This window comes from Diabrotica undecimpunctata, chromosome 5 (genome assembly GCF_040954645.1).
Source record: "Diabrotica undecimpunctata isolate CICGRU chromosome 5, icDiaUnde3, whole genome shotgun sequence".
In the NCBI taxonomy this organism is placed as follows: Eukaryota; Metazoa; Arthropoda; class Insecta; order Coleoptera; family Chrysomelidae; genus Diabrotica; species Diabrotica undecimpunctata.
Genome location: NC_092807.1, coordinates 130359081 through 130639300, shown reverse-complemented (window position 1 = coordinate 130639300; position 280220 = coordinate 130359081). Strand labels below are relative to the sequence as shown.

At 32.7% G+C, this 280220-nt stretch overlaps 1 protein-coding gene across 1 annotated transcript; it reads right to left on the bottom strand.

The window, feature by feature from the left end:
- Nucleotides 1–130811: 130811 nt before the first annotated feature.
- On the bottom strand, nucleotides 130812–246849 carry serp (chitin deacetylase-like protein serp). The gene is made up of 5 exons (XM_072532717.1): nucleotides 246692–246849; nucleotides 195402–195553; nucleotides 171098–171347; nucleotides 141726–142047; nucleotides 130812–131926 (listed from the first exon to the last, which is right to left on the bottom strand). The coding sequence occupies exons 1-5, from the start codon at nucleotides 246738–246740 to the stop codon at nucleotides 131098–131100; spliced, it is 1602 nt and encodes a 533-aa protein (XP_072388818.1). The 5' UTR covers nucleotides 246741–246849; the 3' UTR covers nucleotides 130812–131097.
- Between the last annotated feature and the right edge of the window lie 33371 nt (nucleotides 246850–280220).

Here is a 280220-nt window from a genome sequence, read left to right as displayed (position 1 = left end):
TCTTATCTCTCTCATTTAACATAAATCGATGACTTAGATTCATAGAAATGTACTAATATGTGGTTTAATGCTCGAATATTTATAAACTTTACTCAAATATAACGCAGATATAGAGCACAATTTTTTAATAAACCTTGCCCAAGTATTTTGCTCTCGTAGCATCTTCAGGGGCATCTGAGAAGAGAGAAGAGAGTTTTTATTTAGATTCTTTTGATGTTTCCAATTTGTTCACTTCTGTACCAACAGACGAAACTTTACCTTTAGTAAACAACATTTTAAACAATTGCAACATATTAGTAAAAGACAAAGATGCCAGCTTAACTATGCTTACATTTTGCCTTGATTAGGAAATCTTTCAATTTAATTAAAAAGTATATAAACAACCAACAGGTCTAGCGATATTTGCTCCAATATCACCTTTTTTAGATGATATATTCTTAGACAGGTTAGAACAGAAATTTGTTAACAACAATAAAATAGTTTTTTGGTCTAGATATGGTAATGACTGTATAACTTTCCTTCAGGGAACACAAGATGATGCCTTACAAATTCTGGATGATCTTAATAAACTCCATTCTAACACCTCTTTTACACTGACTGAACAGAATCTGACAGTAAGTCTAACTTCTTGGACATGACTATATTTGGCAAAAAAGATTTTCTTGAGTACAATATTTGCAGAAAACCTACTCAAACAGATCATGTTATACATTATATACATTTATAGGCTTTTCAAATTTCCACTTTATAATGAGAAATTTAATTTAGAACTTGGTACTCTTAGCCAATTACTTTTATAAATGGTTATGATCTCAACATCATCCATAAGCGTCTAAATAGAGCAAAACTTAAACTTGAACAAAAGCTTGCTTATTCAGCACAATGCTTGCTTTTACCCAATGCCACAAATAACATAAAAACTTTTTACTTCTATAATTAAGGACATCAAAATATCTTTTAAGTCACACAACACTTTAGGTTTCTTTTTAAGTAACACCAAAGCTAGAATGAACACTCTTGACAAAAGTGGTATTTATAAATTAAACTGTGATGATTGTGATGCCTCTTATGTAGATAGAACCATTCAAAAGTTGTCTACTAGAATCACAGAACATTTGAACAGACCAAACTCTTCAAGTTTTGGTCACTATTTACTGTTTAGTAAACATAATTTCAGTATCAATACTGGTTCATCTATTTCACATAACATTAGTAGAAAGAAAAACTACTTTGAGTTGGACTCAAATATTTGAACCGATTTTTACAAATTTTATTGCAGCTTCACCTCGTAGGTGAAGATTCTAACAGCGCAACCCGTGGGAATGAGAAGACGGGGTAGACCAAAGCTGAGGTGGATAGACGGGGTAACACAAGATGCCGAGAAGATCGGAGTGGGCAACTGGAAAATGCAAGCGAGGGACAGAATAGAATGGCGTAGAAAGCTTGAGAAGGTCGAGGCCCTCTAAGGTCTATAGCACCAAGATGATGATGATGATTCACCTCGTAGGGGACCCAGCTCGACTGTTTAGATTTCTTACACTGGAAATATCCAAAAAGAACTTTATTAATTTCATACCTTAATTAATATTTACATTTCAATCATCAATAACTTGCTAACCAAGCTTGTTCGTAAATAATTGATCTACAGTTTGCGTTAATTTCACTCTCCATATATATTTGTAATTTAGATAATATCCTATGGTATATTGTACCATTTCTACAGTTCTATATTTGAACATCTTTCACTGTTGGTCCGTTGGTCTTGAGTAATGCTTTGACATTTTCAATTTTATGGTCTCCCTTTGACTAAGTTTGACTGAACCAGTAATATTATACTTCAGTTTCCACACTTTGGTTTCAACTTTGATTTTTAATTATAAATATTATATATTATATTATATATATATAATATATAAATATTATATATAATATATAAATATAAGTAAGTCTAAAACGTTATAAAAACATTTTTTATCAACTGTCATTTTCGAGTTTTTTCGAATTGAACTAATTTTCCTTTAGGTACTTGAAAAAACGTTTCTTGGCTTATTTCAGATGCCCCATGAGGATACTCTAAGAGCCAAAGTACTTGGGGATGACATTAATAAAAAACTTTAATAAAAAACTGTGCTCGATATGTACCTTTTATTTGAGTAAAGTTTATATAACTACAATTTTTTTAACTTGGAGTTTTTTGTGTACAGTCATAGAAAATATAGATATTAGAGACGAAAGCTTTAACTTAACCTTGCAGTGCCTTTAAGACCGTGCCTTCAAATAAATTAAATTATTTCTTTAAACAGAATGCGTGAGCTGCCCATCATGGTAGCTTCCTAAGTCTAGTCGACTTTTCAGCCTGTAGTGTATTCAGTTGCTGACAAGTGACAAGTCTTTGCCTGTGCGTATGAGCTATTGTTTTCGAAACCTGTTCTCTCACACTGTCGTCACTCTCCCTGTCTTAATATTTTTAAATCTAATCTGTATATAATATAAAATTTAATAACTACTATATAATAGTCGTACTACCGAAAAACTGACGCAATCGAAAGAGAAGCCTTGCTTGGTATACTTATTCTTGCTGAAGTACAGAAATCAAATAAATTGAACATAAAAGAACTTTTTTTCTACCAATAGAAATTCTCCTGAAAAGTTTAGACTGCTTTTTCTTTAGCGGTTTCAATTTCTTCTTGAAGAAACTTCTTGACAAACTCGCTACTATAAGAGACCTTTTTAAATAAGTTGTGTTAAACTGTGAGTCAAATTTTTTGTTGTCAGAATACGTAACTATAGATGAGATGCTAGAGGGGTTCAAAGGTAAATGTCCGTTCCGCCAATTTATTTCCTCAAAACCATCGAAGTACGGAATTAAAAATTTTAATCTGGCTAATGCAAAAGTTTTTTATGCTGCCAAGTTATAGGTTTATGTAGAAGTACAACCAGAAGGACCTTTTGTCAAGAGTAACTCCTCTGCGGATGTAGTAACTCGGTTGGTTGAACCTATTAGAGGAAGCAAACGCAATGTCTCTATGGATAGATAGTTTACTACTATTCCTATCTGCATGATGTTGTTGAGGGCCGGTGCCCTCAAACATTTTTTATTTGCCTTAGACAAAAATTGCACTTTCACTTCTCATGCCCAAAAAAAGACAAAATGGCCTGCTAATTTCTTCTCTCCATGTCAATAATGACATCGACGAAGAAAGTGAATAACCGATAATCATACACGATTACAACAAAACCAAAATATGGGTCGATATGGTTGATCAGATGGCAGAAGGTCTCGAAAAATTCAAGAAAGTGGTCAATGAGACTATTTTATATTCAAATCAACTTATTAGGAATTAAAAGCTACACTATTTATAATTCTAACACTGAAGAAGACACTCTCATACCTAGGAAAACTTTCCTATATATACACTTGTCAATCAACTGACACACGCACATATGTTCATAAGGTCAGCTAATATTCACTGGCTTAAGATAATAAGGGGGAGACTGAGAGAACTAATTATGTGCTTCAGAGCCCAATTTACAATCCGAACCAGAAAAAACAGGAGTTACAGGCCGTTGTGTAATGTGCAACTGAAAAAAAAAATCGAAAAACAAAATTATCCTGTATCAAGTGTAAAGTATCTCTGTTCCTTGAAAACTTCATCGTTATTGGCGCAAAGATACAAAACACAGATCAAATGGCCTAGTTTTATTTTTTCCAATTACACTGGGGAACACATTTTTTGTTGAGTTAGATCTGACACTTGTTTTTTACTAATTTGTGTCCTCTGAATCTGAGAATAACCTTAGATCTTGTCTATCACGTCAACTTTTTAAACTACAGGGTATCCTCAAAAATCATGCATATAAAAGAACATAAAATAAAACGCACCAAATCTACAGTTTACAAAACATTTAATGCAAGTTCAATCGAGTTCGTATAAATAAAATTGTTTAATTAGTGAAGAGTACTTACAAATTAAGACAAAAATTGGCGTTTATAGCTTTTTCTGGAATGTTCAGTGCCATATAGTCCCAAATCTCGTACCAAACCATTTAGCTCTTGCTGCTCGAATCCCTTACGTACGGAGTCATCTTAAATTTCGAAATCTTCATCGTTGGAGTCGCTTTCATCTACACCATATCCGTATTCCCCTTCTTCCAAAGAGGGAAATTCATTGAAAACTGTCACGGGGATTTCAGCTGAATGCGGCACTGGGCGTATAGCTGACGGTAAACTAGGATACTCTATCTTACATTTGTTTTTGTTGCTATATCCTGGTGTTTATACTATACAAAAGTAACAATCACTTGAATGATCTTTGGGCTAGCGTCAAATCATAGGTATACCAAATGAAAGTTTAGCACGTGTTCCCTTGGTCCATATCCGTAAACCCTCAACACTCTGTTTAAACACTTTATAAGATGCCCATGCTTTATCTTGATCACCAAGTCTCACTCTAAAATAGGCAAAATATGCTTGTCTGACGAATGTACTGATGTTTGCCCTTTGATTGGGAATGGCAAAACTGCCACATATATAAAAAAAACGAATCGGGGCTGTTTTCGCACTTACGACGTGTAGGCGCAGAGGTAGCCATAAGGAAACGTTTCAGTTCAAGCACACTAAGTAGGTTACTTAGTGTGCTTGGTGTTTTACATATCATCATCATCACCATTGGCTTTTACAACTCTTCGTGAGTTTTTGCTGCGTTTACTATTGCCTTCCATTGATTCCAATCCTGTGCTATTATTTTCCATGGCCTTACTTCCATCTTCTCCAGGTCTTCCCTGACTGCGTCATATCACTACGTATAACAAATCTTTTAAAAAAGAAAACGAAAAAGAAAACGAAATGTTTTTTTTTCAAATACAAGTCTAAAACATAAACACGGTTAGAGAGACCGTGATCATGACTGGGGTAACTTTTTTCACGTCATGACTATAGGGTGAAACGGTCCGCTTGTGTTGAGAAAGTTAATAGCACATTATTCCAATATTTGAAGCACTGTCATAATGTAATTAACATTCATTTAGAGAAATGTAACTATAAGTGCAAAAATAGAAAGAAAAATACAAATTCTAGTGTTTGCAAATTGTAGTGAGAGATAAAGAAAGCGAGAGAGAGAGGGAGAGAGAGAGAGAGAGAGAGAGAGAGAGTGAGAGAGAGAGAAATTTATTGCTTCTAAAATAAGTTACATTTATAAAACACAAGACACAGTACAAACAAAGTACAAGATACAGTAAAACATTAATTATAAAATTTCCATAATAACAAAGCAATCAATTAGCGCCGCTGTCCTCAAAAAATTCCTCGATACTATAGTAACACTGATAATACAAACTTCTTGATTGCTCTACGGAATACAAAAATACTGCTTGCGGATCATATATCGAGTGGTAGGTGAATAAACACTTTCTTTTCAGTGTAAATAAATGATTTTTTAATTAATGTTGAAGAGGAAATTGGAAGTAGAATAACATACAATAGACGAGTGTTATAAAAGGAATCTGTCCGAATAATCTCTATATGTTTTTTAAAAATTAAGCACGTTATTTCAAGGACATATATGCAAGGATGTGTCAAGATACTATATTTCTGGTACAAAGGTCTGCATGATGTACCAAACTTGACCTTGCATACATATCTGAATGCTTTCTTTTGTAGCATAAAAAGTCTGCTGAAATGATGAAAACAACAGCTACCCCAAAAAGGCAATACCGCATTTTAAATTAGATTCAACCAAGGCCACATAAACACTTTTTGCAATCTTAAAATCTAAGTGGCCTGCAACTGATTTGACAGCATGCCAACCCTATAATATCTTTTTGTTTAAATATACAGTATGTAGCTCAAATTTAAGTTCATTATCACTATAGAGACCTGAAAATTTGTTTGCTATATCAGAATAAATGGCTCCATTGCCCATTGCTCGTTTTTAAAAGAAATTAATTTTGATTTTAAAAAATTTAATGTTAAATGATTAACTTTGCACCACTCCAAGATTTTTAGCAGATCAATACTAATAATTTTAATCAGTACCTTAGAGTCCTTGTTTTGCCATTAAATTGTGGTGTCATCTGCAAATATAGTAAACTGGCCACTATTGTCGAGGTTAATTATGTCATTAAAATATTTAAAAAAAAGATAGGACTCATAGAACTCAGAGCCTTAAGGTACAACTAGAATAGCGCTCGTTGATTGATACAGACTGGCATCTGTCTTTCAAGTAAGAACTAAACTACTTTGAATCAGTGCCTTTAAAACCATATCTTTCCAGGTTATGAAGAAGTATTTTGTCATTGACACATTCGAAGGCTTTAGATAGATCACAGAAATCCGCAGCAGCAACATAATTTTTATTAAAGTCCAAGTATAGTTTTTCCATGAATTCAAAGAAGGCATCATACATACTTTTTAATGAATAAAAACCTTTACAACCTTTAAAAGCAACTGTAACAAAGAGATAGGACGATAATTAGCAGGTAAATCGTAATCACCACCTTTATACCGAGGAATATTCTTAGCAAATTGTAAACAATCAATAAAGTGACCTGTTGAAACAGACTTGTTAATTACCTCTGCTCTAAGAACATTATCAGGAAGATCGGATAAAACTTTAGATGGGATATCATTCCAGTTTGCAGCCATACCATTTTTAATGCCTTGAATAATATTTTTGACGTGACAACGTCTTAAATTAGGTTGTGGCTCGGAGTCACTCATGAAAAAGTGTAACGCCCGCTCACGTCTGTTACGATGAGTCACCGAACGAGAGAGAGGCCCGCCGGACCGGCGAATGCCTTGCGTCTCTCTCCCACTCAAACATGATCGGTCCGCTGGTGCGATGCTATTTCTCCTATCATCGTCCTATCCTCAACAAAATCACTCAAATAGAAATTAGTTAAGTTTAAGTTTACATGTACAATGTTTTAGTAAACAAAATATATTTCTATAGTTAAAATTTGTGCAATTCTTATTTTCATTCAATTCCTTGTTCTTATTGTGCAATTTAATAATATTCATATCAATAAATATTCTACCGAGAAAAAGACGTTGTCACGTAAAATCTTCGCCCGTAAAACCGACTTTACAGGCAACCGATTTTTTATTTCAGCCGCGTTAGTAGGAAGAAAATAAAAGAAATTTGTTATATATATTTCCTTAAAAAATGCATTAGAACAGAAGAATTAATATTTCCAGCGAATTCTGGACCTACCGAGCAGTAATATCTATTCAGCTTACTATGGTCTAAGAATACTTCAGTAATTTGGAGAACTTTAGCTCCAAGTGCATTAACTATACGTCAAGATTTCTTTCGTTTGCTATTGGTATTTTCAATTCTAAATTTAAAAGATATACATTTAGCTGATTTACTAACCTTTCTAGAGATGTACCTATATTTAGAAAAATACATCAAAAATTCATTATTGCAGATTGTATGTTTTTCTAATTTAGATTAACGATTATATGATTTCCGGAAATTTTAATTCCTTTAGTAACGCAAGTTTTTTTATTTTTCGATTTGATTTTTTTTTTAAATGCCAAATTAAGAATCTTCATGAGAGTGTGATAAAATTGATAAAGCAAATCAGGAGAGCAAAAAATATTATTCCAATCTTCTTGAGTATATAGTTGGATAAACCTCTCAAAATTTGCTAAAAATCCTACCCCATCTGGCTGTATAGGGTGGATTAAAAGGAAATTCATATAGAACGGATTCATGATCCGATGAAGAATAAGGAACTACTCGGCACACCGACAGATCCGGATAAAGATTAATGCAAATATAATCCAATACGCTGTTATATGCTGGTTGGTTCGGTAACTAAAATTCTCATATTAAAACTATTAAGGAAAAAAAGAAATACTGATGAATAGACTTGAGGGGTCTGTACAAAACAATAAGAAATGTATTAAGCTTCTTACTGAAAGTAGTAGAGAATTCAAATTCAAATTCAATGCAGAGGTGGTTAAATTTATTATAGTTAAAAAAATTAAATTTATACTGAAACATCGTATGAATTAGAATCAATCAATCAATCCTCCGTGGATGCGTCACTTTTTCTACAGGGGATTGGTTGACGTACAGTTGACCTTCTGTTATCATTTTCTTGTTAATTATCAAGTGTTAATTATCATAAGCTTTGTCTTCTTAAAGTTTATATTGAGTGTATATTGTTGACTGTAATACGTTATTTTGTTCATAAGAACTTGTAGGTCTTCTAAGTTGTCCGCAAATACTATGGCGTCATCTGCATATCTGATGTTGTTTAGCCGGTAACCATGTAGTAGAATACCTGTTTCAGTTTTGTGCAAAGCTTCGATAAATATTCTTTCAGAGTACAGATTGAAGATTAGAGGACACAAAACACAGCCTTTCCTCACTCCACGCATGATTTTTACATAGTCATTATGTTCACCTTCAACTCTGAGATTTGCTGTCTGATTCCAGTAAAGATTTCTAATTATTTTCAGATCTTGGTTCTTAATTCCTGTTTTTTTTATTATTTGCATCATCTTGGCGTGCTGTACTCGATCAAACGCATTCTCGTAATCAACCAGACATGCGTATACGTCGCAGTTCACGTCTCTGCATCTCTGCATCTGGAATAAGACTTGTACTGTAAACAAAGCATCTCTAGTACCAATAGCATTTGTAAACCCGAACTGGTCGGGGGAAATTTGACTTTGAAATCTTCGCATTTTTTGGCTCCTGGTTTTTTTGGAAGTGCAAGAAACTTTGATTTCAGTCATTCTGTTAGTATTTCTTCAGAGTTATATATATTTTTGAATATCTTTGCGATTATTGCTATTGATTCGTTGTCCATTAGTTTGAGTAGTTCTGCTTGTATATTCTCAGGGCCTATCGCTTTGCTATCCTGTAACTGTGTTATTGCGGAATAAACTTCCTGCTGTAATATTCTTGATCCATCATTTACCTCTTCTTCTAGCTCATTGCTGTTATCTCTTTGGTCTTCAAATAGTTTTTCTAGACATTCTTTCCACGTACTTATTTTAATCTGTTTGTCCAAGATGATGTTTCCGTCAGAATCAGTTATATTTCTTTCTGCCTTCGTCTTAGTCCCCCTGTGAGTTCTTTAACTTTCCTATGTACATTGTAACTATCGTACTTTGATTGCAGAGTCTCAATTTCTTCGCATCTTTCCCCTGCTTCTTTTTCTTTCGCTTCTCTGATTTTCGTTCTTATTAATATATTTATGGTTTTATATTTGTCTGCGTCATTTTTGGCTTTTCTTCTCTCGTACATTAGTTTCAGGCTCTCATCTGTCATCCATAATTTTTTCTTTATTAATCTATCTCTCTTTAAGTGTTTATCCTTTACATTTTGCACTATTTCTGTAATATGTTTGATCGTTTGTTCTTTGTTCGAGTCACGTTTAACGTGGGTTGGACCGTCTCTTCTGAAACATGTTCTTTCTTTTCAGGCGTTTTATACAGGGTTAAAATTTTATTTTTCGCTATAACTTTTACGTTTGTAAATATTTTTGGACACAAATTTATAATTGGATGCTTTTAAGTAGGATAAATTATAATTTTATACATACTTTAATGTAACTGATAGAGGGCGCCACATATGCCACATGTGTGGCATAGATTTTCTCTTAACTTTTTTGTTCTTTAAGTTAGCTCTATTTGTGTTAAAACAAATTAAAGATTCATTATTTTTACAAAGAAAAGGTACACTTGTTAGTAACCTCAAAATTTAACCGCTTTCGAGATAATCGCATTTTATAAGTCAGCTGCATAATAATTATTAGTTATGATATTTGTGCGGTAAAGCACTGAATACCTGTAGATAAGCATAACTCATAGTTTATTCTTATTAAAACAACTCAAAGATGATAATTTTACATTAAAAAAAATTTGTTATGGCTGCTAAATGTCTTATTGGAGAAAATATTCTTCATCTTCTTCTTTAGGTGCCGTATCCATATTCAGATGTTGGTCGTCATCATGTTTACAATTTCCCTTTTCTATCGCTTTTTAAGTTTCTATACCTTCTGGCGTTGTATTACTTTTTCCCTATTGTAAAATGCTGAAAACCCAAAATATGTGGTTTATGTAAGATAGTACACCACCACATTCTAGAGAGAAGGCAGTGAGAACATACTTAAATATAACTTTTCTGAACGTTGGATTGGTCGTGGCAGTCATATTCCTTGGCAATGTGGTATGATATTGATACAATTATTTAATTCACAAAAAATCCCAAAAGAATACTTATTATTTATTACGTAAATTGTTTATCCATTTTTATTAGGACAATAAGAAACTAAAGCACACGAATTGACACATATGTGTATCGTTTCATATTACTTTTGCTACAAATCTAATCTTAAAGACTCAGTATTTTTACAAAAATATCATCGTCGGCCTAATAACCGATATTGTTATAAATATAGTAAAAACACAGGCAATTTAGTTCAGCATAATATTAGTTCGTTAGTTAATCATAATATTCCATTTGTTCGAGATAATGATTTGTTGTAATTATAGTAAATGTAGTAAATAATAGTAAATGTAATTATAGTTACTCGTAAGCTGTAACGTAATCATATAAATAAGTAATGCCATCGATAGGTTATTCCGTGTGTATATAAGTAACCAATGAAGGAGATACATCACAGTTTAATACATTATTTAACCTCTGCCAAATAAGACAAATAAGTGACAAATAAGATGTAGTTCCATAATATACCATAAGATTTGGATTTGTATCCAAAAGAATATATTCATCCATTATACAATATAGCCACCACGTAGCCCAGAATTTAATCCGCTTGATTTTGGTGTATGGGGCGTATTAAAACAACGTGTCTATAAGAATCCCATATACATTTGTAACCAACTATGGGAAGAAATAAATACTGCAGCAGTTTTTTTAGAACCAATGAAGCTATTTAATATGAGACGATCTTTGATGGAATATATTGACAAATGAATTAAATAAAATGGTGGAAATATCGAACACTTACTTTGACAAAAAGTCAAAGTTTTTTGTCAAAAATACAGATAACTCAAAGAGCAAAAAAGTTAAGTGCAAATTTATGCCACATATGTGGCATATGTGGCGCCTTCTATCAGCTACATCAAAGTGTGAATCAAATTATAATTTTTCATATTTAAAAGTACCCAGTTGTAAATTTTTATGCATAAATGTTTACAAACATGAAAGTTATAGCGAAAAATAAAATTTTAAATTTGCACTTTAACACCCTGTATTTTCCTTAATATCAACATTTTATTAAAGCAATTTGGCTTAAATCGTAATATTTTAAAGTGTAGAATCTACTGTTTTTTTTTGTACAATTACTTAAGGACCACTCTGTATATGTCTCGGATTTCGAAATTACACCCCTAGTGAAGATTGGTAGTCTAGGTTTATATTGTGCGACATCTTCTTCACTATTTATATTGATATTATATTTAAAACTGGGTTGAGTTTTATCTCACCAATACACAATGCATCACACACACGTTTATGTATGGATTAAACTGGGCGCAAATGGAATCCATTGGCTTTTTCAACAATAAAATAAGCGTACAAATTAAATATTACTTGAATTATATACGTCTCGCCATGTTCGCTGTCAATACACAAACAAACCCTTTTCAATAACAAGTACTATTACGCCAGTAAATGATCGTGAAATACGGCGATATCCTGTAATTTTCCGTGTCACCACCGAATTGCATAAACATTTGGATTTAGATTCTACTTACTCTCCACTTACTTCTGGACTTGTACTGTTGGTTTTATTTTATTTTTTAAGGGTGAAAACTACTTCTGTTAGAAAAAATATGGTATAATTGTTTATTAAGGCATGTAATTGATTCACATCATTTTTTAATGAAGTAAATAAATGTCAACTAACATTAAACTTTATGACCAGTGACATAACTTTATGACAGTGACAACTGACATAAAATTTTTATGACAGTTTAACCCCTAAATCTCACCTCCTGGATTACTTATAATTCAAACAATGTCATTGAATACTTTGTCTCCACTGATTTGCATGGACATTTGGATTTAGGTTATACTTACCCTCCACTTCAAAATTGGACATGTACCGTTAGTTGTTTTTTTTAGAAGTGAAAACGACCCCTATTAAAATAATATAATTGTAAATTGAAGCCATTTGAAATTATTTAGTTATACAGTAACATTAAGTTTAGATTTCTTTATTGTTTTAAATTTTAACCACATAATTTCTACCCTTATAAAAACCACCTTTTGCGAAAAAGTTCGACGTGTTGTAGTATTTTTTTTAATACAATAATGTTTTTAATCAAAATGTTACTAATTTATTTTGATTCAACAAAAAAAAAACAACTTTTAATAGTTTGTAAGGATGGGCAAAAGTATGGCTGTGCCTTAATAGCATATTATGTGTATCTTGCAATGCTCCAGTATACGCGTTCTAATATCTCCTAAAATATGGGACTGGTTTTTACTCAAAATCGTGAACAATATCAGGTATGTCGATGATACAGTACTGATTGCTGGCAGTGAAGAAGAACTACAAATTCTGTTAACCAAAGTAGTGCGAGAAGGAGAACTATACGACCTTAAGGTGAATGTAAAAAAAAAACAATGGTAATTTCAAAAAAACACACACCAGTTATAAACTTACTAGTCAACAACAATCTAGTTGAACAAGTGAAAAAGTTTAAGTATCTAGGCTGTTGGATACATGAAACCTTAAAACAAGAACGACAGGTTAAATGTAGAATAGAACAGGCAAGAAACACTTTCTTAAAGATGCGACAGTTACTCAGTACCCGTAATCTTGATTTGTCCCTTCGATACTGCATGATAAAGTGTTATGTATATAGTGTACTATTACACGGCGTGGAAGCTTGGACGTTAACAGTCAGCTCGTTATGACGTTTAGAGAGCTTTGAGATGTGGGTATTTTGTCGTATGCTGAAAATTCCATGGACCGACCGCGTTAGAAATGAAGAAGTTTTAAGGCGTATGAATAGAGAACGTGAACTCACAGAAATTGTCAAGAAGCGTAAAACTTGGGCGTCTTATCTTGGACACATATTTAGACACGACAGGTATAACTTCCTTCAGCTTATTATAGAAGGGAAAATAGAAGGCAGACGCGGCCCGTGTATACAACAAATGACCTGGCTGCGCAACATCAAAGATTGGGCAGGATTAGACTTTCAAAGTTTAATAAGGAAAGCCCAAAATAGGGAAGACTTTGCAGAGGTCATCGCCAACCTTCGCTAAGAAGACGGCACCTAAAGAAGAAGAAAGTTTTTACTCAAAACCACGTTTGGTTTAAGCACGAAGTACTCAAAAAAATTCAAATTTCAAATCAATGTTTTTGGCATCAAAAAAGTGGATATTTTCTGTGGAATTTGTCATATACATGATTATTTTTTATCAAAGCCATTAAGAAATGAAACTCATCAATTAATTTTAAAATAAATAGAATAATTTCTGTAGTAAAACCTTTATGCCTATACCCATTTATAACACAAAGAAAATGTATTCGCCCCATTTAATCCTTTCTTCATTCTTGTAAGCGTCGGAAATGAAGTAACAGTTAAACATACTAATGAAGATTTCGATGAAGTCGTTGAACCGGATGTGTGATTTGTTTAACACTTCTTTCGCCTACTTGTTTAGTAAACAAGCAAGCAGGAGTTATTTATCTATTGTCGTTTGTCTTGACTCTTTACACATTCCTAGATTGTGTCGTTTAAAGACATATCTTACAAGAAAATTAATTGAAGGTGTTGTTTGATTCTTATATTTAATTATATGCATATACGTTACATTGTATACACAACGATTAATTAATATTACAAAGTGTTCAGAAAAGAGTTAAGAGACATTGTTTGCAAAATAAGGTAACTAGTAAAAATAGTTTCATAAGAAATATAACAAAAAAATTATAGTAAGTCCAACTTGATCTTCACTGATCTTTTTCTCACACGCTTTCCAGGAAATTGCAACTCAGCAATTCTTCGAATTTGATAACTTACATCTTGATGTTAAATATGCTGTAACCATCTTAATCTACGCCTCTCATTTTCACATCTATTGGTGCCAATTTCTTAATATATCAATTCCATAATATACTAGTTTCTAATTTTATCCTTTTTGTTACTCCACTCATCCATTTCCAACATTCAGTTCCAGTTTCTGTCTTTTTAACTGCATTACTTTTAGTTAACAGCTCAATGTCACAGCTGATCTTATTGCATTGTGTAGAAATTTCCTTTCAGATTTATTAGAATTGGAAAGTACTGTCACTCGCATCTTTTTATTTTATCCTTGGATTAATGAAACGATTCTTTATCTGTTTCATTAATCTAAGATTTTATCTTGCCCTAATTCGCCCTAACTCTACATCATGCAGTAAAATTATGGCGAAATTACTCCGTACGGTTTCTGTAATTACCCTCTGCATTGTCAATCCTAGATACTTAAAACTATTATTTTTTATATTCATTTTACGATCAAAAGTTATCATCTTAATTTAGGTTGTAACTACATTTTTCTCTTTTAGTATTTCCTACTAACACTACATTATTATCACACCGAAGCTCCAGATAATGAGAATAAATAAGGACTAAGCAAGGAGCCCTGATACTTTAGATTTCTTTATATTTTAAATAAAATTCTTCTTCAATTCTTCTTTTAAATAAACAAACTTCTTCGCTTGTTATTTTGGTGACCATTGATCTTACAATATATGTATATACATATATATATACATATATATATATATATATATATATATATATATATATATATATATATATATATATATATATATATTAACCTGAGTTATTAACCTGATTGTTATTAACAATGAACCTGAGAATTAGTAAAAAATTACCTTTAGATAATGTCGTGTAGTCTTTTATAAGGTTCCAATTTGATTCTATAATGTCCGTGACCATATTTAATGGAATGTTTGTAAATAAAGAAACCACATCCAAAGAAATCAAAACATAATCTTTTGGTAACCGCATTCCCCTAACAGCATCGACAAAGGTAAATGTGTCCTTAGAATTATAATTATTGCGATATTCAAACGCATCATTTAATATATCAGCAAGAAATTTAGAAATGTTGTACGTAGTGGACTTTAAAGAACTTACAATAGGCCTGAGAGGAATGTCCAATTTATGGATTTTAGGCAAACAATAAAGTTTAGGAGAACATGAGTCATAGACTGTTAACTTTTTTGCAAATTGTTCAGTAAGTTGATGTTGGTTTTTTAAAGTTTTTATTAAGTCATTCTATTTTTTCTGTATCACTGTAGTAGGGTCTTTGTCCAAACGAATATATGTCGATCTGTCGTTTAACAACGTTAATGTTTTGTCGATATAATCCTGTTTGTTCATAGCTACCGTACATCCACCTTTGTCAGATTGTAAAATATATATGTCTGAATGCAAAGTTAAAATGCAAATTATGCAAATTTAACGTGCTCAAAGATATTTTAAAATTTTAACATGCATTTTATTAAATGTACAGTTTCATCAACAATAATGTTATTTTAATATTCAATTTTATTTATGTGTATAATCTTTTAATTTCTGTAAGTATTGTAAATCTAAGTATACGTCAGTGTTTTTGAAATGTTTGTTTCTTACAGTTACTCCCGATGAAGCTATTAAATAAATGGCGAAATATTGAGCTTTAGAAAAAACAAAGATTTTTATTTAATATAGACCACATACCCGATATTTCCAACATATTTATATATATATATATATATATATATATATTTATATATATATATATATTTATATATATATATATATATATATATATATATATATATATATATATATATATATATATATATATATATATATATATATCTACCACTCGAGGAGTGGTGGGTTTTTCGGTCAAAAGGTGAAGAATAAGACAAAGAATGTGGCTACTTCATCTATTTATTCGAAGACGTTTCGCTCTATAATCAGAGAGCATCATCAGTTCATCTAAAATGAATGATATGAAAAACACCAAATATCCATAGAGAAGTTAATACAAAAGTGTTACTTCAAAAAGGCATGTAGCAGTCAAAGGTATAAAATGTCAAAAAGCTTGAGACATTGAATCATTGAATCATATCAGTGTAGATATCAGTTGTAGAAACAAACGCAATCTCGTGAAAAGACAATTTTTGGAAATGTGTTCATACTGATATGAAGTCGATATGTGTTCGATACTGAAACACCCCAACGCTCTGAATAAGAGAACGGACATTAGTAACCTGAGCCAAATTTATCATGCAATAATATTGCAAAATTAGGCATTATCAGTTTTTTTACTTTAATATTGTCTCCTACGGTGTGTTTTTGTATACATTTTCACTTTTAAATAAATTCAAATAAAATTTTTTTACTTAAACCATTATTACTATGCAACTAATATTTTATTGATTCATTTATCAATGCTGAAAAGTTTTTGATGAAATAGTTTAATAAAATTTTAAATTAATTTGATTCGTGTAATTCTCATTAATATAATGTTTCGTACAAACAAGGATTTCTACTTACTATATCATATCTTTAAATTTGCCGCTCTAATGCATTAGTGGTTGGTAATTCGCCTTGTGTTGTCATTTTTGGACTTCAAGGACCCTGTCTTTCATGGGATGGTTCGTTTGTGCTTTAAAAAGGTCCAATTCGTCTAGTGTTTCTGAAAAGTGTAGAAGCTTTTTGTGGTAAATTTTAATATATTTCTCTTTACAAGATTACTACTGCAAACTGCAAACTTTTGCAATAATTTTAATAATGTTACCTAAAGTCAAATTTAAACTAAATTAATATTCTATTGTTGGAAGGTTAATCTTGTGATCTTGTTAGTTTCTCGGCGAATACTAGTTTTTTACACAAGTTTTTTATACACTTTTTTTTAAATTACATGTATATTAACCACATGTTTCTTTTGCTGTCCTAAGTCTGTGCTAAATTGTAAACTGTACTTAGCTATAATTAATTGTTTCTACAACTTAATGGTTCAATGTCTCAAGCTTTTTTACATTTTATACCTTTGACTGCTACATATCTTTTTGAGGTTTTTTGTATTAACAAAACACTTTTGTATTAACTTTTGTATTAACACCATGACAAACTCATAGAACTATTCCATCTTACAGGACTTGACACTAAGGACATCCAGGTTATAAAAAATCTTTATTGGAATCAAACAGCCTACAGTAAAAATGGACATATGGTGAGTGAAAACGTAACCATTTCGAGAGGTTAGACAGGGCTGTATTCTTTCGCCACTGCTTTTCAACCTGTACACGGAACAAATATTTCTAGAGGAACTGGAAGAGTACAACGAGGGCATCAAGATTATTGGCGTAACAATAAGTAATTTTCGATATGCAGATGATACTGTTACATTAGCGGATAACATCGAAGATTTACAGATGATGCTAAATAGAGTAAATACAACTGGCAATCAATTAGGAGTGAAGATCAATAGAAAGAAAACTAAATTTATGATGATCAGTAAAAAGAACATTCAACATATCGACCTGAATATTGAAGCCTAACGTATTGAAAGAGTACACCAACTTAAATATCTGGGATATACAGTAAATGATAAGTGGGACCCAGATGTAGAGATTAAGATCCGAATTGAAATAGCAAGATCCAAATTCATCACAATGAGAAAGCTCTAAAGCAACCGCCACCTAAGCGTTAACCTCCGATGGCGCGCCACGAAATGCTACGTACTCTCTACGCTACTTTACAGAGTTGAAGGGTGGACATTAACAGCAGCAACTATAAAGAAGTTAGCGGCTCTAGAAATGTGGCTGTATCGACGCATACTGAGAATACCTTGGACAGACAGAATGACCAACACAGAGGTATTAAGACGAATGGGTAAAGAGGTGGAATTGTTAACAACTATTAAAAGGAGAAAAGCATCATACCTGGGCCATGTGTTTCGTAATAATAAGTAAAGTCTGCTACAGCTTATCGCAGAAGGCAAGATTGAAGGTAGAAGAGGTTTGGGCAGAAAGAAGAAATCCTGTCTAAGAAACTTGAGAGAATGGTTTCAAATACCAGAAGCTGCGAACATAATACATGCGGCACAAAACAGAGAAACCTATCGTTTGATGGTCGCCAACCTTCGGTAGAAGGCGCCACATAAAGAAGAAGTTTCGGCAGGAAATCCATCCTTTTTTCAAGAAGTAATATCGACAAGCGTGTAAAAATTCGGTGCTAATAAGTATACATAAACGTCACAATTAAAATAATATTAAAAGCATAGGACACACCCACTAAGTCACAACATGTAAAATGTCTTCAAAACAATTTTTTTATGAACCCAAGCCCAAGAAAATCCACTAATATATATATATATACAAAACCACAAGTTTATTAGCGCTGCAGTCAGAAGGTTAGCCGAGATGTTAGAGAAACACTCTTTTGACTTTTTATCGAGCTTTGGGTCAGGTTTGGGTCAGGGTGAAGTCGAGAATCACTTTTGTGTAGTGTAATACGTGATTTCAATAATTGAGATGTTTGGCCGATGTAGGAATTGCTGCAAGAGAGGCATGTAATGTTGTAGACAATGTTACTAAGCCTATCTATGGGATTCTTATCTTAGAATAAAGATTATTAATTGTTAGGGTCGATCTACAAGCCACATTAAGTTTAATTTTGTTATTATTATTACCAAAGCTATTTTCAACACTTTTCAGAATCCTTGTTAACCCCGGAGTGATATGAAATATGGTATTGAAAAATATTTGTTGATAGGAGTATCCGAGACTGGGTTTCCACTTAAGACATCAGGATCAGCATTGTTATTCGCGAAGGAAGGTGAAGTATCTTCGTTATGGATAGTATTAAACAAAATCTTATTCACTAATGGTGTTGGATAAGCGTTTGAAATAAAAAGTTTGTAGGTTTTTTGTATGAAATGAAGGATCTGATTGATGAGTTTTATAATAAATATCTGATAGTTTTATAATAAATATCTGATAGTTTTATAAAAATTATTTAAATAATTTTTATATAAAAATTATTTTATATAAATATTCGTGTAATCTCGTGTAATGCTCGTGTAATCACCAGCGCTGTGACGTCATTACACTGAAATAAATTAAATGGATCATGGGGTTAAACGAAAGGCATTTTTATCCTTAATTTAAAAGTGTACTACAATAAGGGTAGGTATTAATGTTTATAAATACAATAAATGTTTAATTAATGGCGCATTTATCATCTATATTTATCAAAATAGTAGTGACTGTAACTGGCCTGTAATTATCTAAAACTGAATTATCTCCACTCTTGAATATTGGAGTTATAACTCCTACCTTCAAGCTATGTGGAAAAACACCCTGTTCTACTGATAAACTTATTAAGTTTGCAAGGGATATACGCTATATATTCACTAATACACTTTATTAGTTTAGTTGATATCCAATCAATACCTATTGGGGTAACATTTTTCAAGGAGCCAATAATCCCTCTAACATCATACTCATCTACAGGAAAAAAATAAAAGAATAATTTATTTACATGTGTGGTATAATATTTATGATTTTATTTTTAGGACAAGTAGTAAAATGCTCTACAAAAGCGTTTGCCATCTCATATTTATTAGTAATAATTTTATCAGCAAGTTAGATTTAATCACAATAATTATGTTTTACCGTCTTACCTATTTTTTTTTATTAACTGTACGCCATATAAACTTCTGCTTTTGCTGTATAGTATTCTTACATTCTAAACTATTTTGAAAGAAACTCTTTTTTGTTTCGTCGATTAGTTTGACATATTGCTTCTTTTTTTCTTTATATTTTAAATGATTGTCTATATTTTTAAAATTATTTGATAGCCAGAAAAGACTTCTCAAATCATTTTCCTCGTGTATTATATCTTTTGTTACCCAACTATTTTTAGAATTATTGCAAATTCTTTTTGTAGTCATTGGACAAGTTTCAAATGCCAAATTCGCATTATCGAGATATTCGTAAACCTGTTCAAAATTTTCAGTGAAAAATCTGTTTTGTAAATTTAGTAAATTAGATTGAGAAAAGTTTCTGAATGTTACGTTTTGACTTATTTTAAATTGTACTTTTCTTGGTTAAGCATCTAATAACAAAAACTCCAAACTAAAATGACCTCCCAAAATAAAGTTTTTGGTAGTTTCTTCATGTTGATGATAACACTATATATATATATATATATATATATATATATATATATATATATATACATTTGTTTAAGAATTTAGTTACTTAACATTTCGAACAATTGTTTTATTTAATTTTAATTGGATGAAAGTAACAAAAGCAAGTAAAATGTATTACGTGAACTACAAAATTACTTGTACTAAGTTGTAAATAAAGAACTAAACTCCTTTTATATGTATAGGAGGCAGGTGCTTCCTTAATCCTTTGTTACTTCTGTTTATGTAACACCTGTGTTAAGACAGCTTGAAGACTGTTATTAATACTGGAATAACAATAGTACCAGTTTCTATATTACAGAACAGATTTAGTTATGTCTATTTTATGCGAATTTATTATTTTATTAAGTTTTTCTAATTTTTATCGGCTGTTAAGTAGTGATTAATATTTATATGATGACTGTAGCAATGTTCAGGGACCTACTTACAAGAACTAAAATATGTTCGATATTTTACGAGAAAAATCTGTAAAGTCATATAAATTTATGTACTGTAAAATTAATTACCATTTATAAAAAATAACAATAATTTTTACAGTCATTCAGAATAAAGTTTAATAAAATGACTAAATAATTAACAATCTGATAGCTCACAAAAGTAAAATTAAGACATACTCACAATTTAGACACAATTTAGTTTTAGATTGTAAAACACCTTGCACAAACCTTATGGAAAAATGCCCTCTGTTAAATCTGTCCAAACTGTGCCATACTATTCGCGATTGAAACTGAATGTAGATGGCAGGTCGATTGCAGTGTCATGGCGGATATAAATGGTATAAAAAAACATAATAGTCTAATGTTTACTATTGCTTTTGCATGTTTAGTTTGGTTTAAGACGAGTTATTTTTATCATTTAAAAATGGAAATTAGCCTCATGATATCTTTGAGTATTGTAGTGAAGCAAAGAAACCATTGGTTGAAGAGGAAGCAATTTTCAAGTGATGAATTCTGAAATTTTAACTTTTAATGTTTGAAACTGGCTTGTGTATTGATAAATCCTATTTTGTGTATACCTGGGAACCCAGAGTATAATGTTCTTTGTAATGTTTGTCTTACTAATATATGCATTATTTTATATTATGCCTTATGTTTTTATTGTTGATTTTTATTTTATACTATTTTTTGACATATGTAAGTACTTCATTGTATATTAACATAAATAAATAACTTGAACTTGACTTTATTGTAAGATAGTTCATTTGATTACATGAAATCAACTTTAACTTGAGATCACCTGTCAGAAAAGATCATAGGAAAGGGAAATAGGGAAATATCTTTCCCTATTTCCCAAAAACAAAAAAATTGAGGGCGCTGAAGGTCGTTAAAGTTGTTATTTTCTGCAGGAATCTACTGACGTTAGCTCGTTCTCGCGGATGATATTCCGTAGTCCATAGCACCAAGACAAAGATCACACTTACGAACATAATTGGACTTTAAAAGAATGCATTTAGCGGAGGTATTTACTCTGCCTTTAAGATTAATTCTAAACGTGATTTGGAGGTCAAATGGCTTCTTCATGAAATTCAGCACTTTTCTTCATAACAGAGGTATACATTTTTTTCAAAGATGTATTATAAGATTATGTTAAGACATAAAAGGATTTTGGGATTGCTGTTTTTGAATTAGCGGTTATTTAAACTATGTAAAATCGAGTTCGAAGACATTTTAATGTTTATCTGAAGTGACCTGAAGGTTATCTTAATGTCAGATTGGGAATAAATACAATCGAAAAATGTATACGATAGTCATGCGAATAGTCCGCTGTCTGCATTGCGTTCCTGGTACTATAATAGAAACGACTCGAATACCTTCGAAGTCAACTCGCCCCTATCCGCAACCTGGGGGACACGCTATGTAGCATGTTTCTCTGCAATGAGAAATTATATGGCAGAGTTTGTGGTATGTGTGTGTGTGTGAGTGTATCTGTGTATGCGTGTTTGTGTGTGTGTGTGTGTGTGTGTTTTTTTGGATAAAAAGTACATTTGGGTATCATCAGGACTAGATGTATTGCCTGGCATTTCAGACTCTTATGTTACAATATCGACTAAAACGCATCTACTTCTGCTTCCTCTGTTTCCCCCACGGAACTACCTAAAGAATTACTTCACGAAGGGAGGATCTAGCTATGGCTCTTTCTTCCTGTTGTCAAAGTCATTGCTTCTTTTCTTTTAACCATCTTTATTTTCAGCTTGGCTCCTTTTAATGCGGCGAAGATCTTGGAGGACTTTCATCGCAAAATTGCTGATTGCATCCCAAGGTGCCTTTATAGTTCCCCTACTATGGTCTCTGGTCTAATTTTTTATTTGATAAATAACTGCTTCCAGAGTATTACACAGCCAGTTAAAGTGAGGAGACACACGAAAAACACGAGTTCCGCGTCTTTACTGACCCCGGACAGGATGGGTACTCTGGAGAATCGTCATGTTAAAGCGATAAAGATATGCTCGGAAGCAGAAATGTTCTGAGAACATCTGCGTCAGATAGTAGTTGAGCTGACCAAAAATTTAACTGTGGTATAAGACAATGACTTCACCTATTCGTTGTTGCATTGTAATTGCCATCCTCAGATACTGTGCGAAATGCGCTGTCAACTCTTAAAGCGACCAGATGATATACCGAATCGACCTTCCTCCGTGGTTCCTGGATTTCGAGGTTGATAGCCCAAATTGATATTCTATGTTAATAGGGAACAAGAAGAAGAAGAACAGGCCGGTTTCCGCGCCGGAAGGACTTGCCCAGATAATGTCTTCTGTCTAAAACAACTAATCGAAAAAAATAGCAACCAATCAAGAGACCCATCTCATGTTTTTTGACCTCCGTAAAGCATACGACAGCGTTTCTGTGACTAAATTGTGGAAATCACTACAAGAAACTAACATTAGCTACACTCTAATCAAAGCTTTAAAAAATCTATATAAAAATTCTACATCACAGGTAAAAATTGACAACAGACTATCTAAAAAGTTCATCGTTAACAAGGGTCTGCGCCAAGGGTGCTGTATTTCACCAACGTTGTTCAAGATATATGTTGCAAAAGCACTAAATCAGTGGAAACGTAAATGTCACGGTATATCAAGGAAACTAAAGGAGGAGTATGAACAGTGGGGTTTGGAAATTAATGTGGAAAAAAACTAAATACCTACCTATAGGATAGGATACCTTAAGATATCCAATATCGAACTGGAGAAATTACATCCTGTAGTGAGTACACGTACCTGAGAGTAATCTTCGGGATAGAACGGGAAAAGACAATGAGTAAATAAAGAAAAGAGTAACACAAGCTAGAAGAACAATTGGCTGCCTAAATCGAATACTTTAAAGCTCCGAGATAAAAATAAAGCGAAAATACAATATATATGAAACACTAATTAAAAGCAGCCTACTTTACGGAGCAGAAACTTGGCGAATAACCGAAAACAACAGAAAAAAATTAGAAGCTGTAGAAATGGATGTGTTCTTCTTCTTCTCCAGCTCCAAGCTCCAAGAGTTTTGTTGTTTGTTTTTGGCTTAGACGGTTTTTCTTCTGGGCTTCAATAAGATTATTTTTCGTAGAATATGCTTCGCCAGTTGCTTGCAGTTCCGAGCGGCTACCGAGTCATAGGTTGTAGACTTCGTAGCCTTTACAGTAGCTTGGCTGTCTGAAACAATACATCCTGTAGCTTAATTGAGGCGTCTTTTCAAAAATTTTGAAGTATTTTTGTAGAGTGCGCTAATCATTGACTGACTGAAAGGTTTTCAATTAACTACCGACATATAAATGGATACGTTAATCATTTCTTCTAAACCAGCAAATTGTATCTGTTGATCTCATATGAATGAAACGTACATAATACAATGATACATTTAGATGCTTTTTCGCTTAACGTGTATTCTTTGATTAGTCTGTCCGATGTAAGATTTGTCGCAGTATTCACAAGATATACTACTTGAATTTCCGATGCAAGTTTCGTTTTTGCACCCGTTTTAACACTATATTTCTTGTTTTTGTGCTCTTTTAGCTTTGCCATTTTCTTCTTTTTATGGTCCTCATTGTCAGTTTTTCGGAACTTGTGATTAGGGTTTTGATTACCGAATTTAATTGTGCAGGATAATTGTGTGAATGAGCGTGTAAATATCTATCAGTATGAAATGGTTTTCGGTATACTGTATATCCTATGCTTCTGTCTTCCTTTATAAGAAACACGTCGAAGAATGAAAGTTGTTGGTTATTCTCCCGTTTCATGGTAAACTGTATTTTGGGGTGGATATTGTTGATGTGATGCATGTGTTTAGTTTACGTACCTAAGCGACAGTTTAAGTTTATGCTTTGCTGTTTCTGCTTTTGTTTCTGTATTTTAAATAAAAAGGTTTGCTATTTTGGGCGACAGTGATGAATCTGTCGGTCCTCCTTTAACTTGTTTGTACCTCTGGTCCTTGTAAATGAAATAAGTGCTATTCAAGCAATGCGTCGTGATGTTTGGAATATCCTGTAGTATAAGACTACATCAAAGTTAACGAACAAGTGTACAGACTCAAGAAGAGTAATGTCTTTTATACGCTCGATTACATGGCTTGCGTTTTTCCACGTAAACCATTTCGTATGTACTTTGGGTAAACAGTAAAGTTTTGGATGCCTTTCTCGTTGAGTAAAGCTGGAACTACTGTTGTTCTCTCTTGATATTTGACGGTTTTATTTGGGCTTTCGTTGTTTTCTCCAAATATATTGTTGGATCTAAAGCAATTTTTTGATGTGTACTATCGTTTAAAATATTGTTTATTTTTATGTCGTAGTCTCCAGTATAATATTCATCATTACCGGAGAGTTGCCCTTGTCTGCCACGAGTACGATAATTTCTTTGCTTTTTCGTAAAGTTTATAAGGTTTTCTTTTCTTGGTGTGATAAATTATTATTCGGTGGTTTGACTGTTCTTCATATTTGGGATACATCTTGTATGATCTCGGCTGATTGTGATGGTAAATTAGTAATAGTCATTTTCATTTTCGCTAATGATATTTTAGACCGGAATCCGTGTCAGTGCAATAAGAAAATTGAACCCTTTGGAAAAGATAGAAATAATTTAAAACATTGTATTTTCAAGTCATTAACTTCTAAAACCCATTAAATTTTAAAATGCACAGTATGTACAAGTAATGAATGAATATTGCTGTTTATATATTTATGAAAATTGTGATAATCCAACAAAATGTTTAAGTTAATGAAATAAATAAGCGTCTTTTCATGGTTTGGGTCAATACTTTGAAGGTTCGTTTAAGAGGAAATATATTTTATGGTGCCGTTTGGCAGCTTAATCATACCATTGGATTTTGTGGACAAATCTTTAACATCCTTAGGTAACTCATGCTGTCGGTATAATATAACTAAGGTTGTTAATGCTCCTAAAAACTAATACTATAAGCCTAAGTATACTAAGAAAGAAAGAGAGAGAGAGAGAGAGAGGAAGAGAGAGAGAATTAATAAAGAGAATACATCTTTTTAATAAAAACTAAAAAAAAAGATTTTTTTAATATTAAAAATTATGGAGCTAAAGAAGCGAGAACATTTTTATTATTTTATTGAATGCTTATCTATTTTAATCACCGATTAATTGTTTAAAAGACACATCTACTACTATTACGTATTATCTATCAAATTCAATCTATCTCTTTTTGAAACAATAAATAATTTTATTCATTACGCATATAATGCCTGAGAGGCCTTTCCTTAAATACCACTTGCTTGTATTACTTAACAGTCGATCGGGAGTTAGAATATCTTCACTTCTATTTTTTCCTAACTCGGAGTCAGTTGTCTGTGATTACAAAACACTGTCCTACTAAATTAAGAGGTGTGAGTATGACGCCGACTGAAGTCTGACTTAACACTGCGTGGAACAAATCATGCAGTGAATTTTTTAATATACAGGATGTAGCAAGACAATAAATTTGTCATTGGATTCAATTAGATCTAAATTGGATTATAAATTTTGGAAATAGAATAGTTCTAGATATAATGAGATACAGCTAAAGCTGAATTTTAATGACATTCTTACAACGTTAATATTTTCGTATTGTAGTAAGTACAATCTTTAGTATAGAAATCATCCATATTCTAAATTTTCTCTCTCGAGAAACAATGTTGATTTGTCGATAAGCTTAGCGCAAAAAATTAAAATAATAATCCACTTTTAATATTTATATCTTATTTTTTTTCTTGTGTTAGCAGGACAATAGTAAGAAGTTCCGTGCATGTCTGGTTTTTTCTTTTACTCAGACTTTTCCTATGCACTCCTTTTTCATCTTCGTAATTTCAACATTTTAAGATCATACCCCGTGCCATCCAACCATCCTGTTTTAAATTTTTATTTTTTAATTTTCCTGTCAATTTTCGTTTTTGTTTTTTTTTTATAAATCATACAATATTACGATCATCGTTTAATTCACTAGTTTCGTCGTTTCTTTGGATTCTCTAGTTGCTATTTTTCCTTGTTATGGAATAATATACTTTTCTTAATACCTTTCTTTACTTTTTTATTCTTTTATGAGTTTATCTTCATCTTTTTTGTACTTACCAAGCTTCGCATTCATAGCACAGCTCAACGATTTCCCCACTATTTCTTCTACTTCAGTATGTAACATGTCAAATAAGATAAATATGCGTTCAAGGAAATCAAATAGACCATATACTGATTAAAAAGACACACAAACAATCGACAAATGACATTAGACCTCACAAAGGGGCCAACATTGATTCGGATCATATGCTAGTGATCACAAAATATAAACTAAATACAACGAAGAATGAAAGACGAAAAGTACATAGAAAATGAGACGGAGATAAATTAAAAGAGAAAATGCAAAATAAAAGAAGAAATAATTGGTTTGACGATGAGTTTAAATTAGCAGTGGAAGAAAAGAATAGAACAATATTGAAATGGTTAAGCACAAGCAAAAAAGAAGAACGAGAAAAATATAAAGATTGAAGGCAAAAGAGAAAAAAATTATTTAAATCGAAAAGAAAGTAGAAGGATTTATGAACGAGATAGAATCAGAAAATAAAAGACAAAACTCAAAACCATTGTACCAATACTTAAAACCAGGTAACCGAAAACGGACAGCTAATACAGCTATAGAAGCAGAGAAATGGCAGAAGTATTTAGAAGAAATATATCAAGAAACCGATAGAGAAGAAGAAAGAAAAACAATAACGAACACGAAACAAGATGATGAAGAAGAAGAATTGACCTATAGAAAAGTGAAAGAGATGATATGCAAACTTAAAAACGGGAAAACAGCGAGAGAAGACAATATATGTCCAGAACTTATAAAGTACGGCGGGGAGGCAATATACAGAAAGATTTACGAATTAATACAGAATATACGGAACAAAGAAATAATGCCAGAAAAATGGAAGAAAGGAATTATAGTGACAATCCCAAAACAAGGAGACCATAGAATACGCAAAAACTACCGAGTAAGTAATTTACTGAATGTAACATATAAAGTAATGACTGGTATAATTAAAGACAGATTAATAATATATACAGAACAAAGCATAGGTGATTACCAATACGAAAATCCACGATAGAAGCTATACATATGCTAAAACAAGTGATAGAGAAATGTAACAATAAAACATTGAAAACTTTGTTTTCAAAACTTCCACAACATTTATTATAAAATCTTAACACTACAACGGCGTTAAGATTTTATAATAAATGTTGTGGAAGTTTTGAAAATAAAGTTTTCAGTGTTTATTGTTACATAAAATGAATTTCCATCAAGTAACGGTCGAATCCATCAATTATTTGATAGAGAAACCATACGAGTACGACAGAGAAACACATATACTTTTCCTAAAGTTTAAACACGCGTTTGACAAATTAAACAGAAGAAAAATGGTCTAAGACTTTTAAGAGAGTAATATACCAAATAAAATTATAAGAATGATAGAAATAACAATGTGAGATTCCCAAGAAACAATAGACACGCGAAGAGAAAGAACATAAATAATAGGAGATGCACTCTCAACGGTATTATCAATTTTATCACTAGACAACATAATAAAAAAGCTGTCAAAAGCAGGAACTATAAACAAGAATGCAGGGACGTGTACAAACTCATCACTATATAGCCCCCCATAAAATTATTAGACCCTCGGAGATATAGTAAACTGATCACCGGCATCCTTTGGAGATTGGTAAACTCATCACCGCAGATAGGCAAACTAATCACCGGGATTTTTGCCTGCGAAAGATAGCCTCTTACCTGTTATACTTCTCGTTTATGTGATAATTTAATAAATTCAGAAATTATTTTAAGCAAGTTGCTTTAAAATTTTACTGAGATATTAATATGTCTCACGGTGTGGCCTATTAGACGTATCTGCCAATCTAAATGGTTTTGAGATTTAAAAATTTAGTTACATAGGATTTCGATATTGAACTTTAAAATGAAAATATTTATCAACATATGCTATTTTTGTTTATATCGGAAGTAGTCCCAACTTCGTTATTTGATTGCATTTTTATATTTCTCATTGAATTCTCGAGATAATTTATTAAGCATACATTCGGTCTAAGTCTTACTGTTTTGGCGTTATTTGACTATCTTGAAAATAATAGACGATTTTGGACACGAAGTAAATATAAAATGTCTAAAAAATAGGAAAAGCTAAAAACTTGAGTGTGCTATTAGTGCATTGAAGTCGAGGGAAAATTAATTTTTTACACGTGCAAAGCTTTACATTTGATGGCATCATTGGCGGAAATTTTTAAATTTGAAGTAATCAGCAATCCATTTATTGTGACAGAATGCATCAAAATGCTTAAGTACAGTTTCCTGTACTTTACCTTTCAATGACATGTACAAAGATCCCACAATTAGAGTGCTTTTAAAAGCAATTTTTTTACATTTTTTGATTAGTTTTCGCCATTATTTGTAGGAGTCAGATGAGTTGTTCATTTCATTTTGTAAACATCATGACAACTAACCTCAATTAATGTAAGATACAAAATAATTTTTATTCTGTAATTTGTACTAATTTTGTTTATTGTAGCACCCTGATGATGCAAATGAAATGACCTACCTAGCTACCTACTACATTAGCTTGTCAAATTTACTTTTTAAAATACTAGTAGACAACAAAAAAATTCAATTCCTCTCCTACCAAGTAGTGTAGTACCTATAAGCCCCATTTTTTAAAAAGTTTTATGTCTGTTTTGTCCTGTTAATTGTGTTCTATTTATCCCTAATTGTGTTTTAGTTTTATAATTTTAACAATTGACATCACAATTCTTTGCCTAACAGAAATTAAATGCTTTTATCCAAAAGTAGATAATTACAAGTCAAAAGAAATTGCACACCCACAAAATAGTACAACTACTTTTATTCGTTTTAACTGTCCGCTTTCTGTATAAAAATTTCAATAATTTAACACACATTTCAAAAATTATAATCTTTATTAATATAAATAACTTTAATAATTTAAATAATTTAAAACATCACTTTTTCATTCAACAAACAATAACATATACCTTATTCCTATATCATCTGTTAACATCCCTCCCCTCAAGAAACTTCCTCCTTAATTGGCAGACAGTTACAACATTGACCGAAGATCACCCATTATCAGCAATACGGGAAGTGTGAACTATGTATCACCAATCAATATATAAAAACTCTTGTACCGGAATGTAAGTAGTATTTTGTTTATTTCTAATTTATTACAATTCAACAGATTTTTTTCTCTTACCAATTTGTGGGTTGTTACTTTGTCTGCTAAAGCAATTTTATGCATATTAATAAACACAGACATGTAATATTGGCATAATTACTATAACTTTTCTGATCTATATCTTTATAAGACAGCACCCTAATATGGGCTTTTTATAATTTCAGCATTTAATTTACTTTGTACCACTGACCTGATGATGCTTTGCACATTTTAGAAAGTGAAACCGGTCGTCTTGGGTAGTAAAATTAAATTGATTGTAAGTAAGTCTAATTTATTTCTTTTACTTATTTTTAAAATGGACTCACACAAGCAACACATTCATCATTTGTATTGCTTTTCTTTTCCTTATTCGGCTAATGACTCAGTCTAATGCCTCGGTCTTTTCACCTCCGGATAATTAGTTATCGGGAAGTTCATCTGACAGATTAGTATGTAATTAGAAAAAGTGCGGCGCTAGGTTGGGTGATGTGCGTATGTAAGGTGTGTAAGTACGGCATCAGTAAAGTGTATTTGCGGATCATAACATACATAAATAATACTAGTACGCAATATGGACAATGTAGAACATACTATTACGATTATAGTTCTCCAAAGATGTAAATACTTTAAAATGTACGGTGACAGAACCTGAACGATGGAGATTAATTTGTGTACGGCGCTCGCTCATCAAAGCTGAAAATGAAAATCGTAGTTTTACGAAAACAGTATCGAAAGGATTGATGCTGTTGTTTCTTTCACATTTTATGTTAATAAACTGTAGATTATAACAGTAAATAACGAATCTATAAAGAAAAGAAAAATTCAAAAGACTTCGGTAAAACAGTGCACATACCTCTACATTAGAGAATGTTCTTTGTGGATGATTTCGCCGATTGCTAATAATAAGGAAACGCATTATATGCAAGCCGCGTTAGGCAAATGTTTAAAATAAATACTAATATCAATGGAGAACTACTGTTCCACTTTTATTTAAATACTACTTAAATAATATTGGTGTCAAAATTCCCATTAATTGTAAAACAATTATTATATAATAATCATAATTTACGATTCTTTTTTTGTATACAATAGAATTAAAACATGCAAATTATTACTGGATTATTTCTTCAGAGATAAATAATGCAACATGTACGAAGAATGTTACGCTATTTGCATATTTTCATTGCACTCTACAGAATATGTTTTACATTAAAACTCTTATTTCAGGATGAATATTTTAATATTTAATTTCGCATTCTTTGAGAAGGTGGAGTAATTGTTTATTAAAATATTGTTTTATAACTTATTGTTTATTTTATTACAACTTAGAATTACTGTAATTCTTGCAGGTCTCTTACAACTTATATGACCTATTTTGATATTATCCATATGTACATATATAAAGCTAAAAATAAATGTGATGGAATGCAAATGGGATAACAAGAAGGAAGAATTAATCCAAGGAGGCTAAATGAGCGAAGGAAATCCTGCAAAATCAAAGAGTTCATGGGGTAGCAGTAGCTAATAGTAATTGTAGTAGTAGCTGTAGCAGTAGTTGTAATAATAATTTTAACAGTCACGCTTTACTTCTTAATTGCACCAACAAAGATAAATATAAATAATAAGAATAAACAAATAGGAGATGATTGCGATGGAACTACTAAATAGTAATAAGTACTACCAACGTAATATGTACAAGAAGTACAGCCTTATTTGGAAAATATAAAGAAAATAATTTATACTTTGTATTAAATAAGCGGAATGAAAGTGCAAAGGAACGAAAAATGTTGACGGTTGATAAGCAAGAAGAAAGGCAGGAAAAAAAGGGAAAAAGACAAAATGGAAAATAAAAAAAAATAAATAAACCTAGAAAACTAATATCAGAAACAATTGATAAAAAAGAACAAATACTCATAAGTGGTTGGAATGTAAGAACAATGACAGAAATAAGCAAATCTCACCAAATAGCAACAGAAATAACAGAAACAAAAAGATACAATATAGATATTTTAGCAGTAAGTGAAACTAGATGGAATGGGTCAGAAAATATTCCGGTTATCTCAGGGAAAAATACGTCAATTCGGACAAGGAGAAAGGGGTTGCACTAATGTTTACTAAAACAGTCTAACAAGTGTTGATGGAATGGAAGGATGTTTCGGAAAGAAATATAAATAATATGGGAAAGATTCAGAAGCAAATTTAGAAACTTAATCATAATCAAAGTTTATGTACCAACAAATCCTGGAACAGAACTAAAAATACGGATACACGAAGGAGATGTAAGGTGGAGAATGACAAGGACTGGGTGAGAAATAAAAGAATAGAAGACTACAAAAAAGATTTAATGACAATTGATAAACAGTCAGTCACATCTACACAAAAATAAAAAAAACTATTGTTTTGACGACATTTAGGCAAGCTCGCTCTTGCCATTTTCAAGTCAAGCAGTACTGCTTCTTTAGTTTCTTCAATCTTGCTGTCTATATACTGAATATATATGTATATATTGAATAAAATAAGGGTTATTATACATCCCTGCTAAACTCCAAATTTTAATTTGAAGTTTTTTAAAACCCCATTATACAATGACATTATCGGTATGATTTACATACAATATTTGAAATAAATGGATTATAGGTTATGATGTACCCATTTCCCTAAGTACATGCTACATTTTATCCCATTAAACGTTATCGAAGGCCTTGGAGTAGATGTTTCTATAATAAACTCTCCCGTTTTTCCTATAATTCGATGAATATTAAGAATGAGTTCTTAATATTCCCATGTGTTCCTTTCTGTCGCAAGTTGAGACTTTAACACGAACAGAACTTCCACTCCCTTCAAATGTCGGCCATGGGTTCAAGTTCCATTTCGCCTCGTCGTACTTGCCTCTATTGTAATTGATCGAATTTCTGTACCTACTATCATTGTGTATTTTAATTTCTTTTTAATATCTTTAATCTTTTCTTTAAAAGCTGAAATATCGACACAGCAGCTTTGTTTTTCAACGAAAATATTTTATCTTCGAGAGAAGAAATCTTAAAAGTAATCTTAAAAATTTTCAAAGAGATGTAAGCAGAAACTTTGCTTCCATGGAAGAAATATTGTTAGAAACTTTATTTATTAGAGAAACAATATCCGTAGGAACTTTGGAAATATTAGCAGAAACTTTGCTTTCCAACGATGTGATCGACGAAATCACAGCAGCATTCTTGTCCTCAAATGCATACGTTTCTGGAGCATTCCCCTTTTATTTCAGGGGGTCCTTTAGCCGTTGTACCAATTCACACTTTCTCCAAAATAAAAATACTCCTCTATCTTGCAGCTACCGTTGTATATCGGTCACTTTTAAATCAATATCCATCAGTAACCATTTTAAATCAATTCTCTTAGCCATGTTTCAGAGAATTAATTTAAATAACTCAATTCTGACAACAATATAATGTTTATGTTTATTTATTAAGTTTTCTAACGCTAACAATAAAACACAATAAATTTATAACATTTATTTATATAATCGTATATATTGAACTGAATTATTTAGATTTTGATTTCTCTTATATATATGCTGTTGGGAAACTCTCAGAACTATAGAACCATCTCGTAGCGACGTTAGAAACTGTGGCTCGAATCGTCGGATGCCGTGAAGATTCGATCAGGGGGTAGCAAGATCATACAAATAAATTGGTGGTGGTACAGTAGTAGAAAATGTACTATGGACGCAGACAAAAACAAGCAAGGATGGATGACAGATGGACGAAAACTTTAAAATAATAAATGCCATAAAAATAGGTAAGTTACAATATCTGATACATACATTAAGAAAACAACCGTATGATACGTAATACCATGCCGCATTTACAAAAAACAAAGCATCAAAGTTAAGTTAGTATTAGATAATACAGAAATTTAACAAATATGTTGGAGTATGAAATGGATGCAAACCGCATAAGACAGAGACAGATAAAAAGAGCTGTGGGAGACCTATGTCCAGCAGTGGACGCATGTAGTTTGCTGATGATGATGGATTACAGAAGATACTGACCAAACAAAAGAAATAAGATGTCGCATTAAAATTGCACGGTCACCTTTTAATAGAATAAGAAAACTTTTCTGTAATCTCAATATCAATATAACGCTCTGGAAAATATTTTTTTGACGTTATATTTTCTCCATCCTTTTATATGTCGTTAAGGTCTGGACAGTAAAACAATTCTTAAACAACATTAAAAATCTGGAAGCATTCGAAATGTGGTGTTACCATTGTCTCTGGTCAGGAGATCCTGAGATTATCTGACCGTCAGTATTTACTAGTTCATTTAGCGTTACCCAGGGTGTACGTGTAGTATTCTACTACGGACGCGAACTAGCTTTACAGCCCCACAAATGAGGAAACTTAGTCTATATACTTTTAGAAGATTTGAAGATGAGTCATTCTTTTTGATAAGAATTGTAGCTGCTTGTCGCCATAACGTTGGGAATTGTTTTTAAGACCAGATCTTATTATACAACTTTAGCAGTTTGAGATATGTGTATGGATGAAGATTTTTTAAGGATATTGATGGGATATTGTCTGGACTGGCAGCTGAGTTTTTTAATAAACAGATGGCTATGCGAAGTTTTATATTCCATAAAAATTGTAGTACTTGGGATACATCATGAGAAGTGAAAAATACGAACTATTAAGGAATATAGTGCAGGGCAAAATCAAAAGCATACGAAGAAGCGTAGGAAGAAGTAAAGTCTTGTTGCTACGCAATCTCCGTAAATGGTTTGGATGCAGTTCAATTGAACTATTCAGGCATGTAACCAACAAAAATATAATTGCCAGAATGATTTCCAGTCTCCGACAGGAGCGGAACTTAAAGAAGTAAGATATTTGATAAGATTGGTGCTATTGGGAAATAGCGACGATGTTAATAAACATTATATTGATAGGAATGGGAACATAGGAATTGTAAAGAATAGTGCTAAATATACTAAGTTAAAGAAAGGTATACGTATAACTTATGAAAAACATCTATAGAATAGGACTTCTATAGGATAGAAAATGTAGAAACCTAATATAACATTTAGGTACTAAAAAAACTAACTCTACTACTACATCGAAAGATAAAAACCATTTTAACTTTCCAGAAAATAGAAATTGTACTTCATTATCCCATAAAATAATGTATTTCATAATTTCTGCTCTAATTTGAAACATTATATTTTATACGTTTCTCCTTAAAGGTAATCTCTCTATTCCTAATGAATAATTACTCCTCAAAGTCGTTGTCCCAAACAGAATAATTAAACTGTAGTTGGATTAATTATTAAGTGTTCTGCAGATTTAAAATGATATTGTGCAATTAATTAACTAAAAGCTAATATTAGCAAAATGTACGAGGTAAAAATTTTATAAGGAATATAAAGGAGTGTTACTTCAGTTATTTTAGGAAACCGTTATAATCCGTATTTATTTAAATTATTGCGATTATGAATTTAGAATTAGGTTATAGCGCAGCTGGAGAAAAATTATCTTTTTCTTCTTCTTTGAGTGCCTCTCCTATCGGAGATTGGGTATTATTAGGGCGATTCTAATTTTATTTACTGCTGTTTTGAATAATTCGTTAGTGGTACAGCCAAACCACTCTCTTAAATTTCTCATCCAGGACATTCTTCTACGACCTGGATTTCTGCGTCCTTGGATTTTTCCTTGCATTATATTTTGTAGGAATGTGTACTTTTGTCCTCTCATCAGCAAGTTTTCTCTTTTTTATATTCAGTATAACTTCTGGATCGTTATTTATTCGGCGTATTACCTCTTCATTTGTAATTTTATCCACCCAACTTATTTTTAGTATACGGCGGTAGCACCACATCTCAAAGCTTTCAAGATTTTTAACATTTCTCTGTTTAAGAATCCATGCCTCAACATAGTAAAGCAAAGTACTGAATACATAGCATTTTAATATTCTAGTTCGCAGCTGAATACTAATATCACGATTACAAAATAATTTTTTCATTTTTATAAAGGTAGACCTGGCAATTTCAATACGTCTTTTTATCTCGTGATTTTGGTCACCTGTTTCATTGATGAGGGTTTCCAAGTATTTGTATTCGTTTACTTTTTCGAGTTGGGTACCGTTTATTGCGATACTAGTGTCATGTATTGGATTCTTACTGAAGGTCATATATTTGGTTTTTTTGACGTTCATCCTTATGCCGTAGTTATTACATATCTCATTCATACTTTCAACTAGATGTTTTAGATCTTCCGCTGTTCTTGTCATTATCACAGTATCGTCAGAATATTGAATGTTATTGATAACTTCTCCATTGACTATTATCCCTTCGTTTGCATGTGAGAGAGCTTCTTGGCATATTTGTTCGCTGTAGATATTAAACAAAAACGGTGACAATATACAACCCTGTCGTACTCCTCTACGTATTTCTATTTTGTCCGATGTTTGGTCTTCTATTTTTATATTAGCTAGCTGATTCCAGTACAGATTTAATATTATTTGTATGTCTCTGGTGTCGATGCCTTTACTCTCCAGGATTTTTGAGTATATTGTGTCGTAGCGTACTTTGTCAAAGGCCTTTTCAAAGTCTATAAAGCAGGCGTGTACCTCTTGGTTAACATCTAGACATCTCTGTGTTAGGACGTTTAAGGCAAAGAGAGCTTCTCTTGTACCTAATCCTTTTCTGAATCCCATCTATGTATCGTTGATCTCGATATCTAACTTTTGATAGATTCGGTTGTGGATGACTCTAAGAAATATTTTAAACAGATGACTCATCAAGGAGATTGTTCGATGATCAGAACATTGCGTTGCCTTAGTTTTCTTCGGTATGGTGACAAATATAGACAGCAACCATTCTTGAGGTATTATACCAGTACTGTATATTGTATTGAATAGATGTAATATTTTTTTTCAACTTTATAAATGTTACAAAAAACTTTTATACTGTAGGAATTTTGATATCCACTTTGGAAAACGTTCTCAACTACAAATTAAACAAATTATTTTGTTCTATGACTTGATAATACAAAAAATCCTAAAATATATTTTTTTTTCAAAAACAAAATATCTCGTATTTTCTCCTTACAATACGAAATTATTTGAATGATGTATTTATTTCCAAACCACTGGATTGGTTGTAAGAGTCAGCAATGGGTAATCTTCAGATTTCAACTCAATGAATTTTTATGTTTGAGGTAATATAAAATCCAGTTCTAAACAATAGATATTCGCAAAAAATTATGGAAAAGAATTTCACTAAATTTAGTGATATTATCAAACTGGATTATCAACTTTTTTTTATATAACAGAATAATGAATCACCAAATGTAATAAAAAGGACAGGGGTGTGCTATCAACTCACATAAAAGCAAATTGCAGAGGTATTCTTAAGTAAGATGAAATGGAAAACATTTTACACAATAATATAAACATACTAGACACAGATAATAGATAAAACTGGATGAGATCAGCTTAGTGTTGCCCAAATGCAAGAACAAGACGAGACTTAGACAGTCTTGGTCTTGGTCTTGCGCCAATACACCTGGTCTTGGTCTTGGTCTTGCGCCAATACACCTGGTCTTGGTCTTGGTCTTCGTATTGCACTCCCGGTCTTGGTCTTGGTCTTGGTCTTGCAGCAAGAGTCTTGCAAGTCTTGCAGTTATCCATTAGCCTATTGCTATTTATTAAACGTTACTTTAGATCTTAGAACAACGTAACAGAGTCAGTACATTTTAAGCTTGAATTAAGATAGCCATAATAAAGACTAACCAAATTAATAAATGTATAAACAACTGACACCGGGTGGGGTTTGAAGCCACGATCTAAGCGATCCGTGCCTATGCTCTAACTAACTCAGCCATCTACCAGGCCCCACGGAAGTCAATCTGTTTCTTAATAAATGTTTGCATTTTCTAAGCTTACATGTGCTAAAACATGATTAAAACAAATTAATGACATAAGCATGCTTGTATTTAAAAGAACATTATCTGCCTAGAAAGGGATTGATGGACATGATGGGCGCAAAAAATCCACATACATGTATCAAGGGCACAGATTTTTTAAGTGATAAGATAACAAACTATAATCCACTTATTAAAGCAAAATAAATGTTTTTACCAATCTTATCTCTACTTTAATATAAAAAACTAACTTGAAAAAATAAAGAATATTTAAAAAAGCAATGGTTATCAGAAGTTATTTTAAACTAAGGAGATCCTACTTAATAAATACAATCATTTACCAAAGTAAAGTAGTAGGTACATAATATATGTAATTGGTAATAAGGTAATGAGTATATTTTTTTACATGTCCACTTTTTCTAGCGGTTATTAAAAAGGTTGTGATATCTCCACCGAATTTTGGTTTTTCAGGAAGAAATATTTGTAATTCCTTTTTGTGAAAAGATATTAGATGCTTCCTTAAATCTGACGTGTTTCTGTTGATCATTCTCATTTTAACCTTTCTATGTAGGCACAATTTACACAAAGCAATTTGGGATGCATGAATTATTTCGAAAAACTCATCAAATTTGCTTTTAGGTCTTTTAGATCTATAACTCCAACGCTCACTACTCCGACTAGAACTATTTGAATCTTTGTCCCTCATGTCAAATTGTAAACCTGTCACTCCAGGAACAACAAGGATTAGATGAAAAACGATTATTACATTAGACTCAAAGGAAAGCTCAATTGGGAATGAAGTTAAGTGATGTCGAAAAAGTAACTACTATACTACTAGTTACTTTATGTTCGTTACTATCCAATACCCTAAGTATCTAATAACAAACCGAGAATTATATATCGTTACTTCGTTATTCTAAATACTTCGGTATTTTGTTTACACGGTAGGCGACATTATCTGTTATTAATTTGTCTCGTTAACCTCATTTTGTAGGTTTTGTTAGTATTTTTTTGGTAGCTGGCGCATTTTTTAGTATTTTATTAATTTTTTTTAATGAACAACACAGTTTTTTGAGTTTTTTGTAGATTTTTTTTGACGGCTCTTAAAACATATAAAATTAACATTAGTAAATACACTGAGATGCTAAAGGTATTCTTCTTGTTTTCTTCGGATAGAGCTACTCATAATTGATAATATTTGCTGCTTGGTTTTTCTGTGCTTCTATCTATGATACACATCATACCATAATATCTCTCGAAGGATCTGGTTTGGGTAATCTTCAAGCTCAGCTAATCTTGTTATTACTGACAACCATGATTTTTGTTTTTTTTGTATTTAGAATCATTTTGTACCTCTCGCAGTACTACGTAGTGAGTAGTAGTAAGCTTAGACATTTACCTTGACATATACAATCGCTATAGAATTTCCTCGGCTTACTTTTAAAACCTAAGTCTGATTTTTACTGCTTCTTAAGTTTTAATATATATGATCAAGCAAGAACATCCATTAAAATAGTTGAACAAACGGAGCCCATTAAGATACGACGAGGAGTCAGACAGGGTGACACTATATCACCCAAACTATTCAATCAACTTTTGAAAGACGTTATGAGGAAATTACAACGGGAAAAACGGGGTATTAACATAAATGGCCAATACTTGAATCATTTGAGATATGCAGACGACATTTTATTAATAACAAATAAAAGGGAAGAATTACAAAATATGATGGATGAATTAAATAGCGAATCAACAAAAATGAATTATAATAAAACGAAAATTATGACCAACCAACCAGAAGAATTAATAATTACAATTGCACAAACAACTATAGAACAAGTAAAACAATATGTATGTTTGGGAAAGCTAGTTAAATTAAATAAAGAAAATCAGACCAGAGAAATAAAGAGAAGGATACGGTTGGCTTGGGTATCCTTCAGAAAACTTTCCTATATAGTAAAAAATAGAAAATACCCCCAATATTTAAAAATAAGAGTCTTCAACCAATGTATACTTCTTGTTCTCACTTACGTTCTCAAACTAGGACGTTTACAAAGGAAAACATGGAAAACATAGTAAAGACCCAAAGAGCAATGGAAAGGCAAATGCTGAACATCAGGCTATCAGACAAGAAAAAGAAATACTTGGATCCGCAACAAAACAAAAGTGACCGATGTATTAACGCAGATAGCAAAACTTAAGTGGAAGTTCGCTGGACATATCATAAGACAGAAAGACGGCAGAAGGAATAAGATGATTATACACTGGAGACCATATAGTTACAAACGAAAAAGAGGAAGGCCACAAATGAGATGGTCAGATGACTTGAAGAAACACGCAGGCCCGAAGTGGATACCAACTGCCTACAACAGAAAAACATGGAAGAAGGAAGAGGAGGTCTATGTCCAAAATTGGACAGCAATGGCTGTATAGATAGATAGAGGTTTTAATGCAATGACTTTGAAAATATCATTATTCTCCATCATACAAAATCTCCTAAATCTTAATAAAGTAGTAAATAAAGTGCCTCTATTCCTTAGAAGACAAGGTAAGTAAATCATATTAACTTTATAATGTTGATCAATGTTGATCATCAGGTTTAAAATTATTCTCTTTCATGGCAAATATTGTTAAAAAGTAGACATACGCAGGTTTGTTATGTTTACTTTGTAAATTGTTTACTGCGTGCAGACGTATATAGTCGGGGAACTGTCCTGTCCAACTGTTGAACATGGATTGTTTACCAGCGTCCATTGCATGCCATTATCTCACAAACGAAACTGTACCTTTACTGTGACTTTTTTTCTTTTTAAGATGTACGGGTGTTTACGCAGAAATAAGTTTATTGTAAGTGTAGCTAATACAAACAATGAAACAGAAAATGAACATTGTTTTGAACTTCGGAAAGATATAGAAGAAGCTATTAAATTATTCAGGGATGACTGTTGGTAACAAAATGATGAATTATTGTTAATATAAGATTTGAATGGTTAAATTAATGAAATTCATTTTTAATAAGTACTTTTCTTATTACGAATTAATTCTAGGAGCTACAGAATCTGGATTTTCCCATAACAGTCTAGGAATTGATAAGGAAACTGAAGGACAAGACGATCCAAAACAATCTGATGATATTGCCGAGTCCAGTATTTCAGGTACTGTTATGGACAACCAGGAGCAATGTGTTGATGGTGAAAACTATGTACCAAATGAAAGTGAATATAAAAAGAGGGAAGATGAATTTGTTGATACGAGTAAACAACTGGAAATAAAAAATTTGGGAAAAGAAAATTTGTGGACCAGAAAACAATGAGATGTTAGTGGAAATCATTGAAGAACACATTGAAATCGAAAGAAAAAGAAAACGAAAATCTGATACTGTGATATGAAAAAGGCAAGAGAGTAAGGGTAAACGTGAAAAAGGAGAAACATATGATGGTCTTACAAAAAATGAAGAGGGAAAATGGAGGATAGACGTAGCGAAACCACCTCGTCAAATGGAGCTTTTCTGTAACTGTAGAAGAAGATAAACAACATATTTTTAATCAGTTTTGGCAAAAAATAACTTGAAATCAAAAGAAAGTTTACATTTTAAGCCTTGTTGACAACATGGCTCCAAAAGATTTAAAGGGCAGAACCAATGAAACTTTAAGACATTCTAATACATTTATATGCCATTTAAAAAAAAGGGTTTTTGCGAAAAAGTGTGCCAGGTTATGTTTACTAATACTTTACCAAACATAATTACCAGATATGAAACAGAGAAAATTGAATTAAAGAACTTATTTATTTTATATATAAAGAACTTTTATAGAATTATTAAAACTGTAATCTCATTATTGTAGAGTTTTATCGGGTAAGACATATTTGGAGCCAATTTGGCAAAGTAAAGCTGCATTATTCAGAAGTTATGTTAAGTACTGTCAAGACAAAAGTGTGAAACCTCTCTCCATAAAGACATTTCGTAAAGGAGTTTGTTTTAAATAATTTAAGTTTATATTCTCCGAAAAAAGATCAATGTGACCGTTGTGTCTTATATAAGGTTGGGAACGTCGATGAGCAGTTATAAAGTCAACACATTACCAAGAAAAAGAGAGCACACGATGAAAAATCATGTGATAAAACCACAGGTCAGCGCGTTTTTACGATGGATCTTCAATCAGTACTTCTTTGTACAATGCTTATAGCTTAAAAAATTTATTACAAAAAGAAGTTAGTGGTCTATGACTTTACCTTATATAATTTAATTACAAAAGTTGCAATTTGTACAATTTTATAGAAGAACTCACTGCACTGTCTAAAGTAACAACCCCATTTTGTCAGTCGCCCTTTTGCATCTATCAGTAAGCAAAGGCATGATTATTACTCAGAAATACTTGCTAAGTGGTTACATCCAGATGGAGTGCGATAGCATGCACTCTTCAATTGAGCGAAAAATCCGTATATCCTATATTGCAGCTTGCAAATCCGCTTGTTTAAATCCAAAGCCATATCATGTTCAATATTTAAATGACAAATATTGTAAAAACTTTTCTGCACTACTTAACAATTATTATACTTCAGTTCAATATACTTCAATAGATCCTACTGTTAACGATTTGTGTGCCAATCAGTACAGATCTAATAGAAAGCTATAATACAAATTAAATTTTGACTAGGCTTAGATGGTATTGAAAAAGAGACAATGCAGGAAAAATCAAGGAGTTGGAAATATAGTTCCTTTTTATCAAAAGTAACTACCCACCGACAATGGTGGTGAAGAACTGAGATGGGAAGAACCGTTCCACACCGAAGAAAAAATAATTTTGACATAATTTAGAGAAGTATTAACAGAGATAAGACAGAATATAAATCCTAAGAAAGCTCCAGGATATGATCTCATTACAGGAGAACTATTAAAAAACCTACCAGAAAAAGTTATAGTTAAGCTAACACACCTAATAAATGCTGCTTTTAGATTAAAATATGTACCCAGATTCTGGAAAGTAGCCGAAGTCATTATGATCGCCAAACCAGCTAAACCCCCTAATGAAGTGACATCCTATTGACCAATATCACTCCTTCCGGTGATGTCAAAACTATTTGAAAAACTTCTATTGAAAAGATTAAAACCAATAATAGAAAAAACATTTTTTTATACCAAATCATCAATTTGGTTTCAGAAATAAACATTCCACTATATATCAAGTTTACAGAATAACGAATATACTAGAAAAAACATTAGAAGCAAAGAAAGTCTGCTCTATAATCTTATTGGACGGAGCACAGGCGTTTGATAAAGTCTGGCATAAGGGTTTAAACTATAAACTAAGAACGTTCATGCCTAAACAATATTCAGAAATCTTAGAATCATACATTGCGAATAGATATTTCAGAGTAAAACAAGAAACAGTGTACACCAATTTAAGGGAGATCCAAACTGGCGTACCACAAGGGAGTGTATTAGCTCCGGTCATGTACTTATTGTATACGTGTGACATTCCAGAGCTACAGTCATACCAGCGATAGGAGACACTAGTGAAGAAGTGACTGATAAGTTTATTTGTTTAGCCTTTTCTTATAAAGTATCTTATTATATTTTCTTTTTGGAGTTCGTTTCGTCACTAAGCCTGATTATTTGAAAAAATTTTTTTAATTATACACACAATGATTCAAATTATAAAATTAAATCTTCATGAATTGAAAAAAATAAGCTGTTTGTATGAAAAGAATAAAAAAAATCTAACACATACAAAGAGTGACAATATTTTTAAAATGTTTAATGTGTAACAAATGTCTAGGACAAGTGTTTGAGAAATGAATCACCCTATACCGCTATATATGTGACCAAGTACCACCAGGCACATAATATTCAGTTCCACAAACAATAAACGAAACATATTAAAGATTCTTAAGCATTTAATAGTAAGAAGTTTACCTTCAGCTGGTCTTTATGTCAACACAGAGTAGTAGCCGCTACGTACCGAATACAGAATGGTACTTCCTGTTGCCAGTCTGCGGGTGTGTCTATTTACAACTTCGGAAGAACTGTATTAAAAAGATGGATTGACTTGATATTGATATATTTTGCGTCAGTAAAATATAACTAACTTTTATATTAACAAAAAAAAAAAAAAAAAAAAAATAATAAGAAACGCATAACTACAAATTATTTATATTCCAATAAATTCTTTTATTATCATTAGTCAGGTTACTTTTTTAAGATTGTTCAAAAACTATATAAAGTATAAAACTTTTGGATGGTACTATCAAAATTTTAAACTATTTGGTACGAAAATAAAGTTATAAATGACTGTGAAATGACCATTCACATTAAGAAAATATTAATAAACTGGCTATTATCCTTACTGGCAGGCAGAATAAAAGAACATTGTTAAGCAGGCCAAAACTCATAAAGGGTTATAGCACCTCATTGTAGTGAAAACTCATAAAGGTTGTTGTTGTATCAGGGCAACAAGAAAAAGAGGTACAGAAGCCAAAGGTGAACCAGATAGTGCAATTTTCAAATTAAGACGGGAGTATAGCCTTGCTTTAAAATTCTAGAACAGAGTTCTAATTAACACGACAACAGATGCGGAGGCCCTATTACACCTGCCTCTTCTGCATATCGTTATAAGTGGGAAGGGGAGAATGCGATATTATCTCTCTCTAACTCTATGGGACTAAAATATTGTATAAGACAAAAAGGCTTGCTTACTGGACATACATAAATTTATTTAAGGGTCACAAGCATATATTGGAAATGTTTCATGAAGACTTAAACTACAGACTCTATAGCAGAGAACCTAAAACAGTCATTTACCTACGTATTGCATGACGGCGAGACACTAGATCGCAGGCGGCAAATACTTTTGAAGACAACAAAGTAACTTCAAAAAGATACTGTATCAATCCATTAGACGAGTACAAGCTAGGTCACTGTTTTAGAATTCTGGAATGTGTTTTATCAATAAAACAAAAATAGATGGGCTGAATATCAAGAAATACAAAAGAAATAGCTACTAGAATTGGTCAAGGAAATTCAGCAATACGTCAACTGAATAGTATACTTTGGAATAACCACATTACTCGAAACACAAAAATTACATTACAGGATATACAAAAGTATCATAGAAAGCATTGCTACATATGGTTTAGAGCTTTGGGTAATAAATAAAAATGACGCATCCAAAATAAAAGCAATGGAAATGAATTATTGGAGAAGATGTTGCCAACTCACTAGAAGAGATAGAGTAAGGAATACTAAAATCAGAGAGCGTATGGGCATAGACATTGACGTCCTGGAAACTATAAAATGCAAAAGGCTGAAATGGTATGGTCATGTAGAAAGGATGAATGATCAACGATGGCCAAAGAGAATGTTACAGTGGATCCCCACCAACCGCAGGAAAAAGGGAAGACCAAGAAGATCGTGGAGACAAGAAGTAAAAGATGCAATGGAAGATAGGGGTCTACAAGTAGATGACTGGAACGATCGCAAGCGTTGGAAGCTAGGTTGCGAGAAACGGCGGCAGCTGTAATAAACTCGTTATATATATATATATATATATATATATATATATATATATATATATAATATATATATATATATATATATATATATATATATATATATATATATATATATATACAAAAATAAAACTCTACAAAACACTAATAACATACATGGTTCAGAGACCTGGACTTTAACAAAAAATAATGAAAACATGTTAGGATGTTTCAAAAAAAAGTACTAAGGCGAATCTATGAAGTGGTGAATGACAATGGAGTGTGAAGAAGACGATACAGCTTCGAACTTTATAGAATATACCAGGAACCTGATATCGTAAAACATATTAGATATAACATCTAAGTTAAGTAGGGTATGTAATGCAGATGGAACAATATAACCCAGCTAGAAAAACGCTCCTTGATAGACCCATTGGACAGAAAAGAAGAGGAAGACCCAGAACCAGGTTCCTTGATAACACCGACGAAAACTTCCTTGATAACTCCGACGAAAACATGAGAAATATGGGAATGCGTGCTTGGAAGAGGAAGGCAATGGATAGGGAAGACTAGAGATAAAATCTTGAGGAGGCTTGGACCCACACAGGTTTGTAAAGTCAGAATGATGATGATGTATTATTAATAAATAAAAATGTGCAATGAACGTGCAATTAACATGATGTATTAATCCAAACATACCATCTTAAGTATAATTTCTACTTTTAGAGTGAGTCTTTTATGTATTGCTTCATATATTCTTTTCTACTGACCTAAATATACATAAAAATCACACTCTTTCTTCTGATAAAGGTCTAATAAAGAAAAATATCTCTAACTGTCTTCAAGGGTCATGGAAAACTTGTCTTTTATTTTTACCCAGGCTAACATGAGTAGTATGCAAACACAACATTGAATACTTCTTTATCAAGTTTGTTCCATTATACTGTTTAGCCTTCCTTCTAATATATTGCTAAGTATTTTGTCTCCAACGTTTAGTAGTGGTATTCCCCGGTGATTATTGCAGCCTAACTTATCTCACTTCTTATGTATAGGCATACCACTGCTATTTTCCATTGTTTCGGTACTATTTCTGTATTCCATATCTAGCATTAACTTGGATATTTCACTTTATAATCTATGTTCTCTGTATTTTATCATTTCTAGTTATTGTATCGCATCCTGGGGCCTTGTTATTTTTCGTTGATTTTGTTTCTTCAACAATTCTTCGAAATATTCTCTCCACCGTATTACCGCTGTTGTTTCGTTGCTATTGGCTCACCGTTTTAGTCTTTTTTAAACTTTTTTTTCTCAAAATTCATTTCTTTATAGAATTGTTTTATATCATTTTTCTATTTATGTTCGTCTAGACTTATAATCCTTTCTTCATTTTGTTTCCTCTTTCTAAATCTTAATTTTGGTCTACTTGCAATATATTGCCCCCCCACTACTTCGTCGGCAGCTATTATAACTGCTTTTTTAAAACCCTCAACTTATCTTCGATATTTCATATGATAATAATATGATAATTAGCAAGAAAAGGATAAAAGAAGGTCAACTCTATGTCAACCAATCCCCTGTAAAAAGAGTGACGCACTGTAACTACTTCGGCACCATAATAAATGAAGAATGGACCAACAATCAGAAGATTAGAGCACGCACCTTCAATCGGATAGGGGCTTTCTTCAAGAGTCTCAACCTCTCTCTTGATACAAAAGTAAGAATGCTGCGATGCTACGTCTTCTCTGTCCTTTTTTCTATTGTTGAATCGTTGACCCTGAACGAAAATATGTGCAGAAAACTGGAAGCATTTGAGATGTGGCTATGTGGGGAATACTTAAGATCCCGTGGACTGACCGAGTCACAAATGAGGAGGTCCTCAGAAGAATGAATAAGAACCGAGAGGTACTGACCACCATCAAACCTCGAAAGTAACAATTCTTAGGACATATTATGCGAAATGAATCCAGATATGCTCTCCTTCAAGCCGTCCTGCAAGGAAAAAGATTTGTAAAACGATGTCCAGGAAGAAGAAGAACATCTTGGTTAAATAATCTCAGAATCTGGTTCAATACAACATCTGTACAGCTTTTCCGCGCTGCTGCAGGTAAGATAAAGATTGCCATGATGATCGCCAACATTCGTAACGGATAGGCACATCAAGAAGAAGAATTTTCGACATTTCTGACCCGATTTTTATTTACTTTATTACATTTATTAATTATGTTTTTTATTTTCGTTTCATATCTTAGTATTTTTTTATCATTTAGGGTCAGTATATATGAAGCATATTTGATCAATTTTTTACCTTTCTCTGTTTCCTTGGCATTACTTTAATGTTTATATACGTATTTTATATAGCCTGCGAATATTGAAAATTATATGAAAAGTATATGAAAAATGACGTTCTTTGAGTCATAGATAATTAGATGGAGTACATGATGAATAATTATTTGGTATTCCCTCTTATACATACCGTTCTTTAGTTAACTGTCTACTGTCTATGTATACAGATTGAACGAATTTAAAACGGAACATACGAAATCAATGTATTTCGGCTCAAACTCCGCTCTAGGTGGTTGGCCAACAAAAGGTTGTCAAATAATTATATTATAAAAATCCAATACTTCAGCGGGCTGCTGGATTCGGAACTCATTCAAGAACAAGTCAAAACTCCACCCAAATAGGTTGCCTAGAATCACTGAAAAAACTAGACTAAACAAGCAGTTATTATGCTGTCAAACCACTTATCGCTTCCTTATAGTCCAAGAGATAGAGCCGAAATTTTGAACTGATCAGTAATATGACATTTCTCTATTGGAATATATTCATTGTAACTGGGTTAAGACTTTGCCTTACAGGCGGACGCCCCTCCAGGGATGAAATTGTCATTTTTTTCGGAAAAATTAACGATCAATAATATGGCTGAAAATTTGCCCAGGTGTGGCGGACAGGGGTGAAATTGCAATTTTTTGGGGAAAAATTAACGATAAGTAATATGTCCGCCATTTTCATGGCTCATTATTTAGCCCCTAAAAACTTTAAATCCAAAAGGGCGGATAGCTGGGTTGGTACAGAGAGCCACAAAACGGGGTCAAATGTACCACTTGCCTGCGCATTTTAGGTCTCGGTAACAATTTTCAAACTGATTTTATTATGATATTTTTATACCGATTGATTTGAAAATTTGTATGCTCACTTCTGTTACTATTCTGAGAAGCGTCAAGTAGAGTTTTCCTCAAAATTTTTCAAAAAAATTTCCGTAAATGAAAATTTTCGTAATTTTTTGAGGTAAAATCTAATTTGTAGAATCCTTTCGATTTTCTGTAAGTTACACCATGATTTATTTTCCAAAAATATTCAAACGATTTTTCCGATAAGAAAAAAAAATTTAGAAAAACTTTTCTAAAACATTTGATAAAACTCTACGCCATCGACTGAATCTTTTATAGAATATTTTGTAGTTTTAAAATGATATTATGATAATGTTTTTTTTTTCAAACTAAAGTCATATTTACATTACAAATCACATTTTTTTCTTAAATATAAATATTTTACGAATTAATTTTTAATTGAATAAATGTTTGATATTTGATATTTTATTAAATTAAAGTAATTTTATAATGTTAACTATTAAATATTTTTGGTATAACAAATAGTAATTTTACTTATTTTTTATTACAATAAAAAGGTTTTTAAATTTATATTGCATAAATAATGATTGTTCAGATCTAAGAAAAATTTGATTTATTATTACATTAATAATCAATTACAAAATATATCATTTCTATTTATCAATACGTAAAATTCAATTTGTAGAATTCCTTTAACATTTTACAAATAATTATTAATAAAAATCAATGTAATAGTGGAATTATCAATTTTTTAAGTTTTGAAATTTACTTTGTAGGTATTTTCAATATTTTTTTTAACTTTCAAATTGATTGAATTTTTTTTCATTAGTTAATTATAATTTTACAAATTCTGTTTGGACATTAATTTTGCATCATTATTATTTTAAAATATTAAAATAATAATGATGCGCGTTCATTTAGATCAGTAATTCTAGACGCATGCGCTAAATGTAATAAGTATCAAGATGCTTTTATTCAACTTGGTGAAACTGACTTCGATTGTAATGAAGTTTTTGAAACCTTAGAAACTTTCATATGTCACTTATATGGAACAGGACTGACGAGAACAATTCCAAAAAGAAAAGTAAATGATGTCAGAGTTTCACTATTTAACCGGCAGTATAAGTTGCATGATGTGAACGAGCCTTAAAAAAAAACTAAAAAATTTCGATGCTTCAAGCTTACCACCATGTCAAGATGAATTACACCAACATCTACTGCGAGCTCATTATATTTCAAATATTGGGACAAATGCTCATAAAAAAGTATCAACAGAATTGATTGTTGAAGAACATGGTTGGGAGTTTGAAGATAAAACATATAAATTCAAATGATTTAGTGGACCTCAGATGCCAGAATCAGTTCGAGAAGTAGTGATTGAAAATGAAGCAGATAATGAATGTGATATTATTGAAAGTGAAAGTGACGAAGATGATGAATGTGATGACCTCAATGAGAGTGAGAAAAATGACGAAATTTTTAAAGTTTTTCTTATTTTTTTTTCTTATCGGAAAAATCGTTTGAAAATTTTTCAAAAAAAATCATGGTATAACTGACAAAAAATCGAAAGGATTCTACAAATTAGATTTTACCTTAAAAAATTACGAAAATTTTCATTTACGGAAATTTTTTTGGAAAATTTTGAGGAAAACTCTACTTGACGCTTTTCAGAATAGTAACAGAAGTGAGCATACAAATTTTCAAATCAATCGGTATAAAAATATCATAATAAAATCAGTTTGAAAATTGTTACCGAGACCTAAAATGCGCAGGCAAGTCGTACATTTGACCCCGTTTTATGGCTCTCTGTACCAACCCAACTGTCCGCCCTTTTATATTTAGAGTTTTTAGGGGCTAAATAATGAGCCATGAAAATGGCGGACATATTACTTATCGTTAATTTTTCCCCAAAAAATTGCAACCTCACCCCTGTCCGCCACCCCTTATGTATCCACTCTCGCGTCCGCCCTTTGGGATTTCGTCTAGTTATACTAAGATCTTACTCTGGGCAAATGTTCAGCCATATTATCGATCGTTAATTTTTCCGAAAAAAATGACAACTTAATCCTTGTATAGCCACCCCCTGTACCACGAGGGGCGTCCGCCTGTAAGGCAAAGTCTTAACCCAGTTACAATGAATATATTCCAATAGAGAAATGTCATATTACTGATCAGTTCAAAATTTCATCTCTATCTCTCCGACTATTAGGCAAGCTCCTCTTTCCTTTAAAGGAGACAGATAATTGAACGATATTTTATACAATGTCTATCACCGGGTATGGATTTATTTTTGTCCAAGTTTTATATTGGTCCACTATTTCAAATGCAGTTCAAACAGACATATATTAAATTGTATGTTCCGTTTTAAATTGGTTCAATCTGTATATTAGTTCTTAATTAATTTTAGGAGCATTTTGAATATTAGCTTAAAAAACACGACGCATATAGTTTAATTTCGTGATAAAATTTATTTATGAAATATATTTACTAAATAAAATATAAATATAGCTAAAATAGTTTCACAATTTAAGAAACCATAAGTAAACAAATTAATCAATCACATCCAGGATCTGAGGCTCTTCTTTTATTAACTTGAATTGATTCGATATTGTGATAACGAAAGGAAGAAAGTGATAAAAGTATGTCAAGGTGTGAACAAAGTTGATGACACTCGGTGTATACGAAAATTATAGTTAAGATTTCACTTGTACTTGCATTTGCGACTTTTACTTCTCTATAAATTGTAGATACCCGTCGATAATTTCGTTTGCTAAATAATTTTCTAATTTAACTTTGATAAAATTTAATTATATATGTACATTACTGGACCCACGTCTCCAAATTTTAATTAATAGCGTCGTAAAAACATGATTTGATATTGCCGCTGGTAATATTTTTATTATTAGTAGTGTGAAATATGCTACCGCTAAAGAAACCACACAACATAGCTACATGAAATGTTCGTGGTCTTTTACAACCGGACAAACAAACTATTTTGAAGAAGGAACTAGGACGAGCCAATATCTCTGTGGCCAGGCTCTCTGAACTTCACTTTCATAACGAGGGGCACTACACAACCAATTTGGGACATGTTATGTTGTTTCCAGTAAAAATAACAAAAGTATCAATGATGCTGGATTTTGGGTTTCAAAATATCTTTCTCCTTATATACTGGGCTATCAAGCTATCAGTGGTCTTATCATTTCCTTTAGACTTTAGACATAATTGCACAGTATTGGTGAAATAGTGGAACCCATTGGAGTACCAAACTTTTTTAGTAACAATCATTAAAAATAAAAACATTACAGTCAAAAACAAAAGATGATTTTATCTTTTATAGATGATTCAGTTTTCTGTTCTGTAAAGTGGTAGTTAGTTCTGTTTCTTTACTAAACCTTCCCACTACTTCTTTATTTGTAATTTTATCAGTCCGTGATATTTTTAACACTTTGCGGTATAACCAAACTTAGAAAGCCTCGATTCTTTTTAAATTGCATTTTTTTAAAGTCCGTTTTAAAGTCTCAGCTCCATACAACAATATTGAAAATACATAACATTAAATAGTACTTAATCTAAAATCCAAATTAAGATTTCTGTACTTAAGGAGTAGCTTTATTTAGGAAAAAATCCCAAATTTCTTCTTCTTCTTCAACCTCCCAAATTCTTAGCAAGACCAGTTTTGCTCTTCCCCACGAAGCTATTTATTCCACTACACGAAAACTATATGTCACAAATATCAATATTTTTATTATCTGGTCATCTCTTCATTCTTTTAATGTACATCTTATATTATGGGACAGTTATAATCCTTTTAATATAGAGACAGCCCTAAACACGTTCGAATCTAAGTCTGTAACTCAGATCTAATTGCCAAAGAAATTGCAAAACCTACAACTTTGAAACACACTACAGTGGTTTACAACTTTTATGATAGCCCTATTTTGACCATTGCCACTCAAGCTTTAGCAAAAGGATCCATTACTTTGTTACCTCAAGTCCCACATTCCAATTGAGACAATCATCTGTCAAACTGAAGAAGCCATCTCCAGTTTACCTTTCGCAAAATTCGAGAATACAATTAAAACCTTCTTTATTTAACTCTTGTACCAATTTAGCTTTGTATGGATAGAACTTAAATTTATGAAGAATTCGGATTGCTGTAGAAGGTGAAACACCGATTGCTCTGCTTATTGTTGACGATGACTGTGATTTCTCAGCCCCTAAGTTAACTTGCCCTAAAACGGCTACTTGAATTGCTTCGTTAATTCGATTCTTTTTTTAATGTAAACCATTTCAGCTATAAAATTGCATACGTATCAAGATTCTGTGTTAGAAGATATAACAAATTATCATTGATTATTAACCGATTAAAATGAATGTCCAAATATCGAAAACCTATGATAAAACTTTAATAAAAATTTAAGTGTTTTTGCGGTTTTCCTAAAAATTAATCGTTCAAAAGTTATTTAATGTGGATAGTTTTATCTGAAAAGCACAGTATTATACATACTGTCACTCGATACTGAGGAGTAGGCAGATTGAGACCTCAGTGCCGAGAGACAGTTCTTGCAATATAGAACACGATACTGGTACGTCTCGAGTAAGAGGAGTAGGCAGATTGAGACCCCGAACTCGAACCGAACCATATCACTCTTGATAATGGCTCCAAAACGGGTGCCGAAACGTCGAGTTTTAAATTCTCAACGCGGTTCTTCCCGAGAACTCAGTAATTTTCATTTATCTGACCGCGAAAACTTATCCGAACATATGTGTATATATATATATATATATATATATATATATATATATATATATATATACATATATATTTCTTTAGAATTGCAAATTATATAAAGAGATTTACCACCGTGATCGATTGGATAAAAAATGTTGAAATTAAAAATATGGCCCACGAGATTCAGCTTCTCAAAGGAAATATATGTGATAATGATACATTTTAATATTGCACATGTATAATTAAATCAATTACATAATTTAACATTAGCCGACTCATAGAGTGATTCATTCTGTGATCCCTGTATTTCCTAATAAAAATCTGCTATATTTTGAGTAGGACTGCATTTCTGTGAGATGTCTAAATCGTTTCAACAACCTTATTGCTCATTCAGAAGGCGTATTGCCTAGTATCGATTACAGTAATAAAATAACGTTGTTTACTTCCTAAATCGGTACCTCGGAGGTAAAGGATACTATGTCCATTTTCTTACTTTTTCAGGAGAGCAGTTTTAACATTTTTTAAATTTGTAATCAGTAAATACTCAAATGTTTCTTATATTTAACCAAGATTATTAAATTATTATTGTGGTGTTTATAATCATTTTTCCTTCCATGAAGTGTTATACACCTGAAATTTACCGTTCATTATTTAAAATTTTTTTAAAAATGTGTAGTTGGACATAGTGTGGTTTAACTCTAAAAACTTTTTGAAATAATGTGGCATTGCATGTTAAGGTCTTTACGAAATAAACAATACAAACACATTAAACAGCCTATACTATTATTTTATTAGAGGTAAATATTATAATGTTATAATAATTAAGTAAAATTATAGATGACAAGTTTCAAAATTGTTAAAGATGCTCCATATCATCTTCATCTTCTTGTGGGTAATCGTTTCTGGCTACATCGCTATGTGTTAAATTTTGATAAAACGCATGACAAACTGGCGGAACAAAAGGCAGTAGTGCAATTAAGTCATTGTACTTTTATTTTGTGATTGGTAATGGGATTACTGAGACTTGATTTAATTGGGCTGGAAACGTTAATTGCTATCTTCGATACCTCATGAAGTCCACTTCATACATATTTCGATTATTGAAATCGGTCTTATAAAAGAACTTTCCAATGTGTTCTTGTTGGACTTGTAGGAAAACACATGTTGATAGTAGAACAGGGTCTTTATTAACATTCTTTTTTCTACTTACAAAAGGAGGATTAGGTGACAATTTCTTATCGAACAGCGTTTTGAAGTTTTTGAAATCTGCAAGTTCCATATTGTGCACTGTGTATTTACCTGATATCTAACTAGTTGTTGCTAGTCCCACGGTGTTAGAATGGCCAAATTTAAGAGTTTCTTTTTTTTTATTTCGATTAAAGCATAAACACTGTCTGCTTCCATATGTGTGTGCTTTTTCAGTAAAAACTTTTGAGTGATCGTCTTTATTTGAGGGTACGTAGGCAGTATCCATAAATAGCACAATATAATACTTATATTTTTATGTTGTCCATAGCAGTTATCGGTCCAAAGAGTGATGTCCTCTACTTGACTACTTGGAATTGTATTGTCAGCCCATTTCAAAATTGACGAGGTAATTTCATTTGCACCTCGGGCCCCTTTCGATTCGTCCCACATCATACATTGTACAGAAGTATCACTGGCATCATATAATGTAAAATTTAATGCCCAAAGCTTCTTTTTGTAGAAACTAATACAATTGTTTGTTAGTGGTGAAGGCAAATATTTTTGCAAATCACCAGATAGTACTTTGTATTTTGGTGACTCTTTAGCCATTATAAAGTCCAATTGTTTTAAGTTATACCGAGTTTTAGATTCAATTAGGTGAGCATCATGATCAGCCTGTACACTGGTTAGTTCATCTGCAGTAAGATTATTTTTTAATTGAGCGGTGAATGTACTGCATGTATCGCAAATGTCTCTTTCGGGTGGTTTAAACGACAACTTGAAGTCTTTATTAAAAATATCTGCGTACAACCACTTTTTTGCTCTGAGCTTTGGATCTACATGTCTTTTATTGCATTCGTCAATGTACAGTTGATACATCTTTTCTATTGTAAGTTCTGCGCCCAGATAATTTCTCTTACTCCTTTCTCTGGAATAATGACTCTCGTACTTTGGGAATGATTTAATATGTTGATGTATACTATTTATGGTTTCGGTAGGAGTTTTATTGATTGGCGTGTGTCTACCTCTTTGATCATATTTACTACTACTAAATTAGATATACAAAGTGTGTTTAAAAACATAACTTTGCACACCTTCAATAGCTGATTGTTCACTGTAAAATAGTAGTGTGGTGTATTATTTTTAGATTTGGTAGAATTTAGGTCTTTTTTTCTTGATCGAAGAGTAGGTTGGATGTCGATACATGAGATGATAAATTGCTTTTTAACATCTGAAAAGTTTGTCTCAGTCCAGTATGAGGAAAATTTTTTGTCTTTCGTATTCTGGCAATCTTCCAGAGCATTTCATGCGACACATGCAAGGAGGCCTTAACATTTTTGCAGGCATGTCTATGCCTCTTTTACTGAAATACTCTTTCCCACCAGCTATTTTTCGTTTGCGAACATTACAGGCCCAATTTTGTTCATTTACTACACGTTTTTTACCTTTTTGTTTGCACTTAGTTATATTTTGTACCTTTCTTTTAACACATTTATCTTCTTCTAAAATAACTTCATTATGTTCATTGAAATTGCCTGCATCACTGCTTAGGGATAAATCGTCCTGAAGAAGATTTTTTGTTATTGCCCCACTAATCGTAGGAGTAATAATAGCCTTTCTCTTTTACCTTTGTTTTCGCTGGTTTACTTATTCGTCTCATATAATTGTCGTCCGATTCTGAGCTTTCACCACTTAGAGGCTCATAGATTTTATCAATATCCGAATTTTCATCTCCAAACTAATTATTATTTTCGTCCACTTCTTTACTATTACTTTGAAAGTTACTGTAGTGACCAGGTGGTTCTGAAACAATTAGATACCGTTTTTTGTTGTTCATGATAAAAATAATATTTATCTAAACACATTTTTGAACGTTATTTTTTTTTATTTACATTTAGCGCCATTCCGTTATCTGTGATGGCAACAATGAATTGTTTCACGAACCATTGTGTCCGGTCTTAACCAGATGTATGTAAGAGAGGCTCTCTTACATATCTCTGGTCTGAACACTGGTTTACATTGGGAAAAAAAGTGTACCATTTTTATACGACGGGTAGTGTACAAGGGTACATAACACTATGTTCGGATGGTAAATGACGGTGCACACATATAGTAGAGGTAAACAACACCAAGTCCACATGGTGTTGTTTACCTCTGACTGGAAGTGGACTAAAATGTCGGTAACTTGCCGTAAAACTTTCTCTGGACATAGTATGGTTTACCTATGTGTAGAGCCAGAAAAGTTATATTCAAAAGTGCAATAATCTAAATTTCGATAAAAATGGACGTAGTGTCCTTTACCTCCGGGGTACACAAATAAAGTACGTTATTTTCAGCAGGCGAACAATATTTTATCTATAATGGGTATATAAATAACATATAATGGGTATATCTTCTATTATACAGGATGAGTCCCCACTAACGGGACGGAAGATTACAGAGAACGGGTACAAAAATAATTTTTTTACATTAGTAGTTTGTAAGTTAATAAAAGATACATTTTAAAATAATTGTAAAATATACAAGGTGTCCCAATAAATTGCGGAGTACCAAAGGTATATTTTTCTTATGGGACACTCTGTATTTTATTGCATTTTCTAATTGTCCACAAAAAATAAACTATAGTTTGAAAAAGGTTCCATTTTAAAGTACAGAGTACAGAGTATTCTGAGGTATGTCGACTTTTCTTAAAATTTAAAGTTTTATAAAAAGACTCACTTTAAATTTCCCAGCCATAAAGATGCCAGGCAAAAAGGAGCCAAGATGTGTAAAATTTATTGGTAAACACCTTACTTAAGATTGCCAAAAACCACTGGAAGATAAACCCAAATTGTGGAAAAAATGGAATAAAACACAGACGATTTTAATAAATTGGCATAAAATTGACTTTATTAGAAATATTATCTTTTGGCATTATAATTTAAATATGATTTCTGGCATTTGATCGTCATGGCTGGCTCTGACTTAGTCTAATCTGGAGGTCCAATTTTCAATTACGTTTTAAAATAGTTGTCGCCGTATATCGGCAATAACGCGGCGAATGTTCTCTTCCAAGTGGTCAATCGTTTTATACTTATAGGCGTAGATGCACCTTCACATACCCCCATATAAAATAGTCTAGTAGTGTTAAATCGCACTGATCGATATAATGGTTTCTCAAGATACATTTGAGGATTATCTTAACAACAAGGAGGCCAGTTTTGTTTGTTGACCTAGCCATTTAACCAATAGTAAGCTTCATCGCTATAAAAAATTCGCTTATAAATATCGGAATCAACGGCAGTCTCGTTTTGGACCCACTCAGCGAATCTACACCTTGCTAAGTGATGATGTACCTTCAATTCTTGAATGAGTAGGATTTTTTAATCACGCAAAGCAAGATATTTCCCCAAAATCTTCCATAAAGTTAATGGACACGTATCCAACTACTGTACACGGTGGCAGATACGCGTCTTCCTATATGCTACGCTCTACAGCAGCAATCAAAGATATTGATGAAGGCATCTTAATAAATGGAGTCTAGCTCAATAACCTGCGGTATGCAGACGATGTATATATATATACCTATATATATATATATATATATATATATATATATATATATATATATATATATATACAGAATTAAATTTGTCATTATCGACCATGAAAATATGCTAAATAACACTTTTAAATCGTGGTAAAATGTCTGGACTGTGGTCAGTAGCTTAAATTGAAACTTTAAATTTATTTCATCAGTTCGATATTTCGTTGACTTTATTTTTTCAACTTCAACAGGAACATACTACAAAATTAACAAACAATTTGATAAAATCATAATATGCACCCTTATATAACCTTCGAAATGTTATGTCTTATTTTATGTAGCAAATTATGTCAGAACGACACATATTCTACAATGAACAAGGCGGCACTGATTTTGATCTTTTTTAGACATGTGTCGTCGGGCGTTGGGCCTAAGTTTTGTTGTCGAACGATATTATGCATCCAGATTTTGGTTAGTTTTGGTTTAACAGAATGAGAAACCTCATATATGACCTGGTCTCATATATGACCTTTAGTAAGAATTCAATACATGACACTAGTATCGCAATAAACGGTACCGAACTCGAAAAAGTAAGCGAATAAGAATACTTGGGAACCATCATCAATGAAATAGGTGACCAAAATCACGAGATAAAAAGACGTATTAAAATTACCAGGTCTACCTTTATAAAAATGAAAAAAATATTTTGTAATCGTGATATTAGTATTAAGCTACGAACTAGAATGTTAAAATGCTATGTATTCTGTACTTTGCCTTACGGTCTTGAGGCATGGACTAAAACAGAGGAATGTTAAAAATCTTAAAAGCTTTGAAATGTAGTGCTACCGCCTTATACTAAAAATAAGTTGGGTGGATAAAATTACAAATAAAGAGGTAATTCGGAGAATAAATAACGATTCAGAAGTTATACTGGATATAAAAAAGTGAAAACTTGAATACTTAGGCCACCTGATGAGAGGACAAAAGTACACATTCCTACAAAATATATTGCAACGAAAAATTCAAGGACGCAGAAATCCAGGTCGTAGAAGAATGTCCTGGATGAGAAATTTAAGAGAGTGGTTTGGCTGTACCACTAACGAATTATTCAAAACAGCAGTAAATAAAATTAGAATCGCCCTAATGATATCCAATCTCGGATAGGAGAGGCACTTAAAGAAGAAGAAGAAGTTTCTCAGAATTACATTAAGACCATATGACTCAAATGCTTATTGAGTTTACAGTGTCCAGTCAGCAGACCCACTATCACTCACACAGTCTTTCAATTGTGGGTCAGTAAGTCGGCTGTGAGTTTGGTTTAATGTTCCTTAATAAACTCTTTAGTCTTTCTATATTCTAATTCATTTCTCGACAATTCCACAGACTTATCTTGCATCTATTTATCAATGGCTACTATTTTTTGTGTGTAAGAAATACCAAAGTAGGGTTCAGGGCTAATTATTAGCGCAGCTTTCTTATTGCCTATGAAAACTTTGTGCCCTGGAACCCAGGCTAGTGTCAATTTATTCTGACTTCCAACCTAAAAGAAGGTGCTCAAACAGTCCCACATACAGCTTGAATCAACTTGAATAGAACTGAGTACTTTTGGAGGTATTTGACTATCGGAGCAGATCACGATTGAGTCGTTTGCTGCTTGTCGACCTATTAGTTCCATAGCACACCTTTAACTTCTACCTGTTATACAATGAAATATGATCCCAAACTTAATCAAATTTCTATCTTTGGTCTTCTGCTATATATACAATCCCATGTGCTTTTATCGGTTTTGAAACCGTCTGTATATCTTGAATATGCCATAGTTGGCGGATTCGTTTCCCAGTCTTCCCCTTTGGTACTATCATACTAAAATGTTTACCAAAGCTATACCTTTAGAGCCTGACCTTGTATGCGATTTTCGACACTTAAGCAAGCCAGCAATATCATTAACATATATATATATATATATATATATATATATATATATATATATATATATATATATATGTTAATGATATTGCTAGTTATCTTGCTAAAGAAGAAGCTTATACTATTTATTAAAGCAGATCCATTTTGAGTTGTAATAAAAACCTATATAATAAAGTACGTTCGAAAATGGGAAAGGGCACTTAGTGTACCTTACTGGAAAAATAATTCAGTTAAAAAAAACAAACATAAAGATTACTACAATCTTTTATTCTCTACGAAAAAATACTCTTGAAACTTAAAAAGACCAATGTAATCACAGGTATTCTAAGTAAATACTCTTCAGTGATTTATCATTCCTATAAAATGAGCAAAATCAGAAAGAATGCAAAAGAAGCAGCCGAACATATTTCTGTAAATGTGGAGCATTTGTTCGCCAACGCCATACTGGCACAGATCTTTTTAAAATCAGACCAGATAAAAAATATTTACACCAAAGTAATACCACGCTGTCTTAGAAGCTCTAAGCATTAGATTAAATAAATATTAGCAGGGCATATAAAAAAATCTATCAGGACATAGCGTGGAAAGGTCTCCAAAGGTCAACCAACCTCTTTGAAGTCTACAATTAATAATGTACTGGAAGACATAAGTAAAGATTAACAAATGAATCATTCGAAGAGGAATAGTATTAGGTATTGAAGCAAATAGTAAAAGTAAAAAGGTGACAATAAGACAGGGAGGTAAAAGTTCTGGTGGAGAAGAGATACCGGTATGTAATTGCTAACATTGTTTTATGGTTATTTAGTAAAAATAGTCAAGAATGCGTAGCATTACGTAGTGGGAATGTAGGAGAAAATCTATTCAGCTGTTTCGAACAGCAAGCTCGAGGTTTAAAATTATTATGAGAATACCCAATTTACGTAGCGGAGATGGCAAGTTAAAAAGATGTGTAGTGACACTCTGTATATATAGTAAATATTCTAACGGTTATTTTATTAATTATATGACTAATACTATTATTTATTATTACTCATATTTTTAATATATTATAAAATTGTACATATTATTAATTAGTCAAAGCTGTTAAAGTTGCTACTGGGTATTTATTATACAGATTAAATAAATTATCTCGTAGTTATGTAAGAAATTCCAAAATACTAATAGTTTAGACGCCCTGCTGATATTAACATTAGCCGTCGAGAATTGAGTAAATGATTGATTTTCTAATAGGTTAACACTCAAGAAAGTTGCCATCTAAATAATTCACATAACTTATTTACACAGTTAAAAATGTTAAACATTTCGTAAAAGTAAATCTATTATAATAATCTGTTGTGTAAACTATACCTCCTTAGGGAGACAAACAATATTTCGAAGTATATACTTTGTAGAGAAAAAGCAAACATAATTATTTATAATACAAAACCACTAAGAACACGTCACACCAAAATCATCAACACCTCAACTGATATATGCATTGTTTGGCATTACTTTCGTTCTGAGGAATATGCCGTTCAGAGAACAAAACAATTTAATTTTAATATCTTTCCTATTCATAAGTACTCCGCCATTCTGCCGTTTCCTTGTAAATTTATTTACAAAATGAAAATATTGATATGTTTTTTGTACACACTTATGACAAATCAAGAGACGGATAAAGTGTGTAAACAATTTTAATTCCTAGCTGAGCGCTTTCGGCTCACAAAGCCATCTTCAGAGCTATGATCAAATATTTAACAATCACTACTAGAAATGGAGTATATACTTCTTCTTCTTCTTTGTGTGCCGTGCTTGTATTCAAGCGTTGACTATCGTCATATTAACAAGCTGATGAAATGATTCTCGGTCGGCAGCTAGATGAAACAGTTCCTCGACCGTTCGACCTGTCCATTGTCTAATGTTACGCAGCCAGGACAGTTGTTTTCTTCCGACCCAACGTTTTCCTTCGATTTTGCCCTGAATGATTAACCGGAGTAAGCGATATTTAGGTTCTCTCATTATATGACCGAAGTATTGGACTTTTCTCATTTTGATGATATTGATTAATTCTCTCTCTTTGTGCACGGTCTCTAGCACGCGTTCGTTAGATATTTGTGCTGTCCACGGGATTCTGAGCATGCGACGGTAACACCATAACTCAAACGCTTCTAATTTGTTGAGATTTTTTATTTTTGTTGTCCAGGTTTTACATCCATAGAACAAAGTGGACCAGACGTAGCACTTCAATACTCTTAGACGTGTGGTCAACGACAGACTTCTACTGCATAATATAGAACGCCAGTTAATAAAGTTTTTCCGTGCAAGTTCTATTCTGGTCGAAATTTCCTCGTCACTTTCAACCCTGCAGTCAATCCAGCTACCCAGATATCTAAAGTGTTCCACCTTTTCCAGGATTTTGTTATCTAATCTTAGCACTGAGTCTTCGATATTAATTTTTCCGACCACCATCCATTTTGTTTTTTTTGCGTTGATTGTTAAGCCCTCTTCAGTGCATTCGTTGTTTACAGCATTCAACAGGGTTTGAAGATCTTCTAGATTCTCTGCCATTAATTGCGGTGTCATCGGCGTATGTGATATTGTTAATAATTTCACCACCGATCGTAAAACCTTCGCGGCGATTATTTAACGCTATTAATATAAAGTATATACTGGACACACAAAAAAAACACATTTAAAAATTTGGTTATGGTTGTTTCAGAAGTGTCAGAACCCGATCATTTCTGATACTTTTGACACGCGTACCATAACCAAATTTTTTAATGCGTTTTTGTTGAGTCCAGTGTCCAGGAGTTTAACGTGTTTTTTTCAATGATAATGATTCATATTGTTAGACTGTATTCTACTTGTGTCTTGCTTTATTAAGTTCTATTTTCTTTAGCCTTCTTTAATTTGTTCCGCATTTGTTTTAATTTTTTATCACATCATAAGCTCCACAACACAGTGTGTTGAGCATACACTAGGCAGATGACCTGGTAGTCGTATCTAAAGGACGTTTTGCCAGGAGAGTCTCAGAACGAACACAAATAGCTTTGAGAGAAATAGATAACTGGTGTAAGGCTGTAAAGGTTAGCCTACAAAACAGTTGCTACCTTTAAAAGAAAAGGGTCACTAAAAGGAGAGTAGTGTCCATCTGTAAGTCAGGACAAGTACTTAGATGTAATATTAGAAGCCATGAAAACCGCTCTTAGTACACAGGCTAATACAGGGTCAAGCTCCAAAGGTATAGCTTTAATAAACATTTTAATATGATATTATCAAAGAGGAAGACTGGAAACGAATCCGCCAGCTATGGCATAAGGTATACAAACGGTTTCAAAACCGATGAAGGCTTGATCAGTGACTTGTATATATATCGGAAGACCAAAGATAGAAATCTGCTTAAGTTTCGGAGCATATTCCACTGTATTACAGGTAGAAGTTAAAGGTGTGCTATGGAACTAATAGGTCGACAAGCAGCAAACGACTCAATCGTGATCTGCTCCGATAGTCAAATACCTCCAAAAGTACTCAGTTCCATTCAGGTTGATTCAAATTGTATGTGGGACTGTTTGGGCACCTTCTTTTAGGTTGGAAGTCAGAATAAATTGACACTAGCCTGGGTTCCAGGGCACAAAGTTTTCATAGGTAATGAGAAAGCTGCGCTAATAATTAGCCCCGAACCCTACTTTGATGTTTCTTACACACAAAAAATTGTAGCCATTGATAAATGGATGCAAGATAAGTCTATGGAACTGTCGAGAAATGAATCAGAATACAGAAAGACTAAAGAGTTTATTAAGGAACATTAAGCCAAACTCACAGTCGACTTACTGACCCACAAATGAAAGACTGTGAGAGTGATAGTGGGTCTGCTGACTGGACACTGTAAACTCAATAAGCATTTGAGTCATATGGTCTTAATGGAATTCTGAGAAACTTCTTCTTCTTCTTTGAGTGCTTCTCCTATCGGAGATTGGATATCATTAGGGCGATTCTAATTTTATTTACTGCTGTTTTGAATAATTCGTTAGTGGTACAGCCAAACCACTCTCTTAAATTTCTCATCCAGGACATTCTTCTACGGCCTGAATTTCTGCGTCCTTGAATTTTTCATTGCAATATATTTTGTAGGAATGTGTACTTTTGTCCTCTCATGTGGCCTAAGTATTCAAGTTTTCTTTTTTTATATTCAGTACAACTAAAGCAAAGTACAGAATAAGAATACATAGCATTTTAACATTCTAGTTCGTAGCTGAATACTAATATAAATATTACAAAATAATTTTTTCATTTTTATAAAGGTAGACCTGGAAATTTCAATACGTCTTTTTATCAACGGTGGTTCCTAAGTATTTGTATTCGCTTACATTTTCGAGTTCAGTACAGTTTATTGCGATACTAGTATCATGTATTGGGTTCTTACTAAAGGTCATATATGAGACCAGGTCATATATGAGGTTTCTCATTCTAAGAAACCAAAACTAACCAAAATCTGGATGCATAATATCGTTCGACAACAAAACTTAGGCCCAACGCCCAACGACACTCAGTGCCGTCTTGTTCATTGTAGAATATGTGTCGCTCTGACATAATTTGCTACATAAAATAAGACATAACATTTCGTAGGTTATATAAGGGTGCATATTATGATTGTATCTAATTGTTCGTTAATTTTGTATTATGTTCCTGTTGAAGTTGACAAAATAAAGTCAACGAAATATCGAATTGATGAAATAAATTTAAAGTTTCAATTTAAGCTACTGACCACAGTCCCGACATTTTAACACGATTTAAAAGTGTAATTCAGCATATTTGCATGGTTGATAATGACAAATTTAATTCTGTATATATATATATATATATATATATATATATATATATATATATACAGAACAGTATATATGTATATATATATATATATATATATATATATATATATATATATATATATATATATATATATATATATATATATATATATATATATATATATGTACATATATATATTTTTGTGATTTGCTCAAAAAACTGTATGTTTATATTATTTATTTTTTAACAAATTAATATGATATCTCAGGGCTCTTTTACTTATTAAAAACAAAACGTGGCTTCAAAGTTTTTTTTGCTAGTTGCTTTTGAGGAAAAAACAGGATAGACAATAGGAAAATAAAATTACAGCACAATTATGACTTACAAAGCAAATGTTATATTAAAAAAAAACCAATCAAATATTAAAAGTAAAAATTTTAAATAAACATAAATATACCATATACAATGATTAGAATAAAAATCTTAAACATCCATCAAATCATACATCCACAATTATCAATACAAATTAATTAAGCTTATATGCAAATCTAAAATTTCTTAATTTTAGTGACTCCCGATAAATTATCATGTATTATAATTCTCAATAAAACCAACAAAAAACGAATAACTCTAATTTAAATAGGTGGTCGTGATTGAAAGTCTCTGTTTCTAAAAATGACGAAACTAACTTTTGTTCCCAAAATTGATGACTTTATCTCTCTCTCCTTTGATTGTGCCTTGTCCACCTTGCTCGTACTTTTCAGTTTCTCCAGAATACTCCTGCTAAACTCCTCTGCTCCAAATCTTTACTACATGAATAAACTCCTCCTCTCCAGATACAAGGATATCTCAACTAATCGACTTGGTCCAGTATAAAACTATACATCTGTTTATTACTTACAGCATGTCAGTAAGTTCTTCTGTCTGCTACCACAGTTGGAACTCTATCCACCAAACACAAATACAACTTTTCACAATCTAGACTTTTTTAAAAAACTTGAATCCTTTGATCCAAAGTGTCAAAAGCCTTGGACAAATCGAGAAATAAACCACATGCTTACTCTCGTCTGTCCAAAGCATCCAACACTAAGCTGACGAAATTTGCAAGAGCTGTAGTTGTAGACTTAGAAGATGTAAAACCATGTTGAAAACTATGCAAGACACTATGCTTTTTTAGGAATGCGTTCATTCTAGTATAAACTAGAGTTTCAATTATCTTTGAAAACACAGATAAGAGACTTATGGGACGATAGTTATTAAGGTCATCTTTATCACCACTTTTGAATAAAGGGATTACAATAGATAGTTTAAACATACTAGGAAATATTCCTTGTTGAAAAGAGGCATTACAAATATCCGTTAGTGGATCTGCGAGAGCATGAATGCATTGCTTTAATAACTTAGGGGAAATCTAATCAAAACCACAACTGTGTTTGGATTTAATAAAACTTTCGACTATACTAGTTAATTCCTGTGGGTTAGTTGGATATAAAAACATAGAACAACTATTACGGTTTTTTGATCCTAATGTAAACCCACCTATTTTAGTAGGATCCAAAGCGGCAAGTAACTTTGGAGCCATTTCAACAGACGTTTGGAGACCAGGATGATATAGATAAATTGCTTGTGGATGATACATTAAGTGACCATGATATATTTGATCAAACATTAGATCTAACTTTAGATGACGTCGTGAGTCTAGAAGATGATAATAATGAGAAAGAAAAACCAACCCCCTTATTGCCAAATTAATTCGAGAAGGTCTTTAACTTTGCAGTAAATTAAAAAATCATTTTCTTATTCTAATGACTTCAATTCTGAACAAGCCCTAAAATTTCAACGTGAGCTGCAGAACTGCATATAAGGATATTGTGAGCTACACTAAAACTACTAGCATCATCATCGTAAAGTTTAATTACTGGTTACATTGTCAGAAAAGTTTGTGAAAATACATTACCTTTACCGCAAATACCTATTATAGAGACAGTTTCTTCTGACGATGAAGATGATTTTGAGCCACTTCGCAAACGATACCAATCATTATCAGATTGCGATAATGATTAAAAATATAATGTAATAAAACTATATGTGCCTATTACTTTCCCATAAAATCAAATTAATTAGTTTTTGAATACAAGTTTTTTTTAAGCTTTTGTATGAATTTTTTTCAGATATTCCAAGTAACTTACCATGCATCCTATTTCTTTTAAATTCTGCAAACATTGTTTTTTGTCTCATATCTATATGTTATATATATATATATATATATATATATATATATATATATATATATTTGACAAAATAACCACTAAATAGATCTAGAATATCTTTGGACACATTTGGGTTATAATAACAAACGATTTAGTCCTGGTATATTGAAAAAAAGTATTGGAATCTAATTAAAATTACAAAGCTATATAAAATGATATTTTTTTGTATGATAGACTATTAATTAAAATTATATTTAACCGCAGTTTAATTTTTACTGTGTACTATCACTAATCGATAGATAATATTCGGCAGGTACGTATTAGAATCTAGTTCGAAATTTTTAGAAATCTCTTAAACGATTAAATACTTTTATAGAGCCATAAACTTTTTATGGAAATCAAGAAAAACATGTTGATCTTGAAACAACTTACCATATTGGTTTTAACTCACTGCATGTAACCCAGTAAACACGTAATGCAGTTTAGAGCTCAGGAAAATTTTTAACAGCCATGACAAATACCTGAAATGATGTTAAAGTGTTTTGATAATCTCACTGCTTAAAATGCATAAAATATGAAAGTGGAATAAATAGATCATGTGAAAAGTAACATATACTCTATAGGTATAAAAGGTCAAGAAGCTACGTACTTTGTCAGCAATATAATCACAAAAGGATATATGGAGCTAATGGGTAATCCCATTAATTTGTATTGGGAGCAAACTACATACATGTTAAGAAAACCATACAGACAAAAACTGTCGTCCAATATACTGAAATTTTCTGTTTCCTTCTATAATGACTTTAGTAAGAAAGGACTGCAATGTAGACAAAACGTTTTAATAGATGCACAATTTCTGATGTTTTTTGTTATATGTTAGTGTGTTGTTGATTTTGACCTGAATGTCGTTCCTACTATCTATATATTGTTTTACTAAGATTTGACAGTATGTTTCACTTATATAGCAGGTGAAATACGTCATTAAATTCTAGATGGTCGAATGTATTTTGTAGATCTCTGAAGCAGTAATAAGTTACCTTTTAATGATTTTTCTACAATATTCCTGCTTTATGACAAAGACGTGTTTACTATGTCTACCCTACAAAGCTAAACGACCAAAAGGAAGACCACAAATGAGATGGGTAGACGACATAAAAAGAATAGTCGGAAAAAATTGGAACTATGTTGATCAGGATAGAGATTTATGGAAGGAGTTGTGACTGTTTGCATTGATAGAGCTATGTATTGTCCTCTGAATTTGCTTTTTATGCTTTCTCTCTGGGTTACATATTTACTTTCACTCCAGTTTTCGTTGTTTTGGATGTTTGTGATTCCGTCGATGGAACGCAGCGTATTTTATTATCTCTCACAGTATGGGACTTATGTGGTTCTCCTTCTTCTTAAGGTGCTATCTTAAGCTGTTCTTAGTATCGAATGTGTGTCCATGCCTGTCCAGTCTCTTGCATTCTTTAACCAGGAGCATTTTCTTCTTCCTGGACCTCTTCTTTCTTCCACTTTTCCTTCCATTATAAGTCGTAGGAAGTTGTATTTTTCTCCTCTGTAAACGTGATTCTCCAGCTCGGTATAATTTTATTCTGGCTTTTTTGTCATCATATCGGTCACTATGACTTCTAGTTCTTTGAATAGAAAACGTGTAGCAACGTATCCGGTACGTTGACTACTTTTCTTAGACTGCATTTATGAGCCGCTTTAATCCTTTTCTTACCTGTTTTACAGACGTTTCCCCAAGCAAGAGATGCATATTTTACTATTGATAATTTATTAATCTCATCCATGTTTTCGTTCGTAGTTTCCTTCTTTGTAGTATTAGTATGAAATACAAAAGCGATTCAAATTACAACCGAAACAGCAAAGACAAGCTCCTGAAGGGAAAGGTTTAAAACAGGAAAACAAAAACAGAGTAATTGTAATATTCATGTTTCAAAGATGGAGTTATGATAAATAAAATAATATCTTTAGTTGTCGAAATTATTGTGAAAAGTACCTAGATTCTGTATTACAGAGTAATGAGGATATAGATGGAGATGCATGCAGTAGTATTGGGGTCTAATGAACGAAGTGAAAGGATACAAGTGGTGTGCTGTGTGAAAAGTTTTAATGAAGCTGAAGATAAAATTCTATCAAACAGACCTATGACCAGTTATGAGTTATAGAACTGAATGTGATTAAATTTTCAAAAGGAAAGGAACAATGAACGCATATGGTGGAATTAAGAATGATTAGATGGATAAATGAAGTGATAAAAAGGATTAAGATAGTTTGGTCATGTTCTCGTAAAGCGAAAAACTGATATTGTCTAAATATCAGTGTCTCGCTTTACATTTGCATTTTGACTAAAGCAAGGATTACCTACGAAACGTTGATTTAAATGGCACAAAAAAATCTAGTTCCAAATTTAATATTATGTATTGAACCTGATACGCATGTTTTATTGATTATAATAAAGCATTCGATAAGGTACGACATAAACAATTAATAAATGTCCTGGAATCAAAGAAGATTGACTACTAATGAACAGCTGTCAAAAGAAATCCTAAATTAGACGTGGAGTGAGACAGGGATGCGTATTGTCGCCAATTCTTTTTAATGCCTATTCCGAAGAGATCCTGAAAATGCTCTTGAGGGTGAAACAGCTGGAATACAGGTAAATGGAGTTCCCATTAACAACATTAGATATGCGGACGACACTTTGATCTTAGCCGAAAATATTAAAGATCTTCAGAGACTGGTGACCAGAATAGCGGAGTATGGAAGAGTAAGGTTTAATAATGAACGCCAAGAAGACGAAATTTATGAGAATATCGAAAACTCGAGAATCTTCTAATAAACGGAACCAATGTCGAATAAGTGGACAAATATGCATATCTGGGAACAATAATTAACTCCCCAAATGATTACATTCAGAGATTAAAATCAGAGTAAAAAAAGCTAGAGCAAATTTCAACAAAATAAGAAGAGTGCTATGTACAAGGCACTTAAAATTGGAACTTAGAGTTAGGTTGGCGAGATGCTATATTTTTTCGACTTTGTTATATAGAATGGAATCTTGGACCTTAAATGCGACATCAATGAAAAAACTGGAATCATTCGAGCTGTGGGTGTATAGAAGAATTCTAAAAATATCGTGGACAGAATGCGTCACAAACAAAGAGGTTCTGAGAAGGATGAATAAAGAAATAAAAATTTTAAATACAATTAAAACAAGAAAATTGGAATATCTCGGACATATTATACGTGGAGAGAAATACACCTTGCTCCAACTAATTATGCAGGGAAAGATCCAAGGAAAGAGAACCAAAGGGAGGCGTAAAATGTCATGGCTGCGAGGCTGCGCAACCTGAGAGAGTGGTACAAATGTACATCAAATTAACTTTTCAGAGCAGCCGTCTCAAAAGTTTGAATAGCTATGATGATTGCCAACCTTCGCCGCGGAGATGGCACTTCAAAAAGAAGAAGATTAGATTAGAACTTTAATAAACAAATTGGTCGCATTGATATTGTAGTGATCCTTTCCCAAGTTAATGTGCTCCTTTTCTAACTTGGCTGCACCGTACTGAAGATGACCAATAGTAAGAAATACGTATATACGGTTGCCTTCCATCGATATACCTATTTTGTTTTTTGTTTTCCGGGTTTGCGAGACATGCCATTACATTTTAATTTTATTATTTACTCGTATTAACCTTTTCTATTTGTTTTAAACGTTTTAACGTTTGGCATTCCTCTACTCAGGTAGCTGTAGCTTCCTTCGTGGTTATTGTTAGTTGTTGCCCTGGAAACCATCGTGGTCTTTTAACTCTAATGCCACAAATTGGTCGCATTGCTCCTGTAGTGATCCTTTCCAAAGGTAACGTACTACATGCTTCTTTTCTAACTTTTCTGCACCGTACTGAAGACGACCAATACTCAGAAATACGTATATATTTCGTCGATATACCCATTTTATTTTTTGTTTTTCTGTTTTATGAGACATGTCATTACATTTTAATCTTACTTAGTATGATATGTCATTTATATATATATATACATATATATATATATATATATATATATATATATATATATATATATATATATATATGTTAAGTATATTTCAAACTTGATATGTGTCAGATAAGCCGCTGTAATTACACGTTTATTATGAGGAAGATTTTATAGCCTGATTACCACAATTTGTTAATATTTTTTATGATTCAACACGATAAAAAATTGCTTACATTAAACCATTTTCAAACGAATATTAAAATGCTAATAGCCTGTATTAAACCGTAAATTAACAAATCATGCTATGTGCACAAAACGGTGAAAGTGAAGCAATAATCATAAATTGAACCGAAGTAGATAATGTAAACCTCTGATTAAGTATGCAGAGGCAAAAGCAAAAGGTAAAACTCTTGCAACCGGCGAATGAGTGGAATTTTTATAAATGGAAAGAAGGTAGAAAGGTGAATCTGCCTAATTACGATCTTCAGCGATGTGCATTAGAGTGTTTATGTCATTTCTCATTAAGTCATAAATTTTAAATAAAAAACGATTGAACATATTTCTAAAAGAAATGAAAATATCTGTATGAATTACAATATATACACAGAAAAATTAAAATTAAATAAGCATATAACAAAATAAATTAAAATTTTATAATACAAGTAATTTATACTTTTTCTATCTTTTGTTAAAATTTATTTATTTATCAGAAATTAAATTATCCTATTATCTTAAGCTAAAATCAAATACTGAGCAATAATATTTTTTCATGGTTTTTAATTTTTACAATTTTAATTCTTCATTTCTACCCACGATTGTCTGCTTCGTCCTCACTGTGCCGCAGTTGGCTGTTGGCAGGGTTGGCAAAGCCAATACAATGTACACGTGGCCGTTGGCATGTGCCGCTGAGCAAATGGTTTGCCAACGAAAATCACTCTAGTGTCGGTATCCATCAAAGGAAGCCAGCGAGAGCCGGTAGTTCAGTTGGGGATGAGACAGCGCTTTATGCAGTTATGGAGTGGACCAACGCGAAAGTGTGTGAACTTATTGAGCTTTACCGTGATCGTCCTGTCCTGTGGGACTGTCGTTTGAAAGTGTACAAAGATATAAATAAGAAACAAGATGCTCTACAAGAAATCGCAGATACTTTTGGTGTTGCTAAAGAAGTTGTGGAAAGGAAAATCAAGAACCTAGTGTCATTTTTTACGTGAAGTAAAGAGGGAGAGAGACTCAAGTAAATCTGGTGCCGGAAATTCTGATGTGTACAAGAGTAAATGGTTGTGCTTTAACAACATGCTATTTCTGAAGGATCGAAATAAACCTAAAGAAACGACGGACACAATCACGCAGGTAAATATATATTAACACAGTAAGTTTATAGAATGATTAGTAATTATATTTTATATTATTATACAACACACATTACATAGTTTAGGGCTTATTATTTGTCGTGTTGGAAGGATACTATTCCAGCCGAGGAAGTAAAGAAGTCTGCAAATTAATTTCGAACGACTTGTGCCTCAGCAGCGCTTCTTCCTGAAGTTCGAGGAATCTTGACCAAAGCTTGATTTGAAGGGGATTGTCTCCAAGTTCCTGGATTGATCTCACCTGTGGTTAAGCACTCAGAGTCGAATGTTCCGGGGAGAGTGTAGATTGATTTGAAGTTACTTTTCCTCAAGTAGTTATGCAGATTAAGTGCTGCCAACACAACCATCGTAGCCTGCTCTGGTTGTAATAGCATAAGTCGTCGTAGTATGCGATACACAGAGGATATTATGCCAAACGTATTCTCTGGCACTCTACGCGCTCTACTTAACCGATAGGTAAACACTCTTTCCTTGGAATTCTTATTTTAAACACCTGGGAATGGTTTCATAATGTTTTTTGACAAAGGGAAAGCATCATCGGCCACAAAAACATACGGTGTTTCATCTATTCTTTCAGGAAGAGTAGTAGGAGAAGGAAGATGTATTGTGTTCTTCTGAAGGCAATCTTTGAATGTTGTGTGACTAAACACACCTCCGTCTAGGTAAAGTTGTAGTGCGCATCTACCACCGCAAATGGAACTATACTGAAAAACCCCTTGTAGTTGAAATATTCCACACTATGGATACGTGCTTGCAACGTAATATGCTTCCCATCAAATGCCCAAACACAGTTTGGGAAATTCCACTTATCATTGAACTCTTTAGAAATAGCTTTCTACTCTGCTTCATTATGTGGCATCTGAAACAAAATTATAATGATATAGCAATTTCCAATCATTAATCTTTTCCTTCTTTTTAGGACGAGCATTCAAATGAAGCTGAAGATGCAGCAGACGAAATCCAGATTGTCGACCAGGACCAAGTAAAGACACACCTTGAAGAGGTGACAATGAAAATAAAACTTTGCCAAAGGAACCGTCTGTTCGGCCAGGCGGAGACCCACAGAAGAAACAAAAGACATCAGCTACAGAAGAAGCTCTGTCTATTATCAGAGCTATCCAAGGACGGCATACATCAGGTATGGATCAGTTCAAGTCTTTTGGAGAGCTAGTAGGACTGAGTATTAAAAACCTCCCATTGTCAAATGCTCAGAAAATTGTGAAACAACTTATTAGCAATACCGAACAACGTACACTAACCGATTGCTGCTCCGATGCCACCAGCTTGTCCCAATCCAAACCCATATTTTGAGCAGTCGTCTTTTCAGGGACACACACAAGCAACCTGTCCGCAGTCAGCCATGAGTCCCACGTCTTCAACCCATATAGTAACGGACAATGACTCTCTTGACACTATGTTAATGCAACTGTATAAAATCTATATAAATATAAAATATATCTTTTCAAAATTGAAATTTGAGTTAGACTTTTCTTCATTTTGTGTTAGAATAAACTTAAGACACATTTTGTACATGTTTCATTTGTAGAGATTGTTTTGTTCACTTAAGACACATGTCGACCTAATAAAGGTTTTGTATATGTCATAGACTATGTTGTCTTACCTTGGTGTAATCCTGTAAAACGCTGACTACAGCCTCACAAACAATAGGGATGATGGCTGATATTATTTGCTTTGAAATCTTGAATGTGTAACTTAACGAGTGGTAAGAGTCTCCCGTTGCTAAAAACCGCAGAGTAACTGCAAGGCGTTCATATGGAGAAATAGCAATTCTGAAGGGTGTGTCTCGTTTCTGGATGATATGAGCTATCTTATTTAGAAGACCTTCAAAGTCACTACTTGTCATTCGAAAAAAGTTTTTGAAACCACATCCAGATCTGTACTCGAGATTTAATTCGCCTGCATCATCCAATAACAAATCCTTCATTAACTTACTAGTTCCGTATTTTCTTCTACTTTGTAGGCTTCCAGCTAGCTACATTTTGCGACTGAATGCCAACTCAGGTGTAGACGGTAAGCCAAAATCGGCTTTGCCGCATTGGCTTTGCCAACTCGGCTTTCCTAACAGCCAACTGCGGCACAGTGAGGACGAAGCTTAATATTCACTTTTCTGTGCCATGTTGCACCGACTCGTTTCGTTATGTCATAGCCCCATCTTAAATTTGGACGTCTTCTTAGTCTCTTGACACCTATTGGACACTACAGTGTGTAATTCTCGTGAACCTTCTATTATCAGTTCTACTCGCTAAATGTTCTGCCCACTGCCATTCTAAAGATTTAATTCTGTGGATTAAATCAGTAACCCTGGTTTTCCGACTGGTCTATTTTATTCTTTTTTGATCTCTCTTTGTTATAACTAGCATGTATCGCTCCATTGACCTCGCTATTACCTCTTTCCTTAGTGTCCAAGTTTCGCAGCTATATGAAAATTAGGGAAAATTGTAAGGAGAAACGGAAAAGAGTAAATGCCAAGTCAATGATTATGAACATATGATGATCAAATTCATAAAAAGGATCAACAAACTAACATAAGTTACCATGACGGGAAATACCAGAAGAAATTAGTAAGTAACATTAATTATTCTTTCTTTCAGAAAATATAAGTGGTTAACCTGTAAGTAACGGGTTGTTAATTTCAAGACGGCATTCTCCCAAAAGAAGGACTATTCAAAAAGAAAAAACACAACTGGAAGACCTACAGATAATTCCAATAGACAAAATGATACACCCCAATCTGTTAGGCTGAAAAGTTAAAACTATCAAATAGAAACGACAAATAAAAAGAAGGCAGCGAAGGAACGGCCTGATAGGCTGTCCTGCACGAAAGCAGAAGACGAACATCTCGGTTTTATGTTCATAGTTTACCACAGATTCAAAAGAGAGATCCTTATGCAGAGCATAAGATAATGCTGAATAACCTTAAAAATTAGTTTAATTAAGTGTGTAAGATAGACCTTTTATTTGGTTTTGGTTGGATGCAAGGGATCTTGCCTCAAGGGGAAATCAAACTTTGTCATAGTAACAGTAAGTTTAGCAGAAGTTTCTGAAGAAATCCTAATTGGCATCATTCATTATTAACGGAAAGACATACTATATTTAAAATTATTTAATCAGTTTTAATCTAGTTCAAAGAGTTCAAGATGCTACATTGCGATGAACGAGGTATTAAAATTAATTAACAACACCTGAATCATACGTAATCATCAAATCCAGAACGGCAATAAAAGAGTAAAATAAATTAATTTTATTAGTGTTCAACCCAAGTCTACCCATTCAGCGAAAAACCAAATAAAATTAAAAAAGAAAAGCATACATTCTTCTTCTTCAAATGCCATCTCTGTCACGGTGGTTAGCAATTATCATGAAAACTCTAATTTTCGAATAAGCTGCCTTTAAGTGTTCTTTTGAGCTGCAACTGTAATACTCTCTTAAGAATTTAAGGTTTTAAACCAAAATACTCTTCTTCTCATACTCGATATATGTCCTCACGTATTATATGTTTTTCACAGTTTTCTTTTTGTTATTTTCTTTACCTTAACTTATTTTTTCTCTATTCGTCTTAATTCTTTGACGTTTGTAATATCATTCACCCATACGCATTTTTAAATCCTTTTATACGTTTATGTCACAAAGGATCTAAGTCTTCTTATAGCCTCTCGATTCAGCGCCCCAAATTTAACTTCTTCCAATGGCGCTAGTTGAGCCTAAATTGAGCTTTGATCTCCCGTATTTTCGACATCCGATAAGCGGTCTTGTGCCGCTCACCTCTAATTTCGAACGTTCAGTAAATTGTGCGCATTTGCTGTCACCTCGTTCTCCTATCTACTACGATAACTTTCTTTTGATTTTATGCCTTGAATTTTCTCTTCTAGAGTTTTTATTGGCAGTCTGTCATCATCGATCCTCACTACGTGACCACCCCATTACTAGTCTCTGGAATCTAGCGAATTCTTGAGATATAGAAGAAGATCAGATCATATTTAGATATTTTTTTTAATATTTGGTAAAGTTTATAATTATATGTAGATCTGTATATGGATCTACATATAAATTATATGTAGATCATTTTGGGTAATAGGAATTTTTCTATCGAAAACTTCTAACTTTCTTTTTATGTTTCTTTTTTCATCAACCATATCTCACATTTATAACAAACTATTGATCTAATTATGATTTTTTAGACCTTAGTCTTAGCGAAAAATGTCAGTTACGTAGATATATAGATTGGACCTTTTCAGATCTATTGTGGCCCCCTGTGGCCTGACCTTTTTTAAAAGGTCTAATAGCTTTGAGACTAAACCTTTCATGTAGTTCTTTGATGGTGGCTTTTCTTTGTCGATTGTAAAGAAACGCACACTTGCCTGGCTGTCACATTTGCATAAAATGAGCTCGGCTGTTTCTTCTTTTAAGTGACAAAATCTACATAGGTCATCATCTGCCAATTATGCCGATATGCCAATTATTGATCAGCTTTAACTGCCTATTTAGCTCACAGTGTCCTATTAATAGACCTAATATGGCTTATACTGTTTTCCTGTCCTTACTTAATATGTCTTCCGTAAATTATGGCAAATATTCTATAATAAAGTATTTTGCCTATCTTTGGCGTGGTGAATTCCTTCATCATTCCAGATATTTGTGGGTTGTCCACTGTCTTGTAATCATATATATCAGCTAGCGATAAATCTACTGTGTAAGTACTGTTTTTCTTTTGTATGTTTACCTTAAGTCCAATCTTCTTGCCCTCTCTATTCAGTTGTAAATATGTACCTGTTACCTTCTTCTCTTTACGGGACAATGTTAATTTTGTCTGCGTAGACGGCAAGTTTTACTGATTTGTTTGTTAGGAGATTGGCTCTTCTGGTTTCAGATGCTGGACTATTTTAAAGCTTTCAGTAAGATTATTCCAATTCAACTTAGTAGATAGTAAAAAGTTAAATTTTTTATGTAAAAACTACGAGAGGAAAGGACAAGCGATGATACAGAGCCGCGACCTTAAAAAATACATAACAGCAGCACTTGATATACATAGACTACTGGAAGAAACAAGCAGAGGCTTTATATCCAAAAATAAATAAAATAAATATATTGAAGAATACAATATAAGATTTTAATATCAGATAATTTGTAGAATGACCTGTATATAATTATTACTCAGCGATAAAGTTGAACATCCTTTAAATTAAATTCACGACGTGTTTTGTGTTTTTGAACATAAACAATAGCTCCAGGTAGATGTTTCTAATGATTAAGTCTAAATGTATAATATGGTAAAAATCAATTTAGAACCGCTGTCACTTTCAGCAGGTAGACCAAATAAAATATATTAAAATCGATGGGCTTTAATAATTTTTATTCAAGTACTCGTATATATATATATATATATATATATATATATATATATATATATATATATATATATATATATATATATATATATAGAAATGTTTCTTCAACGTCGATATTCCCAAAAAAAAATCTTTATTTCGAAAATAAGTTACAATTTTTGAGAAATTCTACAAACTACTACATTTAATGATTTAAAGTTGACTATTGAAACATAATAATTACAATAATAATAAAAATATTGATTTCTTCCTATTTATAACGTCGGATATCGGAATCTGCTGATTCTTAATAGTAAGGGAGCTTATGGCTACATTTCTCCTCCCTCCATTGGTTGGGACTTCGTCCTCGAAGTTTTGGTTACTTCGGCTATCAGCTCGTCTAGTATCTGGATCTGGGCAGGATGCAATTTTTCTCCAAATAGGATTTTGGAAATTCGTTTTCTTTTCCTAATTAGGAAGATTATTAGGAAAGCTAAAATAGTTAAAAATATAACAGAAGTGGTGCTCAGTCCTATGGATAATCGGGGTAGTACTTCTATGGTATCTATTGGTTGAATTTGGCCATGTGTCTCTGGGATTGTTAATTTTTCAATTTTCATCTCATGGTTTGGTATTAATTTTATTGGAACAATTTTTGGAATGGAAATGTCTTGAGACGTCTTTTTATTAAATTGGATACCTTCAATCATTATTGGTACATCTGTCGTCAAGAGACTGGTTGAATTAATTTCTATCTGCTGGATTCTCATTGGGTGAACTATTCCTAGCAATATGACTTTGCTGGTTTCTTGGAAAAAGTTCTCTGTGATTAATGTTTTTGTGCAATTATCTACATTGGGTATGTTACATTTGGATTGTACATAGTTGGAACAAACTATGTTATCGCCTTGTCCTATACAAGTGTTGAACCATTTATTATTTGTATAGTAGCTTGCAGGTGGCAAAATCATAACATGATCTTTGTTTGGAATGGGATAGATTTTATAGGTAGTATAAGGAATTTCATGGAGTATAGGGATTTTAATTATTATGAGCATTGTATTTGAAGTTACACAAACTAAAGTTTTTGTTGACTCTATAAGTTCATAAGGGTGTTCATTACTATTGGGAATTGAATTTCTGGGATAAATTTTGAGAAGGTTCTCTTTAAGGTCTATTATTTCCTTTAAAGTGAATAATTCTATATTAGAGATATTAAGTTCAGATAAAGTAATGGTTCTTATAAGTTTCATTAGAAATTCGTTTATATTTTGGAGATTTATTATCTCGTTGTGTAGAATGATATAGCTGTCAAAATCAGCTGATAATTTGTTGAGTGCAGATATGAGAATTGAATTATCAGAATTTAGTTTTTCTAAAAGTTTATCGAATCTCGTGTTAAAAGAGTTTCCATAAGATATTTGGTTATTAAATTTTTTTATGATTTCGTTTTGTTTATTTTCTAAAGAGATTATGTGTGATTTTAACAAGTCTAAGTCAGAGTCGTCTGGATTTCCAGTCACGTATTTGATGGCTGTACCTAGAAAATTAAAAAGTCCGCGTTTCTGTTTTCGCGTAATCTTGTGTAGATCGTCTTTTGTTTGTTCTTGTATGTGGGTGTATTGGGAGTACAGTAGCGAGAGAGGTGCATTTTTGAAGTGATCTTTGAAATAGCTTGTCGGACTAGCGTCAATACTGTCGGATAATTTGTCTAGTGGAATGTGAAGAAAATGTCTGTGATAGTGGGAGATTTCTCTTGATTTGCCTATCTCTTCAGCATAGTAACCATTATTCGGAATCTCCTGAATATTGAGTGGATGGACCAGGGCGAGGATTGTCCTGTGAAAAATTTGGGTCTTGAGTAGGTTTATCTACATGTTTTCGTATTCGTTTTACATATTTAAGGTGAGTGCTTGTTAAATTTTGTTTATCTGTTTTACCGATTATTTTTGTTTGTATAAATACATACGGAAGTGTTTACAAGAATCTAGTATGGCTAGAAGTTCTTTTTCAATAGTGGAGTAGTTTCGTTCTGCGGAATTTAGAGTTCGAGAATAGTAGGCAATAGGGTGATTATTTTGAGATAATACTGATCCTATAGCTATATTAGAGGCGTCTGTAGTCAGTACAAAAGGCTTTTCGAAGTCTGGATATTGTAAGACTGGAGAATTAGTTAACAATTGTTTGCATTTTGCAAAACATTCTAAATAATTTGGATTTGTGGGGTCGATAGTTGCTCCTTTTCGAGTACATCTCGAAAATGGGGACGTTATTTTCGCAAAGTTGGGTATGAATCTTCGGTAGTAACCGATTAAACCAAGAAATGATTTAATTTCTTTTACTGTTTTTGGTAGAGGATATTTTTGTATAGCTTCGATTTTTGCTGGGTTAGGTTTGATTCCTTCGGTTGTCACTACGTGACCTAAGAAAGAAACTTCTTTCGTGAGAAACTCAGATTTGTCTAACTGAATTTTTAAATTATTTTTTCTGAAAGTGTCAAAAATAGTCGCAATATGAACTAAGTGTTCTTGCAGTGACTTGGAAAAAATAATGACATCGTCCATGTAGACGAAGCAAAACTTATGAATAAAGGGCCTAAGAATATTGTCCATTAACCTTTCGAATGTTGCTGGGCTATTCTTTAAACCAAAGGGCATACGTAAAAATTCAAAGTGACCATGCGGAACTGAAAAGGCTGTTTTCCGAATAGAATCCGGATGAACTTCAATCTGATGGTAACATTGAGCTAAATCTAATGTTGTGAAATAACTGGCTTTTCCTAAGTTATCCAGTATCTCGTCTATCTGAGGAAGTGGGTAGCGATCACTTTCAGTATGATCATTAAGCTTCCTGTAATCAACTACTAATCTAAATTTTTTCTGACCTGAGGCATCAGCTTTTTTTGGTACTATCCAAACTGGAGCTGAGTACGGTGAAATTGACGGTCGAATTATCTTATTATCTAATAAATTATTTATTTGTTTTTTTATTTCTTCCTGCATTCCTTTGGGATGCCGAAATCCCTTTACATAAATTGGATTTTCATCCTTAGTTTTAATTTCGTGTCTAACAGCTGATGTGAAAGTTAAATTTTTGTTTTCGTCGTAAAATACGTCTTTAAATTTTTTGCAAAGACTTATAATTTTATATTTTTCTTCGTTATTTAAGTCCGAAGTACGGATTTTGTTTTCATTAAAATGCGTCGTTGGAATTTTTTCTATATTATAATTACAAAAGTTCTCAACTTCAATTCTCTTATTAAATTTCATAGGCATAGGTAAGTCGAAAGTGTCTAGAAAGCCGTTTTTTGCAACGTGAATAGAATGGGGAATTTTGATACCTTGAAAGTGTCTTTCGCGCAATAAAACTTCGCCATTATGAACGCTTACTGGAATTTTTTGGTATAAGGTTTCAAATGGAATGCTAACGTGAGGATTCTCAAAGGTTAAAGTATGAGTTGCGTAGCTAATTGTGGCGTGGAATCTTTTCAGATCGTAAGTTCCAAGGAGGATATCAAAGTGTTGACTAAAATCAGCAATTTTTACGTCGAATGTTTGTGGAATTCCATATTCTAGGAATAGTGGCGTCTTAATATTTAAGTCGTGCTTGGAAGTAATTTTCATTGACGTTAGCGAAAAAGGTTTTCGATAAATATGATTTTTATCAAATAGTTTGAGAGCTCGCGGATTTAAAATTGAATGGGAACCGCCGGTATCGATTAAAACGCGTAGATGTGTTTTGGGTGTAACGAAGCAGGGTAACCCAGGGGAACTTTCGATATTATGTAGGTTTATACAGGGGGTGGATGATCGTTTAACGGGATGGCTTGAAAATCCTGATGATTTTCATCATGCAAATCGGGCTCTTGTTCGGATTCGTAATTTTCGAAATCATTTTCGAAATATTGGGTATCATTTGAGTCTATGTGAAAATTGTGGCTTCTATTAGTTGTAATTGTCATGGGCTGATGGTTTCTGGTTGTGGTAGTTTGAACACCGCTCATTGGAGTAGCAAAATTTGGTTGGGGTCGAGGAGCTTTATATTTATTTAATCTTTGTTGGTTGTTTTTCGGAACATTGTTTCGTTGGAAGGATTGATTTTGTTCGTGAGAACTGAAATTTTGTCTCTGAGGAAAATTATAGTTCTGTTGTGGAGTGAAGTTAAAATTGGGCTCTGTGTTGTGAGTTGAAGGTCTCACATAATTTGAATGCGTGGGTTGGAAGTTTGAGTATGTGGGTTGAAAGTTTGTGGATCTTTGATTATTCGAAGATTAATAGGGTTTATTTTTGAGTGGGGCCTTTTTGTTTTGTTGGCTCTTAAGGAAGTTCATGTATTGTTGTTGATTTTTGTGGTTATCGTAGGCAATACACTTTTGAAGGGCTTCTTCTAGGGAATTTAATTCAAAATGCGATAAGTATTCGCAATAAGGCTCGTTGATTCCGGTACAGAAAGTTTTGAGGGCAATGTTTTTGAAGTATGGAGTTTTAAAAGTGACTGTCGCAGGATTATCGTTTAAAGTGATGTGTTGGAGTAAATCGTTCAGATTTGTAGTTATTCTCTGATGATAATTGTCGTAGGATTCACTATGTTTTTGGACGGTAGTGGATAGTTGTGTTACTAATATGTCTTCGGAACGTCTGTCTCCGTATTTAGTTAATAACGCTGGACGAATTTCTGTCCAATTGGTTTTATTAGAATAGTTTAAGAAATTTCTAGGTTCTCCTTTAATTCGAGATACGATATGGGAATTTAAGATAAATTCTTGGGACGGATTTAAGTCTTGGGTGCCTAAGAAAACTATTAAATTATCTACTGCTTTGATGAAGGTGGAGAGGTTGTCTCCAGAAGAGAATTCGGGCAGAGTTGAGCAAAGGCTAGCAATATCGCTATTGGTCATCGGCATTTTGGAACGTAATTTAGATGCAGGCTTAGATTTAGAGGTTTGTAGATTTCTTTTTATTTTTAGATTTAAACTGTCGAATAGTAAACTTAAATTTTCGATACTATTTTGGGAAATATCATTCAATGTACTCATAAAATATATGCAAAAATATAAATGCAAGTATATATAAAAATTCGTTGAAGTAAAATGTTATAAAAAATATAAATTCAATAAACAATAAATAATAAATTCAATGTAAATGTTTAAGAATTCAATTAAAATAATAAATGCTCATAAACAATGGTAAAGAAAGGAAAAACTTACGCAAGGATGATCGTGTTTGATTTCCAATACATTTTTTTTTTTACCAGGTTCTTCAGGATTTCATTAAACTAATGTAGACCAGGAAACGACTATGTTTCTGTATGAAATATCCTGTGGTTCGCAGCGCCAGAAATGTTTCTTCAACGTCGATATTCCCAAAAAAAAATCTTTATTTCGAAAATAAGTTACAATTTTTGAGAAATTCTACAAACTACTACATTTAATGATTTAAAGTTGACTATTGAAACATAATAATTACAATAATAATAAAAATATTGATTTCTTCCTATTTATAACGTCGGATATCGGAATCTGCTGATTCTTAATAGTAAGGGAGCTTATGGCTACATTTCTATATATATATATATATATATATATATATATATATATATATATATATATATATATATATATATATATATATATATATATATATATATATATATATATATATATATGAACAAATCTGTGAAGTTATTTTTGAATTTTAGACCTTTCAAAATACGATTTATTTTGGCACAGCACAGGACCTATGCCCGGGTGAGCTAAAGTCCGCTTTACATTTACGAGTACTCGGATCCGAGTTAATCTACTCGGAGTGTAACTCGGAAGTATAAACGTCTACTTGGAGCCTCTTGTCACTCGAATCCGAGCTCGGATTGAAGTTGAACGCAAACCGAGTAGCAGTACGAGTTCCTGTCAGTTCCTGTACGAGTGAGCGTCAACGTGGTGGAAATTCCAAATTAAAAATGGCGGAACTAATATTTTCTGCAGATCAAATGGATCAATTTATCGATCTTTACCGTTCTTTTAAATGTCTATGTAATCTGAAACTGAAGGAGTATCGCGACATTATCAAAAGAAATAAGGCGTACGAGACTATTGCGGATATCATGACCATTACCACAGACCAAGTAAAGAAAAAGATCAACAACATAAGATCCACGTACTTACAAGAAAAGAAAAAAGTGGTATTTTTACAATATTATGGTATTGTTTAGCCACACAAGTGCCACTGCCAACAAAAAAATCTTTACAAAGTGAATAAGTGAATAAAACTGATACTTTGTCACGTTAATTTACTATTTTAGTTAGGAATGAGCCACAAAATTGACTTATTTTGCACATTATAATAGATAGACAGGTAGACTGCAGGTAGAATAGCACCAGGAAAGGTGTCTTCACTTTTTTTTCCCTTTTAAAAAATGATATATTTCCAGAATACTGTTAGTGCCTTCGAAGTATTCTGTCAAATGCAGACATTCCATTCTTAACTTCTCGTGTACGTCTTCATAATAGATTTCAGCAACTTCTTTGCAACTGTGTCTCAACTATTCGAAATTTAAAGTTTTCAAGCCACAGCGTTGACTAATGTTCCTATATGAACTTAATCGCTGTTTTAGATTAACACCCAGGATATCAGTTATGGTTATGGGATAAAGGTTTTTATATTTCACATATATTTTCTCCGTGCCTAGATAACCGATTCGGTTAACATTTAGTAATCAAGTAAAGACTAGGGGATCCCAATCGAGGCTCTGGGTACATGCACAGTGGAGAAGAAGGGGTTGATTATATAAAACTTTATACACTTACAAAAAATACTTTACTTTCTCTCTCTTTAAATTTTTATTTTTTACCTACCTTCATATATTCTGGCTGCAAAACAGAATATGCAACTTCACATACTTGAGGGACAAATAAACTTATTGTCGAAGATGACACTTTTGTTAATTATTCTAATGACTCCTAGCTATCCCTAGTGGCAAGAAATCTCAAAGATACTGTAAGTTTTAACTCAGAACTTACACTACGTCGTAAGCCAGTATTTTGTTTTTCGATGTATGGACGAACCTTAAATTAAAATAATTTTAAACATAAATACTTACCTATTTTAGTGCTAAAACTTACCTTCTGATGTAACATCATAAATACGTCGTATTCCATACCCATAAAATTTTTTAACTCCTTTCCATCTTGCGTTAGTAAAGTTGTGAACAACCTTCTTCAATCCCAAATATATGACGCTCTTGTAAATGTTGTTTCACCCAAATGCTTCTCTTTTTCTTAATTTTTTTTATCTTTATTTTTCTCCTTTAAAATGTTTAATAACACTAATGCAACAGCAGCTCGTTTCTTTCTTGAGGGCGCCATTTTTAAATTCTCTTTGAAACTACTCTGATCTTCTTCTTCTTCAAGTGCCCTGTCCGTTGCGAACGTTGGCTATTAACATGGCAATTCTGATCTTATTTGCGGCGCTTCTGAATAGTTCGACCGATGTGAGCCCGAACCACTTCCTTAGATTTTGTAGCCACGAGTGTCTTCTCCTGCCTGGCCCTCGCTTACTGTCTATTTTTCCCTGGACAATCAATTGCAGTAGACGGTACTTATCGTGTCTCAATATGTGGCCTAGATATTCAAGCTTTCTTTGTTTAATTGTATTCACGATTTCTTTCTCCTTTCCGATTCTTTGGATTACCTCTGTGTTGGTGACATGTTCGGTCCAGGATATACGAAGGATTTAATGTAAACTATCGCAGTTCTACTCGTAACTCAAATTCTAGCTACTCGGATCCGAGTACTCGTAAATGTAAAGTCCGCTTAACCACCAACCGCAATAAGGGTCACAAATTGACAAATGTTATTTTTGTTTTTAGCACCATGTTATATACCTAATATAATATATAATATCTGGTTTGGTACCCTACATTTTTCCATGAGTGCGTCTGGCTACCATTTACCATTAAAGTTGTCATCGCTCTCTTGATTATTTGGTCTGTCGTCTATCTGCTGATTCCAAGTAAGTCATAAGTCAATATTATTCCAAGTTACTTAACTTCACTTATTAAATTTACCTTTCGTTCTATTTCATTATATTACCCTCTGTGTAACACACTCTGTGACACGGAACAACATCTCGTTTTGCAGAAGCACTCAAATAATCCGTCAATGATTTACTCCACGCACATTTATACAGTACTTTCCGAATCTGTCAAAGATTTGTCCCGCTTTTGGTATAATACTAATCAGTTTTCGCGTAGTGCTCTTGCTAGCATTATTAGACACACATGGTTGCTTCATCTCCGTATCTCTACATTTAGGATCTTCGTGATAGTAAAGTGGATGGACAATATTGCACATAGACATTCAAAAGACTAGTTCTAGAAATTTTGTTTTTACGTCATTTGTACGAATGTTATTTGTACTTCTCTCTCTCTCTCTCTCTCTCTCTCTAATTAATAAATCTTTCGTACCTTTGAATAGCTTTGTAAACCAATAGTATTTAAGTCATTAGTAAATTACAGATAAGAGCTACTATATTTGTATCCAGGAACCTATGTCTCAATTAGAACATTCTCAGGTTTATCCTATTATGTAGATACTAATTGTATCTACACTCACATCAAAAAAGCTGAGAAGTTGTAAAACCACAACTTCCTTATAGACATAGCTTTCATTTGGGTACCATCGCATACTGGAATCTGGGGAAATGAAAAAGCAGATCAACTAGCAACTACAAGCCGTATCAACTTAGAAGATACTACAAAAATGACAAAATATCCTTATTGTGACATGAAACATCTGATTAAAGATCATTGCAGTAACATTTGGCAAAATTACTGGGAAAATTCAGTAACCAAATTAAACCCAATATGCCCAAAGGTGAACAGCTCTTTGAATAACCTCACAAGTAGACGAGATCAAGTAATTATAAACCGTTTAAGAATTGGTCATACTGCTGACACACACAAATTTTTAATCACTAAAGATCCACCGCCAATTTGCAATAACTGCTCCACTTCATTGACAGTGAAACACTTCCTACTTGACTGCCCATGTTTCCAAAATCAAAGAAGAATGCATGGAATTCCAGACGACCTCAAATCCATCTTGACAGATAAAATTTTAAATGTATTAAGTTATTTAAAAGATATAAAATTGTATAATACTATTTAATGTACATAATCGTATTAAAACTATTGTGTTTGTCATCCCACTAATAACCCTGCGTGGTTGATGTGGTATAAGTGTTTTAAATAAAAAAAAAACTTCCTTATAATACATTAAAGCATATTTTCGGCATCAACGATCATTTTTAATTTACCAGAGCGACTTCTAAACGAGTGAAATAAAAGCGATGACTTGCTGTCATCTTTTTTCTATTTTTAGCTCATGAATTCATTTTTAAAGGACTTCTGCAACCGTCAATAGTTTTCATATATTTTTGTCCTGTTTAACTAAAGGTTAATGCAAATTTGTTGCTGATACGTCGTAATTTACAGTTATAACAAAATAAGACGAACCCAAAAAAAGTCAATCTAATCAGAAGCATAGAACTAGATAGTTCATAATTTACTTGTAAGGAATTTTAATTATTTAGTCTATCAATAGAAAGCGTACTAGCAACTGCAGTTGTATGGTCTGTATGTACATGATGACTTCTAAAAATAGGCCAAAACGTGTTTATTTGGAAAATCTTATAAATCCAGTCATGCATTACACGAATCATATTATTACAAACACAATACTCAAGGCAATTGATCTTACGTTTTCAGATGTAAACAAAACGAAAGGCTATTATCAAGATTCGATATTTATTTCTGACAAGGATTCAGTTCCCTTATGTGTCAAAATATCAATGTTCTATGTAATACTGAAATTAGTCAATGACCTGACATTAAAGTCGAAATGTGTTTATACACAATAAAATAAAGACGTAACAGATAAGTCAACAGCTGAATCAGCAGCTAAATCAACGGGTGCTGCAACAACGAAACGAAGCAAATATTTTAATTTTACAAGCGTCAATAAAAAACTGAAAATTCCGCTAAAGGAAGAACTGAAATCCAAAGTAAATGGTTAGCTTGCATGGTATCAAACAAATGATAAACTACGAATTTTAAATATTTTTGATACTCTGATTTTAAAAATGTCTTCTTTTTTTCGTAGTAGGTTCTTTGGAATCGATTGTATAATTTTAACTTCGCTTGAAAAGATATACATTAAGGCACCTGAAGAGCAGCAGATGGATTCACAATTAATATGATAGATAGCTTCTTCCATTTTAATTTTTTTTTATTTAGAAAAAACATATAATCCACATCAACCACGCAGGGTTATTAGTGGAGTATCGTACACAAGAGTTCATTTTATTTACATTAAATAGATGTATATAAACGTAAATCTTTGAAATAATTTATTACATGGTCAGTGTTTATGGTTAAAGTGGTTTTGATGTCATATAAGATTCTATATTTTCTTCTTGTTTCTTCGTGGTACTGGCAGTCAATCAGAATATGATTCACCGTCAATGGGAGAGAACAGTTTCTGCAGGTTGGAGAAGATTCTTTGTTGATTAAAAATTGATGGATCAGTGCAGTGTGTCCAATTCTTAGTCGGTTTGTTATTACTTGGTCCCTTCTATTGGATGGATTATTCGAGATGGTCTTCACAAGTGGATAAATCTTATATAGTCTGGTTCCTGAAACTTTCCAGTAGTCTTACCATATGTTCATACAGTGGTCTTTAATTAGGTTTTGGAGATCGGAGTATGGGTAATTTCTTGATTTGGTTGTGTATTGTGAGTTTATTTGACTTTTGTTTGCTAGGTTGTCCATTTCCAGCTATTCCTAAATGCGACGGTACCCAGATAAATGCTACTTCTTTTCGAGTTGATTGAATTATATTTATCTCATTTTTTATAGCCTGAAATATTGGATTTGTAGGGTATATTTATTTATATACATTTATTCTCACTAAAAAGAAAATTAAGGCTTCCAAAATGGCTGTGGTCTCGCCTATGAGGATGCAGCAGTTTGTAGGTATGAATATAGTGTGAGTAGTGTATTTACAGTAGTATGCAGCAGCGTGCCCGTCATGAGCTAGAGGCATCACTGAAAATTTGGAGATAATTAGGATAATGAGATATCACTTCGGAGTACAAGTGATTAATGAGAATCATCCCTTGATTATCCCCCAACTAGTGATGATTCGTCAGTTTCGTCAGCTGAAGAAGGGTTAGGATTTATTTTTTTCTCTAGTCGGGTGATATTATTTCTCAACCTAGAATTTTGTGTGTAAAAATAAATAAAATTAAGGATCTGAATTAGTTCCTCTGGTTCATTGGAGTAATCTTTAGAAGTTAATTCAGGGTTATGAGAGTTTAAAACATTTTCCATAAAATCACATATTTCATTGAAATTTAGTATAAATGGAGATGATCTATTTTCGATTTTGTCTTTGAAGGATTCTAGCGAGTGAATGACATCTTCGCGGGGGGTTTTGGAAGAGGTTTTGGGTTTCTTTTTTGGTTTATATTGTTTAGGGGTATTAAAAACGAATAAGTCGGTTTTTGGGTTGTCTTCGTTAATTTCAGGAGATGATATGTTATGTCTTTTTATCTGTTTAGAATTGACTGCATTATTTAAGGTTATTTTTGTTTCTGGTGTCGTAGTATTTTCAGTGTTATTTACAGCTGGTGCTGTTGTTTTGGAAGAAAAAGACGAATTGTTTGGATTATCTTTAGACATGTTTTGGATGAGGTCGATTTCCGTAGTATTTTCAGTGTTATTTACAGCTGGTTACAGCTGGATACGATAAACGTAAGTGATCTCACTCATGACTCATTTAATTTTTTGTTTGCTGGACTATAGGGAAGGCTGGAAAGTTTTAACGGGAAATGATAAACGAACTTACGATACTTTTGTGATAGATCCTGTATAGACATGAATCTTATAAGAATTATTACTTGAATTATGATTGTGTAAAAAAATGTTTACATCATTTTAATATAACTTTGGACATACATAAAAAGAATAAATTATATCTCTGTCTATAATACACGGCATGTTTTTATTAAATAAAAATTGTTTCCTTGATGTTTAAAAAATGAACAAGAAAAAACAAAATGGTATAAAAGGCAATGTGCATATACGTGTTTTTACACGTTTCAGTTTTTATTCCTAAACATATAAACGGTTTGTTTAGAACGCACTTAGTCATTGATTGATCGTTTATTCGGTTAATATATCGTTCTTGTGTTAAGCCTTGACAAGAATCACAAATAATAATTTCCCAGAAATGCTTTCTTGTTAATTTTATAAATTTATAGTATTTTTTTAAACAAGACAATGTCGTGACCGAAACATTTAACCTTTAAAATCGTTTTGCAATTATCGATCTATTGTAATAATAAATATTTTATAGCACGGATGCTATTATTTTAATAAAAAAACTTATTTGTTGCTTCTATATCATTAAAAGCTCGATAATCCAATTGTATAATCTATACAATCGAGTACAGTTTTGTTTTTAACACACATTAGTTTTAATACAGCGTAGGAACGCGAGGACGTACTTTATTGATGTACTTTCAAATGGGATATATGGAGAGTATCTTTTATATCGACAATACCGCTACAATATCAAAGAATTACACATACTTATTAACAATTCCGAAGAGTTTTTTATAACATTCTTGAATAAGAAAAGTGTTCTAGTTTTTCAGTATTTTATCATTTATGGATCATATTTTCTGTGACCATAAAACTGCAACTCAGATTTCGACTCAAAATATCAATTCGGTATTGAGTTAATCGTATTATTTCAAGAATTTTGTTTTATGTCAAAAATAAGATACTAAATTTTCTTAAAATTAGTTATGCACTATTTTCTTATTATATCGACCATGCCGAAGAAGAGGGTTACAACTCAAAAAACGTAATTTTCCAGTAGAGCTTTTTAAACATTTTTTGTAACAAAATGTTTGATACTATTGACGTCCTTTAAAATCTGAAATTGGTTTTATTGCATATATAGCTTTTATCTTTCATTTCAAACCTGGGACTGTACAATATTCCACAAAATAGTAGTTTAAAAAAAAATAATAGTTGTACCCCTGTTGAATATAAACATTTTATGATATAAGATCTTGTAATAAAACGACTTTAGGGCTTATAAATGTACTAATATTATCTTTATCTTGATGATTTCAGATATTTTTGGTTATTAATATAAAACAGTTGTTTACCAAGCATTGCTTTTATGAGCAATCATTTCTTATTGCAGAAAATTATAAAACATATAATATAAAACAGTTGTTTACCAAGCATTGCTTTTATGAGCAATCATTTCTTATTGCAGAAAATTATAGAACATATACCTTTCTTCTGTCGAAAATGATAAACATATTCCAACCTAAAACAATTTTATTTCTATATTATTTATATATATATAATATATATATATATATATATATATATATATATATATATATATATTGAAATGATTTCAATATGTTAAAAAGGATACAACTTAAATGGATTTTTATATGAGTTTGTTGTTCATGAATTTCATGAAGCCATCACAATGTGGGTTCGACTCTGAAATAAAAGAGAGAAAAAGATTAGTAAGTTGTTAAATAAATTAATTTTGACTTACCTGGTATAGTGTTAATAATTTCTGAATAGTATAGTTGCCTAGTGTATAGGTGAATCGTCTAAACCTTAAAAAGAACAAAAAAAGAAGAATTCTTAAAAAATATTTAAACATAGAAATTTTGAAAACGTCAGAAAATAAACTGTCAAGCAAGTCTATGGGAGCTAAATTAATAGGGGTTTTGTTAAATAAGAAATTACAATGATGTGGAGATGAAAAGAATAAATTGTATTAGCATTGTAATAGAATAAGTTTTATATCTGAACATTTTTTTTTATAAATTCCCAAATTAGATGTGATTAAAGTGATTATGAGAAATTAATGTGGATTGACAAATGTGTCAGAACAGGACACTTTTATGGTTTAAAAAAAAAATAGAAGACGAAAAGAAAAAAGAACGTTGGTTGCTGTTAGCAACGAATAATGGATTTTGGGGGAGGCCGACAAGAAATTTTGAAAAGGGAGTCCTGAAATTGTGGAATAGGTCGGGAGTGTTTTTTTAACTCGTCTAAAGAGAATTTTAGTTTTTCCACAGTTTCCACAGCAGAGATATCCAGAATTTGTTCCAGAGAGTAAGAGAAACAATTTAACTTATAAATTATTATTGGAGTACAGAAATGTTATTTAAATTGAGAAAATTAAAATTCATGAATTAACATAATTGCGATAGGCCTTAAAAAAAAATTGAAAATATTAATGATCATTAAATTAAAAATAGAATAGTACGTACCTTAACTTCCGAAGAGAGGATTGATATTCCAGTTTCACCAATTATTTTGCGAGTAGTTAGTTTTCTTTAAATAAATCAGAACTGTTTTAAAGTAAGGTTGGATAATAATTTTGGGGATCATTTGAAATTTTGATTATATTTGAATGCAAGTTAAAAGTCAGCGGAATAAAGTGTTCATTTTCTTTTCTTTATAGTTCATTTAAACACTTTATAAAGTTGCAATATTTATTTAGTTTTTAGGTACTTGTATAGAGTCTCCACATTTTGTAATAAATTTTTATTGTCACGACTCTAAACCACATTAAGATTTATACGATTCCTATTTTTGTAAATTTTTAAAGGCAACCCAAGTTGCAGACGAATTTTATTGTTTATATTAAATTTGTTCAATATTAATAAATAACGTGCTTCATTTGGGTTAATTTATCAAAGGTCTAAAGTAAATTTTGGTTTAATTTCTTTTTGAACTCTACCAGGAGACTACAGAGTCGACGTCACACAGTGACAGATTGCTTAGAACACATAATTGAGCTAGCTGAGGTATATATTAAATTAAACAACGAACCACAGATTTTAAAAATTACAACATTTATTATAAATAAAAATAAAATTAATAAAATACAACTTTTTCAATATATATATATATATATATATATATATATATATATATATATATATATATAACAAAAAAATAACGAAAGTAATAAATGCTTTTCTAAATAATTATTTTTTGGCAATTTAAACACTATGATTAAATGATTAAAATTCAAATTTGATGCGAAAATAGCTGAACATAAAGCGAATACCAAAATAATTCAAAGGTTTTTAAAACACGTTCAGCTTTGTCCCTTTTTTTAAGGGAAAACAGTGGGCCACTGAGATGTATTCGTGTAAACTAATTAATTTTTAAGGTACACTTTAACAAGTCATTTATAATAAATATGGGTACAAAAAAATTAAATTGGCCACAAAAAAAAACTCACCGCGTGAGTCGCGTTGGTGGCCACAGGGCAGAAAATGTGTCGGTTCAACTTAAAAAAAAAATAATAATCTGATTGAAAAAAAAATATAATTATGAACCTAGATAACTAACATAAGTAATTATTAAATGACAACAACATCAAGAAAACAAACTAATTACATAATTTTCAATTTCTTCATGAAAACGTCTATTCAATACTATTTTGAGACTCATCATCTCCATCATCATTTTCAGATTCTTCTTGTAAATTAGAAACGTCTGTCCGGTCATCTTCATTACAATATAAATCTGCATCTCTTGCATCACTGTCGTCAAGTGAATCTTCTAATATGTGTAATAATTCATAATCTGAGATTGGCTGAGAAGTCTCCACCTACCTCGTTTAGAAGTCAAAAGTTGGCAATATTCATCACTTATTTTAAAAATAATTTAAAATTAAAGTATTTAGCAAAACACGTACAATGGCTTACAGTAAAACCAAAAGTCATCCAACACCGAAGGCGTAGAAAATATTACTGAATGCATAGCAAAATAAACCGATGGGATTGGATTATAATAATGCAACAAATTATTGAAAATGCAATATAATCTAAATACATCTCGTGATTCTTTCAAAGCTTACCGATGCTTTTCCTTTTATTGCTTTTAACCTTTTATTACAGCTAATTTTGTCGTTTTCGAGCACGTCTAGGTTATATATTTGAAAAGTAAGCAATAAAATTGAGGATTTCATATTTTATCATCCAATTTATCAATGAGACAGAAGATATTTGTTATAATTTGTGAAAGATCGGTCGAGATAACATTCATACATTTGTCATATACTCAGAATAAAGTTTAACATCAAAATTCGAAAACCAAACACAAACTCCAGTACATGACAGTGTTTCCAAGCGGCCAGCAGATACCTATTTGTTGTAATTCGTGAACAATCCGCTGAGATAACGCTTATACAGATTGAACGAATTTAAAACGGAACATACGAAATCAATGTATTTCGGCTCAACTCCGCTCTAGGTGGTTGGCCAACAAAAGGTTGTCAAATAATTATATTATAAAAATCCAATACTTCAGCGGGCTGCTGGATTCGGAACTCATTCAAGAACAAGTCAAAACTCCACCCAAATAGGTTGCCTAGAATCACTGAAAAAACTAGACTAAACAAGCAGTTATTATGCTGTCAAACCACTTATCGCTTCCTTATAGTCCAAGAGATAGAGCCGAAATTTTGAACTGATCAGTAATATGACATTTCTCTATTGGAATATATTCATTGTAACTGGGTTAAGACTTTGCCTTACAGGCGGACGCCCCCCGTGGTACAGGGGGTGGCTATACAGGGATGAAGTTGTCATTTTTTTCGGAAAAATTAACGATCGATAATATGGCTGAAAATTTGACCAGAGTAAGATCTTGGTATAACTAGAAGAAATCCCTAAGGGCGGACGCGAGAGTAGATACATAAGGTGTGGCGGACAGGGGTGAAATTGCAATTTTTTGGGGAAAAATTAACGATAAGTAATATGTCCGCCATTTTCATGGCTCATTATTTAGCCCCTAAAAACTTTAAATCCAAAAGGGCGGACAGCTGGGTTGGTACAGAGAGCCATAAAACGGGGTCAAATGTACTACTTGCCTGCGCATTTTAGGTCTCGGTAACAATTTTCAAACTGATTTTATTATGATATTTTTATATCGATTGATTTGAAAATTTGTATGCTCACTTCTGTTACTATTCTGAGAAGCGTCAAGTAGAGTTTTCATCAAAATTTTCCAAAAAAATTTCCGTAAATGTATGTTTTACTATGTTTATAACTTTCGATTTTCTGTATGTTTTTTTTTCAAAATAAAGTCATATTTACTTTACAAATCACATTTTTTTCTAAAATATAAATATTTTACGAATTAATTTTTAATTGAATAAATGTTTGATATTTGATATTTTATTAAATTAAAGTAATTTTATAATGTTAACTATTAAATATTTTTAGTATAACAAATAGTAATTTTACTTATTTTTTATTACAATAAAAAGGTTTTTAAATTTATATTGCATAAATAATGGTTGTTCAGATATAAGAAAAATTTGATTTAATATTACATTAATAATCAAATACAAAATATATTATTTCTATTTATCAATAGGTAAGATTCAATTTGTAGAATTCTTTTAACATTTTACAAATAATTATTAATAAAAATCAATTTAATAGTGGAATTATCAATTTTTTAAGTTTTGAAATTTACTTTGTAGATATTTTCAATATTTTTTTTAACTTTTAAATTGATTGAATTTTTTTCATTAGTTAATTATAATTTTACAAATTCTGTTTGGACATTAATTTTGCATCATTATTATTTTAAAATATTAAAATAATAATGATGCGCGTTCCATTTAGATCAGTAATTCTAGACGCATGCGCTAAATGTAATAAGTATCAAGATGCTTTTATCCAACTTGGTGAAACTGACTTCGATTGTAATGAAGTTTTTGAAACCTTAGAAACTTTCATATGTCACTTATATGGAACAGGACTGACGAGAACAATTCCAAAAATAAAAGTAAACGATGTCAGATTTTCACTATTTAACCGGCAGTATAAGTTGCATGATGTTAACGAGCCTTTTTAAAAAAAAACTAAAAAATTTCGATGCTTCAAGCTTACCACCATGTCAAGATGAATTACACCAACATCTACTGCGAGCCCTTTATATTTCAAATATTTGTTGATGTTGCTCATAAAAAAGTACCAACAGAATTGATTGTTGAAGAACATGGTTTGGAGTTTGAAGATGAAACATATAAATTCAAATGGTTTAGTGGACCTCAGATGCCAGAATCAGTTCTAGAAGTAGTGATTGAAAATGAAGCAGATAATGAATGTGATATTATTGAAAGTGAAAGTGACGAAGATGATGAATGTGATGACATCAATGAGAGTGAGAAAAATGACGAAATTTTTAAAGTTTTTCTAATTTTTTTTTCTTATCGGAAAAATCGTTTGAAAATTTTTGGAAAAAAATCATGGTATAACTGACAGAAAATCGAAAGGATTCTACAAATTAGATTTTACCTCAAAAAATTCCGAAAATTTTCATTTACGGAAATTTTTTTGGAAAATTTTGAGGAAAACTCTACTTGACGCTTTTCAGAATAGTAACAGAAGTGAGCATACAAATTTTCAAATCAATCGGTATAAAAATATCATAATAAAATCAGTTTGAAAATTGTTACCGAGACCTAAAATGCGCAGGCAAGTGGTACATTTGACTCCGTTTTATGGCTCTCTGTACCAACCCAGCTGTCCGCTCTTTTGGATTTAGAGTTTTTAGGGGCTAAATGATGAGTCATGAAAATGGCGGACATTTACTTATCGTTAATTTTTTCCCAAAAAATTGCAATTTCACCCCTGTCCGCCACCCCTTATGTATCCACTCTCGCGTCCGCCCTTTGGGATTTCCTCTAGTTATACCAAGATCTTACTCTGGGTAAATTTTCAGCCATATTATCGATCGTTAATTTTTCCGAAAAAATTACAACTTCATCCCTGTATAGCCACCCCCTGTACCACGAGGGGCGTCCGCCTGTAAGGCAAAGTCTTAACCCAGTTACAATGAATATATTCCAATAGAGAAATGTCATATTACTGATCATTCCAAAATTTCGGCTCTATCTCTCCGACTATTAGGCAAGCTCCTCTTTCCTTTAAAGAAGACAGATAGTTGAACGATATTTTATACAATGTCTATCACTGGGTATGGATTTATTTTTGTCCAAGTTTTATATTGGTCCACTATTTCAAATGCAGTTCAAACAGGCATATATTAAATTGTATGTTCCGTTTTAAATTCGTTCAATCTGTATATTGTCATATAGTCAAAGACCGCGCGACTCGCGTTGGTGGCCTCTAAGGCTATATTCACTGAACGCGGCAGTCTCGTTGTCGGACTTGAACGTCTTGAACAAATGAGGAAGCAAACGGACAATAGTTTCAGTTTATGTTGGACATCTGTTATTTTATTTTTTTTTGTTACATTTTAACCCTTGTATTTATGTTTGTTGATATTTTGTATTCAAAACCTTGACAAGTTTTTGTAAATCGTTTGTCAATGATGTTAGCACCTAAAAGAAGCCAATTTTTTTTAATGTGCATTTTTTTTTCGAAAATAAATAAATATTGATCATTTCTTAATATATTGTTGTTTAAATATAGTTATATTAAATATTTAGTCAAATCAAAATATAACTGAAAATCACAATCTAAGATATTCATTATTAAAAAAGTCGGTGTCGTAGATCGACGTTACCAACTACGTTACAAGAATTCACGTTACCGGCGGAAGGTTAAGTTTCTTCTAAACACTAGTCGGAAAATAATAAAAAAATCATTATTAAACAGCTAATCAATAAAATGGCACCAACCAAAAAAGCAATAGACTCCTCATATGTAAAGAAGGTATTAAAAAACCAAAAGATATTTTTGGAAGATAAATAAAGATTAATATGAAAAATGTTTTTTTCGCCACAGATTTTCGACTAAAATATGCTAATGACGTTTTATTAAAATCAATTTGGTCGTCATATAACAGTTTATTTTAAATTTTAATCAGTGCTCAAGGACACACAGTTCTCCTGATTCTTGTTAAGGAGCTGTGAGAAACAACTGTAAACGCATAAATATATTTAATTTTGTTTTAATGAATGGTTTTAGCATTAAAGGATTAGACTATTATAGGTGAAGGCATTCTGGTTTATGAAGAGATCCATAATATCCGGTATATAGATATATGTCAACATTTATGAAAGCAGAAGGTTAGGATAAAAAAGATTAAATGTCAAGAAAATCAAGTCCGTACATTAAACTGTAATAAGGTGGTTACGATTTTGCCTAAAATTAATTTTTATTTTAGTTTTTTTTAAGTAGCAGCCCTTAAAATATTTATCGCTGGTACTTCTACAATACAATAGAGTGCCCGTTGGCAAACAAGTTTATGATAGATACTTTCTCCAAACTTTGAGTATCGCTTTATTAGGCCGAGTATACGGTTTTTCTCTGCCACTTTTTTTTTGGTTCTGCGACGTTTTCCTCTAATTTTCCCGAAATACGTCGATTTTACGACATATCGAAAATGTATAGATACTGCTTCTTCTTCCTCTTTAAGTTTCATCTTCTATCGAAGGATCGAAATCATCATGGCTGTGCGGACCCTGTCGACTGCCCTAAATAATTCTGCACTACTACTTTCAAACCATTCCCCCAACTTCTTCTTCTTCTTCTTCTTCTTCCTTCGTGTATGTAGGCTTTAAAGTCTGCCAATACTTTTTCGTCCATTTGGTGATTTATCTCATACTATTCGTACTATCCTATCCTCTGCCACTCTACTAATGTGTTCGTTCCACTCCTGTTTCCGTTTTTTCACCCATTTATCGGTTTTCGTCTTCTATAGTGCATGCTCTTCCTATGTTTTCGCTTTTCTCCCTATCCAACAGACATTTCCCTGATATTCGTCGGAGTATTTTCATCTCTGTTGTTTCTAGTAGTCGTCTCGTTTTAGATGTGTCAGGTCTTGTCTCCGCCGTGGATGTTAATATAGGTCTAATTGCTGCTTTATAGATTCTTGTTTTTATGTCTTGTCTTAGGTGTTTGTTCTTCCAGATTGTGTCATTAAGAGATCCCGCCACTTTACTTGCTTTTAAGCTTTGTTGTCGTACTTCTTCTTCAAGATCTCCGTAACTAGTTATATCTATTTCCAGATATACCTTGCTTCCTGCTTTATGATCTTCCCATCAATTTCGATTTTACATGGTAGTGGGTATTTAGATGTTGTCATTGTTGCAGTTTCGCAACTGTTAATAAACATTTATTAAATATTAAGACTTTATGGTAGTTTTGATTCTCCCCGTATATCAAGATTTCATGTATAAGGGTGCATCTGGGTTAAAAACTACATGCTACGAGACAGGCAATCTGCAAAATGAAACAGATGTGTATTTGAGATAAGCGATGCATCTACACAATTAGAGTCGAGTTTTATCTCTCAAACCACACACATGTGTGTGCGTTTGGGTTAAGAGTACCTTAAGACACTTGCCAGCGGTCCTTTGACCGAGGAAGTCGGTTTGATGCAGAAAAGTTGAAATTAGAAATTTTGTGGTTCCTGTTATTCGTCGGTGAAGACATATTTTTTTGCGGTGGCCGGAGTGCCATCTTCTCATTGGGTAAGGAACAATACACCATTAATCTATGTTGCTGCATATATCAAGTACGTTTACTTGATATATAGATGTCATATTTGCTTCGAACTTTTTATCAGTTGTGCCGCGATCGCGATTGAACTTGATCGAGAACATTTCATTACCTTTATGTAGATTTGTATATTTTTCATATTATAATAATTTCACTATTCTTTTTGTATATATATCACAGTGTTGTGTATTTTATTACCTAATATTAACTCATAATGTGTATTATGAGTATACTTTTGCATTGAGTTTAATAATTTGTTTTTATATGACATATATATTCATATTTTTTATTTTTTGTATATTATTTCTATCTATAACGTGGTATATATACAATCGACAGTTTTGTTTTGTTTATGGTTCTCTTTTTGTGTGTAAGTTTGTACTACATATATTCTTCTTCTTTCAAGTTTATATTCTTCTTTATTTATAATTGTAGGTATATTGGGTTATGTATATTTATGATTGCTTTTACTTCGTGTTAAAATAGAGTTTTATACAGTCCACTTGTTTTCATTTCTTTTATTTTAATATACATACCCAATCCAAAAGGGGGCAACCAGCGTGTTCTAGATTGAACAAAATATCTTCTCTCCCCCTTCAGGATGACCCCAATTGTTATATTGAGGTCATCGTATGTGCAGAACGCAACAGTCATACCTTTGGTTTTTTTCTGCTGATATTATCATATTGTATTTCCTGGCTGTTGTATTAAAGATGAGTGTTAATCTTTCGAGTTCGTCTTCTGTGTCGGCGATTAATGCGGCGTCATCTGCATATCAATATATTTGGATTTCTTTGTTCCCCATTCTGTAGTCATGACGTTTACGTACTGCTTGTATTATTTCGTCCATTATTAAATTAAAGAGAAGTGGGCTTAACGAGTCACCCTACCTGACTCCGCTTTGTACTGGTATACACTGTGTTAGTTTTCCATTTACCTTTACCTGTATTCGATTATGGAAGTAGATGTTTTCGATGGTTTGTATAATATTGATTGGTATGTTTCTTTTATACAGTAGGTGTAAGACGTCTTCGACTTAAATGCGATCGAAAGCCTTTGCCAGGTCTATAAAACATAGATATGCTGGTTTGTTGCACTCGATGGCCTTTTTTGGGATTTGTCTTAGTACAAATACGGCGTCCACGCAGGATCTTTCGGATCTGAATCCTTGTTGTTCATTTGATAAAGTTGTTAGTTTATTGATTTTGTTGGTTAGGACTTTTGTGGTAAGATTAAGTGCGGTGTTCAGCAGATTTAAACCTCTATAATTTTTGGGGTCTTCTTTATCTCCTTTCTTGAACATTGGTATCATTATATTGTTTCTCCATGCGTCTGGTATCTTGCAGTGCAATATACCAGACGCATGGAATAGTTTTTTATAAGTTTTGTCATCTCTAGGGTTATACTTTCTCCTCCGTGTTTTAGAAGCTCGTTGGTTATTCCGTCTGGTCCTGGTAACTTTTTATTTTTAAGTGAATTTATGGCTATTTCTACTCAATGAAAACTGATTTCTATTTCGTGTCTTAATTCAGGTACGTTATTGTGTTAATTATAATTTCCCTTTGCTTTAGACAGTTCCGTCAGGTATCTTTCCCATTCGTTTGCTGGTATGTTATTGTATTCCTTTAATTCTGCCATTTCTTTCCGTTGGTTTCTTATGAATCCCAATATTTGTCTTTGTGTACCGTGGAAGTCGCTTTTCATTCTTTTTGTAAACTGTTCACAGTGTTCATTTTTTGTTCTTCTTATCAACTGCTCTGTTTCATTTCATATTCTTCTATAGGTGTCTCGGGATTCTGGGGTATTATTTTTACATTTCTCTTTTATTTCTTTTCTGAACCATGGTGTATTGTTGTTGTTTCTTTTGTTCAGTATGACTTTGCGTTTTTCTAGAGTATCTGTTGCTGCAACCCAACTTCTTAAGCCAGGATATTCTTATACTGCTATTACACGTCATCTACATATCCCTACTATACTACGGGTTGTTTTGTTGTCTTGTTTTTGTAAAATATTTTGTTCGATATTCTCTATAAATATATTTGCTAATAATGGAGATAAGGATGAGATCATTTTGCTTATAGAATAGATTATTTAGTTAAAACTAAGTATAGTCTGGTGCAAAGTATTAGTAGCTTTATTATAGCTAATACATTCATTTTGTTTATTGTTGCCAACGTATCTTTTCTCTCTTATTTAACTTTTATTATTTTCAAACCAACAGCAGTTGGTGAATAGGCTGGTGATATCAATACTGACTAGGATATTGTAATTGTAATCTATTTCTGCTAGTTTTTGCAAAAATTGTTGTTCATAATGTTGGGATAGTAAGCTTCTGGTAGTTACAAATCGTTGTCTTATGGTGCGAAGTCGTCAAAAACGTTGCTACACGATGTCGACCTTGTCCTGGACACTTAGAGTGACTACCGGTCTCTCTATACCTTCCCATCATTCGTGAGACCGATATATAGTGTACGCCGAACCATTACCCTAAACGTCTGTAACTCCAACCTTCTTCGTTCCAAATTACTATTTGATTATAGTCTTTATTAGTCAAATTTCTCAATTCGCTTTGCATTTTGATTAAAACGTTGGTAAAATGTTAGAAACAAACAACAATAGTTTACGCAACGACTTAAAAATGACACTAACCTCTTCTAGGCATTAACAAATTTACAGCACCTTTGTTTTGTGTTCCTTAAAAACCGGTTGAAACAAAAAAAAACAAGTATCCTAAAAAAACATTCCAAATACACTGCGCGTCATTAAAAAGAGGCCACCTAGAATTTTATAAGAATTTTTAAATAATTTTAAGTTTATGCAATTTATTCCATTGCAAATAAACTCGCACAAAAGAAAGCTCCCTGCACAAACACTTTTAGGCACCACCTTGGGTGCCGACAGGTTATTTAAGGGTAATAAGTTTGCAAAATTGATATCAGTTGTTCGACTTAGGAGAATGCACGTGTTGTTTCTACGTTGGTTTTCTTGAAATGTGGCTATCCTGTTTCTCAAAAATCTTTCATTAGTTTACAGTGGTTCAAAGACTGAACTTGTGTAATTTTTAAATTTAAAACTATGGCTGAGAGATTTGATAGATCTATTCAAATTGTTACTTTGATTGATAATGGAATTAGTAAAAGAGAAGTAGCCAGACAGCATGAAGTCAGTAGTTGTATGGTCCAAAAAACATACCAAACATTTGTAGACTGAACCTCACTAACAACGACCAGGATCAGGCGCGGGAAGTATCATAACGACCAGAGAAGATCGTGAGGGATTTTTTTTAAGGGCTCTCTGTCTGCAACAGGACTTTTGTTAAAAGCATTACATCGACAACGCCGACTTAAGTTTGCTAGAGACCACGAGCATTGGACGATAAAAGATTGAAAACATGTTTTGTTTAGTGATGAGTCCAGGATAGTATTTTACTATTTTAAGTTTTGCTGATATTTAAGAGGGGCGGAGTCTAACAATCCATCGTTTCCGTCGCCTGGTGTAAATGTTCCAAAAATCCTAAAAATAAACTGTATCGACGCCAATTTTTTAAATTAAAAATCCATACAGTAGTTTTTTAGGATTTTCAGGAAGATTTACATTAGGAAACGGAAACAATATGATTGTTAGACTTCGCCCCTCTTAAATAAAAAACGGAAGTAAAACCGGAAGTAACTTTTTTTTTGCATATTTTAGATTGTAAAATGCCACGTTTAAGAAAAAGAAGTCGGTTTGAGAACTCTAACTAACTAATTAACTAAATTTATATTTAAATCTTATTTAAATTTAAAAAATACAGAAAACAGTATGATGTTCCGCGCTAGTCTACACTACCGCCTACTGTTCCACTTTTTTGAGAATACGCCACAATTTTACTTTATAATAAGTTTATTTTTTATTTATTTATTTAAAACAAACCTAATTTAAAGTAAAATAGTGGCTTATTCCCAACAAAATTTAAAATATATTTCTAACTTATAAATTAAAAACAAAGTAATGCTTACCTCATTATTTAATTCTTCAAGTATTAAACTTAAAACGTAGTCTAAATCTCTAAATATCAATCACAACACCTCACACACGCTGCACTTGTTGGAAACAGAATACTTTCTAACTAAACATAAAAATAAAAAAATACCAACTCATCAGATAGTGTAAAACAGACCCCGTAAATTAAAATCGGAGACAGGAGGATACCGAATTTTGATTGGTCATTATCGTTATTCCTTAAGTGAAAACACTTGTTGGTGCATTCCAGCATTCGATAATTGACGCGTTGTTGCATTGTGTATACTATTGAATTCCTATACTTTACTATATGAAAAATTCATTTTATGGCCGCCATTTTTAAACCGGTTCGAATTTTTTAAATTTTAAACCTTAGGGGGAATCTACTCAACAATCTGTTTAATTATTCGAAAAAATTATTTTCCTATCTATCACCGTTTAGGAGGAGTATTGCGCACAAGAAAAGGGCTTAGCCTTTTAGTATATAAGATGGCTCAGACGGTCGCATCAAAACGTACAGAAAACGTGGGGAACGATCACGTGCTACTTTTGGAGGAGGCACTGTAAGGTTTTGTCAGGCATTTCATTCAAAGGCCGTACTAATCTCGTGTTTATTAGTAGAGAAGCGTTGAATGCTTACCGATATATTACCAAAATTCTAGACGAGCATGCAATGTCTTTTGCTGTCTTTGTGGGCGACAACTTTATTTTAATGCAAGACAACGCGCGGCCAGGATAATAACGCAATACCTGGAAACCCTCGGTGTGCCAAAAATAAATGGGCCGGCTCAAAGCCCAAATTTTTATAAAGCAAACAGAAAAAATTTACAATGTTAATTTGTAAAATTTTCCATGAAAATCCTCATTTTGGGAGAAGTTTTTTTTTGACATTTGTTGTTTAAGAAATGGTTGCATACTGCTTTAAAACATATTCTTAAACATTACACAAACATCTAAAGCCAATTAATTTCTTGTAGGGTTCTTAAAAATTAAAAAATACCCAAAATTTTAGGTGGCTTCTTTTTAATGACGCGCAGTTTACATAGTATATTCAATACAAAGTTAAGTACAATTAAAATTAAAACACCAATAAATCGCTTGTTTTTATGGTGCGTTAATTTCTTGGAGCAGTTTATATTCAATTTTAATTATAACAATATTTTATTTTCCAAACATACATACCCAATTCCCCGGCACTGAATCGGCAAATCCTTCGTTTTTATTTTCTGTTAAAGCTCCATTATGTTGTTATTGTATCCTATTGTAATCTAGTGTATCAGCCACCTGAAACTCACAATACAGAGAGGATACAACGAAGGATAGTAAGTTAAGACAAATTTAATGAAAAAGCGCTTTAATTTTTTAAAAAATCCTTTAGTGTTTTGGACACATTTTTGAATTTATAATGAGGTGCTGTGCTATCAAGCTCAAGAAGATAGAATATAGTTAAGAATGTAATTTTAATTACAATCAACTGTGGCTTAATCCAATTTAAAGATAATATTCATTTTATTACTAATTTGAAAACATTTTTGTGTTAACATGCATAGTAAATTTAATATTAAATGCATTTTAATTGTTCAAATTAAAATTTGCATTCGCCTCCCAAACAAATCACTGATCCCAAAACAATAAAACAAATTTTCCCCACTGGTTTCTTAAAAATATTCATTAAAAACGGTTTAGAAACATTCTGATATAAAAATTATAGATTCACGACCAGTATATCTCTTTTAGGAAAACGAAAGTCCTCGTCTTCTTCTGAATGTGCATAGCAATAAAAGTTCAATGCCATGTCAGGAGCTGTACCTCATTTAAATGTTATAGAGTGAGACATTATCAAAATGTTAGATTGGTACAAACGATTCAATGACTGGCAATATTTTGTGTAAGCCTTTCACTTTGAAGAGAAGTAAACAACGATTTTGTAGATATTATGATTCTTTCTCGTTAAAAAATATATTTTTTTATTAACTGGGAATAATTTGAACCATCTATATCTTGATTCCTATACGTGTTAAACATATTTGGTTAAAGTAATGTTTAAAAGGATGAGTCTAAGGCTTTATTTGCTTCTTTTCGTCACTTTACATTATACTGCGCGGCATAAGTTAGGGACATTGCCAATATAATGGTATAATAAGTTGCATATTTGTAAGTAAACAATTAAAAATTATTACAGCTATTAAAAAACATGGAAATTTAAGACCTTATAAAGAGTATCAGACACAAAAAAAACACTCTAAGTATTGCCAAATCACCTTTACAGCCATTTGAAAATGACCTTTGTTCTCTCAAATGGGATAAACAAATATAATTGTTCAAAAACTACTTGACCGATTGTGCCTATATTTTGCAACTGGACAAACTGTATAAAAAATTAACTAAAAAAATATCTAAACTCATATTATGAAATGTGATTTAAATGTTTTTATTGTTTATTTTAATAATTATAAACAATTGAAAAACATTCTTACTTTTGCGTTTAATTTGCAATAACTTTTTTGTTTATAAACATTTTTTGGATGAACGAATGCTGATGAACCTATTAGTGGCCAACGGCATAAGGATGTAGAAGGCAACGGGAAACCACTACATTAAAGAGCATCATGTCTTGTATCATTCTTTCATCGTCGAATAGTTTAATTATGTATTCTTGCCAAAATCTTAGTATCTTTGATGTCTGCAATGAGTTTATTATTGTCATGTTTAAGTCTTCCATAGTGTGCTTGATTTTTGGTATTTGTTAGTTCTTTTATTTTTTTATGCATATTAAAGCCGTCGTATTTTCTGCCGTACTCTTCTATTTCTATGCATTGATCTGTTAACCACTTTTCCTTGGCCTTTTTTATATCTACTTTAATTCTACTTTGTAATTCTTGATATTTTGGCTCATTTCTCTCTTTGACTTTTCTTTTCTCTTAATGACATTAATGCTAGAGTTTCTGGTTTTGTCTTTTCAGGCTTTAAATTTTTTCTGCAGCCTTTAGTAATGCCTCCTGAATATTGCTCCACTTTTCATTGACATCTTCTGATGTTAGGATTTCTTCTCCTACTTCTGTTAGATTTGAGTTGACTTTTTGGATTACTTTTTGATCTATTTTTTTTTAATTCTCTTTAATCAAACGTTGGTTTATTTTTAGATATAACAATCTTTCACGTGCATTCTAGCTATCAGCGGGTTATCGTCTGAGTTGACATATGCTCCAAGGTATGCTTTTACTGCTTTATTAAGTTTTTGTATCTATTTTTGACTAATTTTCTGTCTTAACGGTCTTCGTTGTCTGTAGGAGATCTCCAAGTGTATAATCTTCTGTCGGGTAGTTGGAACATTGTGTTCATTATTGCAAAATGTTCATTTTGATAAAATCCCCCAGTCTATCCCCTTTTTCGTTTCTGTCACCTAGTACAAATTCCCCAACATATTCGTCAATTTTTCCTCTCCCGACGTTAGCATTAAAGTACCTATTACTATTGTAATGTCTTCTTTTTTATTAGATCTTAGTTTGTGCCTAACTCGGCACAAACTATTCGAAAACTTGGTTTTCGGATTCCAAGATCAGTAACGGTTTGACTTTTTTGTGTATTTACCATGATGAATGACTGTCCTGGGATGTCCTGTTGAACCTTTAATGCAGTGGTTTTCCCTTGCCTTCTGCATTCTTCTGCTGTTGATCAATTTATTGGTTCTTCCGCTTTTGGAGTCGATTTCTCAGCTTCAGGACAAAAGATTGTCTTACTACCTACCGACTCATTCACCCGAAGCCGTTGGTCGGTAAGCAGATTGCTTATACCGGCAATCACTCGGTCCCTATCTGCGTTAGCCATCAACATTGATCTTGCCCAACTTTTAACACGTAGAGATGCAGACTAGGATTTTTCCTTTATCGAGATTAAAACCCTTTGGCATTTCCTAATCTCTCCAGAGCTTTAGAAAGTAGCCGCTATCACGAGTATATGCAAAATTTGAACTGCAAAACTTTAAATAATACATAATTATTAGTGATAATTTATAGTGTTTGATCCTGTCATCCGTGAATATTGAACAGTCGTTCCAATTGCTATCTAAAAATCAAAAATATTTTATTTATTTTTCTGAAAACTGTAGTAATCTTTTTTTAATTTGTTATATTAAATTCAGCTATATTCTAAGAAGTTGCTAGCTGTTGTAATGTTATCATTAAAAAGAACTGATTTATTTTAAACTTCGCTTTTACTGAATCAGCTTTTTCTTTATCTTTATACGCGGAATATTAGAAAGTGCTTGTTTAGTAAAACTACAAACCACAATCGTATCATCAATAATCAATTAATTTTGATTTTTTTAATGTTACAAATTTACTTATTTTATGCGATATGAGTTACTGGAAAAACCTACTGATACAAATAATGTTCGTATGCGGTTTACCTTAATAAGTAAAAGTAGCAAATAACGAAGGTTTCGAATTGCTTCAAATTAAAATGACTTCAAGAAATCCGCGATCCAAATATATGTAAATTTCTACACCAAGATTGTTGATATTTTATTTGAATTTATTTGTAATACGCAAAAGAATTCTACAAAACCCGTTTTATGTCACCAAATTTACTGGTCTATTAGGTTCAATATGATTGGCAGTTAACCACCCTTCCACTCCATCTTAAGCCGGGATCTTACAGAACGTGGAACAGCGTTCTTCATCGCCAAATAGAAATAGAAAATACATAATAAAAAAGCTAAATACTAAAGACGGCAACCAACGCAACGTCTTCTACTTCTTTTTCTTCTTCTTCCACTTTATAAGCAATTCTGCTTGTTCTTTGGCGGATTAATACCTCTATCGAAGGTTGTCACTCCATCTTAGCGTAGTCGCCGATACTTATTTTGTCGATTGGTGACTTATCTCTTGCTATTTTGATGAGACGGGTATCCTCCGGGTACCCGGGTACGAGTATAAAAGATAGAGACGAGGAAATAGACGATAGATTGGAAAAATTAGATAAGCAATTATTGGAAGTAAAAACACAATATAATACTGGAGAAATAACACAAGTGATTATACACAGTGGAGCAGAAAGTAAGGTCCAATTTGGCGAAGATATAAAGAAACAACACCCAGTTCCGGTTATTAGGATGCTGAAAAATAAAAAACAAGGATACGAAGATTTTGAAGAGGCTAAGGATATAATAAGGAATCATTTTAAGGATGGCGCAGCATTATGAGTCGAGAGTAAGCAAAATGAGTTACAAGATTGGGAAGATTTTGAAGGGAAATTTTTGAGGTATTATTGGCGAAAAGAAAAACAGATGGTCGTCAATAGTGAACTACAAAATGGAAAATATGATGAAAAACTAGGATCATCCGAAGAGGGATATGTATTGCAAGTATACGTCAGTGGGCAATATTTAAATTATAATTATTCGTAGAAAAGAACAGCTAGTTGAATTAATAGCAAGACAATTATTGGACAATACAATGGAAGACTATGTCACCTTGCAAGGATATAGAGACATGGACAGTTTATGCCAGTTCTTAGCTGTAAGAGAGGCCCGAAGAAAAGAAAGAAGGAAAGGTAGGCAAACGGAAAACAATGGGAACAACCAAACAAACCGAACACTCAACTACAGACCGACTCGTACTGATAATCCTTACCGATATAATGGATATAGAGATAATGGAGGACCAAGATATCCAAATAATAATAATCAAAGTAGATATGAGCAGAAAAGAAATGAATACAACAATGAAACAACAATGGACAAGGAAGAACACAAAACAGAGAAATAAACAACCTACGTTTAATGAGGGGAGGAGAACATAAACAAGGACACCAAGAAATAGACAATGTGGAAGTAGAAAACAATAGAGCAGGGCCGTCTTTTCGGGAGGGCACTCACTAAAACCAGGGATAAAATTGAATTCGGGAATATATACTCACCTTGGGAATTTATCACTTTAGCGGGAAAAACAATTGAATACGGCGAAATAATTTGGTTATGGTACATGGATATTATTTAATCTATATTCAGAGGAAATATTTAGTGAAGCCTTGGAAAAATGCGAACATGGAATACTTCTAAATGGAGAACGCCTAAACAACATCCGTTATGCAGACGACACCGTTATTTTTGCAGACAGTTTGAACAGTTTACAGCAACTAATAAACAAAGTAAATGAAGTAAGTGAAAGATTTGGACTTCAAGTAAATATAACAAAAACTAAATTTATGATCATCAGCAAAAATAAAGTTAGAGACGCTCAACTACTTATCAATAATACACCAGTGGACCGAGTAAAACAGTATAACTATCTTGGAACAACAGTAAATGAACAATGGGATCACTCACAGGAAATAAAATGTAGAATAGAGAAGGCTAGGAGTGCATTCAATAACATGGCCAAACTCTTTAAAAGCCACAATCTTAATCTGGAGATAAAAGTTAGGCTCCTACGATGTTATATCTTCTCAATATTGTATTATGGAGTTGAATCCTGGACACTAACTGAAGCAATGGAGAAAAAACTTGAAGCCTTCGAGATGTGGCTATACAGGCGAATTCTAAGGATATCATGGACAGACAAGATAACCAACGAGACCGTATTACGAAGAGTGGGCAAAGAAAGAGAGGTGACGTATACCATTAAAAGGAGAAAGTTGGAATATCTCGGATATATAATGAGAAACAGCACTAAATACAGATTACTGAAGGTAATCCTACAGGGTAAAGTATTCGGAAAGCGAGGAATTGGGAGAAGGAGAATATCATGGTTGAAGAACCTGAGGAAATGGTTCTCCACAACAACAACGAATCTATTTAAAGCATCAGTCAATAAAATAATTATAGCCAAAATGATTGCCAATATTCGGAACGAATAGGCACTGAAAGAAGAAGAAGACATGGATATATTAAAAATAAAAAGGTTAATATACTTTTGGACACTGGTTCAGACGTATCGATTTGCTTTAAATTTTGATTGTAGTTAACAATTAGTTCAGATATTAAAATCTTTTACATGGGAATGTGTACTTTTCACTGGAGGTGGTTACTCTTCAACTAGTGGTTGAAAAAAGTTATTAAAAAAAAATTATGGTAATCGCTCGAATAGTGAATTCTAAGAAAAAAAAAACGTTCTTTAGAGTTTTTAACGAAAAGTCAATATTTTTTGAGTGATTTGTGAGTAAAAGTTTTTAAATTACACGTCAAAAAAGCATGTTTTTAAACGGTTTTTTCGAGAATAACTCCATTTTAACATTATAATTCTATCGAAAAACTATTTGAATATAAAATGAAACATAGAAATTCGTTTTTTATTACAGTATACTCCCTCTATAGCGAACACGGTTATTACGAAGTTGCGCTTATAACGAGGTACATTAGATGTCCCGAGATTTCTATTGAACTATAACCCTTTATAGCGAGGCAAATTTGGTTATAACGAGAGAAAATAAGGTCTAAAAACGTGATTTTTTTACGTTTTTGGCCCGATCGTGGCTATAAATAAATACCCTTTTTAACTGTCGCCCGCAACAAACTTTATGTTACAATTTATGATTTACAAGTGTCGTTGTAGGGGCTTGACCATTCGAACCTAATAATAAGAAGGTCCTAATAGACAAGATGTGGAAAGTGCTTTAAATGTTGTAAGAAACTTTATCCAAATAACAAAACATAAATGAAGAAGCATACAACTATTTCACATCTTTAGAAAATATGATAGAATACTGGACAATTTAAAGCAGTAAAAAATGACAGACTTCTTCCAATTGCAAAAGCAATAGTTTATGTTATCGTTGAAAATACGCTTTATACAGATTTACAGAATACAGATTTTTTGTTTTAACGTATATTATTGACAATAAAAGTAAACAACTCTTTTTTTGTTTTAATGTATTTCATTGATAATAAAAGTAAACAACTTTTTTTCAAAAACGCCATTCAAACAATATTTAGCATCTTATATTGCTCGGAATGGTTTCACTATAGGAAGTTATTGTTTTAAAAAACTACATATTCATATGCATGCACAGTATTATTTTTGTTTGATATAACGAGATCGGCTTGTAACGAGGTAATTAGTCTGCCATTTCAGTTCTCGTTATAGAGGGAGTTTACTGTATTACTTTACTTAATATTAACAAAGTTATGGCTGTTCAAATGTAGACTTTTATTCATCGAATACAAAAATCCAAATGTGATGTTGAATAACGAGAAAACTGTACGTTTTTCATAAAAAAACTATAAAAAAATTTTTAAAGACCTTAACAAAACCTTAAAAAGGACTCCTAGTAAAAGTGCTTTATATGAAAATTGAGGTAAGTGGTAATTTAAATAAATCTACTTATATTTTTTGTGATGCAGAAAGTAAAAAAAACTCACCCCCTCCAAAACCAACCAGCTTAAATCTATTCCTTGTTCAATTACAATTCACTTCATTTATATACTAACATTATATTCTGAAAGTTTAACTGGTTTAAAAATTTAATATTTATCACTATAAAAAAATTTTTTGTTAAAAGCCTATAAATTAAAAAACCCAAACGGACTATGTCATAAAGACAAAACGTTTTCGGAATCCATATTCCATCATCAGCAGTGTCTAGGTGTACATGTTTTGAGCCACTAAATATCTGGGTAAAAACCCGTTAAAAATTATATGTTACAATTTAGTTTACATAATTTAGTCTTATATATAAGGATGTTAAAGTTACCAGTGGATATGATAACATGGCAACGTAAGACTCCACATGAAGTTGCTGGTCCTGAGACGAAGTGTCTACGAGGACTTAATGATAGCAACTCAAGTCCTCGAAGACCCTTCGTCTCAGGACCAGCAGCTTCATGTGGAGTCTTACGTTGCCATGTTATGTTTTTACCTAGATATTTAGTGGCTCAAAACATGTACACCTAGACACTGATGATGGAATATTGATTCCGAAAACATTTTTTCTTCATGACATAGCCCGTTTGGGTTTTTTAATTTATATACCTTTTATAAAGGATTTTAACAAAAAATTTTTGTGATACATGGTATACAGTCAGCTACAGGAATTTAGTTTCCTTGTGGATTTATCACTATCACTTTTTAGTTTTCAAACCAAACTACAAAGTGGTGTATATTAAATTGTATGCCAGCCATTCGTTTCAAAAGAGTTGCATTGTAAGGGCTTGAAGATGGTGCTAAAAGCATGCGAATACAACCTTTAAACAATTATATCTCGTTTAATTTTTCTTCTTCTTCTTCTGGTTCCTATCCGTTTCGGATGTTGGAAATCATATTGGCAATCATGACCTTGCTCGCTGCGGCTCGAAACAGCTCCGTTGAGGTTTTCTTAAACCATGTTCTTAAATTCCGCAGCCATGATATTCTCCTTCTACCGGGTCCTCGCTTACCTTTGACTTTACCTTGCAATATAGACTGCAGCAGGGAGTAACGGTGCTGATTTCTCATAACGTGTCCCAGATATTGCAATTTTATGCGTTTGATCGTAAACACAATCTCTGGTTCCTTCTTCATTTTTTCTAGAACTTCCTTGTTCGTGATCCTTGCTGTCCATGATATTCTCAGCATTCTTCTATAAAGCCACATCTCAAATGCTTCAAGTTTTTTAATAGTGGTGTCTGTAAGCGTCCATGCCTCCGCCCCGTACAACAACACAGAGAAAACATAGCATCTCAAATGTCTCATTTTTGTATCCAGGGATATGTTGTGACTTTTGAAGATGGCGCTCATTTTGTTAAAGACTGTTCTTGCCTTTCCTATGCGGCACTTTATTTCCTGTACATTGCTCCACTGTTCGTTTATAATAGTTCCCAGGTAGCAATACTGTTTTACTCGCTCTATCTGCGTCCCATTAATGTATAGATGAGCCCCATTTATATTCTCCTTGCTGACAATCATTTGTTTGGTTTTGTGGGTATTAATGTTTAGTCCGTACTGTTGACTGTTTAATTTTTAGTCTACAGAAATTACAAAAACGATAATCTCTGTAAAAAAGTTGTTTTTTTTTATTCTGGCATTTTTATTGTTATAAATAAAACCAATAAAATTATTAAAAAAATTAAATATTTTAAAATTCCGAAAATAGTGTCTGGGGTGGTGACCAACCTCAGAAAAAAATCACATATTGGCATAGGGTAGGTTTTAATCTTTGATTAATTTTTATCAACTCTCAAAATTTCATGCAAATACATGCACATAAAAAGAATTCTCAGCATAAAACTGTCATGTCCTGGACTATTTTGGCTATGCTTCTTGCTATGACAACGAAAATTTCTCGGCCTACGAATTTTTGCCTTTTGCTTTTTTCATCTGGCAAGTAGGTCTGCTTTTTTGTTTGCTACAATACCAGTGTGACCAAGCACCCAGAGTAATTTTACTTTGCTACTTTTTTCGATCCGAATTAGATTCTGCAGACAGTTCTAAACTACCTTGGGATCATTCCAGTACTTTTAACGCCGCCTGGCTATCCGATATAATGTTCAGAGATCTGTCCTTGCAGATCTTTTTTAATAAATTCTACAGGCACTACTCTGTAGCATACATTTTAGCTTAGAAGATAGTGGAGTGATTACCTATGCTTTCACTAAGGCTAAGCCTTGGTTTTCCTTCGTATACTCCAGCTTGAAATCCTTCATTGGTTTAATGACGTCAACATACCAGCATTAATCTGCTATTATAAGATTTATTTTATTTAACTCATATTCATCCCTTGCTGAAAATACGACGGTAAACGGCTTCTCTAAATTATATTTAGGTTTAGTTGCATTTGGTTTCATTTCAAACTCTGGATATTTTCCTTATTATATTTAAAACCTCTTTAGATTTGATCCCGGTATTCTCCTATCTTGCTTCTTTGCAGCTTATCCCCTGTCTGTATACTTTTTTCTTCGCCTCCTTCTCTATCTAATCCTGTAATGACGGGTAGTCAAGTGTGACCTCTATGGAGGTCGGTTGGGGTAGTCTATCTCGCTTCTGTTATTAGTTAGCATGCTTGTTACTGAAGTTTATTCAGCTTCTTTGTAATGTTTTTTTGTTGGTATTAAGACCACCTTTCTGTTGCCATGTTAGTCTTATTAACAGAAAGGAATATCCATCGATGGAGAAAGATTAAACCATCTACGTTTTGCGGACGATATCGTGCTTCTGTCAGATAATCTGGGAGAAATCAAAGACATGCTCCAAGAACTGAATTACATACTACAAGAAACTGGGCTGGAGATAAATTTCGAGAAAACCAAAATGATGACCAATATGGTTCCCAGCGAAGAGATACAGATCAATAACAACAAGGTAGAATTAATCGATAAATACACATACTTGGGTCATGAAATCAGAATAACCAGAGACAACCAAACCTGCGAGCTAAATAGACGAATCACGTTGGGATGGGCGGCATATGGAAGGATGAGAGACATTTTTAAAACAAATACTCCAATTCACCTGAAAAGGAAGGCATTTAACCAATGCATCCTACCAGTCTTGACCTACGGAGCAGAGACCCTAACTTTAACGAAAGCTACTGCCGAAAAACTGAGGGTAACACAAAGGCGAATGGAGAGATCAATGCTGGGTCTGACCTTGAAAGATCGCGTGAGAAATGAGGAGATACGCCGACGAACTGGCGTTGATGATATTATACTGCGAATCAATAAACAAAAGTGGAGGTGGGCTGGACATGTTGCTAGAATGGAAGACGGAAGATGGACGAAGAGATTATTGGAGTGGAGACCAAGAGCCGACAAGCGAAGTCGAGGCAGACCACCCACCCGATGGACCGACGACCTAAGGAGAATAGAAACAAACTGGATTGCAGCAGCTAGAGATAGAGAGAACTGGAGACGTTTGGAGGAGGCCTATATCCAACAATGGATGTGAAAACGGGGCTGGATGATGATGATGATGATTAAGACCACCCTACTAGTGCTCCATACGTAATCATAGGTCTGACTACAGTCATATATAGCCAGTACATATGTTTTGGTTCATCACATATGATTTCACACATATCCTTCGACATCCCCTAAGGGAACGCCTTTATTGAATGATTGTTCTAGATGAGCGATCCAAGAAAGCTGCTTATTGAGTATTACTCCCAGTTACTTGACCTTGTTCGTCTCTTTCACAGTTTCTCCATACAAAGTGATCATCCAAATACTATTTAGGTTCCGTCTGCTTGTGAAATTGAGTATGTGTACCCGATATACACCTCAATTACAGAAAAGATTTTTGGACAGTTTATTTAAAAGTTATTAAAAAATGGTTTTTATTTGGCGCTATCGAAGTAATGTTACGATGTTAAGATGCTAATATTTTGTTAAAAATTAAAAATCAACCGCTTCGAAAAAGCATACCTACATATCTAATTCTCAATAAAGAAATCTATATTGGAAGCCTTTCCAAACTCAGCCTCTTTTTTATATAATCTATATCTATCCATCTCTATTTTAATCTCTCTTAATGTCCTATTTCATTATATTTTCCCTATAAATTTTAACAAAAATTATTTGTAAATTTAGGATCTACACAAAAAGTATAAAAATAACTCAGTTAAGAAATCTTGTTGAAAGATTACTGGGAGTGTGTCGCTTTAGTATAGTCGGTTCGCTATATTTACGCGGGTTTCGGATTAACAAAATTATGCTAATGACTCATTGATAACCAGTTGCAGTAAACGACTTCCCAGAAAATTAGGTAAAAACTGCATTAATGGTCATATTTTAAAATACATTAAAATAACATTAGGGTAGGTATAAATTTGTTACAATATTGCAGTTGAATTGATTCTTTGCCAGTGTTGACATGGTATGTTTGGTGGAAATATTTAAAAATGCCTAGACGTGTGTTAGATGTAGATAGTCTAATTTGTGGTGTACATAAGTATTTTCCGGATGAAAAAGAAAATGGCGGTCCTTTAAAATCGGTAATGTCTGTTCAACAACGCGTATGTGATGCTCTAGGAATTAGTGAAACCAAACTAAGAGGAGTATTACAAAATCGCAATAATGAACGGCCGAAAGAAGATCACGGAAAAACTCGCCTATCATTGAAAACGAAAGATATTCCAGATGGAAAAAAATTTTTAATTCGTGATACCATTTATCGAATGCGAGCCAACAAGGAACATGTGACCTTAAATACAATTCTCTAGGAATTAAAAGATAGAAAATTTGACAAAATTGGCAGAACAAGTCTATGGCAAGTAATACATAATTTGGGTTTCAAATTTCAAAAGGAGGATAACAGAAAAGCCCTTTGTCAAAGAAGTTCTGTTGTGCATAAAAGAATTAACTTTCTAAGAAAATATTCTAAATTAAAAGAAGAAAGGGCAAATTTTATATATTTAGACGAAACATGGATATTTTCTAGGGGTGCAACCAAGAAAATATGGCAAGATGATAACGTACAGTCTATCAAACATACTGATGGAGAAGGGAAGCGACACATAATTTTACATGCAGGAGGGAAATCGGGTTTTATAGAAGGTGCTGATTTAATATTTTCATCTAAATCAAAATCAAGTGACTATCACGATAATATGAACACAGAAATGTTTGTAAAATGGTTACATGAAAAACTTCTCCCAGGTTTAAGTGAGCCCAGCGTAATTATTTTAGACAATGCACCTTACCATTCTGAAATATTAAACAAAAGTCCAACGAATTCTTAAAATGTTAATAAAATGAAAGAAAGGTTGACAAAGGAACATATACCATTTACACAACATATTTTAAAATCAGAATTATTAAACTTGGCAAATATCCACGCAAACCCAAAAACCTTTGTTGTGGATCAGATTATTGAAAGTTACGGTCATCAAGTTTTACGTCTGCCACCGTATCATTACCAGTTTAATCCCATCGAATATATATGGGGAATAGCAAAACAATATTATGACAACCATATTGGGCCTAACGGTTATAGCGACGACGCAGTTCGGGAAACTTGGCGAAAGGCACTTTCAATTGTAACTCCAGAAGTGTGGTGCAACTGTATATTCAAGTGCGAGAAACTAATAGAAGATTGGTGGACTCGTGAAAATAAAATAAACGAAATAAGTCCAATCATAATAACAATTAATGGTGATGACAGTGATGATGATGACGATTATGATATTTTTGATGATAATGACTGATTTTCATTTTTGTTGGCAAGTTAAATTTTTTTATTTTTCATTAGAAATACATATTTTCTGTATGAAGTGTAATATAAAATTATTATTAGGTTTATATTAGCCACATTAGATTCCATTAATGAAGTAATTCTCCTTATTATACTGTCAATTATATAAAAGATTTTCCATTTTTATTTAATTAAAAAAAGTTATGGATTATTTTTCAATTCATTTGACCAGTTGATATTTCCCCAAAGAGCAGGTAATTAAAACTGGGTACTTACAATTAAATTTTTAATCCGAAACCCGCGTAAATATAGCGAACCGACTATATTCGATTTGATCGTGGCCTCATTAGGATCGCTACAAGATTGTTAAGATGGTTTGTATATCATTCAGTTAAGATGGTAAAGAGTCTCACAGCATATTTTTTGGAGCAATTTGTGATCTCTCTAAGATTTTTACATTGGACCTGGACGTTGATCCCCATAGCTGGATCCCATAACACCATACTGGTTTTATAACTGATTTATCCACTGTTTAGAAAAGTGTTCAAGACTTATTTAAATAGTTTATTTTTAATATTTAAAATATGACCTTATTAAGTTATAACTCTTTAATTAATTATAATATATTAGCTTATTATAATAAGGCTTTAGTTACACATCTTTTAAATTCTCACACTTAAATTGGCTGCTTCGTTATTATCAAGTTCAGATATTTCTGAGAATTCACTTGTCTGAAAACAACATGTCTTTGGGAAACTATTTATCAACCCAGAACACTTTAGATTCCTTAAGAAACGTACCCGCCCTTTGCGTAGAAAGTTTAAGATGACACTTTAAGCGTAATTTATTGCTATGCGCGGAGGTCCTAAGAACAAGGGAACCACCCTAGTTGACTTTCATATATACGTATTTCTTCAGTATGTATCGGTACTCTAAACCAACTCGTCGTCGAGCACACAACTCAGAACCAGCTAAGATCCGTACCAGCATCAAGTGTGCCTCCAGCATACCCTACGGTTCCGAGCGGTGCACCAGCCACAGACGTCGCTATCCATCAGTCTATAAATCGGTCGCATTTACAAAATGCAAGTAAATCCCATGTAGAATTGATAATAAGTTATTAAATCTGCCGATTATTATTTGAATTGCAATAATCTGCATTACATCTTCATTTACACATATTTCATTTTTTATTATTTTAAATTAATCTCAATCTCAATACGTTTTACATAAAGCACATTCTAATACCTTGTTACATAGTGATAGTTCTGATTGTTTACCTAGTAACCAGTAAAGTTTGCTAAGCTTAAGGCCCAGCTTAACTTAAGCTGTTTTTTTTAATAAATATATGCTTCTTCCATATTAACCTCTGTAGAGATGCATACCCAGGTATTTGACATGATCTTTTTGTTATAACTCTTGGTTATTTAAAGACACTGGCGGACAAGTGTTTTTCCTATTATTAGTGAATGTAATATGAATTGACTTGCTCTCGTTTACTTCCATTTTCCACAGTCTCAGCCAAATTTGTATTTTGTTAAGATTAGCCTGGAGTCTATGTTTTATAAACCTGACAAAGGCTTTTGATCGCATCCAAGTCGAAGACGTCTTACACCTACGGTATAAAATAAACATACCAATCAATAATATAAAAACCATCAAAAACATCTACTTCCATAATCGAATACAGGCAAAGATAAATGGAAAACGAAGACAGTGTATATCAGTACAAAGCGGAGTCAGACAGGGTGACTCGTTAAGCCCACTTCTCTTTAATATAATAATGGACGATAGACAAGAAAGTTATACCGAGAAGTAAAAAATATTGATCATATAAGAAAAAAACAGATTAAAGAAAGCCAGACTACAGTAACTTAAACATTTTATACATTAAAATATTTAGTAGATATAAATATATCCGATAGAACTATCGTTTTTAATTAGTTAATAAACTGTAGCTTAACAAATGCTTTTAATTCCACAGACTAAACTTTCAATAAAGATTTCATTTTCCTACTATCTAATGTTATCCCAAAAAACGTTTAAACACTGGGATTCAGACAAATAGATAGCTTTCAAACAAAGTGTATCAGATAAGTAAAAATAAATATTTGCTTTACCCTCATGTCGTTCCTAATAATTAATTATTTAGGAGTGGTCAGTGTCGCCGACATTGCTTAAAAAGAAAACAAGGGTAACTAGCTGCAAACCTTGATATAACCTGAAAAATTCTGCCTACGTTATTTTTAATCTCAAATTTACGCTTTAAAAGATATTCAATGTTTTTCCTTCCTCGGATTTCCTGTTAGCGAGCCTTTACTATTCGGAATCAATTATCATTTTATATTTTACCTTTTTAATAGTAGGTGTTGCTGATTTAAATTATGGAAATATTTAATACGAGCAAACTCGTTTTATATACGATATTGTATGGTTTCTTGGTTACCTGTTTATTGTTTTGTTTTTACTTTAGCACATTTTGTAAGGTAAATGTGTGATAAATAACGACTGCGAATTGATTTTTGTTTGCTTGTTTATAATGTGTATAATAATGTGTATATTGCTTGCTTTTTTTGGAATTTTGCTGTATTCAATTTATGTTTATGTGGTTATATCAACGACAGTAGATAGGAATTTATAAGAGGAGTAGAGTGGGTGGAATGTTATGTCCAATACACAAAAAAGTTAACAATTCAGACTAGCAGACCTTAACGTCCCTTACAATATATAGGATGCGCAGATCAAGACTAAACTGATATTGAAGTTCGACTGCACAATTGGAAATATTAGTGTGGTTTAAAAAGGGGCACAAATACTTCTTTTTCTTCACATACCGTCTCAAAATTATCCGACATTGGTGATCTCCTGTTCTTCTGACACATGAAATAATTGTCCTGCATTTGGTATCTGAGTTCATCCACAATTTTTTATCCAAGAAACCTCTTCTTTTCTCACACCTATCTGACCTTTTATTTTGTGATTTAGAATTAGTTGTAAAATTCTGTGTCGATTTTCCCTCAATATATATCTCAGATAAGATGTTTTCCGACGTATAACACTTCTTAAGTCTTTAGTAATTTTATATATTTGTTGACCTTACTTAGTATTTCCTTATTAGCCTTCCTTGCCGTCAAAGGTCTTTTCAATACCAGTTTATAAATACCCATTTCTAAGGCTTCAATTCGGTTTATGCTTGATACTTTCAGAAGCATAACTTCTTTTCCCCATAAGATTAGAGACCAAATATAACACCTATTTATTATTTGTCTTAGTTTTAAACAGATGGTTATTACAAAGTTTTTATTTCCAAAAAACTAAATTTAGTCGTTGCTATTCTGCAATTTATTTTTATGTCGATCTAGTTGGTCTAGGTTTTCATTCTATATGGGTGTCTCTTAAGTGATTTTTTAATAAATGGTCCGTATAGACATTAAAACCAAATGAAATTTTAGGTCCAGCATCCCTGATGGAGGTGTTTTAAAACAATGGCTAAAAATTGGTTTTATCTGCAATTGGTTTACAACCTTTTACAACTTAAATAAAACCTGTCTTTGGCCATGGAGCGACTGGTTTTAGATTTTTTTACCAAACTTTAATTTTCTTCTAATTTAAATAATTTTAAAATATTTATATCCTAAAATATTTGCCAAATGTTCGCAACAAATTGGAACGCAACTGCGACCACCAGAGAAAAATCCAGCACCTACGGCGCAACTGTTTTAAAATTACGATCTGAAATCAATTGATCAGCAGTTTTTTCGCTTAAATGTACTTAATACTACGTAAATTACTATATACTAGTACTAAATGTACTAATGACTCAATAAACAGAGTGTTCTATGATCTTGATATTCTTTTGTATATGGATTTTTCGACAACACAATAAAAATACATATAAACCATTTCCTAAAATATATGCCGTACTGTATATTGTATTATAATCGTATATACCAACTAGTATTCCTATTTCATTTTCTTCTAATATTTTGTTATCTCAGGATCTTTGAACGTCAATTCAAATTATATGCTGCTTTATATTTCTTTTCTTTCTAGTATTGTATGAAACTCCTGCCTAAATCAATAAACAGGATCAATGCAATTGATTTCAGATCGTAATTTTAAAACAGTTGCGCTGTAGGTGCTCGATTTTTCTCTCGTGGTCGCAGTTGCGTTGCAATTTGTTGCGAACATTTGGTAATATTTTAGGATATAAATATTTTAAAATTATTTAAATTATACGAAAATTAAAGTTTGGTAAAAAAATCTAAAACCCGTCGCTCCATGGGCAAAGACAAGTTTTATTTAGGTTGTAAACAGGTTGTAAACCGATTGCAGATGAAACTAATTTTTAACCATTGTTCTAAAACACTTCCATCAGGGATGCTGGACCTAAAATTTCATTTGGTTTAATGTTTATACGGACCATTTATTGAAAAAATCACTTAAGAGACACCCATATAGAATAAAAATCTAGACCAACTAGATCGACATAAATAGACCAACTAGATCTTGACGTATTGATTGATGGCATAAAAATAATTTGCAGAATAGCAACGACTAAATTAAGTTTTTTTGGAAATAAAGACTTTGCAATAACCATCTGTTTAAAACTAGGACAAAGAATAAATAAATGTTATATTTGGTCTCTAATCTTATGTGGAAAAGAAATTACGCTTCTGAAAGTATCAAGCATAAACCGAATTGAAGCCTTAGAAATGGGTATTTATAAACGGTTATTGAAAATACCTTTGATGGCCAGGAAGGCTAATAAGGAAATACTAAGTAAGGTCAACAAATATAGGAAATTACTAAAGACTTAAGAAGTGTTAAAACGCCGGAAAACATCTTATCTGAGATATATATTGAGGGAAAATCGACGTAGAATTCTGCAAGTAATTCTTAATCACAAAATAACAGGTCAGATAGGTGTGAGAAGAATTGCGACAAGCGTTTGCCCAATAGCGTAAAAAAGCTGGTATGGCTATGTTCAAATATTACGCTATGTTAGAATCTAGAAGTAAATGCCCCCAGTATAAATACTCGCAGATGCAGCCGGCAGGAAGATGTGACTATCCACTATAAAAAAGCCAATCTACAAAAAACCAATGTTCCAATTGATTTGGTGGGACCACGCCCTAGATCTACAGAGGGGAGCATAATTTTTACAGTCATCCCACATCAGTTTTTGTTAGTAGGCTATCGCCTAACTGACAAAGACTACACCGTTGATGAGAGCATGCAGTTGTATGCTCCACGCTACAAAAAAAATGTATGCTACATTTTTTCTTAAAGAGAAGGGGGTGTAACGACGTCCATCGCCTTCGTCCCGTTAGCGCTCCGTACACACGCTTCCCCACCATAAGTTCCACCTTCATCGCTATGTTCAGCTAGAGTACTGATCTGTTTAACAGTTTCGTACCCGGTATTGAAGTATTGATCTTAGACAGACCTATTTTTTGCTGTGACTAAGTACTGATTAGTCACCGTCCGTTCCTCGCCAAACCGAGTGTTAATTGGCCCGTTTCATCTCTATTCAAAAGAATTCATTCGACCCGTCCCTTGCCGTTTTCGCCGAGTGTGTATTAACACACCTTAATTACCGTTTAGAGTTTATGACATCTTTTGTATTTTGTTTTTTGGAGGTATTAAACAATGGGTCATAACACCGTCGATACGCCAGAATTGACGTTTTAATTTTTATTGTACATATTACCGAGGATCTAATTTTATTTTTTTATTTATTTATTTCAAATATATTTTTATTTAAATTAAACCTATGTTTTACTGAGCCTGTTGTCTAACAGAGCTACCCGTTATAGTATCGATAGGTGTCTGTTACATAAAACTGGTTTTAAGGTTATAAAAGCCTTATGTGATATTTTGATCCTGGTTAATATCTTTTCATCAGGGTCACAATTTACAAGCGAAAGCAGACCCTGATCTATATTAATCTTTTAACTGCCATCCACTTTGTCTTTCAAATGTTCATTTTAGGGCATCTTCGATAACGTGCTTCACTGACTATATTTACTAATGTCTGCAGATCTTGTAAATTTTCTGCAAGAACGGCGGTATCATCAGCGTATCTGATGTTGATTACTTCTCTACCTAGTATTACTTTCTCTTGTCTGTCATTCAAAGCCTTCCTAAAGATTTCTTCAGAGTATAGATTAAAAAGACTGGGTGACAAAACACAATCCTGTCGTAGTCCACGCTTAATGGGTAGTTTTTTCGTACGACTATCTCCAATTTGGATAGGGGCTACTTGATTGTAATACAAGTATTTTAGCAGTATTATTATCATAGTGGTCAAGAAAAGTTTATACTATTGTACTCGGTTATGGCTCTACACAAACTACTATGACTGTACACAAATTGACTCATTTTAAGTATGAGATTTGATGCTTACTCTGTCGATTGCCTTACTGATATCCAGGAATGTAGTCGCTGTGCTATATTTTACCAACAATGAAGAGAAACGTAATTAAATTTTTATATCTGAAACCCGAAATTCACAACTAATCTCAACAAATTCAGGGTCTTTATGACAAGCAATTGTTGAATTAAACCAAATATCTTGAAAACTACTATAATATATATGAAGGATACGTAATCATTTTTAAACTATTCAAGCTAAACAATAGTGGTACTTTAAAATATTTTTATAAGTAATTGTAATCAAATCTAATCCCAAAAATAACGCTTTGTTTTCGTACAATAAACAAATACCATCATGTAACGGCAAAAAATACCATATCGAATTAACTTATTATTATTCACTTCACCGCAATCGAAAGACGACGTCTAACCTGTTCTTTAGAATAAATACTTGTTTACAGAAAAAACCCAATAACCTTGATATTCTAAAGAAACTCATTTCCATATTTAGCAATCCGTTTATGCAACTCATCAATTGAAAGAGAATTTCTGAAATGAAGACAAAGAAAACACAGTCACGATTTAATTGAAAGTAACACTTTTCATTTGCGGATAATTCAAATAAAACTCAAATGAAATGTTTTTATGGTAATATAAAAGTGATTCGTTGGTCTGATGTAATTTTTTAAATCTTTTGGTCGATACCTATTTTCTTGATACCCTCTAGCTTCGTCACCTGCTATATATCCTATATACGAGAATTTTCACTTGGAAAATTGGTATCTGCAATCTGCATACGTACAACATTGGCCGAATCTATAGGTCTACATCTTGTTCTTGTAAACAATGTATTGGTGTTTATGTCAAGTTCTTCTAGATCTAGAATGTCGATTAATAATAACATGACCTTTACGGTCGAAATTGTCTGCTTCTTCATTCCAGGGATTAGGCATTTGCTGTTTGTTTCGACAACAAACTCCGTTCTGTCTTTTCAACACGCATATCACACTTTTTCTTTAAGTTTATAATTTAGTATTTGTTTAGCAAGTAGATTCTTTTATTTTCCCATTAATCAAGTAGATATTTAGTTTTTGTTTTGTATCTTAAATTCTCTGTCTTACAGCGACCGACTCTTACATTAAATTTAATGGATTTACAGTCCATCCGCTAGATCTTTGCATAAGTATGATATTCTTGGATATGTTTCCTGTGACTCCATTCCAAATAGGTAAAAAAAATAAGAATTAGTAAAAAAAGACTTACTCACAATCAATTAATTCTATCACCAACGACCGGTTTCGCATACTATAATGTGCTATGCATCTTCAGGTCTTAAGGTACATAGTACATTTAGTTTACCATGTACCTTAAGACCTAAAAATGCATAACAAATTACAGTATGCGAAACCGGTCGTTGGTGGTAGAATAAATTGATTGTGAGTAAGTCTTATTCTTATTTCTTTTACCTATAAGAATACCATTATTCACGAATTATTTTTTATATTACGTCTCTCTCCTACTCACATAAACTAAATCCATAAACTTAAGCCGCCTGTCCATACAAAACAGCATACATCGAACAAAGACAGTCATAGGACGAAAGTCTGTAATTGATTTTCCTTAATGTCAATGTAAGTTTTGGTTTGACAGAGTTTGTAGCCTGTTTATAATTTATTTTCGTATTATTTAAATATGGAATCAAACAGATCCTAAACAGCACAGACCAACTGAACAAGGTGATCAAATTCATGGAGAAAAATTAACTGTTAAACAAAATACAAACGTTGAATGTTTTTTTCTTTATGTTAAATGTTCACCATATTATTTGTAACCTATATTTTCTTCTTCTTCCTTTATTGGGTAATATCCTAGGGGATAATTTGCCCAGCTAATTCAGGGGGGATATTCTCAACTTGTTCTAGACAAACAAATATCCCCATATAACACTTATTTTATACTGAACGAACACTATGTTGAAACATCTTTTTCTTGGGCCAAAGAGTTAGTATAGGAAAGACAATACAACAAAGAATAAAACTTTTCTCGCTTGGGGGTAGCAACCAAGCTGAAGACATACCAGAAATGCTACCAACGGATGATAGTCAGAGAACCCAGGTTTAAAAAAAGAGGGAAATTTGTAAGGTTATGTTATAGTAGAATATAAGAAAGGAATATACATTATAGATTGATTTTGGCTAGATTAAGAAAAGTAATCAACAAATTTAGTCTTTGAGGATTAAGATTGGATAGGAGAGAACAAATCTCTATAGGAGTTTGTAGTTTTGTTCGTTGTAGAGGTCAAAATTTGGAGAAACGTTTACTGGACACTCTAGGATAATATGATTTAGAGATCCAATTTAACAACATTCACAGTATGGGTTACAAATATTACTAACAAATGTTTTAAAAACTCTATTCAAATATTTCAAAATCGTATTTTTTTAAACGAATGTGAAAAGTACAGTTGGCATTATTAGAAATATTTATACTTCGAAAGGTAAAAGAAATAATAAATTAGACTTACAATCAATTTAATTTAACTATCCAGACGACCGGTTTCGCTTTCTACAATATGCAAAGCATCTTCAGGTCTTGATACAAAGTTAAATAAATGATGCCGGTACTCTATTAATTGATGGTTGAAAGAACATGGTTCAAACTATCCTGTATTGTTGATTGGAGAACTCAAGTCTGCTATTGTAATTGTTTGACAGTAAACGGGGAAGTTCTTGAGGAGACAGATTTTATCCAATAAAGTAGAGATAGGTGTAATGTAATTGTTTGTTTGATGAAAGTAATGTTCTATACCATTGAGTTATTTAAAAGGTTATTTATATTTATTCTAGAGGTATATTTATAAAATATGTGTTATTTATTGAGATTTTATTTTTGAAGGTGACTGTTGTGAGACAATGAATGAGATTAGATGTACAAATTGTGTGGGTGTGCAATTCTATTAACTTGTAAATATCAAATTTCTTTGATAAAGTATTGCTGTAATATGTGGCAAATGGTTGTAAAGTCCAATAATTAAAGTTAAAAGATTAAAATTAAAATTGAGGACACTTTAAGACACACAGAAAACTTCTTGAATACTCATAACAGATAACGAACTACTAATAGATAACGTTACAGAGTCACTGTGAGCATAATTTTAAATGGGACCTTATAACGTGATACCTTGTTTGAAAGGTATTAAAAATACCTATTCAATCATACTAAATTTGTTTGGGTTTAAAATAATTTTAATGAATAAATTAAATAAATACTAAAATTGTAGTTTTGCATTTAATTAACAAATATTTAAGAATCTGTTCTTATATTAAGTGTTAAAAACGTTTTCCTTCTATTTTGTGACAGTAATGCATCCTTTAGCTAAATTCTTGTTATACTTGTTAAAATGTACTGTCTGGCGCTGTAGAGTATACCTTCGATATAAAGTAAACCCACAAAACAAAAATGTAATCGTGTGACTTTCGGTGACCCAGCTGGAAATTCTATCAGGGTATACCAGGATATAGCTCATCTAGGTAACGTCTTACTGGATCATAATCGTCATAATAGTGTATGTGTATAAGAGCACCATCTTGGTAAAACGTTATTTCCATGTTGCCGAATTAGTCAGGATTATCTTACAGAATTTCAAGAATTAATGGCTCAATTGCGTTTTTTAGATATACTCACACAATCTCCAGATATACTAACACTGGTTAAAAAAAAATTTTATTTCAAATTTTTAGTAAAAGGTATAAATAATTTTTTTTTATTTATACCTTTACTAAAAATTTGAAATAAATTTTTTTTGTGATACGTGGTATACATCCAGCTACAGGAACTATGTTTCCTTGTGGATTTTAACACTGGTTAAGTAAGCATTGAGAAAAATCTTCCAACTATGTGGTTTCCCAAAATACCTGGCCAAAAATTTACTTTTTCTGGAAATTGAGAATTTTTTACGAAAGACGTGAGGATTTGTGTCACTCTAATACCTCACATTAGGTGTGTTAACATTTTCATTAGGGGAAAAAGTACTTTCGTCTATAAAACAAATTGTTTTTACGTAATCTGGCTGTTGGTTAATTTGATTGGACATATTTTCACAGAATTCTAGTCTTCGGTCGGGGTTATCATCTGAAAGTTGTTGCACAATTTTCAATTTGTATGGATGAAATTTGTTTTTAGTCAATATTTAGTGTGCTGTCCTTTGATTTATTCCACAGATATACGCAATTTGGGCTGTAGAAGAAATAGAATTCACTTCACTTTCTGCCATTATGTCAATTTTATTGTCATCAATAATTGTTGGTCGACCAGATCGTTTGACATCTTGAACACTACCTGTTTCTTGAAAACTTCCGAAGAAGCTGCCTCAATATTGAGGAAATAAGTCCTCAATATAGAGCGATCGGGATACCTATCATTAAAAAGACGTTTAGATGCATGGGAATTGTTTCTAAATTCACCAATTATTGCGAGAGCTGCTACTTTATCGACTGCAGTATGTATGATTCTGCCTATCTAAACAGTTAAATCCCGTTAAACAATAAAAATAAAACTAAATTTTTAAGGTACACACACCTTTGCAAAAATTAAGCAAAGTCAAAACAACTAGAAAATTAAAAAAAGTAAACTTTTTTGACAAATAACCAGAGGCGGAGGTTAGATTCTTTATTAATTCAATGCGAAACTAGATATGATACAGATTTTTTAAGTTTTAAGCACTGTAGCGAATTCTGAACTGTTACAACGTACTGACCTTGATTAATTAGCTAATCAGTCAGCGTCTTCACTGGAACTGTCTTCATCATTGGAATCTTCCGCCAAATCGATGATAATCCTACTTTCATTTTCATCATATGTGACCATTTTTGCCCAGTCCTGAATTAATTTTTCAGTATGGTTAACACAACTCGCCCACACTGCAGGTGTTGCCTCAGCTAATGCATCGCCCCAAACTTTTTTCACTGTTTCATCTCCACGTCCATGTTCTCCAATATGACGATCATAGTATTGTTTAGAAATGCCCCAGACCAACTCAATCGGATTATATTGACAGTGATATGGAGGCAATCTCAAAACCTGATGCCCATGTTCTTGGAGTAGCTCGTCTATAACGTACCTGGTATTTTGTGGTTTATTCTGGCGACAAAGATTCAATAGCTCTGTCTTGCTCGAATCGTCGTCAAAAATTATTTTTTTCTCTCGTAACCATTCTTGTAAATCCGATTTTTTCCAACTGGCATTCAGTAACTTTTGTATTAAAGAGCCATGGTATGAGGCATTATCCATAATAATTAGAGATGGTTTCTCCAACATTGGTATCAGCTTTTCGGAGACCCACTTTTTAAAAGACTCTTTATCCATAGAATCATGATAGTCCGCACTCTTCGATTTCGTAGAAAACAGTAATCCAGCATCTTTAACAAATCCTTGCCTACTTCCGGCAAGTAAAACAACAAAGCGGTACCTGTATTTTCGTGTCCTTTTCTGATGCTTTTCACACAGTCATCTTGCCAAGTACGTTTATATGCCCCTTTTAGGAATATCCATGTTTCATCTAAAAAAACGAACTGAAGTGGGCTTGGACTTAAAAAATTTCTCATATAATGCCTCAAAAAATACAGTCGTTTGGAGACAATACATGGTTTCTCACATAGCACTCGTCTACTATTTTCTAGTTTGTATGACGCCCACAATTTTTCATAAGACGCCACAAACTTGTATCAGAACTGTCATAGAGATGCTTGTTTCTTAATTGTGTATTTAGAACTTTAATTGTAACGTGCTCTCCTTTTGCTTTCATGCCATACAGTACATTTCTAATCTCTCCTTTTATAGTATTGTTGACATCATTAGTCTTTTTTTTGTACATTACGTGACTCTCCTGGTGTAGTAAGAGCTGCCCCTGTCTTGTATTCACTCTTTATTCTTGTCACTGTGCGAAGACTGATTTTCAAAGCGTCCGCTACTCGTTCATGTACCGATGATAACGAAAGCAAAGGTCCGTTGTTTTCTTTTTCTTTTTTAAAATACTCCAATAAATGAACTACACATTGTCGCATTTCTCCTGTTATCGTTTTTCCCGGCATTTTTTTTATTAAATAGAACAATTAGTTATTCACAACAAAAAATAATAAGTAAAACTGTTCAGAACAAATTCCAACAATGACTGACTAAAATCGACTAAAACAACATAAAATATCAATGGTAATTGCTACAATTATAAACCTATTAGCCAGCTCATTCAAGAACAATGCCACAAGTCATTATTGCAATGGGGTTTCGGAAGAGAGAGAGTTAATTTATAATAAACTGGAATTTTTAAGGTGTCGAGAGTATTATTTTATGTAATGAAATTCCACACAGTAAGAGCTCAAACTATTAATTAATTAAAAACGGTTTACTTATAAAAACTATTTCATCAGCTACTTCAAACCTGCACAGATCAGGGTAACATGATAAAAAAAAACACGTCACTGCCAGCTATCTGTATTCGTAAAGAGGCCGAATTTATCACCGACACCGTATCGGCCAAACGCATCGGTGTTATTGCTACAATACTGGGAGACGTGAGTGGTCTCTTCATTCCCTTCTCATCGCACTTTACCATGACGAACTTGACTCGCACAATTGAATTACGCATCTGTGTATCAGAGAGAGACGAATATTAAAAATTTCGTAGTAGCTTATTTCAGGCACACGCCAAGAACGATGAAAACGAGTATAGCATCAATTACTTACTTCTGGACTTATTACTGTATACTATAAACTTAACACACTGCTGCTCAGTCAATACTTAACTATTAGTGAGCAAAGACCACATTGCAAGAGGACGTTTATTTTATTCTGTTTGTGCATCAATGAGTGACAATTTAATAGAGGCATTTAATAGATAAGGGAGGAATCTATAAGTTTGATTGAATAAGAGAGGTACATTCTGCCATCACCGTCTTTATCATTTAACTTCAGTTTATCAGTTAAAATAGAGTCACTTCTTTTTCTTTAATTTATCATTTTTTTAAACATTTTGAACTTAAGCAAGTACTATGAGTAATATTAACACTTACCCTTTAAACGTTCAATTGTAAGTTTCAGCTCCATTTTCAAAAACTCAACTCAATACTTTTGTTTTTATGAGGAATATTCGTCATGACCAAATTATGGTAAACATTTACAAAAGGAAATTAAAAATACTGTTGAAATAATTTTTATTTCGTTTCTATAAAACATACAAAAATACATTTTTTACAAAAATATCTAGTAGGAGTGTATATTACATAAAACGTGAGACTCACTATGCTTCGAGCATCTGTTTAACAGTCTAATTCTTAGTTTTTATTATAACAACAAGATCACGCATACCAGTCATTGCTAAAAAATAAATACGAAATATTGTAACGTTTGATCACTAGCTGCCCATAATATTGTGGACAGCTCTGCTTTCAAATACTACCCTACAAATTCAACTAGAGCTGACTTAGAAGACACCGTCACCGGTTGGGTCATTTAACCATGGGTAGTTATTTGGACACCTTACGCAAGTTTGGAGATTTATAGTTTCTCCGGGTACTTCGGAAGAAGTAAGCTTACAGCTATGAGGTACCCAACAGGCTGGGATTCCTTCTACTACACACTTTTCCCTCCATGGTTCGAAGTTTTTGGCTTCGGAGACGGTTCTAGGATTTTGGATCCATTGAATAACCTGTGTCATTGTTACAAAATATACATCATTATGGTTTGAGAGAATTTCATCTATCCAGTAAAGGAAAGCGTCCAAATATTCAGGATTATTTTTTAACCAAGCGGCATGGAAGTAAAGACCCAAGGGAGCTCTGTTTTCATTGTAATGCCTATCGAAATTATGATTTAAAAAGTTATAAAACTGATCTCCACTAAGAATGTTGGAACAAGAATCAACCATGGCACAACCTGGTAAATACTCATCATTTTCAGGATCTTCTCTTCTATCTAGTTCATTAAGTACCATTTCCCATACTGCATGCGATCTTGTTGGGCAATTTTGGAGGTTTCCGTGACATCTATGTGGCATTCTGAAATACATAGTATAGGGCCATAGCGGTGGGTTATTTAAGGGTGCGGTGATAGTGGAGTCGTATAAGAATGCTTCTTCTTCCATCATAGTAAATTGGTTGTTACCTCCCACTCTTAGATATGGAGCTCTTACTCCGACTACGCTGTTGTCGGTAATATTGGCGAACTTCTCGGTGATGACTCGCATACCTCCCATTTCTTTGACCCAATCGTTTACACTGGCGTTGGACCAGAATGATTCGTCATCATTGTGCCTGCAACAATAGGAAAGCACCCATCAAAATAATGTGCAAATTTAACAGGAAACAGTATAAAAAATTAGAAATTTCAATTCAATTACATCAATACGATGAGTGAGACATAATTTAAAACTTATAAAATAGCTATTGAGCTGTAATTGAATATGCTTAAACCTCGTTTATATACAACAACGTAAACTTAATTTTTAAATTAATATTATTATACGTATTAAATAAGTTGCTTAAAAATTCACCTTAGTAATATCAATTAATTCGTAATTGGCTTCGGAACAACATTTGAATAACATATAATGATAAGATTTTAAAAAAAAATAAACTAAAAATTTCACAATTGTCTGATAATTTTGGAATTTGTAATTACTTTTATTTAAACTGTTCAGTCATCAGAGATTTAATCCCTAAAAAGAGACAAACAAGTTGAATTTTAACACAAAACAGAGTGTTCTATCGAAAACAATTAAAATGCGTTTTAAAGATAAGGAGTACAGGTTTCGTAGGCATTTGGTGTACTTTGCCGCAAATGAAGTCAGTGACGATAAAGATGTTAAAAAATAAATATTGAGCGATTTTTGCTCAAAAGATCAATAAAATGTATCACTTCCATTGATCGGTTGCTGTGGAATTTCCATTGTTAGAGCTTAATATTCAAAACTTATAGCATGAAATTTTAATTTGTTCTTTTGGCAATAAATATGAGGCAACTAAAAAACGCTTAATTTAAACTTTTACATTAAAAACAATATTACGTCACAAAGATACTTTTACGATGACGGCATTGGGTGAAGTTTGTAGTTGTGTAGTTTGAATAAATGTACTTGTGCAAGGAAAAAAACCGTTTTAAATGTTTTAGATCATTTTTAATGTGATTATGTAAATCCTGTGTTTTTTAGGCATATTTGAAATGCTCATATTTGTTGCCAACAATCAAAATCGAAATTTTATACTATTATATTTTATAGTGACCGGTCAATAGAAGTGATAAATTTTATTGATCTCATGAGAATCGCAAAAAATGCCAAAAATCGCGCAACGTTTATTGATTTCGCAGCTTTATAGAAACTGACTTCACCTTCGGCAAAATACAAAAATTGTAAACGAAATCTTCACTTTTCACCTTGAAAACGCATTTTGATTTTTGTCGATAAGATATTCAAGCGGATAACGGGGAGATACTCCTCTATGATCCCGATAGGTGACAGATCGACTACAGGGATGCGCCAATGCCATACACGAGCCTTGGTTTATCTCCTAATACCATACAGGGGATATCATTGTTCTACCCTGATTCCTTTGGTACATCGATCTTTCCAGTTTGTCACCTCTACGAGGTACGAACGACAGAAATATGAAGAAATGGAAAGGAATAGGCAACAGTCAAATATTCGAGCATTTTACAAATCAGTGTCAAACGAAATGAAAGGCTTCAGACCTTGATGCGTGTCTGTACTCAGAAAAAATGATGAATTAATAATAAATGAAAAAGAACTGCTCCAAACATGGCAAGAATATTTTAAAACTTTACTAAACATGCATCAAGAGGAAGAACATGGAGAAAATATATATTTTTGGGGTAGACCTACCGACAGAGGACCCCAAAATAGATGAAGCATTGCAAGCAATTAACAAATTGAAGAACGGAAAAGCCCCAGGCTCTGACAATATACTGGCTGAATTCCTTAAGTACGAAGGAGATACATAGACAAATACACAAACTAATAACACTTATATGGAAAGAAGAGAAAATAATAATAATAATTATTATTAGTAATAATCCCCATTCATAAAAAGGGAGACAAAACCAAGTGCTCTAATTATAGAGGCATCTCAATACTTAATACGGCATATAAAATCTTAGCGAGCATCCTATTAAGTAGGCTGACACCGTTTGTAGAAAATTTCATGGGGGAATACCAAGCCGGCTTTAGAAAACATAGATCGACCATAGATCAGATCTTTACTCTAAGACAGCTGCTTGAAAAAGGATGGGAATTCAATAAAACTATCCATAATCTCTTCATAGATTCAATGGCAGAATTTTCAGTCCCAAAAAAACTTATCCAGCTTGTTAAGCTATGTGTGAAGAGCTGTAGATCCAGAATACGGATAGGTAACAATCTCTCAGAATCTTTTAAAATAAGCAGTGGCCTGAAACAAGGAGATGTGCTGTCACCTCTTCTCTTTAATATCATCCTGGAGAAAGTAGTAAGTGCACCACAACTTAAAACAGAATTACTGACAGTAAATGGACCAAAATTACTACTAGCATACGCAGATGACATTGACATTGTGGGAAACACAGTCAGCAATGTGAAGGAGACTTTTGATAAATTGGAGTTAGAGGCAAAGAAAGCTGGTCTAAGGGTAAACGAAGAGAAAAACAAATACATGTGCATCAACAGACAAAAGGGACGAGATAGAATAGGGACTCCACAATACTATTAAATCTAAAAGCCTAACACGAACACCAAAAATTAGAATATATAAAAGGGTGATTAGACCGATGGGCATGTATGGGTGTAAGACGTGGACCCTGACCAAAGAAACTGAAAGAAAACTTAGATGTTTTGAGAGGAAAATCCTCAGAAGAATCTTTGGGCCTTATCACGATATTAATAGCAATCAATACGGAATGCGAACAAATGCTGAGGTCAAGCAAATGTATAAAGCGAGCGATAAACTCCAAGAGATTAACTAAATCCCAACGTCTAAGATGGGCTGGTTATGTTCATGGACTCCCTAATAACCGCCTTGCCAAGGTAATATGGAAAGAAGCCCCCACAGGAAGAAGACCCTTAGGACGTCCACGAATGCGATGAAGAGACAATATATGGTCAGATCTAAGAACAATGGAGCTACCCACTGTCCCAACTATTATGAACGACCGTTCAAGATAGAAGCAAGTTGTGCAGTTAGCCAAAACCCACCCCGGGTTGTAGTGCTACGAGAAGAAGAAGACCTCTACGAGGGAGGGTTTTAGGAGGAAGCCCGGAAGTAGGAGTGGTAAACTTTTTTGTATCTTCTTTGGAGCCCCAAAATGATATTCTCAACAAAATTCTGCGTGTTCGTATGATTTTTAAATGTTCAATGATATTTTCGTCTCTGACGACTAAAGAAAAAGTTCGGGCTGTACTGTACCGTATTGTCGACTATATTTAGTCACGACCTAACTACTTTGATGCAGATGGTATACCGTTTCTCCCTTAAATTCTAAAAGTGGAAAAATCTATGTTTTAATCACTCCAAATAAAGATTTAATTAGGCATCGAACATTCATAGTAAACAATTATCTTAATCGTCGATACAGAGTTGTTATTCTTGTAGAAAAAAATGTGAATAAATTTGTTTTTGGTTGCATCCCCTACTCGAAAATAAGGATAATGTTTATTCTATTTTGGTCTATTTTATAATGACAATAATTCAGTTAGTGACATCTAACAAATAAGTTAATTTTATTTAAATATATGCACCCACTGCTATTAAGAAAGAGGAAGAGATAAAAAATTTCTTCCATGTACAATTCGATTAAGTTTTACCATTTATAAAAAAAAAGATATAACATAAAAATTATAAACTTCAACGCTAGGATCCACAGAATTGTGTACTTTGGTTGTGATGTTATTCGTTTCTCCTACTTTATAACATTTTAATCATTTCGATACTAGAGATCAGAAAATGGCACATTGCCAGAAACCAAACAGAATGGAAACTAATCTGAGAGCAGACCAGGATCCACAGAGGATTGTCGAGCCAAAGATGATGATGATGATCATTTCGCTGTAATAAAGTATTCCACTTTCAAACCACAAAGTAAGAAACTTATTTTAGTTGTAATAAATAACTTCTTTATTTCTCTCTAGTAAGACACAGTTTGGTTTCTATACGATGTGTTGAGGTCTGTGCGAGTGGCATTATGTAAAATAGCGTGGGGCTAGTTGTGGCGACAGACTTGGGGCACATTGTGACAGTGTCAAAACATGCCCCTTCGAATTTTGCATGTGTGTTTATGGGTTTGTTACAGATAATGGTGAGAAATTATAAAAGGAAAAGGGAACGTGGTCGGAGTTTAAGACAAGCAGTTGAAAAATATAGTGTTAACCGGATTTCCTTACTTAGATATATAAAAAAACAACAAACCAACCCAGATGTAGGGGTAGAAAAGAGTTACATAAGGCCTCGAATGACATTTTCACAATAACAAGAAGAAGAGCTTTTTGAAGATATGCTGTTGAGGCAGCAAAAATATTTTGTGGCATTAGCCCAAAAGAAATTAAAAGATTAGCTTTTGAATTTGCTATAGAGAATTTACAGGATGACTATGTAGAATGCAAAGAAAATATTAAATATCTCAAAACGTTGCCAAAGGTATAGTAAAAAATGTGTATAAAGGACTAATTAGAAGGACTAAAGACATCTAATTTAAAAAGATATCAGTTCTTGTTCAGCAAACACTTTGCGTTTTTCTTAAAGCTAATAATTTGGACAGATAAATGATTTTTTTGGGCATTAATTGCTAAGATGTCCGCTTTTGCAGCATTTCGAACAGTTCGAAAAGTGCATCAGCGAATTTAGATTCAGAGTTCATGAAAACTCTGATATATGAGGTGGGTTGGTTTGTGAACTATTTTGGAGAAAGGAAATCTGTTTTCGGATAGGATATCCTCGATAATTTTCTGGGCTGGTCGACTCCGGCTATGACTAGCTGAAAGTTTTGTGGATCGTTTGGATCGGGATGCGGAGTATGGGGTTTTCTAGATTTGAATCCTAGGTTTAGTAAGATGACGTCATCTCGAGTGATTTTTCGGAGTTTTGCCGTGAGGTCGTGGTGGTCTAGGGTTACGGTAGTTCGCACGGAAGGTGCCTTTTGGGATGGAAGGACTGATTGAGTCTAATGGGGGGATGAAGTTGTGGTCTTTGATGAGTCGGTAGAAAGGTCTCTGCTGACAGATATCTGAGGGGATGTGCTCGATTCTGTAATTAAGGAAAGCGTATGGTTGTTGTGTGTTTCGTGTGTTGGCTGTTTGAGGTTGAAAGAGTGTTGTTTATTGAGGTGTCGTGCGTGTATATATAAGTGTGTGTATGGGTGATGGTGTTGGTTGAGTGTGTGTTGGGGAGAGTGTGTCCTGTGTTTGCGGGGGGGTGTGGTTGCAGGGATTAGGGTATGGAGGATCGTAGTAAAGTGTATCTGCTTTGGATGTAAAAGGAGTAGGGTTGTGTTGTTCTGTATGTGTGTTTCTTTGTGTTTTCTTTGGTGTGGTGAGTATTCTTGGTGTTGTGTTGTTTGTGTATTTTGTGGGTTTTCGATTGAATATGGTTATGTGACTGTGGTCTGTGATGGCTTGCAGATCCTCTTCCCATTCTATGATTACAGCGTAATTGTCATCGACAGCGCTTTATACCATTCCAGATTAGTTAAAAAAAAATACCGAATTTTACTTGGATTAAATCCCAAATCAAACTATTTTTATATGAGGAAGATTTGTATTTTAAAGAGACATATACGAAAAATCAATTATTAGAGGTTACTCAAAGTAATCAATTTCAAAAGAAAGATGTTGTTGATGACATTACTCTCAATAGTGGACATACGGTACTTAGACTACCTCCTTATTTTGGTATATTAAATCCAATAAAATTAATATAATTATCATCTGTGACAACTGACAGCTCATGGAATGTCATGGTCGCCCGTTGGGGTTTCTAGGCTCTAAAGTTTTACCTGCTGTGAAGGCCAGCCACACGAATAACTCCTTAAAAAGTAATATAGACGCAGTTAAAAGGAAATATAAGAACAAAAAATGTGGCTCCTTTTCATCAGGTTTTGTCCAATTAATTGCGGAAGAAGTAAAAAACATTACAGCAACAAGTTGAAAAAATATCATTGAACAAGTAATGGGGGTGGAAAACAAATACGCCAAATATTTGTTCACATTAACTAATTTGATTATAACTGTAGACAATATCAGTGCTGACAGTTGATATAATGTGCGACAGTGATTGTGAATAGAGTTGTAAGTAATTAGAAATAAATCTTTATGTACTGTAGTAACGGGTGTTCTTTTAGAGGTATAGAAATTTGAAATGAAATACAACAAAAGAAAAACAAAAGTAATTTTAATAAATTGACATAAAATTGTCTTTATTCGAAAGATAATCTTTTAGCATTATATTTTAAATATGATTTCTGGCATATGACCGTCATGGCTGGCTCTGGCGTAGTGGATCTGGAGGTCAAATTTTCGATTACTTTTTCCAATATTTGTTGCCGTATATCGGCAATAACCCGGCGAATGTTGTCCTGCAAGTGGTCAATCGTCTCATGTTTAATGACCTATACTAGCACCTTCACATATCCTTACACAAAATTGTCTAGCAGTATTAAATTGCACGAGATTAGAGACCAATTCACGGTAAGAAACGTAAAACTATGCGATTACCAAACGTTTCGTGTCACGAGCCGTGTGACATGTTGCGCAATCTTATTGAAACTACAGATCCTGAACATTATGGTTGTTGAAATGTTGAAAAATTCGCTTATGAAAATCGGAATCAATGACAATCTCGTTTTGGACCCACTCACCGAATCTCTGTGTTGCTAGTTGATGATCTACCTTCAATTCTTGCGTGATTGAATCAATTGAATTTTGTAAGCACGCAAAGCAAGATCGTTTCGCAAAATCTTTCATAAAGTGAATGGAGGTAGTAGAAGTATCCAACTGCTGTGCACGATGGCAGATAGACTGATTCGAGTCTTCCTAAATCAGAAGCAACAACTTCTTCTGTATGTACTTTACGACATGTCTATGGATGCATATTATCATTTAGAGTAAACGTGGTGCAAAAACGTTTCATGGGTAATCGAATTACTTGCTCTGATGGACTATATGTTGATCATAAAACGGACGTAATGCGCGATACGTATTTCGAACAGAACCACAATTTTCAAGATAAATTTGTACAATTTGGAAGCGTTGTTCAGGCGTCAAGTCTATTCATGCTGAAATTCCATACCGAACTTAACATAAATCATTTGATAGCTGTCAAAATGGCCGACAGTTAAAAAGGTGTTACCAACTTACATCTCTATACCTCTAAAAAAAATACCCTTTAGGTATACTTGGTTTAATATATTTTTATATTTGATACTTACAGTGGTACCTCGACATAAGAGTATGATTCGTTTCGTAATCTTGTTCGTATGTCAAAGCATTTTTTCCAGTCAAATTAACTGAAATATCATTAATCCGTTTCACTTCCCAAAAAACACGTTAGTTGTTTTTATAACTGTTTCTAAATTTGAAAAAATGTATTTAAAATATCATTTATTTATAAGTAACAAAAAATACATACATATTCTGTAAAAACATAAGAAAAAGTGAAGTGCTTACCGAAGCGCTTAATTAATTTTCGTTAGTGGTCTTCGCTTTTTTCGTCACACTTTGCTTATTTTCATCTGCAGATCGTTTAAAAAACTATCCAAGGAGGTGTGTTTCTTTCTCCCTTTTAGAATGTTGCGCAAATGTGTTAGGCAAGTTTCGTTGAACAACACCGATGCAAGACCAGTTGTAACTTTTTTGGGGTGATTTTTATCCACAAACTTTGCAACTTTCTCCCACATTCCCAGGATCTCCTATATATCTCTTGTAGAGACAACGTCTTCCAATTCTGGCTCCTCTTCAAAACTAATTTTCATTGAACCACCGTATGCTGCTGCGAATGTAGTTCGTCTAACTCCTCAGTTGTCAACTCCTGAGACTGTTCCTCGACAAGTTCGTTCACATTTCTTTTATCCATCTCCAGACCCATGAATTTTCCAAGAGAAACAATCTCATCTAACACTGACACTTCGGGTTCCAGACCTTCGCAGGCCCTTTCATCTACAGCTTCAGGCCACAGCTTCTTCCATACAGAGATTCAGTTCCTTGTTGTAATATCTAGCCTGGCCTGCTCAGTAATTCTTAGGCATATTACTATGTTAAAGTGGTCCTTCCAGAACTCTCGAAGGTTAAAATTTGTGTTCTCCGTCATCTCAAAGCAGCTCCGAAAAATGTGCTTGGTATACAACTTCTTAAAATTAGAAGTCACTTGCTGATCCATGGGCTGCAAGATAGGAGTGGTGATGACTGGTAGGTAGAGAATTTTTATAAACTTAAGCTTTTGGAGTAAATCATCTTCGAGATTTGGTGAGTAAGAAGGGGAAATATCAAAGACAAGAAGGATTTGCATGGGTAGGTTGTTTTGTTGTAGATATTTTTTATCAGAAGGTGCAAACACCAGGTTTATCCACACCACAAAGAATTTCCTGGTGACCCACGCCTTTGGATTTGCCCTCCACATAACTGGCAGTTTTTCTTTTAAAATCTTATGTAACCTAAAAGCTCTGGGATTTTTTGAATGGTACAGTAGAAGAGGTTTGATTTTACAGTTTACAAAGTAGTAGGGTTGATCTATCTTTCATGGTTTGTGACCTACATCGTCTCTTCCTCTGCCGTTATGTAAGTCCTATTTGGCATATTTTTCCAGAAAAGCCCTGTCTCGTCACAGTTGAAAACTTGCTGCGGGATGTATCCTTTGGCTTCTATCAGTTCGGAAAACGTTTTGATGTAAACCTCAGCTGCTTTCACATCCGAAATTGCTGCCTCACCATGTCTGACGAAGGAGTGAATGCCAATCCTTTTTCCAAAGTTGTCAAACCAGCCGCGACTTTCTTTAAACGAGTCTTCCGATTCATAATTTGTGGAAGTGTGTGAGATCTGCTTCAGCAAATCTTTGTAAATCTCTCGTGCCTTCTCACATATGATGCTTTGTGTTAAGGTTCCTCCTTGAAGCTGCTTCTCTGTCACCCACACCGTTAGTAGTTTCTCCATCTTTTCATGGAGAGAAGTCCGGAGCTTAGAAATTATTGTAATGCCCTTAGCTGGCATTATACCATTTATCACCTCCTTCCGTTTACGTACAGTACATATCATTAATGTGGTACGCCCGTACATCCTCGCCAAGTCAGTTAATCGTACACCTTGCTCATGTTTTTCAATGATTTCACGTTTTAGTTTAATAGACATCATCTTCTTTTTCGAACCCATGGTTGTAAAAATAAATGTAATATTGCTTTTTACAAAGAGCACAAAACGCGAACCCAACTTATCAACAATATTTCGAAAATGAGGGAAACAAGCAAAGCAGACAGACTGAGGTCTATAGTGTAAATATATACCTGTATAGGTCACAGCGTAAATTACACCGACATTGAGAGTGCAATATGGTTAATATTAGAATCCGAATTTTTGTACATTGGATTTAACTTCCAATGTTCCAATGACCATTTAATTTGTCGGTCCGAGTAATAGTCACGTACAGACCCGTAAAGTGATCTTTGTGGCGAGGCCGTAAATGTTATTTTCGATTTTAATTATCTAGGCGAATTCCGACTCTACTGTAACCTTTTGTTTTCTTGGTAGTACTTTCTAATTAACAGATTCTGACATTTTTATATTTTGTGACATAAAAATGATGTATATTAGCATTATTTTTTGTTGGTAATAAACTAAAAAGTACTTTAAATAAAATAAAAACTAAAAAGAACTTTGAATACAATGTATAATTAAAATGTAATATCTTTTTTGTTCGAGAATGAAGTTGTCTTAAAATATTCAGCAATATATTTAAAACTTTTCCTCAGACAAAGACGCAAAAGGCCGCGTGGAAATATTTCTAAGAATAACTTATGTTGTCATAAACGAGGTTATTAAATAAAAATGTATTAGAATATGAAATTAAAACATTATGCTAGACTTACGATATTGAGTGTACTGCGATTTCGTGACCTTTTCTATGCATTTCTTGGACGGCCGAGTAGTTGGTGTACTTGTGAGAAACAAAGAATGTGGCCTTGATCTGACAACCGTTGGGGTTTTTCCGTTCACCGCTGAAAATATTCTTGTACAGGCCGATGTTGTTATTATTTATGGCGTCGTCAAATGTGATAGTTATCATTTGAGGTACATCTTTGGCTGGTAAATCATTAGGAATGGCTGTACCGTCTTCTGAGCAGAAACAATCGGGGAGAACGCAAACTGCAGGGTCGCAGCTTGGTGCGCTATTGGGGTCACTATCGATATCTGAAAAAAAAAAAGAAATAATAATTAGTTATATGTATATGTAGTTTTTATTTATGGTACACAATTGGTTTATGCAAAATTGTATAATTAGCTTATTATAAGAGTAAAAGACTTATTTTGTAGGTTTGTAGGAATAAAATTCTTAATAATAGTATATTACTTTATCAGGCGGAGAAGCATGACTTTTCTTGACGCGCCCGATATTACGCGCCGAACGAAGTGAGGCGCGTAATAGAGGGCAAGTCAAGAAAAGTCGCTTCTTTGCCGAATAAAGTATACTATTTTTCTCCAAAAGTAGCGATTTTCAACCATAAATAGTACAATTCATACGCTATTTTTACTCGAAATTAACTGTGACAACTATCAAAGTCGTCTAGATGTTAGACATTAAAATAATTAAGTCGTCGGTGGGATTTGCGTCTCCCTGGTTACAGTTGTTTGCAATTATTAAAGACAGCTTATTGTTGTTGCAACCGCAAGCGCAAATTTAGTGCGAAAATGGAAAACCTAAACGAAATTGAGTCCGCGGCTAATGATGGAGTAGCACGTTTGGGGCCCTCCAAGTCCGGAATAAAGTATCGGTTAGCGTACAAGCACTTCCAAGATTGGTGCGATACAAGAGGAGTACGGCAAGTTACCGAAGACGTTTTACTGGCATATTTTAATATAATGGAAAATGAAAATAAATGGAAATCTTCTAGAATGTGGTCACGATACTCTATGATAAAATCCGAGTTAGTTATTAGAAAAAATGTGGATATACTTTTTTCTTTTTTCCCTCCGTCGTAAAGAAATGGGAAAAAAAACTGCTGCCGGCGGAGACATCAAACTTTGACAGGATCAATTTAGATATGTAATGTCATCATTATTTGACGTTCGAAGAAAAATATTTTTAAATTAAAAAAAAGTATATACAGTATAAGCTAGGAGCTGTTTATCTTAAGATATGTCATTTAGAATTGAATTATAGGTTGAATAATATAGAATTTGACATCCTAGATTTTAAATTAAGAATTAAAGTAGGTAATATAATAGATAAAAAATTCAATACACAGTGTAAAAAATAAATAATCTAATCTGCTATAGTAAAAAACATAATACTCATTATCCAAAAAGTTTTTCGAACAATAATTTTTTCAATAGATTTATAAATTTACCAGGTACTAAATTCAGTAATAGCGAGATACAACTTTTGGAGAAAGGATTTAAACACAACTTGCCTTAACATTATAATCAAAAAACCTTAGAAGAATATTTAGATGTAGAATGTCAAGTAGCAATTCGAACCAGAACCTCAAATGAATTTAAAGTCACTAAAGGCCTAAAGCAAGGATGCTGTTTGTCACCGACACTCTTTAAAATATACGTCCAAGAAGCATTGAGGAATTGGAGAAATAAATGTAGATTTATGGGCATCGAAGTGGGACAAGAAACTCTGTATACATTGTTGTTTGCAGATGATCAGGTGGTGGTTTCAACCGATGAGGAAGATATATATTATATGAATCGAAAATTATTTGAGGAATATGCCAAATGGGGGCTTACAGTAAACATAAGCAAAACAGAATATTTGAAAATTGGAGGAAATACCACAGATCTGAGGCTTGAAAACGCAGTCATAAAAGGCTGCAACCAGTATAAATATCTAGAAAGCATCATATCAGCAGATGGCAGAGTTAAGATAGATGTACAAAACCGAATAACCCAAGGGAAAAAATGCATCCGAATACTGAATTCATTACTCTGGTCTAATAAAATAAGGATGCATACCAAACTTCGCGTATACAGAGCAATTGTAGAACCAATTACCACATATGGTGCCGAATGTTGGACGATGACAATGAATGAACGAGATAAAGTAGACGTTGTGGAAATGGATTATCTTAGAAGTTCATGTCGAGTATCGAGAATGGAAAGAATCAGGAATAAGGAAATACGAAACCGTACAGGAATTAGAGATACTCTTTCAGATAGAATACAAGGAAGGCAATTACAATGGTATGGTCACGTGATGAGAATGGAGGAGGAGCGGTGGCCAAAGAAAGCCTTAATGTATGTTCCGCCAGAAAGAAGGAAAAGGGGAAGACCACCAAATTCCTGGAGAAGAACAATTACAAAAACAATGCAATCTAGAGGCTTAGAAGAGGGAGATTGGAGAGATAGGAAAAGATGGAGGCTGAAATGCGGGAAGCGACAATCGCCGTAGGACCCCCGTTATATGATGATGATGTCAAGTAGCGTTAAACAAAACTGTTAACAATACAGAAAAAGTATAATTGCAAAATCGATTACCGATATGTTTAGTATAACTAAAAAGAGTCTTGTTACAAAAGGAAAAACAGCCATATCATTAAAAAATAAATCAATAGAAAACAACATAGTGTTTGCAAAAGCAGCTAAAGGTAACACTACTATTATTGCTATAGAGAAAACAGAATATAATAAACTAACAATAGAATTAAAAAAAATCAAAATATTAAAACAATAAACTAAGATACGACGGAAAAGTATCAAATACAAATAAAACTGGTGATAGAAAATTCAAAATAAGTATTAAATTCAATACAACAGAAAGACCACAATGTTATAAAACCACAGCCCACTAAAATATACTTTTTTATCAAACTACACAAACCTGATCACCTAATAAAGTCTGCAATTTTCACACTACATTTTCAACTAAATTTACAGTAAAAAATACTATAGAACTAGTTAATAAAATAAAACATTTTTAATTACATAAAAACTCAAGATCAATTTCGTTTGACGTAAAAAATCTTTTTTCTAATATTCCTCCTACAAAAACTTTTGTTTCACTAAAAAACCTTTTCTTTTTCTTCTTCTTCTTCCTCTTTATAAGCAATTCTGCTTGTTCATTGGCGGATTAATACCTCTATGGAAGATTCTCACTAGATCTTTTGCGCGGTCGTCCGATTCACTTCTTCTGCCGATTGGTGACTTATCTCTTGCTGCTTTGACGACACGGGTCTCCTCCATTCTGCTTATGTGGCTGTTCCATTCTTTTTTTCTATGTTGTGTCCATTCATTTATACACTGTACGTTATATTTTCTTCTAACGTCTTCACTTCTCTTTCGATCTCTCAGCGTATTTCCTGTAATTCTTCTCAGTACTCTCATCCCTGCCGTTTCCAGTAGCCTTTGCCTTGTGGCTGTGTCGGGTCTGGTTTCTGAGGCATATGCCACTATTCTTCTTACACTGACTGTATAAATTCTTGATTTAATATCAGAGTTAATGTGTCTGTTTCGCCATATAGTGTTATTAAGACATCCTGCCAGACTATTTGCTTTTTGTACTTGATCTCTCACTTCTTTGTCCACTGTCTTTGTAATTCTCAGGTATTTTATTTCCATTATTTGTTTAATACTAATGCCATCAATTTTTATTTTATATCTGGTTGATTCTTTGCTTACTACTATTGTTTTAGTTTTCTGAGATGAAATTGTCATATTAAATTATTTTGTTCGTATGTTAAATCTGTGGACCAGTCTTTGCAGTCTATCTTCATCTTGGGCCATCAATATTGCGTCGTCTGCGTAACAGAGTATTTTGATTTCTTTGTTTCCCATTCTGTATCCCCTTCCTTTGTTAACGCTTTTGATGATTTCATCCATGATCAAATTAAAGAGCATGGGACTGAATGAATCCCCTTGTCTTATTCTGCTGCCTATTTCTATAGGTTCTGTAAGTTTTTTTATCTATTCTAACTTCCATTTTGTTGTTTTGGTAGATGTTTTCGATAATTTTTATAATATTTAGGGAAGCTCTATTATACAGCAGATGCATTACATATTTGAATATTACTCTGTCAAACGCTTTCTTTAGGTCAATCAGATACAGAAATGCTGGTCTAATTATACTCTAATGGTTTCTCAGTAATTTGCTTTATAACGAATATTGCATCTGTACACGACCTTCCAATACAAAAACAATATTGTTCATCCGCTAAAATTTTAGTTTTAAGTTTTAGCGTAGTATTTAACAAATTTATCCTACCTCTGTAGTTTTCTGGCTGTTTTTTATCTCCTTTTTTAAATAGTAGAATTAGTTCGCTCGTTTTCCATTCTTCCGGTATTTTATTGTGTTTTATCTTTTTGAAATTTCCATAAACAAGGACTACTTGAAAGTTTTATAATTTTATTAATTAATGTTGTTAATTGTTCTGTCATTGCTGCTACACAATATTTCAGTCAACTCGTTTGGTATCCCGTCTTTACCTTCTGCGTTTCTGTTCTTCAGATTTTCAAGTATTTTCCGAACTTTCTGTACATTTATATTAAGTTCTTCATTTGTGGTTATTTCTGGTGTTTCCGGTTCTAGCGTCGTTTGTTTTTCCTCTGCATATAGCTTTTTTAGGTAGTCAATTCACGTATCCCTTTTTTTGTGTTTTGGTTCTATTAGTTCCTTTACCTCCGTTCTTTGACCTCTTATGAAACCTTTTATACCATAATATTACAAATCCAATCCTTACATCTAAAATTTTACATCTTTTTGAAATTTCCATAAACAAGGACTACTTTAAATTTAATAATAAAATATATATATACAAATAGTCCAACTACTGAAGACAATCTATTCCACAGGAATCATTCCACGTGAAATGCTGACATCAACATTTATTTATCTACCAAAGAAAGTAAATGCCAAAGAATATAGTCATTATCGAATGATCAGTCTAATGTCACATACCTTAAAAACCCTGCTAAAAATCATCCATAATAGAATACCCGCTAAGCTGATGATGGATATTAGTGATTCCCAGTTTTGGATTTCGGAATGGAGTGGGCACAAGAGAGGCACTATTTTTTTTTTCGTGCTGACCCAAAGATGTTTGGATGTTAATCGAGATCTTTATATATGCTTTATAGACTACAACAAGGGTTTCGACAAGGTAAAACATGACCGACTTATAGAAGTCTCAAAAACAAAAATCTGGATGTGAACGATGTAACATTGATATCAAATGTATACTACAGCCAACGATCAAATGTGAAAATTGGAAGAGAAGTGAAGAAATAGAGATAAGGAGAGGGGTCAGGCAAGGTTGCATACTGTCACCGTTATTGTTTAATGCTTATTCTGAAGAAATCATACAAGAAGCTTTGGTAAACGAGACAGTCGGCATAAAAGTGAACGGAAGTTTAATTAACAACATTATGTATGCCGACGATACAGTCATAATAGCCGACAACTTGGAAGACTTAGAAAGAATAATGAACAAAATATTAAGATATAGTGGAGAATACGGACTAGCAAGAACGACAATACAAACAAAATATTAACGGTAGGCGATCAGCAGATTAAGAGAGTAAAAAGATATACTTACTTGGGAACGATAATCACAGAAAATAACGATTATACTGTAGAAATAAAAGTCAGAATTGAAAAAGCACGTGCCAACTTCGTGAAAATGAAAAAGATTTTATGCAGCAAAGTTCTGACATTGGAAAGGAGGGTAGGAGAAGCGTAGGAAGAAGACGCGTTTCCTGGTTGAAGAACCTGAGAGAGTGATTTGGTTGCAGCTCAAGGCAATTTTTCAGAGCAACTGCCTCGATGGTCAAAATAGTCATGATGATTGCCAAGCTTCGTCGCGGAGATGGCACTTAAAGAAGATATAAAAAATAACAGTGCAGGACGTATAATGGGTAATCCTCTAAGCCCATTGCTATCAGAGATTTTGATGGATCATCTAGAAGCAAAGATTTCAAAACATGCCGTATTCAAACAGTTTTATATTGGTATCGATACGTTGACGATATGTTGGCATTTTTCAGAAACTATCAGGCAACTTGTCTAGTTCTTATTGTATATTAATTCATTCCATAGTCATATTGAATTTACAATAGAAACAGAACAGAATCAGTCCATATATTTTCTAGATTTAAAAATTTTCATACAAAAACAAACATGAGTTTTCCGTATTTCATAAACCTATCCATTCTGACACAACTATACACAATTCATCATCCCATCCAACATAAATTGGCAGCCTACTATAACAGTTTACATAGATTAATAGAACTTTTCCGTCGACCGTCCATTTATGATCAATTTTAACACCCTCAAAATCATTGATTAATGACCCCTATTAATGAATGATTTTCTATTAATGAACGATTTTATTATAGGCAACACAACATACATTGCTTGCATAAATTAATTAAATGCTCTGAGATTGGCAGTGACCTGTGGTGTAGGCAACCAAACATATACCTATTTATAAACCCACTAAAAAATTAATTTAAAATGAAGTAGCCTATGTTATAGTACATCTGTCATTGTATGTCATTATTTACTTTATTGTTTAAAATTCTGTGTATTTCAAAATTTAACTTCTTCTATCACAGAATTTACAGAGGTCCAAGAAGACTTAAATATAAATTTGTCAAAATGCTATACAGCAGATAATTATTTATCAATATCTTCCTTTAATTTCAGTAATTGTACCATTTCGAATATTATTGTTTACTATAATAAAACTACCACTAAGGAAACTTTGAATAAAGTCAATGAAAGCTGAAAAAATTGTTGTTTATCGTTAAGTAAATAAATATTTAAACTAAGATATCTTTATTTCTCAAAAGTACGGTCAACGGAAAAGTTTTGTAACGAACTCGTGAAAATGGCGATTAACAATCTCGAACATTAACGCGCTCGCTTCGCTCACGCGTTAAAATATCCCAATTGTTAATCGCCCTTATTAATACACTTGTTGGTTAAATAACTATTCTATGTCAAAAAAAAAACAACTTTGAGGCAGAATTGAATATTATTAAGGATAGCAGTAAACAATGTGTACAACGAACAAACAATAAACTAAACTTTAAAACAAAATTTACACGAGCAATACCTGAAATTAGTATTGCCACCACCAGAGAAAAAATCCAGTACCTTCTGCTTGATTACATATACAGGCAAAATATAAACAAAAACCAATACAATAGCCACACACAAAAAAGAAAGAAACAACAACCTAGGCAAATATATTAAAAACAACAAGAGCCCAAAAAAAGGCATTTACAGCGTGCTTTATACAAACTTAAATGTGGCGACTGCCCAAAAACGTACATCGGTTAATCTGGTAAAACTTTTAATAAACGTACAGCAGAACACAAAAGGAATTATAATATTAGAAAAACAGATTCTACGTACGCACTTCAACTTCTAGACCATAATCAGTCTTTTAGTGACTAATTTCAACTTCTTCACATTCAAAATAAAGGCCTTAAGCTATATTAATAGCCATTCAGTTGAAGACTATTAAGTGTAAACAGATACCAAAAAAAAAAGATCACTATCTTATCACTATTTTGTGTGAAAGTGTTGAAAATAAAAGTTTTCTTTGTTTTATTGTTAGATAAAATGAATTTCCATCAAGTAACGGTCAAATTCATCACTTGAAATATATTTTAAAAGCTGTAATAAGATAAAAAATATTTTCAGTATTAAAAATATTTTTTATTTATATCTTCTACTTATAATAGTGTATAGTTCCCAAATAAGAAATACTGAAAAAGTTAGCCAGTACAAACGAAGTAACAGAATCATAAAATATGCTTTCTATCATACTAGTTCACCATAAATGAGTAGCCAGATCTGTAATAAAACTCATATCATGAAATAAAATGAAGACAGTTTAGAAAAATATAATTATATGAATAAGAATAGAATAAAATTCAAAGAAAAATAAAACCTCCGAGTGAAATATCACGACTAAGATCTTGAATAGAAAGTAATGGTGGACCGATGTATCCGGTGTTAGATGCTAATGGTTGAGTAGGAAAATAGATTCTTATACACAATTAAAGTATCAATTTTTCCCTTTAGTGTGTATTACATGTAATTAACAGTCTTAATTGATGAAAAGTTGAAAATACAATTATAATTATTTGACGATTCTAATGTTATAACTAATATCGTTTAGGTATATTAAGATGCGCGATTACGTATTTTCTCCTCGAGTTACTGTCGTTGAGGCTTAGAAGTGACCGTTTTTGTTTGTCTAAGGTAATTTATTTTTATTAATTTTTTAAACTAATTTGAGACAATCTCACATTTGGAAGCTACTGGTATCAGGACCCCGTGTAAAATTTTTATTTTTATGTATTCTTTTGTTTTTAGATATCATCAAAAAATAAAAAATGGAATGCAAATGATATGATACAGTAAGAAATAAAAAGATGGGCTATTTGAAGGCCTCAAAAGTTTTTGAGTATGCACTAACTATGGAGCAACGTTTTTTCGGGCTAAGAGCGCGTGATATAAAACGACTGGCCTTTCAACTTGCAATTCGAACCTCAATATCACATCCATTTAGCGGAATTAAAAAATCAGCCGGAAAGAAATGGTTGCGACTCTTTTTAAAAAGGCATCCGACGCTTTTAATGCGTACTCCTTAGGGAATGTCATCTGCCCGAGTAAAATCGTTTACTGATTAAAATGTATCCAAGGTCTTTAACCTGTATGAACCAAAATATCTTAAGCTGACTAATCCTGTACAACGTATATTCAATGTGGACGAAACAGGCCTTACAATTGTTCAGCACAAACATAGCAAAGTAATTTCTATGAGAGGAAAGAAGCAGGTTTCGTCAGTTCATTACTCTACACCCTACAAAGAAAAATTACAAAGAATAATTAAACAAAAAAACTAGTACTCCAGAAAAACTTAAGATTTAGCTCTAGAAAAAAACAATTCAACAAAAAGTGCTAGACCGACCAAAAAAAAAAAAAATATATCAACGCCCGAAGAAGAAATACCAGTACACGAAGACGAAGGTCAACTACATACTTCAAAATGAAAAACATCAAGAAAGAAACGGAAAGTTTCTTTAAGTTCAAGCTCAGACAGCAGTGAAGACCTTCCATTAGCTGCTTCATCGTCCGACGAAAGTGGGGAAAACGACGATTGTTATTGTATTCTAGAATCATTAAATTTAAGTTTTGGAAATAAATGTTTTAGAAACGCTTGAATGTTCTGTTTTATACTTGTTTTTCCAAAAAAGTGTGTCAAATTTGGTGCTTTTCCTCTATACACATTCCATGTTGAAGTTCGATTTATTTAATATTATAAAATTACACAAACCTCGTTTTGTAAAATATGCAATTGACAGCACTATTCGAGAGCATGGATACAAACTAATAAGACTTCCATTATACCATCCTGATTTGAACCCAAGCCGAAATGGTATGGGCAGCTTTAAAGTCGCATCTAAGGTGCAAAAATGTAGATTTTAGATTAACGTCTAGACATAAGCTAGCAGATATATTTTTCTTGACATTTCCTGTACGACAATGGAAAAAAGTAACTGACGAAGTCATCGAAATTAAACGAAAATACATCTATAGAGAGCCACTAACAGATGTAGCTATAGATAATATTATTATTAATTTAAAGGATGACTTGACAGTGAAGATTTTTGATCGGATTCAGATAGTGATTCCAGTGACGATGATTTTATTTAAAACAAAATAAATACGTCATTAAAATCTTATTACAAATACCACTGCAAAGAATTTATTAACTAATTATGTAAAATATGCAAGAAATTTAGCTTTCTACATTAATAGACGTTTGTTATATGAAGTCATTAATAAACAATTTAGTATTTCTTATTAGTATTTAACTGAAACAATTGACAACAGGAATTATTACTTATTACGTCTAATATTTCGAGTGATAATAAAAATGTAAAAGCATTATAGAATTTTTATCAATTTTACTCTTTGAACCCTTTGAAACCCGATTGATCTGACAACGTTGCGTTACCAAAGTTTTCGGTGGGTCTGACCTTGGCGATTTCAGATATTTCTGTCGACCTGTTCGAATATGGAGAATAAGTCTCCTTATACTCTTTCCTTTCCTTTTTTTAAAGGAAAAGTCTTAAAGTCATAACACCTGATATAGGGAAGATCTCTTGGAGTTAAATTCAAGAATTCTGTCCACACTGTTGTATAGGTATAATAAATTTTCGTTGTATTGCATTGATGATTTTGAGAAGAGTTTGCAGAACTTTTTTTTGTTAAAATGCATGCATCTTGTGAGGCCACTTTTCAGTTTTGAATTCTTTTCAAATATTGTATTCAATGTATTTTTTTAAACGTTACCTCAGATAAAAAAAAAGAAAACATAATGCTACAAGGATCAGTTATAAGCACAACACTTTTTCCAATAGCCATCAACGACATACTTGATTAATGCTCACCACTTGACTATATAGGAAGACTATACGCCGATGACTTTTAGTTTTATTTGCCAAAGGAAAAACCTTACATAATATATTCAAAAACAGTTACAGCAAATAGTCAATAAGTTAGAATCATGGCCGAATCTATCCAAATACAATTTTCGCCAACTAAAACTAAATGTATTCTATTCACACGTAAACTTAATATTCTTGCACTACATCTGAATTTATATAATCAAACACACTTCCACTCAGTGGAAAAACATATGTCAAGCAGGATTAAATTTTATGGAAACTATTTTTAGTAAAAACTGGGAAGCAGATCAAAGTACACTATTACATGTATATAAATCTTTAGTTAGACTCAAATTCGACTATGGTGTGATAGTTTATTTCTACAGCAAAACATCACTTTAAAAATCTTATAAACTGTTCAAAACACAGCTCTAAGAATAGCTACAGTCACGTTTCGAATGATACCAGTGAAAAGTTTACAATGCCCAATAGGAAGACCACACCTAAGTTTACGATGCAAATATCTATGTCTTTCGTATGCTTCCAAAATCTCAAAAGGTGTTAATACAGCCATTCTCACACCAAATGCGTCCTTATAATTTAAATTTAAACTCATTACTTTGTCATGCACTGAAGAGTTGTATGTAATATTACAAGAACTTATCCATATAAAAGAATCTAAACAGTCCTTGTTTCCTATAATTACCGATTTACTTAGCTCACTTTACACTATTAAATATATAGCAATAATCCAATCGCCTTACAGATCAAATTAGAAATAGCAAACCTAAACGTTAACAAGATCAGCGCCGACTATGTTTGTCCCATTGCATTCCGGTATAAAAGAAAATGAGGAAGCAGACCAATTAGCCCGCTCAGTATCCTTGAGCCAGGATTCCATTCACAGTTTTTTCACAAAAGTTTCTTCTTACGATTTTAAATTTGAAATAAAATCTAAATTGTTTAGTGCGTGGCAAAATATGTGAAGTGCATCGCAAAATAAGCTAAAAGAAATTAAACAATTAGTGATACCGTGGCCTCAACCAACATTGAATAGACTACACCAAGTTAGGATAACGCGATTGCGACTAGGACACAGTAACTTAACCCATAAACACCTTTTTACTCGAACTGTGTCACCAATGTGTAAAAATTGCCAAACAACCCTTTCCGTGAAACATATATTAACTCAATGTAAACTACACAAAGCTACAAGAAAGAAGCATAACATCTCAATTAACATAAAGGAAGCCTTAGACATGCATGTTGAAAATACAATAAGGTGGTTGCAGTAAAAAGTAATTTAGTGATGACTGTCGTTTATGATGCAGCATATAACTGAAAATATATGCCAAAAATACAGTCTATGCATCCCACTAGTTAACTTAGTTAGACTCATATTACCATCTTATTTATACCACCAGATTATTAAAATGACTATCCGTTGTTGTTCTAAATACTCCTATATTTGATTTTCTGAATTAAACGAAATTCTCTGCTTTATGTTCAAAAAGTATTTATAGAACGCTTTTATAATTAAACCTCATTATTGTCTCTCCCTGTAGAATGGGCCACGTAACTCGATTAGTTACACAAAAATAAACGAAAGTCGTACCAACCGGCTCCCGATCCGACGACAAAATACCTTCAGGTGTAAAAGTAAGAGTAAGAGTGGTTCTTTCTGTTTGTCAGAATCTGTATCGCGTGACGTAGTCGTGTTTACGCATTGCCAACGAATTTGATTTGCATATCCATATGTATAAAGGCGAGATTCTAAAAAGTGAAACTGATCTTAAGACAGATATAGCTACAAAGGTCGAACTGATAATGCTTGCTGAAAAGGGTAGTACCGTCAGTGGCGTACACTTCTTGATAAAATAATTTTATAATATACTTGTTAAACTTTTATTTGTATTCATTAAAGACTATTGAAACTAGACAATAACAAATTGGTATTTACTACTTTTTAATTAGAAGAAACTACCATTAATATTGTGTCTGAATTTCAAGATTGATAATGAAAAATTTGATACCAGTTAGTGCACATAATCTAGAAATCGTTTTTCTGAATATTATTTAATATCTTCTTCTTCTTCTAATCGCCCTACAACCCTTTGTGGGTCTTGGCCTGCTTACGAGTAACAAAGTTCTTCTGTTCTGTCTCAGAAAGTTCTGTTGTGGTTTTAGTGATCACCAAAACAAAAGCAGCAGCTATATTTACTATTATAAAAGATCTATTAAAATCCATGATTGGGGTCATAACACAAGATTAGATAAGCTCAATATCTGATCCACTGTTAAGAAAGAACAACTCGACAAATGTAAATATAAGAATACCGGTCTAATGAAACACATTGTGAAGTCATTCTACAAATGACATAGACATACTTTTTCTGTCCCTGACATAGATTATTTACTGTCCCTCTTACAGTTCAATATAGGAGGGTCATTTGTAAAAAGGTTTCCTATGTCGCTGAGAAAGAATGCGACGTGCTGGGAGAAATATGGCAACACTTTTAAGCATCCAGTCTTTCTCTCTCTCCTCCCACCGCTCTTGCCTTCCTGCATTGCTCAGTACTGGCCTAGCAGCCTTCGAAAATAGAGCTTTCGATCGCTGTTACCGCCAGATCTAAACTTTGTGCTGTGATACGTTTTTTAAATGCACAACGGATTTCACCTATTAGCATTCATCGTAAGTTAATCAAAGTTTATGAGGAACACTGCATATCTATTTAACATGTTTGCAAATGGTGTGTAAAGATCTAAGGTTAACCAATAATGAACTTGCTTAGGGTATTCCTACTTACCATATCACAATTTATAAGATGTTAACAGAAAAATATTAGGTTGTCACAAAATGTGTGCGTGGTGTGTATCAAGACTACTTACAGAAAATCACAAACAGCAACATGTCGAGTGTGTCAAGCAGTTGTTGCAACAATGTCAAGACAACAAGAAAGAATTTTTTGATTTCAATATTACAGGAAACGAAACATAGGTGCTTCTCTTCACCTCCGAAACCAAGTAGCAATCACGTAAATGGAGTATCGACTTTTTGCTTCATGAAACAACAGTTAACTTCAACAGATATTGCGAGACATTAAGAAGACTAAGACGTGTGATCCAGAACCGCCAGCGAGGACGATTCTCCAATAGTATGAGGCTTCTACATGACAAAGCTCGACCTCATGTCTCACATCAAACAACTGCTGAGAGATTTTGGCTAGACTGTGGTGCCTCACCCTTTTATAGTTCAGACGTAGCACCAAGTGATTATCACTTATTCCTAAAATTAAACGAACACTTGGGTGGCTTACGCTTTAGTACCGATGATGAAATCAAGGAAGAGGTTACTTGTTTCCTCAAAGGATTAGCGGTAAAATTTTATAACATGAGTATAGAAAAGTTGGAGCATCGTTAAGAACAAGCTGTCTAACTAAACTGTGTGACAAAAATAAAGCTGTCTATTTTTAAAATTTATGAGGACCTATTCATTCTATTTTACGCATGGCCCTCGTATACTTGTAAGATTTTTAAAACATCTATGGAGAATATAACAGACATAAAAAATAAACGGTACATTTATTTATTATTTACGAAATTTGGATTCCAGAGTGATATTAACTGTGCAGTGATATTAAGATAGCAAGTAAATACTGATGAACATAATTTATATTGTGATGAATTCAGAATGAAACAATATATATAGAAAACAAAGACCACAGTCTTCAGCAAGGTCATAGGTAAGGTATTTATGAATAAACTTAAATGTTACAGATTAAGAACGACTTGCAAAAATAACTGGGATGCAATCAAGATGAAGCTTGGGACCGTTCAATGGAAGTAAAAATATTACGAACTTGAGTACTTAGGTACTACATGTTTTCTACAGTTAAGACGTGTACGACGTAACATTAGAAAAGAAAGTTGAGGCATTTCAATTCTGGTGATATCGACCATTATTCGACCACTAAAAATACATGCTTAATGGTAGACATAAGTCGATCAGACGACAAGTTGCCTGAGAGAGGACCAGCATCATATCGATAGATTTCATTATATCAGCCTAACCTTTTGTTAGGAAGCCTAACAAAATAAAAAGATATGTATACAGTCAAACAGATTAATAAAAGAATACTTATTATCGACAAACAATGAAAGTGAATTTATTTTAAAAAACAATGGAACTAAAGTGATCCGAAGAAGAGGTAGACTCACCATTTTCCAATATTAAATAACACATGCCGACAAAATTTGACCAATATTGGCTCTGGTTTGTGAGATCTACTAACCTAAAAGTGCAAAAATAGCGGCTGTAACATAATTTTTCTCCCAGAACTCTACATCCACCTTTAAATGTAAATCTTAATATTTTAAATGACTTTAAGTTTACTCAAATATTTTTTTTTTCACTGAGATATTGCATTTTAAAATTTCCTAATTTTAAATAACCTACAAACGATATGATTATATTAGTGAATCTAAAAAAATATATAAAAGAATATAAAAATCTAAATTCAGAAGTCATAAACTCTGACAACCCAAATCAATTAACACAAAATCCAACAATCTTAAACCTACACACTCCAAATGCAACCAACCCGTAAAACGGTAAAAACCACCCCTTTCAGTTTACAAGCAGGCAAACCCACCTACATAAAAATACAGTAGTACCCATACAGTAACCCATAAAATCACATACAGTAATTATGTTAACTGATCAAAACAAATTACTTCTAACCCTATCAACCCATACAAATCACCCCTTTTAATACAGAGGTAGGAAAACCAACCCAATCTTAGAATCCACAATATTAATTGCTAATTTTTTTGGTTTAAAGGAAATCACGTACAGCAAGCCGGGTCTACATAACCTTAAAAATGGCCAAAAAATATAGACACATAATAGAAGATAGACTGATCATTTTAATACCAGCCCATTCCCCTAGTAAGACAAAGAAAACTGAAGCAAAACAGTCCCTGCATCTCTTTTTAATTTAATAGATTTATCGACCACCTGACCTAAATGACCAATGAGTAGGTCACGTAGTCGATAAATCCGGCCCATTAGACAGAGATGCAGGGACTGCTTTGCTTCAGTTTTTTTCTGTCGCACTCAGAAAATCGTACATCAGAAATTTATCGTAAACGATTCGTATTCAGCGTACCAAAAACCTTTGGAAAAGTATACTCTATTTTTTGGGTTTCAGGCTTGACAGCCTGTTTAATCAAAATATATTTACAAATTGCCGACTTAAGTGGGTCAATAGGCTGACAGCATAGACATATAATACAAATAGACTGAGTGCTGCTATACAGCTGCGTTCCCCCAATTCGACAGAGAAAACTGACGCAAAGCAGTCCCTGCATCTTTTTCTAATTTGCCGGGTTCATCGACTACGTGACCTAAATGACCAAAGAGAAAGTCAATTTGTCGATAAATACGGCCCATTAGTAATAGATGCAGGGACTGCTCTGTGGCAGTTTTATCTGTCAAACTGGGGGAACACGTTTGTATTGCAGTGCTCAGTTATTTGTATTATATACCTATGGCTAACAGTAGCACTTTAAAGTGTGTAGATTACGAGGTTAATAATTCGAGTTCTAGTTGTAGTCAGCTAATGTTAAACCGAGGCCAATGAAAAAGACAGGCCATGGGACGCAAGAATCTCGTGACCTACTTGATAAATGCTGCTGTGTATTTTCCATGTCGCAGTATTTTATTTTGGTTTGGATTACATGATTGCTTGTAGTTCTGATTTTTGCTAATTAGAATCAAATATATGAATTATAAATCTACATTCACAAAGAAACTACATTGTTACATAATACACTCTGTATAAAATTTTTTTTTGAAAAATATGCAAATCGACATATCCAAGCGTTTTTTCAATACATTTCATTATTTGAAATTTAATTATTATATATACACACTGTAATATATAACAACAATACGAATAGTGTCATTTATTGAATGGAATTATTTATTATAAATATTAAATATTTCCATAGATATGATATTTTGTAACCTAAAAAACCCAGTTTAACTCTTATGTACATCACTGGTCTTTGACATATTTCATAAAAAGCAGCTCAGCAGTATTTGATAGTAAAATGAGGCTAGCTACATTCCTGAGATGGAAAGTGGTCCGGTATGTTGTGGCCGCCTATGCTTCTGATGATGATGAGGTGTTTGTTGTAATCCAAGGACGTCGAAAGCGGTTACTGATTATATTTTAGAAGCAATATTGCAAAAGTTACCAAATTTATTTACATATTTCATTTCGGGAATCACAATGAAGTTCAAAATCCACGAGAAAATAAAGATTTGAATAAAAATATTATTTGATACGCGCTTGAAAATAAGATTACTAAAATAAGTTATTTGTTGTATAAAAGAGGTTGCTGTATTACAAGTACTGTGAGAAATTTATTTATAGTATAACAAATGACGTCAATTTGCACTTTAAAAAATAAGGAGGAAAATTGTTCTGATACTTTTTCTTTATTCCCAACTTTTCATACCATTCAACCGTATCGAAAACAAAATCTCATTGTTATTTCTTTTTTATCCATTTATTTAATTCTTTCTGTCTTTGAATAAATCTTTCTTTGTTGATTAGTTTTTCGTTTTTTCTCCGCTTTTGTGATGTCTTTTAGATTACATTACCTAATTTATAATGAGAATCTTAATATATTGAAAATAACCAATAAAATATTTAGCTCATTGGTACAAAACAGACATAAAAAAATATATGAGTGTAAAAGAGACAACCGCAATATAGTCCAACAACAAGAACCAAAAACCAACTAAATTAATATTTATTATAATCTTGCTGTATTAAAAATATGAGGGATAGAAACTGACGTTCACCTACAAAGCAACAGAAACGATTCTAGAAAGTCTAAGACTGACCAAAGATCCAAGATTATCTCCGTGTTCCACTCGAGAAATTTAGCTTATTCCCGCGGTTGTGATTTATTGTCAACTGGAACGACCAAACGTAGAGCAAATATCCCTTTCTGATCATAAGAGAAACTGTTAAACACCACGTATCATTTAAAGAAAGAGGTCCATCCTAGAAACACAGGCAATTCGAATACATGTTCTGACTAACCTACAGAGCCTGGGAGAAAACTAAAGCTATAATTAGCTCACGTAATCGAGAAATACCCTTAGTTTGTGAAATATATGTATAGCCATTCAAACATGGCCTTTAATGTTCTATCACAGCCTCAGATTGAACTTAGTCGTCGAAACGCACTTAGGAATATACAGGGTGCGCCAAACGAACGAATTGCAAATTTTTGCCATGAAATTAGCATTAAACATATACTTAGAGAAAGCCTTGACTACATGGAAAAGAAAATGCGAAGGCATGGGAGTACCGGTACGGAACGAATACCTATATACGTTAAGTTTTGCAGACGATCAAGTAGTGATTGCACAAGACCAAGACGACCTCAGCTACATGATGAAGAAACTACAAGAAGAATATACCAAGGCTGGCCTAGATATTAACCTCGCGAAAACAGAGTACCTATCTACAAGTGAAGAAGACATAGAAGATCTACAGATTGATGACAACGTAACAATCAAAGGAAAGGATAAATTCAAATACCTGGGGTTCATAATCACGAAAAAGGCAACAACAGAGGAAGAAATTACACAAAGATTAGGACAAACAAGAACAGCAATCCGACAACTTAACTCAGTATGGTGGGATAGACACCTAAATATGAAGACAAAAACGCAGATTTATAAAACATTAGTGCGAAGTATTATGACATATGGGGCCGAAAATTGGATCATAAACAAGAAAAACAGCAGTAAGATAATAGCAACAGAGATGGAATGCCTGCGAAGATGCTGCAGAGTAACAAGAATGGATAGGAGAAGTAATGACGAAATAAAGCAAAGAACATCAATAGAAACAGACATACTAACATATATAGAACAAAAAAGACTAAAGTGGTATGGACATGTAAGAAGAGCTAGCGACAGCAGATGGATAAAAAGAATAACCGAATGGAGCCCCATAGGAAGGAGGAAAAGAGGACGACCCCGAAAATCCTGGAGGAACGAAGTAGACGACGCCATGAGTAAGAGAGGACTAAACGATGGAGAATGGAACAACAGAGAGAGATGGAAACGGTTGAGCGAGGGAAGGCAGTGAATACTGTAGAATCCCTAAAAAATATATATACATACATATTATGCATCTCCAAAAATAGAGCAATGGCGAAAATTTTACAGGTATGCAAATTAAACGCTTGGAATGTACATGGCTCCACAAGAGGTCATTACAGGGACTGGACAGAACATTGTAAGATGTTCACGACAATCAAAAACATTTTTGGTGTATCCATGATTCTACTTTCAGACTATTCTGATCAAGAAGAACAAGATCAAAGTGCAATTGTGTTTTCGAATTAGTTGTTAGATATTGGAGCTTTAGCGGTAAAGTTGCTATGGACACCTCGACCAGATTGATTTCATTACCCGGAGATTCCTCTTACTAAACAGACTCGAAAGAGGAGCTTATTGAACTATTATGTATGTTACGTTATTTAATTTTAAAGCGATATGAAGTTTGGCGGACCAGCTATAATAACAACATAGTAACTTTACAACTACAAAAAAAAATAAGTGTATGAGTAGGTACTTCAAGCAATTCAAAAGATGTAAATTGCAGCTGGAGAAAATGAACAAATATGTATTGAAATACAAGTAGAAATGCAAAATAAAATAAATATATGGGAAAAAGTGCAGGTATATATATTTAACCAATAGCATCATAAAGTACTAAAAATGTATACGTAAAATGTGAACGGACTAAATAAAAAATATATCAAGAGATATTGTGTATAATTGGATTAAATTTTTAAATAAAATATACTTTGTGAATAGCTTGATATATTAACGCAGACATATGTTATCTAACAGACACATAGTTACACCATACCGTTAGATCAATTAGAAATCAACGCAGTTAAAAGAGTTATTAACCTAATGGATATACATCAGGCAAATAATATTATGAACAATCGTGACTAACAACATTAGATGGAAGATGGGTTCGTTAAGAGAATGTCATCAGGTGTGCGCAAGTTATCAATTGCATCCGTAAAACGCAAAAGAATCATGTAATAGCAATAAATTGCAATTTTACTTTCGCTTTCGCAGATAGCGTTGGAATGCGGATTAATTTTTTATCGAAAGCGTAGGCAAATCTGACCGGTTGGGGGAGTATAATAATCGGTAGCTTCTGCGAAAACACCAAGTTATGTTTATAATAATAAAACATTTAAAAGGTGTAATAGAAAATAAATACTATAAAACATAATTAATTCATGATCTTGTGATCATGGTACTACTACCCCTTTGTGGATCTTGGCCTGCTTACGGGTAACAACAATTAAAGACAAGCGCAATTATATCTCCGAAAGAATAATACATATAAACATCACAATGGACTACAAAAAATTAAATGTCATCTCTATCTATAGCCTTGAGGACTGCAATCCTAAGGAGGAACGAGAGGCTTTCTATTTCATTTCCGATTCGTTCATTAAAGTAACCCATAAGAATTAAGGTTTCTTCATGAGGTATTTCATCCAGGATGAACAAAAAATTAACACTGGGAACAGTTTACAAAAAGGATAAAAAGTGACTTCTACGCCTACACAATAACAAATATGGAGATTCGTAAGAAACCAACGGAAAAAATAACAGAATTGAAGGAATATAATAACATACCAACAAACGAATGGAAACGATACCTGACGGAACTGTTTAAATAAAAGGAAAATCTTAATCAACACAATAACATCCCTGAATTAAGACATGAAATAGAAATCAGTTTTCAGGAAGTAGAGATAGCCGTAAATTAACTCAAAAATAGAAAGTCACCAGGACCAGTCGGAATAACGAGCTTCTAAAACACGGTGGAGAAAGTATAACCCTAGAGATGACAAAACTTATACAAAAACTAATATTGCACTGCAAGATACCAGGCGCATGGAGAAACAACATAATGATACCAATGTTCAAGAAAGGAGATAAAGAAGACCCCAACAATTATAGAGGTATAAATCTACTGAACACCGCACTTAAGCTTATCAAAAAAGTCCTAACCAACAAAATCAACAAACTAACAACTTTATCAGATGAACAAGGATTCAGATCCGAAAGATCCTTGATAGAAGCCATATTTGTACTAAGACAAATCACAGAAAAGGCCATCGAGTACAATAAACCGCATATCTATGTTTTATAGACATGACATAGGCTTTCGATTGCATCCAAGTCGAAGACGTCTTACACCTACTGTATAAAAGAAGCATGCCAATCAATATTATACAAACCATCGAAAACACCTATTTACATAATCAAATACAGGTAAAGATAAATGGAAAACTAATACAGTGTATACCAGTACAAAGCGGACTCAGACAGGGTGACTCGTTAGTCCCAGTTTTTTTAATGTAATATTGGACCAAATAACACAAGCAGTACGTAAAGGTCATGGTTACAAAATGGGGAACAAAGAAATCCAAATATTATGTTATGCAGACGACGCCGCATTAATCGCCGAGACAGAAGACGAGCTCCAAAGATTAACACATATCTTCAATACAGCAGCCAAGAAATACAATATAATAATATCAGCTGAAAAAAACAAATGTATGACAACATCTAAATATCCAGTACGATGTAAAATCGAAATTGATGGGAAAATAATAGAGCAGGAAGCAAGGTTTAGATATCCGAGAATAGATATAACTAGTTAAGGAGATGTTGAAGAAAAAGTACGACTACAAAGCTTACAAGCAAGTAAAGCGGCGGAATCTCTTAATGACATAATCTGAAAGAACAAACACCTAAGACAAAACACAAAAACAAGAATCTATAAAGGAGCAATTAGATCTAAATTAACATACACGGTGGAGATAAGACCTGACACATCATCTAAAACGAGAAGACTACTAGAAACAACAAAGATGAAAACACTCCGACGAATATCAGGAAAAATTCTGTTGGATAGGGAAAGAAGCCAAAACATAAGAAGAGCATGAAATATAGAAGACATAAATGGATATGTAACAAAACGGAAACAAAAGTGAAACAAACAGATTAGTAGAATGGCAGAGGATAGTATATTACGAATAGCACGAGATAAGTCACCAAATGGACGAAGAAGTATTGGCAGACCAAGAAAAAGATAGTGCTATAATTTAAACAATTTAGGAGGATAATGTTGAAGAAGAAACAGGCTTTAAAGCCTACATACAAGAAGGAAGAAGAAGAAGAAGCAATTAAAGACGCAAAACTAAAGTTTCGAGTTATAATAAAGACATTTTGCTCGTTATTTTTATTGTAGAAAAATTTAATGAAATTATTTATTTGTAGAAATAGTTCTAAAATTACCTTATTTATTATTTAAAATAATTAGGAATTTCTGTAACAAATAAACATAGAGTGGAATAAGAGAGGAAATGTCTAAATTCCAGAGAAAGTTAAGAATATCTCAATCTAATAATATGCGATCAGACAATGATGCTTCTTCTTCTTCATCTGGTTTTTTGTGTCTAACTTATTTGTCTAACTTTGAACTTTAGCTTAATCTAAATTCTACATACCCTACATTAAATAAACAGATTATGACTGACTATATTGTAAAGTTTCCATCAGACTGGTTTTAACCATTGCCACTGATGTCTCAATATATTTATTGTTGTGCCAATTCTCTTATAAATTTAATTTACAATTTATAAAATTAACATTTTCTATATAATATCCACTTTCTTGCTCAATTAAGGTTACAGTTTTTGGCATAATTTAATTTAATTTTGTTTTGACTTTTACTTTTGATTTGTATTGTGTGTTTATTGTTTGTTATATGTTGTTTTTAGCTTTTAGTTTTTATTAAAACAAAGACTTTTGTACTGTGGTCTGATGATGTGACATATATTGTAAGCTTTGAAACCGGTAGACTACAATTTCATTAAAATAAAATCTATCTAAGATTGTGAGAATTGACTATCTGCTGTACATCATAATTATACTCAGATAATTTAGACTAAATCATCTATTACCACATATTATTTTATTATATATAGGGTGACCATAATTAAAAAAAAAGGACATTTATAATTTTTAAGGAAATACACTGCTAATACCTAGGAAATTTTTCTGGTCAAAGTTTTACGAATCTTTAATCAAACAATCAGAAAACGATTTTTTTTTATATCAAACAGGTACATAGGTAAATTATGTAGGTATATATAAATTTTGTATTATATATAAATTAATAAGTAAAAAACTGTAAAACTAGCGAATGGATTAATTCAGTATCCGCAGTCATATGAACCCAAACAAACAACAAATATATAAATTTTAAAAGCTAATTTTCTTTCGACGTTCCTCCCTGAACATTTTGATTATTATTTTGGTACCAGTTGTACTTTTTAGAACCATGAATTTCCTTCAGAAGTTGTGGTTTACTCTATAAAAACTGAAACATTTCATTGCACGAAACTTTGAAGTTTGTGTAGACTTGTATGATGGATCCAGAGTAGATATTTTCAACTGCCACTTGTTGGGACTCCAATAGTTATTGATATTTGAGAACAACCGCTCAAGCGACGCTCTGGTCCCAGGCAGATAAAAAACAAACTCGAGCCATCGATCTTCGGTAGAAATATTTTTCGAATTCCAGTCTGCGATTTTATCTTTTGTAACGTAGGTTCGTATTAGACCAACTTCATCCAGCTCGTCCTGATTCAATATCGGAACTATGTAGCCCTTGAAAGCCTCACACGACGACAAAATTTCAGCCCAAGAAACTTGTTTTTTCAAGTAAACCTATCCTAATAGCTTTAGTTCACTTAAATGTTCAAATATGTTACACAATTTGAATAAAACTTCTTGACCTGCATGATGACGATATCCCGATAGTGTACACTAAGGTCAAGGTTTTCCATATTTTCAAGTTTTGAAAGTGACTCTCTTACTTTAAGCGGTAAAAATAACTCATTTAAGCGATTTTGAAGCTTATTTATGAGTTCGAATAACTTCAAAGCGGCTTCTGTTGCGCATATTTTGTTACCTTCTACTTTTAAAATCACTTTGTGGAAGAGAGACGCAATACTCATGCTCTCTTATGCTCAAACCACATCCATGCCTCACTGATTGGGTTTTGAAAAAACTGTTTTAGAACTGTTGGACAATTCTCAATCGATAAAAAATATGCTTAAAGAACAAAATCGCAAAACTGTTTCAGTTTCTCCACTCGTGACTGTAAAAATATAGAAATACTTGAAAATCTTGACCGCAATAACCTTGATGTCTATTGGTAAAACATCCGTCGCATTTTGTAAACAGTTGTTAAAAATGTGTGCCACATAACCAATTCCAATCACGGGTTTGCCACGAGAAGCATTTAATTTGCTGAATGGATTGTTGTCTCCTTTTGCTTGCAACTCGGCGTTAAAACAGCATTTTCTTCGAGGCGGTAACATGATGAAATTGTTAACTTTTCCGGAAAAAACTACCGGAATTTAATGTAAAAGGTAAACAGACTAATTAACAGCGAGCGCAGAAGTGACGCGAGTGACTCCTGTGCCGATCGGTTGCTGGTAGAATAGTAGTGCTAAAGATCGGCGATTCTGATTCTTCCGCAAAAGATCGATTCTTAAATCGGTTCGAATCATTATATTTTATTTGGACAAAAAGTAGGACTTAATTTTGTGTAATTAAAAAAAAGAGTACATTTAGGTGTACTTCATCAATCGTAAAGTACAATAGGACAGCGTTTGAAAAGAAAGTACTGTCCTACTAAAAAAAGTACATACGGTCACCTTAATTATATACCATTAGCTGACTCCGTTAGTTTTTGCAATTTTCTAGAAGTAGTATAAAAACCACTACAAAGAATCAAAGTATTCAATGTCAAGTATAATAATTAATTTGTTGCCTTGAAGAATCAACGCCAGATAAATATTTCATTTCTAGGAAATGTAGACTTCAATCTAATTGTAATATGATAATCACTCTGTACTGACATAAAGTACACTTGTTCATAACAAAACAGTTATTGGTATTATATTTCTTAAATAAATTTAATCAATCTTAATATACTGCGCAAATAAGGAATATTATTATTTCTAACAGCTAAAAGACAGCCTATTTTTATTAGTTAAATGTTTACATAAAATTTTCGAAAAGTGAGACCAAAAAACGGATATTTAAGTAAAAAATCATTCTTAAACTTTAGTGTTAACATGTTTACAAAATTTTGCTCAAATAACTACAGAGTAAAAACATTTAGTGAGCTAAATGACAGCACAACAAGACCTGTGTCTATTATATTTTTCTTTTAAAAGAATACCGAGGATGTGTGTATACAGATATAGATTCAAAGTTCCAACAATATTGTTTGCTACGTGTGCATTGCGTCAAAATAAACATAAGGATTAGAAAAAACTCACGTGGCGGTTTTCTACTTGGATGCGTAATATGAAGGACAAAATATAAAAAAGCACTTTGTTATTTCAAGAATGTTTAAAATTATACTAGACTGATGCTATTTTTGTCGGATAGATTTTGTTGACTTATTGCCGCTGCACCGTATTAATATCATCAACTTCTGCTAACGGGAAGAGATAATTTATGAATACTACTATTGTAGATGAGATTTAACAAATAAGCTTTATTTATATGACTTAAAATGATCTAAATAAAGAAAACTTTGCTAAATTTGCCCATAGAATAAATTAAGCCGAAGTCGCATGACTGTGTGAATAACTCAATAGGTTGCAAATATTTTTCTCGGCAATGCTTTGTGAATCCAGGTTTGCTCTGAGATTCGCCGCCAACCTGTTTCTGACAACCTGTTGCCATCTTCTGATTATTAATACCCCTAAGTCGGTCTCAACTCCCTCGAAACACCTAATTAGTGATCGGCATCTACTTTTTCAACAACGATATGACCTACGTTGGACCATACTTCAAGGTAAAGTGAATGGGAAAAGAGGTCCAGGACGAAGAAGAATATCCTGGCTGCATAACCTGCGAAAATGGTTTAACTTAACCACTACCGGACTTTTCAGGGCAACAGTCAAAAAAGTCAGAATAGCCATGTTAGTGTCCAACATCCGTAACGGATAGGCACCATAAGAAGAAGATATACTTTTTCATCCTACAGTTATTCCTGTGGTTTTCGTTTCTCATTCGTATTACGTCTCCAGCCTTTCTGAATCACTATGTTTTACTGAACGTTGCGGCGTCTGGTTGATGAAAGACTGCGTTAGAATTCGAAGTTTAATTTTTTACGCCACTGCCATTCGTCGTTTATATCTCCAAATATTTTGCAGAACATATCACGCCAAATATTCCCTAGTCAAAGTCTTTCATCTTTCTATGATAGGGTACAAGTTTGCTTCATATGTGAGGACCGACCTCAGGAGTTTGTAATGTTTATTATAGGTGTAATGTAATATATAGGTTTGTAATGTTTGTAAGGTGTTTATTTGTAATGTTAATTCGTCTTTTAATTTCTTCACTTGTTTTGTTGGTAGGAGTCACTAGCACGCTAAGGCATGTGTAGGGGTCAACACGTTCAAAGAAATGACTTCCAAAGATTGTTCCTCGTTACCACACACAATAATACTTAATGTACAGCTGGTTCCTAAAAAAACTGATACGAGTCTTAGTAATATTTGATCATTTTGAGCAGCATACTTGATTGGTTTGACTATATATTATATTTATTATGACAGAAAAATAATAAAATAAACCAACAAACAACAAACAATTGATTACATTTATGTCAATTTATAAATTATTGTAATAATTGTTAAGGTCTAAATTTTGATATTATTTTACATTCGTGCATTTTATAAAGAGTATATAAATGATTTTTAGGTCATGAGATTCGCATAGGAAAAGTTAACCAAACCGTTGAGCTTCTCCGTCGTATAAGACTGACTTGGGCAGCCTTCGGCAAGCTGAACCATATTTTCAAATCGTCTGATATACCAATATGCCTTGCCTTGAGAACAGTTCAAAAGATCCGTGTGTGTCAAAGTGCGATGGAGCGTGCTATGTTGGGCGTTTGACTACGAGACAAGATCCCAAATCGCCAGCTACGACAAAGAACAGGAGTGGCTGATGCAGTAGAGAGAGTAGCAACACTGAAATAGAACTGGGCAGGACAGGTAGCTCGAATGACAGATAATAGATGGACAAAGCGGATACTGGAATGGAGACCAAGAGATGATGCCTACCGAAGCAGAGCTCGTCCACCAACACGTTGGACTGACGATCTAAAACGTTGTCACAGGAATTGGATGCAAGAGGCACAAGATCGAAATAGATGGAAAATAATGAGGGAGATCTATGCCCAGCAAAGGATAAGCGAAGATTGAATGATGATGATATAAATGATTTTACATAAAATAGGGTTGTTGTTATTATTATTTTTATTATTATGGAATAAAACAAACAACTTAACTCAACAATATATTAAAGCAAGAATTGTAACCAAATTAAAAGATAACTGGGCACTATCAGAGGCAGCAAAACATTTTAACATAAGCAGGACCACAGTTTTTCTATTAACAAAAAAATGGAGGGAATAAGAAACTCTCGAAAGAAAGCGAAGGTCTGGAAGTCCAAGACTATTCTAAATTTAGGTATGTAAAAATAAAATTAATATTTTGTAATATCTTCATCAGCATTGTTAACAGCTTGTAGTCTTCGGTCCATCTGCGTGAAAAGAACTATGAAACTGTCTTCTTTAGAGAGCTCTTCTCAAACCTGTTGTATACCGTGCCAAAGCTCTTCAGCATTTTGAGGTACAAAATTACGTTGATACAACCGTTTTATCATAATCCCCACACATTCTCGATTTTATTTAAATCTAGACTGTAGCTGGGCCATGGCAAGGTTTCGATGTTGTTATTCTGGAGTCACCTGTTTATTATATTTGCAGTTTGAACAGGACAATTATCTTGTCAGGGGATAAAATTTTATGTATTTTTATGGATACAACTGTTCTACACTGGGAAACATGATGTTTTCTAGAATATTCAGATAACACTACTCAATAAACCTGCCATCAATACGCCATACCATTCCCATTCCTCTAGATGAAATCCAACCCCATACATTGGCGCTAAAATAACCAGCTGCATGATATCTATCAACATATAGAGGATTAAATATATTATTATTTGGTCTATACACCCCAATTTTGCCCTTTTTAAGAGATTGAGAAATTTTCTCATCTGTAAATATTACCCTGTCCAAAAATCTTGATTTTGTAGCTGATTTTTTTAAGCCAATATAAGTCTTGATTGCTTCTGTTGTGGCGTAAGCTTGTTTTTTTGCTGCAGTTCGGTACCTAAGATGCGATGCTTTAATTCTGCGCTAAGTTTATGTCTTTCTTTCCAAAAACTGTGACATAATTCTTGCAGTTTTTGCATCTCCATAAGGATTCTCTTCTTATCTCTCCAAAAGCGTACGATATATTAATGAGCGGTAGCTATTTTTGGTCTTCCAGAAACTTGTTTTCTTTTGAGAGTTTCTTGTTCTCTCCATCTTTTATTATTATTAAAAACTGTTGTTCTGCTTACGTTAAAATGGTTCGCTACAACAGATAGTGAGCAACTATCTTCTAATTTCTTATAATTCTTTTTTAGTTTTTTGCTAGCATGTGAAGGCATTTTTTAAGGTTGAACAGAATAAGTTATCTAACAAATTTTAAGATTTGGCAGTGACAGTGAAAGTATGTAAATAAGTATTTATCCTTTAAAATACACTGCTAAATTTCCTAGAAAATACACGTTAAGAGTCGTTTTTTTAGGAACCAGCTGTACCCCATTAAAAAAAGTTTAAAGACAATAATTTTGCAACAATCATGGATTCAGACTATCCATTCCAATCTGATCATTTTCATTTTGTTTCCTTAAATTTGTGTCTTTTAGAACTTGCATAAATGTAAATTATTTAACAGTTTGTTCATATGGCACACGATCCGGGAACATTGGTACCTATTTAAGATACACGCACACTTGACTTAACCGGCCGGCAAAGGAATGCGCCATGCTGATTGGCAATTTTATGTCTTTGTGGATGTGGATGTGTATTCAAATTAATCAACGCCAAGTTTACGGAACCGTAAACATCAAATTATAACAAACTGCTCCAAAAACTCACAACGGAAATTTTTGCGATTAGTGTGTAACCAAAAAATAAAATAGACGAGGAAAAATAAATAATACTCGTTCGTAGGTAAAAGGAATTTTACAATTTTGATGACAAAAACTACACCAATCAGAAAAGAAATAATAACTGTTGAAAAGTGATATTAGAGAACAAGATTTAACAATCTACGTAAAGTTTCATAGCAACCAATTAGATAGGTACATTAGTTGAAGTAATTTGTTTTTCTATTAAATTTACATTCAAAAAAGGAAATAAAATAGCCAGTTTAAGTTTCGTATTTCGCTTTTTAGAAATATAATGACATTTTACAATAATGAAAATATTTCCATAAAATTTGTAAATCAATTGACTGAGCAGCCGGTTCGATAAAGTGCGAACATATCTTTAGTCAACCAAATGGGAATATGGAAAGAAAGTTTATTCTATAATTAGCAAAATTTAAAGTTGAATAGTACTAGACATTAATCTAACTAGCATAAAAATAAGGAAACTTAGTTGTATTAAATCTAATAATTAATAAAAGTAATCAAGTGGAAAGCTGTAAAGCTGTGTTAATGAACTTTATAAACAATATTTCAAAAATAAATTCACACTTACCACAGGTAGTTTCATCAGACCCATCTTGACAATCCTTTTCCCCATTACAGAACAACCCTCTTTCTATACACTGACCATCTCCGCAGGCCAATTCTCCTTCGTTACATACCGGTTTGTCGGTAAACAACATGGGTTTTACCCGCCGTTCTTTGTTTTTCAATTTGCAATTTTTAACGGAGTCCTTCCAGTCACATGTTTGCTTTTCAATGTCGAAATATAGACCAGCTGGGCAACGAATAGCTTGCAGACCCTTTAAAAAACAAAAAGTAGATTACGATCATGTGGCAGTGAGAAATATTGCTAAAAATAATATAAAATGTTTCCTAATTAAAATATTTGTATTCCAAGATAATACATTTTATATCCAACTTTTATCGAAGATCATGCTATAGTTTGTTTAAAATATTCACAATATACAACATATCGTTGCTCTTATAAAAAAAATCGGATGACTACGATTTTTACGAAATAAATGTATTTGGTAACCGTAAGTGTCTTCTTCTTGTGGTGCCCTATTTAATTATTGAATATTGGTGATTACCTCGGGCAAATTTTCTCCATTTCTACTGTTTTTATTAGTTCTTCATGACACCTGTCCAATGTCGTATATTTCGAATCCCAGATAGTTTTTTCCTGCCTACTTTTTGCTGCGCATTTTTTTTTTAATTTTAAGAGTTATTACGAGTTGGAGAACGAAATATTTCTGATTCAAAAAAATAATATAGATTGGACTTCAGATGTTCTCGAAGGAGCTTCAAGATTGACCCCAAATTATGGTGTCAATCAAATTTTTTCTTCAACCGAGAAAAAAGAACTGAGTAATTAGTTACAGACGATGACCAAGCTTCATCATGGTCTCAATCCGAAAGGTACCAGACTAGCTTATGATTTGGCAATTGCGAACAGGAAAAAAATACCAACTTCATAGGAAGAAAACAAGATGGCAGGCAAGTTTTGGTTTTCAAGTTTTATGAAACGAAATTCAGAATTATCATTACGATCAGCAGAAGCAACTTTACTAGGTAGGGCAATGGGATTTAATCGACTAGTCGTTGCAAATTTCTTTAGTAATCTTAAGAAGATTTATCAAGAATATGCATTAACACCTAGTCAGGTATACAATGTTGACAAAACAGCACTAACAACTGTGCAAGATACAGGTAAAGTAATAGCCAAAAAGGGGCAAAAACAAGTAGGCCATATAGTTTCAAATGAAAGAGGCACTTTGGTAACCATGTGCAATGCAATAAACGCTATAGCTAATTCGATTCCGCCGTTTTTAGTGTTTCCTAGGAAATTTTTTACAGATTATGTTGTTAAAAATGCACCTCCAGGCTCACAGGGGTGTGCTGCACCATACAGCTAGATAAAGCTGTATTTGGTCCTGTGAAGAAATATTACTCACATGGTTGTCAAAATTAATTATTGAAAAATCCTGGTAAGAGGATAACAATTTACGACATAGCAAAGATTTTGAGCGACGCTTATCCACTTGCTTTCTGACTTAAAAATATGGTATCAGCTTTGTAACGTTGTAAACGTCACATCTCTATTAATTTATATTTAAATAATTATTTTATTTTAATTTCTTTATTAATTTATTAATTTCTTTATCTTCAGTTTAATTTTTACTATTTTTCACAAAATAGTTGGCGCCCTATGTTTTTTCTTTTCTTCCTCTGTCTTTATTTTCTCTCTCTTTCTGTCCCGTAGAATAAATATTCGCCCTCTCTCTTTTTGTTCGGCAGACTATTCTGTTCCGTGTTGACAGACAAGCTAGTTTCATGATATCTATAGCAACATCCTATGACATCTGTGCTAATTTCATTCAGTCTCCCACTTTCTGTCAAAACAACTTTTCTGCAGTGGGATTATTTTTTGCCTCTTTTTGAAATTTATAAAAGAAGGCAAAAATTATTATAAGACTCATTTTTATGGTCTACAAATTCTCTTGGGTTTATTGGTTTATTGAACATTTTATTGGTTTACTGGACATTTTATTGGTTTATTGGATTTATTGGCTTTATATCAACCACCTTATTTGGAGTTCAACAATTGATCAGGACATACAGCCACGTGTGACTGCAGCTCTCCAGAAGCCACAAATTCTAATTGGAGGACCCAACAGCTAGAACACACAAGCAGCCCATCGAAGCAATAAGTAACACTTATTAACTGTTAAGCTTTGGCAGGGTTAATTATTGTTTTTTTTTATTCTTTTAAATAAATATGTTTGGTTAAAATTTGTCTTATTTGCTATCAACTGAGAACCCAGGTTCAATCCCTAGTTTAAGACGAACTCACCCTTGAGATACTGAGCTAGGCAATGTATAGACGATAAGCTCCCATGGTTGATTGAGGTATTATTTTTACAATAGTACTTCAATTCTCGGTAGTACTTGGTAGTCTTATCGTTACAGCTTTTAAAGATACTAGGGTATTTCCATTCAATGATAACATTTTTATGAGCTATATCAATGATACGGCTTCAACCGTAACAGATATGCCAAATATACATCAAGAAGAACAACAACCAAATAATTCAAATGTTAGCGATATACCACAAATGGACATTCAGTTCCCTTCAACATCAACTTGTCCAGATAAAATACCAGAAACAAATCAGAAACACCCATCGGAAATAACACCTGAAAAGAAAACTGTTTCTTATGAAGCGATGGCAACTTTCAAGAACACACCCGAAAATCGATTTATTTCCCCTGTATTACTACAACCATACCCTAAAACTACCTTATTGCCATTAAAAAAACAAAGGAAAAAGAAGACTACTGAAATTTTAACTGATACACCAATTTATAAAAGAATAGAATCGAAAACAGTAGAAAGAATATCAAGACAAAGTAGAGTGAAGAGAGCTAAGACAATAGTAAAAAGAAAAATTGATAGTTCAAATAAGTCGAATAAAAATAATGCAAAGAAAAATAAAAGCATACCCAGTGATGACAGTAACAGTGACATTGAATTGTCTGAAGTTGTGGATTCCGTCGATGTTAGTCTATTTTCAGAAGTAGATGAAATTTCTGATGAAGTCATATCCTCACGAATGGTGGAAGTGAATTCATTTGTTCTCGCTAGGTTTTAACCAAAGAAAACTTCAAAATTTTATGTTGCACAAGTTACAGAAGTTTTTTCTTCTGGTCAAGAATACAATGTAAATTTTCTAAGGCGTCAGGGAATACAGGTTTCATTTCCTGCAGTTACAGATTCTGCCACATTTACAAATGAAGATGTTGAACTCATCTTAATCCAACCAAAAAGTGCTGGAGCAACACAACGAACAGCAAATTTGTTTACTTTTAAAGCAGATTTATCATCTTATAATATTTGTTAAATATTAATATTACTTTTCTTTTTTTTATGAATATTATAAATAAAAATATAAGAATTGCAAGTAATGACCACTGTACCTTACGTTTGTGGCCACTATACCATCTAGTTTGGTACAGTGGCCACATTTTTTGAAAAAACAAAATTAGTTACTCCTGCATAACCTATATTTTTTTGGGATTATAGAGTAAATTTTTAATTTACCAAGTGTTTTGACGTTGTTTGAGTTGATACTCAAACACTGATTTATATTAAAGTTATCCTGAATTAACTCAAAAGGCGGCCACTGTACCAGCCTCTCCCCTACAACTACAAAGACCGAAATTGCTTTCGACATTTTCGACATGTCAAAAATGTAAAAAGTTTTTAAAAAAGGCAGCGAAATTTTTTTTAAATATTTTTCTAGTTACTTTTGCGATATCAAGTATGACATATATTTTTTAACGATAACAAAAAAACAATGACATGCAGTAAGTGGTTAAGATGTTTACCAGAATCTCTTCTTCTCGTTTCCCAAATTGTATTTTCTAGGAGATATACTTACTTACAATTGTATTTTCTAGTAGATATACTTACTACAAGAAACTGGGCTGGAGATAAATTTGGAAAAAACCAAAATGATGACCAATATGGTTCCCAGCGAAGAGATACAGATCAATAACAACAAGGTAGAATTAATCGATAAATACACATACTTGGATCATGAAATTAGAATAACCAGAGACAACCAAATCTGCGAGCTTAATAGACGAATCACGTTGGGATGGGAGGCATATGGAAGGATGAGAGACATTTTTAAAACAAATACCCCAATTCACCTGAAAAGGAAGGCATTTAACCAATGCATCTTATCAGTCTTGACCTACGAATGGCGAATGGAGAGATCAATGCTGGGCCTGACCTTGAAAGATCGCGTGAGAAATGAGGAGATACGCCGACGAACTGGCGTAGACGATATTATACTGCGAATCAATAAACAAAAGTGGAGGTGGGCTGGACATGTTGCTAGAATGGAAGACGGAAGATGGACGAAGAGATTATTGGAGTGGAGACCAAGAGCCGACAAGCAAAGTCGAGGCAGACCACCCACCCGATGGACCGACGACCTAAGGAGAATAGAAACAAACTGGATTGCAGCAGCTAGAGATAGAGAGAACTGGAGACGTTTGGAGGAGGCCCATATCCAACAATGGATGTGAAAATGGGGTGGATGATGATACTTACTGCCTTTTTGAAAATATATTGTGTTTTAAAATTTAAACAAAATTACAAGGAAAAGACAGTTAAGATTTTATTTCACGTATAGGGAGCTTGCGCATCCGTTTATACGTATTTCAGCCCAATAGGCATCATCAGAACGGCTTTCGCAAGCGCTCTGAACGTGAAATAAATCTTTTCTGTCTTAGGAAGCAACTATAACATGGCTTCGTATAGACGCAATGTAGCGACATCTGATAATAAAATCGTAGACTCGAAGTCTTAAACAAAATTGTTCAAAAAAAAGTAAATAAATAAAACATTGTTGATACCATTTGATTCTGTAACGATATTAAACTAAATGCTAAAAAACAAACGAAATCGATTATACAACCGACCTCATAGCACTGACCTCATCTGCCAGTACTTGCCTACAATGTTATATAATGTTTTCTCGTACTTCGTAATAATTAATATTCCAAGTATGTAATTTGGTACTATCTGTGTATCATGTCAGGTGCAAACGTACCGTTGAAGCCGAATGCCATTACAATTGATCTGAAGATTTCGAACTAACGGAATAATTTGATCTTACAAGAGGGGACAATATTTTTGGGAATTCATATTCAATTAAAGTTTAAAATAAGTTTATTGACGTTATAATTTATACTTCGAGAATCGTTCTCAAAATACAAACATTATTAAATTTATTATTGTTTGTATTTTGAGAACGATTTCCTAAGTGGAAATTAAAACGTCAATAAACTTATATCAAAATAATTATAATTCGTATCCTTATAATTTTTTTAAGCCATTCTCTCTATTCGGATTGCCGAATATAGGCCTCTCCTAATTCTCACCATTCATCTCTGTTGCTTGTAAGACGTTTCCACATTGGTCCTGCAGTTCTTTTAATATCGTCGCTCCAGCGCATTTGCGGTCTTCCTCGTGATTTTTGGCTTCATATGGCCGCCAATTCCCGATTTTTTTTATTCCATTGGCCATATTTAAGACGTTCGTTATGTCCAGCCCATTTCTATTTCAGTTTAGCTGCCTGTTCTACAGCATCTTTTACTTTTGTTCTATTACGAATGTCTTCATTGGTTTGACGATCTTTGATTTTTGGCTTCATATGGCCGCCAATTCCCGATTTCTTTATTCCATCGGCCATATTTAAGACGTTTGTTATGTCCAACCCATTTCCATTTCAGTTTAGCTACCTATTCGACAGCATCTTTTACTTTTGTTCTATTACGAATGTCTTCATTGGTTTTACGATCTTTGAGTGAGATACCCAGCATTTGTCGTTCAATAGCTCTCAGAGTTTTTCTGGTCTTCTCCATGTTTATTTTAGTGGATGTCCAGGTTTGAGCTCCATATGTAAGTACAGGTAGGATACAGGAATTAAACACTTTGGTTCGCAGTCTTTAAGGTATATTTTTATTTTTAGGTAAATATGAGAGTCTTCCGAATGCTGCCCATCCCATTTTTACACGTCTGCTTATTTCGGTAGTCTAATTTTCTTTGCTTACCTTGACATTTTGACCCAGATATGTATATTCATTTACATGTTCTATTTATGTCCCTTTGATGTTTATCATAGGTTTGTCATCTTTGTTTGACAGTTTAGTTTTGCTGAAATTTATTTTCAGTCCTTTTTTAGAAATTCTGTGTGTAGCTCTTCAATCATCATATTCAGTACATTCCACTTGTCGACTATAGTACTATGCACGTGGTGTTCGTGTGTATTGAGGTATAAAAATGTTAATTTAATTTTAATTCATTTTTTATACCTCAATACACACGAACACCACGTGCTTTGTGTTCAACAGGTATACTAGCCACTCCTGGATATTTCCACTTCATGGTTTGTTCCGTTTTCACTTTTATTATTAGTACTATATCATCTGCGTATCTAAGATGGTTCAAGTATCTTCCGTTAATAGGGATTCCCTTATTTTCCCAGTTTATTGACTTAAATATATCTTCTAGGGCAGCTGTAAATAATTTTGGAGATATTGTGTCTCCTTGTCTTATGCCTCGGTTGATTTTTACTGATCTTGTTTCGATTCCATTACCCAACATCACTATCATTTTAGCTTGTTCGGTCGAAATTGGTCGATAATTTTTCAGGTCTGTGGTGCATTATGGTATCCTTATATACAAACGACTATTTAGATATATCATTCTGGAATTTTTTATCTGATTTATTGATACCTTTGGGTTACAGAGTATTTTACGTATGTTTTTATTTATATCCTGATATTGCCATTTCGATTTAGCTTTTATTTTTGTTGCAGTGTAGCCTACTTGTCTTTCTGCCTAGTTAAAAGTAACTTTGTACATTTCTAATGGGTATTTATATTAGTTTTAATTAACATCATGAAAATTTCTGTTACAAACTGTATTTTTAGTTTTGGAATCATTTATTTCTAAACCCATTTATTTTGGTGGCTGCATTTTGGTAGTTTATTTATTAGTGCTGTTAGTTGTTTACTCTCGTCCACTTATATTATTAATGAGGATTCCATTTACTCTGGCATAATAATCTGGAATATTTAATAAATATCAAGGGGAACAAAATGCAATCTTGCTGAACTCCTTACTTTCTATTTATATATTTGGTGTTACCGGTTTTTGTTCTAAAACATCCTGTGTGATTTCAATATACTTTTCTATTGACATAATGTCCATCGAGCCCTACGTCTTTTAGTGCTTCTATTTTTCTATCATGCATAATACGGTAAAAAGTATTTTAGTAACATGCGTATAATATTTTTTGAGATCCTTTAGGTCTCACTCCACCATTAAAGTTAATTCTAAAAATAGGGTGGCCACTCGAGTTCATGTTCCTTTTCTGAAGCCCTACTGAGAACGATTAACATATTCTTCATACCTGCCTTTAATAGTTTTAAATAATATAATCCAACTGAAAAAAATACGACTACAAAAACATTAAATTATTCTCACAATATGTTTTCACTAACTTCCATTATTATAAACATTCCGAACTTTTTGGTAAAGCAACCGTACAATTCCGTAGGCAAGAGTAAAACGCGTCAGTAATTTTCAAAATATTCTTTTTCCGGAAAGGTAAACGCCTAAACGAGCCAAAAATAGACATGGGATCAAATAATATGAATTAATAAACAAGTACAGCTCGACTCCATTCCCTTTTCTCCTTGAGGGTCTTTTAAAAGCACGGGAACAAGGTCGGCATATTTAGAACAAGGTTATGCGTGATATGTAATGTTGCAAAATTGTTCATTTTTTATTTCTTTTGCTTTATCTGGAGTCTCAATGTTAACTAAGTAATAAGAGTATTTCGCATCTTCTCTCCATAAAAGTTACTTTATTACATTTTTATGCCTCGAAGCATGTAAGAAATGAAAGTTACTTTTAATGGTGAAGTTTGATGAACATCTTTATTATATTTATTATATATAGTTTTAGTATATATAGGTCAACTTGTACTTTTAAATAGTCGTATAATTTTATGGTTCTGGTAAAATATGTTTAAGATAATATTTTATAGATCTTTTTTTACGCATATTGGCGATTATATTCGCCTATATAACTTTATTCATACTTTACGAAATATTGCAACAGCTGTCACTTTAGGCAATTTTCTAAGAAATAATTTTTTTGCTGGTCTAGGGTTCAGTTAATATTGCCTTTGAATAAGAAAAACCGATATTTTTTATTCCGAAAAAGGCGACCAACAACTGACAAATTTATATCTTTATGTCGACTGAAGCGTTAATAAGACAAAAAAAGTGTAAAAAGCACCACAAAGGTATTATATATGCATGATGTATAAAATTGACAACGGATATAACTTAGAGGTATATATTGAATATAAAATAACTTTCGTTATAGTCCCAATAGTCTTAAACGAAGACCTTATAGGTAAAAATAAAAAAATATGGAACGACTACAGGGTCTTGAAATAACGAAGCCTAAACGCAAATGTCTCAAGAACGCATCTAATGACAAACTTGGTTTCCAGCGAAAATATCGACAACGATGAATCTTAAATAAAGAAAATTGCTTCGCTTAAATAGTAGGACCATGAAATTCATATTAGTAGAGATAATCAAACGAACAGAGGACTATTGCTCCGATGGTACCTGCTATAATTTGATCTCGATAAAGGGCCCTTTAAGCTATGGGCACGATTGCGCCGGTAGCAGATTTAATCCCTGCAGCACGATAATTATTAAGTACAGTTGCCAACAAATATTGCAGAAAACCTTATCTTAAACTTATTACAAAGTCATTTGTATTTGAGTGGTCTCGTTAAGTTTCGAGAAGTATCTACCATAAACAAATAGTCCAGTCATAGATGAATACAATTTTGTGAGAATTCGACGAAAAATTGATGGACAGAAAGTGCCAATGATATTGCTATTATTGTCATACGTACTCCTAATATTTAGTTATTTTAGCAAACACAAAATGCCAGTGCCATTACTATTACGTCTCTTCTGTAGGGTGGGTTAACATAGGAATATTTTTTAGTTTTTTTTTATATTTCATAACTTGGAACCTTTGTTGGTTGCAGGGTGATATTTTTGGAAGAGTTAAGCACCCTTTTCTCCCCAATTTTTTTTGTATCTGCAACCTTTATCGAGAAAATTAAGGCTAAAAAATTACCTCCTTTTGCGCATGTAGTTTGGAAACACTAGGCATAATAAAAACATTTTTAATGTGGACTTGTTAGAGGTGGTTACAACCCCGTGAAAACACAGAGTGAAAATGTGTATAAATTTTAATAATAAAAGAATACCGCAATATTCTGCTTTCAAAATAATGCTTACATTTCGTTGTCATATTAATGACTGCAGAATTTAGATATCAATTAAATAGCAAACAAAAATCATGATATTATTAACATTGTAGCTATACAAAAATTAATAAATAAACAGGTTTAAACAGATCGAAAGAGAAGTGAAGACATTAGAAGAAAATGTAATGTACAGTGTATAAATGAATGGGCACAAAATAGAAAAAAGAATGGAATAACCACATAAGCAGAATGGAAGAGACCCGTGTCGTCAAAATAGTAAGAGATAAGTCACCAATCGGCAAAAGAAGTATCGGACGAGCGAGCAAAAGATGGAGTGACAACCTTCCATAGAGGTATTAATCCGCCAATGAACAAGCAGAATTGCTTATAAAAAGGAAAAAAAAGAAGAATATTTATTTATGTAATTTCATACAATAAAAACGACTTCATAATGTCATGCAGGTAATAAATTCTACAATAATTTGATGGCCACGCTTTAACCCTGCGGTGCACGGGTTGGGTCTGTCAGGCCCATTCAGTTCTTCCAATATCTCTATTTGGTCAGCGAGTCTAAGTACGGTCCTGGCGGTCTAGGTATGTCGGCATAGCTAGCTGTAATCCCTCAGTTACGAATACGCATTGAAGCAATAGTGTCGATGTTATATCTGTTTTCGTTCTCTCATATCCAACCCGTTCCTTAATGTTAGTTTTTTTTTATGAAAGTACAAAACAAAATTTGCAGTGTATTGTTTTTAGAGCATAGCAAAACAATGTATTCTTACAAAAGAGAGGCAAAACATTTGCAATGTCTCTACGAGGAAGTTGCAACCGACCAGGAAGAAAATTATGAAGATTCAGATTCCGATGAGTCTATAGTTGACAACTTAGAACATGAAGATGCTAATCATTACTCAGAGTCTGAATTGGATTTATCAGACACCGAATTAAACGTACAAGAATGTATTTCATAAGGTAAGTCAAACCAACACCTTTATTACAATACCAAAGATGGAATGAAATGGAATAAGATATGCGGATCACAAAATGTTAGAACTAGACGAGAAAATATCATAACAAAACTTCCTGGAGTTATTCGTGAAGCGAAAAGTTGCAAAACTGAAAAAGAATGTTGAAAACTGATTTTTAATGACAAAATTATAAAACATATTGTTGAATGTACTAATGTATATATCAATCGTGTGTCCGTGAGATATAAAGGCAGTTCCGATGCGAGGCTAACAAATATATGTGAACTAAAAGCTCTGATTGGTCTGCTTTACTTAGCTGGAGTTTACGGTGGAGGTAGAACTTCAATTTTTGAGTTTTGGGAAAGAAATGGTACGGGCATTGACATATTTCCGGCAACGATGGCTCTCCGCAGATTTCGATTTCTTATGAAGTGCTTACGCCTAAATGATATTCGTACAAGGGACGAACGGACACAAGTAGACAAACTTGCATCAGTTAGAGTCGTATTCGAGGATGTAGTTGAAAATTTTCAAAATTATTATACCATTGGCCAATATGTCACTATCGATGAGATGCTTTTAGGCTTTAGAAGTCGCTGTAGTTTTAGAATGTACCTTCCAAAAAAACCGGCCCGATACGGTCTGAAGGTATTTTCCTTGGTGAATTCTCGCACGTTCTATACTTATCAATTACAAATATATGCCAGTACACAACCACCAGGTCCATATTCTATCAGTTCTGCAGTCAACGATGTGGTTGAGCGGCTTTGCAAACCAATCTCCAGATCAACCGGAATGTCACAATGGACAATTGGTTTACATCAATTGAACTCGCACAAAACTTACTAACAAATCATAGTCTAACAATTGTAGGCACCCTACGGAAAAACAAAAGGCATATCCCAACCGAATTTTTAATGAACAATAGACCGCCAAAATCAACTATGTTTGGATTTAGCAAAGATATGACAATATTGTCCTATATACCAAAACCAAAAAAACATGTTGTTCTTTTGTCAACCCTACACCATTATGACCAAATCGATCCGACAACGGGTGACGAAAGTAAACCTGAAGCAATAATGTTCTATAACTCTACGAAAGGTGGTGTGGACACCATTGATCAACTTCGAGGTTCCTATACTGTCGCAAGAAATACAAAACGCTGGCTCATAGTCATATTTTATACATTGCTTGATGTTGCTACAATAAATGCATTTGTGATACAGAGAAGTAATACACCGGATCTAAAAACAAGCAAAAGAAGAAGATTTTTTTTAAAAGAACTAGGTCTTCAGTTAGCGATGGACAATATAAAAGGAAGAGCTCAATCTCCTCATTTGGCACGAGATATAAGAGAGCTTGCTGCTAAACTCAGTGGTGTTGGACTAGTAGAAGCACCTGCAAAATAAAAGGGGGCGTTGTGCTTTTTGTAGAGATCGTAAAACTCGCTGCAGGTGTCACTACTGTAAAAAATTTATTTGCTTAGAACATACCGTACCTCTTTGTCGCATATGCATTGATAAAATGAATGAATAAGTTATATACAAGGTGTTCTTTAAACATCTGCCATATTGTAGTATGTAATTTCTTTTATATTTTTAGTTTTAATATTATAATAGAAGTTCATTTTCATTTAATGTATGTAAGTTTTCTTTAGTAGTAGTTCTAATATATGCAACGCAAACCTGTTGTTACAAAATTAAACATATAAAATTCTTAGTCTAATTTTTGGGCTTCTCAAACCCAACCCGTTCCTTCGTGTATCAAATTATCACCCGTGCACCGCAGGGTTAATCTAATTAATTAGGTGTGCATATCTCAAACAATAGAAAGAAATGTTATATAAATAAGTAAATATAAGTCCGTAAGTGTATGTGTATATTTAAATTATATAATCTAACAGCCAAGCCTATTTCGTTATAATGCATTACAGCGCGCAGTCGCTATTACGTACATCGTACGTCTATTAGTTTCAGAAGGAAGATGTTAAGCAATCATAACATCTAGGTTTAGAGATTAGTGACCATCCGAGTTAGTTCGACGCAACCGTACCCTCAGGTAAAATCGGCGCAATCGTCCCATAACCAATCAAACATGCGAATATATCCAAGAATAGGGTCCCGGCGGTATTGACATTATGACTAACAAGTAGAATAAAAGTAGAACTACTAATATAAAGTTTTAAGAAATTCCTTTTTAGAAGATAAAGAATCCAGCATACAAGCAGAAATAAAAAAATGAGAAATAATGTCAAAAGATTATTTGATAGGAATCGTTTGGATTTTTGGACTCATTTACCTTTCTACAATGTGACCTGATAGATCTTTGGTATACTTGCTACATGTATGATTTAGCCTAAGATATTAAGAGTTTTAAAAAAGAAGCATAATGTCGGTTTCCTAGCTATATTTGCTATCTTATCAGGCAGACAATATATGTCCCAGGATATCTATGGCATTGGCATACAATCCTGTAGTCATATATCCTTCCGCAGTTTTTATACCATATGTGTATTGTTTTAGCAACTTTACCCATTTTATACACAAATGATAGCGAAGTAAGGCAATGTTCAGTAAGAATACTTGTGATTAATCAGAGTTTTTTATCCTTAAGCTCTAGATGTAGGTTGTTATAACCTTTGTTTATCTTGGCTTGGAATATTTCTTAGTATGTATCAAGTTCCTTTTGAAGATATATTCTACTATTCGCCTTTTTGGCAAATTGAAGAAATGTATCTGGTCTTATAAAAGAAGCACTAGCTTGGAAAATTTAATTTGTTAGATTCGTCAGTTGCTTAAGCTACAGCTTCCAGCTTTGAACTGGAAGTAACTTATAAGCCAAAAAACTTGATTAAGATAAATCTTTTAATATTAAAAATTTTGAAAAGCCTACCTGAAAATGAGAAGCACAGCTGACAAATTTTGACAAAAAAATATAAATCTGTAATGATAACACTGTACTACAAGTAGTTTATATAACATTCATTATGAATTTTTAACTTTGTGGTCTGATTAAGGCTAAGTAAAGAATTACGAAATCTTCTTCTAACGAGGGCATCTGTTGTAGATCCCAGCGTGATTTTCATGTAGACAATCTTTTTTTTGGTAGTTTAAAAGTGAAAGTCTACAATCTTTTTAAATCTGAGATGGTAACAAGGAACAGGCGTTTTCTTTGTTAAAAGAGGTAGAGCTAGAAGTATATAAAGAGGTTGTTTTCTTTCATTAGGTACTTGTTGCTCTATATTTTATCTAATGAATATAATATCGAACATAATATCTAATTTATTTGGTGGTTTCATTAAATTTATTGCAAATGTTTGCATAATATTATTATTGGCAAGTTCGTCAGTACATCACAAAATTTATTATGTACATACTAGTCGTTAGTTTGTTATATTAGATTTGACGATACGTAGTTATCTATTGGCTTAATATAGATATTCATGTTATTGTCGTTATAGACCAAAAAAACCATGATATCTCATTCAAACAATTTTTCAACTTAAAGCTAAACAATAAGAAAAACTAAAGTTTTCTATTGTGCCTCAGTTTGAATAAATTTTTTACAATGCTTAATGTATTCTGTCTAGTATGCCTTGCATAAATATAAAACGGTTAGCGTCATTTAGTCTGACTCAAAATCCCAACAAAAATGTTTAATTACCCAAGAAAAATTTCAATAACACTTCGCTTCAACTACTATGAGGGTTTTGTTTTAAAATTACAATCCAATATTTCTTGAAATGAATCCAAACTTTAAAAAAGTAAAAAAGAAGTAAAACTAAACCATCGCTGTGTAAAATTGAAAAAAGTTAAAAGTTTTGGATTTAATACAACCGTGATATTTTAGAATTAATTATACAAGATGAAATCAGTAAAATGTGTCTAATAATTCTCTTCTTAGAAAAGGTAAATGAAAAAATGTATAATAAAGAACATAGTCTTTATTAAATATATTAATAAGAAACTTAATATTGCGGAATAAAGCAAGCGCGGAAGATTGACCACAAGCAAATGAAAACTGAGATAGCTACTGAGTTTATACGATGAGTAAAATAGCTGCTTTGTTAACACCTCAACAGTAAAAATTTGCTCAACTCACAAAGGCACAAAAATACCATCCTCGAAGTGCAGTAGAAAGAACGACATTACTGCGGTATTTAGGAGAACGAGGACTTATGGATATAAGTGAGCAATTAGAAAAACAGATCACTAATTTAAGAACTTAATTTCAGGTGCAAGCTGAGACATCTACTCTACATCGCGCGATTTGTGCAGTAGATGACACAACACCGATCAAACTGAGGGAACCAGAAATGCGCATAAACCATCTTACTAAGGACGAAAAAATGGGCACTTGGATGGGCAAACCTCTGCACGAGCAACATCCCAATAAAGTCAGTCAATACTATGTCGACAGTATAACGTCAAACTATTGGCTGACATTAGGAAAGATGTTCCCTGAAACAGAAGGCTCATTACTTGCCATTCAGGATCAGCTTATATCAACCAAAAATTACCTAAAATATATCGTCAAAGATCCTCAGGTCTTAAACGACAAATGCCGATATGAATGTCAAGCCCAAGAAACCTTTCAACATCTTACCAAGGGCTGCCAGGCATTTGCTGCAACTAAATATAAAGAACGGCATGACTCAGTAGGGAAGATCCTTTATCAAGAGATAGCTTTTAAACTAGGACTTTTACAAACAAACCATCCCCCATATTATCAATACGTCCCAGAGAGTATGCTTGAAAATGACTACTTCAAGCTACATTGGGACGGCACTGTGCTCACAGACCAAACAATAACACACAGTAGAACAGATCTATATACCTAACAACAATATTCTGCGTGTAAAATACAACGAAAAGGTCGCCAAGTACAGAGATCTGAAAATATAAATAAGAAGACAATGAAGAATGAAAAGTACCCAAACGATACCTATAATTCTTTCGACTACTGGAGTCATTCTGAAGAACCTCCTAGAAAACATAAAAAGCTGGGTCTGAATGAACATTTGTATAAGATCATGCAGAAAGATGTACTACTCTCAACGACCAGATGTTTATGAAAATTGCTAAGAGATACTCCACCATACCAAGTCACCTAGGGCTCGATAAAACGGAAGGAGCCCCATCAGACCTCAATCCTTTTGATACCGTAGATATCTGGGATAAGTGAATTTTTCCCTTAGAGGGATTGTAAGCCGTAAATCTGGATTACTTAATAATAATTAACTAATAGTAGTATATTAAAAAATTGAAGTCACATAGAGGCCGGATTTTAAGTATAAAATTCTAAAAAGAGTGCTTGAAAAATGTTAAAATTTTGCCAAAAAGCAGTATGTTCTTATAAAGTCTACGGATAAACTACTTCTAATAAAAAAAGAAAGAAAACCACAAAATTGTAAGTTGTTAAATCAGCCGAATAAAATTAACCCTGATAAGATAAAAACGAAGACCTCAATATAACAGTAAACAAACAAAATTATAACAAGTACGTGAATACATATACTTAAGACATATTATTATCAAAAAACTGAAAAAGAAAAATCAAAAGAAGGAGCAGTTTGGTTTGGGCAACATTCGGTAAACTCTCTTATAAATTGAGGAATAAAATAACCTTAGTACAAAAAACGAGGATTTTTCACTAATGTTTTATCTTTATTGAGATACAACTGTCACACTTGGATAATTAACCCTTAACTGAGTAGGATTGATTGAGTAGATTGATCCAGGCAAGTAAACAAAACAATCTTGATACGCGTCGATAGAACTAGTCTGCTGCGGGTAGCATGTGCCTACAAGACTGTGTCAGCTGCTCTATGGGTGATCACCGGCTGTGTTCCTCTACATGTGCTGGCAGGTCAAAGGACCAGGATCCATAGTCGTAGAGAGCGGTACATTGGAGAGCAAGAGACGATTAAGATAACACTGACCGAGAGATTAGTTTCAATCGGTCAGTGGTAGCAAGAGTGGGAGGCAATACGTGGTGTAGCGGAGTGGGCTAAGTCACTAATCTTAAACCTTAGAAGCTGGGTGGACTGTGTGGATAGACAGCTGGATTATTATATGACGCAAATGCTCACAGCCTATGGCTTATTCCGCAGCTACCTTTTCAGGTTTAGAAGGGCTCAGTCCGATCAGTACATTTACTGTGGTCTCTCGGATACTGTGACACACACGATGATGGAATGTGAGCGTTAAGCGAATGAAAGAGAATTTGAAAAGACAGTATAACTGCAAAATGTTTGATTCCGTGAGAGAAATGGTGGAGAAAATGATGAGAGATAAGTGGTGGTGGACACGCATCCACAAATTTATTAGGGAGCTGCTCTCTTCAAAAGAACGAGAGAAGAGGGAACTCGCAACAGAAGTTTAAAACGATCGAGTAGCACCTCGGTGGGTTTCGGACTGTCACGGGCCAAAATAGTAGCGAATAAGAGACAGACGACGCGAAAGAGATGGAGTCTCACTAAGGCAGGGTTGAAAGTCTTTGGTGGCTCGTGTGAGTGTGGTTTTCCCGAGAATTTGTGGGAGAAAGAATGGGTATCTCATGATAGCAGGGCATCAGGAAAGATATTTTGCCTTAACCAACTCTTACATCCTGAAGTTTAAGTGACAGAGGAAAGGCTTTTAGTTGAACGCCGACAGTCTTGGAGTTGTGACGGGACGAAGTGTCAAATATCTAACTCTCTTGGGCATCTCGTTCTGGCACAACTTCGTTAGGGTATTAGGAACCCAACACTACTTTGGTGAGTCACAGATGTTCTTCTTTTTAAAGATGTAAAAAAAGGTAAACAAAAAAAAATGGTAAGAATGGTAAAGGCAAAGCACCGCTTTGCCTTTACCATTACCTTCCTAACATTAGATGTTATACTTACATCTGGTCAGTCGCTCTTTGTTTCTCAGTACCTTCACTTTAATTTGTGGTAGTTGGGTTGGCACCAAATCCCTGATATTTGAGGAGATATTAAGTAAAGAACTGATGGACTGTGGTGCTGAGGACAGTGAAAGTGAAAATGTTCCAGATAAGGACTGGAATCTTGGCAATCATAAAAGTGACTCTGAGCAATTTGCTGATGAAGAAGGCGACCAAAGTATATCTGTTGATGATACACATTTAAGCGAAGACAAAGCAAGTGATAAACCAATTAAATATATTTCAGATTTAGTTATTCGACCAGGATATTTTGGTGAAAAAAAATCGTTACAAATCTACTAAAAGAGCTCCAGCTGCTAATTTTAGAAAACTTTAAAAAATCAGCTCGTAATCTTGGGAACATTTACCGTCCATGAGAGGTGTGGCGACTATTATTTTTAGATACATTTATTGCAAAAATTATGACATATACTAACCAAGATCTACGTTTATATAAAAACAAGTGGAAAGATCCGAACAGACCTTAATTAGTTGATGTCGATAATCTAGAATTTGATGCATTCTTAGGTCTATTACTTCTAATTAGTATTAGGAAAAATGCTGCAACTATTAACGAAATAGTCGGCTTAGAGTTCTGTGTAAATTTAAAATATACATTCCGAATGAGCCGAACAAGTATGGCTTGAAAATAATTTGCCTTAACAAATGCCTTCTTCTACTGTGGAAAAAAATAGCGATGGGTGAGGTCTATCTAAATCTGACAAAAAATTTAGTGTATCTACACAGTCTGTGATACGTCTCTGCAAATCAATAGAACAATGCGACCTAAATAATGGAATCAACCGTGAGTTACTAAGAACAGTTAGAAGAATTTCTGGCGTTCAAGAATCACTTCCTCTTCAGCTTGATCAAATTGATAACACCTAAATAAACGCAAAATGTGCTACTTAAGTCCTATAAAAGTTAAGACCAGAAGACGTCCATTTGCTGCAGTTGATGTAAAAAGCCAGTTTGTGGTAAATGTTCAAAAAATAGAAATAACGCTCGTGAACGATTTGCCATTTTTTAATTTCACTATCATATTGCACTATTTATTAAAACTTTTTTAGTTATTTAAATATAATATGTTTAATTTTTTTCAGTTTAAAATATTTTTTTTACTTTTTTTTTTGCAAAATATAAATTATTATAAAAAAACTTACATTTACAGTAATACATTTATTCTATCCTAGTACACACACCGCAAAAGTTGCAGTTTTTTTCTAAAATTATCTTTTTACAATATTATTATTTTCTTGGTGTAAAAGTGACCCCAAGTCCCTTATATGGTAGAAATATTTCACCTCTACAGATGCTAAAAATAAGGCTTTCTGATAGGGAAAGAAACAGCTGGATACGTAGTAGAACCAAAGTAAAAGACGTCTCGACTTAAGTAGCAAAACTTAAATGGAAATTTGTTGAGCATACCCAAGACAAAAGGATGGCCAAAAGAACAAAATAATTATACATTGGAAACTTTGGAATCATAAAGAGGTTAATGATTCTAGAATGAACTCTAGAAAATGAGAAAGTGGACTATGTCCAAAGATGGATATTCTTGGCTGATTATATACATAGATAGATGTACTATCTGCAATACCAACATTGTTATGGATTTTGTTAAGCTTTTTAAATTGCTTTTAATAAAAGCAAGATTTTGGTTTTCTTCTATAACTTTGCATGTATTTTTAGAAAACTGAAAAATCAGCCCATTGACGGTTTAAAAGTTGTTCCTAAAGCCAATTTCCACATCTGGTAAGCGTCTTTTTTTCAACTTGAATATTTGGATATGTTTTTCTTTTAATTTGCATCCCCAGTGATGGTAGATATTTCACAATGGTGTAGCAATGGAAATTAGAATCTTTTGGTTTTAGCAATGCGATTGTTTCTGTGAATTACGCAAATGCTAAGAAGAAAATTTTTAAAATATTCGAGTAGTTTTAATTTATTGGTAGTTTCAGCATATACTCGTATGCCACTGCATCCGAAAGCATAAATATAACCTACCACAACTTCCAGTAGAGTGTTCATTATTCGTAAATCATATCATAATCATTTTCAACAATTATTTAAATTTTTGGCAATGTCTCACGATATAGATTTACGGAGAGAAGTTTCATCCGAAATACGCCTTTTGGAGCGTTTTTCTAGAAAAGCTTTGAAAATTAATGTTTTTCAATTTATTAATGCAATATTTTACAGATACATGTCAAAATCAGAAATATTTATAAAAAAGCTATTAGGTGAAGAAGTAACACAAGGAGACAATATTTCACCAACATTTAACGACAGCTGTAGAGTAAATATTTAAGAATACTTAATGGCAACATAAGGACCTTTATATAGAGGAAAAGATTTAGTCATATGATGTTTGTGGATGACATTTTATTAATCGTAGACAACTTACAAGATACAAATGCTATAATACATTTGATTAAAATGCTTAAAAATCTCAAATAGACCATCAATAACATTGATATGGTCTGTGGTTTTGTGGAAAAATGTGATTGGAGGAAAGAGGGTTTGAGAGAATAGTTTGAATAGAAGTGAACTATTTACTAAGTACGGAAAAAAGAGGCGTTGCCTATAGGCTATCCATGTATTCGTCAAAAAGTCCGTTGCTGATAGTGGTTATTAATTTCTCAGGTCTGAAATAAAGTTTCTTTTTCTTTAAGGATGTATGATGAATACATTGCTGTAATATGAGCATGAAGTTTTAAAAATGTTTTGGGCTCAACAATTTTGGCCTTGAATGGTTTTGCTTTAAGGAGCCTCTGAATTATGGTTGGGATGTTCGATAGTTGATGGATTTAAGCGGAGAGGAAGTCTCTGGGTTTGTAATTCACCTTATACAGCAGTTACAAAGCTAGCAGTTTTTGTCTCCGGTTTTGATTAAAGATCATAAGAGCATAAATATTTACTCTATGTTTAATAACAGCCCGCATGTACGTTTTGTATGTGTTTATACGTGTTTTCTCTTGCGTCCGTCCGAATTTGTCACATAGAGCACTAAGCATACTGGTCTTCTGGTTAATACCACTTCTTGGTAATCTATATGATCGCAAAATTGGTGTTAGTCTTCAAATGAATCAAGGCAATTCTTTCTTCAGATTGCTGTATATCGTGGCCGCTTCTTCTTCTATATGTGCCTATCTTCTAGTGATGTTAGCGACCACATTGACCCATGTTATTTTATTACTAAAATAGATAAGATGACGTTAGATATGTCCATTTACTAACATTGGCCAGCTAGGATATACGTATACGTTCAGGTGGCTAAAGTAAGCCAATTTTCTGTTCTTTACGGTGTTAATAATGTCTTTCTTTTTTAGCCTTTTTCTTTAGAATGGTGGTTACGTTAGTTGTGTGGTGTACATATGAGACTCTTAACATATTTGTGGCCGCTTAGGTTTGGTTATCTGCAGATTTGTGTTTTACTTTGGTTAGTTAGGTTAGCTGCTACTCTTCATCTTTGTCGCCACCTATGGATATGGTTACGGTAAGTTTAAGTGCCACTTTAAGCAATATCTTTTAAAGTAAGGTAATCCTGTTTATATATTTGGGATTAGAGAACTTGCTGTTGTAGATAGTGTACGGGGCAGGTGTGTGAATAAAACTTTGAGGCACAAACATATAGTGTAGCAATTTTATTTCTGATCTTTACCGTGATGCTACTGTCTAACAAGTATGAGTAAAGGAGTTTGACAAAAGAAATAGGCAAGCTGATGTTTAGTAGCTTCTGTAATAGTATCATATAACAGACTTAATCGAAAGCTTTCTGATCATCGAGATATCAAGAGAGAATTCTTTGTCGTTTAGATTTTGGGTGTAGCAGGTAGCAATTTCAGTCAACGCGGTATTTTTAAAGTGACTTTCTCGAAAGCCGAATTGAAATGAGGAAATGATTTTGTTTACAGTGGTAAAATCTAGTACTTGTATTGATTTTTGCAGAAGACCCTTTTATCAAATTCCAGATTAAAAAAAAATACGTATTTTTTCTTAAACTTTTTTTATTGATATCAGTATTCTGAATTCTAGACAAACACGAATCACGTTCATTTTTATAAGTATTTACGGTGTCGTCAAATTCATCAAATAAACTACAGTAATTCTACATAACAGTTTTTGGTCATTTAAGACATTTTATAATACTGCCTTGAATTGTTAGTCAATGCATCATTCTGGTCAGATCATCTCAATATTCAATTTGTCTTTAATAATATTGTAAATATGAAAAATAGTAGCCACTCAAAAACAAACCTGGGCTCGAATTCACAAGCATAGTTTCATTGGACCGAAATATTTTTATATTGATATATTTTTAAAGAAAACGACTTTTTCTTTTCTTCATATGCGAATAGCAAGTCATCGCTGCCTTATCTTGATGAAAATAATACTCCTCCTAAAGATAAACCTATAATAGCGACAAAGACACCAGCGGCGGCCCGTGGCCTAAAAAAGTGGTGAAGATGAGGAAAGCTTGCCGGAGCCAAAAGGAGTTTTGGTACCTACTTCGCGCCCAAATCTCATTTAAAATTCGTTAAAAAAAAAATGTATAGAGTTTAGGGCCCTAATAACTTTAAAACAGTTTTTTAGGGCACTTATACTAGATACGATTCGTTCTGCTTGCCTGGGGTATTTTAGTTCTGAACCTTGACATTTCATTGACGGCTTTTTGGCGATTAAAACACCACGCCTGCTAAAACACGTTGGTGAGTTTCGATTCAGCTACCCACTCTAAGTCAGATGCTGATTGCAGCCGACCACTCTGGATCAGACACAGATGTTTAAAATACTGGTTGGTCGACAATGTAAAAAAACATCCCTTTTATCTTCATTTTTCCAATGCCTAAACGGAGCCTCTAATATATTAGACACCAAGTCATTAATTTAGCCACCATTTAATATAGTCTTCTGCAGGTCATCATGCAGGGTAAAGTCGATGGCAAAAACGGAATAGGTAGAAAGATGAAATCATGGATGCGAAATATTTGAGACTGGGCAAACATGACTGTAGACGAATTATTCCACGTTGCAAAAGACAGAGAAATTTTTAGAAATGTGGTCACCAACCTCCGTTAATGGAGACGGCATAGGAAGAAGAAGAAGAAGTCATTAATTGGATTCATGTCTGTCTAAAATTATTTTTGTCCAAACGAAATCCACGAGAACACTTTATATCCGAAATCCGAAACAAACCACAGAGAAATGTATTAATAAAATGCACTAAACAAATAAAATTAATACTGTGACTAAACTAAACTAATAAATACTATAATATACACTACACTATATAAAGAATATCTATATCATAGACTAAATTTCAAAATATTGTCGCTTAGAGAAATTTCCGAAAAATAGAAATACCAAATACACATCCAACAGTGGGTGAATACGGATAATATATTTTTAGACGGAACTGCACTCACCAGTTTTCCCAGCTATCACTAAGAATAGGCTGACGTCACTTTGCCATGGCAACCGTGAACGCTAATGCAGATGGATTTCGCATTTCAAACATGATATTCACCTCTTTCGGAATCCTATTATACACGGCTAGTGACACAGATCAGGACTTGACCGTCAAATACGTACCGCTAATAAAGCTAGTTGTCTTTTTTAATTTTTAGATTATTTAAAAGACAATAAATAATTGATTTCAGAATTTAGATATAATAATGTTGTTTTAATTTTTGTTTTATTTGTCGCAATTTATTTATATTTTTTTGGTGAACCTCACCTTCACCTACTTCACCTGGCCGGCCGCCGTTGAAAGACACCACATTTGTATGAACCATTGACAGCATCTCAGTTGACTATGTCAACGTTGTCACTTGTTTATTTAACGCCACCATAGTCGCCTTTTCTATCAGCTGACACTATTTGTCTTTATTTAAAAAGCACTCAAAAGGGAAAACACGCACACAGACAAAAAACGGGGAAAATTAATAATTGCAAGAGACTTCCTTGAAGGGAAACAATCACATAGAAATCCTAAAAGCGAAATGGTGAATCAAAAACTAAAATAATTTTAAAATTAAAAAAAAAGAGGACAAAGTTGGATATAAAGATAGTTCATCTTACAGCTTTCTTTTCGAGAGAGAAGACAAAGAAATAGATGGCACCAAAATATTATGGAAGACAGCCTTATTAAGGTTCACAGAAAGTCTTTAATCAAAAACTACGTAGGAAAATTTACGCCAAAAGTGAGAAATTGATACGAAGTTACTTTTTTAAAAAAATACGCCTCTAACATGTTTTCTTTCAGTCTTTGAAAATGAACTCTTTGTACCTGCCTCTAATATTTTATGAAAATTGTTCCGACCTTTATAGTGGTTTAAAATCATAAGATATTATTATAATTCCGATTTTGTGAAATCTAGTCTACAATTAAATATGTCCACTTATATTTTTACTATATTATATTTATATAAGCCCAATGACAACAAATAGAATAGTAAAGACGGCAAGAGACGGTTCCGCAACAGGAAGACGATCAGTAGGAAGATCACAAAAACGATGGAACGACAACTTACTGGAGGTACATTGAAAAACAGCTAGAGTCATGTCTACATACAAAGAAGAAGAAGAATAAGAAGATATTGTTACTACTACTGTAATTATTTCACTCTTGTCCATGTTGCTTGGTTCGCTGTAAATCCATTATATTTACCAATGTTCAATATCTTTCTATGCCTTATTCAGTGGGTTTAGGAAAATTCCAATGATATGTAAAAACCATTTTCTAATAATGTAGAGATAGATACTTCGTATTAAATGTATTATTAATTAGTGTCATTAGTTTTACGTATCCATATCATATACATATTTATTAAGGGCAAGTATATATTGCACATGTTTGGAAAAAAAGTAATAAATAAAAAGGATTTAAATTTTCCGGCCTATCCCTATTTTTTAAATTTACTGAGATTTTACCAAAAAACAAAATTATAAAAATGATTAAATCTTTGAAAGTCTTAATGATATTTGCAATAATAAAACAAAAACCATATTAAAACAAATTAAATAATAATAAAATCAAAATTGTAAGAATAAAATAAATTTTTTAACTTACCGAAGATGTACATTGAATGACGTCTCGACAAGTATCGCCCTCACCTCCCACTAAACGAAACCACTCGCCCGCGTCTTTATCTTTGCATATTTCGGATTCGAAACTCTCCTCTTTCTTCGGTTCGTCTTCTTTGGTCTGCTGTTGAGCCAAACCTAAACAACAAATAAAAATGGATTTTGTAATTCTTTGTTTTAGATTCGTGAAGTTATTTTGTGGGTTGGATACTAAGTCGTGATTACTGAGGATTTGTATGCTGACTAGGTTTTGGAATTCCATGCATTTTGTAAGAGATAAATTGTGTTTAATGAATTTATTTTAATTGGCAGATAATTCGAGATTGTGATAAAGCTGTTACTTTTTAATAATTTTGTTTTGTATTCTGATACACTACAAAAATTTGATAATAATTAATTTGATAGTCGATGTCCATGTCCAGTGCACTCAATTCGATGTGAGCAGTCTAGAAATTTTAAGGTTCAAGTCTCGTCGTGGGTCAAAAATACAACTTTAACACAATAAAAATTTTTTATTTAAAATCCTTTTAAAAGGTATATAATTAAAACACCAAATCGGGTTATATCACAAAACGTTGTTGGAATCTGCATTCCATCATCAGTGTTTCAGGTGTACATGTTTTGAGCCACTAAATATTTGGGTAAAAACCCGTTGTTGTTAGTTTAAATTTAGATTACATTATTCGATCTTTAATGTTAAGATCTTAAAGTTACCAGTGGAATTGATAACACGGCAATGCATGACTCTAAATGAGGTTGCTGGTCCTGAGACAAAGTGTCTACGAGGACTTGTTGAAAGCAGCTGTTGCTATCAACAAGTTGCTATAATTATTTCATGGACAATTTTACTTGCTATTATCATTATTAAGTTTAAATAATGATTTAATTGTGTTTTACTAATTGATTTTAGATTTTAATAAGGGTGTACTTATTATTTTATGTCATTAATAATACTTAGCTTAGCGTAATTATATTAAGCTCTAAGCTAACCAATCTGACTAAAGCTCAAATGAAAAACCCCAGCCGAACTGTTAACTATAAATTAGTTGTAGAAGCCCAAAATAATTAAGAAGCAGAAATCCAACCAAACTCTTAGAGTAATGTGGCATTACTCCAGTGCCAAGAATACACAGGAAATTGTCAATGGTTAATTTTTTAAATATGATTAAATAGATTACAGACAATGTGCTTATTGTAATTATATTACAGATTGTAAATATATTGGTATGTCAAACAAAAAATTAATTATACAAGTATAAAAAATTATGTAATAGGTACCCAAAAATTCAAGCAAATCATAAATAATAAATAATAGCAGCATAAAAATGATTTTAAATTACTACACAATGAAGTGATTATCATATAAATATGAAAAATGTTTTTTTAAATACGTTTTACACATTTTGCCCGAGGAAGGAAGACACCTGTTGGATAATATTAAATATTAACCTTGACATATGACCTAAAGTAGCGGTTATTTAAATTTATTGGCACATTTCCGGGAATAATAGAGGTTTTGAAGAAAAACAGAATAAACTGATCCAACGCAGTATCTAAGGATTTCATAGCATATTTAATCGCCATAAAAGCCTTTTTCGAACACTTAACATCTAAAAATTCAGTTATGTCCCCATTTAACTATAATTTTAAATCATAATACATTTTAAAAAATGTTTCAAAAAATTTTCCTTCAAAAAAAGTTATAAAAAACCTATAAAAAGCACCAAAAAAAAACATACAAAAATTACTAACAAACAAACAGGCGAAAGCCACAAAAAAGCGCCAGGTCGTCGAACTTAGAGATTGGGGAATTGATGCCCGAAAAAGCAATTCAGATTCAAAAGTCACTAAAGATTAATGAAAATGGAATTAAATCGAATAAATGAGTGGGACTAAGTAGCGATGCAGTACGGACAGTAGTAGGTGCTCGAATTAGACTTTTGCAGAGGATCAAAGTCGTAGCATCAGAATGTGTTTGGAAGCATTGTACTCACAGAGAGGCATAAGTTGTCAAAAAAAATGTCACTTCTTTTAACCGAATCTATGCAAGAGTGTGTAAAATTTATAAACTTCATAAAATCTCGCCCTCTGAACTCAAGAGTATTCTCTGCTTTTGTGCAAAGAAATGGGAAGTAAACATGTACATCTTTTGCACACTGCGAAGTGCGTTGGCTATCAAAAGGGAATGTTTTAAAAATACTTATTGAATTCAAGGAAGAGATTTTAATATTCTTAAAACAATATCCATCAACGGCTTCTTCTTCATGAGCTCGATTATCGAGCGTTGGCTATCAAATTAGCTATAGTAATTTTGTTGACGGCAGCTCGGAAAAGAGATGCAGAGGATCTGTTAAACCAATCTCTCAGGTTTCTAAGCCATTACGTTCTTCTTCGACCTGGCCCTCTTCTTCCGTCTACCTTGCCTTGTATTATTAAATGGAGTATATTATATCTCTCTCGGTGGCGCATAACATGGCCAAAATATTTAACTTTGCGATTTTTAACTGTTTTGACGACTTCCGTAACTTTTCCCATCCGATGCAAAACAGCTTCGTTACGAATTCTATCCACCCAACTTATTCGTAGGATTCTCCAATATACCCAGATTTCAAAGACTTCCAGTTTCTTGAGAAGTGTATCCGTCAAAGTCCAACCTTCGACACCATACAAAAGAGTAGAGAACGCATAACATCTCACTAATCTAATTTTCAGACTTAAAGTAATATTGTTTCCACATAACAGTTTCTTTATCTTAAAGAATGCAGCTCTGGCCTTCTCTATCCGTATTCTAATTTCTTCGCTCATGTCCCTGTTCTCATTTAGATTACAACCAAGGTAAGTGATACTGTTAGTTCTTTCCAGTTGTTCACCATAAGCTGTTACCACTTCCGGTTGCATTGGCGTTTTACTGACGACCATCACCTTTGTCTTTGCGGTGTTTGGCTTAAGGCCATATTCATCACACGTTGTTGTAATCCGTTGTTGAAGTTCTTCGTAATTGCTTGCAATTAACACTGTGTCATCCGCATATCTCAAATTATTAATATTGACGCCATTCATTTTTATACTACATTCATTTCATTTCATCAACCGCTAGGTATGCAAAATTTCAATTTAAAGACAGTTTTTATGATGTCAATTGGTTAATTAAGGTAGCCTATCTTTGTGATATTTTTGACTTCTTGAACAATTTAAATATGACATTACAAGGTAGCAATGTAAGAGAAGATGGAAGTTGAAACAAAACAAAACTTAATTTGTGGACACGTCGCGCAAAATCAAGACATTACAAAGGTAATACAAACACAAAAAGAGTATAACGGAAATTTATTGCAGGGTGAGATTTTAGTGGCTTTTAGGAACACCTGCTAGAACTGTAGGCAAATCTGAAGAAATATTTTCCCCCCATCTACAACAACACAACATGGATAAGAAATCCATTTATAATGGACGCGGAATCTGAGAAAATACTTCTGGATTAAGATATTAAGTCAGTACCTGAACTATCGTTTGATAGGGCACTCAAAGACATATTTGACAAAATACCACTGATATATTTTTGTCTGTCTTGCCACCAGGAGTACCTAGTTTTAGCAGAAAAAAGCGATAATGTTTTTTATTCCTTTTGTTACGACCTATAAGTGTAAGGCAGGGTTTTCAACACTGGCTTTCCGTAAAAATAAATATCGAAACTGTTTGGAAGTCGAACCTGACCTGAGAATAAAATTTATATCTTTTCCAAAGTTTTTAGTTCACCAGAAACAACTGCATACCTCTCATTAATAAAGTATTTGATTTTTATTTTGTTTTATTACATTTTTCTTTGAGTTAATGATTCTTTATTAAAATATATAAAACTATAATAAATATATTTTCTTGTACATACACACATCTGGGTATGCAAAAATTAGTGGGTCATAAAGGATAAGCACAAAAATAACCGATTAACAGACAAATAAGTTTGGGAAATGCTGCACTAAGGCATATAGTTCTTTAAAAATGATGCCTAACCACACACTAAGAAAAACCTAATATAATAAGGAAGGAAATAAAAGTACTTATAACGAAATAATTAAATTTGTAATATATTATTCACTGACACTTCTAACCTTTCACTTTTAGTGTAACAGTAGGCAATCAAAGACGGAAATAAGTACTAATTTCTTAATAATTATCTGGAAGTATCTTCTGGTATGAAATTCTGACGTGAGTGTGCATGATAGATATAGATTAGTCTTACTTATTTTTACTATTCGTCTGTATATTTAAACAATCATTTTGGGCCTGACAGATAAAATGTTTGCACAGAAGGGGAAAAGGTTTTTAGCTTTATTTTTTTATTATCTCTATGAACAACGTTTTTAAGTGGTAAATATTAAATAACATCTATAAATTAATTATCCAACCGTTACTCATTAAATATAAACCTGTTTCAAAAGCCTTGTGTTTTCTACAATATCTGTGTCGCATATAAAATATAATTAGAGTTGAATATTTCTATAGGTTTAAATTCTAGTTTTATAATTATATTGCTTAAAAAATGGAAAAAGAGTTTAAAACGCGAAAGTATTAACCCGGGGTACTTAATTAACATTAGAAAGATAACCAAAATTATCTTAAGCAAAATTTACAGTGGATAATACAATATATACAATATATATATATAAATATATATATATATATATATATATATATATATATATATATATATATATATATATATATATATATATATATATATATATTGAATTTGAAATTTCCGCGGGAGCTATATGTGGTTTCAGTTGTTTTCCGGGTTTGACTCCGCGTTAAATATTTTTGGTTTTTAGAAAATATATATATATATATATATATATATATATATATATATATATATATATATATATATATATATATGTATCTGCTCGTGAAATGTGACTGAAATCAAGCTTGCAACGACGACTGTTTTAACAGTAATATTTTTAACTTTAGTTGCAACTTCAGTATTATCATGTTATTTAACGTTGTTGTTTATGCCACGAATCTTACATTCGGACCTTGATAAAGGTGGCAAAAAACCACCGAAAGCTTGGATTCAAAATAAATAGTACGCCTTAGCAAAGCTCTATTTTTTATTGACTACCACACCCAAAAAGAAAAAAGTATTTACCTATATATATATATATATATATATATATATATATATATATAATGTAGCTTAATGTAGCTTGTAGATCAGCCCTAACAATTAATAATCTTTATTCTAAGATAAAAGATAAGACTCCCATAGATAGGCTTAGTAATATTGTCTACAACATTCCATGTCTCTCTTGCAACAATTCCTACATCGGTCAAACATCTCAATTATTGAAATCACGTATTACACTACACAAAAGTGATTCTCGACTTCACCCTGACCGTTGTGCATTAGCCAAACATGTCCATTCCACTGGTCATCTCATGGACTATAATAACACCACAATTCTCCACCGTGAGAACAATAAATCTAAAAGAGAGTTCATTGAAATGTCTTATATTTTCCTTGACGATTTCTCCATTAATGTTAAGAGTGACATCAAGAATCTAAGCGATATATACCACCTGTTACTTAAATCAGATACCAAGAACAATACTATATCACAGATTACTAACTTGACTGATATATCCATTAACAACTAACATACCTTTATAATTAATTTTCATTAACAAAAAATATATAACATTCCCTTGCTTTTCTTAGATACGTCTCAATAAGACTTAATAATACATGAACAATATAATATAATTAAATAAAGAAAATCAAAATAATATTTCCCTTTACTGGGATTTAAATTCATTCGTTTTTTACCAATGAACCTTAACGACATAAAGATTCATACGAATTAATAATGAAGTTGTCAGCGCTTGCGTTCTGGCTTAAACAGAACCTCACTTTTAACTATCTAAAAATCAAAAATTTAGTTATTGCCGACATTTCAAAGAATTACCTCCTTTTAAATGTAGTTGCATTGGGTTTTTCGATTAACCTTGGGTAAGCCTTTACGTGTCAAGTTCGAAGCTACCATACATTTCAATCCTTATAAAAAACTTTTTTTGCACATAGTAACAAAAAACACCACTATGTTACTAGCAAAGTTTTTTTAATATTCTAACTCTACAATTCTAAGTTACGGTAAGATCAATAATGTTTTAATAGATAATATATGGTAGCTAATTATAATTTATTCTCTTTCAGCCCTGAAGAAGCCAAATTAATTCTCTTTGGCGAAAACGTTCGGCGAAACAATTGATACACATTAGAGTATTTCTTGCAGATTTCCCCAATATTTAAGAGTTTACTATTTAACTAATCTGCAAAGATTAAATTTCTTTTCTCTCTCTCTATATATATATATATATATATATATATATATATATATATATATAGTTATTTATTATTATTATCATTACAATTATTTATTTTTACTATCTACGTTTATCCCTATGGTTAATATGATTTTTTATCTTCGTTGAACGTATCTTAGCCATATTAATCTATGTTAAGTATCGTGGTCTTACATTTTGGTATTATTTGATGATGTGTAATCTAGATTTTACTACTAAATTAACACTTATTGTTATCCTATTTAGTCACTGAAATTATCCATTTAGCATTTTTATTTCTGCGGCATGAATTCGTTGTTCTTTTTTCTGTTTCAGGCTCATAGCAGTTTTATGAATGTTTACTTTAATAATTTTAGTTGACATTTTCCTGCCACTCAACATATCAACCACCTCTTTCTTTGTATATATCTTGGCTTAAATATACATATCTAAATTTATTTCCCCATTGCTCTTTAATGCTGATTCTATATAATTAAAGTTTTTTTTACAACGATTTTACAATCCTAAGTTATCATCTTGTTGATAGCAGTAACTTTATCTTTAAATCAACAACCTAAATGTTGCGTTTTCTTTACTGAAGACCTAAACTCTAGAATTCAGCGTATTGGTAACACAACTAAACATTTAACCAAGAAAATATACTGACCGGTAGGAAAAACGGCACTCTCATAATTTCTAACGAAATCGCCCTAATCTTTTTTCGCTTCTCCTTACAAATTTGGCACAAAAAGAAGCACGGCTTAACAAAAATCCCTAAGATAGTTTTTTAACGCAAAATGTCCTTAAAATTGAAATTTTTTAGATATTGTTAGATATCTGGAATAATGGATTTATTTATTATCTATTGTTGTTATTATTCAGAAAGAAATGTTACGTTTACCTAACTAACAGATACTGATTTTCACGCAGTACAATTCAACGTGTCTTTGATGATTTTATAGAGGCAGGAGCTTACACTCGGCATCCTAGAACAGTTTCTCAGAGAAAAACTGCTCATCGGGACAACCGTTTTATACTGATTGCAGTACTAAGAAATCGTCATTCAACTGCTATAGAGGTTAAAAAACAGTCATTAACATGTCAGAAACGTAAATGTTAGTAAACGAACCATTAGAAGGCGGTTAAATAGCGTTAATCTGAATGCTCCACGACCCTCTTCAGGACTCGAACTTTCCAGGGAACATCGTGTAGCCAGATTACATTTCCATAGACAGCATAGCGTTTGGAGACAACTGAAGATCATAGGAGAAATGTAATGTTTACCAATAAGTCTATATATTTCGCGAAAGAGTCTGGAGAAGAGCTGGTAAACGATATACCAAGTTCATTTCTAGCCCGAAAGTTTTTAAGAGATGTTTCAAAAGATAGAGGTTATCATTCAGAAATACCAATCCCAAGGTTTTCATCATTCTGTTTATCGAAAACACACCCAAACCAATCGTTACTTGCATGCTAAATCTCATCATCCGCCTTAACAAATTAATTAAATTATTAATACCTTGTCTCCAGATTAATAAACCTTTGAAATGATGCAAGTAGACACTGTAAGCTGTTTAGTTTAAAACAAACCCCTTATCCAAAACAGTTACCGCGTAAAGTACATCAATAGGAGCATCCACAGACATCAATCATCCACTCAATCTCAACCCAAAGACTCAGACCCTTATCATACCAAAGCTTTTCTTCCTTACATCAAAGGTGTCACAGACAAAATCGACAAAATTCTTAAGTTAAGGAAAAGACAATATTTACCACCAATAAAAACTTTCATCTCTTGTCCAATCAATCAAAGACAACATTCCAAACAAACAACACGGAGTTTATAAAATTCCTGTTCGCAATTCCGATTCAATTTTAGTTCTAGATCAACACTACGCCCCCATCCGCTTCTATAAACTATAGAAAACCGAAAACCCATGGGAATTGAAAAAAAATCTAATTGTCTCAACAAAACAGATGACGGCATTCGGTTACCTTCGACATGGAGACCTGTCATAAAGAAAATATGGTCTGCTTCACCCGACAATCAAAATCCGACCATCAGAAATGTTCCCCCGAACCCTCGCGCCAATCCCCACGCCAATTCCTACGTTACCTCATAGCTCTTGTCAAAATCCATTACCTCTAACAGATTATTTTATTTTAATAATAAAGGCAGACAGTACCCAGATGCCTTTGTGGCCCGGCGCCCATGCATAACTAGAATTATAATAATGAGGTATTAGGCAATATATGTTTTATCAATTTCGAAGATTTCACTTGCACTCACTCTGTAATCAAGGTTAGAAATTAAATTTATTGACTATATAGGCGAGATTGTGAATGGTATTCAAGAATTTTGGGTGTGTTAAACATTAATAAACATGACATGATGTGAGGGATTGTAAAAATAGGCATTGTCGTTGTAAAAAACGTGATTCCAAATATGTACGGGGTGACACTATATAATTATGATTTCATAGAGAGAAAATAAATAATGTATTACCTATTACATGCATTTTATCGATTGCATTAAATTTTTAAACATATGTTGTATAATTTTATTGTGATTTCTAAGAAGTAATAATGAACACATAATAAGAAATGTATTATTATTGCTTTTGAGGATATAGGCTACACACTTTTTATCAAAACCCAAAAGATTCAGATCTCATCACTTACTCTTTTTAGAATGTATAATGAAAGAGTTGGAGCTCGAATATACGGAGGGAAACCAGGGCTGAGCGTTAGTGAAAACCTAGGAAATATTTTCAATATATTCCAAGCAGAAATTTATGGTATAGAGATGTGCCTGCAGGAACTAAAAAAGAGAAACTGTAGAGATCCATAAAAGATATATTTAATAGTCAGGCAGTATTAAAGGTACTCGATACATATCGAATTGACACAAAGTTAGTTTGGAACTGTCTTTAAAATCCGAATCGAATCAATAAAAGTAACAAAATAAGTTTAATCTGGATGCCTTGACATACTGGTATTAAAGGAACTGAACAGAAAAAGGAGACCTAGTTTCCAGGGAAACAAAAGAAATTCATAAGCCCAGGACCTGTGGTTTGCATAGCGAGAAGCAGAGCCAGAAGATTTCGAACTAGATGCAACTGCTAAAACGTAACCGCTGGTACCAACAAATGGGTCTTACACATTCAAAGGTTTTTGTACATAAAACTTCGAAAAAGAGATCCAAATATAGTACTCCTGACACAACACTGTCGCGTCAGAAGCACATGCAGAATATCGGACAATATTCAGGGCAACTGCCGAGGGCTACACTCATAATTATTGAGCCTAAGCTAAAATAGTCTTTAAAATTTTAGACTTTAAAACATTCTGCAAAATAATTGGGAAAACGTTTTTAAAAACGCGCTGTCAAAACCTGAAACCGTCCGAAAATTGGATTGATAGCAACGTGGTTTCAAATTATTTAGACAGAAAATCAAATTAATGATAATATGAAATATATAAGAACAATTTGCTACTAAGCTAATAATTCTAATAAAATCAAATGCTATACAATATGCTATGCAATTTCAATAGGGTCACAAACTTCTTCGATGTGTTTATTTATAATTTTGCTTTAACATAAAAAAGAAAAGAAAAACTTGCACAGGTCTACAACTTATATAAAAAAATCAACTGGAACAATTTTAAGCTAAGCTAGCAAAACTTAGGGGACTAATTGACCAATAAATAAATAAATATAAGGTTGAATGCTCGAATAAATGAACTTTGATCAGATAAAAGGCATATATCGAGCACAGTTTAATTAAATCTTGCTCAAGTACTTTCGATCCCTAGATCATCTTCAGGGGCATTTCGTCAATTGTGGCCTATCCGGCAAGAACAAGATGTCATAAACATATAATTGTACATTACACTACACTACAAATGGACAAACAAACACTTTAAAATAATTTAAGGAAGGCTACATTACTTGAAGAAGCCGGAGACAGAATGATCATTCTGTCTCCGGCTTCTTCAAGTAATGTAGCCTTCCTTAAATTATTTTAAAGTGTTTGATCATTCTGTCTCCGGCTTCTTCAAGTAATGTAGCCTTCCTTAAATTATTTTAAAGTGTTTGTTTGTCCATTTGTAGTGTAGTGTAATGTACAATTATATGTTTATGACATCTTGTTCTTGCCGGATAGGCCACAATTGACGAAATGCCCCTGAAGATGATCTAGGGATCGAAAGTACTTGGGCAAGATTTAATTAAACTGTGCTCGATATATGCCTTTTATCTGATCAAAGTTCAATAAATAAATGTTTTTAAATAATGGATGGGTCGCACATGTGAGTCCAATTCAATTTAGGCAAAAGAAATAATAATACCTAGACTTAGTTACAATCAATTTATTTTATCTTGGATTACCGGTTATGCATACTACAATTTACTATGCATCGTAAGGTCTCCGGAAGGGTTACTTAAATGCTTAAATATAAATTGCCACTATTATGATAGTTTCGGGAAAAATTATAAATTATGCCAACATTATATGTACACAGTTTTATAGGTGCACAATTTTTATGAAATTTATAAACGTTAGTTACACGATGAAATAAGGAAGGCGTTTATATCTACGTAAAAGCATACTTCAAACTCCGTTAGGGTTGGGTGTTGTCTGATGGTCATCGGCTTTACTGCAATTTGACAAATCTAGTAATGTTCTTGAGGAGAACGAATAACAAAAAAAAAAGAATACTATTGATATGTTCGTTTATCGAAATTTTAAGTAATTTTTTATTGTACGATATTATTTTTGAGATATATTTTCAAATATGTGTTATTTACTTAATTTGTCAAAAGTATTGACTATTTGTCAAATTGCAGTAAAGCCGATGATCATCAGAACATCCAACCATAACGGAGCTTTAAGTATCTTTTTACATAATTATAACTTCATTCCTTGTATAGGCGAGAAAATTTTTAAATTGTGCACCTTTAAAACAGTGTACATATAATATTGGCATAATTTATTATTGTTTACCTTACAGTACCCTAATAGTTGTAATTTATATGTTAGAACCTCAGTTACCTTTCCGGAAAACTGACAACGCATAGTAAATTGTAGTATGTAAAACCCATCCAAGGTAAAATAACTTGATTGTGAGTAAGTCTATTATGTATTTCTTGTACCTAAAATGGTTTTAACTTTACAAAATTTAAAAAAGAATCTCATTTAACTCAAGTGCAATTGTATTTTGCAGTTTTCTTAATTAGAGTTTGAAAACGCGCCAGTGATACTGAATGATCACCTGAATTGAGACCTTCTTCTCAATTCTAAGAGATTATTCTTTTCCATTACATTGGTTTAGATATTAGTTGCCTATTTAACAGCAAACTTAACTGTATCTTCTCAAGGAGCATCCTGCACTTGCAGTTCCTTTTGATTTGTATCTATTTCCGTAGAATAGAGAGGGTGAGTCAAGTCCCACAGCACTTAAGCTACAATTGACCCATGTTACATCCTCCCAGGAAGCTGTCGTCCATAGCTCATTGTCTACGTTGCCATTTCCAGGAGGAATGTGCACAAGCCATAAGTGGACAGTACTCTCATATTGATGATAACTCTAGACATTTACATATAGCCTAAGATCCCACTGCATAATCACTACGTTCATAAAAGTTAATCAGAATCACATTTTTAAATACATCTGAAATTGGGAAAATACATTGAATATAGGTTGCAAGTCAATAAGTGGTCACAAATATTTTTCAAACCGGACTTCAGCTGGTAACTGAGTTACCAGCTGAAGTCCGTTTGAAGAGGTTTACTCTCCGGACACTGGAACTCACTTAAAGCATGGGTTTACCTGAAGTAAAATTTAATTAAAATATTAAACATCAAATAATATTATCAACATCATCTACTATCTTTGGTAACACATAATATTTTAAAGGGTTTTTACCCAAATATTTTCGTGGCTCAGGTATTTTAACCTGATGATGGAACTGTTGTTCCGAAAACGTTCGTGTTTTTAATGTAGCCCTTTTTAAGATTTTTATAAAATATACCCATATACAAAAATTATCCTCTTTTTACAAATATTTTTAATTCAATTAAAAGTAACTTTTGACAAACATTTTATTTTTTAATAAAATAGGCTGCTCATAACGTATATGCATGTTTTTATATCAAATTAAAGCTAATTTTTTTCTTAATACAATAATATAAGTTTGCCTCAGAAAAATATGTGGAAATTTAGGGTTGTCAGCTGTTAAAAACTCGAGGTATGAAATATAAAATAAAAGACAGCTACTGCGTAACGCTACTGGTTCGAAGTGTCAGTTGTGTGGGTTTTTAAAGCAATTGTCGATAGATATATAATAATATACATAATATCACTTGCCAATTTAGTGTCATTGCGCCCTAACTCTATTTTACTTTATCTTTGATATCTCGCGTTTTTAACAACTGGAAATCCTAATTTTCGACCATTTTTTTACTATTTATTGAACTAAAAATTCTTGCAGCTACTTTTTGACTGGCAACCTACTATCAATGTATTCTCCTAATTTTAAATGTATGTAAAAATGTGAGTTTAATGAATAACGTCATGAACGTAGTGATCCTGCAATGGACTCTTGTACTAATAGGAAATGCCTAACAGTTTTCCGTCTTCTCAGTCACAGTCACACTTCCTGCGTAGGAGTCTGTCTGCTTAAATGACAATGACCAATTAAAAAACCAACTGTCAAGCGTAAGTTTTTCCAGGTCATTCTTAAGTACTACTTTGATACTCACTTTTTAAAGTTACTTAGTGTCAGTCTGCATCTTAGCCCTATTTTCCATTGTTTTACGGTTTGCGTGTGGGAGTAACGTTTGACAATTTCCGCGATTGTTCTTCTTCTTTAATTGCCATCTCCGCGACGAAGGTTGGTAATCATTATGACTATTCTGATCTTCGAGGCAGTTTGGTTGAGCTACAACCAAACCACTCTCTCAGGTTTTTCAAACAGGAAACGCGTCTTCTACCTACGCTTCTCCTACCCTCTACTTTTCCTTGAATTATGAGTCTCAAGATATTGTATATTTCATCTCTCATCACATGTCCGAGATATTGCAATTTCCTTTCCATTTCCTTCTCTCTGCCTATTCTCATTAACACTTATGTATTCGTGATTCTATCTACGCATGGAATCCTTAACAATCTTCTAAATGTCCACATTTTAAACGCGTTAAGTCGATTTATTGTATTCTTGTTTAATGTCCATGATTCAGCTCCATAGTAGAGTACACTGTGTACATAGCATTTAATTAGCGTTATTCTGAGGGAGAATGTCAGATCTTTACTGCATAAAATCTTTTTCATTTTCACGAAGTTGGCGCGTGCTTTTTCAATTCTGACTCTTATTTCTGCAGTATTTTTTCAGCGATTGTCGTAGTTGACTAATTGACCTTTCCATTTGTAATTTAGTATTATTTAGTTAGTCGATATTTGTCCGTTATGTTTACATGTTGTTTTCGTTTATTTTTTTTCCACTGATTGAGTAAATATTGAGTTCTTACGTTTTTTTTTTCTGACCATTAACTCCTGTAGTTTTTTTCATTCTTCTGAGTAATATAATTTTGTTTTCATAGATTCTTGAGTTATCTCTGTACGTTATTATATAGTTTTGCATCTATAAAACAGGTATGACCATTGTCATAAAATTTGTCTTGCCTTATCTTGCTCTTCATTACTGACCTCTCAATTTTGTGATCAATGTCTTTATATTTTTTGGATCGTGTACAAAGATAGATACTGAAAATTACTTAAGTAATTATTCTAATAGAAGATTTCAAATACTATTTTTGTTTTTATGGGATATTTACCTTTAAACGCCATAACTTTCACCCCCTTTGTCGACATTTATATAATGAAAACGCTATTCTTAGCAAATGTTACTACTACTTACTACAAATGTATGTTTCTGATTCTAACATTTAAGTGCTATTTCCGTAATTGTCTTACGATTATTGAGCACGTCATTTATTTCTTGTGCTTTTAGGCCTCATCGCGTGCAATTTCAAGTTGCTATCTTTAAGGTCGATTCTAACGCATCGGCCCCATCACGTCACAGTTCCGGCATCGAACGGAACAATCCGTCATAAAAAATATTCTTTAAAAGAAATATGCCGCCAGCGTTCACATTCATTCGTTGCCAAGCAGACAGATTTCGCCACGTTCAACTGAGTTTATACTCGGCAACGATATTTTTTGGTTTGGTCGGAAACATGACGGGAGGTATAATTGAACAAAATCAAATTAACGACGAAAAATTAATAGAATGTGTGAGAAAATATAATGTTTTATATTTTGGCATGCTAGATACGTACACATTAGTTTAAGAAATAATATTTGGAAGGAAATTGGAAGTGAAATGCTCTTTATTATTTTTATTTCACTGTAAAAATACATAGTTTTTCAATTTTTTTTAAGTTGCCACTACAAAGACCCCCCTGGAGAATTAAAATAATTTTTGAATGTGACTCTTAATTGAAAAGCGTTTCCTGTTGCATTACCACCTTGCAAAGGCAAATTTTGCAGTTCAGAGTTTGGTTTGCTTTCGCTTCTTCTTCTTCGTCCAAACATGTAGCAATTACATATAATTCTTCATGCTAGAAACTTGCTATCTTTTCAACAGATTGGTCGCCGAAGAATGATGCATTCAGCGTTTATACGAACAGATGAAACGAATAGTTCTGTGACAAGACTGTGCTGGTTTGGTGCCGGACCTGTGACGTGACTAATATGTTTGAATCAACTTTTAACGTATACGATCTGATTCGTCATTTAGTTTAATGCTATTAAAACTATCCTGTAAGACTAAAATGAATGTGGATTTACTGAAATTATACGTAATGTGTTTTCTTTGTAAGATGTATACAAATATTCCAAAGAACAATAAATATCAACAACAGACCCTCTGTAAAAGAACTAAACGAGTAAAACAAGTACACTTATATTATACAACGCAAAGAATTTAGATAAGAATTTCAATAAAAGACGTATTATTGTTTTGAGATTAATAGTTAAAAAATTTAGGTTCGTAAATTGAATAAAATTAATTGTTATTTTGTAAGACTAGTTTTATAGGTTTGTATAAATCTGCGGGAGTATAAAAGATTTTACTTTGTTCATAAACAATTTAAAAATATTTTCATAACAATAATGTTCTAAGAAGTTTATGCCTCAAACAATTGCACAGTAGTTAAAATTTAATGGTTATAATTATTATTTTACAATGCCAGTACCCGGCTTCTTCACGATTATTAGGTCAGTTAAGGTTAAACACTTGAATGCAAAGTTCTGTATTGTTAGAAATAAAATTATATGAATTTCCATCCGAGCTAAGGTTATTCAATGTGTTGAAACAACGGTAGGTAGACACAACCTCGGTGAAATGTAATTTGCAGTTTTCATTTACCAGTTAGTTTCAAGCGAAGTAGAGATGGGATTGATCAAGTTTTTTAGGTTTGGATATTTTATCATCTTCGTTTTCTAGCATCTCCAGTATTTCATTTCTTGATCCCATCCTCATCTATCTATCAGATAGTTACCTCATTGTTTTATTCTAGTCGTTCTCTGTTTGGATTAACAATTTATAGTTGTGCAATTTTATACATTGTGAGTTTTATACATGAACTCTTGCTTTATTTCGAATCCGCATCGTTCTTTGCATATAAGGTCCATTTCGGGCATATTTTGACAGATTCATAGCTGGAAACCTACAACACAAAAGTTCCTAGCACACAGTATTAACAACTTAAATAAACTTTTATCACAGACTTATTTCATTGAAAAAAGAAGAATTTCCACTTATAAATAGTGGAAGTGTATACTAAACCCATAAAATTCTGGGTAGTATATAAATATTTAAAAAATATATTTCAGTTGTTATAATTTAACATAACTATTTATTTTATGGTGCAAATAAATAAACATTGATTGTCGGTAATTCGTAAAGTTCTAATTTATTTACTATTTAGTTTGTTTACTATTAATATTGGCTATGAGTACGTGTGTTTCGTTGTATAGTAATTTCCAGCCACTTCTAGTCTGTCAAAAAAAATCTAAATTCACAAAAAAATAATAACTAAATTTAATAGACAGTTCGGACTTGGAATAGCGAACCGACTATACCTTTTAATTTTGCTATGGGTTATTTCTAGTTTTTCTTTTTCGCTTTTGTAACAGACCAGGTATTTGCAACGTAGGTTATAGCGGTGAAAAGTTTGTGAAATACTTTTAATATCTGATCTCTTCCTTATCTGTCCCACTATATCTATTTTGTCTAGCCTAGTGTATTCTTGTCTAAATCCTGCTTGATCTGTTGTTTGAAATTTGACTAGTATAGAGGAAATTCTATTTGTTAATACTCTGCTGAAGAGATCACACACACGGGATATAAAGGATATAACTCAAAAGTTTTTTAAAAAGGTTCAGCTATTTAATCAGCATCCTATTTAATAGTAATCTACCTATTAGATTAGAATACAGGTGTCTTTTTTCGATTTAAGCGTACTGTTCCTTTATCATTGCTTATACAATTATGTGTGGATATTAAGTAATGATCAAATATTTGATTCACCAAAGTTATTTATATTACAAGTATGTAATCTGATATGTTAAATTATTTTAAAGCAAAGCTTCTATACTGACATGTATTACTTTTTTTTCTATAGTAAAATGCTGACGCAATGCGTCACAAGATGGGTCGTCACGGGTAGCGTCATAGAATAACGGTTCTTGACATCGACTCACTACTCTCGATTAATTCGTTTTAAGTCATCATATATATATATATATATATATATGTATATATATATATATATATATGTATATCTATATATATATATATATATATATATATATATATGTATATATATATATATATATATATATATATATATATATATATATATATATATATACTCTAAGCAGGTTTAAAATAAAAACTGCGTGAAAAACTAACAAAATATAGACGTTAAATGAGAAGTAAAAAATTATCTGTCACTAAAAGATTCGATTCGTAACTATTGTCAAAATTTAATAGTGCTACATACAGCGTTTTCAATTCTCCCAACAATATTGATATCATTAACATGAGTACGAATCCGTATATGAGTACGAATTTGTTATACTTTAAACCAGCAGTTGTGATTTGTGATATACGTATTACTTTTTCCAGAGCCCGATTTAACAGTATACAGAAGAGAGGGTCTCCCTGGTGTAGCTCGCTATTTATTTTAAAAGGTCCAGACAGTTTCTCTTGCATTCGTACTCTACATTCAACTTTCTCAAGAGTTAGTTTTGTTAAATTTGCCAACTGATTTTGTACTCTTAGCCCTTTTATTGCTCTGAATATTTTTCTTCTATTTACAGAGTTTTACACTGCCTTGCAGCTACAGTTACAGAATTAATGCCTTATTGCAGGTTTTTCTAAAATTCACCTCAGGGTGAAAATCTGATAAATTTTCGATTGGCCATCTCTAAAACCAACCAGGTATTTAACTATTATTCGATCTGTATATGGTACCATACGGTAGCATAGTAAAGTAGAGAATATTTTATACGCTGTGTTTAGAAGCGCAATTCCTCTGTGATTAGAACATTCAAAGATACCTCCTTTTTTGTGTATGGTGCAAAGTATTCCAATATTCCAATTACTAAGAAGAGATTTCTGTGTTCATATTTCTTTAATAAGCTGCTGTAGTGCCATTATCGTATTGTGGCCAGCTTCCTTATATAGTTCAACTGATAGATTATCTAGTATCTTTGGCGGTTCCTCCTCCTCATCTTTCGTCTTCAAAGTTTTCTTCTTCGCCTCTACATTAAGTACCTGGTTAAAATATTCCCCACATCGAGTCAATACATCTTTCCTTGTTATTAATAGGTTACTATAAGGAATTCTGTATTGGTTTGAAGTTGCCTTGCATTCTTTTCTGTTGATGTTGAATTTCTTATAAAATGTTCTTTATCTCCTTTAAGGTTTTCTATATATTTGAGTTCCTTATTTAAGTGGTTTTGTATTTTTTTATTGTGTATCTCCTTTTATTTTATAGTAGATACTTTTATTTGATATTCGTCGAGCTTAAGACGATCCTTTTGTAACGAATCTGTTTGTCGAACTGAATTGTAAAGTTATGGGAGACAATAAAGAGCAAAGATTTATCGACAGTTCATATAAATTTAGTACACTTTACAGACACATTTGGACATAGGAATAATAATAGATCAATCTTAAAAAAGTTCAGATTAAAAAAATTTATGCAATGAAAAATAACCATAAAATATGAAACATATACAAATAGAAAAAGTTAATGATTATAGCAATATATCCAAATCAGAAATAAAATTACATAAATCATAAAAGATATAAATATAAATAAAAATGCAAATTATTACACTACGTATTACATTTATATGCATAGATAAAAAACAATCACTTGTAATAAAGAACATTACCTTAGAATAACAGTAAAGTTTTCTGTTACATTAACACAAGTCGTGAGTTTTGCCTCACCTCTAGTTTATATTATCGCTGGTCACGTTGGAAATGTCGAAGCTTCATAATTTAATAGTAATTATTGTCTCCTGATGCAATATTTTGCAGCAGCAGTAAATATTTATTGCATTTTTATGTATTAAATGTGCGTTTTGGTCATCATCTGGGAAAATTTTATAATAGAATTATTTATTATTAATTATTTGATTTCCAAAACAAACTAACTGTATCTACATATAACTCGCGGTATCAAAATTCCATGTTAACACACGTTTTCAAGTATAACGGTTTAGAATTTTTAATATTTTTAAAATTTATCTTCCTGGAACACGACATAGGTAAGTATATAGAACTAATTTGAGAAGTAGTTAAATCAAAAATATAGTTAAAACAACGGAAGAAAAGGTAAGAAAATATATTAAGCCTTTTTGTCAGGATGTTAACATATTAGAAAAGGTTATCAGAATAAAGAAATTAAGGAGGAATGAAGGAATCACTATAAGAGGTAGAAAAATTAGGAACCTGCGATACGCAGATGTCACACTTATACTAGCAGCGAATGATGTCGAAATGAGTATTATCACTAAACGGCTTCAGATGAACAGCGGAAAACAAAAATAATGAGAGTAGACAGAGCAAATAATAATCTATTTCATATACATTAAGTAGCCAATCTCAAAATGGTCGATAGATTTGTATACTTGGGCTCTCTGACAACCAACAATGGCGATTGCTCCTTAAAAATCAAGCGTAGGCTAGCAATGGCCCGAACTGCAACAGCTAGATTGATTAAAATATGGTAAGACCGAACAATAATGGCGATTGCTCCTCAAAAATCAAGCGTAGGCTAGCAATGGCCCGAACTGCAACAGCTAAATTGATTAAAATATGGTAAGACTGAACAATAATAAGGAATACTAGGCTCAAGTTGGTCAATGTCCTTATTTTCCCAATTGCCATATACGCAGCTGAAATATGGACTCTTAAAAAAATCGATAGAAGCAAGATCGATGCCTTCGAAATGTGGGTCTATAGAAAAATCCTACGCTTGTCCTAGACAGAATATAAAACCAACCTATTAATACTTCAAGAGCTTTATATAATAGACAAGCTATTAAAAAAAGTAAACCAAGCATACCTAATTCACTTCGGCTACCTATCTAGAACAACCAAGACCATGGAGTTATTGGTAGTGAAAGTACACGCCCAGATCAGGGTCAATGAATTAGAATAAAAGTATATTAGAATAAAAGGTTATTTATCAAATTTGTAAAGCAATACAAGTAACCGGTAATATATTGCAATATATTACCGGTACAAGATAATTAACCTTACCTGAATGTCCTACGAATAAACCCGGAATGTTTTATGTTTTCAGTAGAACGATGACCCAGACTGGGATATCCGCTATTAACGACGCTCTTTAATATGAAAAAATACATAGAACATGGTAAAGAAAGTCAAGAAAATAAAGTTACAATTGAAAATGAGAGATACAGTGATACAGAGAAGTAAAATTTAGGTTAAAAAAACAGTGTAAGAAAAAACAGCACGATGAAAAAGAAAATCCATATACGAAGTTATAGATCCACCAGAAGAATGGAGCACAATAAATAAAAAGATGAAAGCAATAATAACAAGTGGACAAAACCGACTTTTTCCAAGTGCAGCCCACTGGAAAACAGACACTTATTTTCAATTTGTTTGATGCTCATATATTTTTAACATAATTGTTATAGCTTTGAAAAACTTGTTAATATTCTTTAGATAACTCATTCGCCGTTATAATGTAAAAACTTGTAAATATAATAAACACAGCCCAACTCTTATATCACAAAGAAATTGGTATCTAAAATTTATTTCTAGCAGCAATTAACCATTTGACTCATGGTGTCTACAATGTAGACCTATTTTTTCTTCTATTTTAAGGATTTCTGCTTAGTTGATGAGACATGTCGTGGAATGCAAATTTTAGATTCCCCATGTCTCTATTAACATCTTTATCAACGTCTGGCTATGCCTTGCAATTTTTAGAAGGCTCCAGATTAAAGCAGAAATCTGAATTTGTTTCGAAACTATCTTACCGATTTTTCTATCAGATGTCGCTATTGCGTCCATAACGAAGCCATTTTATTGTTGCTTCCTAATAAGACAGAGAAGATTATTTTTCACGTTAAGAACGGCTATGAATAACTGTTCTGATGAGACTTATTAAGTCGAAATACATATCAACAGATACATAGACGCTTTGAACGTGAAGTCGAATCTTTTCTGTCTTTTTCACCTATTTTTTCATTATCTGATCTACCCACAATTCGCTTCATTTTACAATTGTGTGATATCGTATACATTCACAGATATTCTGTAATGAGTATTACCTAGTTTATAGTAACTTATAGCAAAGAGCTATACAGGGATGGGTGCCTTAAGAACCGGCAAAATAACGCAAAAGATAGAAAACATAATATATATATATATATATATATATATATATATATATATATATATATATATATATATATATATATATATACCCGGTATTTAGGCGTTCCACGCCCTTCCGGTAGGGATCTATGGATGAGTATCACCTAGCCGCAAGCCCTCATCTCTTGCCGTACTGCTCCACCATAGGCCGATCAGATACCAGCATATTCTAGACTAAGCCGCAGATTCATTTTAGAATTTTAAACTACTGCGTTAGCCTTTTTGTTTGCTATTCACCGAGCCGGGGATTTGAACTGACATCTCTCGCATTGAAGCGAAGGAGAAGCCAGCCGCCCAGCCCGCTTGGCTATCCGATCGACGGAAAACATAATACGTTGTGAAATAAAAAGAGATGCAAGTAGTAGAGGTGAGAAATTATCGATATAAACCTATAATTTACGTTACATTACATTAGATCTATCGAAAGTTTTCCACCTTTAGACGTTAGTTTATGAGCTGGTTGACTTCAGTCATAGTAATACGTATCACGTAATGTGAGTAAAAACAGTTTAAGTATGAGTATGTTTTTATCCAGCCATGGGCCTTCTAGGCCTGGGGAGCTAAATTATATATATATGTTTTTATCCAAAATTAAAGTATTGATCAATAATAAACTGTGATTTGATACAGTCTTCTCAATACAGAATTATCATAGCTTGTTATTCTGTATTCGTCAACACATAATTAATTATCAAATTACTACTAATTAAACTGTTTACTTAAGCTTTGCTTTATTGCCTTCAATCAGTTTTTACTTTATGCGAAATTTAAAAAATGTTAATGTTCGACGTCTTACCTGTACTATTATGACTGAAGTCAACTAGCTCATAAGCTAACGTCTAAAGGTGGGAAACTATCGATAGTCCTAATATAATGTAATGTAAACTAGAGGTTTCTATCGATAATTTCCCACCTCTACTACTTTCATCTCTTTTTATTTCACAACGTATTATGTTTTCTATCTTTTGCGTTATTTTGCCGGTTCTTAATGCACTCATCACTGTATATAATCATTAACTTATACCAACTGTTTACCTGGTGGTTACTGCGTTACACGATCTATTCAGTTAAGTTCTCGTAATTCCATAATTATATCAAAAATTTTTGGTCCAGACAATTTTTTGTTTTTATTTGGAATATTATATTATTAGATTTATTTAAACAAATTTGTGAGATATTTCTTGTAGTGACTATAACAAGTCCTTAAATGTGGTGTCTCCAATTGTAGACGATTGTATGAACGGAAAGTTTTAACTGAAAAAGAATTTTTTGAAGAGCTAGAAAGAATGTTGACTGCAAGGGTTGCAAGTCCAGATGAACTTGAACTAAATGTAAGGTGCCTTTAAAAATTTGTTCCTTTAAAAAGATCGCAAATGTGTTGTGAATTTCCATGAAAAATAAATACTTCCTTTTTATATTACTTTTAATAAACATTTTTAGTTATTAGATTTTATTTAAATTTTTACTGTTTTTTTTATTTTATAAAAAATGCCATAATTTATTTCACCGACTACCAATGTCTACAATTGTAGACATTATTTGTTTTATATTCTATATTCTATAATAATTCCAGGGTGTTAATTATTATATTTTACCAATATATTACCTAAAAAATAATTTTTGCTGCAAAAACAAAAACTTGTGAGTCAAACGGTTAAAATAATCGCCATTTTATTGCGCGTTAAGTCATAAATAAGAATACTTATACCGGGCCAAAAGAAGCAGACGGTCAAATATTTCATGAAATTTACATCAAATAAAAAAACTTAAAAACACCAAGTCAATATTTTTCAAAAATCAATAGAATAGCATCCAACACTCCCCACCCCACCATCTGAGGGTTAGGTGGCGGACAACTTATCTTTTATTCAGCGGTTAAATTTTTCAAAAATATTTATTTGTTTTCTTAGGATTCAAAAAAAATAAATGCATTTAAAAAGTATTGGTCCGAACTTTTACACCTACGCTCTTACAGTTGGCTTTGCAAAATACGTTTTTTAAACTCCTCTTTTTGCCCTCACTCATTTCACATTAGGGACAAAATTTGTGAAACATACATTATCATTATATATTATTTTTACTCAAGAATATATCTTACTTTAACTGTTTATCTGTTTGGTTTAACATAATAAACAAAGCTAAATATATATATATATATATATATATATATATATATATATATATATATATAGATATAGATATAGATATATAAATTTAAAATAAAATAAGCTGCGTACTTTCGCCTCTTGGTAATCCCGTATGATTACAGATCAAGTAATTAGATACAGACTAAAGAAAAGAAAAACCTCAGTCGGTTGAGCAATTAATAGTATATATTTGCAATTAGTAATTAATAAAATCGATTCTTTATTAGCGCAGACTGCAAATTCCAGAAATAACATAACCATTAACAACGCTACTGATTGTCTCTTCTAAAAATTCTTAGAGAAAACTGCAAGGCAATCAACTTTCACATATTCAATCATTGACAGTTGTTAATTTCTATACAGGGTCGGGTAGATTACTTGAATGAATATGGTACCTATGTTCATTTCTATTAACACGTTCAGCCCCGGTGTTATAATTTTTTTTCTTGTCCATTGGTCAGCATTTTCTTTTTTGTAAATAAGACGGGAGTCGTGGATGCCTTTCCGCATTTCTGATTCACGTTAAAAAAATATTTGACAATCGAGTTATTACACAACATTGATGCTCACATTGATGCATCGCTCTCCGAAAACTAAACATTTGTTTGCCTGAACAGCGTGGCATTTACGTGATGCCTCAAGCTTGTTCAAGGTTATGTATGAGTGTACTATAAAATATTAGATTACATGAATTTTTTCGATGGATTCCTACGAAAAAGAACAGAAAAGGCTTGTAAGTTTATACGAAGAGCTTATGTCAGATGAAGATGTATGAGTGGACGACCCTTATGCAAATTCTGGATCATCAGATGATTATTAACCCAGTGACACAAAAACCTCGGATTCTTCCGAAGAAATTCCTAGGAAACTAAGAAAATTACATGGCATGAGTGAAGTACCGGACGAACGCAATCTTGCAGTGTCAGGGCCTAGAGGTATACTAAAAATAGTATTACCGGTATTACTAAGGGCTGTTGAAAATGTGTAAGTTTTACTAAACTTTTATGTTCATTCTGGAAAGTCATACCTAATTTCTATTAAGGATGACCTGATACAACAGACAATAGAAATTGTAATTTCTGCATTTGCTGTTGTCGCAGAAGAAGATGAAGGGGAGAGTTCAGATTTATTAGGGAGCGAAGTTGACACTTTCAAGTTGAAAAATTTTCCGCAGACTATTCAGAATGCTGGGCTGGGGTAAGACTAGAATATTACAACAATTTTACAGAAACTCCTTATTTCTTTTACAAACTATTTGTGACTGATGACTTGATCAATTATAAAGTTGATCAAACGAATTTATACGCATATCAACAGATTAATGGCCAACCTGTTGTAGCCAAATCTAAATGTAAACGTTGAATACCAACTACAAGACAAGAAATGGAAATATTCTTTGGGGTAACTATATGGATGGGATTGCTAAAAACACCACGATTACGCGACTATTGGAGCAGAAATTACTTATTTGTTACTAATATAAAACACAAAATGTCTAGAAATCGTTTTGAGCAATTACTTTCAAATATTCACTTCAACAATATTGAAACAGCGCCACAACCACACTCATCGCAATTTTGCTCTCACAAAATATCTCCGTTGGTTCAAAAACTTATTTCTAGATTTGAGCAAATTGTTACTTTAGGAGAAAATGTTTGTATTGACGAGACGATGGTACCTTATCGTGGTCGCTTGAAATTCAAGCAATATATCAAAAATAAAAAGCACAAATTTGGTATCAAATTATATAAGTTTTGCTTAGAAAACGGCTACATTTATGACCTCAAAATTTACTGTGGAAAAGATAGTCAGGGTGGTCAAAATGCCTCTTTGTCTATTGTTCTATCGCTTATGGAAGGGTTGTTTGACAGTGGTCATACTCTTCTCACAGCTAATTATTATACGAGCATTACCCTTGCTCATACACTGCTCAGCTGTACAACTCACCTTGTAGGCACTGTTCGGTCAAACAGAAAAATGAATTGTCTCGAGGTGTGACAAAAGGGATTGTGTGACGAAAGGGATGGCTTGATGATTAGTACAAAGCATGGGGATAAAATGTTGAAACGTCTACACAAAGGCAAAGAAATGAAAAGCCCAAACTGATTGTTGATTACAATGATTCAAAATCCTTTGTTGATCTCTCAGATCAGAACAAAGCGTATTCACATAGCTTGAGACGAGGGAATAAATAGTATAGGAAATTAGCCCCAGGATTATTGTTTGGTAGTGCCTTGGTAAATGCTCTTATTGTATATACACAGGTTACACAAACTAAATTGACTATAACAGAGTTCAAAACAGAAGTCGCTATAGAACTACTGGGTAAAATGTCCGGAATTGAAACTAATATCTACGATAACACCGATGTCAGTCATGAGCTTGTAGAAGGAAAAAAAAAACAGATGTGTGGTTTGCTACGTCAGAATGAAGAATGAATTGGGGCAGAAGGGAGCTCAAAACAAGTGTTCTCGTTCTAAATTTTTGTGCAACCAATGCAAAAAACATTATTGTATTTCTTGTTTTCTTTCAATACATAATGCTGTTTTAAAATAATAAGGTATTATATTATTATAATTATTTTTGCATATTCTAAATAAAATCTTTTATTTTTTGTATTAAGTTTTATAATTTCCATATCTTGCGTAAAAACCGTCTCACATCCGATCAGGAAATATTATTTTGTTCCTTAGACCACCCTGTCCAAATTACAATATAATTTATATAGCTGTGGGGCCACAGTTGATGACACGGTGTCCCGAATACAAAACTGTAGTGTGGCATTAGAGTGATGCCTCACTGTCCCAAGAGTACTATTTAGTGAGGCCTCATATTGATACCACCCGGGGCTGAAACTGTTACTATATGGTATAGTCAATCAAGCTTTTGACTAAAAATGTTTTTGGATGGGAGGAATTAGTGGAACCGTTGTTAGGAAAACAAAAGTTAGATATAATGCAATGAGGTGGACAGAGATGGATGCCAAACCTTCTGGATGTTAAAAAAAATAACCATTCGTTAGAGGGACAAATTCGAGGCAAAAAATGTATAGGAATTTTATTGTGCAGTCAATACTTTTTGATATTGGCCTGAAGATTTAAGTCTTATAAAAAAATGATCAAAGGCCAAAATAAGGATAATTAGATAACAGAGACAATGATTGTAGGTGCATAAAACACAAGTTGTGGTTTATTAAATATAAAGTCGATTTTGAAACTCTCAACGTCACTTAGAAGAAAATAAAAGGAAAACACTCATATAAAACTTTTTGCAGTACATGAATAGACGTTTAAATTGAGCACTGACAGTAAACACTTGCATGAAAATTAGCGGAGATACAATTAAAATAAAATCGTTATTTTGATTTTTCAGAAAAAAGTTAGTATTAAAACTAATTGCTTGACAAAAAACCACAGAATACACCACCCAACAAGAAGCGAAAGCTTTGTCGGTACCTTTGATGTTCGTACAAAAAAATTTCGAAGATAGAATGACAGTTAAACTAGTTAGTACACTAAGAAAATTCATGAGGAAGTATTTTAAAACAGTAGTAAAGTTATAGTTACACTGAAAAACGATGTAATTATTAAAACTAATGGTTTTTAAGTAGATCTGTTTTGTATCAATTGTATTTTTTTCTGTAAAATTTAATATAACCCGTATATCAATTCTGCACTGATAAGTATAAAGGTCTTAACCAATAAAAAAACCGATTAAAAGCGATTGAATTTGAGAGTTAATTTCAAAAAAGAGATGAAAATCACTCGATTTTCAAAGGTATTAAAATATGTATATGTATATTCAAAATATGTATAACAGTACTATTCTTTTTTACTTTTACTTTACTTTTATTTAAGTTATGCTCCTTTTCTAACTTGGCTCCACCATACTGAAGACGACCAATAGTAAGAAATACGTATATACGGTTGCCTTCCATCTTATATACATATTTTATTATATTTTTTTTCTTTGTTGCGAGCTATGCCGATATCTTGTACCTTTATTTTACTATATAACATATAAGGCCATCAAAAAGAGAGGAAAATATCTGTGTAATTTATATTTTATTATATATGCATGAGCTATACATGCTATTATTGCGTATTTAAAAATTTTTTCTTTTGTAATAATTTAATTAAAAAGAAATTCAATATAATTAAAAAAAATATTGTATTGATATGTAACGAATGATCCATACTCTATTTTTCCTTAGAAATAATATTTTTACGCTATTTTTACACAAGGGGTAGATCTTCTATAAGGGTTTTAGAGGGATTAAAAAGTTACAATGTATTCATATAACATTTGAAAACTTTTAAATGTTACAATATATCATATTTATCCTAGTAAAACATATAAAACATCTTAAGCCTTTATTAAAAGTAATAATGAATAATAGACCAGGGAGAATTTGTGAAAAACTACTACATTTGAATGTGAGAGGTGGTATTTGGATTTTTGCAGAAAAAGTTTTGTGCTTACTTTAGTAATAATAATTGACTTTTTGACTGGAAAGAAGGGGAAGCAAGCCTTTTCTAATTCTAACCTAAGTGGTTATTCAACCATTTAGATTGCACTTATGCATTGTTTATAAGATAATAAAATGGCGCACCAAATTTCCTTAAACTCGATGTAATAGATTTCGCATATTAATATTGCAATAAAAATTAAAATTTTTTAAAATATTGCACAACAAAAACTAGACCATATAGAAGTTTACTAATTTTTGAACTTATTAAAACATTTTACCCCTCTAACATAATTTATTGAATTGAAATCAAATTATTTGGGCCGGCCATATTCAGAGTATGCTATGGGCAAAAATTAAAAATGGTTTTAAGGTGACAATTTATTGACAATTTGGCTGCAATTAAATTCAGTTTCGACGCCAAGAACTGGTCATGAAGGACGACATCACAGATATATTATCGAACCAGAGCCAAGTCATCACAGCTATCCAGTTCTTGAAGCTAGAAAACTTACTAAATAATATATAACTATAGTATATTATAATAATGTAATTGTACCTTATATATAATTGTATCCACGGTGCCTCGTGCTAATGGCCGAAGCTGTCACAAGCACGTTAAATTAAAAAAAAATAAATAAATCAGTTTCTATAAAAGTATTTTTGCAATTTTTTACGACTCTGATGAAATCATTCTTCTTCTCCTTCTTCTTCCTCTTTATAAGCTATTCTGCTTGTTCATTGGCAGATTAATACCTCTATGGAAGGTTGTACCTTTATCTTTTGTGCGGTTGTAAGATACTTCTGCCGATTGATGACCTATCTCTTGCTATTTTGACGACACGGGTCTTCTTCATCCCGCTTATGTAGGTATTCCATTCTTTTTTCTATTTTGTGTCGACTCATTTAAACACTCTACGTTCTCCTAATGTCTTCACTTCTCTTTCGATCTCCCAACTTATTTCCTGTATTCTTCTAAGTACTCTCATAATGTGTTTGTTTCGCCATATAGTGTTATTAAGGCATCCTGCCAGTCTATGAGCTTTTTGTACTTGATCTCCCACTTATTTCTTCAGGTCTCCATAGCTAGACAGTATAATTCCCAGGTATCTTATTTCCATTACTTGTTTAATACTGATGCCATCAATTTCTATTTTACATCTAGTTGGTTCTTTGCTGACTACTATTGTTTTAGTTTTCTAAGATGAGATTGTCATATTAAATTATTTTGCTCTTATATTAAATCTGTAGACCAGTCTTTGCAGACTATCGTCATCTTGGGCTATCAATATTGCGTCCTCTGAGAGTATTTTTGTTTCTTTGTTTCTCATTCTGTATCTTCTTCCTTTGTTAACGCTTTTGATGATTTCATCCATGATCAAATTGAAGAGCACGGGGCTCAATGAATCCCCTTGTCTTACTCTGCTGCCTATTTCTGTAGATTATGTAAGTTATCTATCTATTCTAACTTTCATTTTGCCTTTTTTCTGTTTTGTAATATTTAGGGGAACTTTTCTATTATACAGAAAATGGATTACATCTTTCAGTCTTACTCTGTCGAACGCTTTCTTTAGGTCAATCATACACAGAAATGCTGGTTTATTATACTCTGGTAATTTCTCAGTAATTTGCTTGGTAAAATTTGCTTTTCCATTAACCTGCCACCATGGAATTTTCATTGTTAAAGCCCAATCATCAAAACTTATGGCATGAATTTTTTTTCGATTTTTGGCAACAAATGCGAGGTATTTGAAACGCTAAATTTAAACTTTTACATTACAAAAGATTGTACGTTACGTAAAATATTGTCACAAAGATAGTTTTGGGTGAAAATTGTAGATGAAGTTGAGTAGTGTACTTGTGTAATTAAAAAGAAGCATTTTTAAATGTTTTAGATCGTTTGTAATGTGAAAGTTTAAATTCAGCCTTTTTTAGGAATAATTCAAATGCTTCACGTTTGTGGCCAAAAATCAAAACCAAAATTCCATGCCATGAGTTTTAATGGCTGTAACAATGGAAATTTTATAGTGACAGGTTAATGAAAAAAAATTATTGATCTCATAGGAATTGTAAAAAATGGTAAAAATCGTACAAAGTTTACCTATTTACGAGAGCGAAAATGGTAGGTGTAAAAGTAGTAAACTTTTTGGTTTTTTTTTGATTCCAAAATTAACATTATCAGCAAAATTCAGCTTGTTGTTATGATTTATAAAGGTTTAGTGGCCGTTTTCATCTCTTACGACTGGAGTATAAATAAATTAATTTTAATATAACAAAACTAACGTATCGTTGGGATTTGGTTATGCGGATTTTTTTAGGTGTCTCTATCCGAGTTACATCAGGTTTAAAAAAAATTAACAAAATTGCTTCATAAAAATTTAAGTTAAGTAAATATATTTTTTTAATACACTAATTTTGAACTTTGAAATTCAATTTTCTTCAACCTAATTTTTTTGGTATTTTTCACGCGCAGTAGCGATGGTTTTTATTATTATATATTGTAAATATCTTAAAGATAGATGAATTTTTATTAAGAAAGAGCTGTTAAAAAAAGGTAATGTTTTAAAGATTGTTCTGAAGCTATTTTTTTGTTTCATTTTAAAGTAATTACTATTTAAATGGGAATAAGCCACAATTAAAGGTTAAAGTATGTTTATTGACGTTTCAATTTCCACTTCGGAAATCGTTCTCAAAATACAGACATCTGTATTAACTCAGTAACTCAGAGCTTTAAACACACAGTGACAAACACTTGTTTATACACTGTTGCCAACTCTACATAAAATATTATAGTTGACGTTTTGTAGCTTCATACTGTTTGTAGTTTTTGAACTACTAAGTTGTCCAGAGTTCAGAGGTACACATAACTCCCCTAATTGGTAAAATTTTATAATGCGTAGGTTTAATGAAACTGCATAATTAGTAGTTCAAAAACTACAAACAGTATGAAGCTACAAAACGTCAACTATAATATTTTATGTAGAGTTGGCAACAGTGTATAAAAAGTGTTTGTCACTGTGTGTTTAAAGCTCTGAGTTACTGAGTTAATACAGATGTCTGTATTTTGAGAACGATTTCCGAAGTGGAAATTGAAACGTCAATAAACATACTTTAACCTTTAATTGTGGCTTATTCCCATTTAAATAGTAATTGTTTTAAAGATTATCATCCTATTGTTTCTAACTTCATCGCAAATGCCGGTCAACTGTAATTAAACCTCTTTTATTTGTATTAGAAGAAGCGTCTTGCCAAGTTTTTTTGACGTCGTTTTATAACTCAAAAAATGGGTTATAATTTTAAGACATTTCTGATGCCGCTGAAATAATCCCGATTTCAATTCCATAAGTCGGTAAAAGTCGGTAAAAGCTACATCGGTAAAATGCTTTTTTATAAGTAGAAAAAATTGGCAATGTCCAATCACAGAATCCCAAAGAAATGTTGGAATGGAATCTAAAATGAAGGAGTAAACGAGAAAGATCATAGAAAAGTTGTAGAGAAGGCGTTGACATAGAGATTAGAGAGACTGGTCCGGAAGATTATATATTAGGACAAACAGAGAGGAATGGAGATTACTAATCTCAAGGCCGTCGGAGCATGTTTTATTGCGATACGCATACATACTTCTATTATATCTTCTTCTTCTTCTTGTGCCACTCCTATTGGAGATTGGAAATCATCAAGGCTATCCTGACCTTGTTTACAGCTGACCTAAAGAGTTCATTAGTTTGTACAGCTAAACCACTCTCTCAAATTACGCAACCATGACATTCTTCTACGGCCTGGATTCCGTTTTCCTTCTATTTTTCCTTGCATTATATTTTGAAGTAATGCGTATTTATGTCCTTTCATCAGGTGGCCCAAATATTCGAGTTTTCTTCGTTTGATTGTTGACAAAATTTCTGGCTATTTTCGCATTACTTCAAAGTTTTTGACTCTTTCAACCCAACTTATCTTTAGCATTCGACGGTAGCACCACATCTCGAAACTATCAATATTTTTTATGTTGTTCTGTTTAAGAGTCCCGGCCTCTACACCATATAATAGCGTGTCAAATACGTAGCTTCTTAGCATTCTTAGTCATGGAGGGATGTTTATATCTCTGTTGCAGAAAAATTTCCTTATCTTTATGAAGGTGGCTCTGGCAATTTTGATACGTCTTTTTAGTTCATTGTTTTGGTCTCCAGTTTCGTTTATTGAAGTCCCTAAGTATTTGTAACTTGAGACTTTTTCAATTTAAATGCCGTTTAGACCGTTGCAGTTGTTGCAGGAAATATTTATATTTGTAAGTAATCGTTGTAATTCTTCTACTGTTCTTGCAACTAGTACCATGTCCTCTGCGTATCGCATATTATTTACAACCCCTCCATTGGTTACGATTCCTTCGTTTGCTTGCAAATGGGTTTTTTGGCAGATGCTTTTACTATAAACATTAAATAGCAGCGGTGACAAAATGCATCCCTGTCGTACTCCTCTACGTATTCCTATTGCTTGGGATATCTCATTTTCTATTATATACGTAACTTTAAATGAGAGGAACTCTGTAGCCCTCGTAGCTTTTTAAAAAATTTTTTAGAAGGTTTAGGAAGGAAAAATATGAAATCCTTTATATAATAAAATTCCTGACAAAAAGCTTTTTTACATATAACGATTTTTACTTTGAATTGGTCCCGATATCCAAATATCATTTACAGTAGTCAAATCAAAATTAATTTATATTGAGTGAACTTCAAAAATGTTTTTCGAGGTCCAATTAAAGTGAATATGCATGCGATCAAATTGACCAATATAGGTTATAATTATGCTAGAAATTAATAATCTATTTTAACGTTTCAACGTCAGAAAATACTGAACGAATATTACTGCACTCATAAATTTATTCATTTTCAAGCGAATAAAAGTTTAATTATATTTAAAACAATAATCATAATTAAAATTCCAGAGTAACAATATTGATTTGAAACTGCAGTTAAGTTTGACGTGTCCTTATAGAATAGAATGTAATTAAGCAAATGAATCGAACCTTGAATATTCTTGAATTGCAAAAAGGTTTAATTAATTAATTGATGGCACTGAAGTTTAAACATTAATCGAATTTTCATCTGATTGCAATTAAGTTTCATTCATATAAAGGATGAAATAATTGGCTAGAGATAGGTAGTAGTTAATATAGAATATAAGATATTAATATTATATATATACATATATATATAAATGTATATATATATATATATATATATATATATATATATATATATATATATATATATGTTCGGAAAGATTTCCGCGGTTAGTACAATTAAACTTAGAGCTAAGATTAATATTATTATAAAAATTAATATTAAACTCACCAGTCTTCCGGGTTGAACCGCGTCGATATCCATTTTGCCGAGCTTTCGACATCCTCTCTGATGTCTTCTTCAGGGCTTCCGAGGTCTCAGTCTCCCGAGCCCCCAGACACTACTACACTCACTAGTCACTTCTAGTTCACTCACAGTAGTGAACTAGTGAGTGAACTAGAAGTGACTAGTGAGTGTAGTAGTGTCTGGGGGCTCGGGAGACTGAGACCTCGGAAGCCCTGAAGAAGACATCAGAGAGGATGTCGAAAGCTCGGCAAAATGGATATCGACGCGGTTCAACCCGGAAGACTGGTGAGTTTAATATTAATTTTTATAATAATATTAATATATATATATATATATATATATATATATATATATATAACTACAATATATAACCATATAATGGCGAGTAACCGTTTTCTTAATTATCACTCATGCCATGCGATGAGATACAAATACAACCTCGTACAAGCTCTTAGTTTTAGGGTTCATAGGTTGACACATCCTTCTCACCGAAGGGATTCTCTTAACCTTCTAAAGTCCATTTTGTTACAGAATTCTTATCCACTATATGTAATTAATAAATTTCTTTTTTCTACCAGTTACACACTGTCTAGACATAGTCTGACAGACAATAGTCAAGTACAGGGTCATCCTGATATTTCAATAGGCACACCACAAAACGACTCCCACAGCGTTCCTTCTTCCCATATACGTTGTTACTCTCTCCCTTATTCCTCTCATTTAACTGAGAAGCTCGCAAAACTTCTAACATTGGCACCAGTGAAGATTAGAGTTAAAAATGTCAGATCAGTTGGTAAACTTTTTTCTAAAACCAAAACTCCTCTAAACCCGTTAGAAAAGATCAATGTGGTTTACAACATGCATGGATTGCAAATTATGTTACATTGGCCAGACTCGTAGTTCCCTTAAAGGTCGACTAACTTCTCACAAGAGTGATATTAGATCCCATAAACATTCTTGTGCCTTATCACAACACATTCTTACTTCTGACCACCGACCAGATTATAAACAGGTCAAAATTCTTTGTACAGAAAGCAACCATTTCAAGAGAAGTTTTCTAGAAATGTGCCACATTTTCCTTAATCCTTCCTTCATGAACAAACGTACTGACATCAACAACCTTAGTTTATTATACCATTTTCTTCTTTCCAACATCAAATGAGGAATTTCTCGAAGTTCTTTCGATTCCTGACCTTATCACCTCCGTTCCCTTTGACCATCATCACATCTTAGTTACCTATCAACCTTCTTTTTATCCCCCATTAGTACTTCCTTATATCCAACCTTTTACGTTTATACTGACTTATTCCAAATTTACATTAAAGCTTTATCTATTTCATATTCCATATTCGCATTACTCAATCCATGACTTAATCGCCATAATAAATTTCGGATTTCAACCTTCCTTCACTACAAATTGGTTTTGTAGACATTCCAATCAAATAATTTTATTTTCTTCTACGTCCTCTGCGTTGCTGGTTTGCGCTTTTGTTGTATTGCGCATACTCATCTCATACTTCCAATAAGTTGCTCCGATGCACAACTATGAAAGGACACACATTTACTTCAACGAAAATACCGGTAACTTGATTTGGTTTTCCGTCTGGAATTTTTGAGTTTGAGATGCGCCCTAAAGTGAAGTATAAGATGTTTTTAAATGTTAACTTTGTTAGAATAACAGCTCTGTGCCAGTGTGGTTTTTTTTAAATCTTTTGTTTTTATTTCTACACTTTACTGTTAATATGTTTTTTACGTACAATGTGACGGGTTTTTCTAGTACTTCGCAGTAGTTTTATCCATTTTTTTCACCTTTAAAGTAATGACTCTTATGGTTATACATGAATTCGACTACATATGAACATTTAAGCTAATATTACAACTTTAATATTGTGACCACGGATACTAAGAGAATGGTGTGTTTGTTTTACACCTTAACTTTCTTTACTCACCATTCGTAAGTTTTTTTCCATGTTTTTTATATTCTTACCTACCACCTTTGTATTCTTTTAGATTGAACTGATGAAGCTTGTAAATTAAATAAGCGAAACGTCTTCAAATATAGGAATGGAACTGTGATTTCCTTTTATTATTTCTCCTTTGACCGATATCCTCGTGAACAGAGGATTTATTTTTTTGAGTTTACTTATTGAATATATATATATATATATATATATATATATATATATATATATATATATATATATATATATCGTAACGACATAATTGATAAGAATTATCTCAATATAATACAAATATTTAAAGGAATCAAAATTTCTAATCCATTAGGATGTTTGATGGGATTCTGTTCATATTAATCAGATATTAAACATAAGAGTTCATGATATAACGATTAAAACAGTACCTCTAAATTTTTTCAGATCAAAATCTACCCTATGACAAGATGTGTTTCTCCTATGGAGGTGGTTACCACCTTAACGCGGGTATGGCAAAATTGTATTAAAACAAAATCATTGCAGTCGCTAAAATAGTAAATTTTAAGATAAAAATGTTCTTTAGAGTTGTTTTGATAAGTCAATATTTTTTGAGATATTCGTGACTGAAAATTCACAAATTACATGTCAAAAAAGCAAGTTTTAAAAGGTTTTTCGCGATAAAAATGTAGGTTTTATCATAAAAATTTGTCTGTATATAAAATTATATGTATATAATTGACCAGTTTTTTATTATTACCCTTAACTTAATATTAATAATGTTGTTGCTGTTTGGAAAACTTTTATTTAGCGAATATAAAAATCCAAATATATGATGTTGAATTACCGGAAAACGATAAGTTTTTTTATGGAAAACTTTTAAAAACTTTTTTAAAAATTTTAAAAAACCCTTAAAATAAACACTGGTGCAAGTGATTTGGTATGAAAATTAAGGTGAGTGACAAAGAAAGTAACAAACTCACCTCCGCCAAAACTACTCTGGTTAAAACTATTAGTTGTTCATTTACGATTTACTTCATTTATACAGTGTGTAAAAGCCAAATGGAATAAATTCATTATTTAGGTTACTGTACATATTTATAAAAAATCCCGAAATACGTCAAATTTAAATTATAACTTTGGTTTGTTTACTATTAGTACCCGGTTACTAACAACATGGTTTACTTCTCTAGGTGTCTGAAAGACCAGCTCCAAAAAATCAAAAATTTATCATTTCCACCAATAATTGGAGCTGTAATGTTTTTTTATTACGGTAAAATAAATTTTGCTTCTCAATCTGCAATACATCAGTAGCAATACCGCAAATAGAAAATTAAAAACGTCACTCTAACACAATGCACGGCAATACCAATCAGAGTTTCCACATATCAGTCAATTAAGAAAAAAAAACTTTCAGCATTAAAATCTGTTTTGGCTGCTCAGGAAAATATGTTCTGTAAGCCAAATAGAGAGTCTTAGGCTGTAACTGAAGCTTTATTCTTAGTTTGTTACAACATTGCCCAAAAGTGTAAACTGTATTCTGATGGAGAATATGTCAAAGAAATATTCGAAGATTTATCAGATTTACTGTTTCTTTAATTTCAAAATTAAAAATGAAATATGAAAAGTATACATGATCTGTAGCTGTTACTAAATACTGTAATGCTTCGTATATAATTGTTGAGTAAAAATCTTAATGAACAACTGCAAAGAGATCTACTTCGGTGCGTTGTTTTTTCGCTACAGCTTGATGAGTTGACGGAGATCATGAATACTGCACAGTTACTTATTTTCATTCGGATGGTCTTTGATGATTTCTCAACAAGAGAAGAGTTGATAACAATGATATCCTTAAATGGCAGAACACGTGGCATTGATTTATCCATAATCTGCCTTTGTTTAAGCTCGTTTTAATAACGACAGATGGGGCTCCGGCAATAATTGGTGTTAATAATGGATTTTTATCACTATGTCACAAAGATGAAAATTTCCCGGACTTCATTAATTACCACTGCCTTATTCATCAACAGATCCTGACCAGTAAAGGGCTTAATACAAAAGACGTGATGGATATTGCGATTAAAATTGTCAATTCGATAAGAGGGAAATCTCTGCAAAGATGGCTGTTTTGTTTTAACAACAACAAGAACAAGATTTAATCTTACACACCGACATAAGGTGGCTGAGTCGCAGCAAATTTTTGGAAATGTTTCAAGATTTGTTAAATGACATTATTAAGTTTCTTGAAGAAAGGGATGATGATCAACAGCAATTACGTGACTTAGACTGGCAATATGATTTGGCATTTCGAGCAGATTTCACCGGTAAACTGAGCACATTGAATCTTAAACTGCAAGGCTAGAACAATACGTTCTTAGCAATGATGAGTTCTATTGCATCATCAAACTTCAAGTAGTATCTTTAATAGTTAATATTGAAAAGAAAAGGTTTCTAAGACTTACGAACATTAAAGATTACATGAAAAAGCACCCTGCTTATGTTTTCAAACCACAGAAGTATAAAGCAGAAATCCAGTTAGTGGTATCAGACTTTGAAATCTGTTTTAGAGATTTCAATAAAATTAAAAAGTTGGTCGAATTTATCCATTATCCATTCAATGACACCTTTGAAACATACAAACAATTTGCAGAGATATTCCAAATAGACCAACTTTTTCTTGAAAATGAAATAATTCTTATGCGCTGCGATGTATTTTTGAAATCGAGGTCAGGTTCACATCTAGATTGGTGTGCAATGACAAATATCCGAATTTAAAAAAATTTGCTGAACAACTGTATTCATGTTTTGGTTCAACTTATTTATGTGAATCAGCGTTTTCATATTAAGAAAAACGAAGATTAAATAGTGTTTCAGCTTGACTGATGCACATAAATTGAATTCTTTTTTGTTGGACATTTCCAACTACAGGCCACACTTTAAGCAAAAACTGTTCAAACGCGTGCCTCACATAAATTTTTTTTATAGTTGGAAAAATAAAAAAAATAAGAATTACTACTTTTATTTTATTTAGGTATTACTAGTACACATTGGCGAGCAATAAAGCTAATCCATTCAGAATTTTAAGCCGAATCCGTTTTACTCACATTAAAAATTCTTTCAAATCTCGAAAGCTGATAAAATAGTCTTTCAGAATCAGTGACTGATTTTCTGAGATATAGTTAGCGACTACTGAGATATTTAACTCACTTTAAACATTAAAATTCTGGATTAAAAGTTTTATTGCTTGGAAGTATAGTTAAAAAATTCCTAGTCGGTAGATCGCAAAGAATTAGAAAGGCAGACAGTAGATCTCCAGTTCGATTAAGTTGGCCACCCCTGTCATAGACCCTCAATTATTTTTTCGCCTACTTAGACCATTTTGATCAATTGAATAATTGATGTAGATAATATTTCTAAATTTTGCCATATATATATATATATATATATATATATATATATATATATATATATATATATACAAACAACACAGTTTACTAGGGTTGCAGTCAGAAAATTGGCCGGGATGTTAATGAAACACTCTTATGACTTTTTGTCTAGCTTTCGGAATGGTTTTATTCCTTTTTCAAGACATAGTTGTTGAGATTATTTATAAAAGCATAGACACTCCATATTAATTACACACACATAAAATATAAAATAGTGGACAAAATACATTTTAAAATTCTTTAAAATTTAGGTACCTACAGAGAGTAAAAATTTTGTTTGTCATCTTTTACTGGTGTGTTTTAACTCTGGCACATAGAGAACAAAAAGGTATGAAAATGCATTTTTTCAGACATCTATTAATGGTGAATAAATATTCTTCTCTTTTGTTATTAAACAAAAAAGAATTTTTAAACAAAATTTTATTTTTGGCAATATAATTGTCAAAAATAAAAATTTTAAGTTGGCATTTATAACATTGAGGCTTATTTGTAATTGGTCGCTATTTTAACTTATTTATAAATTCAATTGTTTTTTTGTGTTAAGAAAATGTTTTCAAAATTATATTAAAATTTCAGAGAAACATTTATTAGATAAGGACATTTTTGTATTAATTCTTTTTGAAATGTCTTAGCAGCAATTTTATTAACCAAACTAATTTTTTATTTGGTGAGGTAACAAAAATTTTTTTTCTTTCCAGTTCAACCTTTTATTCACTCCAACTCATCCAAAACATTTATATTATATATTACATATTATATATATAGATATATAATAATAGATAGATATTATATATATATATATATATATATATATCTGTATATATATATATATATATATATATATATATATATATATATATATATATCTAGGTAATAATATAATAATACTATGAAATATCTTCTCTTTATATTTTAGTACATGAATATTTATTTAACTGTAAATTCTACCTCCTGAATTAAATATGATAGCGCAATAAAACCAAACTTATTAAATATGAAGAATAACGCGGTAACTAATATTGTTTTATTTGGAGTGAAACATAAAAAAACTTTTATTTATTGTCCAACCATTGTTGTTGTTGCTTAAGTCAGGTGAATTCTATGGTTTGTTGAATTGGGATTAGCAATACCGTGAAAGTTTGTATAGAAATATGTTTGCTAACTTTGTGTATGTGAAACGTGATTGCATCTTGCATTTTGAACCAATTAACATTTTTAAGAGCAAATAAAACTGTTACTGTTACATACGGAACTGATATACAGAAGTATTTCATTATATACATTTTTAATACAAAATTTACCTTTGAACATGTAATATAAAATTGATTGTCTAACTTTCATTGAATGGTTAGTTGTAAGCTTTTTAATATAAAAAAGACTTTTTATATTTAAGGAACTTTATATATGAGGTAAAGAAAATATATTGAGAAATTGTTTGATGAAAAACAGAAAGAACAGAAATTCAAATAAAAAAATATATCATCTGGTCCAAACATAACCTTCGATGAAATGGAAATACCTATAAAGTCTATTAAAGAATAGAAAAGCAGCTGGATCAGATGACATTCCCAGAAAAGTCACACTACTCGAGGATAAAGCTAAATATTCTTCTAAATCTCTTGAATATAATACACGAAACAGGGCATATACCAACCGAATGGCCACTGTCAACATTTACAATGATACCGAAAAAATTAAGGCTAAACAATGTAGCGATCATAGTACCATCAGTCTGATGAGCCATGTACTGAAAATTTTCTTACGAATACTGCACTCGAGAATTCACAACAAAATAGAATTACAATGATGCGAAACACAGTTTGGTTTCAGAAACAACCTTGGAACCAGAGAAGCACTCTTCAGTTTGCAGGTAATGGTTCAAAGAAGTCGGGATATAAGACTACCGGTATATATGTGATTTATTATTATTATATAAACAGATATACGATTATATTTTTAGAAATAATGTAGTTACGTGTATACAATCAGGTTTTAGAAAAGAGTTTAGTACAACGACCTTGCTTCTTGATTTAACCGATAATATACTTCGATCATTTGATGAAGGAAAAGCAACCTCAGTCATCTTGCTTGATTTTTCTAAAGCCTTCGACACTATTGATCACGCTCTTCTGTGTGCTAAATTGAAATATTTTGAATTTGATACCTCCTTACAGTTTTTCAAATTTAATTTGGTAAATCGTTATCAAAAGGTCATAATCGATAATAGTTCATCAGAATTTGCATCTGTCAGTTTAGGGGTGCCTCAAGGTTCGGTTCTTGGTCCTCTTCTTTTTTCAATATATATTTCCGACCTGTATAAATCTTTAAATAATCTGAAATTGCACTCTTTTGCAGATGACACACAACTGTATTTCTCTTTTGAACCTAACTCTGTAAATCAAGCGTCACAAAAAATAAATCAGGATTTGGAATCTATTTGTACTTATTCCACTAGACATAATCTTAAACTTAATGCTAAAAAATGTAATTCTTTGTTATATTGTTCAAAAAATTATAAAGCCACTGTTCAGGATAACTTAAAACTAATTATAAAACATGAACCTCTAAAAAATGTTAATAGTTGCAGAAACTTAGGAGTCATATATGACTGTACGCTACGTTTTCAAGAGCATGTCACCCTTTTAGTAAAAAAGTGCTATTTAGTTATGCGTCAACTGTATAGAAGTAAAGGCATTTTAAACTTAAAATTGCGTAAGTTACTTTGTGAAACTATGGTTATGTCAATTCGTAATTATGGGCTCTTGGTATTTTACCCTTGCTTCGATCAAGTTACGAAATTGAGGTTGCAAAAAATTCAAAATAATTGTTGCAGATTTATTTTTGGCATAAGAAAATATGATCGAGTATCATGCAAAATTAAAGAACTTCAATGGTTAACAATAGATAATCTATACAAATATCACCTCGTCTCATTGATATATCGAATTATTTCCTCGTCAAATCCTATTTATTTAAGGAACAAATTAGTATTTCGTGGAGACGCTCATAATCTGGATCTGAGATATCCTCATAGTCTTATGCTGCAAAGATATAGACTAGCTATTTTCCAGCGATCTTTTACTTACAATGCTGTTTTAGTGTTTAATAGTTTAACAAAAAATTTAAGAGGTAAATCTCTTGATTTCATGAAGCGGCATTATAAGAAATTTTTACTACAATCGCAGTAACGTTATTATTATTATATAGTATATTGTTGTCGTAATTGCTACCATTAGAATTTTTAGAATTTTTTTTTTGTTTTTATTTATCATGAATATCATTTATCACATAACATCACAAATTATTTTCTTTATCTTATTTTTCTAGTAGCCACACAACTATTTCTACCATTTCAATATTATAGTATTATTTACGTCAATTTATAAATCATTTTTTTTTCATGTTCTACTTATTTCAAACTGACTTTGTAAACTTGAGGTTAAGTGGAGTAGCTCTAGCTAGACTTCGCCTCATGTATCTCTTGTTTATAAGTTTTTACAGACTAAATAAAGGCAATTTATTATTATTATTATTATTGACTTCGAGAAGGCCTTTGATCGTGTTTTTCATAAAAACTGATAGGTGTCTTGCAACAGGTGGACATTGATGACCTAAACCTCCGTATTACCAAAAATTTTTATTGGCATCAATGAGAAAATATACGAATTGATCAGAACAAACATCAAAACCATCAGAAGCAGTGGACATACAACGTAAAGTAAAGCAAGGTATATTTTAGTGCCTGTAATTTCTAATATCCACTTCCAATTTATCGTCAAAGAAGCGTTAGATGAAGAGACTGGCATTAATACGACATGATAGACTGCTTCTAATGAAAAAGTAACTACTTATAACAGGGTGACCGAAACTGTAATAAATATGAGCTAAAACTTAATATTTTCAGGACAAAACTTTAGGAAAGATTTATTTTCAGGAAAGAACTAACATTATTACTTATTTGGGCGCCAAATTAACGACAACTTTATAAAATCATCAAGATAATTCCTATATATAAATATATTATATTAAACCTTAAAATCAGATTAATATGCTGCTATATATACTCTCCACATAACTGTATGACATGGACCCTTACAGAGACACTAATGAAAACATTGGAGGCCTTTAAGATGTGGATCCACCGACGAATATTACTGATAAGTTGAGTTGATCTAATAAGAAAGGAAATAATTTTACACTGAATGAAAAAGAGCACAGAAATATCGAAAACAACAAAAAATCGAAAGTTACAATATTTTGGCCACTTAATAAGATACCAACAGAGATATAACCTTCCACACCTCATAATACAGGGTAAAACCAATAGAAGAAGTAGCCCAGGTCGAAAAAAAAAACATCATGGCTCCGAAATATCCATTAGTTGTATTAAGTAGCAAAAAACGGAAGTAATATTAAATAAAAAAAGGTGGTACAGTAGGTGGTAGTGTAGACTATCGCGAAGCTTCATACTATATTTTCTGTATTTTTCAAATTTAAATCATCATCATCATTGGTGCTACTGCCCTATAAAAGAGCCTCGACCTTCCCAAGTCTATTACGCCAGTCAGTTATATCCATTGCCAACTGTTGCCAGTTTGCTGCGCCTATTTGTCTACCATCCTCATCTACACCATCTCTCCATCTGAGTTTTGGCTTACCCCTACTTCTACTTCCCACAGGTTGTGATATAAGAATTCTTCTAGGAGAGTTGTTCTGCTGTAATCTAGCCAGATGTCCTCTCCATCTTAGTCTTCCTATTTTTATAAGAGATACTACGTCATTACCACCAAATATATGTTTATATCTGTGGTATATCTCGTAGTTGTACCTCCTTTTCCAAACACCATTTTCACAGATGCCACCGAATATTCTTCTCAGGATCCTTCGTTCAAATATAAGCAGGTGTTTTCGTCTGCCTTGGAAATGGTCAAAAAAAAGTTTCTGCTTCTCATATGTCTACTCAGTCCAAAATAGCATTTATTTGCTAGGATTATTCTTCGCTTGATTTCTTCCGTCATGACGTTCTCCTTACAAACTTAATGGCAGGTGGATTATGCATTATGTATATGTACACTATAACATCCTTTAAAAGATAAAAAAGCAACAACAAATAAGAATATACAGTATTTAAGGACGACTTTCGATTCAGTGCCGAAATGAGAACTCTGAGACAAAATACAAAAACTAATTGTACAGGAACTCACAAAAACACCGTAAAAATAGAATGAAGTGATCACTAAAATGATAATGAAAATCATAGGTCAATACAAAAGGGTTTCTTACATAGATGTTCAAAATCTTTGGTTCTATTGCGGATAACAGTGAAAAATGAATACTTATAAACATTAGGCTTATATGCACATAATATAAAAAGTAATTACACAGGGCCTCAAAGGAATAATTTGTCAAACGTTAACATAAAATCAATACAGCTAAATACAAGAACTTAATTTAATAATTATAATAACGTTAATAATAACAAAAATACAGCTGGCTATGATAAGATAACCGTAAAAATGCTAAAAAATATGGAAGTCAATGAAAACAAAAAGTTCAGAAAAGTTTGCAGTAAAGAATGGAATGAGAGCAAGATCCCAAAAGACTAGAAAGTGGGGGTTATTTTACCCTTATTCAAAAAAGAAAACAGACGACACTGCAGCAACTTTAGAGGTATAAGCAGGCTAAGTATCACTTTTAAAGTATACGAACGAGTACTGGAGAAAAAACTACTACAAGAAGTGGACCATAAACTATAGCAAACAGAGCGGATTTAGGACGGGAAGAAGCATCTATGACTAGATTTTCACACTCAAGTAGCTAATACAAAATGCCCCAAATACAAGCACGGAACAATACCAAGCCTTTATAGATCTGGAAAAGGCATTTGGCAGAACCTTGCAGATAGAAATCGACAAAAGCCTAATGAACAAAAGAGTACGTCACACTCAGAAAAGCTATTATGAGCCAATAAAAAACACAAGAAACAGAGTATAAACAGGTAATATGGAATCTGACGAGTCTAGAGTCAATGATGTCTTACGACAAGCAGGTGTACAGATACCGCAATACGTATTTGCAGATGACCTCGTTGTATTTGTAAGAGACAAGGACGCACTTAAGAGAAACATGATCTGTGGGAAAGCAGATAAGTATAAAACTTAAACTTAAAAATGACACTTTATACACTAGGGATAAGAAACTAAAACAAACACTAGAATAGGAAGCGCAGCCCGAATATACCACGAAATTAAGAGCAGATTCCTATCGACGAAGGAAGTATCTCAAAAAGCCAAAATACCCATTTATAGCACACAATTTCTGTTTACCTATCTTAACATTTGGACCAGACGAAACAAGAAACTACAAAGCATTGCAATTAAGTATCTAAGAAGAGTACTAGGTATGGCCAGAATGAAATGGATACGGAATGAAATAAGAGCTTAAAGTCCAACCAATAGAGAAAAAAATTGAAAAAGCCTAACTGAGAGGATACGGCCACCTTGATAAGATTGGATAAATAAAAACCAGTTAAACAAGTTTGGTAAGCGAGAAAAAACCTGAAAAGACTCCACGGTTGGCTCATGAAGACCTGAGACGATAAAATTTTTGCAAAAACTGCTCTTTGTTGAATTAAATGGCCAAATATATGGCCTAGGAAGACAAATTCGTTAAACTTTCGGTGCTCGAATTAGTATCAATAAAGTGTTATGACTCATTTCAGCATATCTCTGCTTCCTTAGACACTCGGGCTGATACAAATTTAAACTCGGAAAGTCCAACGAATGTCTCCTAAAATTTGACCACTGCAGTGGTTAGCGTACAGAGTTGCCATCTGCTGTGGTACAAACAAAAACGATTCCTCTAGACAGAAAACGATACGTATTTCTGACTATTGGTTGTCTTTCAAGTGCAGCCAAGTGGAAAAGGAGCATGTTAACTTGGGATCAAGAAAAGGAAAAAACTACTGATAAACTCGCTAGAATAAAAAATATTAACCTGTAACGAAGATGTAACCTATTGTAGATCCAAAGTAAAGGAAAGAAATGTCCAGAGAAGATACTATTTAGCTTTGCTAAAATGAAGTATATATTTCACATAACAAACGATAAAGATAGATGGAAAAAGTTGTGTAAGATAAAGTAGTGAAAATTGTAATATCCTTGATATATAGTCGTAATGTATGCAAATCACCGTCAGTTATACCTAAAAAAACAACAAGAATATTAAAAAAAATCTATAGATCTGATTTTTGAAATAATCGTAAACTACAAAGGTCAGTAGTACATATTTTATAACGAAGCTGACGACTCATCTATAAATCTAATTAAATATATATATATATATATATATATATATATATATATATATATATATACATATACCTAACTTATCTTAATGAATCCCAAGCAATCAAAGTTGCAGAATGTAACAGAGAAAATGATTGCGAATTACTTTTTATTCACGATTGCGAATTCACTTTTTAGATTTTGTCTAAATAGATTTAGGAAAAAACGACGCAATAGAATTTTAATACAACAACTACTTTTATCTACGTATTTTTTACGGCATTTGCTAACCGATTTTGCAAATTATGGCCATAGCCAGAGTTGCTTACTAAATAATAAAACAGTTTTATATCGACTTATTTTTAAAAATATATCACGTACTTAATTCCTTTAGAAAGTATATTGACAAGAATTCTTATGGTGCTTATGATCATTATAGTTAATATTAGGCTACATTATTAACTAATTAAAGATATCAATAAAGTGCCAAGCTTTCGAAAAAACAATTAAAGTAAATCAAGTATTAAAATAAGAAAATATATTAGAATTTATAAACAGTACATCAAGGCAGAAGAAGATGAAGTAGACATCCTGCAATAAATAACTAGAAATACCGGAATATTGGCAACTACATATAAAAATGAGTTAAAACAAACAGCTTGAAAATAAATGCAGTAAGATGAGACAAAGACAATATAAATACATTGAGAGATGAGGTAAAGATCTACAACAGATAAGGGCTTACAGCTCTTGACCTTAAATCTGAACCATATTAAAAAGATGCAGAATAATTCAATAAATTCTGGACTAAGCTGTATTAGAATGATCTAACATGTAATGGATATTGATAATATTAAATATAATGAAGAGGATAGCCGAATAAAAGTAGCAATGGGCCAACAAATTGACAAAGCATTTGGAATCATGGTTAACTAAAGTGACTTTCTGATGACCGTTAAAAACGTGAAAGATGATATTGCCCTGAAGGCATAATACGCCAGTAAATGACCATTTTGGAGTGTAGTTTTCCTTGTACGAAGAATTTTCTTGAAAAGTTGGATTTAGGTTTCTCTTACAACCTGCTTTACTTTTGGACTCAAGCCCAGGGTTGTTTTTACTTGGGTGGTGAAAGCCACCCCTTCTCGGAGGTAAAAACATAGGTTCAAAATAAGTCCGGAATTGAATAAACTTATTAAATCTATTAATCTAGTCAATACTTTTTAAGTTATTTGCAACTGAAACTATTTATTTTTCAAAATAAAAACCACGTTTTTGAACGGTTTTTCACAAGTTATTCAAAAAGTAAGTATTTTATTGAAAAAATATTTTTAGCAAACACATAGCTTCGAAAAGAACAAAAAAATGGAGTACTTATAAACTCTGTAAACCCAAAAGAAGTAAAGTTGTAGCTCAGCAAAAGTAGGTTCTTATTTTTTAAATTCGAAATCCAATCCGTCAAAGTGAAATAAATGTAAAATGAAGCACTTTTTAGTGGAAATTCATCAAAACTTTTTGAAAGTATTTAAAAAAAAGCTATGTTTTTGTTGTAGTTTCTAGCATCAAAACTAAACGAGTTATGCTCAAAATAAGTTCATCCCTTTTTTCGGTAAAAAATAGTAAAAATCACCCCCTAATTAGCACCCAAAATGAAATTAATCATTACCGCTTTACAGTTTGCTCTATTTATGTATTGTTTATATTACCTGTAAGTTTATTCTTATTTGGTAAAAAAAATGTATTGAATTATTATTATTTTTTTAATTTTCTTTTTTTTCAAAATAACTTGTTTTGTAATAACCCTAGTTTTGTTTTGTTTTTAATATTCTGTTTTTTTTGTTTATCCGCTAAACAAAAATTGGTTAAGAAATGACTGTTCAAAGTTGATTAGTGTATCTTTCAAGTCCTTTCACCTACAACACTTTCAAAAAAAGGGTTTAAAAAAATTAATTTATATGATTTTATTGCCCTAAAAAAACCTACAAAGTGGTTCTCTTCATGACAACATTTAAGTAATTCATGACACATAATGACCCACATAATAAAGAGACTGTTAAACTATTGGGATTAACCATAGATAATCGACTCAACTGGTTGGCTCATATCTCACATCTTAAGGAAAAGCTATCAAGTTCATTATTTGTTATTCGCAAACTAGCAAGAGTTGTCAACTTTGAAACATTAAAAATGACATATTTTTCTTTATTTCACTCTCACCTAAAGTATGGTGTAATCATATAAGGCAATTCAACAAATGCACTTCAAGTTTTTAGAATGCAAAGGAAAGCTGTCAGGATTTTAGCAGGGGTTAGTTATCTAGAACACTGTCGACGTTTCTTTATCATATTCAAAAATTATGCCGCTACCTACTTTGTTGATATTTCAAGTTCTAACTGAAATTCACAGAAAACGTGCCGATTTAATATAGCAGCCTGATGTCCATGTTCACAATATGCGAAACTGTCACTACCTACGAATTAATCGCTGTAAATTAAGTTTCAGAAAAAAATTTTCTTAATTATAACTATTACAATATTTTACCAAAAAGTATTAAACAGCTAAGCTGTAATAGTTTAGTAAAAAAATATCTTCTAAAACATTGTTTTTAGTGTTCAGAAGAATATATGACTCATTGCAGAACATCCACTGAATTGCTTACCGTAATTTTGCCATAATTTTTTTTCTGTTTAATATGTGTTTTTGTTTGTATATATTTAAGTTACGTTTTATATTCCTTTTTTAATATTATGTATTTTTTTGTCTTGCTACAAAAAATATTTGTATCTGTTATGTCGTTAACTAAAAACCCTACTAAATACTCTACTCTACTCTATTCATAGCCTAAAAGCTAACTGAGTTATGAATAAAAAACCGATCACATATACTAGGAGACATAAGAACGCGCATACTGGAGCATTGTAAGATACACATAACCAACAATAAGATACATACAACCAACGGCACAAGTCCAATTTTGAAGTGAACGGTAAGTATACCCTAAATTAAAATGTTCATGCAAATCAGTGAAGACAAGGTATTCAATGATCTTGTTTTAAATATAACTAATCAAGGGGGTAAGATTTAGGGGTTAAACTGTGATAAAATCTTAAATTATGTTGTTTAATATTAATTGACATTACTTACTTCCTTAAAAGGTGATTTAAATCAATTACTTGCCGCTATAATTTACAATTATACGATTTTTTTCTAACAGGGGTAGTTTGCAACATAAAAAATAAAAAGCAACCTACGGTATTAGTCCAAAAGCAAAGTGGAGAGTAAGCCAAATTTTTCATGCAATTTGGTGGTAACACGGAAAAATACAGGGTATTTTCGATAAGTAAACCGAAGTATAAGTACATCAAAATAACGAATATTTGACAAGTAAATAAAGAAGACGAAAAGAAAACAATAAAGACAACGATTATTGACATTTTGTCACCAAAACTATTATAATATGTGATTCTTATTGGATGGAAAATTTACCATCTTTTCTTCAATTTTTCTATCGAAGGTTGCAAGTATTGTGAATTATATTCTATATGTTCTAAGACTGTTTTCTTGTGATATATAGTTATATCAGTAACACATCAGCTGTATTAAAAGTTATAAAAAATTCCGTTTTTGTTTTAAATAATGATTTCTTCCAAAACCTTAGCTTTAGTATCCTCTATATACTTTACGACTTAGTTAATAAAAAAGTCGTTTATTTGATAGAAGAAATTTATATATTCTAAATGTATAATGTGTTTTCTCACATGATATTATGTGTACATCGTTTGTTTTTCCTTTTTGCCTTGAAAAGAGCTCAGTTGCAGTAGTTAATGAAGTAACATGTTCCGCGTCCTCAGAACTTAAAACTGCTTTCATACTCTACCCTTTATTGTATAATTTATCTCGCTCTTTTATAAAAGTCAAGTATCTCACACTCTAGCACGTTATCTTAATTATTATAACTTAAAATTTAGGACACATCATTCTTCACAAATATTTTGCCTCTACTAAAGAGTTAGAGTTTATTTTAATTATATAGTGAAATTGTGAAAACCGTTATATAAAAATACCTATTCAGTATATCTATCTCAGAATAACTACAAGATCATATAACAAACATTAGACTCAAAGGGAAAGTTTAAAATAAGTGGACAGGCCGTTGTAGTTTTTTTTGTAGAATAATTATCATTGAAGATAATATAAACAAAATAAAATAACATGTATGCAAGACTATATAAAAGAAAGGATTTTTTTAAGGTTAAGGATTAAGAAAATCAACAGTAAATTTGACAGAAAGAAAAAACACTAATGCAATGGCAGTGAAGAATAAAAATTTTAAATTTTGAAACTTATACAAATACAATTTTAGATATAAAAACAATATCACTGATAAAATTGATAAATAATTAACCTTGTAAGACTCCATTTTATTTTATATTTCCTTAAAGCTTAATTTGAGATATAAACCCTATTGTTTATTTTTAATATTGCAATTTTATTGAATATTCCAAAAAACATACTTATTTCAGATATCCATGCATCAGCTTCCAAATATTTCGACAGTTTTTGTAATGTTTTATAATTAATTTAGGCAATAGTGCTAGTTCTGTTACAAGACAGCCTTTCACTTAACTTCTAAAATCATTGCTATTTATATCGTGTAAATCAACAACCAAATGTTTTACCCTTAGCATTTAAGAGGTCTCCAAATAAAGCAGTGTGCTTGCCATTTAAACTTTATAAATATACAATAACCCACTCTTAGATAATAAATGAAAGTGCTGATGAGTCGATTACGAAGGATTATCGTTTATGTTAAGAAATATCTACATTCAGGTTTAAAATAAGATAAACAACTCCTTTACATAACATAATGAATATATCGCATATGCATTTTGAATAGTTGGAACCCAATTTCATATTTATTAATTTTTTTATCACAAACATTACTTAATTTCCAATTATTTGCAAAATAAACAATAAATCCAAATAAAACACATGAAATATGGTAAAATTTTGAAGTTGACCAAGATATAAAAATGTATAGTGAATAGAAAACTGATAGAAAGTTCTGAAAAACTTGTACTTTGCACTTTTATAAATCAAATAAACTGTTTTTCAGCAAAATATATAAAAATATTTACTTATTTTGCAATTTTTCGTTGAGCTAAAATAATATACATTTTATATTTCCGAAAAACAACCAAAATTTGTATTAAAAAAATCAGCATCAAATAGTATCCATCCACATAAAAACAAGAATATTATAATGTAGGGATCACCCTGTATATATTATGCCGCACTTACCGCTTGAGGCTACCAACGCAACCAAGAAAAACGTTGCGAAGTACGCCATGACACTAAAACAACTGAAAGTACCGGACGCACAGGACCACTATTTACAGCCGATCCACACCACTGATTACTTGCTTTTATAGTCGGCCTACTTGGAACCCCTCTAGACGTACGTCACTTCACCAGCAAGCTTCGCCGATAGAGGATGGTCAGTTTGAAATATTAGCAATTTGGAGGTTTTCCTTTATAAAACGCTTGGTAATGATAAAATTCTCAATAACCCAATGAAAGTAATTTAAAAAATATGAATAGCACACAAAGTTATAGATTTAAATACGAAGTAGTTTGCAAAAAATGACATAGGAGCAAAACATTTCTTAAAAATTTCAAGGCCAAAGTTTAAATGGATTAATAGATCTCATTAAATGTTAACTTGTTCTTTTTAATTTTTCTATTTCGCCTGATTATATTACGCATTGTTATTTCTGAGACAAAAGTTTATAGCAACGATTGAATTTTTAGCTTAAATTCATCAAATTATAAGCATTCTGTTCATATTTAGATGGCTTTTGCATTTCTGAAGGTTAGCTGTCTATACAGTAAATTAATATCTTTTTATGGGGTTTTTAGCAAATTATTTCTGCCTGTTTCTACCTATATATTTTTACCGAAAAAATTTTCTTTGTCTTGGACCTCAATCTTTTCCTACTTTTTAAAACATAGGCCTTCTCGGTAAATATGTCTTGAATAACAAATTGTATATTTTTTAATAAAGCTTAGATGTTCTATATGGGTATACATCACGTAAGACATTTCTTTGTGGTGTGACTTTCCTACCTACCTACCTACATTTTAAAGGCATCTTCTTCTTCTTCTTGTGCCACTCCTATCGGAGATTGGAAATCATCAAGGCCATCCTGACATTGTTTACAGCTGACCTAAAGAGTTCATTAGTAGTACAGCCAAACCACTCTCTCAAATTACGCAACCATGATGAATTCCGTTTTCCTCCTATTTTTCCTTGCATTATTGAAGTAATGCGTATTTGTGTCCTCTCATCAGGTGACCCAAATATTCGAGTTTTCTTCGTTTGATCGTTGACGAAATTTCTGGGTCTTTTCCTATCCTTCGCACTACTTCAAAGTTTGTGACTCTTTCAATTCAACTTATCTTCAGCATGCGACGGTAGCACCACATCTCTAAACTTTCAATATTTTTATGTTGTTCTGTTTGAGAGTCCAGGACTCTACACTGTATAATAGCGTGTTAAATACGTAGCCATTTAGCATTCTTAATCGTATAGGGATGTTTATATCCCTGTTGAAGAAGAAATTGCTTATCTTTATAAATATGGCCCTGGCAATTTCGATACGTCTTTTTATTTCATTGTTTTGGTCCCCAGTTTCGTTTATTGAAGTTCCCAAGTATCTCTCCCCAGCACTCTCCATTGATTACGATTCCTTCGTTTGCTTGCAAAAGGGTTTCCTGGCAGATGATTTCACTATAAACATTAAATAGCAGCGGTGACGAAAAGCATCCCTGTCGTACTCCTTAAGGTATTTTTATTGCTTGTGATATCTCATTTCCTATTTTGATGTTAGCTTTCTGATTCAAATATAGATTGAGAATTATTCGCAGATCTTTATTATCTATGTCCTTTCTTTTAAGAATGTCTCTTAGCTTATCATGGCGTACTCTGTCAAACGCTTTTTCAAAATCGATAAAACACGCATGTACTTACTTACTGTCGAGGCATCTTTGTGTAAGAACATTCAAAACGAAAAGAGCTTCTCGAGTACCTAGTCCCTTTCTGAACCCCATCACTAATATCTAAATCCAACTTTTGATAAACTCAGTTGTGGATGACTTTTAGAAATATCTTTAGTAGATGGCTCAATAAAGATATTGTTCGATGTTCTGAACATTCTTTTGCATTGGATTTCTTTGGCAGTGTAACGAATATAGACAACAGCCACTCTTGAGGTGTAATACCAGTTTTGTATATTCTGTTAAATAAGCGCAATATTATACCTATTGAGTCATCATTCAACAGCTTTAGCAATTCAGTAGGAACATCATCAGGTCCATGTGCCTTTCCAGTTTTGGAATTTCTAAGTGCCACTTCTACTTCACATTTTAGGAATTTAGGTCCCGTTTCACCAATTATCTGAACAATATTATTTCTGTTGTTCTCAAACAATTCTCTTATGTATTTACTCCATCCATTAATTTTCTCTGTTAAATCTATAATAATCTTTCCGTCTTTGTTCTTAAGCTAACTTATTTGATGTCTTCTTTAAGTTCCTGTAATTTCTTTTACTTTTTTACGTACATTTAATGGGTTATATTTTCTTTCATAGTTTTCCATTTCTACACATTGGTCTTCAATCCATACTTCTTTGGCCTTCTTTATTCTTTGCTTTATATTCTTATCAACCTCTCTGTATTTTTGTGCATTATTCTTCATTTTACGTCTTTCATACAATCTTCTTCTTCTTCTAATGGCGCTACAACCCTTTGTGAGTCTTGGCCTGCTTAACAATGTTCTTCCATTCTGCCCTGTCGGATACTTTCCTTCGCCACTGGCTGATGTTCATGGTTTTAAGATCCCTCTATACGTCGTCTATCCATCTTTTACGGGGCCTTCCTCTTATTCTGTTTCCTTGGGGCTTCCATCTCTGGACTACTTTTACAGCTCGATTATCTGGCATTCTTTCTACGTGACCAAGCCAGTTTAGTCTTTGTGACTTTACAAATCTGACAATATCTGCGCTCTGCATTAGTTCATCCAGCTTGTGGTTCATTTTAATTCTCCACGAACCATCGCTGCATTGGGTTGGTCCAAATATCTTCCTTAGTATTTTGCGCTCAAATATTCTCAATTGATTTTCATCAGTGGTTAAGAGGGTCCACGTTTCACATTCATATGTGACCACTGGTCTAATTCTTCTAGTCTTTCATACATTAGTTCTAGTATGTCTGGTGTCATCCATACCTTCTGTTTCTTTGCAGATCCGGTTAGGTGTTTCTTTCCCGTAGTTGTTATTGTAGTGTTTGTATACTTAAATTTTTCATCTATGTTGTCTGTTCTGCGGATTTTACTTTCTGCTATTCTGAGGCTGGTGTTTATTTCTTCTTGCATTGTTTGTCATAGGTATTCACTTTTTTAAAGGCATCAAGTAGTCCCATATATTTACTCCTAGAACTCGTGTTTTCATGTCTCACGTAGGAGAATATATTTTCCTCCTCGGTAAATGTGTCATGACTAAATCATTTTATATTGACGTGACAACGTCTTAAATTAGGTTGTGGCTCGGAGTCACTCATGAAAAAGTGTAACGCCCGCTCACGTCTGTTACGATGAGTCACCGAACGAGAGAGAGGCCCGCCGGACCGGCGAATGCCTTGCGTCTCTCTCCCACTCAAACATGATCGGTCCGCTGCGCGCTCAGCACTAGAGAATTAGGCGCGTTGAATCGGTGCGTGCTTGTGTCTCTGTCCTCAACAAAATCACTCAAATAGAAATTAGTTAAGTTTAAGTTTACATGTACAAAGTTTTAGTAAACAAAATATATTTCTATAGTTAAAATTTGTGCATTTCTTATTTTCATTCAATTCCTTGTTCCTATTGTGCAATTTAATAATATTCATATCAATAAATATTCTACCGAGAAAAAGACGTTGTCACGTAAAATCTTCGCCCGTAAAACCGACTTTACAGGCAACCGATTTTTTTTTTAATAATGCTGGTGAAGTGTGGCGTGTAAAGACAATTTAGGAAAAGAAGATGGAGTTTATATAAAAATGCTGAGGTGGATGTTGGGTGAGACTAGGAGGGACAGGATCAGGAATGACTTGATTAGGGAAAGAGGCAGGATGACTACAGTCTCAAAAAAACATTCAAAAACAAATACTGCAATGGTTTGGTCATGTCAGACCTGAAAAAAAAACTATGTGTGACAAAGGATAGAGCTGTTAGAAATTGATGGAAAGAGAGGAAGAGAAAAACCAAGGTAAAGATTGAAAAACTGTGTGGCAGAAGACTTGAGAGACAAAGACAGAAATAAGAGAAGAAGAAGAGTAAGAAATAGTGATCTCTGAAAAGGGACACTCTTAGGAAGAAGAAGAAGAACATATTGTTACTCAGCAGACAAGAGACTTAAAATCAATTACTAAATCGAGAGAGAATAATAACGATGGATTAATGAGCCCTATTCCTTGTTGCACTTATTACTTGTTTCAATGTTCTGAAGGTCTATTTTACTAAGTTAAGTATTAAACACCAATCATTTTTATTACTTTTATAATAGACCATGACGATAATCTGGAAAAATATGGCAAAGAGCGCGTTAATGTATAACCAAAGTCAGAAGCAAACGAAGTCTTACACACTCCGAAACAATTTAGAAACATTTTTTGATGAATCTTCTGATGAAATTTATATATTACGTAAAATAAATAAATATATATTATTATAATTTATTCATCGAGATTCAGTAATGATAACATCAAGGAAAGCTGGAAAAAACTCAAAAATAACATCACTACAGCAGTAACAGAATCACTTGGAGAAAGGAAAGTAACGAACACTAAAATATCAAAAAAGAAAACCCCAAAATTTAGAGAGGAACTTAAGACAAAATGTAAAGAAAAGAAGAAAACATTTTTACAATGCAGAAAACAAGCAAACATAAAAGCAACAAGCATACAACCACCACAGACAATTATCAGAGGACAAAGAAAAAAATGAATGAACTAATAAAAACGAAAAACATTCCAAAGGTAACATGGACTGACTACGTTTAATTCCTATTTGCTGTTGCTCACGATAATGAACCACCAAAACCAGAACTAAAGACAAACGAAAAAATAAATATTGAGGAAAAAGAGGTGAAGAAAGCATTAAGGGAATTAAACAATAGAAAAAGATCTGACCAAGACGATTAGTAGGAAGACAAAGAAGTACTTACTGGAGGCACATTAAAAAACAGACAGGGTCACGTCTACATAAAAAGAAGAAGATTTATTCATAATTTCACACTCCTATTTGCTGTAGGTTATATTAATAAAAAAAAGACAAATGGACAGAATTTGGAGAAAAGATGGAAACAAACTGTAAAGAGAATCAGAAACTATTTTATGGAGTTTTAAAATCGATAAGAAAAGAAAACATGCAAGACATAAAAAACATAATGAATAAAACTGGCGAACTTCTCGCAGAAGAAAATGAAATAATATTAAGATAAAATAATAAAGAGATGCTACAGACACACTGCTATCTAGAAGAAAACATCCTGTTGAACCAAAGAAAAGAAGATGATATTGTAGATCTAATAACCATAAATAAGCAGCAAGAAGCTATTGCAGCAATGAAAAACGGAAAGGTACCAGAATATGACAGAAGAACAAGAAATATTATGAAAAACAATGGGACAAAATACAAATGTGTTATTACTTATTGCATTCCATTTGGAGAGAAGAATAGATTCCAATTTACTAACAGAAGGCTCAGATAGTACCGATTTCAACAAGTTTACATCAAATACAGAGTAATAACACTCTTAAATACTACCATAAAAATATACGAAAAATTATTAAACAAAACAATTTCCGAAACAATTGACAGTACACTTGAGGAATCTCAAAGCATAAATATTTATCATCAAACAAATAATAGAAATATATCAGCAAAGATGTATCTCTCATATATAGACATTGGCAAGACTTTTGATATGGTACCATGACAAAAACGAGAGGTATTAATTAGTAACAGAATCATAAGGGCAATTAAGACCATTTACGACCGCAATATCAACTATATCATCAGTCAAAACAGAACATCTCAACCATTTCCTACAAACGAGAGTCTGCGACAAGGAAGAAGATTAAGTCCAACGGTATTTACAATACACGTGGATGAGGTAATTATCAGAAGCAGCATTCACCAACTATGTCGTCTTATTGGCCTAAAATGAGAAACAGCTACAAAGAAATACAGAAATATGGAATGACGTACTGAAAATATATGGAATGACAATAATAAAAACAAAAGTTATTGTGATAAAAGAAAATAAAGAAGAGAAGAAAATTAATATAAAATAGAAGAAGTAAATAATAACAAGCACGAATCTTCCAATACTTAGGAGTAGAATTAGAATACAACGGAAGACATAAAACAGATCATAATATAATTAAAAAACGATGAAACTATACTATGCAATACCTATACAATAAAGTATAATGTATTAAAGTAAATATATAGGCCTGTATTAACCTTTGGTTGCAAGTCGTGATTACTAACAGAACAAGAAAAAAGTGAAATACAGGAAGAAGAAATTAAATATCTTCGAGGTGAGTTCAAGGAGTTGCCAAAAGAGATATACTACGAAACACTCAAATAAGAAAAGATTTGCAAATGGAGTCAACATTAGAATATATTAAAACAAGTCAACTTAGTTGGTCTGTTATCTTCAGAGAATGGAGAATAAAAAACCGGTGAAAGAAATTTGGCAGGCAAAATCCAAAAGAAGAAAGATGAAATGTAGAATCATGGGATAGAACCCTAGGAAACATTATCGAAAAAGGGGAACAACATGGACAGAAGCAAGGACGCTGGCCAGAAATAAGAAGGAATGGGTCAAGTTTGTACATAATGGAAATATACAGTAAAATATAATTAGGTTTACAAATAAAATTAAGTTATATATAATAAAATAATATAATAAAATATGTTTTAATATAAATGTATTTTTCCTTCGTTGCGAGCTATGCTAACTAAAACTTAATTGCTTGCAATAACTTAATAATTATTAACATAATAGTACTCGAAATTCTTTTTCATTTTAGTAATGTAAGGTACGTGGAATAAGTGATATTCTTAATATTTTTTATATAATGTTATGTTGGCTACCTAAAATTCCTTTTGTGGGTATATCAGTAAAATGTTCAGCAGAATACCAGAACTAACTGTTATGCAACCAACATTATAACGAAAAGATTTATTTAAACTTCTGTTTTAAATATAGGATAGACTTATCGAAAATTTGGTAGGTACGTCTTTTGGATTTTTGCAATAGTGTATTAGTTGCACAATTATTTTCTGATTGGGATAACCTTTTCTACTACATTTCTACCGAAACATATAATCATATGTTTATTCTTTTTCCTAATATACGTAGAAACTACGTAAACGCGAAAACTTTTATTTTACGAATAAAAAATATTTTAACTTATATTTTTAATTCATAATACTAATGAGTTATTTTGAAAGACAATCTTAATGTATAAAAGAAGAACAAAACTTTCACAAACAATTTGTTGAGAAAGCAAAGTACATTATGTCTATTAATATCTAGTTGGGACTAATATAAAAATTAACTACTTTTAAACCTAATAGTTTAATAAACATATTAAATGCTTTCTAATACCTATATTCAATAAATAGTGGAAATTTTTGAGGTATTTAGATGATTTGAAATATTTTAATTATCGTATGGCACTTGACACATTTACATTTACATATATTTTGTATAAAACATAATACATATATGTTTACAAACGAACATCTAACTGATTTATATATTCTATCGACTCTGGAGTTGCCATTAGGAAATCCTCTGACCTGCCTTGATAGGATCTTGTGGGACACTGTTCCGTAATGTGACAGATGGTTTGGGGTTGTCCGCCGTCACAGAGTGGGGATGGTCGTTTACCCCATTGTGCATCATGTAACCGCATCTGCCGTATTGAGTTCTGATTCGGTTCAGCATAGTCCATGTGTTGCGTGGTAAGTCAAAACCTGGTGGTTTTTGTGTGATGCAGGGTAAGCTGCTATTTTGTTGTTCTATCCATTCTTGAGTCCAAGTGGTCGTTAAGTTGAACTCAATTTCTACAGCAATCTGTGCTGTTTTTATTGGCGGTCGTCTGGAGCGTAAACGGTTACCGTTGGCAGCATCTATATCTTGATGAATTGGCAGGAACTCGTTACTAAGTATCTTTTTGTACTCACTAGTGAGGGAGTGTATGCGCCGTAGTTTAGGTGGGTTTGGGTGGTGGAATGTGGCTCAGTACTGGGAGCCATTGTGTAGGAGTGGATTTGATAACACCAGCAATCATTCTCATTGTACTGTTCAATTGGGCATCTACCTTGTGTATATGTGGGCTGTTAAGCCAGGCTGAAGAGCAGTATTCTGCGGTTTAGAAAACAAGGCTCAGGGCGGATGATCGCAAGGTGGAAGTCGATGCTCCCCATGTTGTGCCGCACAGCTTCTGGATGATGTTGTTTCTGGATTTAAGAATTTCCGCTGTTTTTGACAGATGTTCCTTGAAAGATAGGGTTCTGTCAAGAGTCACCCCAAGGTACTTTGGTGTTTTATTGTAAGCGTGTGTGGTGTTTTCGAATTGGATGTTCAGTGTTCTTCCTGCAAGCTTGTTATTTAGATGAAAACTGCAAACCTCTGTTTTGGTAGCGTTTGGTCGGAGCCTCCATTTACGGAAATACTTTTCCACTGTATGTAAGTCTACCGTAAGAATTTCTTCTGTTTGTTCAAATGACTTACACCTTGTTGCAAAGACCCAGTCGTCGGCATAACCAAACTTCCTTGATCTGGTTTCTGGTATATCAGGCGATGTACAGGCTAAAGAGAAGAGAAGCTAAGACAGATCCCTGAGGCAGTCCATTCTTCAGTTTTCTTGGAGTGCTAATGTCAGTTCTCATGACTACTTGAATCGTTCGGTCGGCTAACATGCTGTTGATTATTCGAGCGGTGGATTTACAGGAGATTGTACGGAGGAGCTTGTATATTATGCCTTCTCTCCACACTGTATCGTAGGCCGCTGTTAGATCTATGAATGCGGCTGCAGTTTTAAGTTTACTCTGGAACCCTGCCTTAATAAATGTGGTAAGTGAAAGAACCTGATCTCGCAGCTTCTTTTCGGTCGGAAACCTGCCTGATCAACCGGTATTGATTCAAGTAGCTTTGGACTAATTCTGTTATAGATAAGTCGTTCTAGTAGCTTGAACGTTGCCGATATTAGGGCTATTGGTCTGTAGTTCTTAGGGTTGTTATCATTTGGCTTCCCTGGTTTTAATATGGCAATAATCTTTGAGCGTTTGAGTTCCTGTGGTATGGTACCGGTCTTCATAATATCTGTTAAAAAGTGGGCCATCCATTCTCTCGTATATTTGCCGCTGTTAATTAAGAATTCGGGATGAATATTGTCAAAACCTGGGGCTTTACCTGGCTTTACATCCTTAGGAGCTATAGTGACTTCTTCTTGATTGTGTGTGGCTTGTCTTGCGGGGACGTAGATGTCGATACCAGATGTGAGGCAATAGTGTTTGGGTTAATTGTTGTTTTGTTCCTTGTTATGGGAGTTCCGCTTCCTAATTTTCTTAGTAGTGTCCATGCTTGCCTACTTGATGTTTGAAAATTAAGACTTTCTACAGTTTCCGTCCATTTTTGTTGTCTCGCTGCATCTAGGCTATGGAGCAGTGCATCGGCTAATTCTTGATCGCCGCTTTGAAGGAAATTTTGGTACAGTTCTTCGCTGTTATGGGACCAACCAGGAATGTATTCTTTTCGGTAGCCTCTTGGTAGGTATATGATTTTTGGCCGTGCTTATTACGGCTACAACGAATCTTTTGTAATTTCTGATGGTAGGGGGTATCCAGCCTAGAGTCTTGTACAGTTCTGCAGAAGAGCTACCCCAAATGGCTTTTTTTAGATTCTAACGTGGGCGAGGGATGGATGTGATTATAGGAATCTGGGTTCCTGCCTCTAAGATCACTGGGCGGTGTTGGCTGTGTTGGAAGTCGTCCATTACTTTTCGAGAGACTGCTAGAGGTTGCCCGTTTTTATTAGTAGAGACAAAACATAGATCAGGATTGTACTCCTTCTTCCATGCTGCTGACATGAATGTAGGTCGGTCTTTAGCGTCCAACTTTAGTGATAGGTCGATGTCGTTATCTTTTAGAAATTTTAATAAGTACTGGCTCTTTGAATAGCATATGCTTTCTACATTTAAGTGACAAATTCGGATCATAGGTCCGAGTTTTCTAGTCGTTGGGTCCTGGGAAGGGCCATTTGTATTATTGTTAATTTGCCTTCTGATAACGTTTAATGGCATTGTTTGCAATTTGTCTCTGGTCAGGAGATCCTGAGATTATCTGACCGTCAGTATTTACTAGTTCATTTAGCGTTACCCAGGGTGCACGTGTAGTATTCTACTACGGACGCGAACTAGCTCTACACCCCATTTGAAATTTGATTTGAAATAATTAATATTGAAGGACTTTTTGACTTAATGTTGTAACGAAATTATTTTGCTTACCATAGGGTAAGAACATGGGGGTAGAAAAATTGGGGGCAGAAACTATGGGGGCGAAGATAAGGCAAGCAAAACAATCGTTACGTATGCGAACGACACTCAGTTGGTTGTTGGAGAGCTGGGGTCGTGGATAAGTGAACGACAAGGGGTTGAGATTGGGGTAGCTACCAAAATATAAAACAAAGGGATTACTTACGTAAATCTCCTGGACAAATGGGCAAAAAAAGACAAGAAGAAATACCTCTAGCTATTTAAAAGGGACGCCGCTTCGAGAAAACTTCCTGCTGGAGGAAAGAAAGTTTCTTCCTCCCTAAAAAGTAAACATACAAAAAGGTTAGGAGATTTTCTAAAATAAAAACAAAAATGGATCAGAGAAACAAATCAAAACGTTTATTTTTGTCTCATACAAACAGTTATCAACACATAAATGGCATAAAAAATATACTATATAAATAGTTGCCAAATACAGAATAAAAAACTTACATGTGTCCGTTTACAAACTCCGTTTACAAAGGGGTTGGAGATACTACAAAAACTTACAAATATTACCGCACAGAGATTAACCTTTTTTTAAAACAAACAAAACAAATAAATATCGAAACAAATGAAGCTAGATGTCATATGTTAGCATTAAATTAAAAAAAAAACAATTAAAATGACAGCTAAGTTAAACCATAAAATTTACAATTTATTAAATATTACAAATCCTTTTAAATTTTAATGAAAGCAATTATTAATAATTATCAAAAAAATTGTCTGTCTTTACTTTAACACTTTGGCTACTGTGTGTACCATTTCTGGTACACAGTTGATGTTTACCAGAAACTGCGTGTACCAAATTTGGTCACATGAAATGGTAATGTTTCAAACTGTGTGTACATTTGGTGAACACACTTCTGATGGTTTTAAATGCGTATCCAGGTTCCTACAGTTTACTGCTAAATTCTGGCGAAGCAGTTTGGGACTTAATCAACAGTTGGCTGTACTACGACCGATTTTTTAAAATTATGGCGGAGCAGTTTGAGACTCCTTCAGCAGATGGCATATTATGGCCATTTTCTGACTTGCAGAAACTTGTTGTTTGTGCAATATTAGTCTTGTGTGTTTACGGTTCTAAAATTAGTACTTAAAATGTCAAATAAAAAATTAAGTGATGCTGAACTACGTGAAATAGCCGAGAATATGAGTGAAATGGAGTATGAGTTTATTAGTGAAGATAATGATGATGATGCTATGGATATATTTGATCCAAATGATCAAGATTCGTGTTCTTCTTCCTCTAATTTAGAAATTAACAGTGATGGGCAAGAGTTAGAATTCGAATCTGATCTAGAATCTCTCAACAACGATTCTGAACCTGATATTTTTTTAAATAATCCTAATCCTAATATCATTTGGAATAATTGTGCAGGTAATATATAAATTAGTATTCACGTTTATAGTTTTGAGTTTATAATTTTGTAGGTAATTTGAACACATTTACTTTCACGGAAGATTCAGGATTCTCCCAAAGTTCTTTTTACACAAAGGGAAGGAGATCATCCAATTCATTTTTATAAATTATTTATTGACAACGATATCTAATCACTTATTGCCGAGGAAACCAACAGATATGCTGAACAGAAAATAGTATCAGGAATTACAAATGAAACATTAACAAAAACAGCATTATTGGGACAATGGAGAAACACAAATCAATCCGAAATTTTTGTTTTCTTAGGTCTTCTGATATGGATGGGTTTGGATCGTAAACCTACTTTGAAAGATTATATTAGCACCAATATGCTGTACAAAAATGAAATTGGAAAATTTGTTCACATGTCCAGCATAAGGTTTGAGCTTCTTTTGTCCAATTTGCACTTCTCAAACAACGAAATTGCCTCAGATGATAGGCTCAAAACATTCCTTCCCTTGCAAAATTTGTTAATCAAGAAGTTCCAATCAGCATATACTCCTGACAAGAATGTGTGTTTAGATGAGACGATGATTCCTTTTCGAGGACGACTGAGCTTTCGCCAATATATACCGGGGAAGCGTCACAAATACGGTGTGAAATTATTTAAACTATGTGGAGTGAAAGGTTATACATACAATTTTAAAATTTATACAGGAAAAGAGCAAACACCTAATAAAAAGCCAATTGGTACAAAAGTGGTGCTATAGCTTATGGAACCACTTTTACATTCAGGTCGCGTTTTGTGCACAGATAATTATTACACTAGCGTGAATTTAGCACACAAACTTCTGTACAAAGATACACATTTAATAGGCACACTGAGAAAACACAGGAAGCATAATCCAAAAGTAGTAAGTGAGGCTAAATTAAAAAGGGGTGAATTAGTCATGAGATAGAGTAACAGTAAAATCATAATTGGAAAATGGAAAGGCAAAAGATATGTCATGTTTCTCACTACGGAGTCTGTGCCTGAAATAGTGGACGTGCCAACAAAAAGGGGTGTCGTGAGAAAGCCTTCCACAATCGTGCAGTATAATAATGTGAAATCATTTATAGACGTCTCTGATCAAAAAGCATCATATTCATCAGCAGTGCGTAGGGGTATTAAGTGGTATAGGAAAGTTTCAATTGATTTTTTGGTTAACACATCTATTATAAATGCACATACTGCATACGAGGCTATAACAAACAAAAAGATTAGTATCACTAAATTTAGAGAAGAAATCGCCTCAGAAATTTTTCGTAGTCGAAATATTCAGATGAAAAATTTGGATGATCGTCGTGTTAACCAAGAAAGAAATCACAAACTTTCCGAAGTGGAACAGAGAGGTCGTTGTACAAGATGTTATAAAAATAACAGTGCTAGAAATGGACGTAACCATTTTGTTACCAAAAGTTTTTGTGTAACAACTGCTTTTTTGACACTCATTACTGTCAAGCAAAAAAATGAACATTGTGTCCAAAAATGGTACACATAATTTCTAAGAAGATAATTACGCATTTATTTCTGCCACAAACTGTGTGTACCATTTTTTGACACGGCTCTTACACATGATTTTTTTTCAAAAAAATACCTAAATGTTGATATTTACATGTTTTTAGTATTAAATATTGTGAATTTTACCAAAATATAGTTTCAGTTTCTGACAAAAAACTTCAAATTTATAGCCAGTAGCCAAAGTGTTAAAATTTAAAATGTTAATTGTTACCTTGATTTCACTGTTTAGCACTTAACTTTCAAAAAAACTTGTTAACATCTATGGGACTCTATCTGGACATTTTCTCCAACAGGGACAAAGCAAACCATTTCCATACTCAGGGACGAACAATCAATAGATGTAGAATTATTTTCTGTGGAGGAAGCAAGCTGACAACGGGGACATCCTATATAATAATTTTCCAAATTTCTTCAGTGCCGGTTCACAAATCTTATGGTGATTACGATGTTCTAAACTACCATATTGCAGAGAGTATTATCACCTCCGGTCTTAAGACATAACACAAAAAAAATCTTTCTACTTTGGCATCTCTTGCTTCACTCCATTTTAGCACGTCTGCTCTGCTTGGGGCTTAAATGTCGACTCCTTAATGCCTTACATTTTACAAATTTCAACGCAAAATAAATTTCCCTTTACGTCTCACAGCTAGTTTTTGCCTACAAGCTTAAAACAAACAATCTACCCTTTTTTGACCTCGTTCTTAGCAACGAACCAACAAAAAAACTTCTTGATTATTTACTTTTAAATTGGTTAACTGGAAATTTTTTATCTCACAATACATACAGAGAATAGGGGAATATTAATGTAAACAAAGACAAAAAAAATATTCTCAGTTAATACGTCTTAGAAAAACCGTATACCAGTATGTGTAAATTTGCAGTTTATTCAGGGTTTCATATTGATGATGAACGTCATCTTTCAATTTGCTTCAGTGCTTCGAACCACTCTCTCTGCAACTGTCTTATACTATTTTTTCAGCTTTCCTCACTGATCCTGATCCACAGTAATAAATAAATCCAGTAATGGAACTTAAGTCACTACGAATTGCACAATGGAATGTCAACGTCCTAGGCAGCCATAATACAGAAGTTACTAACTTTTTTGACACCCACTTCACTGACAGAACTATGTTCAAGATCCCTCATTATTCTATTTACAACACCAACCATCCTGATGGAACAGCACACAGTGGCGCTACTATTATTATACGAAATTACTTAGAACATCTACCAGCCCATCCCAACGAGGAAGCGAGACAACTACACCTCCAATCAGAAGTCAGACGAAGATTGAAAAGACAGTGGCCAACAGACTTTATTCACTAATTTCAATTTTAGTTTCAAATAATAATCCTACATTAATTTAATTTGTTAGTGTTAGTATTGGGAGGGTTGTCAGTGGATAATTTCTCCTCTTATGTATTTGCAATACTCACATTTACTAATAGCTTGTCATAGCAAATTGAAAATTTGCAAATTTAATAATAAAAAAAATCTTTCTTCTTATATTTGGCATTACGTTTGCCAAAGCGGCGGTCTTCTCGTTTATTCTTTTGACAACCCCTCTGTATGTTTTATGAAATTAAATTGGTCCCCTAGATTCTTCCCCCCTATTTTCGGTATATTAATTCTTTCTAGATTCAATTTTATAAAATCTCTCCTTCTTTTTCCTTTTAGTATGACTACTTTTAGCTTCTTCACCGTTAAAACCAATTTATTTTGTTTATCCCTTGTGAATACTTGATTTAGAACCTCGTTTCCTGTTTATATGATCATCCAATATTGTACTATTTTCCATTACGATGGCTAAATCACTTCCAAAACCGATTGTTTTTAACCCTTTCCCAAACTTTAGCTTCAATACCGCATTGATTATGATATTTCACAGTATAGGTCCCATCACTTATCCCTGAGGAACTCCTGTCGTTGTGTACAAACATTTTCATTGGTTACATTTATTTAAGCATTGCTATAACTACCCACATTCTTTTGCTGTTTTGAACTTGTTCTGCTACCCATTTTAATTCACCAACTGCTGATTTTTCTTTTTGGAATACAAAACCCCAAAACATCAATGTGCAATCAATCAAAAGTACATTACATGGAATCTGGAGTATGAAAAAAATTTGAACTTTTTACAATCTCTGGAAAAGAAAAAGCAGTCGTCTGGAGATTAAGAATTCGTAATACCCGATTTACACATAACTTAATGAAGTCCGAGCCTAAGCCCAACTGCCAAATCTGCTCAAGTGTATTAACCTGAAACACATTCTTATCGAGTGTCCTCGGTACACAAAGGACAAAATGCACCACAAACTTAAATCAAATATTGGAGACATTTTAAATTTACCCCATCATGTCTTTAAATAGTAATTGGTTTCTTGAAATACATTCAGATATTTAACAGAGTATGACCCCTTGTTTTCCATTTTATTTACCTCTAATTTATAACTTAGTGATAAATCTGTAGTATTTAGTCATAGGTTTTTATTTAGACTTATTGATTAACTATATCAATTAGTACCTACTATTTCCTTATTGTAATGATTGCATACAATATTGTTTGTGTCAATGGCCATTGCAGCTGGGACACATTAATTTAAATAATAAAAAACAATTAAATCGTCTGTAATTTCAAATCAACCGATTTTCTGAGTTTGCATGTCTCCTTCACATAAATTTATTACAAGGACAACGCGACCTCTGTTATCAATAGTGAGATCTGTACGGAAATGTAATATATCGTGGAACAAAAAGTTTCAAGTTTTATTTTAATTTACAACACAAAGTTTAATTTAATTAGAAAAGATAACAAAAATATGTATTGTTTCATAAACCAAACAATAAAAAAACTTTCCCCAACTTTTCATATAATTTAATAATTCTCATATGATAGGGCCAATTGTGAAGTGATTGGCCTCTATACGGCTAACGGCATAAGTCAAGTTTTTTACATTATTTTAGGTACATTCTAAACAATTAGTGTTTAATCACATGTTATTATACCTACTGAAGGTATCAGGTGGTGTTCTGTGAACCGACGTTTCTATAAAAATATTTTTTTTTACAAATTCGCATCAACCCGAAGGTTATTAGCGAGAATCAGATTTACTATATTAAATATATTATATATTAACAAAATTAATAGCTTTTAAGTAGTTTAACATATTTGTGAATGAACAATTTGCACCAAGTGCTTTCTCTAAGTTTATTGAGATACCATAATTGATTCTAACTGTGGAGAAAACTGGACAGTCTACAACAACATGTTTCACCGAGAGTTTAACGTTACACTGCTCACATTTTGGTTCGGATTCTTCAGTAATTAAGAACTTGTGCGTGACACTGGTATGACCTAATCTAAGAAGAGTTATTGTCACTTGATCCCTTCTTTTAGCGGGGAATTATCTCCATGGTTTAATGTCCGGTTTAATATTCCGAAGATTGGACACTGAAAATTCCCACCGGTTTTGCCACTCACCAGGATCCGCGATTTGATAACACTTGAAACATTACTAGCTATCACGTATTTCACAATAATAGAGTCAGCTGAATTGACGGCTTCACGCGCACACTTATCTGCTTCTTCATTACCTCTAATACCATTATGTGATGGGGTCCAAATAAAGATTACCTCCTTATTACAATTTTCTATCTCTATCAGATTTTGTTTTATTTTTCAAGAATATGATTCTCTGGGTATATTCTTCCTATAGAGTTTAGTGAATCAGTCAAAATTATATATTTCTGATTTGGTGAGGATATAATATATGTGAGTGCCTCGTATATGGCATATAATTCTGCATTAAGAGTACTATAGTGTATTGGCAACTTATATTTTTGACACATATTAGAGGATATAACTGCTGCTCCCACGCCATCTGTTGATTTTGAAGCATCTGTATAAATTTGAGAGAAATTTGTATACTTTGATAATAAGTTTTGCAGATTTTGATGTATTATACTATGGTTAGTAGTGTGTTTGTCCAATGATGTTAGGGTAGTTATTATTTTAGGTACTTCCAAAGTCCATGGTGCAGCAGGTTCAAAACTAACGGGAAAGCAAGGAGGTAAGGTGGTGTTCAGAGATGAGAGATCCATATAAAAATATTTATCATCCGTAAATTGAGTGTCGTAGTTTATATTTTATAAATTTTACAGATTAAGACGTTGAGCAAAATAAATAAATTTAGTCTTGATAGCTTAATTGGTCCCGCAAAAACACTTGTATGTATGCAGATTATCAGATTCGTGTTTCAAAAAGCTCAATACGAAAAATGCAGACCAGTGGTAAAATTAATAATGGATCGTGTAAAACACACTTTACAGAACTATAAAGATGCAAAGAAAACCGTGTACATTTCAAACGAGCTAATTAAAAAATGAAGGAGAAGAATTATCAACAAGCATCTACAACATAATAATTAGAATATATGAAGCAAAAGAAATGCCCGAGTATTGGAAAGAAAGTAGAATTATACCAATATTTAAGAAAGAAGAAGTAGGGGAAAGGGGGACAAGTTGTTACACGGGCAAGTTGTTACACAATTATTTTAAAACGCAGCAAGTATCACGAGTTGCCGATATTTTATGGAAAGTTGGGTCAACCGACCCGTCATCTGTGAACGGATATTGATACTCAAGTCAGACATCCATCATAGTGTTATTGCTTAGAATGTGGTTTAGGGTCTAAAACTGTACCGTTGTCAGGTGGCTTTTGTTTTTATTTGTGAGAAATTGGTAAGTAGTATAAATATGTGTATTACATAGTTTTGAAGCGTATATATTTCTCGTTATTGGCATGCTATTGTTAGTAATTGATTCTCAATATTTACCAAAAAACGTTGACTTAACCACATTTCGTACACGTGGGGCCAGTTGTTACAATAATCTGGGGCCAGGTTGTTACTGTAACAACTTGCCCCGAACACGTTAATGTAAGAATATATCGAAATACCTACAATGGTTACAATATGGTTACCATAATTTATGATTTCACTAAAAATCCAATATTATGATCAGACATATTTTGTAGATAGTAATTTGTTTGTAATGAATAGCATACCTACCTACATTTATTTTCGCAAAGCATGTTAGAAACACAGATTAGGTTTTATTAAATTTTTCTATCATGAAATTGTTTTGGTTGTTTTCAGATAGCTTAACATGGTGCGAACGTATACCAAGAAAACCACAAGGGGTATTATTCCAACCGAACAATTTGAAAGGGCGGCGCAATCGGTTTTACAAGAACACTTGTCAATTAGGGATGCTGCTACTCGCTATGGAGCTAATTTTATGACATTGCACCGCTATATGAAAAGAAAATCAAACTTAGGTGCTGAAAACAGTAACAAGAACTTAGTCGGCTACGCTACGGCCAGAAAAATATTTAACAATGCTGAAGAAGAGAAACTTGCCGAATATACTGAGCATTCTGCTAAAATTTATTACGGTCTTACAACTTCTGATTTGCGAAAATTTGCATTTCAATATGCAACAGCCAACCAAATATCTGTTCCGGAAAATTGGAAGGTTAATGAAATAGCTTCCAGAGACTGGCTATATGGATTTTTGAAGAGGCATCGAACTTTATCAGTCCAGACACCTAAAGCTACTAGTATGGGTCGAGCTACCGCGTTTAATCGTCATAATGTGTCACAGTTTTTTAACAATCTCGGCGAAGTTTATGATAAATATAAATTTGAGCTCCAAGAAGTGTACAATATGGACGAAACTGGACTTACAACTGTCCAAAGGCCTACAAAAATCATTGCAAAAAGGGGAACTAAGCAGGTAGGTGCTATCACATCTGGAGAAAGAGGTCAACTTGTTACCTTGGCATTAGCTGTCAACGCAACTGGAAATTTTGTACCTCCATTTTTAATATTTCCGAGAAAGAAATTCAAAGATGTTATGGTAGTCAATGGACCTCCTGGTTGTGTAGGTGCGTCTGATTCCTCTGGATGGATGACATGTGATAACTTTTTGTTGTTTATGAAACATTTCGTCCAGTTTGTACGATGTAGCAAAGAGAAACCCGTTTTGATGGTATTAGATAATCACGAGTCTCATTTGTCTATTCCGGTGTTGAATTTTTGCAAAGAAAATGGAGTGGTTCTTTTAAGTTTCCCGCTACATACATCACACAAGTTGCAGCCGCTTGATAGGACGGTATTTGGCCCACTTAAAAGATATTTTAATAGTGCTGCAGATGCATGGTTAAGATCTAATCCCGGTAAAGTAATGAACATTTACGATATACCTATCGTTCTTAAAGATTCATTTTCTCTTGCTGTTACACCTCTCAATATACAAAAAGGATTTAATGTGACAGGAATTTGGCCATACAACAGAGAAATTTTTCAAGATGATGAATTCTTGCCTGCAGAGGTAACAAATAGGCCAATAAAAGAAAATATAAACGCAACAGTAGTCATAGATCCGGCACCTATTGGCACCGAAACACATAGAACTCCTTCCCAACAGCAACCTTCTACAAGCACAGATTTTAACTTGGCGTTAAATGAACCTGTCGATTCACCTACTCATATAACGCCCCAGGAGTTGAAGTCTTATCCAAAAGCAATGCCAAGGAAATCCAAAGGGGGTCGGAAGAAAAGAACTTCCGCTGTTTTGACTGATACTCCCATTAAATCAGCTTTGAAGGAGGAAGAAAAGGCAAGACAAAGAAAAAAAATGTGGGGGCAACCAAAAGAAACATATCAGGTGAATCAAGAAACAAGGTAAAAACTACTGTTAAAAAATGTAAGAAACGGACCGTCATTACCAAAAACACCTTCAAAAAATCAGATTCTGAAAGCTCGGAAGAGGATGAGGAATCGACGTGTCTGGTATGTTTAGCTCCATTTTCGAAGTCCAAAAACGAAGAATGGATTCGGTGCATTGTGTGTCAAAAGTGGGCACATATTGCTTGTGGAAAAGACGATGATTTTTATATTTGTATTTACTGCTCGTCCGATAGTGACTAGTTTAACATTCTTGTAAACAGGTTTGTTCAGATTTTCATTTTTTATTTTATTTCATTTTGTGTTATGTTTATAATATTTTTTGTAGCTAAGCAAGGGTTCTTTCTGTGACCACTAAATAATGTTGTGGGAAGTTTTTAGAATTTTTTTTTCTATTGTAACATCTTACCCCATGGACTGTAACAATTTGTCTCATAGTGGGGTATGTTGTTACAATTTACAAGTTGAGTTAAATTGATAATAACAAAATGTTAAATATGATTTTTTAAATAAATTAAAATTAACATTATTTGTGTAAATGTATCAACTACCTTAATCCGATTTTAGTTTTCATATAAAAGATCTACTATTGCCCAAATAAATAATAGAATCAATTATGTAACAACTTGCCCCCCTCTCCCCTAAGTACCAACTACCTGTACCAACTATAGAGGAATATATCTACTAAGTAGAACATACAAAATTCAAATAGCCCTCATCAATAACTCACTTAATTCACAGAGAAAAAAATTGCGAACTACGAGCAAGGATTCAGGGAAGGCAGATTCACAACAGATGCAATTCACATAATTACATTGCTAAACAATCGAGAAATGCCACGGACACAACATAGAATTCCACACCCTCTTCATAGACTTTAGACAAGCCTTTGACTATATTGGAAGTAATAAATTCTTTAATAAAATTAAAAATCAAGATATACCAGCAAAGCTAATCAGAATAACAAAAATGACTATGGATGAATTTAGAGCTAAAATAACAACAGAAGTGGCACAAACTTAATTGCCATAAAAACAGGAGGGCAAGGCGATTCCGACAAGAAGTGTAATAAAGATAACATAATTCTCATGGGAAGAGACAAGAACAGATTAAAAGAAGAGGTAACAGTCCTGGTAAATAAAAAACAAAAAAAGGTGAAGGATGAATTCTAGAAGAAAAAATAACAAGATGATTGAAATCAAGATAGAAAACTTCACTTCGAAAGAGTTCAATATTTTACAGTCTTCTAAAATTTGGAAGTGATTGTGAGTGGCAAAAATAAATAAGTGAAGAAGTAATAGAGCGAATATATTAAGATAGCTGGGGCACATAAAGAGAAGTAAAAACGACTTACTGATTAAAAAGGTCACTAGGTGAAGGCCAGACACTAAAAGAACTAAGGTAAAGACACAGAGAGTGATTTGTAACGACTTTAATAAATAATTAAAGCCTAGAGGAGGAGGTTATAAAGTGGAAGTTAAATAATTAATTAAAAAAGTGTATACACAAACTTATCAAAAACAATATAAATGCTCAATTATTTTAATGAAAAAAAGAAAGAAGTGGAGTTTTCCTGCCGGCTCCGGTTAGACCTGGAGATATGAATCGTAGGAGAACTTCTTTTCCGATGAAAGCAAGCCCAATTCTTGTTGGAAATAATAGTCCAAAAAACAAAAGCCCTAACTTAAATTTCAAATTCTTTCCAGGTGTCTTCTGGTGAATTTGAGGTTTCTTCTAAATCCAAAATTAAAAAACCTAAAACATTATTCCACCCAAAAAAACCCAAAATTAATTACCATCAACTGAACTAAACTTCTTAAAAAAAAACTAAACCAAATTCTAAATATTCTAAATAAAATGAGTTCCAGTTGGAGTCGCTGTTTATTACCAACTTAGGAGTCAAAAGTAACTAATAACATATTTAACTAATTTAATTAATTTTAAGATCTAAAGACCTTAGTTAAAAATAATTTAGGAATTAGTTAAGAGCAGGACTCATTACAGAACTATGCACATATTGAAATAAGCGAAAGCAAATCGTAACGAAAGCCACGTCATACTGCAAAATCTGAAAATGCACAAGAAGAATGCTGACTAACTCACCGCAATAAGCAAATTTGCGAGCTCTAAGTAATAGCAATAAAAATTCCATCAGGAATGAAAGGCCTTGATGATGATGATATGGAGTATGTATAATTGTAACTGATACATCTCCGACTTTCTATTATTTCTCTATTGTTGTTCGAGGAGTTTGCTATACATTTTTTTCATTAAGTAGGATGAGAGCTGCTTCTTTGTTTTTTCTCTTCTTCATGTCTTGTGTCATGTTTCATCCATAATTATGGATACATCTTTTTATTGTTATCTGTGCTCATTGCTACAGGCGTGGTTATATATCTGTGATTTGTCAAAGTTTCTGTTTTTGATTTATGTTTCACACTCGGGTATACTGACATTTAGTAGCCTTGCGGTTTCTCCCACATATAAATTGTTGCTTCTGCAACAATTCTGCTTTAATTCATCTTGTGTATTGTTAGATTCGATTTTGAATAGGATAAATCTCAGTGTATTGGTTGTCTTGAATGTTGTTGTGATGTTGTTATTTTTTCCTATCCTTTTTAATTTTTCTGATAAGCCTTTTATATGTACTATTGTTTTCATCTTTGAATCCCTTCTTGAAAGTGTTTCTGGATTGCTTGTGGTGTTTTGTTGTTTTCTTTCCTTCTTTTCCCTCTCATTTTTTGTAAAAAGCTTTGTTCGCACGTTAAATTGCATTTTTATTAAAGTAGATGTTTTGAGTCGTATCATTTAATGATTCGATAATTCCTTTTTAAATATTTACGTTGCGGTTTGAGTGGTAAGGTAAATATATGTTGGTGTGGATTAGTTTTCTGTAAATTTTAACGTTCTAGTCCGTGAGGCCAAATGGAGAACACAGCATTTACATATCTTTTAAAAGATATTTAACCGGGTCCAATTAAAGGAGGTTATCCACTTATTGTACGCAAGAAAAATACCTCTAGGAATAATCAAAACGATCGAAAATATCTACCAAAACAACACAACAAAAGTAAAAGTAGAACGAGAACTAACTGACCCTATTGAAGCTGGCAATGGGATAAGATAGGGAGATTCCTTGTGTTCTTTATTATTCAACTTGATTATAAATGTATTAATAAAAAAGTAAGAAATAAAAAAGAAGACTGCCAGAAAATTTAACATGTTAATTTACCCAAAAAAGGTAAATGCATAATTGTAACAGCAAATGCACTAAGATGTAAATTGGAGCTGGAAAGATAATAGAACAAGTGATGGAAAATCCGAGTTATGAAGAAGTAGTTCAAAAAATAATAAAGAAACTAAAAAACAGTAAAGCGCCAGGAACGGATGGAGTTTCGGCAGAATTGTTGAAATATGGAGAACTCTGGGAGAGAATCCATTACCTGATAAAGTTGGTACGGACCAAGAAGCAACTGCCGGAGGAATGAGTAGTTGGTTTCATACAGCCAAAATATAAAAAAGGAGGTAAGAGGGAATGCAAGAATTACAGACTAATTACATTGCTAAATGTAATATACAAAATCCTTTCTCGTATTATGTCTCGTGTATGAAGAAACAGAATGCTGGAAGACCTCCAAAATCTAGGTATACCAAAAATATAAAATATATCTGCCTTATAAAAATGACGTTGCAGGGTTCAAAAGCCGCAATTAGAGTATGTGGAGAACTGTCTTCCCTGTTTGACATCAACATGGGGGTGAGACAGGGAGACGCACTTTCAACCATGCTGTTCAACCTAGTTCTTGAAGCAATCATCAGAAAAATCAATGTAACCGGCCATATAAACACCAAAACAGTACAAATTACTACATATGCAGACAATGCCGCCATTATTAGTAAAAACAAGATATGACTAATGGAAACGTTCAAGGAAATTGATCCTAAAGCACAAAAAAGGGGTTAAAATAAACGAAACAAAAACTAAGTACATGACCATTAAAAGAAGACCTGAAAATAAAAATAATATAGCTATTTACAACGATAATATTGAACGTGTGGATGCCTTTACATATCTGGGCATAGACATTAATAAGAAGAATTCCGTAAGTAGCGAAATTAATGCACGTATTTCCAGTGGAAATCCCATCATATGCTAATAAAAGATTGATGAGATCGAAATTATTAGACAAAAGAACCAAAATGACTATCTACAGAACTTTGATTAGACCCGTAGTAACCTATGGTTGTGAAACCTGACTAATGACGAAAAAAGAGAAAGCTCAACTTAGGACGTTGGAGAGAAAGATACTGAGAAAGGTATATGGCGCGGTACAAGAGGAAGACGGCACATAGAGAATCAGGAGAAACGATGAGGTTCATGAACTGAATAAAGGGTATGACATTGTAAGATTTGTGAAAAGTCAAAGACTGTCATAACTGTCAAAGAATATAAGACAATGGAGGAGAAGGGCCCAAGAGAGATATAGATGAAAAGGACATAGCCAGACAAACAAAGACCCATCCAGAGTTATGATGCCAAAGGAAGAAGAAGATAATTACTACGGAAAAATAGACTGGGAAATAATAAATAGAGCAAAGAAATCAAACAAGTTATAGTATGCGTTAGCCCCAATACCAGAAAATAGAAAACTTACAGGGGAAAATATATAACACAATAGTGATACGGACTGTGCTTTATGCAAGTGAAAACTAAACAATTCTAAAAAACATAAGAGCAGGATAAATACAATGGAGAGAAGGCACCTAAGAGTAATAGTTGGAAAGACAAAATGGGACAGATTAAGTAATGAGACTATTAGGAGAATGGACAACCAAGAACCAATAATAAATAAAAGGACAAAGAGACAGATCAACTGGTATGGGTATCTAATGAGGACGCAACCCAACATAATTACAAGAAAATTTCACGAAGCAAAAAACATCGTAAAAATAAAAAAGGGACGAAGAAAAAGATCAAGAAAAACTGGATGCAGCAAGTAGTAGAAGCGGCAAAAGTTTAACAAAAATAACTCGAGGAACTGAAAATAACGACAGGAAATAGAAAAGATTGAAAGAGATGGGTGAATGGAAATTAAAATAGCTAGCCCAAATCTGACAATCTGATATGGTAACAGGAAAGGGAAAAAGAAAGCTAAACACTGCAATAAAAACTAAAATCTAATATTTTGATTTAATAATAACATTAATTTTAGCAAACTTACTTTTAACGGCCTTAAATTAAAAGCTGTCAAAGTAAATGAAAGCATTTACCTAAAATTGCAAATTGTACTTACGTGTTAAAGGTCCATCAACAACTTTATTCGCCATTAACAAATTTCATCTAAATTATAAAGCTCTACTTCTCCTACCAGCCTCGACCTTTTTAATTAATTCTTTAAGGTAATTTTCCATCAAGTATGCTTTAAAAGACAAATAAAGACTAAATTGTACTTTCATTTCTTATCTGTACGAAACAGAGTGAGCAACCACGTGCAGCGAAAAACGGCCAAACAAACTGTCTCTTAAATTGGATGGAAGTGCACGGCTCCAGTAATGAGTTTAACAAACTTTATATTGCAAGAAATTCTCATTTTCATATCATTCTAAGCAGAAATTTTATAAACTTAATGAGACGAAACCAAATGTAAAGTTGTTCGATCCAATTAAATAGTCTGACATACCAGATAAAAAAAAAGATAAATTAAATAAAGGAGTATATTAAATACACATAGTTTCAGAAGTTGCATCACCCAAAATTTTTCATATTATTACGTATTTTAAGAAACTACTGGTAATAGATTATTTATAAAAATATCACAACGTTGACTGCTGATATTTTTTGTTTTAAAAGAGAGAGATTCTGTTTTTGTAATAAATAAAAAATTAGAAACTGAAAAAATTTATTTCTAAATAAAAATAGTTCTTAGTTTTTTAACTAAGCCTATATTTGATCTCAAATACTGATAACAAGTCGATCAATAATTTCCTGTGGCAGATTCTTTCATTCTTCTCTACAGGCTCTCTAACAGTATGGTTATGATGGGTTCCAGAAAGAGTCCTTTGGGCATAAACAGCTTTGGAGGGCATATTCCATGCATGTTCAATGGGGTTCATGTCTGGAGACATCGCAAGCCACTTCAAATGGCAAATACCTTCTGTCAAAGATAGGTATTAACCACTTGGTTCCTATGTGGGCAAGCGTTATCATCCATAAATACAAAACTTTCACCCACAGCCTCTCGCCATAATTTCACAAGGTATGTTAAAGTCCTGTCAATAAGCACCAATTTCGTGCGTCCATCTGCCTTAATTCTTGCTCAAAACATAACACTGCTACCAACGAAAGGAAGTATGCGACAGGTATGTATTAGTTGTGCAGCTCTTGTTGGCTCTCTCCAAACACGAATTCGCCAGTTCTCACTATTTAAACAGTTTCTGGTCTTGTTTAAAAAAAAAACACAAAATTCCAAAACTCTTGCCAAAGATACTCTGCCTACTGTAGCATGCTTAAAGTCTCTTTGGAGGGCTATACAGACAGAAGAATATCTTCGAATTAAAAATTCTGACATATCTAATCTGTTGTTCATTGGTAACCTGGGTCTACCACAGCGAGCTTTATTCTCTATAGAATTTGTCTCCAGAAATTTATTCCATATGAATTGCATCTTTCTATAAATTAGCAAATTTGAGTTCCACAGACATTCATGTTCCCTATATAACTTTACACATTTCACACTAGTGGCTTTAGACATAAACTAGACTACACAAGAATAACAGTAACAATAATTAGGATAACTGTAACTCACAAACCAAATAGATACTGTGTAGTTAATAAGTATCACGTGTTTTGCAAAAAAAAAAGACTGAACGCCAAATTAGACTTCTATGAGCCTAGAAAACAAGCTGGATTTGGATCGGGATTCAGCACTAACGACCACTTACTAGTGATAAAGAACCTGATATAGAAGTCTGCAGAATATAAGAAACCATTGGCACTGATATTTGTGGACTACGAGAAAGCATTTGGTACCATAAGCCATCAAAAAATGTTAAAAGTATTGACAGAATGCCTACACTATCATATTCAAATATATTTACCAAAATGCCACAGCTAGCGTAAGACTATCGTACGGCAAGGAGACACAGTCTCTCCAAAACTATTTAAAGACATCTGAACGAGCACGGTATCAACATAATTGGAGAGAAGTTCAGTCATTTGAGATTTGCAGATGACATCGTCCTTATAGCTGATCGTATGGATAATGCAATAATGTTTGAAACATTATATCACGCTTTCCTAGAGGTCGGACTAAATTTTAAAATGAACAAGACGCAAATAATGACTAATCTGATGCTAAATCGAAATATTACTGTTGATGGAAGGGATATTGTACAGACTGCATCGTATAAGTACTTAGGACATAAAATTCGGTTGGGCAGAGATAACCAGACATGAGCAGACGTTAGCTCATACGTCGCAAACGATTAGCCTGGGCAACGTTTGATAAATAACCCAGATGTTGGGTGTCTCCCTGAGAAACCGAATCCCAAACGAAGAAAAAAAATCGCGTCGCTAAAATGGAATTAGGCAGGACACGTCGCCCGATTATCAGACAACCGATGGACAAAACGTATTGTCGAGTGCAGACAGAGATAAGAAGCAATACAGAGACATATGATGTTTCTGTATCGCATACAAGTTGATGATGATGATGATAATGATGTTTTGTCTGCATGACAGTTCTGTACTGTGCTAACCACTCGACTATTAACATTCACGTGTTTACACGAGGCAAGTGCTAAAAGATAGCAAAAAAGAGGGGACAACTCGTTCCATCGAATAGGATAGCTTTCTATTTACTCTCCTTGAATGGCTATTTACACGGCATTTCCCTTTTCCAGTACTCGCTTTTAGTATCTCGTAAGGCCTGTATTCATAATACAGGGAAAGATAAGAGGAGGAAGGAATATAGGAAGATAGAGCTCGCATGGGTAGATGGAGTAAAGATAGTGATGATTATATCCAAGTTCTGATTGGGAGACAGCACATCAAGAAGAAAATGTTTGAAATATTTAAAAAAATACAATTTACATAAAAAATTAACACAGACAGAGGTTTAACTTTAAATGACCTTATTTATGAGTTTTATTACATTTATTACAAATAAATATCCCCTGATATAAAGGGAAGGATACTGTTGGCTTGGGTATCCTTCAGAAAACTTTCCAATATACTAAAAAATAGAAAATACCCCAAATATTTAATAACAAGAGTCTTCAACCAATATATACTTCCTGTTCTTAATTACACTTCTCAAACTTGGACGTTTACAAAGAAAAACATGGAAAAAATAGCAAAGACCCAAAGAGCCATTGAAAGGCAAATGCTGAACATCAGGCTATCAGACAAGAAAAGAAATACTTGGATCCGCAACAAAACAAATGTGACGATGTATTAACGCAGATAGCAAAACTTAAGTGGAAGTTTGCTGGACACACCATAAGACAGAAAGACGACAGATGAAATAAGATGATTATACGCTGGATACCATATAGTTACAAACGAAAAAGAGGAAGGCCACAAATGAGATGATCAGATGACTTGAAGAAACACGCAGGCCCGGAGTGGATACAAACTGCCTACAGTAGAGAGACGTGGAAGAAGGAAGAGGAGGACTATGTCCAAAATTGAACAGCAATGGCTGTATAGATAGAGATATAGTCATATCCCCTGTATATATCACAAATTGACTTGTGACCAAATGTGTTTTAGACTATCTAATTTTTTTTTAGGTTTTGTTTCAGAAAAGTTAAACAATTCTACAAGTATGTTATGTATCGTTATTTATTTTGTATTTATTGTGTGGATGTAACAAACCCCCAAAAGAAACAAGGCCTGTTATACTAAATACATTAAAGTATAACAAATTTATTATTAATTATCTAAATTAGTTTCAGAAAAAAATAAGTCTATTATAAGAATATCCTTAGGCGATGTATGTGTATATACGTGTCAAAGTTATAAAATAATTTTAAGGAATTTGCCTAAAATTAGGGATTTGCAAGTACCGATAAATTCAAACTCAGATCCATACGTCAAATAAACTTCAAAGTGTGAATATGAATTTAAAAGTTCTCCCCATTTTAAAGTTTAATTTCAGATAGCTTTACATATATAGTGAATTAAAGTGATTTTTCTCACCGCGACTATAAAAAATCTGTGAGAGCAAATATTAACTTAATCCATATATTCAACATTTAAGTTAAATACACGTAAACAAGAATCAATTTTGGGTTATAAATCAACAACTTTTTACTGTTACCGATTATCCGTTCTGGTATCAAAGGGACAGGTCCTGAAGTTTTTAAAATTTATCGATAATAAGAATTTAAAATGAATCATGTTTCACCTCCTGGGTCTTCTTAACAAGAACTGGAGCAATATTCAACATATTAAAATATAAAACAATCTTTTGCAACTGTTACAAATTAAAATGTACTTAAATTTCCATCCAAAACCCAAGCAATAGTTTTTCCTGCGCTGGAAAATACAAAGTTGGAGAATATTTGTTTGCATTTAGTGATCTTTTGCATTCCAAAAATATTCTTTTCTCATTTAGCATGTAAAATGGTTAAATTTGCATTTACTTAACAGGTGAAACTTTAGCTAATTTTTTTCTACAAATTAACAATGTCATGAGACTGAATACCTCATGAATGTGAAGTCCTGACAGGAATATGACATGAGACAGGCGGCAAGAGATCTCTTATTACTGGAAGTAATAATAATAAAGATGGAGAACAATCCGTATTAAACAATATTACAAACAAAGGTATAATAATTCCACCAAAAAATTTAGGCTCGTAAATTAAAGCCTTCAGTAATCCAACTTTGGACGTACCCCAAATCAATCCAGTGTCTTCTATTTTGCGCCACTTGCTTCCAGTTTTGTCCTACGATCTTCTTAATATCATCAGCCAATCTCATTTGTGGCCTTCCGCTGCTTCTCTTTCCTAACCATGGCCTCCACTGTTGTATTTCGTGGTTCCATATCTTATCCTTCAGTCGGGCATTGTGTCCTGCGAAGCTCCATTTTAATTTGGCAGCATGTTCTCCTGCGTCTTTTACTTTGGTTTTGCTTGTAATCCATTTGTTTGTTTTTTTGTCTATAAGTCTCACCCCGAGCATTGATCTTTCCATCGCTCTGGAAAATCGCTTCCATCGCAAAAATTTGTACACCAAATCCTAATTACAAACACATTTTCAGTTTTAGAAGGCATACTTTAATTTCTCCCCCAGTCTCATTAATACCTGACTCAATAATTGTAAATTATGAAATAATATCAAATCGTATATTTCTTGTAATGGAGAAGGATCTATGTACAAATTGCAGCAAAGCTGGACATTCGGCTGAAAACTGTCCAACTACTTCGGAAACTCAAACATCTCAAACAAGAAATGCTGCTCCAACTACTTTAACTAATCCAATAAGCAATGAATTTATTCCTCTAACGCAAACAATATCTTCTTTTGTTCCTATACTATCGACTAAATCGGATATCCATATTTTACCAACTACTGAATGTTACAGAAAGCACTGATTCTCAACAAATGTCACACGATCCTCCTCTAAACAAACGAAATCCTTCTGAAATTATAACCCCTCCACCAAATAATACTCCAGTACCAAATAATACCTCCATACTCTTTTCCAGACCCAAAATTAAAAACGCCAAAGATTTTAATCCCAGACATAGGAATCATTAAAGTAACGGACGATAAAATTTAGATAGAAGTATATATGAAGATACTTTAGTTACCCATCTTATAAACTGCATGAAAATTTATCAAACAAGACCTCAAAAAATAGAAAACCGAATTCCCCCCCCCCCCAAGGATCTAATTTAAGCGTCTCCCTATTTATTATTGCAATCAATAATAAACTCCACTTTTGACTTACCAATAAAAGCTAGACACTTTGCTGATGATTTAATTATTTTTGTTAAAGGAATAAATGATAAAACTGTTCAGGCCAATCTACAGAAAGAAAATATGTTAAGTAAATTAAATGTTTAGGCACGACATTTGACACCACAATATCTTGGAATCTCCACATTCATGATCTAAAAAGTACTTGTTAATCTGCACTTAACATAATAAAAACTGTTTGCACACAACAAGTAGGAAGCGTATTGTAAAATCTGTTATGTACAAGTTATTGATCAGGTCCAAACTCGATTACGCTTGTAATATTTACGATAAAGCAAAACCAACTTTATTAAAAAAACACACCAAATACCAAATTGTGCTTTGGGAACCATACTAGGTGCCTTTATACTAGCCCTGCTGAAAGTTTACAAGGTGAAGCTGGAGAAGTCCCCTAAAATTTCGAAGAAAACGATTTTCACTACCATGACCATTACGCGCCTGCACCATTACGCGCCCAATCCATTACGGGCACACATAATTAGTCGCTCACACCATTAGGTGCCGACACCATCACGCGCACACACAACACCACACCATTTCGTGTCAACACCGTTTTGCGCCCACACAACTTCGCCCCCACATTATTTTGCGCCCACACCATTTTGCACCCACACCATATCGCGTCCACACTATTTCGCTCCCACTTTATTTCGCGCTCACACCATTTCGCGCCCTCACCATTTTGCACCCACACCATTTCACGCCCACACTATTTTGTGCCCACACTATTTTGCGCTCACAGCATTTCACGCCTACACTTTTTTGCTCCCACATCATTTCGGGCCCACATTATTTCTGTAACTGCCTTATATGACTTATATCGTAGCCATCCAGGTCTAGTACTTATTAAATCAGCATTAAACCAACTACAATCTATAAACATAAATGTCAACTTTGTATGGATTCTTTCACATATCGGAATTGCTGATAATGATGAAGATTCCTTGACAAAATTAGCAGTCTCGAGTCCAGTAGCTGTAGAAATCTGGTGCATTCCAATCTAGAAGTAAAACCTATATTCAAGAACTTAGTAATCAATGCTTGGCAGACCAAGTGGAATCAATCAATATTCAAACTACGAGAAGTAAAACATTCGATATTACCTTGGAAATCAATATCAAATAAGCATTTACATCCAACCATCCTATCTCGTCTGAGAATAGGCCACACCGTCATCATCCATAAAACATCTACTGGAGAGTAAAATAAAACCACAATGCTATGTATGTGATATTGTACTCAGTGTTCACCATATTTTATTGGAGTATCCTTTATATTGCATGAAGAGAATTCAATATAAATTACAAGATACCCTACAAGCAATATTAAGTGACGTAACTAATATAAAAAATTTGTCATCATACTTTTATTCCACAAATGTACTAATAGTCAAGTCGTCAAAGAGTTGACCCCTAAAAATCATACGAGCAAGCTGCATTTTGCAGAGAATATTAATTTTTGGACCCCAAAAAAATTGCAAAAAAGTTTACTACTTTTACCCCCGGGCTTTCCCCTAAAACCACCTTCTCAGGGGCATAAAAACGCAAAAAAATCGATTTACCAAGAATCTGTACATCGTAGAAAAAATGTCTCAAATAAAAATGAGCTGATGTTCAATATAATTTGTATCAGCTCGACGGTAAAAATTCGATATCTTTTGATCCAAATGTAATATTGAGAAAAATAAAGATGTGTTTTAAAGGCAAGTAGTGCAGTTTTCGTATGCAATTTTTGTATTTTGCCGAGAATAAACTCAGTGTATATAAAGGTGTTAAATAAATTAACGTGGCGCAATTTTTGCCATTTCTTACGATTCCCATGAGATCAATAAAATTGATCACTTTCATTGACCAGTTGTAGTAAAATTTCAATTTTTATAGATCAGTCTTTAAAACCTGTTATATAAAATTTAAATTTTAAGTTGTGGTAAAAAATATGAGGCATTTGAAATATAAATAAAAAACGCAGAATTTAATATTATAAACAATCACACGACACGAGAAATGCATTTAATAAGACGGTTTTCGGTGTATTTTATTGCAGAAGTTTTGTTCTTTTAAAAAAGTTTTAAATTATTTAGATTATTTGTTGTGTGAAAGTTTAAATCCAGCGTTTTTTAATCATATTTCAAATGCCTCACATTTGTTGCCAAAATTCAAAACTAAAATTTTATGCTATAGGTTTTAAAGGTTAAGAAATTCTAGTAATTAAAACTTCATAGTGTCCAGTCAATAAAAGCAATATATTGTAATGATTTCGTAAGGATCTTAAAAAATAGCAAAAATCGCGCCACATTTATTATTTAACACCTGTATAAAATCTGAGTTTATTTGCAGCAAAATATAAAAACTGCATACGAAAGCTGAACTATTTACCTTTAAAACGCATTTTCATTTTTGTCGATAGGTCACTTGAATCAAGAGATATCGAATTTTTACAGTAGAGCTGATAAAAATTTTATTTAACATTGATCTCGCGCTCGTTACTGACACGCAAAATCGACGGTCGCTTCAAGCGTT

Excerpts from the sequence above, each read along its gene's own strand:
- serp (XM_072532717.1), bottom strand. The coding sequence starts at position 246,740 with ATGGCGTACTTCGCAACGTTTTTCTTGGTTGCGTTGGTAGCCTCAAGC. Across the intron at positions 195,554-246,691 it reads TGCGTTGGTAGCCTCAAGCG|GTTTGGCTCAACAGCAGACC; the intron begins GTAAGTGCGGCA and ends TTTGTTGTTTAG. Across the intron at positions 171,348-195,401 it reads TCATTCAATGTACATCTTCG|GGTCTGCAAGCTATTCGTTG; the intron begins GTAAGTTAAAAA and ends TGTTTTTTAAAG.